General features: G+C 44.2%; 1 protein-coding gene and 3 long non-coding RNA genes across 20 annotated transcripts, besides 35 other annotated features; 2 read left to right on the forward strand and 2 right to left on the reverse strand.

The window, feature by feature from the left end:
• The first annotated feature begins 12137 nt into the window (after window positions 1-12137).
• On the forward strand, window positions 12138-161957 carry NCK2 (NCK adaptor protein 2). 14 transcript variants are annotated; one of them, XM_017005103.2, is made up of 6 exons: window positions 12597-12823; window positions 13863-14024; window positions 84115-84298; window positions 122733-122974; window positions 149013-149734; window positions 160667-161957. In XM_017005103.2, the coding sequence occupies exons 4-6, from the start codon at window positions 122749-122751 to the stop codon at window positions 160859-160861; spliced, it is 1143 nt and encodes a 380-aa protein (XP_016860592.1). In that variant the 5' UTR covers window positions 12597-12823; window positions 13863-14024; window positions 84115-84298; window positions 122733-122748; the 3' UTR covers window positions 160862-161957. The 14 variants fall into 14 exon arrangements, with proteins under 14 accessions (XP_016860594.1, XP_016860592.1, NP_003572.2 ...); XM_017005105.2 differs by lacking the exons at window positions 12597-12823; window positions 13863-14024 and adding an exon at window positions 12138-12416; NM_003581.5 differs by lacking the exon at window positions 13863-14024.
• Window positions 12248-12567: a silencer, noted in NCBI's record as "silent region_11840". NCBI's record gives its function as "represses an Ori minimal core promoter by ATAC-STARR-seq in GM12878 lymphoblastoid cells {active_cell/tissue: GM12878}" and the evidence as "EXISTENCE:reporter gene assay evidence [ECO:0000049][PMID:35858748]".
• Window positions 12758-12817: a silencer, noted in NCBI's record as "silent region_11841". NCBI's record gives its function as "represses an Ori minimal core promoter by ATAC-STARR-seq in GM12878 lymphoblastoid cells {active_cell/tissue: GM12878}" and the evidence as "EXISTENCE:reporter gene assay evidence [ECO:0000049][PMID:35858748]".
• Window positions 12928-13317: a silencer, noted in NCBI's record as "silent region_11842". NCBI's record gives its function as "represses an Ori minimal core promoter by ATAC-STARR-seq in GM12878 lymphoblastoid cells {active_cell/tissue: GM12878}" and the evidence as "EXISTENCE:reporter gene assay evidence [ECO:0000049][PMID:35858748]".
• Window positions 13688-13757: an enhancer, noted in NCBI's record as "active region_16318". NCBI's record gives its function as "activates an Ori minimal core promoter by ATAC-STARR-seq in GM12878 lymphoblastoid cells {active_cell/tissue: GM12878}" and the evidence as "EXISTENCE:reporter gene assay evidence [ECO:0000049][PMID:35858748]".
• Window positions 13858-13907: an enhancer, noted in NCBI's record as "active region_16319". NCBI's record gives its function as "activates an Ori minimal core promoter by ATAC-STARR-seq in GM12878 lymphoblastoid cells {active_cell/tissue: GM12878}" and the evidence as "EXISTENCE:reporter gene assay evidence [ECO:0000049][PMID:35858748]".
• Window positions 28737-28816: an enhancer, noted in NCBI's record as "active region_16320". NCBI's record gives its function as "activates an Ori minimal core promoter by ATAC-STARR-seq in GM12878 lymphoblastoid cells {active_cell/tissue: GM12878}" and the evidence as "EXISTENCE:reporter gene assay evidence [ECO:0000049][PMID:35858748]".
• Window positions 29708-30553: an enhancer, noted in NCBI's record as "OCT4-NANOG-H3K27ac-H3K4me1 hESC enhancer chr2:106378480-106379325 (GRCh37/hg19 assembly coordinates)". NCBI's record gives its function as "activates a minimal SCP1, AML or CMV promoter by ChIP-STARR-seq in naive H9 embryonic stem cells {active_cell/tissue: H9 hESC(naive)}" and the evidence as "EXISTENCE:reporter gene assay evidence [ECO:0000049][PMID:30033119]".
• Window positions 36918-37420: an enhancer, noted in NCBI's record as "H3K4me1 hESC enhancer chr2:106385690-106386192 (GRCh37/hg19 assembly coordinates)". NCBI's record gives its function as "activates a minimal SCP1, AML or CMV promoter by ChIP-STARR-seq in naive H9 embryonic stem cells {active_cell/tissue: H9 hESC(naive)}" and the evidence as "EXISTENCE:reporter gene assay evidence [ECO:0000049][PMID:30033119]".
• Window positions 37421-37923: an enhancer, noted in NCBI's record as "H3K4me1 hESC enhancer chr2:106386193-106386695 (GRCh37/hg19 assembly coordinates)". NCBI's record gives its function as "activates a minimal SCP1, AML or CMV promoter by ChIP-STARR-seq in primed H9 embryonic stem cells {active_cell/tissue: H9 hESC(primed)}" and the evidence as "EXISTENCE:reporter gene assay evidence [ECO:0000049][PMID:30033119]".
• Window positions 44210-44309: an enhancer, noted in NCBI's record as "active region_16321". NCBI's record gives its function as "activates an Ori minimal core promoter by ATAC-STARR-seq in GM12878 lymphoblastoid cells {active_cell/tissue: GM12878}" and the evidence as "EXISTENCE:reporter gene assay evidence [ECO:0000049][PMID:35858748]".
• Window positions 44370-44479: an enhancer, noted in NCBI's record as "active region_16322". NCBI's record gives its function as "activates an Ori minimal core promoter by ATAC-STARR-seq in GM12878 lymphoblastoid cells {active_cell/tissue: GM12878}" and the evidence as "EXISTENCE:reporter gene assay evidence [ECO:0000049][PMID:35858748]".
• Window positions 45590-46090: an enhancer, noted in NCBI's record as "H3K27ac hESC enhancer chr2:106394362-106394862 (GRCh37/hg19 assembly coordinates)". NCBI's record gives its function as "activates a minimal SCP1, AML or CMV promoter by ChIP-STARR-seq in naive H9 embryonic stem cells {active_cell/tissue: H9 hESC(naive)}" and the evidence as "EXISTENCE:reporter gene assay evidence [ECO:0000049][PMID:30033119]".
• Window positions 50585-51085: an enhancer, noted in NCBI's record as "H3K27ac hESC enhancer chr2:106399357-106399857 (GRCh37/hg19 assembly coordinates)". NCBI's record gives its function as "activates a minimal SCP1, AML or CMV promoter by ChIP-STARR-seq in primed H9 embryonic stem cells {active_cell/tissue: H9 hESC(primed)}" and the evidence as "EXISTENCE:reporter gene assay evidence [ECO:0000049][PMID:30033119]".
• Window positions 54371-54942: an enhancer, noted in NCBI's record as "H3K4me1 hESC enhancer chr2:106403143-106403714 (GRCh37/hg19 assembly coordinates)". NCBI's record gives its function as "activates a minimal SCP1, AML or CMV promoter by ChIP-STARR-seq in naive H9 embryonic stem cells {active_cell/tissue: H9 hESC(naive)}" and the evidence as "EXISTENCE:reporter gene assay evidence [ECO:0000049][PMID:30033119]".
• Window positions 54525-54574: an enhancer, noted in NCBI's record as "active region_16323". NCBI's record gives its function as "activates an Ori minimal core promoter by ATAC-STARR-seq in GM12878 lymphoblastoid cells {active_cell/tissue: GM12878}" and the evidence as "EXISTENCE:reporter gene assay evidence [ECO:0000049][PMID:35858748]".
• Window positions 57709-57758: an enhancer, noted in NCBI's record as "active region_16324". NCBI's record gives its function as "activates an Ori minimal core promoter by ATAC-STARR-seq in GM12878 lymphoblastoid cells {active_cell/tissue: GM12878}" and the evidence as "EXISTENCE:reporter gene assay evidence [ECO:0000049][PMID:35858748]".
• Window positions 57999-58048: an enhancer, noted in NCBI's record as "active region_16325". NCBI's record gives its function as "activates an Ori minimal core promoter by ATAC-STARR-seq in GM12878 lymphoblastoid cells {active_cell/tissue: GM12878}" and the evidence as "EXISTENCE:reporter gene assay evidence [ECO:0000049][PMID:35858748]".
• Window positions 58129-58178: an enhancer, noted in NCBI's record as "active region_16326". NCBI's record gives its function as "activates an Ori minimal core promoter by ATAC-STARR-seq in GM12878 lymphoblastoid cells {active_cell/tissue: GM12878}" and the evidence as "EXISTENCE:reporter gene assay evidence [ECO:0000049][PMID:35858748]".
• Window positions 68246-68335: a silencer, noted in NCBI's record as "silent region_11843". NCBI's record gives its function as "represses an Ori minimal core promoter by ATAC-STARR-seq in GM12878 lymphoblastoid cells {active_cell/tissue: GM12878}" and the evidence as "EXISTENCE:reporter gene assay evidence [ECO:0000049][PMID:35858748]".
• Window positions 68356-68415: a silencer, noted in NCBI's record as "silent region_11844". NCBI's record gives its function as "represses an Ori minimal core promoter by ATAC-STARR-seq in GM12878 lymphoblastoid cells {active_cell/tissue: GM12878}" and the evidence as "EXISTENCE:reporter gene assay evidence [ECO:0000049][PMID:35858748]".
• Window positions 68606-68775: an enhancer, noted in NCBI's record as "active region_16327". NCBI's record gives its function as "activates an Ori minimal core promoter by ATAC-STARR-seq in GM12878 lymphoblastoid cells {active_cell/tissue: GM12878}" and the evidence as "EXISTENCE:reporter gene assay evidence [ECO:0000049][PMID:35858748]".
• Window positions 70401-70690: an enhancer, noted in NCBI's record as "active region_16328". NCBI's record gives its function as "activates an Ori minimal core promoter by ATAC-STARR-seq in GM12878 lymphoblastoid cells {active_cell/tissue: GM12878}" and the evidence as "EXISTENCE:reporter gene assay evidence [ECO:0000049][PMID:35858748]".
• Window positions 71044-71093: an enhancer, noted in NCBI's record as "active region_16329". NCBI's record gives its function as "activates an Ori minimal core promoter by ATAC-STARR-seq in GM12878 lymphoblastoid cells {active_cell/tissue: GM12878}" and the evidence as "EXISTENCE:reporter gene assay evidence [ECO:0000049][PMID:35858748]".
• Window positions 74844-74933: an enhancer, noted in NCBI's record as "active region_16330". NCBI's record gives its function as "activates an Ori minimal core promoter by ATAC-STARR-seq in GM12878 lymphoblastoid cells {active_cell/tissue: GM12878}" and the evidence as "EXISTENCE:reporter gene assay evidence [ECO:0000049][PMID:35858748]".
• Window positions 76775-76884: an enhancer, noted in NCBI's record as "active region_16331". NCBI's record gives its function as "activates an Ori minimal core promoter by ATAC-STARR-seq in GM12878 lymphoblastoid cells {active_cell/tissue: GM12878}" and the evidence as "EXISTENCE:reporter gene assay evidence [ECO:0000049][PMID:35858748]".
• Window positions 79686-80186: an enhancer, noted in NCBI's record as "H3K4me1 hESC enhancer chr2:106428458-106428958 (GRCh37/hg19 assembly coordinates)". NCBI's record gives its function as "activates a minimal SCP1, AML or CMV promoter by ChIP-STARR-seq in naive H9 embryonic stem cells {active_cell/tissue: H9 hESC(naive)}" and the evidence as "EXISTENCE:reporter gene assay evidence [ECO:0000049][PMID:30033119]".
• Window positions 80187-80687: an enhancer, noted in NCBI's record as "H3K4me1 hESC enhancer chr2:106428959-106429459 (GRCh37/hg19 assembly coordinates)". NCBI's record gives its function as "activates a minimal SCP1, AML or CMV promoter by ChIP-STARR-seq in naive H9 embryonic stem cells {active_cell/tissue: H9 hESC(naive)}" and the evidence as "EXISTENCE:reporter gene assay evidence [ECO:0000049][PMID:30033119]".
• Window positions 89975-90024: an enhancer, noted in NCBI's record as "active region_16332". NCBI's record gives its function as "activates an Ori minimal core promoter by ATAC-STARR-seq in GM12878 lymphoblastoid cells {active_cell/tissue: GM12878}" and the evidence as "EXISTENCE:reporter gene assay evidence [ECO:0000049][PMID:35858748]".
• Window positions 102853-102902: an enhancer, noted in NCBI's record as "active region_16333". NCBI's record gives its function as "activates an Ori minimal core promoter by ATAC-STARR-seq in GM12878 lymphoblastoid cells {active_cell/tissue: GM12878}" and the evidence as "EXISTENCE:reporter gene assay evidence [ECO:0000049][PMID:35858748]".
• Window positions 140956-141075: an enhancer, noted in NCBI's record as "active region_16334". NCBI's record gives its function as "activates an Ori minimal core promoter by ATAC-STARR-seq in GM12878 lymphoblastoid cells {active_cell/tissue: GM12878}" and the evidence as "EXISTENCE:reporter gene assay evidence [ECO:0000049][PMID:35858748]".
• Window positions 141626-141785: an enhancer, noted in NCBI's record as "active region_16335". NCBI's record gives its function as "activates an Ori minimal core promoter by ATAC-STARR-seq in GM12878 lymphoblastoid cells {active_cell/tissue: GM12878}" and the evidence as "EXISTENCE:reporter gene assay evidence [ECO:0000049][PMID:35858748]".
• Window positions 148593-149373: an enhancer, noted in NCBI's record as "H3K27ac-H3K4me1 hESC enhancer chr2:106497364-106498144 (GRCh37/hg19 assembly coordinates)". NCBI's record gives its function as "activates a minimal SCP1, AML or CMV promoter by ChIP-STARR-seq in naive H9 embryonic stem cells {active_cell/tissue: H9 hESC(naive)}" and the evidence as "EXISTENCE:reporter gene assay evidence [ECO:0000049][PMID:30033119]".
• Window positions 149374-150152: an enhancer, noted in NCBI's record as "H3K27ac-H3K4me1 hESC enhancer chr2:106498145-106498923 (GRCh37/hg19 assembly coordinates)". NCBI's record gives its function as "activates a minimal SCP1, AML or CMV promoter by ChIP-STARR-seq in naive H9 embryonic stem cells {active_cell/tissue: H9 hESC(naive)}" and the evidence as "EXISTENCE:reporter gene assay evidence [ECO:0000049][PMID:30033119]".
• Window positions 182760-183009: an enhancer, noted in NCBI's record as "active region_16336". NCBI's record gives its function as "activates an Ori minimal core promoter by ATAC-STARR-seq in GM12878 lymphoblastoid cells {active_cell/tissue: GM12878}" and the evidence as "EXISTENCE:reporter gene assay evidence [ECO:0000049][PMID:35858748]".
• LOC105373530 (uncharacterized) lies at window positions 195773-205350 on the reverse strand. Of its 3 annotated transcripts, none has more exons than XR_923142.3 (3): window positions 205256-205350; window positions 197863-198062; window positions 195773-196669 (listed from the first exon to the last, which is right to left on the reverse strand). It is a non-coding gene; the product is annotated as an uncharacterized LOC105373530 (long non-coding RNA). The 3 variants fall into 3 exon arrangements; XR_001739627.2 differs by lacking the exon at window positions 205256-205350 and adding an exon at window positions 199566-199681; XR_923143.3 differs by lacking the exon at window positions 197863-198062 and having other exon boundaries at window positions 195774-196289; window positions 196400-196669.
• Window positions 205351-210406: 5056 nt separating this feature from the next.
• On the forward strand, window positions 210407-238876 carry LOC105373531 (uncharacterized). Of its 2 annotated transcripts, none has more exons than XR_923144.3 (3): window positions 210407-210979; window positions 231170-231256; window positions 237377-238876. It is a non-coding gene; the product is annotated as an uncharacterized LOC105373531 (long non-coding RNA). The 2 variants fall into 2 exon arrangements; XR_923145.3 differs by lacking the exon at window positions 210407-210979 and adding an exon at window positions 229337-230214.
• Window positions 218318-219152: an enhancer, noted in NCBI's record as "NANOG hESC enhancer chr2:106567089-106567923 (GRCh37/hg19 assembly coordinates)". NCBI's record gives its function as "activates a minimal SCP1, AML or CMV promoter by ChIP-STARR-seq in naive H9 embryonic stem cells {active_cell/tissue: H9 hESC(naive)}" and the evidence as "EXISTENCE:reporter gene assay evidence [ECO:0000049][PMID:30033119]".
• LOC124906055 (uncharacterized) lies at window positions 226769-230100 on the reverse strand. Its single transcript, XR_007087167.1, has 2 exons — window positions 229492-230100; window positions 226769-226992 (listed from the first exon to the last, which is right to left on the reverse strand). It is a non-coding gene; the product is annotated as an uncharacterized LOC124906055 (long non-coding RNA).
• Window positions 238877-283780: the final 44904 nt, after the last annotated feature.

The following is a 283780-nucleotide window of genomic DNA, read 5'->3' on the forward strand; positions in this document are numbered from 1 at the left end:
TCAAGATTAGTCGTGCACCCACATGTCTTTGTGTAGAACAATGACAATGGGGGAACAGAAAAAAACTGGGTGCAGAGAAACCAAAACTCTTGAGTCCATATGTGCATTCTTTTAAGAAAAAATGCTGCCCTTCCACCTCCCAACTTTACTCTGGGGTGGTGTAATGCAAGGCTGTGGGTTATCTGCCTTGGGATGCTCGGTGGCATTTTCTGCTGTGAAGAACCCCTGCTTCGTCAAACCAGGGGTGTGTGTGTGTGTGTGTGTGTGTGCATGCGTGTGTGTATTCTTTATAACAACTTTAGACACATGCTGTCTTAATTTGGGTTCCAACCCTGAAATAAGGATTTGGGTATAAGTAATTCAGTTGGCCGGTGTTATGGACAAATTGTGCCCCCTTTCCCATTCAGATGTTGGAGCCCTGACCCTCAATGTGAGTGTATTTGGAGATAGAGCCTTTAAATAGGTAAACAAAGTTACATGAAGTCATAAAGGTGAGGGCCCCTAATATAATAGGACTGATGTCATTACAAGGTGAAGACACCAGGGATGTGCATGCACAGAAGAAAGACTATGTGAGGACATGGCAAGAAGTTGACCATCTGCAAGCCAAGGATAGAGGTCTGTGGAAACCAGACCTACGGGCACCTTGATCTTAGACTTTCAGCCTTCAAAACTGTGAGACGATAAATGTCTGTCATTTAACCCCTTGATCTGTAGGTCTTTTTTCTGGCAGCCTAAGCAGGCTAATACAGTAGTTGTCCCAAGAGGCACAGGGAGTGCACAAGATGTGAGATGGGGAAGGAAGGAAGGTCACCAGTGGGTCCCAGCTTTGGACAGCTGGGGCAGTCTCACTGGGGAGTTTCCGGGAGACTGTATGGAACACACCACAGCATTGTCCCTCCAAGAGGAGAGAATGCTGGGCACTTATGAACAGATGCACATTGGGGTGTTCAGGAACGGTTGCTCCCTGGCACTGCTGCCCTGCCCCTACCTAAGGGCCAAGCACACGCCTATAGCCAGAGAAAGCCCCCAGCGAGAGCAACCCAGGGCTTGAGAGAGGAAGGCATCGGTGTATAAGGAAGTGGGAGCCCTGTCCAACAAAGCTGCTGGTGACCCCTAGGGAGGATGTCAGGCAGGCACTGACAGCACCTGCTACATACTTAATCTGCATTAAACAGTCATATCTACTTTTAAATTATGTTGGTGTTTATCAAATTAGTACAGGTTTTAGACTAATTTCTTCAACAGCAACACATTTCCCCCCTCCCTGCTTATACTGACTGGATAGGAGAAATAATTTATTGAAGTGAGACCTGCTTGTTTTCACTTTACCTTGGAACCAATCTTTGAATAACATAGAAATCTAGAGGTTTTGAGGTCTAAGGCAAACCACACTAGGAATGTGTGTATATTATTGAAATCAGGCTTAACCCATTTATGCCTAGTGCTTCATTATTGGAAAGCTAAGCTTGTGGGCATTATTTATATCCTGTTGTTCAAGGTCATTGCCAAAGTCTGATTTTTTACAAAAAAAATTGCAACCCCAGGCATAAATGGGTTAAATGATATTCAAGGTTAGCTTGGAAGAGAAGTTACAAAAGGTGGGCACAGCTATAGGTGAGACCTGATAGATTAAGACGGGGTTGAGGTGGGGTCTGAGGGCCTGGTGGGGTTGAGGGTCTGGGCAGTACCATTGGGCTGCAGACACGGGGGCTCCAACAGGCTGCTGACTTCCTGAATGACTCACTGTTAGCATCAGCAGCACGCGACCCTCAGACATGGTATGAATATCTCAATCAACCCCAAGGCAGCACCCCACAAAAGTTAGAGAAACCGCCCCCTACCTTGCACCCATTCAGTACTCCTTTCTTCAGTAATTCAGAGCAGTTTCAGAAGGTTAGCCTGCAAACTTGATAGCCACAGGGACTGTTTTCCTTGGTTCAGAAAGATGTAATTTCTCTTAACATCCAAATGGATGCCCAAATTGTTTCTGGACCAATCCCCCAGTGAGAACAACTAGGAAAAAAAAAAAACAGGAAAAAGTAGGAAAACTTTTGTCTGAAGACATGGCTATGGAGTCAGTGAGAAAATTTTGGGGCCAGTGTCTGGGAGGGAATATCCTTATAATTCTAGCTTTTCATCCTTGCATGTTTCACCCTGCCCAGGCTCTCCCGTTCCTCTCTTGGCATCACTCCTCAAACGAACTACTCACATACAAGCCTTTGTCTTGGGTTTTAATACCCAGAAATCAGGACATCTGAGGATTTGAGTCCCATCTGATTGGGACTCAAGGCAAAGCAAGGGTGCCAGGTCCCTCATGAGCTTAGAGCAGGCTCTGTTTCTTCTGATGCATCTTCTGGATTAAGCAGAACTATAGAATACACATTCCTCTCTTTTGACCCCAGTATGTAGCCAGCGACTTCGTCCTGTCCAGTGTTACCTCATCTGGGCCACACACATCCCTCTCTTTCTGCTCATTTCTAGTGTGACCGCCATGGGCAGGGTTCCTCAATCCCATCCAGCCCAACGCTGTGACCTTCACAGCTTCTGTCTGTCTCCACATTTCTTGCACACCCCCACCTGACAATCTTCGCAAATACATCATCAGCATTTCATGTTTTTATTGATAAATGTGACACACCTGCAGAAAACCACAGGAAGCAAATATATGGCCAAATGAACCATTGTAAAGCAAACACTCTTATGACCACAACCCCCTCCAAATCTCCATCTCTTCCCCATCAAGAGTTATCTCTTTCCTTTCTGTTTTGCATGCATCCTTAATCACTGTGGCTCATTTTCTTTTGGTTATTAAAATGTATTTTAGGTCTCTTAACCTACAGGTTCAATGTCCACCTTTGTTTAGTTTTCTTAGCAACATTGGTGGAAGAAGCCAGATCTTTTGTCCTTCAGAATACCACAGTCTGGATTTTGCTGATTGCATTCCCAGTATAGTTGGACGTGTTCTCTGTCCCCTGTGTTTCCTGTAATTTTGTGGTTGGATCCAAAATATCTTCTTAATGCCTCACTTCCTTGTTCAAGAAACCACCAGCCTCCCTAAACTCCTCTTGCCTCTTAGGTGGTGTATTAGTTTGTTTTCACACTGCTATACAGGACTACCTGAGACTGGGTAATTTATAAAGAAAAGAGGTTTAATTGACTTACAGTTCCACTTGGCTGGAGAGGCTGCAGGAAACTTACAATCATGGCAGAAGGCAAAGCAGAAGCAAGGCACATCTTGCATGGCAGCAGGAGAGAGAGGGAAACTGCCGCACACTTTTAAATCATCAGATCTCGTGAGAACTCACTATCATGAGAACAGCATGGGGAGAACCACCCCCATGATCCAATCACCTCCCACCAGGTCCCTCCCCCAACACACGGGAATTACAATTAGAGATGAGATTTGGGTGGGGACACAGAACCAAACCATATCAGCTGGGGTGTGTGACGCATAAATGGAGGTGGGCAAAATAAATGCCCCACCTCCTCTAACCCACAATGGTCATCTGGGCCAGGGCCTCCAGAAAGCACTCACAGGAGGATTGACGTGTCCTCATTCTCTTGTATACAGCAGGCTTATTTCCTCCTCAAATTCTCTCTTCCAGTGGTTCCAGAGGCCAGAAGCTCTCCCTTTCCTTCTCATCTTCTCAGTGGCATCCTGGTTCTGCCCATGCCCTCCATAAAGGATTTAAAGTCTGTCCATGAATAATGCTCCAGAATCATGACCCCTCAAAGATGCCCCTGCCCACAACCCCGGAGCCTGTGAATGTTCCCTTCCATGGCAATGGGACTTTGTAGAGGCTACAAACTTTGAGATGGAGAGACAGCCCTGGATTGTCCAGATGCCATCACAAGTCCTAAAGGGAGGGTGACTTTCCGGGCTGCAGTGAGAGAGACTCAGAAATGGAAGCAGGATCAGAAAAGACGCATCGCTGCTAGCTTTGAAGGTGGAGGAAAAGGCCGTCGCAGAAGGAGTGTGTGTGACCTCCAGAGGCTGGAAAAGGCAAGGAAATGAATGGTCCCCTAGAGCATCCCAAAGGTAACACAGCCCCACTGCCACCTTGATTTTAGCCCAGAGAGACCTGGGTTGAATTTCTGACTCACAGAACTGAAGGATCATAACTGTGATGTTTAAGGCCCCAACTTTGTGGTGGCTTGCTACGACAGTCATAGGAAACAATACCCCATCCAGTGTGGCTCTGAGTGCTGGCCTTCAGGAGGGGTCACTTCTCCAGAGTCCCTGCAGGTAAAGGTGTCAGTCCTCTCTAACACCTCCCTATGCCCTGAGGCCCCTGGCCCAATGCAGACATGGGAAGTGTCTGATAAAACTAGAGTAAAATGGGTGAAATCAGTAACTGTTAAGAATTCTCAACATGAAAGTGATTTAATAGGATATTAAAATAAGTGCAATTTATTGATCATGGTTGCACTTCTCAGATACTTTGTAAATCAATATTAGATATTTGTAGGAGACATCATGAGAAAGAAATCACAGCCATTTGTTTGCTTTGTGACCTTAGACAGGTTTTTTAAAGCTTTTCAACCTCAGTTTCCTTATCTATAAAATGGGGACCTTCATGCCTCCCTCACTGGGGTTGTCAGGATTAGATAGTGTGCTTGGCCAGTGGTAAGAATGCAACAGATGATAGCTATTAACAACTATTGTGTTAATAATAAAAACTTACAATGATATGTAGCTAAACCCATTTGCATTTTAAAAATGTTATTTGTAAATAGTATATTTTTATCCCACGCCTTTCCTTCAAGAATCATCATTAACTGCCAACTTTGTATGAGGTGTCAGTGAGATACTCTGGGGAAGTCAAAGAAATAATTTTGGTGGTTCATGCCTATAATATAATCCTAGCACTTTGGGAGGCCGAGGCGGGCAGATCACTTGAGGTCAGGAGTTTGAGACCACCCTGGCCAACATGGTGAAACCCCATCTCTACCAAAAATACAAAAATTAGCCGGGCATGGTGGCATGTGCCTGTAGTCCCAGCTACTCAGGAGGCTGAGGCAGGAGAATCACTTGAACCCAGGAGGTGGAGTTTGCAGTGAGCCGAGATCATGCCATTGCACTCCAACCTGGGCAACAGAGTGAAACTCCATCTCCAAGAAAAAAATAATAATAATAATAATTTTGTCCTGAATCAGTTTATGATCTTAAAATATCATATGGACATAAATTACTAGAAAACAAGGCATTTTTGGCTATACGCCCCGGCAGAGTTTCGGAGAATGAGAGGAACTCCAAGGAAAGAGAGCTTATAGCATCATGGATGGGAGGGAAGGCAATGCAGACCACAGACAGGAAGCTACACGGGATTATTCCTCAATGCAGCCTACTCTCCGCTGGATTTGCATTGAATTCACAGGAGAAAGCCATCCAGTGCACTGCAGAGTGAAAAAGAGATTATGTTACAGTGTCTCTAAAACATATCTTCCTATTAACCTATTTGTTCTTTAGTGAAGACTGTGATTTTAAAAAAAGCAACATCCCACTTACCAGTACTCTAGTTGAGAATTGCTTTATATTTTAGAAGTCTTCCCTTTCATTTTTTTTTTAATTTTATTTTTGAGATGAAGTCTCACTTTGTCGCCCAGGATGGAATGCAGTGGCAGGACCTCGGCTCACTGCAACCTCCGCCACCTCCTGGATTCAAGTGATTCTCCTGCCTCAGCCTCCCGAGTGGCTGGGATGACAGGCACGTGCCACCATGCCTGGCTAAGTTTTGTATTTTTAGTAAAGATGGGGTTTCACCATGTTGGCCAGGCTGGTCTTGAACCCCTGACCTCAAGTGATCCACCCACCTCGGCCTCCCAAAGTGTTGAGATTACAGGCATGAGCCACCGCTCCTGCTAGAAGTCTTCCCTTTTAAAACATGCAAGTAAGCACTGAATGACTAGGCTGTAAGTAACTGGAGCCCTCACTCAATGGCAATCTCCTGCTCAGCACTTTACTTTCAGAAAAAGGTAGCAAATGCAGGAAAACAAGCAAATTTTATTAACTTTTTAAAAAGTAATTTGAGCATGGCTCTGACTTAGTACAGATTCTTCCACTCAATCTTCTACACACTTAACACTATAAAATGAGGATGCATGTTCAGAATGATGACTCAGAGACATTATGAGGCACCCCACATCAAAAAGGGACTCATTTCATTTACTGTACTGTGCTTTCCAAGGTGAGATATCTGCCTACAATATACGTACATATATTTTTAATTTCAATTTATGTTCCAGCTGAAGGGAATTTCTGGTTGATCTTTAACCAACACGAAAATTTAATTTAGCAAAACAACTCCTTCCTGAGGCATTCTGATTAATTGAGGGTTATTGTAGCTAACATAAATGTCTCATCCATGATGTTCACCTAAGGTGGATTTCAAAATGGCAATTTGCGTAAAATTTTAGCTTTTCTAAAGGTACAGAGCTCTCTTAAAATTGTTCCTATCTGAAACTAACTCTACCCTGCTGCTAACAATCAAAAACAATGTAAAATTGTGATCATTTTTATTTTTCGGCTCAAGCACCTGTTAAATTTTAAAGTTATGATGTGTAACGTTGATCACCACAGGAAGTGTTTGACAAAACACATACTGAAAAACAGGTCGGTGTTTAAGTGCACTTCCGTTCCTTTTTTTTTTGATACCCTAACTTACATTCAACTTTATAGTGTTACTTCATCTGTTTTTCCTTTATTTACACAATTAGATAAAGCATAGTTACTTCCTGAAGTCCAGATCACAATTCTTAGAGAGAGGCAGGAGAATCGTATTGATCATCCATAGAGGACAGCCCACTTTTTTGGGGGGTGTTTATGAACTTTAACTCTTTGTAGTGGTGGTTTGTAAAAAGTTAATCCTGCCAGTCACTGAGAGATGGGTTTCATGTGTTTCTAAGCTGCCCCTTCTTGGGTCTGAAGAGGTAGTGAAAAGGTACTTTGTAGTTTGGGTATGAAATCACCGTGCCGTCTTAAGACTCGTCTCTTCCCCATGTTTTCATGTAGGTGAAATGAAATGCAAAAATCTATACGTCCACCGGTATCTGTTTTGAGATTCTCATAGCGAGTTCCTAATGGCCTCTTTTTAAGTCTCTTCACTAATGCTCTCTGTCCTCTTTGACACACTCGTAAGTGTGGAATTTCCATCCATCGTGAAAGATTTGCAAAGTGTCTGTTCTGTACTGGGTAGGCCGGAGAATGGTCGGGGCTGTACAGGAAAACCAGGCTTGGCTCCTGCCCTCAGGGCGTTCATATCAACGCTGAGATGAATGATACAATTAAAGAGCAATAGGCTCATTACTCCAGCAGGGTATTTATAGTAGTAATAGCAACTTTTCTAGCACAGAGGCACGTGAGGGCAGGAACTGTGGCTTGCTCATTTGTGTACCTCCTGCAGTGCCCTCTCCATGTAGTAAGTTGGCAATAACTATTCATTACATTTAACAAATGTACAAAAACAAAACCGTTCATCCCTCACAAGCCAGTCCTCCCCACTTTTCTGTTTCTGATCTCGGCACCGTTGTCTTTGCAGTTTCCCACATCCAAAGCCTCAGGTTATATTTGTGCCCCATTCTCTTTCTCTTTGGTCCCCCACATCCAAGCAGCTGCCAATTCATTTTGAGCCTCCCCTTCCATTTCTCCTAAAACACTTTCCCATCTACTCATTCCACCCCAGTTGGGGTTATGAACTCTCTTGGAAATGCGAACTTTTGTCTGCTCTTCCTGTCTCCAGCTGTCCTTCCGTGCATGCACCAAATGAGTGTTCCTGGGCTGAGCCCAGATGATGTCCACACTTAACTGCTTTCCTTCTTGGCCTCGCGATCCGCTCTGTGCAGCCTCTGCTCCATTTAGGCAAGTGGGCCATTCTCTGTCCCTACAGGGTCCTCCCACGTCCCCCTGTCTGCCTCAGAGTTCTGAACTCCTGCCGCTGGGAATTTTCTCCCTGTCTATCTCCACCTTTCAAAATCCTACCATTTGCATTATTCAGGGGTTTGGGTTCCAAAAAGAGGAAGTGCCTCTGGGTACCTTAAGCAGAATAGGAGAATTTACTAGAAGAATATCAAGTAGCTCACAGGGGAACTGGAGAGCAGAAGGGGTGAGAATGGAGCTGGCTAATTCCTGTGGGAGGGATGTGCTGGGACTATTTCAGCCATGGCAAATTGAATCTCACCCTCTCTTGTCCTTTTCACCCTCTCCAGTTTCACAGTCTTGAGTGGGAGGGTTCCATTGGCCAATCCCAGGCTGTTCACTCTCACAGGGCTTCTGGGAATGGAGGGACCAAGGTGCCTACTCTGCCTCCCTCCAGGGTTCAGACAGGCTTCTCTAAAACCAGGAAGGGGCTAGAGAGGGGGGCAGCCAAATTAAAGGCAGCTTCCCACCATGTAATCTCTCAAGGTCATTGCCAATGCCACCACCTTTCATAAAGCCTAAAGCTTCTCCTGATTCTCTAGACATATTTTCTTTGGTACTGTTCATATTTAGTTTTATATTATAGTTATTTGTATGCTGGTTTCATCCTTCCTTTTGGGTCTTTCCTCTCCATTTCTCCTAAACTATTTTCCCATCCTTTCACTCCACTCCAGTTTGCGTTATAACCTCTCTGAATAATGCAATCTTATATCTGCTCTTTGCACATCCAGGTGTTCTTTGGTGTCTGCACCAAATGAATGAATCCTGAAGTGGATCTTATAATGCCTTACAAATAGAACTACACCAGATATGCTTAATTGAATTGAGGGTTACAAGAGAAGGTCATGAGAAAGGAGACATGAGTGTTTACCATGTGCTGAACACACAGTTGAGACATGTTTATATTATCTCCTTTAATTCTCACAACGCTTTGCAAGAGCACTATTAATATCTGAGGCTCAGAGAGGTGAAATGACCCCAAGGCACAGGCTCCAAGGTAGGCTTTGAGCCTCTGACGTATGACTTGGACAACACCCTCAACCTTGCTTTGTGTTTTCCGTGAGTCTAAGGAGGGGTTAGAGAAGGCCTTGAATGGAGCTCTGAAAGAGAAGGACGGGGACAGGGAATTCCTAGCTGCCTTCACACCACAGAAGGCTGAAACTAGTGTGACTCAATGTGGCACTGTGGGCAGAGCTGAGTGACTGAAGCAAACAGCTTATACTGGACAGAGGTAAAAAGGAGATTGTATGGCAGGGCTAAGTTGGAGAGGCCTTTGGAAGAGAGATCATAAGATGTAATGCTGATGTGATTTTAGGCAAAAGTTTACTGCACCTCCTTCCACTCCATGTTTTTTATGCTTTCAATACTTTGTGATTGAAGACAGTAAAACAGATGTGGACACATTAATGGAGTAGAATGCAGAAAAACCTATATATTTTTAGATAAAACATAAGCTTCAAAGAAATGTCTCCCCCATGTTAAGCCTTGCAGTGGGTTGGATGTTGGCCCCAAAAGATATGTTCACCTGGAAGCCGAGAACGCGACCTTATTTGGAAAAAAGGTCTTTGCAGATGTTGTAAGATAAGGATGTCGAGATGACATCATGCTGGATTAGAGTGAGCCCTAAATTCAATGATACTTGTCTTTACAAAAAGAGAGAAGGGAAAGGACACAGGGAACCAGGTTGTGTGAAGACAGAGAGGCAGAGGTGGGAGTGACACTGCCACAAGCCAAGGAATGTCTGCAGCCACCAGAAGCTGGAAGAGGCAGGGAAGGATTGTTCTCTACAGACTTTGGAGAGAGGCTGGTGTCTTGATATCAGACTTCTGAACTCCAGAACTTTGAGAAAATAACCTCTGTTTTGTCACCTAGTTTGGGGTCATTTGTTAAGGCAGCCCCAGGAAACGAACACAGGCCTCTAAGGGCTAAATACCCCAGCCTCTCTGGGGGAAAATGCTCAGTCTTCAGTCATCAGATAACTTTTGAGGAGACTGTGGTGGGCAATGGGGAGCCATGAGAAGTTCTTGAGCACAACCAGGGACAAATGGAAACAATTTACAGGAAGGTTAGGATGACATTGATGTCCAGTGTGAGTCTGAGGGATTTAAGAAGGAAGTAATGGGAGACCAGTTGGAAGGCAGTAGTTGTGGGGAATTGAACAAGAGTTTTGGAGTCAGGTACATGCTCTGACCCCAGTTCTTTGATCCACTGTTCAAGTGATTTCATCTGTAAAATGGGTATAATACTATTGTGTGTGGATTAGAGATGATATATGTCAAGAATTCAATCAAGGTACATTATAACTATTGCTAGAATGATGTATAAGTTAGGATGCCAGTGATGGAAATGGAAAGAAAGGTGCAGTGGAAAAGATGTTTAAGAATCACCAGGACTCAGAACCATGGGGGTAGTCTGCAAGGGGTCTTGGTGTCATTCAGCGCTCTCCCAGCTTTTCTTGGGGAGAACTCGGAGAGAGGGAAGGAAAAGCCAAGATAACAATGAGATTTCTCCCAGGAGCTGAGGTGCCTGGTAGACTCTTGGCCAGGCCTGAAACCATGGGAGGAGGAGCTGGTCTGGGGAGCAGATGAGTTTCATTTTGAACATGGTGACCTAGAAGAGATGCTGCGCCATGTTTAGGGGGTGCAGATTAGCTGGGGAGCTCTGCAGATTAGCAGGGGAGCTCTCTAAGGCTACAGGTCTGGGGGTTAATCAATGAAGGTTTAGACAGGGAGTGTACAAAAAACAATCAACTCTCTCTTTAAAAAAAAAAGGTGCGTATCAGAATAAAAACAAAGGGCCACCATCTGCCTTGGGGATATCACTTTTACAGGGTGGGAAGACAACAACCTCTCTAGAGGAGGCAGATGGGCAGGTCAGAAAGGTAAGAGAATCAGAACTGGCTGTGTTTGATGAATGAAAAGATGATGGTGTTTCAGGAAATAGCAGAAATGCCACATATTTCAGAAAACTCCACAGGATAAAGATTGATAAAGGGCCACTGGATTTAGATAGAGAATGACATCGGTGACTTCTAAAGAATCAGAGAAAGAAGAGGCATGCAAGAACCACGATTCAGTGAAAGTTTACAAAGCAAACAAGCTACAAACTGGGTCAATATTGCTATACTTATTTTGAGTAAATTAATCTAAAATTGGGCAGACTGATGACTAGAATTCTTCTTTTCTTATTGTAAAGCTAGATATTAGTAACACAAAACTTGCACAAAAGGATGAACTGAAGTAGCTTCTTTCACAAGGTCAAAACAAGGAAAAATGAGGCTGTTCTGATTCCCTGAGCTTGTACCTGATTCCTGCTCAGTGTACTGTGCTTCCTTCCACTTACTGAGCTATTGAGGGCTACCTACTGCCAGGGTACTTCACATAGGAGGTAAGTAAATATTATCTCCCCATATGACAGATTTTAGAAAGGCTGAGGACCACCTGTGCAACGTTACACAGTTCAGGAAGTCAACAGTCAAACACTCACCTGTCTGACTTCAAAGCTACGCTGACTCTAGTTACCTATCCTTGGGTACTTCCCTTCTGGAAGGAAGCAGGAGATGAGTGAATCAAATAATACAGCCTTGTAACCTTGGGTAAATTATTATTGCCTTAATAGTAAGCAGAGACCAGGAGCCTAAGAAAGAATCTCATTAACATGGATGCAGGCTATCCTGCCAGGAAATCAGAATCATTTGAATATTAGGATTTCCTTTGGGAAACCATATGGGGAGGAGAAAAGACATCCGGATGCATGTGTCTGTGAAAGGGAAACTTGTGTCTTTCCCCTTGCTCTTGGGTTTTCATCTTCCAAGTTTGTTTATAGGCTAGCCACAACTCGAGGCTGGGTGAGCTGAACGGTCCCATCATTAGCGACACTCCTTCTAGGGGCACATTCGGGCAGCTCCTCTTCGGGTTCTGCCCCCACGGGTGTGCAACCAGGATTCCACAGGCTGGGGCTGGCCTGGATGCCTGGGAGGCAACAGAGGTCGAGTTTCTTCTTCTTTTAGGAAGTGCCTCGGACAGGGATGATGGACTAAAAATGTGTCTGGTTGGGAAAGTAAATAGATGCAAAGCAAATAAATAAAAATGCCCACAAGCAATTACAGGGAGGAAGTGACATTTTTATTTAAGTCACTTTTCTGATGGACAACAGGCCTGCTTAGCTGAGTGCCGTGGGAATGCTTCCGGGAGGGGGGCGGCTGCCCAGCAACTAGAGCTTCGTGATAAGAACAACGAACAAACAAAAAAGAGGACGCAAAGCCCACCCGGCAGTCATCCCAGGCTGGAAGTTGCCGTCTGTGTTTTCACTCTCCTCCCCACCCACCTACCCTGCCCCCCACCGCCCGCACGCAATTTCGGGCGTGGGGACCCTTTCCTGCCCCCGGCGCCCGGCCCGTGCTGCGCCTCCAGAGCGGAGCGTCCCGCAGCCCCGCGCTATCCCGGCGCCCGTACCGGGACCCGGGCGCGGAGCCTGGCGACGACGGGGGGCGCCCCAGGTGGGTCTCGGGTCCCCGCCCCGCGCGCCCGGGCCTGGGCCGGCCCCTGGGCGGCGTCACGGCGCGGCCGGGGAGGAGCGCGGGAGGAGGAGGAAGAGCGCGGAGGAGGCGGGCGCTGCGCGCCGGGGGAGGGTCGCCGCCGCCGCCGCCGCCGCCGCCGCCGCTGCCGCGGGGATCGTCAGGCCGGAGCCGCGCGGCCGAGCGGGCGGCGGGCGGAGGGGAGGGCTTGGCGGCCGGGAGGCTCGCGGCGCCCGGGCCGGCAGGGTCCGCCCGGGCCGGCAGCGTCCGCCCGGCGGCGGGAGGAGGGAGCGGCGCAGACAAAGAGCGGCGCCTGGGCGGGCGCAGCGCGGCCACCGCCCCGGGACCCGCGCCGCTGCCCTCCGGCTCCGCGGGCGGCCCACGGCGAGGTAAGCGCGGCTAGGCGGGCGTGGGGCGGGGGCCACAAACTTGGGGCCGTTGGGCGGAGTTGGGAGCGCGGCGGGGCTCGCGGGCCGGGGTGCGCCCGGGAAGGGGCCAGGAGAGCGGGTCCCCTCCGCGCCCCTCCGGTGCTCTCGGCCCTGCCGCGGCCTGGGCGCCCCCGACCGCGGACTGCCGGGCACCTCCCGGCTCTGCACCTTCCTGCCCGCCTTCCCATCCCTAACCCCCACCATCGGGGGCCGGCCCAGGGGCGGGGACGCCAGCCAAGGGCGCGGGCGAGGATCAGGGCAGGGGGCCCGGCTGCGGGGCCCGGGGACTGGAGACCCCCGGGTGCGCAGGCTGCGCCTGGCCTGCAGGCGGGCGGCCGGCACGGAGCTCGGGGCTAGCGTGGGACCGTGCGGTGGCCAGGGTCGCCAGGGCGCGTGTGCCGGGGAAGAATAGCCGCGGATCGCAGGGCCCCGGCGCAGGGACGGGGGAGGCCGCGATCGGCCGGGAGAACTTAACCGTGTTTATTACAACTATTTATGTTCGCGCACAAAGCTGCTGTCACATTGCATAAAGGAGGTCCTCGCTTCGGCGAAGGGAGCTTTTGTGCCCGGCTTCAGGCTCTGCGCCCTGCCCCAGATTTACAGGACTCTAACAGCCACCTGAATGAACCAAAGTTTCTCACAATCGCTCGGCTCTCTCGGTTTTTTTCAGGGCGATTTAATCACCGAGTGCTTTTGGAAAAATTTGATATGTGAGTTTTAAGGCATGGAGGGTAACTGCCTTATGAGCACAGTTAGCTTGGCATTGTGTGGAGGGGTTTAATTTGCAAAACGCTTTAATTTGTAGACAATGGGGATCTCTGTGAAGGTCTGCGGTGGATGCTAGGGGTCATTGGCTGGTGGACCCCAGGCACCTGACTTAAACTAGTATTGTAACAGCTTCAGGGACAAAGCCGAGCGTGCGTGGAGTCGGCCTTGGCCACTTCACACAATTCAGGTTGGCAGATTCCTCTTTATTTGGCTTTGTTTATTTTGCCAACAGGTTTAAGGCTGCTTCTGCCAAGTTTGCATCTGCATAATGGGATGAGCAGGCCCCAGTGTGGGCAGGAGGGGGCCTAAAATATCGCAAGGGCCAGCTCCGTCCCTCGACCCAGAAAGAAACAACCCTGAGAGGCCGGTGGGCGTGGCTTGCTGGGACCTACAGGTAGGGGAGTCCCTTCCTGGCCCAGGCGCAGTCCCCGCTTCTCGGAAGGGATTTTGTGTAGGAATGAAAGTGATTCAGGGTGTTTTTCATGCCTCTGTTTTAGATGTAGTTATCAAGTCTCAAAAGTGACTGAAAATGAAATTAACCTGGGCCGCTTTAACTTACCAAAACGGAACTGTGCGTGTGAACACTCCCTCAATTCACTTTGCAAGCTTCATAGATAAGCAGGTGAATTAGTAACAGGATTCAAGCCTTGCGAGTTTTACGTAAAGAGAATGGCAGTCATCGGACACGTGGAGAAGAAATTGACTTCACCTGGAGATTGGGCTAGACATGGAGGTTTTTTGACGTTTGGAACAGGGGTTTCCTGAGAAGCAAGTGTTAACCTGCTTGTGAAGAAGTGAACACGAGGGAAAATCCTACCTCAGTATATTCTGCCCTGGAGGTTGGTTAGATGTAGTTTTGATTGGAGAAGGTGGCGGAATCTTAGTGGTCTTCTGGCGGCTACTTGAGGCTGAAATGGAGAACTTTAGGCATAGGAAGCTGTGGAGGTGCCTGGCCCACTTCCTGTCCCGGAGGCCTCGCCTGGATTCTGAGCTTCTTTCCTGCTTCATAAACATTCAGGGGGGTTGGTCATGAAACACTGGATGAAATTGGGTCACAAATTGCCATCAGGAAGAGTTGGCTGCTGCATAACCCCCTCTGTCCACTTGTGGAGAAACTGACCCTGTTAACCGTCGGGCTTGCTGAAGGTGCCTTGCAGGTGGCTGTGCTCAGTTTTCATGCTTTGTGTTTTGCTTAGGACACGCTGCATACTTAAATCTTCTTCATCCTTGCTCTGTTTGACCCTGCCATATTCCCAGGCTTTGTCATTTACATTTTCGGTTATTTAGCTTTTCCAACAAACAGCAGATCTTATGTACACAGTACTATATTTGAGAAATGCACTACCATCCATATTAAATACACCGGAAATCTTCCTTGCATGTGCACAGACTGGATAACCTTTTAAAATACCCTAAGACTCCCGGAATGGCGCAGAATGCACTGGAGTCCTTTACTTGATCAGTTGCACTAGCTTAGTTTGCCCTGGATAGACCAGGCTGCGAGGCTCTATGGGACACCCATTTTTCTAACTGCTCAAACTGGCTTGCCGTGTGCACTGGGGGAGACAGGGCTTGCGGAAATCATTCTCTGACATTAAAAATGAGGCTTAAAGACTGAAGAGCTCAGAATTGCTTGCTGGAACTACAGGGGAGGATGATGAGTGATGTTTGGAAAAACAAGTAAGCTAACTTTTTTCACAAATGAACTGGAAACTCCCTACAGCTCACTTCAGATGCTTAGGAAATTAGTTTTCCCATCCAGAGGGTTTGCGAGTGGCACTTCCAAATGGTTTCTGTTTCCTAAAATGAGTGATGGAAATACTTCACGGCACGTTTTCAAAGGGCCTAAGCTAAAATGTGATTTCGTGTATCTTGTTCCATGCCTGAGTTAAGGCAACTCAGAAGAAGGTCGTGACGGCCTTTTAACGGGCTATCAAAAGTGTGCAGCTAAAGCAAAAACAGTTTTGCATTTCTTTAGGCCATTTAGTAGCACAATTAAAAAATTAGACTCTTTTCTTTTCCTGCATTTTCCTTTGAACATTTCCCAAAGTATGTTTATTTCTAAAGGTAAATGAACGTTAGCAAGTATTACCTCTGCCCAGTGACACACATCCACATGTGTACTGGCACATACATTCCTACCTCAAGAATCTTAGTCCTTGAAACTGTGGAAATGAAAGTTATTTTGATTGAGGTAGCAGTGTCACAGTGATGTCATACGGTGTCACTGTCCCTGACCAGCCTCTGTGTTCCCTCTCAACTCCTTGGCTCAGTCTCCTCCGTGTCCTGAGTTCTTACTCATCCCAAGGGTCGTCTCTTACTTCTTTTCTTCCCCACATCTTATCAACTCCAAACTAGAGGGGATGGCATCATCTTTAAACTTCCACAGCACTTTCTTTGTGTCCCTGATTTGTCATCTGTGACATTCTTTCCTGCAGTTGTTTTTTTTCTTTTTTTAAGGCAGGGTTTCACCCTGTCACCCAGGCTGGAGTACAGTAGCATGATCACAGCTCACTGCATCCTCGAGCTTCTGGGTTCAGGCAATCTTCCCACCTCAGGCAATCTTCCCACCTCAGCCTCCGAGTAGCTGGGACTACGGGTGTGCACCACCATGCTCAGTGAATTTTTTTATTTTTATTTTTATTTTTATTTTGTAGAGACAGGGTCTTGCTGCTTTGCCAAGGCTGGTCTCAAACTCCTGGGCTCAAGTGAGCCTCCTGCCTTGACCTCCAAAAGTACTGGGATTACAGGCCAGAGCCACCATACCCTGCCCTATGGTTTTTTTGCCTTCATCTTTTCTTTACTAGATTCTGAACCGCTTGGGGGCAGACTGGTCTTGCCACTTATACACAATGAGTGTGCAACAAATACTTATTGAATATGTGAATAATGAGTGCCCAGCCTGTTAATATTGGGGCTCTAGCCTCCCACTGAGATTCAAGTGGTAAGAGACCTCCAGCATTCTTGTAAATCTCAGAACTTCTGTCTACTGTGGAAGGCTTTGACCTCAGGATGTCCAGACAATGGGAGAATTTGGTCTGTTGGCCTCTCTATTTGGCAAATTTTCTGTCATGTGAGTCATTTGTAGTCCTGAAGCTACATTTAAAAACAACAACAGCAACAACAACAACAAAAAAACAAAGCCAACCCCATACTCAACTGTATTACCTGGTGGGCTGGCTGAATGGTTTACTTTTGTAGGTTAGTCTGTTCCTATCAACCTGAATTCAAAACGCTGGGCAGACCGTTTGTGATCCTGGCCTGGTAAGTTAGTTATTTGTGTCACCCCTTCTTTCTACTGTTGTATTGGTAATGTTTTTAAGAGAAGAAGCTTCAAGTGCACTCAGAATTTTAAGTATTGCAGTTGCTTCTTTTGAGACAATTTTGGAAGCTGGGGTGCTTACGTTGCCAAATTGTTAGTGAAGACCGAAAATGCCATGATGAGAGAATGACATGTACTAATGCATGCACGCTCATTCATTGTTTGCAAAGTCCTCTTCACATACACCATCATATTTAATAGTCGAATAACATGGTGCACTTGGTTCTGGCCCTCATTTCTAGGTAGGAGACTGGGGATGACAGAGCTTGAATTTAGGTTAAGTCCTTCTGCAGGCCATACATGAGGAACACCAACGTGTTGCTGGGTAGAGTTGTTTTTTTGTGAGGCAGTTTACAGAACACAGTGTCCTTGGGTATCTGCCTTTGCCGTGTCGCAGCTGTGTGTAGATATTGGTGGAGCAGATTCTGGATGTGAGTTGACTGAGGTTGAGCGGTGTGAGGGGAGGCCGGCAGGAGCAATGTCAGTCTCTCTTGTCCCCACATCCTGGTTATGGGCCAGGGTTACCCTGGAAAGCCTCCTCAAGTTCAGAAAGCTTATTCCTGTTTAGTGCGTGTATTAGTCAGCTCCAGCTGCCTTAAGAGAATAACACACAGAGGCCGGGCGCAGTGGCTCACGGCTGTAATCCCAGCTACTCGGGAGGCTGAGTCACGCGAATTGCTTGAACCCAGGAGGCGGAGGTTGCAGTGAGCCAAGATCACACCACTGCACTCCTGGGTGACAGCGTGAGACCCTGTCTCAAAAGCAAACAAACACACACACACACACACACACACACACACAAAACAACAACAACAGAATGGGTGGCTAAAGCTGCAGACATTTATTTTCTCACAGTTCTGGAGGCTGGAAGTCCATGACCCCGGGGCCGGCAGGGCTGGTTTCTGGTGAGTGTCTCTTCCTGGCTCGTCTTCTTGTGTCCTCACTCACGTAGCCTTCCTTCTGTGAGTGCACTGAGAGAGAGGTCTGGTGTTTCTTCCTCTTATAAGAACATCTGTCCTGTTGGATGAGGGCCCCACCCTTATGGTGACCTTTTTTAACCTTATTTATGACCTTTTTTAACCTTAATTGCCTCCTGAAGCGTCCTGTCTCCAAATATAGTCACTTAGGGGTTAGGGCTTTACCATATGAATTTAGGGTGGACAATTCAGCCACTCCCAGTGTGTCTGTCTAGGTTCCACAACAGGGCTGATGCTTTTAGGAAGACCTGGTGCTCCCATCATCCAGATCTGGGATCTCTGTTTATTTGGGGACACCTACCAGGGATGGTTAGAGTAGTCACAAGTAAGGAGGGAACGTCAGCTCTTTATATATTGGTTGTAGCACCCCATAACAGGGAACAAGCCTTGGTGCTGGCCTTCCAAAGGCTGGAAAGGTTTTAAGTAGAGTGATTGAAGAGAGAGAAAAATCTTGACTTGATTTCATTTATGGAAACTTCTCTTCAACTTAGGTAGGTAGACACTTATTTGGGGGTTGGTTTGTCTTTAATTGAGACCATGATAAAATATCAGTGATATGCAAAGGAAAGTTTTTTCTGAACCCTGGATGAAGAGAGCAAAGCAAGAGGTGGGGCCAATGGCAGCCAGGGTGGAGAGGCCGTCTCCTCTGAGCCTGCCATCTCTGTGATCGTGCAGTCTTTGCCACATGAGCAAACATCCCTTAGCAGAATGTGCATGACGGTGGTGAGGTGCACCCTGAGCGTGGCTGGAATGTTTCTGACCTAGGCCATTTTGCCTTGTTCAGACATAAGGCAGGGGCAATGCCTGCATGACTGACCTCCCTCTAGCTCCAGATCTGTATGTTCATTGATGCTTTGTTTGCTCATTCATTCACATTCATATGAATTATCCAAGTTCTTAGTGGTCATTTCCACCATCCCAAACCATTTGCAGCTTCTCCTGCAACCTGCCCGCCTTCTCAGTTATATTCCCCATCACCGACTCACTCGGTTATCCTTGAATTCTCCCTCAGCTCCCAACTAGTTATCAACCCCTATTGATTCTACCTCCAAAAGATCTAACATCTCAGCCCTGCTGTCCTTTTTCTGTTTCCCCTGGACATCAAAACCACTTTTTAACCATTCCTGCCAATCCATCCCAGGGTGACTGCACCCTGACAGTCAGGTCTGGCCATGACCTGCACACGGTGGCTCTCCATCGTACTTGGGTCAGTGACTCAAGTCCCCAGCATGGCAGTCATGGGCTTGCACGACTGGGCTGCCTCTCTGTTTCTCCCAGCATCTAAATATCCCCTTCCCCATATACACACATGCTGAGCTACAAGTCATCTGTGGCCACCCACTGATGGTTTGCTAATTGTGATAACAAAACTAAGTTTATAATCAGTTTGTTTTTAAAGACTCTCTCCACTGGGACTGGTTCAGGGTTCTCCTGTGCAGTAATGGCAGGGCTACCCCACTACAGCTTTGCATGGAACTGAGCATGGGCCCAGCTCTCTGTCATGGGAGGAGAAGAGACTAACTGCAGAAAATGGTGCGTATGTGTGTTTTAATATGGACTGTCTCCCTGCAAATGCCATTTGAACTGATGGATTGTCAAGAGCAGTGCTGACCCCTTGAAATACAATGTGAACCACAAATGCAAGCCCCAGATGTAATCATAATGTTCTGGTAGCCACATTAAAAATGTAAAACCAAACAAGTATTATTAATTTTCATCCTATATTTTGCCCAATATATATATAAACTCTATGTGTAATCAACATAAAATGTAATTAATAAGATAACTCATATTCTTTTATTTGCGTGAGGGCTTTGAAATTCAGCATATAGTATATACGTTTACTGCACCTCTTGGCTGCCTCTCGCTGCATTTTGATTGGCCTTGGCCACACGCGACTAGTGGCAGCCTTGTTGCGGAGTGTGAGTCTATACACTTTTCATGATTTAAGCCTCATTTGCTGTCTGTTTTCCAAAGTTGAGATAGCTAAAGAGACAAAGTGGAAACAATGTAGAATAATTATAATGGTCATTATTATTATGCTTTACTGGGAAAGGTGTAACCTTTTTAAATATGAGGAGTAATGTCATCCTTCAGACACTCAGCACATGATGTTTTAGAGCACTAAAATCAGATTCAGTTAAAACTAATATCTATCATCAAAATACCTTGTTCATTTTACAAATATCTTAAAATGTGGTTTGAATTCTAGAAGTTACCAGTGTAAAATAACATTTTTGTATATCAGTATTCAACACATTTCCTTTTAAAAAATGTGTTCAGCACCATAGGAAAGGTAAAAAACAACATTGTATACAGTGATGGGGTACAGGTGTTATTTTGTTACATAAATTGCCTAAGGGTGAATTCAGGACCTTTATTGTATCCATCACTCAAATAACATACATTGTACCCATTGAGTAATCTCTCATCATCCACCCCTTCCTACCCCATCACCCTTCAAGTCTCTGGTTCCGTCTGGATAATGGCCTCCAGTTCCATCTGTGTTGCTGCAAAAGATATGATTTCATTGTTTTTTTATGGCTGAATAGTCTATTTTCTTTATCCAGTCATCTGTAGTATTCATATTTCTGATAACATGTTAAGTACAAGCTAAAATCATGTATTTTTAAAGTGAACATTAGCTTCTCTCCCACACGGACACAGACACACACACACACATTGTAATCACTGTTCTAAGCACTTTCCATGTAATAACTCATTGAGTCCTCACCAACAGAACGTGTGGTACTTTCTGTTTGTATCTTCATCGCTAAGGAAAGGGAGGCACTGAGGCTGCCATGTCTTAGGTTCCACAGCTAGACTCTGACCAAGCTAGCCACCATCCCTTCATTAAGATGTATCTGAAAATACATAAAACAGAACTGTAAACTTTTATTATGGTGTAAGATTTGAGAAACATTGATGGAAAATCATTGATAGGGAGTGTAGCTTGCATACAGGTTCATTCTGGGAACGCCTTATCAGCCAAGTGGTTGGGGAAGGCCCTGGACTTTGGAAGGGCCTAATGAATAACTGGTACCTTGGAGGAGGGGAAGCCTTGGATGGTCATCACTGAGGACCATTGGCCTGGCTGCTCCTCTCCCCCAGCCCCCTTGCTATGTTCCGTAGGCTGGTGGTCCTCCACCTGCCCAAGTCTCCAATTCTGCAGGAAACACCAGCATTCCCTGGGGAGAACCGCTGCTGGAGGGAACTGCAGTGGCACTGGATGAGGGGGAGTATTTTCTGTTGTAGTCACAGTGTATTAGCTCAAGTGGTCATGCAGGTGCCATTGTAAATGCCTGTGTGATGTGCCTCTTCATCAGTAGCTGTGTGGTGGGTCCCCACCCTTGTCTCCTCCACACTGGGGGCTGAGAAAACAGGAGTGTGTGTCTTCTCACTCTTCCAAGTGGCCCCCGGACTTTTGTGCTGTTGGAATAGCTTGCACAAGGCCATTTTTGCTGCTTCTGTTTTTCCTTAATGAGTTGCTGTTGTTGAAGTGAAGGTAGGCAGGTAGGTTCTTGCTGAAAACCTTGTAGCAGGACATACCAAATCCTTTTCCTTTGTGCTTTTATGACATCTGGGAAGGTCTTGAAGAATTCCAAGGTGGCTTTGAAATCTGCTTCTGAGGTTGTGAGAGAGGCCAGGTCAAGTCCAAATGTAGATTCTTGGGAGACTGCTGCTACAGGTCCTGATGGGAACTCTGACACTGGCTGCTCTTCCAAGTGAGTTGTCTGTGCCAGCTTCTCGAACCTACCCTTTTGTGTTAGGAGGGCCACTGGGGCCATCAGAGTGTTGAGCAGCCCTCCCTGGAGCAGATGGGACTGAGATAGGACGGTGAGTCTGGCGTCTCTGTTGGGAGAAGCTCCTGCATGTTCCAAGTTTCAGAGGGGCTGCAATTTGGGCAGTTTCTTTCAACTCACAGGTTTAGATTTGCAGTCACACTACCTCTCATGTGGCCACTTCTACACGTAGCAGGTTCCAGGATATGTGGTGGCAAAGAATTGTTTACTTCAACATGCTTAATTTCCCAGCAATGGTGGGGGCAGCCAGGAAGTGAGAAGTGAAAAGTAAGTTAGAAAGTGGTGAGATCACAGGGAGATGCCTAGAAAGACGCCCATGCCCATCTTAGAGGACAAAGTCCATCAATGTCTCCTTCGATTTTCCTTAACGGTTATGTCTCCCATTTAATATCTTAAGAATTTTGGTTGCGTGTTTAAGGATGTCTGCAAGTCAACAAATATTTTAATTATGTCACTTATGAGCCTGGCTACAGGAGAGGAGAGCAGTTGCTGTCTCTTTCATGCTTTCCCTCTCATCAGCTGTCTTCATTTTAAGGACAATCACTTTAAAAGCTTGTATTCCTGTTTGTGTGTGTCTGTGGGAGGTTGGGGGGAGCTGCTGCATTGGTAAGAAAGCAGCTCCCCCAACAACTTTTTTTTTTTTTTTTTAAACTGCTCTGCATGATGGAAGCCAGCTTGGAGACATTGACATAAAAAGCACAAGCTACTTGAATATTTTTAAGAGACCAAGAAATAACAAGGGATTCAGGGAGTTATTTTGAGACAGTTTTTGGGAAATTTAATATAGGTGAAGAGTGAATTTTCATCAAACGATTAAAAAAAAGTGAAACAACCTTGGTTGCAGAATCTAGCAAGATGGTTATAGAAACAGATTTTTTTTTTCCAGCCATTTCCATTCTTTCTTTCCATTCTTCTGGTTCTCCCCTCACTTTTTTGTGTGTGACTCCCCTCACCCCGTCTCTCCCGCCCTGAACACCATTTATCTTAATAGTGTGTGTGTTTCCCATCTGTCTTTGTTACTGCCCTCATATGACTTTTCTTTTATGTGCTTCTGTTATTGTCTTCTTAGGAGCTTCCTAGCTTGGATTTAGAAGGTTCTCTTCCCTTAAATTAAGCCATCTGTCTTGCTTCAGTTCCCTTTTCGTAGTTTCCTTACTAGGTCTATTTTACATGGTTCGGTAGACAAGACCCAGCGGTAACTGTGAAGAAATGGTGGCATTATCATCTTTTTTAAAAAAGGAGGAGGGTGTCAGACATCGTGCTGTTGTGATTTTCATTTTGAAGCTTTGCTGGGTAGAACTAAAGTTCAGTTGATTGATCACCTATAGATTAGGTGTCTAGTGTTGAATTTGTTGCTTCTTAACTTGATTGTGCCGAGCACCTCATCCCTCAGCCATCCCAGTGGGTGCAGCCGATTCCGTCTTCCATAAGAAGTAGGTTCTCCTTTCATGAGTGCCTCCGGTTGGTGAGGGTTCCATGTGTAAGGAAGAAAATATGTTTTCAACACATTGCACGTTCATGCGTGTGGCTTCTCATTCATTTTAGATCGTATTAGTTATTAGACCTAGATTGGGAAGTAGAAACAATTTACTTGTGCAGGTACACGAATACCTTTTTAAATGTTAGTATTTTGAGAGACTTCATTGAGACCCGAACCCATGCCTATAAATTCGTGGTTCTCAGCTGGGGCAGTTTTGCCTAATCAAAGACATCTGTTTTCTTAGCTCAGAAGCCTTACGTTGGTGATTGTCTACAGAAGAAAATTTGTCTTTGTTGTTACTAAGGTTCATAGGATTCTAGGTTCAGCCTGATAATTTTTGAGCTGGTCACATATGTTAGCTTTTGAATGTTTAATTTCCTTCTTTGTATAGTTCTAAAATAAACTCCTCAGGGGAGAGAGACTAAAAATATCACAAATTAGACCTTACGAAGGGAAAAGGAAAGGGGAAATTCTAATCTGGCTGTTAGTCGCTGACTTCCAGTGTCTGCAAAGCTGCCTGTTACCTGGCCTAGCATATGACGTTGCTGTCTGAATGTTCTTTTTTTCTTTAAAACAGGCCCTTACTTGATCAAGTAGGATCAGCCTAGAGATGAAGAGAGCTGTCAGTTAGAAGTTCCCTTGGTCTTCTCACTGTCTGCTTTGTTTAAATTATTTCCTGTTCCATTATTCTTCCTTTTGACTTTGTTGTTTCTTACCCCTCTCTTCCTGTGCTGTTTCTAGGATAAACACGAAATCATCACTTTGCATAATTTTGAGCTTTCCTTGGTGGAGATAGTTAAAAGTACAATCAATCTTTCCCTTTCTTCAGTCATCCTATCTCATATGGACTGAGAAAGACCTGTGAGAAATTAATAGTAATTCTTTGCACAGACTGGAAAGTTCTGAAGTTGCAACTTTGGAACGATGTGTGTTTCTCTTATTACTTGCACACCTTGTATCATTTGATTCTAACTTTGTCAGGTAGAGGGAGGCCAGTGTTGTTAATTATCCCTTTTTTAGATGAGGAAAGTGTGGGTCCCTCACCAGGGCACACTGACTGGCCCACTGGGGTCCTGTGGTGAGTGGCCATGGGGGAATGTCAGGCCCAAGCAGTGTGGTATGTGGGATGGCCCAGCTCCAGAGCAGCAGGTCCTGGACTTCATTCTGGCTTTGTATTGATGTTATTGAAGTCCCCTCGTCCCTCAAAACATTTGCCTTCACGCAGTGACTGCTTGGCTTTCCATTACAATGGGAGCTGGATTCAAACAGTATCATTCTGAACTTTTTATTTTTTGAGACGGAGTTTCGCTCTTGTCACCCAGGCTGGAGTGCAATGGCACGATCTTGGCTCATCACAACCTCCCCCCTCCTGGGTTCAAGTGATTCTCCTGCGTCAGCCTCCCGAGTAGCTGGGATTACAGGCATACACCACCATGCCCGGCTGATTTTGTATTTTTAGTAGAGATGGGGTTTCTTCATGTTGGTCAGGTTGGTCTTGAACTCCTGACCTCGGGTGATCTGCCTGCCTCGGCCTCCCAGAGTGCTGGGATTACAAGTGTGAGCCACCGCGCCTGGCCCCATTCTGAACTTTATTAATGGCTCATGTAAATCTGAACTTCAACAATCTTGATTCTTACGAGGAATAGAGATGAGTCTCCTTTTCCTTTGCTACTAATTTGGCTAAAATTGCATAGCGAAGTTTTAAACTCTCCTGACCTCTGTTTTGTCTTCTGTGAAACTAGGGGTTGCCTGTAATGTACTTTCACAACCTTTTATAGCCCCAACTTTCGCTGTGTTAAAATTGAGATGGGACAGGTCCTTGATTATTAGGGATTTTTTTTTCTTCAAAGTGGCATGGGATGAACTGATCTATGTGTAAATTGATGTTGCTGTTGCTTTTCTCTGAGTGTAGTTAGGAGGGCTGGAAGTATATGGGTGCAGAGATGTAGAAAGGCTACGTTGTTCATCCTGCCACCGACAGGTCAGACTGTTCTCCTGGCTATGTTTTCACTCAGTTGTGTACCTGCAGTTCATACCTACATAGGACCAGCCATGGGCCAGGCACTGTGCTGGGTGCCGTGGGAAAACCACAGCAAACCAGACAAACACCAGCCTTTGGGGAGCCTGTAAACCAGTGTGGAGATCTTACAAGCTCACAGTCCACTGTAATCTTAATTAACAAGTATGGAAAATAACTTTCGCCATCTCTGGGTGGGGGAAGCACATATGGGAAGTCCCCCTCTAACCTCTAACCCAACCCCCAAGGCCAGGCAGAATTCATTTGAAGCATTCTGGAGGATAATATTTTCTTCAAGATCCTCAGAAGCTCTTCAGTGCACAGGCAACTCCCAGATACTGGAATTGTCACCTGAGCTGAGACATTCCACATGCCAGTTGTAAGCCAGGTCTCCACCACAGCTGGGGTGAAGCACCTCTATTCTCTCATGCCAGGGTGGGTGTTATTATTCCAGGGCCTGGATGAAGCTCAGTTAGTTTGCTTAGGATGAACACATGATTTGTGGGTCAATTTTCAGGTAATGTGAACTCTACTTACATGTTGTTTATTGCTTGAGAGCTTTATCTCTTAAAAATGAGTTAAACTACTTGGCGCTTTGAGTGGAATGCAGGTCTCAGGTAGCACACTAATACTTCCTTATTTTTTTTTAATTGATAATGGCATAAAGCCATTATGCCATCACATTTGATATAGAGATGTAAGTAATTGAATCACATTACTTCTCTTGGATTAGTAATGAATATTGCACATCAATCCTGTGCACACATTTTACAGGTTTGTTTTATCCTATTGATGGTTTCATTTGAACTGTGTTTGGAAATTTAGTTTATTTCTTACTCCATTGTAGATGTTTGTTTTTGTTGTTTTTGTTTTTTTTTTTTTTTGAGACAGAGTCTCGCTCTGTCACCCATGCTGGAGTGCAGTCGCTTGATCTCGGCTCACTGCAACCTCTGTCCCCGGGTTCAAGCAGTTCTTCTGCCTCAGCCTCTCGAGTAGCTGGTACTACAGGTGCGTACCACCATGCCCGGCTAATTTTCGTATTTTTAGTAGAGACGGGGTTTCACCATATTGGCCAGGCTGGTCTTGAACTCCTGACCTTGTGATCCACCCGCCTCAGCCTCCCAAAGTGCTGGGATGACAGGTTTGAGCCACTGAGCCCGTCCCGTTTTTGTATTTTTTAAATGCAGTGTTTGAAATTCTTGACTTCTACACAGTAGTCAAGACTGATACTTCTACCCAGTACCCAAATTACTGTACTGCTCTGACAGTAAGTTGTTACAAAACTATTTTCCAAAGGTTGGAACTGATTTCAGGGTTTACATTTAAGCTTTGTTTAACATCTGAAACTGAATTAATGCTAGCATTCAAAACTAGTAAAATCATTATTAGTGATTCGTCCTCTATTTGACACTGAACCAGCAGACATTTCCCTTAGCTTTTGGTGACATGGATTAAAGTAAAATGGTTTTGGTGATTTACTATAGTTAATTAGTGATAGACTATAATTAATGCTTAGTGTTTTGAATGAACTTAATTTGCAAATAATGATAATTTAAGATCTGAGTTTGATAAAATTTTAAAGGTTGATCGAATACCTAGATTCCTGGTTCTTGGGCCTTCAGAAGGAGAGAATTTCACGTGTTAAGTCCTTATTTGGTCTTATTCAAGGGAGCAAGATTTTTTGTTTGTTTATAAACACATGCAGTATATCGTTTTACGTATTCAAGTACACATAGTACGTTCTCTGGGGAAAGCAGAAAATTGTATTGCATTTCAGCCATGTAATACCCTCACGTTCGTGTATTAAGCTGATCAATAGGGGTATTTATTTCCTTTTGTTGAGCACAGTGTTTTAACGTTTCCAAAGTGTAATTTGTTATTGTTGAAAGTCAACCATGTTACCCTATGCATACAGGCTTTTATATAATAAAACATATGGTATATATTTTTAAGTAAGCGCTTAATTTTAGAATAGATTTTAAATTTACAGAAAAAGTTTCAAAGATAATACAGAGAATTCTGATATAAACTGTGTCTACTTTCCCCTGTGATTCACATCTTACGTTACTATAGTACATTGGTTACATCTAATGAACCAGTATTGGTACATTATTGTTAAGTCCATAGTTTATTTGCCCTGACATCCTTTTTCTGTCCCAGGATCCCATCCAGGGCACGTTTCCTTTAGTCTCCGTAGCGCCTCTGATCTGGGACAGTTTCTTAGACTCGCCTTGTTTTTAATGGCTTGACAGCTTTGAGGAGCAAAACTGCTTTTCAGGTGTTTTGTAGACTGTCCCTCAGTTGAGAGTTGTCAGATGTTTTTTCATGATTAGTGTAGAGTTACCGGTTTGGGGAGGAAGGCCACCGAGGTAATGTGCCATTTTGTATCAAGGGTCCATGTGATCAGCGTGGCTTATGATGGTTGATGTTGATCTTGATCACCTGGCCCAGGTAGTGTTTGTCAGGGGACTCCACTGTCAAGTGACTCCACTGTCAAGTGACTCTTTTCCCTTCTTTCCATACTGCTGCAGTCTTTGGAAGGAGGTCATTTAAGGAAGAGGGAGTTCAGCTGTACCTCCTGTAGGGGTTGTATTTACATTAGTTATTTAGAATTCTATCTGACAGATTTATCTATTCTCCCAAAAGGGACCAAGATTTTCAGTGGGGATAGAAGGCACTGTGGCACAGACAGCCCCTTGGCACTGTTGCGGAGGAGGTGATAGGATAGGATGGTGCCCCAGCATGGGGTTTCCAGAATGTGGTCCTGGGCTGTGGAGAAATGCAAATTCCGGGGAACTGCCTGACTTCCCGCGTGGGATAGGTTGGTCTGGAATTCTTCCTGTTGCACGAGTTCCCCAGGTGATTCTGATGCATATTCAAAGTTGAGAGCCTCTGCTGTGGATTAGCACTTGAACCCCAGGTGTGCCGGCCAGGAGTCAGGCCCTCACCTCCATCCTTGCCGTTCACACCTCTTCCCTGCTGGTGGCACCTAGCTCTAAGGCTCCCCGTGTAACCACTTCTCCCACAGTTTTGACCACCTCTTGGATCTCTCCATCTGAGGCTCCCTTTGTATCAACCAAGGGTCTTTGCTTTCTGGATAACTTCATCCTTCTTTTGGTGGGCCCAGAGTTCCAGTGAAGGGAGAAACCAGTTACAGCTGAGAACCCTATTGTGGAAAGGCCAGTCAGGGCCAGAGTAGGGAGGTCCCTAGATGCCAGGCTTCTCTGAAAATGGTTTTGTCACATGTGAGAGAGAGAGAGAGGCAGAGACACCGAGACCCCACGTGGACTGTGTTCAGGTTTGAGCAAATAAAAAATCACCGAAAAATCTTCATAGTTTCTACATGTGTCATGCCTTGCGCTTTGGGACACCCCTAGCTCTTGGGCACATTCCCTGGTTGAAGTGGGAGGGCAGTGGCCTGAAGAAGTTTCTTTGGGATTGGGATCTGGGTGGCCCTCATCCTGCTTCCGCCTGAGGAAGCCCTGGTCTGTGACTGGGCTCAGGAAGTGGTCCCGACCCAGTGTCTGAGGAAGGCATTCTCCTCTCATAGATGGGGGCCAGAGTCTGCTGTGAGGCCATGCTGGTGTGCCTGCCCGCCCACCCTACTGGGCCTCTTCTGGGCAGCAGGGTTGTGCCCTACCCGGGTGCTGGGAGGTTTGGGTGTGTATGGGAGCGGTGGTATGGACGGGGCAGGCGTTGGCTCAGAAGCTGGCGTGGGGAGGGTCTTGAAGTGGTCATTTTAACTCCTGGCTGACTGACTTCCAGAGAATCTTTTTTTGGGAGGGAGAAGAGTGGCTCACCTTTCTCTTGGGTACAGAAAAAGTCAGAATTAAGGCCATTAGCCTGTTTCTCTTTCTGGTCACTGCCTTCTCCCTCCTAGTGATGGGACGATTCCAGGCTTGGGTGGAAGGCCAGGTGGGGGGACACTACTTCCTGCTCCACCCTTCCCAAACCATTATACACAGATGAGAGAGACTCTGTTGTATTCATTCACATAGATATAATTTATAATAATGCATTTTGTTTATTAAAAAATGACTGGGCCAGGCAGAGTGGCTCATAGTGGCTCATGCCTGTAATCCCAGCACTTTGGGAGGCTCAGGTGGGAGGATTGCTTGAGCCCAGGAGTTCAAGACCAGCCTGGGCAACATGGCGAAACCCTGTCTCTACAAGAAATACAAAAAAATGAGCTGGGTATGGTGGCAAGTGCCTGTAGTCCCAGCTACTTAGGAGACTGAGGCAGGAGGATCACTTGAGCCTGGGAGGTCCAGGCTGCAGTGAGCCGTGATCAGGCCCCTGTACTCCAGCCTATATGACAGTGAGACCAAAAAAGACTGAATACAGACATGTGCGCTGACCCTTTTGAACATTATTTTCTTTTCAATCTCTGCCTCTGTGTTACAGTTTATGTTTTCTCTTTTGTCCTGCGGATTTTTGATACATTTTAAAAATATCTTGTCCTTTTTCTAAGTTTTTGCGTTGACTACAGTTGCAAGTGTGGGTTTTGGTGGCTTTCTGTAGATGAATCACTTGACCTGAAAACAAGGACTTTCGCTTTGCTAGAAAATTAAGGACAGAGTTTGTGGAATGCACTGCTCTTGGGTTTTCCTTAGAAGAAGCTTGTGAGAAGCACAGTTTCTGTGCGTAAGAGTGGGCTTAAACCAGGTGATCTCCGAAGATTTCCTTCAACTCTCAAGTTGAAAGAGGCCTTGCCGAGGAAACAGGCAGCTAATGGGCAGAGCATCAAACCAGGGGGGGTCTAGGTCCAGGCCCGGGCGCTTCCTGCTGTCAGACTGCCTCCTCACATCAGCAGGCATTCCTGGGATTCACAGCAACAAAAGAGCCCTCTGCTTTGAAAGGGGTTCAGTCTGTCTCTTCTGTAGTCTGGACTCTGGAATCTAGAGATTCGCTGAAGCTCATGTCCCAGGGTCTTGACGTAGTGTGAAGTTCTGAGTGATTTCCTAAAGACGGTGTCCTGAACCATGGGCCTGTGGTGGTGAGTGCATGGAGGATATCTGTGAACTTTGGGGTGGGAAAAAACATCCTTATTTCCACCAGCTTTTCACTGAAATTCAGTATTTCCTTCCTGCATGAATGTAGGTAGCACAGCCCATAGCATTTACAGTCATCAGAGAAATGGTCACTATTTTCCTGTTACATAATAGTGATGCACGTGTGTTGAAAGAGTGACTGCTTTTATCATTGCTCTCAAATTATGGTTGTTATTAGCACTGCTGCTACCCTCTCGTTTGGTGTGTTAATAAGGAAATACGTAGATTACTATGTCTCAAGTTTGTTTTTAAGTAATATATTAATAACTGTGTTCCACATAGTTGCATAAAATGAAAATCACTTAAAAGCAACCTGAGGCCAGGCGCAGTGGCTCACGCCTGTAATCCTAGCACTTTGGGAGGCCGACGTAGGCGGATTGCCTGAGCTCAGGAGTTCGAAACCAGCCTGGGCAACACAGTGAAACCCCGTCTCTACTAAAGAATACAAAAGAATTAGCCAGGCGTGGTGGTATGTGCCTGTAGTCCCAGCTACTCAGGAGGCTGAGTCAGGAGAATTGCTTGAACCCAGAAGGCAGAGGTTGCAGTGAGCCGAGATCATGCCACCGCACTCCAGCCTGGGCGACAGAACGAGACTCTTGTCTCCAAAAAAAACAAAACAAAAGCACCCTGAGGAGGAGTCCCTAGCCCTCACCATTCTGCCAAGGGGAGAGCGGGACCTCGCCAGGGACCAGGTGTCACTGCGTCCTCTGATGACCGAGCTGCTGGGACCGAGGCTGCTGGCCAGAGACAGTCTACACAGGCATTGCAGAAAAGTAGCTCAATTTTGCTGCCTAACAGAACTCTTTCCAGTCATGCAGTAACGACAAAACATGCCCCAAGTGGGTAAAATGAAAACCTGTTCTCAAAAGAGAATATAGAAAGAATTTTATTTAAATTGGATAAAAGCCTAGTTGTTGTTTTTATAAATTTTATTTAATTAAGTTGTCACAGTGGGAAATATTCAATTTGTTAGTTGAAAAAAATGTAAAATTGTGTTCTGGGATCTGTGATTATTTACTGTTACAGCAGTGGGGTTGGGGTTGGGTTGTGCATTGGGAACTTAGGGGTTTATAATAACTTCCAGTATCAGGACAGTGTAAATGACTTAAAATCTCTTGTGTGAAAAAGTTTGACTTTCTGATTCTCAGCCGTGTTGTGGCAAAATGGTCCCTGGAGTTTTTGACCCTGTGTTTAAAGAAATATGCTATAAAATAAAAAATAATTTGGAAGAAGAATTGGCTCAGACATTACTTTCATTGTGCCTTCTTGCATGTGGAACTATAAATACCAGCTGCTAGAAGTTCCCTTACGATGATGGACTGTGTGAAGGTACATTCTTAAAGTATTCATGTGTCAATAATAATAGCTGATATTTATTGAGCACTTAACGTGGCTGAGCATTTCATATGTGTTGCCTAATTTAGTCCTCTCTACAACCCCACGAGGCTGCCCTCAGCCCCGTTTAACAGATGAGGTAGCTGAGATGGAGAAGCTAAGCAATTTGTCCGAGTGCTAGTCCTGGCAGCTTCGCTTTGCAGAGCTTTCACGTGGGTGCATGCTGTTTGCACGCCTGTGCAATGATCCTTGGTGTGGGCCACAGCCTTGACCCTGCAGCACCTGCTGGCCTTCAGCACCTGTGGCACCACAGCCTTGACCCTTCAGCACCTTTGCATCCGCACCCTGCAGGTTAAGGAGAGCCTGTGGGCAGACATCCCACATTCTTAATTATTTTAGCCCCACAGCTCGAGTGGAAATGCTTCCTTCTGCAGGGCTGTCTGAGCTCCACATGTTTATCGCCGGCCACCCTCCTAGGACTGCATCCCTGCAGGAGCCTGCAGCCTGCTCTGCTTCGAGGCTCAGCCACAAAGCTGCCTCAAAACCTGATGGCCTGCCTCATCTGACTGAGACAGGTGAGCAGGAGGCAGAATGATACTGGTCACTTGGCTCTGGTCTTCCCAGGTGGGGTTTCAGCAGTACCAGGTAAAAAGATCTCAAAGTGCAAACCAAACACACAGCTGCTTTATGGAGACCTAGATTCCTGAGATGTATTTTTCTGGCATTGCTTTTTCTTGGTGTGAATTTACTTTTAAAGATAGAGATAATATACTGACTCTTAAGCATAGTTTTTGAAAAGCGAGATGCTTCCTGTAATCTCACCATCCTGAAAGAGAAACTTTTCATATTTGCAGCTCATCCTTGTAAGTATTTATAACTTTTGTATAATTTTCTATTCTTCTCACTCTGAATATTTTTTCCACTTTACTAGTTTTTCAAATCCTTTTTTTCCATGTTGTGTGATATCCCATGGAGTTGAAAGCGCCACACTTGCATAAGTAGTGTGCTCATTTGGACATCTAAATTTTTGCTCCTGTAGACAAGGTGCCTGTGTACGTCTCTGGGTATATTTCTCTTCTTCAGTGGAACCATTTTTTTTTTTTTAGTGTAAATTCCTTGGAGAGGCATTGCAGAGTTACATGGTATGGACATCTTTATGGCTCTTGATGCATCTTGCCATAACGCCCTTACAAAGGGTTATGCCAGTTTTCAGTAGTGTGGAAGTATCAATTTCACCCAAATAATACTGCTTTTGAAAGTCAGTGTAAATGGTCCCTCCATAAAGGCATTTTGGATTGATCTATTCTAGAGGACCGTGTCTCAGAGTGATGATAAAACAGTGTCACTGCTGTTTTGAAAACAAATTGACGAGAATTTGTACATACTGTGACTACCATGTCCTTTTAAAACAGGCTGACTTTAAAATGGCCCTTGAATTTCAGGGACTCTGCCAGTAGTGCTCACGGATTTAGCATTCCATCATGGTCATCCTGAGGCCGGCCCCACGGCCAGTTCTTGGCTTTTCCTTTCGAGCTGGTGGTCCCTTCTTTGAAGGGACTCCCTAATGGCAGATGGAACATTCTCAGCCATGGTATGACTTTTCCCTTTAAGGGTGACTTTAGTTTTTGTTAGACTGTTCTGTGGGGACTTGTTTGGGGCATGATGTCAGTGACAGGGCTGGATTATCGTATTTTTGGTCGCTGGCTAAAACAGAGACAGAGGTAGTGGGTAGTGGGTTTTTTTTTTAATTACTAATATGTTCCTTAAAGACATTTTCAGAAACAGTTGCAAATATTTTAGATTTTCACACCCGTAACAGGCAGATAGCCTCCCACAGATACAGCTTAGAATAGGGGGTGTGTGTGTGTGTGTGTGTGTGTGTGTGTCTGTGTGTGTGTGTGTAAGTCTGTGGAGGTATGTGTGTTAGCTGTCTTTCATTATATAAAAAATTAAGAGTCTAGGTAAGCCACACCCAAACTCCAGACCCACAGAGACAATAAATATGTGGGTGTAAGCTGCTGAATTTGCAGTGACTTGTTACATGGCAGCAGGTGACGCTTACACTGCACAGGTATGACCAGTTCCTGGTACTCTGGCCCAGACTTTGCTTCCTGCCAAGCAGGACTCCCTGACATTGCTACCATGGATAGTAGAAATCGCTTTATACTGTTCCCTTCAAGAGTGTTAAAGGAAACAAAAGAATGAGGGGAGGCGCAGGTGGGGCTGAGTGGGGAAGTGGGGCCTAGGAAGCACATTCTGGTAGCAGGAGAGCCCGGGAATGTGGGGACTTCCCACCTGGGAAAGTCTGTGTTCTGCATGGCTCTGGGAGGGCCTGGAAGGTGGGGAGAACCTGATGTATTTCTTTCTCCTTCTCTCACCTCTTTTAGGTTTTCTTTTTCTTCTTCTATTTAGGAATGGGGCCTTGCTCTGTTGCCCAGGCTGGAGTGCAGTGCCGCCATCATGGCTCACTGTGGCCTCGACCTCCTGAGCTCAAGCAATCCTCCCACCTCAGTCACCTGAGTAGCTGAGACTACAGGCATACACCAGCCCCAGTGAAGTTTTTAATTTTTGTTGTAGAGATGGAGTCTCACTGTGTTGCCTAGGCTGGTCTGAAACCCCTGGCCTTAAGGGATCCTCCCACCTCAGCCTCCCAAAATGTAGGGATTACAGACTTGAGCCACTGTGCCTGGCCTAGGTTTTCTTTTTCTCCACTGCTTTGTATCTGTTGACTTGTCACCTTTCAGGGTAGTCTGTGAGGGAGAATCCTGGCGGGGGCGGGGTCTGCAGGTGAACATCGAACCAGCCCTGGCTCTGTCCCCAGACCTTTCCTTTACTCGGCTATCCCTCCATCTTGTGGGCATGCAGGATTTTCGTTCCCTCCAAACTATTTCCATCTGTAGTGAGTAGTGTTAGTTTGACTTACAAATTAATATTTAAGCCATCAAATTAGTTTAGTAACTGGCTGGAGGCTTCTGGCTCCGTCTTCCTGCTGCCTGTGCAGTGTTGGTGAAACTCAGGAGTGAAGAGAAGATGTGAAGAGACACGCTTGGGAGGAACTCTTCTCACCTGAGGACACCTGCCCAGGTGTGTCACACCTACTCTTATGGTCAGCTACTCGTATGGTCAGCCAGGTTCAGGCCCACACACACCAGTGCTGGGTTCCTGGTGCCTGCTTATCTCTCTGGAGCCAGGGAGGCTCCGACCTGGAAGCCTGGACCCCCGTCTGTGTTTATCTCATAGATACCATTCCATATTCCCAGGTATATGCTTGTAATGTTATTCATGTCACACATACATGTCATGTCATTGAACCAAATGCAATTTGCTGTTAATGTAATACTGCTCGTGACGTGGCCTACTTGGATGTCTGATATGAGCTTAGAAGCCTAACAGGAAGTTCACCTGCAAAATTGGACCCTCCCTATTCCCTTGTTTCCACAATAACCTAGTTAGTATTTTGTGAAAGGTGTTCTTTATAAGTGTTACATTCTGGTGCACTGATGATACAGTAATTGATTTAGGAATATCTGTTACTCTTTGTGGTTACAGTAGAGGTTGGCAAAGTGGCCCATGGACCAAATCCAGTTCACCTGTTTGGGTGTGAATACAGTTTTATTAGAACCCAGCTGGGCTCATTCATTTCCACAGCATCTGTGGCTGCCCCATGTTGCAACAGCAGAATTGAGGAATTGTGACTATGTGGCCCACAAAGCCTGAAATATCAGGCCTTTTCCAGAAGAAGAACCGCAGCCCCTAGTGTGCAGCAAGGAACAGAAATCAGGAGAGCTGCATTGGAGTCCCTGCTTTGTCCCTTTATTGGCGCGAGGTTTGAGGTTTCCGTGCCCGCACCTGGGAAAGGAGGAGGAGGATACCCATTGTCTCAGGGGATTGCTAGCATGAAATTGTGGGACATACTGGGTGGTTCCCAGCACTTAATATGCACTTAATAAATACTAATTCCTTCCCTCTCTATTACTCACATCCCCGGCTCTCATCCTTAAGTAGTTGCTGTCTTTCTACATGTGAAAAATTTGAGACAAAAAAATGGACATCAGTACTTGTGTTTTCAGAAATGAAGACATCTCAAGCAGCACTGTCCAGCAGAAATAGAACATAAGCTGCCAGTGTGTGCTAGATGTGTAACTTCACCTCTCCCAGTAACCACATGAAAAAGGCTACAAATTTTAAGTCTTCTGTAGTCCAACATAACCAAAATATTTCAACATATACTCAAATAATTGCTAATGCCATTCATTTGCTTTCTTTGCCTGTCTGTAGAGTCCAGTGTGTGTTTGCCCTCACAGCAAGACATAGCTGGACTCACCACCCCTTGAGTGCTCAGTGGCCGCGTGTGGCCGGTGGCTGTGTTATCAAACAGGTCTCTGATTCTCTGACACCACCTAGGTGTCCCCTAATTTGGTTCAGTTCTGACACTAGCTTTTCAGGGTTCGTGCCGGCCTCACAAGTTTTGAGGGCTAAGTCCCACAAGACCATCCCCATTTCCGTCACCAGTTGCATGTCCTAAGCCACCTGTACTTCTGATCAACTGGCTGTAAATTGGGGTTCCCATGACCTCACTTCAGGTTCCATAATTTGCCAGGACAACTCACAGAACTCAGAAAGGCACTTTGCTTATTGTTAGTGGTTCCTATAAAGCTAGGTTGTCCAACCCGCGGTCCAGGATGGCTTTGAATACGGCCCAACACAAATACTTAAACTTTCTTAAAACATGATGAGTTTTTTTTGAAATTTTCTTTTTCTCATCAGCTGCAGTTAATGTTAGTGTATTTTATGTATGGCCCAAGATGATTCTTACAGTGTGTGTGGCCCAGGGAAGCCAAAAGATTGGACACCCCTGTTTTAAAGGATGCAACTTAGGAACAGCCCAAAGGAAGTGACACATGGGACGAGGGGTGGGAGTCCCCATGCCCCCTGGGGGAGACACCTCCTAGTGCACCATCCCAATGAGTTCATGACGTGGAGGCTCCCCACATCCCATTTTTCAAGAGTTTTTGCAGCCCAGTCTCCTGGCCCCCCACCCCTCCCAGAGGTTGGGGTGTAGGGGGTGCAGAAAGTTCCCACTCTCTAATCACACGTTTTGTCTTTCTGGCAATGACCAGCTCCCCTCCAGGCTATCTAGGGGCACCCCCCAACCCCACTGGTCACCTCATTAGCATAAGCTCAGGTGTGGTGCACTGGGGCTCTCTATGAATCACTAAGGGCACTCTTGTTGCTCAGTAAATACCAAGGGCTTTAGGAGCTCTATGCCAGAAACCAGGGACCAAGACCAGAGATCTTTTTTATTATCCACCTGGGCAGCCCTGTCAGCCTGCTGCCCCGCCCCACCCCTCCCCTCCCCATCCCCAGCTGGCTGCGCCCTATTTAAAGCCCTCCTCTCAGTAAAACAGCTGATGCGTGCCTATTTTACATTCTTTTCTACCCTGGGTCTGACGAATCATGACTCTCACTGTGCTGGTAACTCCCCCGTTCTTGCTTCTCAGGAAGCAAATGTAGGAAAAATATAGTAACATTTCTAAGGAAGCTTAGAGATACAAAATGTTTAAATGTAGCACAAAAATTGTGACTCTACTTATAATAACGTACAGAAGAATAACTCCACAGTAGAAGTTAGGCATCCATGGCTGCAGGTTTTCTAAGAAATGGGACGTGTGGGTGACCTACTGCACTGCCCACTGCCCTCTGGAGGGAACCATGGGGTAATTAGAGTCATTGGCCAAGAAGGGCCAGGGGTCCACGCAGCTTCCGCCCTGAGGAGTTGCACTGTGCAGTACAGCCAGGCGGCCACAGGAGCCACTGTGGCAGGGAATGCATGTGTCAGTGTGTCAGGCGTGGTCAGTAAAAGGAGTTGTAGAAGGTAAACCGGAGAAAAACTCAGATTTTAATCCCTCGGAGTAATCTTTGGCCTCTCCTCCTTCCGTGTGTGATGTTTCTTTGTTTTTAATTTTTTGACCTTCTGCTTTTTGATTCGGGATTTTGGAGCCAGAATGCCTTGGCCCCGCCATGAGGTCTGACTTGTGCTGGCTACTTTACCCTTGGTGCCTCCATTTCCTTCACTGGAAAATGGGTGATTGTGCAGAGTACAGTGAGTCAAACCATTGAGAGTGGTGCCTGGCACACAGCATTATTTAAGTATTTTTGCACTTAATTTCATGTAACATAAAGCACTAATAAGTAAAAAAAAAAAAAAAAAAGAAAAAGGTATATTGCAACAAGAAAAAGGATGGTGCTGTGGACATGGGGTGTGGTTGCTAAAGGAATTTCTAAGAATCAGACTTCAAAAAAATGTTAATATTCTGGACAGAATTCTTTTCTACAGAATTCTTTGAACTTTAAGAGCATGATTGAAATTTCTGTTACAGTGTGACTCCAGTTAGAGGTAAACTTAGTGGCTCTATCTAATGCTGAGATCTTTTTAAAGGATGATGTTTGCATCTGGCTTTGATCTTTTGAGAGGTAGATTTATGTGTCCTGATTAAAAAGTACAGTGCTTTTCTTACAACTAAGAAGGCCTGAAACTTACTGTAAGGTTGTGTGTGTGTATGCGAATGTGTGTTTACATAACTGATCATATTTAAAATCATTTTCTTAGAAGTAGAAGGCTATAGAATATCTGTCATTTTTAGAGTGTGTAGATATGCTCTAGAAACAGACCACTGATCTGTAAAATGATCAGGTCAGTGATTCGGATTTGATTCTTGTGTGAATCACAGAGTGCTATATTGCCTAGGATATGGATATCGATATTTAGTAATCTGAATTATTTTTCATTATTTTAAACTTAAAGATCTTTAACAGGTCAAGAAAAATAATACTTCTGAAAATGTATTTCTACCCCTTTAAAGTATTTCAGATCCAGGAAGTCATTTTGGGTTAAACAGTTTGGCATTTCAGTTTGCTTATCATTTCAATCTTCAGTGTTTGGCAATTCTGATGTTAATATCATGATTTCTTTTTGTTTGTTTGTTTGTTTTTGCTTTTGTTTTTGTTTTGAGACGGAGTCTCGCTCTGTCGCCCAGGCTGGAGTGCAGTGGTGCGATCTCAGCTCACTGCAAGCTCTGCCTCCCGGGTTCACGCCATTCTCCTGCCTCAGCCTCCCGAGTAGCTGGGACTACAGGCGCCCGCCACCATGCCCAGCTACTTTTTTGTATTTTTAGTAGAGACGGGGTTTCACTCTGTTAGCCAGGATGCTCTCGATCTCCTGACCTCGTGATCCGCCTGCCTTGGCCTCCCAAAGTGCTGGGATTACAGGCGTGAGCCACCGCGCCCCGCCCAATATCACTATTTCTATCCCCTTTTATATTTTCCATTCTGACTTTCTAGTAAAAAAACATGAGGGCTGGCGGGGTGGCTCACGTGTGTAATCCCAGCACTTTGGGAGGCTGAGGCAGGTGGATCACCTGAGGTCAGGAGTTCAAGACCAGCCTGACCAACATAGTGAATCCCCGTTTCTATTAAAAATATAAAAATTAGCTGGGTGTGGTGAGGGCGCCTGTAATCCCAGCTACTTGGGAGGCTGAGTCAGGAGAATCACTTGACCCGAGAGGTGAATGTTGCAGTAAGCCGAGATTGGGCCACTGTACTCCAGCCTGGGCGACAAGAGTGGAACTCCCTCTCAAAAACAGAAAGACCTAATTTAGACAAATATTTCAAGAAGTTTCCCATTGTTTCTAATCATGTCACTTAGGTAGAAAGTAATGTTCTTTTCTTATCAATAGAAGGCAGCTTTTTTAAAGCTGATGTTTCTCAAATAGAGGCTACTGAGATTTGCTTTGAGTTCATAAAGCTTTCTAGAAAAAGCATGTACCTGGGTTGACCGCTACTGGCAGCTTTTTCTAACCATTGTTTTCTTCTGTCTGAAGTAAAAACCCTCTGGTGTGAAAGCTGCCATTCCTTTGTGAGGCCTGCCCATCACTCAGATCTATATTTTTCTCCGCAGCTGTTCCCAGAAGCTTCCTCAGACTGACTTCCTCCCTCCCAGGGCTGTTCCAGGGCCTCATTTTCCACTCCCTCCCAGACACCCTTCAAAATTGGATATTGTCGTCAAAGTGTCCAGGAACTCTTCAGCTCTGAGTCTTTGAGAACTCAGCTTGTAAGCTGCGTCCTGCCTGTGGAACTGCCGATCCTGGCTCAGCCGAGGGCAGTGTCTGAAGGATGGCGGAGGGGGTAGCGTTTGCAGAGGCTGAGAATGCTGTGTTAGCAGTTTCCACCGGTGTCTTCCCAACAGCCTCTCGGAGCCTCCTGGGAACTCTTGATCTCTTTGGCCCTGAGTTTGAGAACCATAGATTTATTTAGACTGTTGATTTTTAACTTTCTCAAGGCTCAGCTCATTATTTGTTTATTCCCAAAGGAGAGCCTTCTGCCCCATGGAATAAACAGCACTAAGCATCCTTCCCATTTGCCTGTGTTTGGTCAGGATAAGAACCTAGAAAAAGGAAAATGTTCCTTTCTTTGTTCCCGGGGAATGTGGGCATAGTCCTGGGTTTCACTTTAGCCCACCTGATGTCCTGCCTTTTAGATAGCTGATCTAGCCTCACAGATGTGCTTCTCCAGAAGTGGCCGGATCTCTGGTCCTCCTCCCTCCGCAGCACTGGGGTCAGCCGCATGTTACTGATGCTGGGTTAAACATTGAGCCAGTACTTGCCTGTCACTGTTGGCTCAGCATGCAGTCATTATTGCAGAGGACATGGGAATAAGTCAATGACAAAAACACTGTGCTTCTGACTTCAGGGAGGCTCAGAGGCATTAGTGACCTCCTACTAGAGTTTTTCCCCGAAACTCTTCTTTCTGGAATTGACTTCTTCTCCCCTCCCATTTTCACAGTGAGTGCAGCTTCCTTTCATCTGGGAACCAGAGTCCTCCCTGTCCTTGCCCTGCATCTAGGTCTCCTGGTCCTTCCTTCACAGTGTGTTCCTGGCGACCTCCCACATCATCCCACGTGTCCACATTTTTTTTTTTTTTTTGAGATGGTCTCCCTTTGTTGCCCAGGCTGGAGTGCAGTGGTGTGATCATGGCTCACTGATGCCTTGAACTCCTGGATTCAAGCAATCCTCCTGCCTCTGCCTCCTTAGTAGCTGGGACTACAGGTGTGTAGCACCCCACTCAGCAAATTTTTTTTTTTTAATTTTTCTGTAGAGACAGGCCCTCACTGTGTTATCCAGGCTGGTCTGTAACTCCTGGCCTCAATCCATCCACCTGCCTCAGCCTCCCAAAGTGTTGGAATTACAGGCATGAGCCACCTACCATCTGGCCGTCACTCACCTTTTTGCCAGTGAGTGCCAAGGATATTTTTCTTTAAGAAACCAACATCAGCAATTGCAGTTGTTTCTCGAATCCTCTAACACTGGCTTAGTCCCCCTTGTCCCTCTCCTTTCCAGCCACCCGCTTGAGGCAGACCTGTCTTCTCGCCGTCTGGTACACGTGCCGGCCTCCATCAGTCCATGCACCTTTGCTCATGCTGGTTTTTCATCCCTGGAATGCCTCCTTGTTTCCCACATGCTCAGCTCAGGGCCATCACCACTGCACCTGGAACCTGCTGGGCAGGTAACTTCAGTGTCATAGAAAGACCCCATGGTGTCTGGCATCTGTGCTTCATACTTCATGTCTTTCCTTCCCCTTCCCCAGTCCTCTGTCAGCACCCAATACCATAGTATCCCTTTGACACTATGGTTCATTTCTTATATGCTAGAGCATCCTGGTTTATGGATATTTTTTCTTTGGAAGACTTGAAGCAGCAGTCACCCACTCAACAACTATTTGAGCACCTACTCTGAGCCAGGTGCTATTTCAGGCCCTGGTGATCCTGCGGTGGAAAAGGAGCACCCAAGTGCTTGCTCCCCTGAGCTTGTGTCTGGCAGGCTGCCTGGAGAATCGGTAGTGGTGTGGACTGTTGTCTTTTGTTCTTATGCAGTGTTTTGGGTAGTCCAGCAGTCTTTTCTTTAACTGTTTTTATTTGCCTTAAACAAGACAAAACCCTCTGTTTATAAGAAAGATGTCAGAGGTACCAAAATGAAGTGTGCATCTGGAAGTCCTCAGGTGGAAGATGTGGATTTTTCCAGCTATCTTTTTTTTTTTTTTTGAGACGGAGTCTCGCCCTGTTGCCCAGGCTGGAGTGCAGTGGCACAATCTTGGCTCACTGCAACCTCTGTCTCCCAGGTTCAAGCAATTCTCATGCCTCAGCTTCCAGAGTAGCTGAGACTACAGGCACGTGCCACCACACCCAGCTAATTTTTGTATTTTTAGTAGAGACAGGTTTTCACCATGTTGGCCAGGCTGGTCTCGAACTCCTGACCTCAAGTTATCCCCCCGCCTCAGTCCTCTAAAGTGCTGGGATTACAGGTGTGAGCCACTGTGCCCAGCCTCCAGCTATCTTAGTAACAGATGTTTTAGGTACCTGAGTCCTCCTCACAGTAGCTGAGCCCTTACAGCAAGCCTTAACTTGGCTGTGTGATGATGGTCTGACTGGTCTGACAGATGCTCAGTATTTTCTGTGTTGGCAAAAATAAAATTGATGTATTGGTCAGAATCTGGTGGCCCTCCCTGTGAATGGACCCCTTGGGCCCTGGTGTGTTGAGCCCCTGGAACAATGTATTTGGGTCCCAGAGTCAGATTTGATCGTCTCAATTTGGGCAGGTGTCCACTGCAGGTCTGGTCATGTGGCTGGGGAAGGCACACACACAACGAACTCTAGACCTGGCTGTTGGGGCCTGTCCACTCTGTGGTGCGGTAGGGAGAGGAGGTGTCAAGTTGTCTGGGGCCTGGATGACGAAATCTGTGTTCCACAAGTACACTCAATTTTTAACTCACGTTTATTTTGTAACTTTTGTGAAGCATTCATTGGACACTGAGTACTGGGTATCATCTATAAAGCCACTTTTCTTTTTGAGTTATGTGTTGAAAGAAATGTGGCTTAATGAGCCGTGTAGATGTACAGCTGAAAAAACGCTTTCTAAAATCATTACCAGTCCAGGCACCGGTGGCTTATGCCTGTAATCCCAGTGCAGGAGGATCAGTTGAGGCCAGGAGCCTGAGGCCAGCCTGGGCTGTATAGCAAGGCCCTGTCTCTACAATGATAATAATAATATAATAATAATAATAATTACCAGATGGATTCATGTAGAAATTGAGTCACACCATGGTGTCTGAATACCTTGTCATCTGATGTTAGCTAAACTTTAGTTTTTAAAAAATAGTAATAAGTGGTATTTGTTGAGGGGTGGTTTTTACGTGTTAGTCATGTTGTAAGTAATTTGCACTGTGTGTGGCATGTGGGTGCCTAATCAATGAGAATTTGCCTGTTTCTTTGTGGATTTTTAATTTTTCATGATGGGAAATTTCAAAATTTAAGAATCCTGAATCCTGGTGTGCCTGTCACTGGACATCAGTAGTTAACTCACCTCATTCCCTTCCCTGATCTCTGGGCTCCCTATTAGATTATTCAGATTCCAGGTAGATAGATAATTATTTTTAACCGAAATTTAGTTTTTAAAATTTAACTTCAGATTGATCTTGTTTGAACTTAATCATTTTTCCTCTGACTTGCTTATTTTTTTCAGTTGTCATTGTAGCACATTGATGTGTTCTTTCTTATCTCCTTTTGGGTTTTAAACATTATTTATGAATTTATGCCTTAACTTAAATTGTCTACAGCTTCTGCTGTAGACAAAGGAGCTGTTTGTTTCATGCAACCTTTCAAGTGAAGAATAATCAGCTAATTACAACTGTTTGAAAATTAGCTTCCTTTTTGTTTGTTTGTTTTTCCTTCCTACCCTGGGAGCCTGGCTGGCATCACTGGGAGCACCACACCTCCCGGTGTGGTGAGCTTGGGAGCTACCTTGATTCACTTGGATTCTTTTAATGTGTATTTGTGTTTTTGTGCACTAATCAGGCTCATTATTTTCTCATCTGTAAATGAGAAACTTGGAATAGCTGGTCATCAAAAAGTTCCTTTTTGATTTTGTGGTTACCAAAACCAAAACAAAGCACCACCACCAACAAAAAAAACAGTGCGAGGGATAATTGTTGACCGTCAGTTGCTTAGGGAGTTAATGACTTCCACCTGGGAAATAATTTGAAAAAATGTCCCCCTTGTATTTTGGTTTGGCCCAATTTGGTGTGGCCTGGAGCATGTCCCTTACTGCAGGCCACCTCTGGGGGTGTGGGTGCGGAGCAGGCCATGCCTGGCTGGGGACCTCCCCTAGGAATCTCAGTGCTCTGCCCTGCCATTCGCTCCCACTTCCTGTACGTTGCTACAGTGTCCTGGGTGGGGACACCCCAACTTCCGTCCCAGCGACAGAAACCGTACATCCTGGGTTTTCTGTAACACTCAGTTTCTTACCTTTTGCCCTTTATTTCTATAAGTCCTCCAAATATCTTAACATTTCAACATCTTCTGGAAGCAGCCAAAGCACGTTTGGGGGAGGGAGTTCAGAACCCCTGTCACCATGCATATACCAGGTGGGCCCATTTGACTGGGACAGGGTGGCCGCCCTCCAGGGTGTACAGTCACCCAGCTGTGGTTGGGGGCTGCTTCCTGTGCCATGCCATCTGCTAGCCTACCCACCCGTGGAGGGCTCCTGCATGCTGCCAGCCTTGGGTTGTCCCCTGGCCTGGCAGGGGACCTCTATGACATTTTGAGCATGATCAGAAAAAGGAACTTGTGGATTTTCTTTTAGGGTTAGCTGGTGAGCAGATGATGCCAGCTAGCAAGCCACCTTCCTCCTCCAGCCAGCCTCCCTCGTTTTAGCTCAGCCATCCCAGCAGGGCTGGACTTAGTCCAGGCTCCGGGCTCCCAGCTCCTGGCTGCAGGGATCTTTAGCAGTCGGACCACACGTGACTATTCGAGGGTACCATAGCCCTCTGGTTTCTTTCTGGTAGTCAGTACTGCTGACCTCACTTTTCAGATAATCTCTGCTCTCCTCTGGCCTTGGGGTTCTTCCTGACCCCTTGGAGCCTCTCTCAGTAAATGGAAACCTCCTAGGGGTTTCATATAGGCAGAATCTAGTATGGGGAGTGGCTTCACGAGAGTGTGAAGGGCTGGACAGCCAAAGGCATCTTCCCCAGAGATCAGAGACTAAGAAAGCTGCCGCTGTCCCTAGGTCTGAAGGGCAAAATGAGGCCTTGAGAGTTCCCAGAGCCTGAGAGCAGGTGCTCTCCTCACTGCTGCTGCCGCCGAGCAGGAATTCTGAGCCCACGGCCCTGCGGCTGTCACTGGGCACTCCACCGATGGCAGCTGGAACCTTCTACTCTCGTCACTGCTGCTTTAGGAACCTGCTGTCCCCATAGCCACGAGCCGGGGTGTTGCGGGGGGGCAACGCTTTGCCCTTCCTCCTGCCTTTTAATGTTGCACCTGGTTGTGTCTTTGACAGAACTTAACCAGAATCCAGCTGGCAAGGGTAGCTTTCAGGTACAGAGGAGGGCTGGGGCAGTCCTCACACCAGGAGGCCACATCTTGCACACAGACTCCTGAGAGTGTGGGTGGAATGAAATGACCCAGTGCTCACCACCTGGCACGGCGTGGGTGGAGAGTGGTAGGTGCTGTGCATTTTCTGTATGGATCAATGGAAATGGGATATTGATAATCATGCGGATTATACCCACACACCAAAATGGAAAAACAAAACAAATGAAAAGTTTAACATGACCTGCTTTGGCCAGTGGAAATGACTATAAATGACTTCAGTTGCAGCTGTTCTCCGGGTAACAGTCTGTGGACACCAATGCGCACAATTCCTATCAAGGTCCTGTGTGTAGAGCCACTGTGGACACTGTGGTTCTCTGGTGCATATGTTGTGGGTGGAGAAGCAGACCACTTGAAGCCCTGGTAGGAACTGTTTGCTCCTGTCAAGCAGGAAACAAACACGTGCATCTTGAAAATGCCGAGCTCCCTTTGCAGTTCTGTGCTCGTATTGAAGAGAGGATCGGTACTGGGGTGACAGCTCACAGGATTCCAGCAGCAGCACCTTGGTTTCGCCTAGCCGTTCAGCCTTTGCCTGTCTTCTTGTCATGGAAAGTTCTTTTGTTTGAGACCTGGACTTTGTGAGTCTCTCCTAGCTCCCTTATTTGCACCTGCCTTTTCTCCTCACCTTCTTCAGCTGTGCTTGGAGGAGCTGCCAAAGTGGCAGTAAAAGAAACCCCATTGAGCTCTGTGAAGTGAGAGAAATTTGTCCTAAGGACAAGATGTGTTGTGAAGGAGATGTTGGCAGGCCTCTGGGACTGGGTCCCGGGCTTAGAGGGGGACTGGGGACCTAGAAAGCCCCCTGCCTCTCAGCTCTATCCCTCTGCACATTACAGACTGGCCGTCCCTATCCCAGCACATGTGGTAGTGACCTTTGCCAACATCCTGGAGGCATGTGTCTCCAGCAGAGGCTGGAGCCTTCAGGATCTGTTCTGTGTTCTAGCCTTGAGGAAAGAGCTGCTTTGGCCCAGTTTGGTCAGCTGCCCACTCTGACCACATCTGCTGACCATCCTCTGTGGCGTGGGAAGTGGTGGTGTGTAAGAACACACCTGCCCTTAACACTGTGTGCATGGGGACCAGGGAAGGGCGGTGATGGCAGAGGGAAGAAGCCCTTGGTTCTGGGCAGCCTCTCCATGGGGATTTGCCGGCAGAGTTAACTCTCACAGAGTAATGCAGGATGCTGGTGGCTGCGTGAACCAAAGGTGCCCCTATTAACTGGAGTTTCTGCACATTCCTCCTTAGGCTGGGAAATCATGCCCTTGTTACTGCACTGGTTATGTGTATCAATTGAGATAATGGTTATTTTTTTCTTCTTTCATTTCTTATTATTTTTGTAGAGACAGGATCTCACTCTCTTGCCCAGGCTGGAGTGCAGTGGTGTGATCATAGCTCGCTGCAGCCTCAAACTTCTGGGTTCCAGTGATCCTCCTGCCTCAGCTTCCCAAGTAGCTAGGACTATAGGCACACACCACTATACCAGGCTAATTGAGATAATGGTTATTTTTTTTTTCAAGAGCTTTAAGAATATGCTTTAAGAATATCTTTTTTAAACTTGGAAATTCAATATTTAAATGTTAAAACAAATAATTGAGAATAATTTTCATTAATAATCCATCATAAGGCTGGGCACAGTGGCTCACACCTGTAGTCCCAGCACTTTGGGAGGCTGAGGCAGGTGGATCACTTGAGGTCATGAGTTTTTGGCCAGCCTGGCCAACATGGTGAAACCCTGTCTCTACTAAAAATACAAAAATTAACTGGGCATGGTGGCACATGCCTGTAGTCCTAGCTACTCTGGAGGCTGAGGCATGAGAATCGCTAGAAACTGGGAGACAGAGGTTGCAGTGAGCCGAGATTGTGCCACTGCACTCCAGCCTGGGCAACAGGGCGAGACTCCGTCTCAAAAAAAAAAAAAAAAAAGAATCCGTCATAAAATGTGTTTATTAAAATCACTCCTGAAGAAAACAGAAAACACCTAGACTTGAGGCTTTTAATCTTTTTTAATTAACTAAAGGGGATACTTTAAGTTGATTGCCATGTGACTGTTATATATAGAGCTTCAGTCTGTCTGAATATGGCTGCATCTCTGCCACCTACCAAGTGGTGGGTGGCTGCGTCCAGCTGAACTTGGCTTCCTGGAGCTGGGTGCAGCCTCCTGGCTGCAGACCTGAAAAGGACTGCCCATTCTTTGTGCTTTACACTTGGCCTTGTGGGCAGATGGAAAGGAGAGCTTGCTCTCCGCCCACGGGAGACGTATGCAGGTGGAGGAGAGGAGGAAAGAGCTTTGATTTTTTTTTTTCCCACTAATCAGCTTTTGAATTGAGCCTCTTGGTCAGACCATGATTTAAAACGCACACTCACATACATATACATAGTAATTCCCTAGCAGAAATGTAGCTTTGTAGAGTCCTCACGTTCTGTATGATGGATTAATTCCCTTAGTTATAGGAAGGAGAAACTGATATGGGGAAAACAGCCTGAATGCCATAGCCTACGAGACCGCCTTCACCCTCTCATTCAGGATAGCGTGTACATATCCACATACTTCACAGCTCAGCGAATTCTCAAGACCTCCTGTGTGTGCTTCCTTGGGTTATTTAATTCAATTCTACTCTTTTCATAAACTACTCTAATTTCCGTTTTTCCAGTTTTGCCTTTACCTTATTCAATGGCATTATTTTAACTGAGCATATTTTGGACGTACTAGAAATGAAGCATATTTCCTTTGTTTTAAAATTTCTGGTTGCAAGATTAATCAAGAATAATAAATATTTATTGTAGAATATTTGGAAGGTTTTTAAAGTGAAATTTCTATTAATAAAACCATTGCTTCTCAGCATCTAGATTAAGTTGGGACCTGATAGTCATAAATATTTAGATGTCTGTCACATTTATTTCCATAATATGGGAGAGAGATATATACACACACACACACACACACACACACACACACACACACATTCATCTAAAGGACACACACACATACTCTCTCCCTTTCTGGCTCTCTCATTTTCGTTTGGTATCTGGGTTAAAATTCTAATGTTCATCCTCAAATCCTGCTTCTCGCTCATGTCCTGTGTCACATCCATATAGATGTTGAATAAAGTGATAACCACATTTTTGTCATCTATACCTGGGCACTATTGAGAGTGGGAGGGGTGCTGTCTGTAATTATGCTGAAACATCAGTCACCAGTCAGAGCCCCTGGTCACTGATGTGGTCTGAATGTGTCCCTCATATGTTGAGATCCTACCCCCCAAGGTGATGGTATTTGGAGGTGGGGCCTTTGGGAGGTGATTAGGTCGTAAGAGGGGAGCGCTTGCAAATGGGATTAATTTCCTTACGGAAGACACCCCAGAGGGCCCCCTCACCCCTTCAGCATGTGAGGACACAGCAAGAAGCCGCCGTGTAGGAACCAGGAAGGAGGCCCTTACCAGACACTGAATTTCCTGGTACTTTGATCTTGGACTTCCAGCTTCCACAACTGTGGGAAATAACTTCCTTTGTTTATAAGCCACCATTCTGTGGTATTTTGTTACAGCCAGCCAAATGGACTACCACAGTCACCCAGCCTTGACTAAGTGACCCTCTCTTTTCTCATTGCCCGAATCTAGATTTTGTCTCTCACCTGGTCGTGGTCTTCCTGTCTTCTTGCTTTCAGATTTTTCTCCCTCCCACCCACCTATTCCGGGGTTGGCTTTCAAAGATACAGATCTAATTGTTTTACTTCTCTTCTTATAAACTATTAGCTTCCCATTTCCTAGAGGTGCCTTTGTGTTGTCAAAGCACCTTTAAAATCTGATCTTTGCTCCACCTTCTACCATTCAGCCCTTGTGAATTTTATGAACATGATTACTCTAGGTATTCCCAAGGGAGCCGTGCACTTTTTACACCTCTGTGCCTTTGCAGGTCCTGTTGCTGACACAGGGGCAGCCTTCTCCCATCTCCGCTTCCACCTCCACCACTCATCCCTTCCCACACTGCAAGACTTGACTAAATGCAATCTCCCTTTTGAAGCCTTCAGGATTCCCCCAGCCAGAACTAGTGACCCTCCTTGGCCTTCTAGTCCATGTACGTCTGTTTCGTAATATTTCTGCACTCATTCCTGGAAGGCAGTACAGCCTAGCAGTTAAGATCTGGTTTGCTGGCATGAATCATGACCTGCCATTGCCATAGTGTGACTTTGGGCTGGCAGAGGTCTTTGTGCATCAGTTTTATTATCTGAAAAATGGAGAAAATAGCAGTCTTGTAAGGTAGTTGTTAGGTTTATAATAAAGAGCAATGCATGAAAAGTACAGAGCCTGTGGCTTGGCAAGTGATAATCCTGCAATTTATGTTGTCTGTGACAGAGCTGTCGCCTCTCCGCAGTACGAAAATTTGTAGACATGTCTGTTTCTCCAGTTGGAATGAGTCTGTGATAAGGACTCTGGCCACGTAGTGATGCTCATTAGGCATTTGCTGAATGAACTGGTATACGTGCATATGTATTCTTCCCTCTTTATTTCTTGCCGTAAATGCTTTTAACTGAAATAGGTACATACAGCTGTCAGTTTCTTGACTATGAAGTTGAGAATGTCCAAGTGAGTCCAAATTACCTGAAAACCTGCGGCCCATCAGGTCCCTCAAGCTGAGGGAGGAGCTCCTAGACAAAGACCTGGTTTCCCAGGTTTGAGGTCCATTCCTTCCTTACTCTGTTCTTACTATGACTGCGGGAAGTTGCTTTTGGGCTTCCGCGAGAGTGGGAGCCTATCACCGATCATCTCTTTCCCCTCTCTTTATAGGAGTAAGGGGACAACCCTCCTGGTCTGGCTGTAGGCAGGCGGGGTGGCCGGGCCCAGGGACTCAGGGTGGCCCTTCCTTCTGGTGTAGATGGATGGATTATCAGGCACATCCTGCTGATGGCTTCCACCAGCCCATGGGGATTAGTGATCTGCCTTCTCTCTCTGCCACCAAAAATCTCCCTAAAACTAGTTCCACTCTCTCCACAGCAGGTGTCAGAGTTGGGTTGATGGCCATTTGAGGACTTGAGAAGAAACAGTCTATATAATGAACGCTCTTTTCTTAAGTATTAAAGTTACTTTAAATTCTACACAAAATCTCACTTGAGGAATGCTGGCTATGTGAAGTGTCTTATGTTTTCATCCTCTCACTCTTGAACTCCATGCATAGGTAGTATGTGGTTTTAGTACTTTTTATTTTGTTAGAGCAGTTTTGTTTTCATGGCTAATTTAGCTCTCCTCATGCAACGTCAAATGATAGAACCTGATCGTTTCTGAGAGTGGGGGATCCGGCCCGTTGAAATCATTTGGCAAAATGGGCTGCAGCTGCCTGTAGAGGCGAAGTGGATGTCGGGGAGAAGAGGAGGTTGCAAAGGCTGTTAGGCTTGTGCTCAGCTCTGGCAGCCACAGCACCTGCCTCTCAGAGCTGGCTTCCAGTGACTAGTACTCACTTACTGTCCCCAACGCTCCCAACTGGAGAGGCGTAGGGGGCAGTTACTCCAGACACTTGTGCTCACCGGCTTGGCGAAGAGGGTGGCAGCCTCACCTTTATTTCCGGTGTCATAACAAGCCCCATTTGCAGCTGAGTTGGTCGACTATCATTTGCAACAGGTAAGCCTTAAGGCCAGAGCCTTTTTGGGTACCTGGGATATAACCGTGGAACAAGATAGATGGGGAAGCTGCCTTAGAATAAGAGTTGCAGAAGGCCAGAGCCCTGGGAGGTGGTTTAACTTTCTCTGCAGCACTGCTTTGCTTTCTGCCGCAGCAGCTGAGGAAGCCAATTTAACCTTGAATTTTCTTTAAGATGATATGTAATCTTTTGAAGATGGAAAGTAATGGCAGTGGAATGTTCTGCGTGCTGTTTGTAGCCTCGCTAGAGCTTGGGTGGGCCCCCATCGCCCTCCTCCTTTGGGGAGCCTCTAAGAGTCACTAGAGGAGACTTCCCTGAGCTTCCTTCCTCGGAGTGAGGCATTAAATTGTGCCCGTGTTCTGGGGTAGCACCGTGAAGGCCCGCGTGGAACATGGTTTTTATTTAGAGTAAAAACAGCTCGATGCAGCGTTGCCTGTCTGAGCCAGACTTAGCTCTTCATCTTCACCTGCTTGTGGGAAGCTTCGTACACCACCAAGGCACAGGTTAATGTGCAGTATTTGCCACCGTGGGTGCAGTTACTAGGAAGGCAGCCGTTCGCGGAGAATAATGGTGTGTTTTTTCCACCTTGTTCCTCTGAGCATCATGAAATACCTTAGCACGAAGAAACCCTGTAAATATTCTGGGTAATAGCCCTACATAAATGTATTCAGATTATGTTTTTTTTTCGCTAATAGGTGAAAAATGATGACCTCCACTCTTTCCAAGAGGGGTGGCCTGTTCCTGAGCGACTTCAGTGTGCTTCCCCACAGAGAGGGTTTTGCAGCTGGAAACAAGGGCATTTCTTCCCAGAAAGTGGGAGTTGTTTCGCTTCTCCCTTTATAGTACTGCCTTGTAGCAATCTGAAATGTGGATATATTTGGAATTTGCACGAGAAAATGAAACACCCTTTCTCTGCAGAAGACAGAGTGCCATTGCCTTTGCAGGTCACTGAGTAAGCAGCAGGACCTGCTTCAGCTGGACGGCAGGTCCCTTCTGTGGCACCTGGTTGGCCTCAACACCATGCGTGGCATTGGCAGTGATGAAATTCATTTTCATTCAGGAAAGCGTCACTGGGAGCTTTTCTTTTTTGAGAGAGGCTCTCCCTCTGTCACCCAGGCTGGCGTGCAGTGGCGTCATCTCTGTTCACTGCAGCCTCTACCTCTTGGGCTCAAGTAATCCGCCCGCCTCAGCCTCCCAAAATGCTGGGACTACAGGCATGAGACACCACGCCCGGCTGTTATTTCTAATAGGAAGTTGCCATCCCTTTTCTCACCCCAGTGGCATTTCTGGGGAGCAGTTTTCCCACCTGCTGATCGGACTCCTTGTGGTGGTCATATGGGCTTGGGGTGAATCGGGAGGGGAGAGTTTAATTTGCTTACATGTCAAGCTGTTTAAAACAGCCTTTCAGGCTAGTAAGTATTGATGCTGGTTATATTGAGGTGAAGGGGCATGTTAAATTCAAGATACATTTGTGTTTCCACTATGTGGAGCCTCGCTTGTGGAGGGTACAATGTAGAGATGTATTCAGGTCTTTACAATGTAGGTGAGCATAAATGCATTTTTATCATTTCTATAATAATCACATTTAAATTGAGCATGTCTGTGGTTAGGCAGGCAGTTACAAATGCTTGCCATAAAAGATTCTCATTTAGTCTAGTGAAAACTATAACACCATCAAACTTGCCCCTGGAGGAGCAGTGTGTCTGTTGAGGTCCATCCGTTCCTCAGCAGCCACTGTTCCAGGCCCGTGTTTCCCACACTTCCCATTTCAACATTCTTAGAATATGCACAAAGAGTGTGTCCTCAGATACTGACAGAATAGGATACACGAGTAAAGTTAGGAACACGTGCATGCACTTAGGCAGCCTCCCAGTTTGAAATGCTTTCTGAAGCAGGTAGTTGTTTTTTATGTGTTTTTTTGTGTGTTTTTTCGTTTTTGTTTTGTTTTTGTTTTTGTTTGTTTTGAGACGGAGTCTCGCTCTGTCGCCCAGGCTGGAGTGCAGTGGCGCGATCTCAGCTCACTGCAAGCTCCACCTCCTGGGTTCACGCCATTCTCCTGCCTCAGCCTCCTGAGCACATGGGACTACAGGCGCCGGCCACCACACCTGGCTAATTTTTTGTATTTTTAGTAGAGACAGGATTTCACTGTGTTAGCCAGGATGGTCTCCATCTCCTGACCTCATGATCCGCCCATCTCGGCCTCCCAAAGTGTTGGGATTACAGGCGTGAGCGGCAGTTGGTTCTTTACGGTGTCACTGGGAGCCGAGGTGGCCATGCTGTGTGTGTCCAAGTGTAAAAAGAACCAGAGGACGGTTCCCCCGTCCTGGCCAAGGAGGCTAGTGGGAAGCTTCCTGAGATGTCTGTGGACACAGGAAAAAATTGTTGTGTTGTCCTACAGGGAGACATGTGAGTGTAATTCCTGCTATTCAGAAAGATAGAGTCCAAAGTGACACGACCAAAAGACCGCCAATACAAAATCTAATGCAGCCTGCCCAGTCCTCCTTGTAACCTGGTCCCACTGACAGGTTTCCCGCTGTGAACAGTAAAGGGAAAGGCCCAATCTCCAATAGCACCAATAGAGTGGAAGCCACAGGATTGGCTCTGAGCCACCTCAACATCCGCTCAGGTGTTTGCAGGTATGCCCAGCCAGGGAGTCTGGGGCAGCCCTGCCGAGGTTAAGTTTGCCTTTGTGCTTTATAAGCCGAAGCTTGGGAGAACCTGATCACACCCAAAATGTCATTCTGAGGGTCAGCAGGAGGTTGGGCGCAGGACTCCTAGTAAGTGCTGAGTCTATTTATTTAGCTGTTCTCATTTGATGTGCTGAAGAAAATAAATACGATATCTAGTAGCAGTGCAATACTTTTGGTCTAGATGATGGTCCAGGGAGGCCCAAATTATTTAACTTGGGCGACTGGTTCCCTGGACTTAATACCTTTTGCCTGTTTTTTGTGTTTTCGTAAACGTGTGTGTGTCCACTCTTTGCCCATCTGTCAATTTTCTCATTTACCTTCTGCCTTATTTGCCTTATTCTCACGTCCCTTCCACTGCACATCTCTCTATCAGTTAATTAATCCATTCATCCAGCCAGCCTTTTATTGATCATCTGTTGTGTCTAGGGCAGCATGATTAGCGTTGTGGACTGAACAATAAATTACAAACAATCCCAGCACCAGGGATGAAAAAATTATGTGTACAAATGACTCTGATAACAAATGATTATTTTGAATCTATGTAATAACCGTAGTGATCATTAGCTGAGCATGTGCTATGTGCCAGGCCTGGCTCTGAGCACGGACTTGTTCCATTAGCCCTGGGAACGGCCAGTGGGCAGGCTGGGGACAGGATGGGAGTTCGGGAAGGCTGGGAGTGTTGTCTTGGGCCTGTCTGGAAAGGTCTCTGCCTTTGGAGACCTGGCTGCCAGCCTTGGAGGTGGCCCTGGCCGCTGCTGGGATCTTGTGTCTGCTCCTCTCTAAGCATGAGATGCTGAGTCGGTTCCTTTAGCTCAGACTCATCCACACCTTTAGGAAAAGGAGGTAATGCCGGCCTCGCGCGGTTATGAGAGTGAAATTAAACTCCACATAGCTGGCTCAGGGTGAGGCCTGATAAGCACTGTGTCCCTGTGGTGGCTGTGGCCTGGCCTGACTCTCCTGGGTCCCCGGGCAGGGCTTCCTGTCTCCATCGCTGTCTCTTATTTCTCTGCCTCCTTCAGGTCCAGCTTCTACTCTCTCCTCCCTTCTGCCTCCCCCACGCATTGCTTCCTCCTGGGTTTGTTCCCCTCTGCCTCTCTTGGGCCAGTGCCTTCTACCAGCCCTGCTCCCACCCTAGCCTTAGGCTGACTCCCTTACCTCTGCTGCTCAGGCACCCTCCTTTCTAAAGCATGGTGATAACAGCACCGTCCAGACTCGAAGCAGGGGACCTGCGAAACTTCAGCTGGCGTGGTGCCGCACAGGTGCTCCCTGGCCTTGGTGGCTCTCAATGGGGTGAGCATGTGCCCTGCTTTCCTCTCTTCTGCCCTTTGCTGCGACTCCTCTGCTGTCTTGCTCTGCCCGCTGCAGGCGTGGTGGCACTGGGCAGCTGCTGTTACTCCCACTGCCCTCACCTTTGACCCTCAGCCCTGAGCACTCAGCTGGATTTCTCTTTTCTGGGTTGGTTGTCCTCACACTGAAGGAAGCTCAGCTCAGCGCCGTGGAAGGGGCAGGACCCAGTCTCAGCTCTGACATGGTCATATCTGTAGGCTTGGGCTGAGTCTTCCACCTGCAAGTGCAATGGACTGAAATTTTATGTCCCCCAGAAATTCAGGTGGTGAAGTTCTAACCCCCAGTGTGACTATATTTGGAGATGAGCCCTCTGAGGAAATAGGGTTGAGAGTAGGGCCCCCATAATGGGATTCCTGCCCTTCTGAAAAGAGACAGCAGAGAGCTCTCTCTGCCACCTGAGGACATAGCGAGAAGGCAGCCATCGGCAAGCCAGAAAGTGGCCCCCATCAGACTCTGCTGGCACTTGGATCCTGGACTTGCAGCCTCCAGAGCTGCGAGAAATGAATACCTGCTGTTGAAGCCCCCAGCCTGTGGTCTTTTGTTAGGGCTGCCTGAGCTGACTCAGGCAGTGAAGCTACCTCAGTCTCTCCCTGCGGTGGAGACTCCACCCCATGGGGTGTCAGGGTGCACTGGTGACCACTGCACCTTCCCCATAGGAGCATCTCCACTAGCCAGGTTCCTTCTTGCTGGAAACAAGGCCCATCTTTTCTTGATGACAGTGAGGGAATGGGTAGATGGGAAAATTACGGCCATAACTTGTTTTGCTTTAATTTTGGGCTACATCCATGTTATAAGATGATCTCATTCTGTTAGAAACACATGCGTATACCGCCCCCCACCGCCCCCGACTTGTAGATCCCTGGCCCATTGGCAGAAGTGAGTAGACCTGGGCTTCCTGCCCTCCTGGGCTCCACGTGCCACCAGCCAAGGACAAATCAGAGTTGGGATGTGTCTCCTTCCAAGGTTGGATCTGCTTGGATCCATTTTGGATGCAAAAGTGAGGGTGCTAGCTTTGAAAAAGCTTCTCAATTTGACTTTCCTTTCACTTCCGTAAAGTGTAGGGGATTAGAAGTGAGAGTTGGGGAGGAAGGAGGCCAATTCTAGATAAGTTTTTTCATCAGCTATGTGAATTGGAGACAAAAGTTAGAAAACCTAGGTACTAGTGCTGTCTTTTGCTTAAAGGATTTTTGTGCCCTTGAAACTTCTACACCCATAAAATGCATTTTCATGGAGTTAAAGCCATTGCTTAAAAGTAGGTTAAAAGGAGAGGGAAATTCTTTTCTCCATTTCTATCAACGCCATTTAGATGATGATGTTTCAGTCTTTTTTCCATGCTTAGGTTTCCTTTTTCCTCTGGTTTGTATATTTATAGTCATACTCTATCCAAATGAACTTTTCTCATTAATAGGGATTCTGAAACTACTGTTATCTCCATCTCCTCTTGAACAAGTAATACAAGCAATATATATTTTTGATATTTAACATATCTATAGTTGTACTATATTAATACAATTATTATACTGTATATTACTTATATGTAGGTTAAATAAGACACTTCTGTTGGCCAGTGCAGAACTTCCTCATCTCTAAGTGCCTTCTCCTAGAGTTTTCTATTTTTTTGTTTTCTTTCAATATGCTTTATCCATAGAATGCATAATTTTTTTTGTTTGTTCTCCTTCATTCGTTTTCTTCATTCTTATATAGCTTAAATCAGTTACAAACAAGCCACTGTAATCCAATACTCTGTACTTTAAACAAAAGCTATCTGTGTTAATTCTGTTGTGTTTTGACAGAGGGTGACTAGTCAGGGCAGCGGATCTCTTATCTGCTCGTTTGGGTTTCTAAAAATGTATTCTGGTTGCATTCAACTTTTTAGAATTCTAAACTGATATAGACAATTGTTATTTAAAACATGGTATGACTGTGAACGATTTAATGCACGCTTCTCTGCCAATCTCCCCCTCCTCCCGATGCCCGCAGCCTCACTTGTGCTCAGAGGGTTCCAGCGCCCAAGTGAGCCCCACCCACCTTCCTCAGCTGAGGGCCTGGGACCCTCGGCTCCCATAGCGGGTGTGAGAGGCCAGGTTTGCAGTTAGATGTGGCACTTCACACCATTTTTTTCTTTTTCTTTTTTTGGAGACAGAGTCTTACCCTATTGACCAGGCTGGAGTGTAGTGGCGCGATCTTGGCTTACTGCAAACTCTGCCTCCCAGGTTCAAGCAATTCTCCTGCCTCAGCCTCCTGAGTAGCTGGGATTACAAGTGTGCACCACCATGCCCAGCTAATTTTTGTATTTTTAGTAGAGATGGGGTTTCGCCATGTTGGCCAGGCTGGTCTCCCAACTCCTGGCCTCAAGTGATCCACCCGCCTCGGCCTCCCAAGGTGCTGGGCTTACAGGCATGAGCCACCTTGCCTGGCCTCACAACCTTTTTTCAATGAGAAAAACATTAGCCTTCTTTTGTTACACATAAGAGAGTTCTTTCTAGTTGAAGAGATGTTTCCCTGAGTCTTTCTGATGAAAATGATCCTCTTGCTACATAAAATCCTTATAGGAGCAATAAAACCTGCCTTCGGAACCAGCTGTAAAGCACTTATTGTCCATCATCATCTGCTGGTGAGGACCTTGCTCCCCGGCTTGTGATTCTCAAACCCCAACTTAGGCTTGCTCCCGGTTAACGGGAGGGCTTTTTCTGACACAGACTGCTGCCCCACACACCCCCAGTTTCTGCCTCAGTGGTCTGGGGTGGGCCCCAGTAATTTGCATTTTTAAAAAGTCCCCAGGTGATGCTGGTGCTGGCCAGGGCACACCTCACCATCAGATAACGAACAGGTTGGATATGAGTGGTCGCCAACTAAATGTTCACGAATGGATGTTGTGTTTTGCCATCACTGCCTGGAGGGGGCAGGGTAATCAGAGTCCAACACTAGCGTGTTCATGTATTGAGTGCAAGGGAGCAGAATTGGCTTGTCTTCAAAACATCTTAATTTTTATTGCTTCTACTTTGTGGAATGTTACTTCCTATTTGTAGAACGAGAAGAATTAAAAGTTGATTTGTGAGCTAAAAATACGGGCAGCCGTTTCTTCTTCATCAAAGCCCACAAATAGACCTGAACATTTAGACATAAAAGTAAACCGTTAGAAATAGTGTGCATGTCATTAGGATCTGTTGATTGGATTAAAATGACAGACTCGTTTCTTGGCTTCCTGCAGCTCTCGTCATTGCCCACCATCTATTTTTAGCAGATCTTGCCCTGCTGACTCAGAGTGGGAACAGTTGCTGAGCCCTGGGCTTCTCAATGCCATAGGCTGGCAAGTAGCCTGACTTCTAGGATGGGTAGCACTCTATGCCTGGGCAGCAGGAGAGTCTGTGCCTGTGAGGAGACCCCTCTGCAGGCAGCCTGGGAGCCCGGCCACCCCCGCCTGCCCCATTTCTTGTTACCTCACCCACTGAGAGGAGCCACCTCTGGAGCCCTGGTTTCCTAGGCCCTTTGAGAAGTGTGCCAGGTGTTGCTGCCTGGAGTGTCATCACTTGATGTGACATCTTACTGCATCCCCCGCACCTGTCCTCATCTTAGGTGAAGGCATCAGGCCAGGCCCTTAGTGCCTCCTTCCTCTGTTCTGGGCACCCCTAGGGGAGAAGTGTACATGGGTGGAGCTTGTCTTCAGGAGACTGTACCTGTTTCTTTAAGGCTGCTGTCCAGGTGGGTCTCTCGCTGCCAGCTGATGCACATAGGCAAGACTTGGGTGGAGGGAACGGCCTTTGAGCTGTGCCCGAAGAAGGAAGGGTGTGGCAGGTCAGCCCGAGGCAAGGGAGGAGAGTCCTCATCTGCAGGGCTTGGTGAGGAGCCAGCCAGAGTCCAACCCCTCCCCTTTATATCACAGATGCACACTGCTAGGGGAGTGCTCCTCGTGTTAGAACCTGCAAGAGTTGGAAGGCACTGCTTAGAGGTTGTCCGCTCCCACTCAGGAAACTTTGGGGCTCTGGAAATGCCCATGAGCAACACAGCTGAGAGGGTAGGTACTGTATGTGGGAGCCACTTGGAAGCCCCTGCGGCCCTGGGCTCAGCCACTCTGCACCCTCATTTTCTCATTTGTTAAATGAAGAGGTGACAGCGGAAGATCTCTAATCCTTCCTTCCAGGATTTAAATTCTAGTAATTCTTAAGAGAATGTTGATTCATCTAGAGAAACCTGAGGCAGTGATGTAAATTACAGCCACACTGATAAGAAACTGGTCATTTTTTACCTCTCCCACGTAACCTCTGTGCCTTCACGTTTTTCTCTTCACTCCAGAAGAAGAGTGACCAGGTGTGGTGGAAGGCTCGGTGGCTTTCACGATGGGAGGATATACGGTGTAAAGTGCCTAACAACAATGTAGGGAGTGCACCCTCGCCCCGTTGCCGTGCTTACCGGCCAGAGTGCTGCTGCAGATTACTCTTCGCTCACTGTCTTTGGGATGTCCTTATTTGTTCCGTGTATTACAGTGTAGTTTATTGTATGTTTTTAGAGCACTCTTGTGTTCATTTAAACTTCTCTAGAGCAAAGAGCATTTCGAACTGACTCCATAATAGATCTGATCATAGTGACCTCTTGAAGTGCTTGATACAGGGTTTCGTTTTTCTACTTGACAATTCAGGCAAATCAGTGGTATACATTCTTCGTAGAGCTTGTGAGTTTTGTCTATAATTTGATCCATGTAAAAATGACGCAGCTGCTCGTGGTGGTTGTGTTTTGATAGGCCACTCAATATTTTCATATCTGTTGTATATTTAACACCCGAATAACTTACCAAGATTTTATCGAGTGAACTGATTTTTCTTTTTGGGAGGAGCAGAGGTCAAGCTACCAAAAATGTTTTTTCGATGTTTTGAGTGTGTGTTTTTTAAGCATAATCAGAAACAAAAAGAAGAGCCTTAATGGGTTAGCGGTTGATTCTGAAAAGCAAGCTGTTGATTGTGTTGTGGGCTCTGCACAGAGCCGTGGGAACGCTTCCCCAGTCCTGCCTTGGTGACCGGAGAGATGGATGAGATTTTGGAGACCCCTCCTGCTCAGCCTCACCACTGACCCGCTCCATGCCCTAGGCAGGGAGGTGCTTTGCGCACCTTCATATGTAGAAGATGGTTTGCTGCTTGGGGGTTTCTGATGGCCCTTTCAGCTATCACATTTTATGATGATCTTGACATTCTTTGTAAGATGTGATTTCTTAGTTATCAAGATCATCATATTCAGTGTAGTCCTAAGGTAGAATCAGAATAAATTGCCCAGCTTCAGCAGTTATCAATTAATGGCCAATCCTTTATCTAAGCCCCTATAGACTCTAACAGATTATTTCTGAAGTGAATTCCAGACATCAATTCCTGTCCTGTAAATATTACGGAATTTCAATAACAATAACTACTTAACAAGTATGCAGTCAGTGTTCAAATTTTCCCACCTGTCTCAAAATGTTATTTACAACTGGTTGTTAAAGTCAGAATCCACGTAAGGTCCACACATGCAGCTGAATGATCTATTGATTTGTCCAAACTCGTTTGTTTTTTTTTTTCCACCTTCCCCATGCCAGTTGATTTGTTGGCAAAACCCGGTCTTTTGTCATTTGGGCTTCCCACAGTCTGCAATGTGCTGACTAGGACCCTGAACTTCCTAGAAACTGCACATCAGAACCAGAGCCAGTCTGGTGCGATTTTCTGGCAAGGCTGCCCCTTAGGTGGTGTGTGTGCATCTATCAGGCCGAGGCCCATGTGAGCAACCTGGATGGCCGTGGCCTCCACCTGTAATGCACAGGGGTTGCAAAGTGATGATTTTCTGATTCAGTCACTCCTTCTGCACTTGCTAGCCAGGTGAGGAGAGTACTTGTCAGCTATTACCCCGACGTGCAGTTTAGATGGGAGTCTTTCCCTTTCTCACCAACCGAGTCAGCTTTTCCCTAATGGTGGGATTCTTTCCTGTCCTGTGTCATGAAGCCAACCCATGAAACTGAAGGTGAGCATCAAGCAGTGCAGGCTTTATATAATGGCCGTGGAATTGAGAAGTGGCAGTGTGGCTCGCAAATTGGCTTCTCAGTCCATGAGAGGTGGGAAGCCACAGATGTAGGACATCTTTAATGAAGGGATTGGGCATTAAAAGCCAGGAGAGGAATATTCATGTATTTTCTGGGAATGGGTGGAGAACTTCTGGAAACCAGAGTGCTGCCTGTTTTTTTGTCCCCTTATGGTTTCTTGTCATTGTCATGGTGATTGTCAACTGTCATGGTCCTAGTGGGAGTGTCATTTAGTATGGAAATTAGATGATAATGAAGTTAAAGGTTCTTCAGAGGTCAGGTGAGCTGCCATCTTGGATCCCACTGGTTTCAGCTGGTCTGGTCAGGCAGGGAACTTCTGACCTCGGGCATCCTGTTTCTGAGACAAGTAGAGTTAAGGCAGGGTAGAAATTCACCTAGGTCATGTAGGCATTGCACTGGCTAACAAGTTTATTTGGCAGTTTTCAGAGTAAATAGTTCTGGTTCCCCAGTATCCACCAAAGTGAGCAATGAATTTGTTTATTTCTTTGTTTTGAGTAGCAATTGTGGAACTCTGATTTAAGATACTTTGTGTGTATTTTTACCCACTGCAGTTGACACCCTCATTGCTGCTCAGGCTGCCCCAGCCTTGGCCAGCGAAAGCTGCCTTAGGTGGCCTTCGTGTTCTCTTGCCACGTGCCTGTAGTCCTTAATAATCACACCGGAAAGCAGGGAGCTGTGGGGGTTTCAGGCTCCTTTAGACAGTGCCTACCCCAGCTGGGGTCTGCGTGCCTTCAAAGAACTGTGGGGACCACTACTGTTTATGGGTTGCTTCTGGTTTGGTCATTGTGTCTGAGCCTTTTCAGTGGATAAAAGCTTTTTTTCTTTGGTGTGGTTTGTTTTTAAACATAATCTATTATAAATTCACATTGATACTTATAACTCAAAATTAGGATTCTAAAATATTGTATCTTTCGATTTTTTTTTTTTTTTTTTTTGGAGACGGAATCTTGCTCTGTCGCCCAGGCTGGAGTGCAGTGGCGCCATTTTGGCTCACTGCAACCTCCACCTGCCAGGTTCTAGTGATTCTCCTGCTTCAGCCTCCCAAGTAGCTGGGATTACAGGCGCCTGCCACCACGCTGGCTAATTTTTGTGTTTTTAGAAGAATTTTCTAAAATTTCACCATGTTGGCCAGACTGGTCTCAAACTCCTGACCGCAAGTGATCCGCCCGCCTCAGCCTCCCAAAGTGCTAGGATTACAGGCATGCGCCACCATGCCTGGCTGAATCCTTTGATTTTATATTTCCTTTATGCTGAAAATCTTTGTCCCTAGGATCGTTTACGTAATGACTTATTTGCTTGCTTGTGTGTTTTATTTATATACAATATATATAAATGTTTAAAATAACCCCACCAATATAATTGCAAACCATATAAGTACTGAAAACAACAGAAAATGTTTTTGTCCTTAGGGTTTATCTCACAGGGGAAATACAGTCCAATTATTGTATTTCAAAGTCTTTCAGGATAATTCCTCTCTGTACTTAAGCCACCAACTCAATTTATAGTTTAGTTTGTTTCATTCTGCTTTTAATTTTTGGACTTTAAAAAAGTTAATAGTTTATTATTTTATTTATTTATTTATTTATTTATTTATTTTTGAGACGGAGTCTTGCTCTGTCACCCAGGCTGGAGTGCAGTGGTGCAGTCTTGGCTCACTGCAACCTCCATCTCCTGGGTTCAAGCGATTCTCCTGCCTCAGCCTCCCGAATAGTTTATTATCTAAACTGTTCGCATGGTTCCGCAGCCAAAGATGGTTATGTCCAGAGAATGATTATTTTGTATGACTACTCTCTCTATCTTCTTTTTTCCCTACTCTTTTCCATCACCATTTTTTAAAGATGTTTTTTTCTTTCCCCTTTTTATTTCTTGCTTTTTAAAAAAAGTTTTATTTTTTAGAGCAGTTTTAGTTTCACAGCAAAACTGAGCAGAAGGTACAGAGTTTTCTCATATATCCAGTTCCCCCACATGAACTAGCAACATCCCCGACAGGGTGCTGCATTTGTTTCTGTGGGTGAAACTGCACTGACAAAAACCAATCACCCAAAGTCCAGGGTTTATATTTGGGTTCACTCTTTGCGTTGTGCATTCCATGGGTTTGGACAAATGTATAATAATAATTATTGCTTTTTAATGTGAGCAAACACATATGTGTATACAGTGATATATTTTTAATTTTTTTTTTCCTCAAATAAGCAATAGCATACTCTATACACTTTTCCCAAGCAAGAGGTCAAAGGTGGTTTTCTAATTATATGGTATATTGTAACTTAATCATGATATTGAGTTAAACTGAATGGGCCTGTTTATTTAGTTATTTTGAAACGGGTAATTATAAAAACTGCTGCATAAATATTTGAGTCATATTCCAAAAGAGTTAGAAAATACATGGATATTCCTGTCTTATTTTTGCTTTAACAAACTTGGTCTATTTAGTTTACATGTATGCTCCGTCAGTGGTTCTCAGCCAGGGTGATTTCATTCCCCAAGGGATATTCAGCAGGCAGTGTCTGCAGGCGTTGTTGATTGTCACCAATTTAGGCAGGGTGTGGATTGTTGTTAAACATCCTACAACGCAGGGGACAGCTCCACGACAAAGAATTACCGAAACGTCTGTATGCCCCTGGTGAGAAACACTGCTCATGTTCAACCAGGTATTTGAGTCATTATTCCTCCCTCTAGACCTCTCCCTCCTCCCTAACTTCCTTCCTTCGCCGCTTCCTCTCATCTTCCACGCACCCTCCCCCCAGTCTTTTTCAGTAAAACTAGGTATTTACATCTAGGACTTTAGGAAAACATGAATCATTTAAAATGAAACACATCAACGATATATTCTTTATTACCAGTCTTGTAAAAAGAGCAAAACAGTTTAGCATTTGAAAGCTCTATTGTAGTTTGCTCTGGTATAAATCATATGTGCAGTCAAACTTTTTTTGGAAAGCTAATTCTGCTTTATGATACAGGTCCCAAGAAGACAGAATTTTATTAGGTGCATGCACATGGAATACCAACTTCAGGGTTGAAAGTGACTGAGGTTGATAGTCTCTGTATTGGCCGCCCTCTGGGCACTGTGGCTTCAGGGTTGAAAGACAATCATTTGCAGGCGTGTGTAAGTATATATGGCTGGTGGGCAGAGTGGTGGCTTTGCTGCTCTTGCAAGGCTGTTTTGTCATTGATGGCACACAGGAGAGTGCTGGAGGTTAGTGTCAGTTTATCTTATCTCTGTACTTCCTGTTGCCTCACTTTAGGATCTTAAGAAATATTCAATTTCCACTAAAAAGAGGAGTGAACAATTCAATGTTTTGCTGTTTTAAGGGTCATGTATGTAAATATGGATGAATGGGGGCATTGGAGCAGGGAGCACATGGGGTATTATTGGCACCGGTTGCAGAGAGGGCCTGGGGACATGAGTGTGTGGCACAGAACGCAGGTGTTCAGATCGGCAGCGTCTGGACTGAGCCTGGGAGCTGGAAGGCTGGAGATGGTGCTTTTCTTCCTTTTGCATTTGGCAAGGAAGAGTATCCCGTAGTTTAGTGTTATTCCAGAAGCTCTCGGCATCATGTTTATTCCCTTTCTTTTTTTTCCCTTGTACTTTCTCATACCTCTATCAGATAAATTAAATGAATTGGAAAAATAACTAAGCATTTCTCTTTGACGCAGGTAAATGCAGTATACATTTGATTCCATGGAAAGGAAATATATATAATTAGAACACTTATAGACATTAGTGGTGACAGTTCACAGGTTAGTCTGCCCTCTCAGGAGTTGTCTTGATAAAATAAATTTTATTAAGCATGTTACTTGTAAGTGTCAGCACTTATCTGTGGTTGGTTCAGTACCCCTAGCTGGGGTGAGTGTTTGCTGTGATGATGGTTACAAGCATAGTCTTGCAGAAATGGATTTAGTCATCACAGTCCCTTTTTTATTTTAACTTTATGTCTCTAAGACATAAAAATTTATTATCCTTTTTAGGCCTTTGACTCACAGTTTGTACCACCATCTTTTCTTTCAGCATCTCCCCCACCCACAAGAAAAAAGTTGACATTGATTTCTAATCCTTTCTGTCTGGCCAAATTCAGGATCTTAGAAAGGACACCCCTATTTCAGCTCCTATACTAGTGTTTTAAGGGGAACCTTTAAAATGGGATTCTGAAGCCTTGGCTGATTTTTCTTTTCTGCACAGGAAATAACCAATTTGTGCTATTTCTGGGTGGTGTGTGTTGAACTCACAGTTCTAGGACCGGAAGAGACTGCCAGCCATGCGGTTCCATATTGTGCAATGCAAGGGCAGAAATGGTATCCAGGTCTTTCTAAGGGGGAAAAAACCAGTATGGCCAAGCAGCAGGCTGCCAGGCTGTGCGGGCTAGCAGAAGGGAGGTTCTTAAATTCTCTGCACCCATGTGAGGGAGGCTGCTCTCTTGACAGCGTCTTAGGGTCAGGATGGCTGGAATGGAGCGTGGAGCCTGGTCTGGTTGGAGTCCCTGTGTGGCCTTTTGGAGATGAGTATGGTAACAGTGAGGCAGGAAGTGGCTGGATTTGCAGCGACTGTGTGGAGCCTCCCTGTTTAGGCTTAGTGAGCTGATGCAAAGTCTTTCGTAACCATGATCAGTTAAAACAAAACACCTGATGTTGTGGCCTCCTGTCAGCTTTTGTCCTCCTGTAGAAACAAGATGCTTCTAGAAAACCAGTTTGTAAATTTGGCACAGAAAAAAAACCCTTTCAGCAATTTGGTGTGGACTCTGCTTGTTAATTTATGGCTTCGCAACTTTTTTTAAGCTACCGGCACTAACAGCAGATCTTTAAGTGTTTAATCGTCCCAAGTCAGGTTTGACTGTGGGCTGACTAGCTATAGTGATCTAATTTGGTTCATTTCCTAGGAGAAGAAAATTATAACCACATTTTTATTAATTTATGGTTTTGATCCATCTATTTTAGACTCAATATTAAATCATCCCCTACTTCCAGAAGATGTGTTTTTGAACATAAGTATCTTTAGGATTTAATATTCTATGAAAGGAGTAGGAGCTAATGTTCGCTTGTTGTAATGTTTGTTTTCTTCTGATATGATGATTTTGTTGAAAAAATGTATTTGAAAGAGTAACGTGTAGGTAAGAAATAAGTTAGCCAAAACCATACTTCAAGGGAAGCCTCCCTCCTATCCTGGGAGCCCGGATAGCCTCACTGTGGCCTCTTGTTTGTACATCCAGAATATTCTTGAAACTGGGTTAGCTGAGTCATTTTTTTTTCTTCTTTCAGTGTTCTCCTTTTTTCTTTTTATAAAATGAAGAGATCTGTCCACAAGTCTAGCTTTTAACAATGAGAAAAAGCACTGAATTGTACACTTTAAACAGTGAACCAGTTTGGGGTCTGGTTTAGAGAGAAGAAATAAGGGTTAAAATTGTTTTCATCTTCCATATCTGATTCATATAATCAGATATGAATAGTGAAGTTCCCCAAAGATACATGTAAGCTTGGAGTAAAGACAAAATGTATGCATTACTTTGATGGGGGAAGCCTGTGGTGAACCCACTGAGGTTGCTGGTGATTAAGTTTATGTGGACGGTGAATCTCAACAGAATGAAAATAAACTGTGGGTGTCTATTTTGAAGCAGATGAACCAGGCAGCAAAGCAGTAGCTGTGGTTCTTCATAGATAAATACATTTAGGGAAATTAATACAAAATGTTCTTACCTTATTTTTCTGAGTTGTTCACCGAGCTTCCTCAGATGTTAACATCTTAACCACAGCACAGTTTTGAAAATCAGGAAGTTATACCAGGTTGTTGTCATCACACTTTCTGATCTCCAGTGGTCTGAAAGGTGAGAGGTGATATCTTAGTATCATTTTAGTGAAGTTCAGATGTCCCTTTTCATCAGTTTGAAGGCCTTATATTTTCTTACCTGGTTTTCCTTGGCCCACGGTTTTCTTGGTGTGTTGGTCTTTTCTTGTGTCAAGTTTATTTAAGAAGCTCTCGCTGTGTCCTGTCTGTCCTTCGTGTCCTAAGTTGCAAATGTTTTCTCCTAGCTTTTTATTTGTCTTTGGAATCTATCTGTGGTATATTTTATCATGTAAGAAAATTTTTTATGTTTATGTAGTTGAATTCATCCCTCTTTTATGGTTTCTGGAATTTGAGTCCTAGGTTTAAAAAAAAAAAGTTCTTCCTTCAGGGTTATAAAGGGTGTTTTCCATATGTCCTTCTATACTTTTACTTTTTCATTGTAAATCTTGGATACCTTTGGAATTTATCCTGTTGTGGGCGTGAGATGTGGCTCCAGCTTTCTTTCAGATGGCCAACCAGAGTACCCCATGGCCATTTATTGAGAAGGCTGTCTCTTCCCTGGGGACTTGACTTGAGATAGTGCCTTTATCATACACTGAATTCCCAGAGGCCTCTGGGTCTGTTTCCCATGTTCCTGCTTCCTAGTGTTTCGTTAGTCTGTCTATCTGCCACACCAAACACGAGCTGATGAGTTATTTGAAAACTTCCTATTTTAAAGCAGAAAAACAAAACGGAATACCACTATATGAAAGCCTATAAAAAGCTAATTACCATGTTTACATAAATGGTACAATAGCAGCCCAGAGGTCACTGGGTTGTTTTGGCATGGAGGGATGCTTCCCTCTACCTCAAGCCTAAAAGTGGTTAAGATAGATCCATTTCAAGAAGCCATTGGTCCTTACCTGGCCTTCCCCTCCGCCATCTTGCCACTATGTTCTTGGCTATGGAGACAGGATCAGGGAATTTGATTGAAAATCATTAATGACATAACTTTTTTTTTTAACAGTGAGAGAAACACTCAAACACTACATTTTGCAAAGTTTGTAAGAATCCCTCCCAAGAGTTTCCTTTGGTCAGCGTAGCTTCTGGTAATAAGGAAATCTGTCATTTGGAAACACCATCTTTGTTCATGTGGTATCATTAGATGTGTCTTTGCACCAGCATTTGACAGAGACCATGACAGTTTTCCTCCTGAGCCCTTACTTTGTGAGAAGAGAGGGTCAGTGCAGCCATGTAGCCTGGCTGCACCGTATAGTCTGGCTCTCCCTGGTCTCCGGCACGGGGGCCACATGCCCAGGGTGAACACCAAGGAAGGGATCCTGAGTCCCCAGGCTCCGGTTCCAACTGCACACCTTGTTCTCTGTCCTCCCTGTGCACGCCACCTAATTCTCTGCTGTGAACGGGGTAATGAGGTGTTGTCTTGTTGTAAAGATTGATTGAGATAGTGCATAAAGAGGGCCTAGTCTGGTCTGTGGTACCCAGGATAGGGTTGGTAAATGATTGCCATTAGCATTCATCTGTTTCCTTTCCTCTTTAGAGCATGAAATTCTGAGGTGCACAGTTCCTGAGCTTTAAACTTGAGTGCTGGAGGCCAAGGAAAATAGAATACAATTCAGGATTACGTAAGAGTGGCATATGTGTGTGTGATTAGCCCATAGAAGGCGGAAACCCAGCTGACATGGGGTTAGTCTCAAAGTTCTACTAAGGCCTAAGAACAAGAAACATTCATCCTGTTTTTGGTCTGTTTGAGATAAATGGACCGAGAGAGTGGGTTTGGTGCTTGGTTTCTGATGGGACCAGTTGCAGGAGCACAGTTGATCAACTGTCATGAACGTCTGTGTTTTGTTTTGTTTGTTAAAAAGAAGAATCTTGAAAGTAGAGGCTTCAGAACAAATGTCGTGAAGAAGGAATTGAAGCTCAACATGGGAAAAAGTGAGTGGGAGAGCACCTTGCTGCTTTTCAATCCAAGCTCGAGGTTCCATGGGATTACATGCCTGTCCAGGTGGTTGGCAGAAGCCCCTTTAGTATTCTTTGAGGGGTCTTGAAGGAGAGGAGAAGTGTCAGAAGATTGGAGACAGGCAAATGTTCTAATTTTCTAAACGCAGAAAAAAGCAGAAGCAGGGAAGAGATACTTAAACAGGTTACTGAATGGAGGTGAAAGCTGGGCGTGCTGAGCCCGTCAGCATTTGTTCTCTTTGATGCAGTGTGGCTTGATGTCTGCAGGGTGTCTGGTGAGGTTGGACCCTCTTAGGTGAGTGTCCCATAAATCTGTGGTGTTAATATGCCTCCTTACCCTGGGACCTCCCCTCCAACCCTGCTCACTGGCTAGAGGCCTGCCGGGCTGTCATCTCCTTGGGGACAGGACTGTGATCATTTGCCCCCTTGTTGGACGTCATTGTAGGGATCCCCCAGCCCCAGCCCTTACGTCTGTTGACCAGCTCACTCGGCTTGCCTCCCCCCTTCCCCATGTCATCGTGTGCACCAGCACGTGGTTGAGGGATGTGCTTTTTTCTTTTTTTTTTTTTCTCCTCACAGTCTATTTACACAAAACCAGTGCACAACGTTAACAGATAAGAAGAAAGACTGAGGGACAAAGCATGACAGAGACCTTTGTCACGTGCTGGCTGTAGCAGTCGAGTGAGGAGAGGGGCCCATGGCACAAGGAAAGCTGGAGTTAGGGGGAGGGATGGTCTGACCTGCATCCGCATTGTCTTGCTGCCTCCTGCTTGGCTTCTTACCTACCCTGTGAGAGCAGCCTCGGGATTGTTCTTTGGCAGGCTCATCTCAAGGGCTGGGTGTTTGGGGACAGAGTGGCCCTCGGCTCAGTCCCTTTAATAATGAGAGTCATTTTCGTGTCCACTCGGGGGAACAAAGTGACATTTTCTGTGAGTGTGCACCAAAAGCACATGGGACTTTACAGGGCGCTTTTTAGAGTATCTGGCTCTAGAGTTAGTCGTCTTGCTGAGAGAAAGTGATGGAGCTGGCATTGCATTCCAAAGCCAGTGTGCATTCACCAGCTCAGGCTGCAGGCCCATCTCCCTGCATGGAGAACTGTTTTGTAGATTGGTAGCGATTGGACAGCCATGCCCTGTCACCTGCTGGTTCAGTGCTCCTCCAGGAAGGCCTCAACTGCCTACTGCCTTTGACCATGATTTGTACAGCAGCTTGGATGAAGAGCTGGAAACCTGCTTATCAGATTTGCAGACGATGCATGGTTAGAGCAATGGGGACCATCTGGGAGTGAGCCAGGATTTAGGACTCTTGAGAAGCTGAACAATGGACGGAAACTGATGTGATGAAGTGGAACGGGAAGATGTGCACACACCCTCTACCTGTACTCAGAAATCACTTGCTCAAATGTGGTGTGGGAGGCTGGGCCCACTGTGCAGGGATGGTGCTGTCTGCAGAGGCATCCTTAACATGCCTTTAGCATTTGCATTTCCATTTTCCATGGACATCTGTCTTAGTCTGTTTGCATTACTGTAAAGGAATACTTGAGGCTGGGTCATTTATAAAGAAAAGGGTTTATTTGGTTCACGGTTCTGCAGGAGGTACAGGAAGCATGGTGCCAGCATCTACTTCTGGTGAGGACCTCAAGCTGCTTTCCACTCATGGCAGAAGGTGAAGGGGGCCGATGGGTAGAGATCCCATGGCGAGAACACGGAAGCAAGAGAGAGAGGAGGGATGTGCCAGGCTCTTTTTAACCATCACTTCTTACAGGAACTAAATAGAGTGAGAACCCACTCATCACCACGAGGAAGGCACCATGCATGAGGGATCCGCCCTCGCGATGCAGACACCTCCCTTAAAGCCCCACCTCCAACACTGGGGATCAGATTTCAACATGAGAAGGAGTCAGATATTCAAACGGTAGCAACATCCTTGTTTGCCCCCATGTGTCACATACATGGGCCATGGATGATGACTGATCATCTGGAATTCCCCTTTTTTGTCGCTTGCCACCCAGTTGTCTGTTTCATCTGCTGCTTTCTCGGGGGTGAGGTGGTGTCAGTGATGTCTGTTGTGTGTATAGCACCAAGCACAGTGCTAGCAGGGGTTCAGTAAATACTTGTTGGATGAATTAACTTGAAGTCTTTCTAGAAGAGAGCAATATTGGGATGGTGAGGTTTAGCAAACCTTGTTGTCATTTTTCAAATTGATGGTTTTCCTTAGAGAAGAGATTATAGTTCCCCTAGCTTTGAAGGTCAGTCTTGGGAAAGCAAGGTTAGGCTTATTTTCTACTGTATCACAAATTAGTTTTTATCTAAGATAGTTGTTAATATAAACATTTATTCTGCTTGTCTCCATCAAATTTTTAAATTCTAAGGCAGATATTTTAGATAGCACACATGTGTTTTAGAAGTTACCTAGAAAAGTTTAGCTGCTGTTTTTTATAGGCACGTTTTCTTGCAGCAGATATCATAAATAGGCACTGCTATGTAGTCTCCTATTTGACTTTGAACTCTAATTAGGCTGAGCTCCTTAAGAAGGGCCACTTCTGTGCTGTGCCTTATGTATGTACAGCATTTGCACACAGCAGTTGTGCAATACATTTTCATTGAATACGTGTGACTGATTTCATTCTACCAACAAGGTGACTGCTATTGTCTCCAAGGAAACCTAGTTTCTGAGGTTAATTAGCAGCCTTCAATTTCTACAGCTAGGAAAGTGCGGAACTGGCATTAGCATCCAGTTTCAAAGCAAGTCCTCATGCCCCTGCATCATGTGCAGAGACATTGCCAGCTTCACACCCAGGTTAGTCGTCTTTCACACTTGTGGTCCAGTTATGAGGGTTTAGAGAATAAGGCTTTCTGGAATTGGCTCTTCTTCAGTTTCTCTTATTTTCTCTAGAGTAGTGATTCTGAATGGGGCTGGGCCTCATAACCACCTAGAAGCTTTTATAAACTGCAGATGTTCTAATTAAGTAGGTCTCAGGTAGGGTCCGTTTGGAATGAATAGTCAGCCCAGAGTCTTTCTGTTTCTGGAATATGTGGTTAAAACAGTCCTGGTTCTGGCTGTTGCATGAAAGCTGAGGATACCATGTGCCTTGTGAGTTGTGAATCTGAGTCATGGATTGCAAGACAGAGGAGTAAATTAACACGTTGAGTGCATCTCTGCCATCCCTCTCCCTCTCAGTTAGGTTTTGGCTTTGCTTGCCCATTTTTTACGGGGCAAATTATATACATAGAGGCAGTGGCGACTCTCAGGATTTACTAATTTCAAGGGTGTACTCTGTAAGGGGTTGGTTGAGTAAAATTTTGAGTCTAGAGAAAGCTTGAGATGTTTTCTGGGCCTGTTTCCTCACTGCACAAAATTTCATTGTGAAGCTGAAGTTGATCATTTCAAAATGTGTGTAAATGAACGGACCAGCGCTTTTCTTTGATGTTTGCACTGGATGAGGATTATCTGAGAAGACCTGGTGGACGAGAAAATGGGTTTGACTTTTTGCCAGATGGTCACTGAATGTCTTTTCTGTCTTTGTGCCCAGTTAAAAGGCTAGGCATGTAGGTTTTCATGCTCTTGTCTGGTTTTGGCTTTGGAAATGCTTACACAGCTAATCTGGCATTTATGATGATTTCCACTTTGAGCTCAGCAGGAGGCTCTTTGGGGATATTCAGACAGAAATGGCTTAATTGGATTTCAGCCCAGACACAGTATTTGAATGGCTTTATGGATGGCATTAATTGGGCAGCTGCCATAGGAAGTCATATATATGCTCCTGAGCTTTAGAATTTAGAATTACTCTTTGATTCTGTCCCTCTTCATTGACTGCTTGCAAATTTATTTATTGAATGAAATACTCAAGAAAACTAAACTTATAGCCTTGAAATTAAGAAATATGATATGTAAGAACCATTGTTTGGTTTTGGCATAGGTATGTTATTATCTGTATTTAAGGCTCCACGTTGATATTCATGGCCTGGCCTAGAGGCACAGTGGTGTTAGGGATTCAGTGTGTCTTAGATTGCAAACTGGGGGACAAGGATTCAATCAGGGCCTAACATGGCACTAACTGCTGCAGGGTACTGGATAGTCACAGCTGATCTTATAGATGGAACTAAGGAAGTGGAAGTTTATTGAACCATAAATGGGGGAGAAGAGTCATTTTATCCAGAGCCTGCCATGGGCCTCCCCATATGGGTATCAGGACATGAAAAAGTTGCAGTCCCTTCCCAGAGGCTCTTCCTATCTGGACAGTTTTGTAAATGACAGTTGATATTATAAAATAGTGCTTTTTATGGGCACGGAGGCCGGTCTCCTAGAAGAGAGCACGTTTGAGTTCCTTCCTGAATGGTGAGTTGGATTTGATTGCACGATGGCATTGGGAAGCTGAGGTGCAAAGATGTTCCCAGTACGGGGAGGAAATAGCAGACGCGAGGGCAAAGAGTTATGAAAGGGTCCAGCGTTTGAGGAGAATGTGGATGAACATACCTTGACCATTTTAGGAATATTTAAAAACTAATTGTACTTTAAGAACTAAGTATTCTTAAAGCTAAACATACTTTAAAAACACAGTGATAGTAAAATTTCTATTTAATTGGAATAATAATAAATTTGTTTTCTATAAGTTAAATTTTTATAACTATTAGCCTTTTAAAATTTCATTTATTTTTAAAATTAAACATTTTAAATTAAATTTCCCGAACTTACTCATAACCAAAATTTTGTACCCATCCACCAAAATCCCCCCATTTTCCCTACCTTCCAGCCCCTGTTAACTACCGTTCTACTCTCTATTTCCATGAATTTGACTTCTTTAGATTCCACATATAAATGAGATCATTCAGTATATGTCTTTCTGTACCTGGCTTACTTCAGTTAGCATGATGTCCTCCCAGTTCATCTGCGTTATTGCAAATGGCAGGATTTCCCTTTTTAGGATTGAATAATATTCTTGTGTGTGTATATATATAGGGTAAGAATTCCTTAACCCGAATACCTGGAACCAGAAATGTTTCAGGGTTTGGATTTTTCCAGATTTTGGAATATTTGCATAAACATAACGAGAGGTTTTGGGGATGGAGCCAAGTCCAAACATGTAATTCATTTATGTTTCACGTACACCTTATATACATAGCCTGCAGGTAATTTTATTTTTTTTCTTGGGGGTGCTGGGTAAACTGTGTTGTGTGCCTGCGTTTTGACTGTGGCCCTTCCCATGAAGTTAGGTGTCGAATTTTTTACTTGCAGCATCATGTTAGTGCTCAAAAATTATCAGATTTTGGAGCAATTTGTATTTTGTATTTTTAGATTAGGGATGCTCAGCCTTGTATATGTATGTGTGTGTGTGCTTGTGTATGTGTACATATCACACATATCACATTTTCTTTCTTTTTTTTTTTTTTTTTGAGACAGAGTCTCACTCTGTCGCCCAGTCTGCAGTGCAGTGGCACGATCTCTGCTCACTGCAAGCTCCGCCTCCCGGGTTCACGCCATTCTCCTGCCTCAGCCTCCCGAGTAGCTGGGACTACAGGCACCCACCACCACGTCCGGCTAACTTTTTGTATTTTTAGTAGAGACGGGGTTTCACCGTGTTACCCAGGATGGTCTCGATCTCTTGACCTCGTGATCCACCCCGCGTTGGCCTCCCAAAGTGCTGGGATTACAGGCGTGAGCCACCACTCCCGGCCACATATATTCTCTTCATTCATCAGTGGACACTTAGATTGTTTCCATATCTTTATTAGCCACTTTTAAATGGAAAATTTTAAATTTCCTTTTTATTCCACATTTGATGGAATTTTATGGAATTCATTTATGGGACACTGTAATATCTATGTGAATATCTGCTACTTAATGAGGGAAAAAAATCACGTTGATTCAGTGCTTATCAGAGGAAGAGGATAACATGCAGTGCGGTATTTTCAGTTTCTTAGAAGCAAATCCCATTCCATAGGGGGCTTCGCAGTTACCAGTAATTTACAAAATTAAAAAAAAACCCAACCAACCATCCTACAGAATCTTTCTGAACCTTTTTCTCCAGAGTTTCTTTGTTCTCTACACTTGCAGGTACTTCTCAGATGCCCGTGGTCATGGGGTGATCTTAGTCTTTCTTAGCCCATCCCTTTGTCTAATTGCTGTAAGACATCCTATCCCACACCCTCATGCTGAAGAGTCCTATTGTGACTTTTCAAATGACCCGTGATGTAATGTGGAATGAAGGTAGAGTCTGAGTAACACTTGGAATCCCTGGAGTACTAAAGTTTGTATCAGCCCTTGTAGCCTGCTCCCTGGAGGACCCAGCTGCCTAATCCTGAGTTCATTAGAACCTGGGCCCTGACCGGAACAGCTCACTCTGGGTGTTACTGTCCTGTGACGCACCTGCGTGGGAAGGGCCGCCCTCGCAGACATCATGTTCTCTCTAAGATTCATAGGTGGTTCTAAAATCACACCCAGGTGCTCTCCTCGAAGGGCAGGGGAAATAAAGGTTTTGAGGTTTCTGATTTGATTAATTCTGGGCTATGGGAAAGCCCTCCGATTTATATATGACAATACAAGTTGTTCTTTGTAGAAATAAAAAGTGCAAATTTTCCTTCCTAGGGAAAAAATTATTTAGTAGCATACAGCTGATATCTATGTAATTTGAGAAGTGTAAAAATGGCATTATGTTTCTCAATAGGGTCACTTGGGGACATAAAATGCCTCCTTCCTAGGGTGGTGTGAGGGTGACCATCAGTGACACCAGCCTCTTGGAGTTGGAGTCACGCTGGGCAGCCCTTGAGCCCCTGCGGAGGCTGATCTGACCCACAAGGTAGTTGTTTTTTTCAACCTCTCTCCTTTTTTTTTTCTCTTTTCTTTTTTCCTTCCTTCCTTCCTTCCTTCTTTCCTTCCTTCCTTCCTTCCCTCCCTCCCTCCCTTCTCTCCCTCCCTCCCTCCCTTCTCTCTCTCCCTCCCTCCCTTCTATCTCTCCCTCCCTCCCTCCCTTCTATCTCTCCCTCCCTCCCTCCCTCCCTTCTCTCTATCTCTCCCTCCCTCCCTTCTCTCTATCTCTCTCTCTTTCTGTCTCTCTCTGTCTCTGATGAAGTCTCCCTCTGTTGCCAGGCTGGAGTGCAGTGTGCGATCTCAGCTCACTTTAGCCTCCGCCTCCTGGGTTCAAGCCATTCTCCTGCCTTAGCCTCTTGAGTAGCCGGGACTACAGGTGTGTACCGCTATGCCCAGCTAGTTTTTGTATTTTTGGTAGAGACAGGGTTTCACCATGTTGGCCAGGATGGTCTTGATCTGACCTCATGATCCACCCACCTTGGCCTCCCAAAGTGCTGGGATTACAGGCGTGAGCCACTGTGCCTGGCCTCTTTCTTTGTTTCTTAAGAAAAGAACATTACATCATTCAATGCTTAAGATGATTTTGTAACTTTCAGCCTTAAATTTTCATATACCTTATTCCAGTTGGAAAAGTAGAATGAGGCTTTTCCTTTCTTCTGGAAAGTCTTCAAAAGGGCCATGGACCCTGTAGAAAATCCCATTTGAAAATGACAGCCTGGAAAGAGCTAAGGACAAGGGCTGGACTCCCTGATACATTAGCACCTCTAACTTGTTTCATTTACTAAATCACGGATTAATCGGGTGGTTCTCAGTGCCAAGCACATAGTCAGTGCTGGATCCCTGCTCTTGAGAAAGGATCTTTCATCGAAGGAGCCCCCAGGAGTAACCACCAGTTTACTACAAATGCCAGGGCTGGGGAGCACGTGAAAAACACCAGAGGGATGGAGTGCCACGTGACTGCAGGGTGGATCACCCAGCGTCTTCAGTGCATTGTCATTAAAATAAAATCGACTTAAAGTGGCCTAAGAGAAAAATTGTAATTTGTGGACATGACTTGGATCCTGATTCAAGTAAATCAGCTACAGAAAGTCACTTATGAGACAGGAAAATCGGGACACTAATGAGATATGAGCTTTATATTAAGGAATTGGTAATGATGTGGGGTGTGATACTGAAGTTGTGCTGATCTGTTGGTGATAAGCACTGAAGTGTTTGTGGGCAAACTAATTTTTGCTTGTGATTTGCTTTAGCCATCTTGTGAGGGCTGGGGTGTGACTGCATGTACAATTGTTGAGATTGGATGAGAAAGTATTTTTACATATAGTGAAACATCACAATTCAAATGCAAAATGGCATGGCTATGTTACAATGTGATGCAGGAGCTTGGCCCAGGAAGCCAGCTGTAGTGCTTAAACTGGGTTTTGAAGAATGAATAGGTGTTGAAAATGGAAGAATCAGTTCTTTCTGGTGTGCAAGAGGAGATACTTGGTAGGCAAAGTGTGGGTCACCTGGTGGTTTTGACCTCGAGTTCTTTCAATTCACTCATCCTTGCATTTGCTCACACAAGGTTTTTCAAGTTCCTGTTGCGTGTGTCATATGTCGTGACACATATGTATGGTTGAGTCTCACAAAAGTCCCAGGCTGCCATGGGAAAGTACCACAGACTGAGGTGCTTACACAGCAATTTATGCCCTCACAGTTCTGAAGGCTGGAAGTCCAAGATCAAGGGCTCAGCAGGGTTGGTTTCTTCTGGGGCCTTTCTCCAGCGCTTGCAGACAGATGCCTTCTTGCTGTGTCTTCATAAGGTCTTTTCAACGTGCACACCCTCCTGGTATCTCTTCCTCTCTTAAAAGGCCAGCAGTCCTATTGGATTAGGGTCCCTGATTCATTTTAACCACCTCTTTAAAGACCTTTTCACTGTCACATTATGAAGTACTGGGTGTTGAGACTTCAACATATGAATTTTTTTGGAGGTAGGGCAAGGACACAATTTAGCCCATAGCAGATGGGATGCACTTCATGGTGTAATCAGTACTATATAAGCACTTATGACTTATTCACAGAATAATGAGTACTGTCTAAGATGCTAAGGGAACTTGGAGGGAAGAGCGTTTAACTGTCCATGGAGCCATCCAGGAGGTCTTCCTGGAGGAGGGGCTTTTGAAGAGCTTCTTGAATGAGAGATCTTACCTCACCCACTGAGCACTGCTAGAAGAAGAGGGAGTGGTGGAAGGCAGTTCCCAACACTGAGGGGGAGAGGGCAGGCAGGGAAGGGAGCGAGCGGGACTCTGTTAGTAGTGGAGGGCTGTGATGTCAGAATGGGCCTGAAAGGAGAGTGGGTGCTGAGGTCTCATTCAGTGGCAGGGCCAGGGCTGAGAGGGAGGGAGAAAGAGCACACACATCCCCACTCTTCATTCCTGGGCCTCAGCTTAGCAGAGGATGCAGTGATAGAAACAGGGAAAGGAGTGTGGAATTTTATCTAAAGCTGTGCTTAATTACCAAAGTAAAACATATTATAAAAGTTCAGATGTTATAGAAATTAACCCTTCTCACCCCCGATTCTACTCCCTAAAAGTGTTAATAATAGTTGTGTCTCACCTTCTGGCCCGCTTCTTAAGATGCTATTTGAAAAAAACAAAAGTGTGTGTGTGTGAGAGAGAGAGCGAGCGAGCAAGCACACAAGCAAGCTGGCAGTAGAGGGAGGGAGAGAGAGAAAAACAGGATTTGCTTTCCTGACTCCTCACTCTTCCCTCCCTCTTTCCTTCCTTCAGAAAAAGGGGGGTTTGCACAGTTTTTATTCAGTATGCATTTTAGTGTTTACAGTTTATTTTTGTCAGCATGCTTTTTACTGGTGTTGTCACTACCTAGACAATGGCTGAATCCTGTGCATGCTTAATAAAATGCTGGTGAACCTGTTAAAAAGGCAATATGTAATTAAATTGTCTAGTTATGGCACTGAGATGTATAGCAAGGTTTTTATGTTGATTACAAAGACAAGTAGCAGTTTGGACTAGAGGAAAAACCTTAGAGAAACACCTGGGCAGACCTTTTAGAGAATGGAGTACTGCTGGATTTAAGAGGCTAGCATTAAATATATCAAGAAAACCCTTTACAAACCTTGTCACAAATTTACAAAATTTGTCACTAATCGAATTCCTATATGTTAGAATTTTTAGGCAGCAGACTGTAAATCTTAAATTTATATTAATATTTGCCCGGCTATGGGCCAGGTGCAGTGGCTCACACCTGTAATCTCAGCACTTTGGGAGGCCCAGGTGGGCGGATCATGAGGTCAAGAGATTGAGACCATCCTGGCCAACATGGTGAAACCCCGTCTCTACTAAAAATACAAAAAAGTAGCTGGGTGTGGTGGGGTGTGCCTGTAGTCCCAGCTACTCGGGAGGCTGAGGTAAGAGAATCACTTGAACCTAGGAGGCAGAGGTTGCAGTGAGCCGAGATTGCACCACTGCACTCCAGCCTGGTGACAGAGTGCAAAAAAAAAAAAAAAATGCATTATGGCTTTCTTCTATTATTTTAGTAAGCTTTGATACATTTTTGGCACCACATCATCAATTTTTGATAATGTCCATTCCCATATGTCCCAAAGATATAGGATTGGAGTTGAGTGGGGTGGTGGATGAGGGAACAGAGAGGCATTTGGTGGCCAAGTTAGGCCTACAGCCCTGTCATCCTGACCCATGGCCTTGTTGCTTCCTTTTCTGGCTGTAATTTGCTTCTCATTATATATGGATGATGTAGGGTAAACACACCTGCCAGCAATAACTTAAGCAGACCCTTAGAATGACCTTGTGTGGCAGACGTACCTGAATGTGTGTTCCCAGCTAGGGAATCCAGAAGTTGCCAGCCTGGAGATTCAGTCCTTGTCTTTAAGGAGCATCTGAGTCCCTGCAGCTTGTCTCGTGGAACAGGTGTGATTGAGGCCCTGAGTTTTGGGTTGCATGAAGGATGCCAGGTGGAGGTCCTTTGTCAGGGAGTGTGTTCAGTGAAAATGCTACATGAATTGCATGATGCTTGCAGGCGGGTGCGGGTCTCCTGTCCAGCCCGCTGCCACTGGACTCTCTCCCTTCTCTGTAAGCCCCTAATAAAACCCTGGCTGGCTCTGGATCTCTTCAGCCTCTTGAACCTGGTGCCTCCCCTAGTACAGTTAATAGGGGTTTCGCCCATCGATTGACCTACTGCTTGCTATTTCCTTCTTTTCTCAGTTCTGGAGTATTTGAAGGCAGAAATCATTATTCCAGAACCTAGAACTGACAGACCTTAAACTCTAATCAGTCACTTTTCTCCTGCAAACACCTGCCTTGGCCACTCTTTGGCTTTCTAGAGAATTAGAAATTAGTTCTGTTTTTTCCCTCGTGTTTTCATTAATCAGCTTCTAATTAACCTACTAACCAGCATTAATATATGGAATTGATATAATTTCAGCCTAGTGCAGAAAAACTTGATACTTTTACTTTTCAGGACAGCTTTATCTTGAGTGAAAAATCTAATTGCAGTGAGGCTTTTTGAAGCTGCTTCAGCTGTTTCTAAACCCTGCCTGGGAACCACTGTGCACTGGATGATTAAGAGACAGCTGAGGTCATCTCCTTGGACACCTTTGAGTTTCGGATTGATAAACACATCTAAGCTGCTCAGTATCAGTCCACATGGGTTGAACTTTGGCCAAACCACTCAAAGAAACTTGTGTAGCTTTGTTCAGTATCTGAAACCAGCCTTTTCCCACTTGAATAAGGTTCTCTTCCAAGTGGTTCACTAGGAATGAAATATAGCTAGCTCTGCCAGAATTCCCTCAGACAGCGCTGACCCCGTGCTGTGTTGGGCTGGCACTGCCGCCTCCGTACTCTGAACGGGAGATCCACTTGCAGGCCTCTGCTGGGCCTCCTTGGTCAGGGAGGGAGGAGGGAAGGGTAAGACAAGGCATTTGAGAGCTCTGAGGCCTATGCTAATCCATGCTTTTTTGTTTTTCTTTTTAAATAAAAGGAAAAGGACAATTGCCTTAGCTCTGGCTACAGACTAGGGATCTGGAGTGGTTCTCTCCATGTGTAACACAGATTAGATTTGGTTATGATACACACCCGAGTCCAACATCTGCTCATTACTGAAGCCAGGTGACACTATTCAACAAGGCTTTTTTTTTTTTTTCCCTCCTGTGCTAACATCTAAGAGAAGCAGTAACGTTGAAAACAAACTTGGTGTGTGTACATTCATGGGCTTGCTTCTTGATGTAGCCTGACATGGTTCCTAGCTGATTTGAGAGGTTGGAGCCGGCCACCCAGGGTGGCAGATACCCCAGACAGATGGCATCAGCAGATGCGATTTGCAGAATGCGACTGTCAAGGTTCTAGCCCTTTCGTGGTGATCTTTGTCAGGAGAAGGAGCACTCTGGCTTTAAAATCAGACAAGTGTGCATTCAAATTCTGGTTGTGAGACATCTGGTCATTTGGTTCCTGGGCTGAATGATAAGATGTATCTCCCAGGGTTGCTGTGACGATTCTTGCAGCTGATGCTAAGGTGAAGCCACGGCGAGTGTCTCACTGGAATCAGAACATGTTCTTCTCCCAGCCTGTCACCGTTTCTATCATTTGGACAGTGGGAGAGGAGGGATTCCCTGAGCCTCCTGAAGGCTGACTTTAGTCTCTTGGTGACTTCAGTTTTCTGGACAAATAGGCCACCTCAAAAACAGGTTGAGTGACAGCACCCAGTGGTATTATGTCCACAAAGCTCACAGCCTTGGGCTGTCATCAGAACAAGGCTCATAACTCCCTTCTTAACCCTGAACTGCTCCTCTGGAGTTGCCTTAGTCAGGGACCTCATCACTGGACTTCCCTCTCAGATGCTGATAGTTGGAGGAAACCAGCCCAGGTGCAGCAGAAGACACTGCGCCAGCACCACACAGGCATTGGGGATGCAGAATCGGCCACGACTGCTTGCAGGGGGGCATCTCACTGCCTGGCCCTGCGCCTGGGACAAGTAGTGTGGCCTGGCAGTGCTCAGCACACTCGCCCAACACTGCAGCTAAGTGCTGCTGAAAACACTGGAAAACCCTGGGTTGTGGCTTTAGTGGAAAAAAAGCAAATTTTAAGGTTACAGAGAATTCAGATAATCCCTTGGATTTTGCAGTGGTAAAATTTTGTAGTATTAAGGATCCACATTAAAATGAAGAGATACGTACGGTATCAGTGTTAATTGCCTTCCAGCCCTCCCTCCTTTATTTCTAAAGGGAGATGCACGTAGTGCTAGTGAAGTACTTTTAGAGAAAAGCACACACTCCTTCTGTATATTCCTGTCCTGAAGCTGGCTGTAGAAAATCCTTGAATCCTTTGGTGAGGGCCTTCTACAGTCCAAGTGACCGTATAGGTGTTTATCTTTCAGGCTGATACTGTTTTTTGCACAAAAGTGTATACTTTCCTGATGGATTTCGATCACTGATTATAATTAAGACCTGCTTTGAAATGCTCTTCCTTAACACAGGTTTTGAATAAGCTAAGAGCCCCATGTTAAACTTGGGCAGTCTTCATTTAAACCCAGAGAGAGAGATGTTGACCACCATGTTTTATTCTACTTAGGGTGTACACTTAACACATTGACAGTTTGTCAGTGGAATGCTTTTCTCAAGGAAAACATCGCATGCAACCTTCACGTTTTACACTTGAATCCCAGATGGCCACTGGCACCTTTCAATGGATTTTCAGTAGCCTCACTTTTGTTGGAGCTGCTGCATTAGTTCAAGTCCTGCTCCGTTCTGTCTGGCTTTTCCTTTACTGATTGTGCTTGGAGAGGCCGTGTTCTGACTTGCCCACTGTGCCTAGTATCAAAGGACTCAAGTTCTAAATCCAGCTCATTGTTCTTTTGCGGGGTCTGGTAGAGAAGCTGCTCAGGCTTTTGGTTTGCTGTTGGCATAAGGAGTCTCTCCTCTGTTCGCATGCAGAAGAGATTAGAGATGTGCAAAGCCCACTCATCCGGAGTCCAAGGCCTAAGTGATTCCTCACTCTCCAGTCGGTTGGGAAAAACCTTTAGTGTCACTGAGAAAGTGAACTCCTCTGTACATTTGGGCATTAGAATCCATCCTGGCAGTGTATCAGAAGGATTAAATCATATTACTCATGAGACACAGGGCACACAGGGGGGAGGCCTGTATTTGGACAGCCCAAACAACTGCATAAAACAATTCCTTGCATTTGCCTGTGGAAGGCAGACTCTGGGCAAATTCACTTCCCAGTTAAAATCTTAACAACACAACTTAACGTTTATAATAGCCCCTGAAAATGACACATACAGAGGTGGTGTTTGGGGCATGGTACCCAGCACATTGCCCTTTGCTGATGTTCAGTGGTGTCAGCATGAGAAACAAGAACTCTTGGTCAAGAACTGAGTTCAGATTCCAATACTTCCATCTCGAGAGGACCTGTCATTTTATTATAAACACTTAACAGAGAGAAGGGCAATCTGCCTAGTATACGTTTGAACTTCTTGCCCAAAGATGTATTCCCACTGTGTTTGGCCATCACCTTTTCCTTGCCTTAAATTATATCTGTATTAAAATGATGCGGCCTTTAAAACAGTGCTAGAGAATACATAAAAAGGAATTAATTTTTAAATCAAAATTTATGAACTTGCCTTATAACATTTTTATGATAGCCCTATTTGAATTATCTTCTTATCTTTGACTAAAATAGAATTCGATTTTTCTATGGGGTATTTAACATTTTGGATCATAATCATGCTAGGGATGAATTAATAGATCTTCTGTGAGTGAACTGTCAAGACAGATCCCCATTGGGTTTGAAATGTAATTAAAAATGTCAGTGAACTCACTTGAAGTCCACAGAGTGCTCCAGGGTCCCCTCGAAAACGTTAGTCAAGGACTGAAAATACTTACCAAGTGCAGTGAACATAACGCAGCTGCCAGCTCTCCACAACCAGGAGGGCGCTGGTCACCTTTGTCAGGTGCCTCTCATCTTAACTTCCTTCTAGTTTTGGAGTGTTCGTCTCAGAAGTCTTGAAACTAGGGGTGCTTTTTAGCCCAAGGCTATGGGTCCGGTTGGTGGCTTCTCAACAAATGGCTGGTGCAACAGACCTCCAAGAGAGGAACGAGTCTCTAAACAATATCCATGCCCTTTGTAACCCTTCTCCGTCATTAGACTCTCAGACTGGCCACCTTTCCAATGGGCAGACTCCCTTTTATTTCTGGGAGGCTTTTAAAGGTGGGGCTCATTGGGAGGAGGAAGTCTGGAAGAGACTGGGAGCTCAGGTCCCTTGATTATGGGCTGGCTGTTCCCCCACACCCCATCACCTCCTTCCACCTGCTGTTCACCGGGTGTGTGGTTGGCCCTCCCCAACCCGAGTGTCGGAGCTTGCCCAGGGAATGAAAGGTGGGAAGAGGGAGTACATGTGTGTTGATGGAGGTCTTTAGGCACAGAGCAGCTTTAATCTGGGATATATTTAAAACATTGGTTTCAAAATACATAAAATTAGCCAGGGGTGGTGGCATGCCTGTGGTCCCAGCTAATGGGGAGACTTAGGCAGGAGGATCACTTGAGCTCAGGAGGTGCAAGTTGCCGTGAAGTAAGATCGTACAACCACACTCCAGCCTGGGTGACAGAGGAGACCCTGTCTCAAAAAAATAAATAAATAACAAAAAAACCCATTAGTTTTAGGCAAATAAATAACCAGTTATTTTTAAAAGTGGTTACTTAAAATCAAAGAAGCAAGCAGACCTAATATATGCTTCTTTCTTTTTAGATTTCATGTGTTCTTTGTATACAAGCGACGTCCCAGATTATAATTCTCTGCTGAGATTTGAGTTGGATTTGAGGATTTGGAGAATCCCTGCAGCTTTGTAACTTCAGAGGTGTAATTAGCTGAAAACATCATCGTTTTGAAGAGTTCTGCGTTTTGCCAGTCACCTCTCAACTGTGTGCCAAAGGTAAGTCTGCAGTTTTCTGCTTAAAACAGAAGTTGCAGCTTTTTGCTTCAAATGCTTAATTTGGACAGTAAGTTTAGTAAAATATCAGTCAGTGTAGCCTTGATTTGTTGAATCACATTAAATTTAAGCTTTCAATGAGGGAGAAAATTAGATTATCTCTGTTCCTGCTTTAGTGTGTGATGGTTCTGAGTATGTAGCCAGGAAGCAGGATGGTAGACACCTACAACCTGTAAGATGGTACAGGTACCTCCACACTCAGATATTACTGACTCTTGAATCCATAACGAATCCTGGTCCCTGTATTCTGTATGGGACAGGGAGTATAAGGATAAATAACCACTTTTCTGGTGCTTTCAGTCTAGGAAAAGTTGGATTCCAGCTTTGATGCTGAGAAGATAAATCTGTGTCAAAGGATAGCTGGGCATGGTGGCGTGCACATGTAGTCTCAGCTATTCGGGAGGCTGAGGCAGGAGAATTACTTGAACCTGGGAGGCGGAGGTTGCAGTGAGCCAAGGTCACACCACTGCACTCCAGCCTGGGCAACACGGCAAGACTTGGTCTCAAAAAAAAAAAAAAACCTACATCAAATGAGATGCAGACAGATGAAGGATTCTCAGGAAGGTTTTACCTGTTCATATGAAAAACCTACTTGTGTATGTTACAATAAAATCATAACTGTGATGCAACATGTGGATTCTGGGACCCAGTGGTGCTATCACCACAGGCACCAGACAAAAACATGTCACTGTGCAACAAAAATATTTCTTAGCCCTAACATCTTAAGACATTTAACTTAAAATATGAATTGCTGTTTGTAGTCCAGTTAATCCGGTGTTCTCTTTCTGGCTGGGCAGTAAGAAGTGCTTTATGAGAAGACACATTTTCACCTCCAGAGCTTTGTCTCAGAATGAACTGCAAGAATAACACTAGCTTTCCTTAAAAACTTTTAATTTGCTCAAAAAAATTTACAAGAAAAAAAACAACCCCATCAACAAGTGGGCAAAGGATATGAACAGACACTGCTCAAAAGAAGACATTTATGCAGCCAAAAGGCACATGAAAAAATGCTCATCATCACTGGCCATCAGAGAAATGCAAATCAAAACCACAATGAGATACCATCTCACACCAGTTAGAATGGTGATCATTAAAAAGTCAGGAAACAACAGGTGCTGGAGAGGATGTGGAGAAATAGGAACACTTTTGCACTGTTGGTGGGACTGTAAACTAGTTCAACCATTGTGGAAGACAGTGTGGCGATTCCTCAGGGATCTAGAACTAGAAATACCATTTGACCCAGCCATCCCATTACTGGGTATATACCCAAAGGAATATAAATCATGCTGCTATAAAGACACATGCACACGTATGTTTATTGCAGCACTACTCATAATAGCAAAGACTTGGAACCAACCCAAATGTCCAACAATGATGGACTGATTAAGAAAATGTGGCACATATACACCATGAAATACTATGCAGCCATAAAAAGTGATGAGTTCATGTCCTTTGTAGGGACATGGATGAAGCTGGAAACCATCATTCTCAGCAAACTATCGCAAGGACAAAAAACCAAACACTGCATGTTCTAACTCATAGGTGGGAATTGAACAATGAGAACACTTGGACACAGGAAGGGGAACACCACACACTGGGGCCTGTTTTGGGGTGGGGGGAGGGGGGAGGGATAGCATTAGGAGATATACCTAATGTAAATGACGAGTTAACGGGTGCAGCACACCAACATGGCACATGTATACATATATAACAAACCTGCACGTTTTGCACATGTACCCTAGAACTTAAAAGTGTAATAAAAATATATATATATAAAAAGATTTTATTCCTTATACTGTAAGATTTTTCCTGTACATCTTACTATCAGCTTATAAGAAATATATATTTCCAACATGGTATATTTAACAGAACAAAATAGAAAAGATTGTTAAATCAAGTATGAAAGCAAACCAAATTTTAATCAAAGCATAACCTAAATTAGTTTTGGTGTCCAACTTTTAGGTGATATGTCTTCTGGTTGTATGAAGAGCAAATGAGAATATTACAGTGGACATTTGTATAAAAAAACTTTAATTTGCTTCTATTATTTGCAGATTGTTTTAAAGTAATCTTGAAACTATCATGTTGGACTATGGAATCTTTTGGTGTGGTGGTTTCTGGAAATTTTCTCCTTTAATATTAAAAGTTAGAATTTCCTCTTACTTGGTCTGCTACTACTACAAACACATCTTGTGAATATGTTCTTTCTCTTCGACCACCTTAAAAGAAAAATCTCTTGGAACCTTTTCAATTTCAGTTATGCCCCTTTGATGTGTGGTATTTAGAACAGCATAAGATTAATATGCAATAAGGATAGGATTAAGTGTCTTAGTGTTCTCGTCGTGTTACGCTTTATGTTATCTTTTGGAGAAAATGCCATATTGTCCCGTTGATTTAGGGTGTTGTGTGTTGTGATTTCCAGAGCTAGCTCCTGGTCGGCAGTCGGGGGTTGGCACTCACACTGCATACCTGACTTCACCCCAGCCATTGTTGGCTCTTCTAGCTTTGGGTCCCCTCATGCATTCATAGGGCATTCCCAGGTCTCTCTTCCAGACCTTGTGCAAGACAGACACCATCGGGGTGTTCCTGTTCCAAACCTAGGAGGTTTATCTTACATAAGAAAACTTCTCAAACCCATGGTAACTCCGTTTTCTTTAAAAAAAAAAAAAAAAAAGTCATTGGGGTAGAACTTTTTAAAACAGTCATTTGCAAATGCAGTCATGTATCAATCCACTTGTCAGATTTCAAGGGAATGGAGTATAAGCTAGAAATGACAGATCTTCTGATTGGATCATCAGAACTCATTAATAATTTATTAGCATCAGAGTCTGTCACTACTTCTTTAGAAAGGTCTTGATCGTCAGTGACATTAGCAGACCTGAAGCTGTTGTTGGTGCTGGTTGAGAAGGTGGTGAGGCAGGGGAGTGTGGCATGCTCACCCAGCAGCTCAGTCTGCAGGAGCTCCCAACACACGGGTGCCACGTAGACAAGACGGTACATGGAGACCATGAGAGCTGGCTGGCTTACAAAAATATCTACCCATGTAATTTTAAAGGATTACTTTTATTTCATAAGTTTATAAGTTCCACACAAAACCTTGATTCACCTATTAAAATTTACTTTTGTGGTTTAGAAAAATGTTCATTTGGAAAATCGTGAGATGTAGCCATTCATATAATAAACATCTATTGTGAACACCCCACCTGTATTTTGGGCTATTTTTCTTGCAGTGACTGTTGTAGCAGTTAAAAAAAAAATAGATAAAATATAGTCCCAGCCACCTTTCCCCATGCCCTTTCAGGATGGGACCCTGACAGTTTGGGACTGTGCTAACTGCTGTAGTGGAGGTTCTTACAGCCAGTCCCTAATACTTGAGGCAGGGATCAACTGACCCTTTAGGGGACAGTATGGAAAAGCCAGGAGATGTTACGTTGGGAATAAGTTTTAAAGAATGAGGAGACGTGTACAGAGGTATAATGTGTTTCCTTGGAACAGGGCAGGCTGATTGGACCAGCTGGGCCATGGTTCCTGGAGACTGCAGGTCATTCAGACAATACTGGCTTGGGGACCAGGCATTTGCCATTTGGTCGGTGGTCCTTGAAGTGCCAACAGGGAAAGCAACAGCTCGGTCAGCCATACACTTCGGCATGTCAGAAAGAAGTGAAATAAATGCTGGCCTGGTAGAACAGTAAGCGGGATGTCAGCCTTGGATGCATTTCCCAGTTATTGGACACTCAAGGTTTGCGTGCCTGGGGCTGGGCTGAGAGCAGCTTGAGGAGGATGGCGGTGTCTGAGGGCTTGAGTAACGTCTCAGCCCATTTCCACGTGGTGCATTTCCCTACCCTGTTTTCTGGTCTCCCCATTGAAGTTAAGGAACAAAGTCTTGGGACCCTGCGGCTCTGACCCTGCCTTCTTTGGGGGAGCGGAGACCATAGGAAGAGCCAGAAGGCCACCAGAGTTGTCATTTTGGCAAACGCATAATCTGCACTTAATTCTTCCCGTGTGTACTTGAAAAGTGACTGTAATTGATTGTTGGAGGCTGGCCATTACTAGGGACGGAAGATGCAAAGGGCCTTGTCTGCTATGCTGCAGATTCGTTTGACTTTTGAAAAGCTTTTGGAGGCTTTTTCATGACAGACATGTCCTAATGGACAGAAGGATGGTGTAGTGGGATAGGAAGGACAGTGGCTTAGATGACACAACTCAAGTTTGAGTAAACAGGACGGGATTTCACAAACCGAGTCAGTTGGTGATGTGCATGTCCAGCGTGTAAATGTCAGCAGTGAGCCTACACACATCTTTTCCATTTTGTGATAGAAGCAGCAGCAGCTGTGTTTAACTGAGCAGTGAGCATGAGAAGATGAAACATTGAGCCTGTCACTCTTACATCCATAAAAACGCTATCCAGTAATATTTATTTAACTACTAAAGTTTACTACTTCATATTATCCTCAATTTATTTCAGAACAATTTTTCCTAGGGTGTGTACACTTGGAAAAGTCATCTGGAATTTACTACTCACTTTTATCATATCCTGGTTGTTTGGTATTTTGGAGATTGCTGGTAGCTGACTTTGCCCCCAACAGGTTATTTAGAAAGATTTTTTACACGCAAAGCCCAGTGCTCAGTCATTAAGATTTTAGGGCTAAAGCTTCTGTTGAGGGTGTAGCTCTGGAGGTCTCATGATACCTGGAAGTAACTTGTGGAGTTTCCGCCCAAATAAATGGGCCCATCTCAGCCTCCTTCTGCCGCACTCTGGACCCCTGGGTGATCTGGGGGAACAGTCTCTGCAGTTTGGACTGATTGTTTCTTCTGTACAGTGTACCGAATATAAAGAGATGGCCACAGCCTTTAATGCTGCGGATAAATCTGTGGTAATTGGTTAAATAATTGCCCAGTAAGTATTGACAGCTGCTGGGAAAACATTGCCACATTGATTCCACAGTGCCCCGGTGGTGCAGTCAGTGGAAGCAGCTGTAATCTATGGGGTCATCGTTGGCAGGTGCCCGGCACAGGGCTTGTCACTGCTTGTATATTATCTCTAGTCGCAAATGCAGATGTTATTGCCCCCATTTAATAGATGGGGACACAAAGCCTCAGGAGAGGTTAAGGAGACTGTCCACAGCTGTGCATGCTCAACTGTGTGACTCTGGAGAGTCCCCTTAACCTCTCCTGTGGCTTTGTGTCCCCATCTATTAACAGCAGCCCGGGAAGCAGAAGGTCTGTTGCTTACCAGCCCACGTTCCTTCTGCTTCCCGGGCTGCTGTCTCTGACACATGATGGTGGTGACATGGTAACGACCCATTCTCCAAGTGCTTACCTTAAACTGAAATGTGAGGCTCTGGGAGATTAAATGACTTGGCCGGGGCTCCTAGGTGGCAGAGCAGGCTGGGAGCTCCCATTTCCTGACCCAAAAAAGCCTTTCTTTCTTACTGTACCAGGAATTTCGTGAGATTTATTTTTTTCTCCCCTAGAAAAATCTCCTGCAACTAAGTGCAGTTTGGAGAGTTCTTTGGAAACGTAAGGGTGTGTGAAGGAAGACTTTGGGAGGTTTGAGAAGGGGGCACCAGCTGGGAACCTGAATCCCCCGAGGGCCTCTGCTGCTCCTGAAGCACCAGGATCAGCTTAACAGCTCCTGTGGCTTCCAGCTCCACCCATGGAGGCCCAGGATGGTGCTCAGAGTCGCCTTGTGTTGGGGATCCCCAGCTTAACATCAGACCTGCCAAAAGAGAAGTTCTCTGTACAGGCCAGGGGACTTTGTATTTAACAGCCACTTCCTGTGTGCTGAGGCCATCTCTAAGGTCCCTGACGCTTCCCACAGCGCCCCTGTTCAGGGCGAAACATCATAAAATTGTGATTTAACGTTCTTGCATAGTCAATAACATAATTATTTTCTCTTAGTTGTGGTGGTGATCAAGGTTATGCCAAGCATTTTTTCTTTTCTGTCATAGCTGATACACCCTAGCAGTGTGGCTTCCTAGAAAGCTGAAGAAACAAAAACAAAAAAGCCAATTCTGTACCCCTCGACCTTCTTTTCCTTAGATAGAAACTGAATACATAACATTCCATTCATTTTTCAGTGATTCTCTGAATTGTACCTTAGAATTTACAAAGGAATTTTCGTGAATTCTCTTTAATGCCAGGTGATATGGATAGTCCTCCCCTGAATTGTATAGCAGAAAATGAGCCCAGAGAGGTTACTTTCCTTGCCTAGTACGGCCCAGCGTTGGATGGTGACCTGTGTCTCACACCTGAATGTTGGATTCCAGATACTCTGTCCTTGTCCTTAAGAGGCCCTGGGCCGGCCGTGTGGCGGATGTGTATGTAAGAGAACAGCATTAAATAAACAGGCCACACAGAGCTTGAAATGAGCGCATTGCTGCAGTTGAGGTTCTCAAACTAGGAAAAGCAGAGAGAAATTTTTCTTGACTTCCTCCAGAAAAACAAAAAGTCCTCTCATGCTGTGTGTGTGTGTGTGTGTGTGTGTGTGTGTGTGTGTGTGTCACAATGGAGGGGGTGTTGTAGGGCTTTTAGTAAACTGGACCTTGAACAGGTAATTACAAACAAGCCCCAGTAGGAGAATACTTTCTGGGATTACCACTGGGATGTACAGAACTGAAGGGAACACGTGGAACTGCAGAAGTGTCATTCAAGTTGGGCGTGTCTGGTGGAGGGTGTGGGAGGGGAGTGTGTCCCAGTGCCCTTGTGCTCCCCATTCCCGTGCTGCAGGTGCCTCACTGGACACACCAAAAGCATTTTGAGTTTGAGATTTCTGCCTATCAGAATCAATTTTCCGGTTGACTTTTATTATAACTAACGTTGAAATGGTTTCTTTAGAAATGTTCCTGGCTCCAGGATGTCAAAATGGTTATAAAACATGATGAATAAATCAGATCATAAGAGGTCACAGTTTATGGGGAATGAATTCTGGGACCATGTTAACAAAGAGTATATTAACAAGATGCCAGTTTTGGATGGAAACGAATAACCCTTAGTGCTTGTTGGGGCAGAAGGTACCCAGGCCTTCCTGTAAGGTCCGTGGCCATGGAGGCAGGCCTTGTATCTCCCTGGAAAGTAAAATATGCCTTCTCAGCTTCTCAGAGTCACACCTGACCAACAGTCACACTGACAAGTTAATTGGTGAGATTTGAGCTTGATTGCTGCCTGCAAGCAGTAAGGATGATCCTAATTATGAATCTGCTCTGGCTGTTTCGTGATCAAACGCCTTGTTCCGTGACCTTCCCGTGTGAAGGTCTACCCAGGTCACAGTGTGAACAACCCATGGTCCGGAGCAGTCCCTGGCCGGCGTGAACTCCAAGTCAGGAGTCTGCAGTGGTGACGTCCCTCTTGAGTGTCCTCAGGTAGGCTCTCCCTTACAGGGATGTGGCCAGGGACAGGGAGAGGCTCTAGAGTTGACGTTTTTAGTAGTTTTTCTAAATTGTTTATCTTTTTTGCCAACATTCCATTTTGGGTTTTGCTTGTGATTGTTACCTTATTTCACATGTGTGAGTGCCCCCTCCCTTTATTGACCACATAGCAGAATGCCCCGTCCGTAAATGTCACGTTTCCATAGAGTACTGCTTTCCACTTGGGCCCCTGACGGTGCTCACAGGGAATGAGTGGGAAATGCAGCAGATCTGACAGTGAGAGCCCAGTCACTCCTCAGTCAGACTTGTTTTATTTAGTGCCTTCCGGAATATGCCACTTATGATCTTACCCAGAGGTTATGTTGAAGATTTTGTTGTGTTCACAAAGACCAACGTCAGAAGTACTTGGGAAAGGCAGGGATCCCAGGAGCCAGAGACAGGACTGTCTTCCCTGCCTGGAGTCTGGGTCTGGTACAGGCCTTTCTTGTGGGAGAAGCTAAATGTAACCGTATCTTCCAACCTGAGAGCTCATTTAGTAACGTTTTTGTAATACATTGGTCATTTTCCCAGTCGTTAAGTACCACGTCTCGGCGGCGTGTGCTTAGAACAGAGGTCTCTGGAGGAATCACTGGGGCGTGCTCATGTGTGGGTGTTGTGCTTTCATGGCTGGGTTTTAACTTCCGGCCTTGGTTCCTTTGGCAGTGACATGGAGGGAGAGGGTAGATGAAGTTGGGTGTGTGAACTTGGAATTCTAAGGACAGTCCTGCACAGGCAGGACAGTAACACAGACCTGGTTGCCATGCCCCACAGAATTCAGTGGGAAAACATGCTCAGCATTTGTGGGACACCAGTGTCACCCTCTCCACCACTGCAGTAAGATCAGGAGCCCATCTCCCACCTGAGTCTCAATTCCAGGAAAGAGCATCAGGGATTCCCCCAAGCTGCAGGCAAGTGATGCTGCCCACATTTGTTGGCTGAGTGGGGCCAGGTATGGAGGGAGATGAGTGGGCACTCGAGGTGCTTGGGGACGGAGTGGAGGTAGACATGGCCTGGCTCCTGCCTCCTCCTCTCCCTCCAGGCTTTGGAGCTCTGTGAGTCCATGCCTACCAGCTGTAATGTAATGGGGATCATCTGGGATGCTTGGGGGTGACTTAGGATGCTCAGGGTCCACTCCCCACTAATCTCGAGTGGGCAGACAGGACCTGGGCATCTGTGCTGTTAACGCTGATCTTCCCTAAAGGGGCCTTCTACTCTAAGGGCTTTCATTTGCGAGTTTTCATGTATTCACACCTGAGATAATTCATCATAAATTCAAAAATCCCATTCCGTTACTAGTGTTTAGTTCTGATCTTTGATCCTTACAGCGAGCTGACCCTCAGTGGAGACTTGTCTTATGCTCAGAAATTTAACAAAATATAATGGAGAAGTAGGAAGCAGCACTGGGCACTGCAGCGCTTTGGAACATAGCAGATATGGGAACGCTAATAATTTCTTCCCACACCTGGTGTTTTCCACTTTGGAGATTCTGGCTTGGGGGATGGTGGGTTCCTGAAAAAGGGTCAGCAGAGAAATCACATAGCAATGTCCATGTTATCACATAGCAGAGAATGATAATTTCTCTTGTTTTATTAGAGATTTTTTACGGAGCCCTTATTTTTGCCCAGCAGGGCTATTATCTGGGTCACCAGCAAGGCACAGAGGGATGGGAAATGTTTGTAACTTTACAGAAGGCAGTAAATATACACTCTGCTCTGTCAGTTACAGTATAACCCAAAAACCTTTGTAAGGAGTTTTGTTACATAACCAGACCCTCTAGTCCTCAGGACTGGAGTTCCTTATGCAGTCATAGTGTCCTGGTGATCCGTCAGGTTTGGAGTTCCTGGCTCCATTAGATCTTGATGGAGATTCTGATTAACCAAAGTGATTGCATTACATCCTTTATAACTCTAGAGCAGATTGCTAGGATGGTCTACATCCCTTAGAAGGCTGATACTGTGTATTAGTCTGTTTTCCTACTGCAATAAAGAACTATGCGAGACTGGGTTATTTATACAGGAAAGAGATTTAATTTACTCACAGTTCAGCATAACTGGGAGGCCTCAGGAAACTTAATCATGGCAGAAGATGAAGGGGAAGCAAGGCACCTTCTTCACAGGGTGGCAAGAAGAAGTTCTGAGCAAAGCGGGAAGAGCGGCTTATAAAACCATCAGATCTCCTGAGAACTCAGTATCACCAAGACAGCATGGGGGAAACCGCCCCCATGACTCAATTACCTCCACTGGTCTGTCCATTAACACATGGGGATTATAGGGATTACAATTCAATTCAAGATAAGATTTGGGTGGGGACACAAAGCCTAACCCCACCACCCTTCGAGGACCAATTCTCTCTGCTCAGGTAGTTTGCTTGTAGTGTGGATGATATGTTAGTTGGGAGGCCTGTGATTGTGACTATCTCAGGAATGGAAAACTTAAAGAGACTTATATATAGATTACCTGATTGGTTATGTTTTTTAATGCAAAAATGTAACTAATAAAGCAAGAATTTCTTATTCCCAAATTAGAGCCAAATTCCCAATGGATTGCATGGTAAAGGGCTCTGGATTTGGGTTCTAGGCCCCCTGGATTTGGGTCATTACTGAGTTATCCTCACAGTATCCTTCTCTCTCAATTCCAAGTTCTGGCCAAGTAAGTATCCTTTCCTCTGAGCAGCTTCCCTAGCTCCTCTGCCTTATCCTGGCACATTTTAGAGACATTTTATATATGTGTATATATATATATGTATGTGTGTGTATATATATGTTGAAAATAAAAGGATGGAAAAAGATAGACCATGCAAATACTAATCAAAAGAAAGCAGAAATTGTTATATTAATATCAGATAAAGAACTTTTAAAAGTAGAGAGTTACCAGGGACATAAAAGAGTGTTCATCAAGAAGACATAGCATTCTTTTTTATTTTTTATTTTTTATTTTTTTTTGAGATGGAGTCTTGCTCTGTTGCCCAGGCTGGAGTGCAGTGGCACGATCTCGGCTCACTGCAAGCTCTGCCTCCCACGTTCACACCATTCTCCTGCCTCAGCCTCCTGAGTAGCTGGGACTACAGGTGCCTACCACCACGCCCGGCTAATTTTTGGTATTTTTAGTAGAGACGGGGTTTCACCATGTTAGCCAGGATGGTCTCGATCTCCTGACCTCGTGATCTACCCGCCTTGGCCTCCCAAAGTGCTGGGTTTACAGGCGTGAGCCACCGCGCCTGGCTGACATAGCATTCTTAAGTATGCATGCACCAAACAACAGAGCTGTGAAATAAGAAGTAAAAACTGCTAGAACTACAAGGAGAAACAGACATACCCATGATTATACTTGAAGATCTCCATACTCTTCTCAACAGTTGATAGAACAACCACACAGAAAGTACACAGAAAGTCAGCAGGGCTATAGGAACACTCACCACCATCAATTAATATTATCTAATTGACATTTATAACACTCCACCCAAAAGTAGCAGGATACACATTCTTTTTAGGCACCCACAGAGCATTTGCCATGTTAGGGCATGTCCTGGGCCAAAAAACAAACAGTAACAAATTTCAAAGCATTGAAATCATACAGAGTGTCTTCTATCTTTTAATAGAATTTCTTCTTTTTGCTTTAAAATGAGTCTCAAATGGTCACACATATTGTATGATTCCATTTATATAACATTCTCAAAATGACAAAATTACAGAGATAGAGAGCAGGTTAGTGTTTACAAGGGGTTGGTGATGGTTGTCAGAAAGGGAGGTGGGTGTGACTGTACAAGGGATAATGTCAGAGAGATTTCTGTGATGATGAAATAGTCTTGATTGGCATGGTGGTTATAGGAGTTTACACACATGATGAAATGACAGAACCATATATACTCATTATACTAATGTCAGTTTCCTGGTTTCGATATTTTACTGCAGTTATGTAGAATGTAGCCATTAGGAGGAACAAGGTGAAGAGCACAAGGGACCACTCTGCACACCCTTTGGAATTTCCTGTGAACCTATACTTATCTCAAAATTAAAAGTTTAAACTTTTTTAAAAAGAAAAAAATGTTGAAAGATCAACTCATTTCCTCTTTTTATAGTAGTTTGTAGTTTGGGATCTAAGAAGTGTGCAAGCTTACATAGCAGTAGATGAATAAGTCATAAAAGGAAGATGGAAATAGGAGAGGGGCCAGGGAGAATTGGGCACCGTTCAAGATTGCTGAAAATGTTTTTGCTATCAACGAATTTCCCTGTTCCCTGCTTTGGAACAATATGGCCTAACCATATTTTTGTTGTTGTTGTTTTGATATACAATTATAATTCACAATAATTTGCCTGTAATTAATGTTGGTCAAATTTAAAAAATGGCACTGACCACAAGAATACTACAATTAAAGCCCCATGACAGCACACTCACCCACCGCAGATCAGTGTGGAGTGCAGAATTTAAGCATGTGATAGGTAATGACTTTGTCTCGACTCTGAAGTCTAAGAAACAAGGCTGAAAACAGTAGAAGGCTCTGCAAATCATGGCAGCTACTGCAAATGAAATACCTATTTTCATGAATCTAGACACACAAGCACTAACCCTGGGGTCAAGAGACCCAGGAAGAGGTCTCAGCTTGTCTTTGATCACCTATGACATCTTGAGCAGGTCACCACTTCCCCCTTGGGGCTGCTGTAGGAGTGAAATAGGATGCTGCTGTGTTGACCTCTTAGTAAATTAGGCATGCTCTCTACAGGGAAGGACCATCACTCACTCATCTTTTCAACTGTACCCAGTGGCCACTGTCTGAAATGTCTTCTTTTAATAGAAACCATAGCTCTTAGTATGAGCTCACACACTCCATCTCTCTGAGGCTTCCACCTTTCCCAAAATAGGCATTATTTTTATTAGAGCCCAAATGAGCTGATTCTTTATTTCAGACCCCCAGCTCTGAGTGATATAGTTGGATGGAGTAGAGTGCCAGGCCTAGGGGCATAGCCATGCTGACTGGCATTTTGGGGAGGTTCAGCAAGTGCTAGCTAGTGAAGTACTCTTACTGTCCCTTTCTGCTTGGCCTGTATGCTTTCTTTTTAAAATTTCCATTTGTGATATTTGATAGGTACAAAATACGTAGGTGTCATTTATGTACTTTTGGGGCATAATAATAAGACAAATGCCTGTGAACCTACCTCCCAACTTAAAAACTAGAATATTCTCAATACTGTTCTCTACCTCCTCTTTTGCCATTGCCTTTTCCCCCAGAAGTTATTTTAGAACACTTTTAGATTTACAGAAGGCTTATGAAGATAGCCTAAAAAGTTCTCATATATTTAGCATCTAGTTACCCTTATGATGAACTAAAATTGGTCCATTATTAAGTAAGGTCTGTACTTTATTTGGATTTAAAACTTTTTTAACCTAATGTTCATTTTCTGTCCCAGGATTCCATCCAAGATGCCACACTAGTTAGTTGTCATGTCTCTTTGAGCTCTTCTTGGCTGTGACAGTTTCTCAGACTTTCCTTGTTTTGTTGACCTTGACAGTTTTGAGGAGTCGGGTATTTTTTACAAAGTCCCCCAATTGAGAGTTGTCTGATGATTTTCTCGTGAGGGTTTTGGGAGGAAGACCACAGAGGCAACATATCCTACTCATCTCATCACATCAAGAGTCCATTCTGTCAGAATTCTTCACTCCATACTGACTCCCTCTCCCCCTTTCCCTATGTACTCTTTGGAAGGAAGTCTCTGGGTGCACCCCATAGTTAAGGGAGGGGAGTTCACTGCTTCATCTCCTTGAAGATGGAGTGTCTACGTAAGTTATTTAGAGTTATTCTTCCAACAAGATTTGTCTCTTTCACTTATTTACTAGTCATTCATTCTCTTTTTGTTTTTTTGAGTTGATACATTTTGTTTTCTTCACTGGATCTGTTTACTTATTCATTCTAATTGTTCCTATTAATAGGTAAAGAGTGGTATTTTGATACCTGTATATAGTGTGTAATGATCAAATCAGGGTAATTAGCATATTCATTCCCTCAAACATTTATTTTCTGTGTTGGGAACATTCAAAATCCTCTCTTCTAGTTATTTTAAAGTCACCCTACAGTGCTATCAAACACTAGAACTTATTCCTCCTATCTAGCTGTAATTTTGAATCCAGTTAACCAACCTTTTCCTATTCCTCCCTCTCCCCACCCTTCCCCACCTCTAGTAACCTCTATTCTATTCTCTACTTTTATGCATCAGCTTTTGTAGCTCCCACGTGAGTGAGAACTCTGGTATTTATCTTTCTTTGCCTGACTTATTTCATGTAATATAATAACATTATCCAGGCTTATCCATGTTGCCATGAGTGACAAGTGACAGAATTTTATTTTTTTTCTGGCTGAATAGTATTCCACTGTGTATATGTACCACATTTTCTTTATCCATTAATCTGTTAATGGACACTTAGGTTGATTACATATCTTGGCTATTGTGAATAGTGCTGCAGTTAACATGGGAGTGCAGCTGTCACATCAATATACTCATTTCCTTTTCTGTGGGTAAATGCCCAGCAGTGGGATTGCTAGATCATTTGCACCAATGGTAAATTAGTGTTCCTCTTTGTTTGCATCCTTGCCAGGAATTTGGTGTGTGTGTGTGTGTGTGTGTGTGTGTGTGTGTGTGTGTGTGTGTTTGGTCTGATAATACCATTCTCATTGAGATGATACCTTATTGTGGCTTTGATTTGCATTTCTCTGATGATTAGTGATATTGAGCATTTTTTTTGCTATACTTATTGGCCATTTGTATATCTTCTTTTGAGAAATGTTTATTCAGATCCTTTGATCATTTTTAAAACCAGATTATTTGGTCATTTTTAAAACCAGATTATTTGGGTTTTTCTTTTTGTTTTGCTGTTGAGTTTTTGAATTCCTTGAATATTTTGGATAATAAATAGTCCCTTATTGGATGAATAGTTTGCAAATACTTTCCCCTATTCCAGAGTGTCTCTTCATTTGATTATTTCCTTTGCTGTGCAAAAGCTTTTTAGTTTGATATAGTCCCATTTGTCTATGTTTGCTTTTGTTGCCTCTGCTGTTGAAGTCTTAACTATAAAATGAAAAGATATCTCATATTCATGGATTAGAAGAATTATAATATTGTTAAAATGACTATAGTACCTAAAGTGATCTATACATTCAGTGCAATCCCTATCAAAATACAATGATATTTTTCACAGAAATGGAAAAGACAGTCCTAAGATTTGTAGGAAACCGCAAAAGAACCCTGAATAGCCAAAGCAATATTGAGCAAAAAGAACAAAGCTGGAGGCACATGGTGCTTGACTGGAAAATACGCTACAAAGCTACCAAATAAGCATGATATCTTTTTTTTTTTTTTGTCTTTTTGATAATATCATTCTATGCTGTAAAATCTTTGCCCAGACCAATGTCCTAATGTATTTCCCCTATATTTTCTTCTAGTAGGTTTATAGTTTGGGGGCTTACATTTAAGTCTTTAATCAATTTTGAGTAAATTTTTGTATGTAGTGAAAGATAGGGACCTAGTTTTATTCTTCTGCATATGGATATCCGGTTTTCCTACCACCATTTATTGAAGAGGCTCTCCTTTTCCCTAATCTATGTTCTTGACACCTTTGTTGAAAATTATTTGGCTGTGAATACATGGATTTATTTCTGGGTTCTCTATTCTGTTCCCTTTGTCGATGTGTCTGTTTTTATGCCAATACGATGCTGTTTTGATTACTATAGCTTGTAGTATATTTTGAAGTCATGTGGTGTGATGCCTCAAACTTTGTTCTTTTTGCTCAGTATTTCTTTGGCTATTTGAGGTCTTTTGTGGTTGCATACAAATTTTAGGATTTCTTTTTCTATTTCTGTGAAAAAGTCACTGATATATTGATAGGGATCACATTGAAAATGTAGATTGCTTTGGATGTAATGGTCATTAACATGGGATATCTTTTCATTTGTTTATGTCCTCTTCAATTTCTTTTATCGGTATTTTGTAGTTTTTAATGTAGACATCTTTCACTTTCTTGGTTAAATTTGTTCTTAGGTATTTGGCTTTTTTTCTTTTATTTTTAGCTATTATAAACGAGATTGGTTTCTTTATTTCATTTTCAGCTAGTTTGTTATTGGTATATAGAAGAAACACTACTGATTTTTGTATGTTGATTTTAGTATCCTGCAATTTCACCGGATCTGTTTACCAATTCTACAGTATTTTGCTGGAATTTTCCGTTTTCTTTTCCAGTATGACTGCTTTTTCTTTTTCTTGCATAATTGCTTTGGCTAGGATTATAAACAATACATTGAATAAGAGTCGTGAAGGAATAGGCATTCTTATATTTTTCCAGTTGTTAGAGGAAAAGTTTTCAGCTTTTGCCTATTCAGTATGATGTTAGCTGTGCATCTGTCGTTAAGGCTCGTATTACCTAATTTGTTCAGAGTTGTTATGAAGGAATACTGAATTTTATCAAAATGGTTTTCTACATTTATCGAGATGATCATATGGTTTTTGTTCTTCATTTTGTTGATGTGATGTATCACATTTATTGATTTGCATTTGTTGACCACATCCTTGCATTTCTGGAATGTGTCCCACTTGATCATGGTGTATTGTCTTTTTGATATGCTGTTGGATTTACTTTGCCAGTATTTTTTTTTTTTTTGAGGATTTTTGCATCTATGTTCATCAGGCACATTGGCCTGTAGTTTTTGTTGTTGTTGTGTCCTTGTCTGTTTCAGGTGTCAGGATAATACTGGCCTCTTAGAGTGAGTTAGGAAGAATTCTCTTCTCTTTTTTTTTTTTATTTTGTTTCGTTTCGTTTTTGTTTCGTTTTGTTTTGTTTTTTGGAATAGTTTGAAAAGAATTGGTGTTAGTTTGTCTTTATAAGTTTGGAAAAATTCAGCACTAAGGCCATCCAGTCCTGGTCTTTTCTTTGTTGGGAGACTTTTTTTTTTTTTTTTTAAATGGATTCAGTCTTGTTGCTCATTATTAGTTTGTTCAGGTCTCCCCTCCCCTCCCCTCTTTTTTCTTTTCTTTTTCTTCTTTTCTTTTTTTTGAGACAAAGTCTCACTGTTGTTGCCCAGGCTGGAGTGTAGTGGCGTGATCTCTGCTCACTGCAACTTCCATCTCCCGGATTCAAACGATTTTCCTGCCTCAATCTCCCGAGTAGCTGGGATTCCAGGCATGCAGCACCATGCCTGGCTAATTCTTTTGTACTTTTACTAGAGATGAGCTTTCACCTTGTTGGCCAGGCTGATCTCGAACTCCGGGCCTCAGGTGATCCACCCACTTCCCAAAGTGCTGGGATTACAGGTGTGAGCCACTGCACCCAGCCAGGTTTTCTATTTCTTTCTGCTTCATTGTCAGCAAGTTATGTGTGTCTAAGAATTTACTTGTTTTCCTTGGGTTTTCTAAGTTATTGGTGTATCATTGTTCATATTAGTCTCTAATGATCTTTTATATTTCTGTGGTAACTTGTAAAATGTCTTCTGATATTATTTATTTGATATTCTGATATTATTTATTTGGCTTTTCTGTTTTTCATAGTCTAGATAATTGGCAATTTTCATATTTTTAAATAAACAACTTTTTATTTAATTGATTTTTTGCATTTTTTTGGCCTCTTTTGTTCAGTTCTCTGGTCTTTATTATTTCTTTCTACTAATTTTGGGTTTGGTTTGTTCTCACTTTTCTAGCATCTTGATCTTTCTACTTTTTTGATGTGGGCATTTATTGCTATAAACATCCCTCTTAGCACTGCTTTTGATGTATCCCACAGTTTTTGGTATACTGTGTTTCCATTTTTATGTTGTTTCAGATTTTTTATTTCCTTCTTAATTTCTTCATTGACTCATTGTTCATTCAAGAGCAACTTGTTTAATTTGCATATATTTATACAATTTCCAAAGTTGTTATTGATTTTTAGTTTTATTCTATTGTGTTCTGAGATAATACCTGACTTTGATTTATAAAAATTTCTTATGACTTCGTTTATGACCAAACATACTGTAAATCCTAGAGAATGTCCCATGTGCTGATGAAAGGGTGTATATTCTGTAGCTGTTAGATGAAATTTTCTGTAAATGTCTGTTAGGTGAGTTTGATACATAGTGCAGTTTAAGTCTGATGCTTCTTTGTTGATTTTCTGCCTGGATGATCTGTCCAGTGTTTGTAGTGGGGTGTTGAAGCCCCCAACTGTTGTTCTATTGGGGTCTATCTCTCTCTTTAGCTCTAATAATATTTGCTTATATATGTGGGTGCCCTGTTCTTGGGTACATATATATTTACAATTGTTATGTCTTTTTGAATTCACTCCTTTATCATTACGTAATGACTTTCTTTGCCACTTTATGTTTTTTGACTTAAAGTCTATTTTATCTAAATTATATTTTGTCTGGTATAAGTATAGCTACTCTTGCTTACTTTTGGTTTTCATTTCTGTGGAAGATTTTTTTTTCATCCTTTCCCTTCCAGTCTCTGTGTGTCTTTATAGGTAATGTTTTTTGTAAGCAGCATATAGTTAGGTGGTGTTTTTTAATCCATCTGTCCAGTCTATATCTTTTAATTGGGAAATTTAATTCATTTACATTAAAGGGTTTTTTTTTCAATTTTAATTTTTTTATTTTTTTAGAGACAAGGTCTCGTTCTCTTACTGAAGCTAGAGTGCAGTGGCATGATCATAGCTCCCTGTAGCCTTGAACTGTTGGGTTTAAGTGACTGCCCCCCTGCTTCAGCCTCCCGGGTAGCTGGGCCTACAGGTAGATGTGTGCTACCATGTCTGGCTAAATTTTATTTTTATTTTTGTAGAGATGGGGTCTCATTGTATTGCCCAGGCTGGTCTTGAACTCCTGGGCTCAAGCAATCCTCCCATCCCAGCCTCCAAAAGTACTGGGATTACAAGCATGATCCACTATGCCTAGCCCTACATTCAAGGTTGTTATTGAGAGATGAAGGCAAACTCTTGTAACTATGTTAAGTATTTTCTGGTTGCTTTGTATATCCTTTGTTTCTTTCTTCCTCTCATTGTTTTTCTTTGTGGTTTGCTGGTTTTCTTCAGTGGTAATATTTGATTCCTTTCACTTCCTCATTTATGTTTTCGCACTACCAGTGAGTTTTATACTTTTGTGTGTTTCCATGATGGCAGATATCATTCTTTTGCTTCCAAATGTAGGGTTTCCTTAAGCATTCCTCATAGGGCCAGTCTACTGGTGATGAATTCCTCCAATTTTTGCTTGTCTGGGAAAGACTTTTATTTCTTCTTCCTTTTTGAAGGATAGCTTTGCTGGGTATAGTATTCTTGGCTGGTTTTATATATATATACATATATATACACATATATATATATATATACGTGTATATATATATATATTTTTTTTTTGGTCAGCATTTTGAATATATCATAGTGAACTCTCCTGGCCTGTAAGGTTTCTGCTGAGAAATCTGCTGTTATTTTGATGAGGATTCTGTTTTATTTTACTTGATGTTTTTCTCCTGCTGTTTTCAGACTTCTCACTTTGTCTTACTTTTGACAGTTGAACTGCAATGTGCCTTGGAGAGGACTTTCTTAGGTTGAATATATTTAAGGATCTTAGAGTTTCCTGGATCTGGATTCTTTCTCCCACAAAGGGAAGTTTCCTGCTATTACTTTATTAAAGAGGGTTTCTATGCTTTTCTCCATCTCTCCTCCATTTAGAAATCCCAAAATATGAATATATGTTTGCTTAATAGGATCCCACATGTCAGGTAGGCTTTCTTCATTCTTTTTTATTCTTTTTTTCTGAATTCTGGTTTGACTAGGATATTTCAAAAGACCTGTCTCTATGTTCAGAAATTCTTTCTTCTGCTTGATCTAGTCTCTTTTTGAGGCTCTCAATTTTTTTATTTAATTCATTTAATTATTCAGTTCCAAGACTTTTTGTGATAAATATCTCTGTTGAATTTCTCCATGAATTCTCATGAATTGTTTTTCTGATTTCGTTGAATTTTCCATGTTCCCATGTATCTCACTGAGTTTCCTTAAGATCATTATTTTAGATTCTTTTTTAGGCATTTTATGGATTTCCTTTTCTTTGTTCTGTTATTAGAGAATTACTGTGTTTCTTTGGAGGTTTTATTGTTTCCTTGCTTTTTCGTGTTTCTTGTATCTGTACGTTGATATCTGCACTGTTAGCGAAATAGTTTCTTTTTTTCAGTTTCATGGAGTATCTTTCATAGGGAACAGAGTTTTTTGTAGATGTATGCTATAGTATCATTTGGGTAGGATGCTTTGGGTTTGATTCTGGGTGAGCGTAAAAGTGTAGTCTTCGTATGATTTCTTGGACTGTAATCACTGTCAGTGGTGTCTGCAAGTGCCTCAGTGGCTTAAGCTGAAGTTGGTTTTGGAGGCGTGGTGTGGCTTTACTGAAAACAAGGACAGTGGGTGGGCTGGTTTTCAGGCCTCCAGGCTGCGTATGTGGCAGCTTACTGCTGGAGGGAGCAAAGTTGTTGGTGGAGGTAGTAGCAGGCCCCATGCAGTCAGCTTTCAGGCTCTGGGGAGACTGTGCATTGGCTCCCTTTGTTCTAGGGGAAGCCTTCCTTCTGTGCTGGACCACCTGTTCTACAGGGTGTAGGATGCTGCTTGGGTTCAGGTGTTGGGATTAGAGCTGCACTGCTGGGTCCAGCTGGTATCAAAACACTGCAGCTCTTTGGGTGGATACGGTGAGATGTTGACAGGACCCCAGGGATGTGGAGATGCTGGGGCCCCTAGGAGGATGCACTCTAGTGTGAATCCAGTCTCCAAATGGTGCCTTGCTGCAGCAGCCTGGGACTCAGGGAGTAGGGGCTACCCAGCATGAATGGTCTTTCTAGAGTAAAACAACTGCATGGATGCCAGGTACCTCCCTTTATGGGGCTCAAGGCCTATGATGGCTCTGGCTAAGATTGTAGGCATCTGTGGTGTGAATGTGGTCTGCTGTGGACCTTTAGCTTACTTTTTCCTATAACAGGGAGTCCCCCTTGGCTCTGAGTCAGTCCTGGCTGGCTGCTTTTCTTTCCTCTGTGCTGCCATCCTGAGCTTCTGTCCCTCGGAGGGTCTTGTTGCTTCTTTGCTGAATTCCAGTGTTCTCCCTTGGACATTTTACTTGCTGTGTGGTTATCTATTGTTTTAGTTCTTTGTGGATGAGGTGATTGCTGGGTGTGTCTCTAGTAGGCCATCTTAATGACGTCAAGCTCCTTGATTTTTAACGTTAGTTTTACCACATATGTAAGTCTAAACTACATTGTTTAATTTTGCTTGTTTTAGGGCTTTATGAAAATGGATCTATGTAGTATGCAGTCCTTTGACTTCCCCAACGCCTCCCCAATTGCATATTGTTTCTCCAAGTCATCTGTGTGATTGTGTGGGGAGTGGTGATTTCTTGGTTTTCACTTTCTTGGTATGATAGTGAATCATGTGACTATACCACCTATGTATCTTCCCTCCATCAGGGTTATTTTCTCTTCTTTAACTGTCATAAGCAGTACTGCCCTGAGCACTGTGCATGTCCCTGAGGCACAGTGCAAGAGTTTCTGTACTGCATATAAGTAGAAGTGGAGCTGCTGCCTTGTACGTATGTCAGTATTCTGCATTACAAGATAAGCCCACATTGGTTCCAAAGTAGTGATTCTGTTTTACTTTGTCCAGCACATGATGTGTATTCCCATTGATTTTCAACCTTCCTAACACATTATCAACCTTTTTCATTTTTACCCATCTACTATAAAATGGGATCGTATTGTGGTCTCAGATTATGAATGAACTTGAGTTATTTTTATGTTTATTCACCATTTGTGCTACCTGTCCTTGCAATGACTGTGTATTTTGCCTGCTGCCTAATTGAGTTATTGGTCTTTTTGTTGTTGAATTGTAGGAGTTCTTATATATTCAACACCAGTCCTGTACGATTATATGTGCTGTTTCCAACAGTTTCTTTACAAGTATATTTAATCCTATTTTGATCTATGAAAATCAATAATTCCTACATGAGAATTCACTGTTAAGCCAGACTTTCTGTTTAACTAGAACAGTCCTTTTTTTTTTTGTACCAGCAATAGATAACCACTATTTATAAACCTTAGCATTTTCAAGTCACAAGAAAATCTTGTGTTCTCACAGCTGTGCCGAAAGGGCTATATGCATTTTGTTTTGTTTCAATGTTCAGCAGCATATTTTAAAATTAAATTTTGGAGTTGATAAAGATAAATGCAAATTTTTAAATGCTGGAATTTTATTAAAATGTTTTTTTTTTTTTGGCCAGGTAACTAGTCTTAGACAATTGCCTTCTCAGTCATTTAATGAGCTTTCCTAAACTTTATCTTTCATTATCTGTGGCTGCACTAATCATTTGCTAAAAAGAATTGGAAGATTCACTCTTTATTACTGATCTGTATTTCATGAATATTTATGTATACTCCCTGTACTTTCACCCTTTTACCAAAGTAGCTGAATAATATAAAATTTAAATTTTTTAATGGAATTATTTTATGGCTCCCATATGAATAAAAGACCCCTTATTATGTAGAATAACAATGAATATATCAAGAAGTGGGATTGTTTTAAATGAAGCACCTTAAATTTGAATCCACATGCAAGGTAGGGCCTCAGTGTAGGATGGAATAGTTTGTAGGCATCTTGTATCTGTGTGTCTACTGTGGTGATGGAGACCATCAACACCTACTGATGGAGGCCGACCGTAGGCCTTTCATCCACTCTCTCTTTCACATGTTTGCTGAGTATATATATGCATGCTAGGCACCCATCTAAGTCTTGGCTTACAAAGGGACAAAGTCCTTGTCTTCAAGGAGTTAAGTGCAGTCAGAGAAAATAAACGATAAATAAATTAAAATGTGTGTGAAGTAATGGTAAGGGCCATGGAAAAAGAGAAAACAGAAGAAAGGAATGGAGAGTGGTGCGGCAGCTATTTTATATGAGGTGGGGCAGGTTTGGCTTGGCAGAGAATTGGATGGAATCAGAGAAGGAATATGAGAGAGGCAGGGAGAGCAAGGGAGGGGACATTTGAATGGCGGCTTGAACAAAGTAACAGAACAAAGAGTCCTGCAGAGAGCTGGGGAAGAGCATTCCAATGCGAAGACCCCAAGGTGAGAATCAGAGTTTGGAAAAACTGCCCAGGGTCAAGGTCTTTTAGGCTTTGGTGCAGCTTTGGATTTGGTTCTGTTTGGGTGGGAAGCTGCACTGGGGTTTGCAGAGAGGACTGACACAAATACCTTTAGTTTTTAAAGTTCCCCAAAGCGAGTGCCAGGAGGGTAGAACAGAGAGACTGGTAGACTGGAGAGGTGCTGTTGGTCTGGAGTGAAGTGCATGGGAGAGAAGGGGTGGATCTGAGGCATATTTTGAAGGCAAGTCTGTGGGGTTTGCTGCTGGAAAGAATGGGGAGTGAGAGACAAGAGCTTGAGGGATGAGTCTCAGATTGGGGGCTGGGTCAGCCCACTTAATGGTTGTCTAATACCCACTTACTCAGAAGGGCAGACTGCGGGAGGCACAGGAGGTAGTTTGTTTATTTGATTGGTTTCCTTTTGTTTTTCATGGGGAGAATGAAGAGCTTAGTTTTAGACGTGAGATTTGAAGTGCATGTTAGACATCCAGATGCAGATGTTCACCAGGTAGCTGGGTGCAGGAGTCTGGCATTTGGGGATAGAGCAGGGTGGAGACCAACATTTGGCAGCAACAGATGGATGACACTCAAAGCCAAGAGGGCGGATGGAGGGGAGGCTCCTAGACGGCCTGGCTACCCCTCCATCTTTAGTTCAGAAGCACAAGTAGAGTGAGCCAGAAAACTAAGAAGGAAGGGTCAGCAAGGGACAGGCAGCAGGGCTGTGTGATCTCCGCGCAGCTGGTGGACGGTGTGTTTCCCAGAAAGGCTGGTCAGCAGTGTCTGCTGTAGTGGACATGCAGGTAACAAGAGGACCTTTGGATCTGGCAGTATGGTAGGGACAAAAGCCAATTAGTGGAGGCTCAAAGATCAGGTTGGGGAGGAAGTGGAGATGGCAAGAGGAGACAGCTTCTGGTAGAGTATCCCCTCTATAAAGGAGAGTTGGTGGGGTTAGGGGCAAGGGAATGTAATCACAATATGGAGGAGAATTTAGCATGTCTTATGCTAAATGAGATGATCCAGAAAGACACAGTAGCTCCAGGGAATAATTATAGGAGCAGGTTCCTTCCAGAGGTGGGATTCAGTCCACGGAGGAGGACAGGCCTCAGAGAGGCACCCAGACAGCTCACCCCTGTAACACGTGGGACACATGGAGATGTTTTCTTCCGATTGCCTGAATTTCTGTTAATGAAATAAGGAGGGCAAGTGAAAAAATATGCAGTTTCTCCTACTCTACTCTACTCTCACAACACACTTCTGTCAGCAAATGTCTGGGTATCTCTCCCCAACAGCAAGTAAGCAGTTGCTTCTGCAGCAGATGCCACTGAAGGTCTGCTAATTTAATTCAGCTCTGACACTGTTGACCTGGAGACAGCATCAGTCCCATAGTTTGGGGACTCAGTCCTCAAGACTGCCCCTCCACCCCCACTTCAGATGCCAGTTGCACGTCCCAGGTTGTTTTAACCAGTAATTCTGGCTATAAACTGGGGTTCCCATGTTGCCTTCCTCAGGTTCAATTAATTTGCTAGAGCAGCACACAGAACTCAGGGAAACACATTTACTGTGTTTTGTAAGGGAAAATAAAAAATCTCAGGACCTCCTGCTAAACTGCTTATGCAAAAGGGTGGCTTAGGCCCAGAGGCTGAATCTTGCATCCCCCTTTTCCTAATGAACAGCTGTTACCACCATTATGCATCAGCCAGGTCCCCACGGAAAGGTAAAAGGCCGTGGGCATCTGAAAGGCTGCCCCCACAGATCATTCTTAAGTAAATCCTTTCCTGGCTTCCCAGAAACAAGGACAGACCAGTTGTAACTTTAGGTCAGTAATTGAGGTCTACCTTCTAATTCTCCACACTGATAGTGTGGATTACAAGCTTATCTTCCCAGGTGCAGAACAAGTCCAGACTCATTTCTTCCACCTACCCAGAGATGACTGCATAATTGTCTCTTCCGACATTCACTTTATCTGATGTAAAATGTAGATTTACTGGGCACTAACCAAAGTCTCACAGGCATGTAACCTTTTCGCCTTAACCGCCAACCTACCTTCCCCTACTTTAAGGAAATGTCTAAATACTAAACTTGAAAACCTCTTTGGAAAAACAGATGGCTCTGTGGCTTATGTTTTTTCCCTCGAAAAGCCCTAAAGTTGGCTTAATAAACTTCTGTGATTGAATGTCTACCTCAGTCACTCATTTTGGGTGTCACTATAAAGGATATTTTTAAGGATACAGATGTAGAGGTGTAGGTAGGGTGAGGTACAGGGGAAGGGGCACGGAGCTTCCATGCCTTCTCCAGGAACCTCCCCGTGTTCAGATATCTGGAAGCCCATCTGAACCCTGTCTTTTTGGGTTTTTATGGAAGCTTCATTGCATAGGCATGACTGGTTAAACCCTTGGCCATGGATAATCAACTTGACCTCAGCCCCTCTCCCCTTCTTGGAGGGTGGAGGGTGGGGTTGAAAGTCCCAACCCTCTAATCCTGCCTTGGTCTTTCTGGTGACCAACCCCATCCTGAAGCTGCCTAGGGGCTGCCAGCCACCAGTCACCTCATTTGCATACAAAAAGACACTTACATTTGAGGCTAAGCCAGGAAATGGGAAGATGACCAAATGTGTTTTATACGGTATCATAGAAGGTCATTCATCAACTGAGGCTACAGAAAGGGGAGGAGATATTAGAGGATGGAAAAGAAAGATATTAATAGACCCTTCAGAGAGGGGAAGGGAGCTCGCTTAGAAAATGGAGTTAAGTTGCCAGGAGGCACCAAGAGTCCACTTGAGGCCAGAGATCAGAAATGTAAAATGGCACTAGCTGCCCTGGGGCAGGTGTGAAGTAGGTGAGAGTTAGATTTAAGCAGACCTGAGATGTGGTGAAGGGAAAGTAGTAATAGTATTTGTGGGGGTTTTTTTCTTTTTTTTTTTGAGCCGGAGTTTCTCTCGTTTCCCAGGCTGGAGTGCAATGGCGCGACCTCGGCTCACTGCAACCTCTGCCTCCCGGTTTCAAGTGATTCTCCTGCCTCAGCCTCCCAAGTAGCTAGGATTAAAGGATGCACCACCATGCCAGCTAACTTTTTTGTATTTTTAGTAGAGACAGGGTTTCGCCATGTTGGTCAGGCTAGTCTTGAACTCCTGACCTCAGGTGATCTACCTGCCTCAGCCTCTCAAAGTGTTGGGATTACAGGCGTGAGCCACTGCACCCAGCTTGTTTTTTTCTCATAAAAAGTGTAGAAATCCTAAACACTGAGGAAAGTTTGTAACATTTTTTCCTATATACACCAATACTTAATGAAAATATATACATTAAAAAAATAAAAATCTGAATCATATTATACATATGCTTTATGACTGTGTTGTCTGCCCTGCTATCAGAGTTGTTTAAATTTCCCCTTGGTCCTTTTGGCAGTGACATCTGACTCTTGAGTTATAGCCACTGAGATCTCTCTAAGTGCTCTTGACTCTTGACTTGTGTCATTATGTTTTGTTGCCCCTAAGTCAAGGGTACAAGTAATTATACATGGAATTGGTGTGAAGTACTCACAGCAAAGACTGCAGGTGGGCTCTGGGAGGCCTGACTGGGTTGGGGACAGTGAATGCAGAGGTGGGGACGGGACCCAGCCCGTGGCAGGAGAGGGCGGCTGTGGTTTTGGAGGAATGAGTTTTCAGGGGGGTGGACGCTGTGAGAAATATGATAGGCAACCAGTGGGTGGTGGGGTGGGGGGGTTCTTACTGCTTGCCATTGCTTAGCAGGAGGGACAGTCTAGTGGAGATAAAATACCATCAGGCTTCACAGCACAGTTTTATTATTTTCTTCAACAGCATGTGGCCCAGGAGTGGGCTAGAGTCTGCATAGGAGAAATCTTAAGTTCTAGTTAAGTATACCTTATCCTAAGTGCTTGGGATCAGAGTGTTAGGGCATTCAGAATTTTTTGAGGTTTTGGAATATCTACATATACATAAATGAGATATCTTGGGAATGGGACTCAAGTCTAAATGCTAAATTTATGTTTCATATATACCTTATTTATGTTTCATATATATATAGCCCGAAGGTAATTTCATATAATATTTTTAATAATATGTGTGACCCATCACATGAGGTTGGATGTGGAATTTTTCACTTGTAGTGCTCAAGTTTTGGATTCGGAGCATTTTGGATTTTGGAGTTTTGAATTAGGGATTCTTAGCCTGTATTTCTGTACTGTGGTCCCATAAGAAAAAAAAAAAAAAAACCTAGCCCTCCCCTCTTTATTTTGTAAAGGATTCATGTGTAAAAAGTGGACTACAGGTACTGCTGGTTACAATCAAGGCAGATATACTGATTCTGGGACTGGGGTAGAAAATATGCAAGAAAAGCCCAGAGCATCTTGTGGTGCCAGAAAGTAAGGATGTGCTCAAAGAAACAAACGAACGAACACTCGCAGTGATGGTGATACGTCACAGGGACACAGTAGCCAGCTGAAAACGCTCCCATACACAAAGCTGGAACAATTCAAGAAAAAGCAATATTGGATGGTAGCCCAGAGTATAAAATAGCCGTAAGATCACAGTGATATAAATGATGGAATACGTTAATTAGTAGGGGAAGAGAAATCTCCTGTGCAAAAGGTTTCCAGATAATTCATGTAGATGCTTTGCCCTCAAGGAGATGGAAGAGTTAACTCCCCACCCTTAAGCGTGGGCTGTTCCTGGAGACTTCCTTCCAAAGAGCATAGCATGGAAGGGGGCAAGTGTAACTTCAGTGGAGAATCCTGACAAACACCGCCTCAGCCAGGTGATCAAGGTCAACATCAGCAGTCTGCAGTCCTAAGCCATGTTGACCTTTGATATGGTAAGATGAGAATAGCATGTTGCCTCTGTGGTCTTCCTCCCAAAAGCTAATACTGGAGCACTGATCAGGTATTTTGCAGAAGGTCCCCCACTTAGGATTTGTCTGATGTTTTTCTCATGACATCAGACAAATCCTAACGGGTGGGGGGACATTCTTTAAATACCTGACCAATGCTCTTCAAAAAAAAGGGAAGTCTGAGAACTGCCACAGTCAAGAGGCGCCTAAGCAGACGTGACAACTAAATGTAGTGTGGGATCCTGGGTGGGATCTTGGGACAAGAAAAGGACATTAAGGGAAAGCTAAGGACATCTGAATAAACCATGAACTTTAGTTAATGTATGGGTAGTGGTTCATTAATTGTAACATGCTTATCATACTAATGTAATATGTTAATAATAAAGGAACCTATTTTAGTCTAAAAAATATTTTTGGGCCAGGCATGGTGGCTCACGCCTGTAATCTCAGCACTTTGGGAGGCTGAGGCGGGCGGATTATGAAGTCGAGTTGGAGACCAGCCTGGCCAACATGATGAAACCCCCATCTCTACTAAAAGTAGAAAAAAACAAAAAAAAAAAAAAACAGCTGGGCATGGAGGCTCTTACCTGTAATTGCAGCTACTCGGGAGGGTGAGGCAGAATTGCTCGAACCCAGGAGGAGGAGGTTGCAGTGAGCTGAGATCGCGCCACTGCACTCCAGCCTGAGCAACAGAGTAAGACTCTGTCTTGGGGCGGGGGGGGATATATATATATATATATATATGTATGTATGTATATATGTATATAAAAGAATATATAAATATATATACATAAAAATAGATATATATATTTTGAAATATCAAGCACAGATGCTAGAAACCTTTATTTCCTCATTCTGTTTTCTTAAATGATAGGGATGGTTTCTTTAACAGAATTCTACATTTGGAATAAATATTAGCATTTATTGTTCCAAACTCATTTATAGAGGTGTCTATAGTAATTAAACCCAAAGTAACCCATGTCCCCTCTCCTACACAGGGTCCCTGCTGGCAGGTAGGTACAGGTTCTTGTCCCTAGAGCGGGGTGCAGAGGGGCTTTCTATAATCCACTCTCCCACTTCAATAGGAAAATCTAAAGCATAGATACCATGCTTAGGAATGTGGGCATAAACCATATAAATCTGCAGAACTAAAATGATTTTAGTAGCCTAATAATATTTTAACATTATGAGACCTGGGTAGTGTGGAATCTGTTTTTAAAAATCACTGTGCTTCTTGTTTCAACCTTGCATGTTTCAAAATCAGGCAGGGAATCGTGAGTAACAAGGTGGCAAGGAAAAAGGTCAGATATTGATTAATGTAGCTGAATTCATTTGTAAGAACTGAGGAAACTCATGACATTTATATTTTGAATTTTTTTTTTTTTTTTGAGATGAATCTTACTCTGTCACCCAGGTTGGAGTGCAGTGACTGATCTTTACTCACTGCATCCTCCGCCTCTTGAGCTCAAGTGATTCTCCTGCCTCAGCCTCCTGAGTAGCTGAAATTACAGGCATGTACCAGCATGCCCGGCTAATTTTTTGTATTTTTAGTAGAGGTGAGGTTTCAAATGTTGGCCAGGCTGGTCTCGAACTCCTGACCTCAGATGATCCACCCACCTCAGCCTCCCAAAGTGCCAGGATTACAGATGTGAGCCACCACGCCCAGCCGAGGTTTTTTTGAAGTAGATGTTTAAGTTACAAAATTTACAAGTACCTTACAGCTGTGAAAAAAAAATAGGAAGGCCTGATAAACCGCTAAAAATGGTGACTGTTATCCGTCTACTTTGGGAGCAGGGAGTATGCACTACCTGAAAAGACCTCACTTGTGTTTCCTAAGAAGCCAAGTTCCACCAAAGACATCTATGTCCATTTTCATACGTGGGTATTTTCCCATTGTTGGTATTTCCTCTTCACCCCTTCACCATGCTGTCTTCTGGCTTGGCAGAAGGCAGTGTTGATTCCAGTGCAGTTATATGGAATTTCATTTGTTTACAGTTAACATCATGTAAGAAAATTGGCTTATTAAATTTATGTTGATTTTCCAAAATGCTGGCACCAGGGAATCACTTGACAGTCACAGCCTTCCTCCCAGTGTGATTAGTGTCTAAGACACCAACGAGAAAGCCAAGGAAGGTTACAAAATTGTGTACTTTTGTAGCTGGAGTGGTAAATTATGTGTAAAATAGCATTTCCCAGATTCTAGTTGAAGCGACAGTGCCACCACTTCTTTTTTTTCTGTAAAATTTCCCAGACACTAATGAGCTATGTTGACTTAGAGTCTAGTCTGCAGAACGCTAGTGTGTCTTGGCATTTCAGAGAGTAAATGAGTTGCTCAATGATGAACTCCTGAAAACTGGATGATAAACTCACATTTTAAGGCATTTTTCTTCTATAATTTTGAGGGGTAACCTGATCCTGGCAGTAAAGATAAATTAATGGTAGATACTCACTGAAAAAAAAAAAATAATAGGAGGGTGTAGCAGAAAACTGTAGATGATCTTTATGATCAGTATAAAATTTTTCTTTTTATTGAGAATTGCTATGTGCTAATAAATTCTATTGAGGATGCAGTACAAATACTGTTCAGTTAAGAAATTGATGTATACGTTACACCCAATAGGATGACTGCTGTCAAAAAGTAGACAATAACAGGCGTTGACAAGGATGTAGAGAACTTGGTACCCTTGTGTACTGTTGGTGGAATTGTAGATGCAGCCTCCGTGGAAGACATTAGGGCAATCCCTCAAAAAATTAAAACTAGAATTACCATATGACCCAGCAATTTCACTTCTAGGTATACACCCAATGGACTGGAAAGCAGGGACGTGAAGAGATATTTGCATACTCATGTTCATAGCATTATTGACAACAGCCCAAAGGTGGAAGCAACACAAATGTCGAGTGATGGATGAACGGACCAACAAAATGTGGTATATGCATACATTGGAATGTTATTCAGCCTTAAGGGAATTCTGACACATGCTACCAAATGATGAACCTGGAAGGCATCATGCTAAGTGTAATTAGCCAGTCACAAATAGACGGACAAGTGATTCCACTTAAATGAGGTACCTGGAGTTGTCAAATTCGCAGGGACAGAAAGTAAAATAGTGGTTGCCAGGGACTGGGGGAAGGGAGAAATTGAGAGTTAGTGTTCAGTGGGTACCTATTCCAGTTTTTCAAGATGAAAATAGTTCTGCAGATAGATGATGTTGATGTTTGCACAACAGGGTGAATGTACTTGAGGCCACTGAACTGTACACTTAAAAATGGTTAATCTGCAGGGGTTGGGTGAAAAAAAAAAAGAATATGGTTAAAATGTTAAACTTTGTTAAATATATTTTATCACAACTTTGTAGAAAAGAAATGATGTGGGATATTGTGTGCTTGAACTTTTGCTGAATAATATGTACTATAATTACTGTTTAAGCAGTGGTGAATGCCGCTGTAGGGTCCTGGCCTGTGTCCCGGTGGGCAGGTGGAAATGCAGGTGTGCAGCGGAACTGGCCTCCCTAGAAGTAAAGACCTGGAACAAGAGCCAGCCAGCCAATGGGAAGTGGATGAGCTTTCAGGGGGCTCCCAGGGTGGGAGAGGGGCCTGGTGGGACACGCAGGGTACATCAGGGAAGGAGCAGATGGCAAAGAGGGAGGAGAATTCACTGGATAATCACCCATCCCAAGTACTTAAGCATAATTTTTTCATTGACTGGTTCTCTAAAATGAACAACAAATAGTTTAAATTTACATTTTATAATAGCTTGACTACACCTCTTTGTTTGTAAAATGTATTCTGTTAGATGCTGTGGTTGCATCAAAGCTTTTCTAGGCTAGCTAGATACAAGCTGATAGCATTAGCATTAGCCACACTGGGAGCATTAAAAAAAGGGAGCTGTGACCCAAGACTTATTGGGATCTCTTCGTAAAACCTCACAGAACTATGTCATCCCAATTTTACTACCTTTGAGTGTTGGCACATCTTTCTGTTTAAGTTTTCTGTTTTTCAATGACATAATCTATTGCACATACGTTTTTGAGTCCCCGTGAACCTTATGTTCAAGCCATTGAGCCTAGTGATGACTGGGCATTACGTGGACATTAGCAGAGCAATAATGGCTAACACTTGTCCAGCACAGACTGAGTGTTAGGTATTTCCTGTAGACTGGCTCATTTAATCCTCACCGAAGCTCTGACCCATCTGCAAACACAGAAATGGGGGGCAGAGTGGTCAAGCACCTTCCCCCAAAGTCACCCAGATGGTTGATATGAAGCTGGCTTTTCAAACCCTGGCTTTCTGCAGCTGAAGAGGATCTTTCACAAAAGTGGTCCTATCAGTGTCCACAGAGGAAACCTCTGTAATTTCAACGGTCGGAAGAGAGTTTACCGGCAGCAGATTTTGACCATTACCCAATAAAAACAGAAGACAGATCATGAAAGGACTCTCTCCAAAATAACATACTGAGCAAAGGTCTTACTGACCAGAAGCTGCTGCCCTGTAAGAGTCAGCCATGCTCAGTGGGAGCAGCCACAGAGAAGATGCTTCTTTGCTCCCGAGAATAGCAGTGCACACGGCCTGCCTCCAACACGCTGCAAGAGAGAGGGGGCGAGAGGAACTGAGTTAGTGGATGTGTGCTTTAGATTCAGTAAACTTCTTTCAACTAGGCCTGCCTTCCTCTACCCCTCCCCAGTAAAATATTGAAACAAGCCCCTTCCCAAATGATATCTACTAAAAGCCTGTATTTGAATGAGTTTCCATAAATTGATCAGTTGCATTTTAAGGCATGAGATATTACAAAGAAAAAAGTCTTAAGGAGCCACAGCGAAGTAGATTGTGTTATTTGAATAATTCAGACTGCATGTTGAAAATCAAGGTAGGGATGACAGTATTTTTCATATAGACTCAATTTTTTTTCTACTAACTGAACTCTAAACCAATTATTTGCACATAGACAAATATATTTTGGTATGCACACATGTGCACATATGTATTTTTGAAATTTCAAGTTAATATCCTGGAAGTAACATGTTAGACTTGTTTTTGTCTCCCTGCGTATATTTTGAATTAAGTTTAAGAAATCAAGACCAGGTGTAATGGCTCACACCTGTAATCCAGCGCTTTGAGAGGCCAAGACAGGAGGATCCCTTGAGGCCAGAAGCTTGAGACCAGCCTAGGCAACATAGATATTTTTTGTAGATAACCCCATATCTACAAAAAGTAAAAAACTAGCAGGGCGCGGTGGTGCACACCTACAGCTACTCAGGAGGCTGAGGCAGATGGATCGCTTGAGCCCAGGAGTTGGAGGCTACAGTGAGCTGTGATTGTGCCACTGCACTCCAGCCTCAGATGCCTTTCTGTGATGCCATCAGAAAGAAGGAAAGAAGGAGGGAGGGAAGACTCTGGTCTTCTCTGTGGCGGGATAAATTGGTTAGTCAGTGGAAAGGTGAATGAGGCAGGTGGATATTAACCTGGAATCATCAGTCTGCCTTCTCCTTCAGCTTCCCATTAAACCAGGTGGCTGAAGCCTAAACACCCATTGTCAATACACAGTGGGGCCTCCTAGACAATAAGTAAGTGACCAGGTGGTCTCTGGTGCTAAATGCTCTAATGCTCTTCAGGAAGTCAGACAAGAGGGCTAGGAGAGTGACACTTTGATGGGTATCTCTGAAGCAGTACTGCTTGTTCACTGGCTTGAATCACAGAAGAGCAGCCACTGGGCCTGTCTTACTCTGCAAGGAACCTGGTGCTTAGAAAACTCAGTAAATCCTAGTTAAATGAAGCAGAGATGGGTAGAACATGGCCCCTCCTGACAGGTATGACATAAATATTCAGAGGGTATTCATTATGACTGTAGTTGCCATTCTTAAGTCTCTCTTAATGCTGGCACATCCGGCCTCAGGACTTTGTTTACAAGCTCCTCATGAGGTATTACCCTGGGCTATTGAAGAGGCAGCTGGGCTAAGGTGGCAGTAAGGCCCACACCTATATAAATGTTAAACCTTGCCCTCTAAAGCACTTTGTATTCATGTCTCTCCTGAGCATCAGAAGTATCTTCCGAGGCAGGTGGCGGTGTCCCATTTTACAGAAGAAACTGAAATCCAAGGAGAACATACAAATGGTTCAGCTAAGCTTGAATCTCAGACCCTTAACTCCTTTCTTCTGTAATATTTGGTTCACCTTGATCCCCGTGACCTCTTTGGAAATCTCTATGACCATTTTTTAATGTTGTAGGGGCACTGGCTACTATCAGGAGTGTGTTAACCCAGCAAGATACGGTTCATAGGATTGTCTTTAGAAAGAAAATAGGGTCTTAGAGTAGGATTGCTCGTATTTTAGGCGTTAGTGAAAACTGTTGAGCTGAGAAAGTTTTTATACCTATCCTATTTGTTTTTAAACCCATTCCCATCCAAGACTTGAAAAGGCAGCTTAGCTCATGAGGTTCTGAGAGCTGTTTTTCCAGCATAACTTGGGGGTCTTGCTAAGCTGTGTTTTAGAGTGGTCACATGACATACAAGATGTAATCTGGCTATATAATATCAAATTTGTAGCCCTTCTCTCTTTGGGCTAGACCTGAGTAATAAACTTAACTAGCTGTAGTAATGAAGCCAAAAATTAGGTTTCCTTGAACTGCTAAGCTAGAGAGAAAAACATGCGTTGTTCTTTGGATCAGACTTCTATGATGGTCTTGCCTAGACTAAATCAGAATACCATCTCTGACTTAAAATTTCAGTAGTCAATTAGCTGGAATGCATTTTTTTTCAGACTTTCTTCTGTTGAGGCTTTTTCACATTGGAAATTTGTCAGTTTGTATGTCTAATTTTATTGTAGAATAATGGGTCATCTGCAGTCTCTTTCTGTTCAAATCCATCCTGCACCATAGCAAATTACTCTTAACTGAAAATACCACATGGTCCTGTTGGGTTTTAAGAAACAGCGTCCAAGGGATGCAACTTCAACTCTCGGCCAACAAGACCCTCCAGATGGGCTTCCAGCCAGCCTTTCCAACCTGTGTTGGCAAAGAGAGAAAAGACCGAAGCCTGTGAGGATACAGGGTGATGGGGCACTCTTCCTTCCCACTTGTTTTGGGGTCTCTGAGGGCAGCAGCCCAGCCCGGCTGTGTAAATGAGGGAGCCATTGTTGTATCAGTGCATGGCCATAACTCAGCTTCAGAACAAAAAACTGTAGGGGGTGCCTCCTTCATTGAGGATACCGGGCTGCTAAGTCGGTGTCCGGCACAGAGCTGAGCTTTTTTTTTTTTTTCTGAGACGGAGTCTCGCTCTGTCGCCTAGGCTGGAGTGCAGTGGCGCGATCTCGGCTCACTGCAACATCCGCCTCCCGGGTTCAAGCGATTCTCCTGCCTCAGCCTCCGGAGTAGCTGGGACTACAGGAGCGTGCCACCACCCCCGGCTGCTCTTTTTGTATTAGAGACAGGTTTCACCGTGTTAGCCAGGATGGTTTCCATCTCCTGACCTCGTGAAGCGCCTGCCTGGGGCTCCCAAAGTGCTGGGATTACAGGCGTGAGCCACCGCACCCGGCCAGAGCTGAGCTTTCTAAGGGTCTTGGGAAGTGTGGCTTCCAGTGCTCCAGGAGTTTCAGAAGCGGAAGCGTTCAGGGATTGGTTAACCTTTAGCTACTGAGGCGTGATTACGCCAATGGAGCTGTCATTGATTGGCTGTCCCTCTGAAGCAGTCTCACTGCAGTGAGGCAGTTGTTGATTGGCTGGCCGTCTGGTGTGACTTAGTTTTTGATTGCTGGATTTCACTGGAGTGAAGTGGTCGTTTATTGGCTGGCCCTCTGATATGAGGTGGTGGTGAATTGGTGGGCGTCAGTGCAGTAAGTGAGCGAGCCGGACGTCGATTGACTGGTCTTCAGAAGCAGGTTCGGTTTTGTTTTGTTTTGGTTTGGTTTAAATTGATGGGGGCTGTCATTGAGCCATTAAAATAGGGTTAAACCCATTGCTATGGCTAACCAATAGGCAGTCATTTCCTAGTTGTATGGGAACTTTTAATTTTCACGTGTCCTAGAATCTTAGAATTCTGAGTTGGAATAAGCCTATCAAAATGCAGACCACGCATCGGACGGTTGGGCGGGTCGGGGAGGGGAGGTCCACAGGCCTGGGCTCAAATCCTGACTGTCATTAAATAAGGCACTCAGTCTCTGTGACACAGTCTCCTAAAGGATGACACCTCCCTGAAAGGTGGGTGTTTTCCCAAGATTAAACGCCTTGGCATGTGGCAGGTGCGCATCACTGCTCAACATTTACTTCCCATTGCATTTCGCAGAGCTCAGGGTTGTGGCCCAGGGGAAGTTCTGTGGGGTGTTGTTTTGTGGCTCGGTTCTCTCACTTGGCCTTTCCCATCTAAGGCTCGGAAGAATTACATGGCAAGATGTAAAACTCCTTGGATGCTCAGGCCTCTTTCATAAAGATACTGATATAATTGGCTTGCAGTAGGGCTCAGGCAGTGGAATTTTTAAAGCTTCTATATGATGTTCGGTGTGCGTGAAAATAGATCCTGCCCAGCCAGCTCTTTACTTAACTACCCTTCATGCAGTAGGAAATATTAATAAACAGCTTTGATTGGCGAGATCTTGACTGGTCTTAAGCGATGGGCTGCTCTTGTTAAAACCTTGTGGAAATTGTGTAATTAAGAAATGTGGTATTCAGATGGAATATTCTCTGAATATTCCATTCCTGTTACTGCTATTGCTCTTCTTCTTGTTACTTAGAAAATCTGCCTTTATGACTTTCAAAAGTCTAATCTGACATAAAGCTCAGGTTAGTGAGTTCTACATGGTATGCACTTGAGATTTTCTGAAAGTGGATAACAAAATTGTCTCCAGTTCTGATAGGAGCTTCATGTAAACTTTATCCTCTTGAATATTGTATATATTATGCAGAGGCTTTCCTCCTTCCCAAAAGGTTTGTTATCTTTAAATTTGGAAGTTAATTCATGAAAGAAACGTGTATTATTTATAAAAAAATTTTTTTAGCATCTAGTAGAAAATATGTTATTTAAAAATGGTATTTATGCTTCCATGGAGTCAATGTGCATAGGTCCCCTGTAATCCTAAAGTCATCCCTATACAATAATGAGAACTTCTCTGTCAGGGAGGAAGGGGATTTTAGTCCTGAGTGTTTTCATCATTCATTTCTCCCTAGTTTGGAGAAATGTCTAGTTAGTTTAAGGACTGAATATTGAATTTTTCTGCTTAAAGAATATTGGTTCATCTTCTACCTAAGAAGTAGAGAGTTGCTAAAATAGTTGATTATTTATTTTATTTATTCAGCCACACTTTTGCTATTTATTACTTCCAAAATTGACTTTACTGGATATATAATACACGCATCTATTTATTGTTGTTTTGATAAACTTTTCATTTTGGAAAAATGTTATGTTCACTTTTGATGTTGCACATTTTATAGATTTTAACAAATGTATAATGACAGGTGTCCGCCATTATAGTATTGAGCAGAGTAGTTTCACAGCCTTAAAAATCCTGTGCTTCACCCTTGCATCCCTCCCTTCCCTCTTGCCCCAGGCAAGCACTTATTTTCTTACTGTCTCCATAGATTTGTCTTTTCCAGTATGTCATACCGTTTTAAAGAAAAAACTTATTCATGACATTTGTTGAAGAACAGTAAGGCAGATTTTATTCAGAGGGACTACTACAGTAGGGTTTTGCAGTCAAGAAAGAGATTGGGTTTGACTCCTAATATTAAGACAACAAGGAAGAGTGGGCATTTATAGGCAAGGAGCAAAATAAGGGAGTTGGTGGGTGGAAAATTACTAAGAGGAAACATCAGGGGTGGAGCGTGGGGATTCTGGCTAAACTGACCGAACAGGATTCTTCTGAAGGCAGGACAGGGTGATCAGCTGTCACCTGGGGGATGGTAGAGGATGAGGAACCTGATCAGATGTTGAGAGTGGAGGATTCCAGCTAGAGCACCTTAGCAGGAGAGTCTTGCAAAAATTGGGCAATGCAGAGATGGACACGGAAGTGCAAAAGTTGAGGCCTTAAAGGGAAGAAGATTCAAAGGAATTTGGCTGAAGTTTGGTTAAGGATAAACTGTCAGAATCACACAGTGTGTAGCCTTTTCAGATTGGCTTCTTTCACCTAGCAATATGCGTTTAAGGTTCCGCTATGTCTTTTCATGGCTTGATAGCTCATTTCTTTTTGGTACTGAATAATATTTCATTGTCTGGATATACCACAGTTTATGTATCTATAAACTGTGTCCTACTAAAGGACATTTTGCTTGCTTCCAAATTTGAGCAATTATGAATAAAGCTGCTACAGACGTCTCTGCACAGGTTTTTGTGTGAATGAAAGTTTTGGGGAATAATTTTATATTTATAAAAAAGTTCCCAGTATAGTACAGAACTTTCCCTTATACCCTTTACCTGGTTTCTCATTGTGTTAACATCTTATGTGAATGCAGTAACATCTTACTGGTGTGTTGTCCAAACTAAGAGATTGACAATTATTTATTGTTATTATTATTCTTAGACTTTATTTTGATTTCACCAGTATTTCCATTAATTTTCTTTTTCTGTTTCATGATCCAATCCAGGATACCACCTTGTTATTAGTACAATGTTAATTTTAATTTATAGGAGTAGTTTGGTTATGTTGACTTATTAAATATGTTTATAAGACACAGCATATCCTGAGAAAATGAGTGTCAACCTAACAGTTATCAGGAGGCAGTGTTACTTAATGAAATGGACTCATTTAATTATAATGTTATTTAGAATTTTTTTCAAGTTTGTTTTTGTTAGAGGGTCAGATTTCCCCATGTACAGCAAACAGTAACATAAGATTTGTTTTATAAGGTTGCTGTTTCTAAACCAAATACTAAAGCTTGTTGAAAGAAGGTCATTTTAAAGTTGAGCATTTCAAGACCCAGGAGAAAACTGGTTGCAGAGTTGTAATAAAAGCTGTCAGTGCCTAATTTTTCAAGTTGGTGCAAAGGATGAAGTGTCCGGGTAGTTCTCTAATGAGCATCTCCAAATGTTTTGCTGGCAGAAGGACTCCATGAAAGATGACAGAAGAAGTTATTGTGATAGCCAAGTGGGACTACACCGCCCAGCAGGACCAGGAGCTGGACATCAAGAAGAACGAGCGGCTGTGGTTGCTGGACGACTCCAAGACGTGGTGGCGGGTGAGGAACGCGGCCAACAGGACGGGCTATGTACCGTCCAACTACGTGGAGCGGAAGAACAGCCTGAAGAAGGGCTCCCTCGTGAAGAACCTGAAGGACACACTAGGTGAGTGTTTCACCCTCGAGAGAGGAAGCCTTGTGCATTTCAAGGGACACTGTTCGTCTTTCTAGTTAGTTTGCTGTTTCAAAAAAAAAAAAGTCTGTTTTAAAAGTTAATATCTTCCTAGTTGTCTTTTTTAATAATCTAAGAATTAAGAGATGAAGATGGAGAAAGAGGATGTTTTTCATTTCCTGGAGATTCTGGAGTTTGGGGTCCTGTGTATGGAGACACTTTGTGTGCTTGGGACCCCTGCACAGGTATCTCCTTGTATCAAAACGTTAGAGGAGCCTGACTTGGAATTCTCACCTCTAAGTCTACCCAGCTCTGCCAGTGTCGTGACATGAAGTTCTTTCTCTCTTATACAATCCTGTCCATTTGGCCTACGTGCCTAGAGCAGGGGACAGCCAAAGCACTTTTTCCCTCTCTGAAATGGATGCTACATCACACCACAGTCCTGGGTGCCGTTAGCTAAGAGGGCAGCTTTGTGACATCAGAGGCCGCTCCATGGTGGGGGCCTAGTTCAGCCATACTGTTGTCCCCATGTGCCTCTTTTTTTTTTTTTTTTTTTTGAGACGGAGTCTCACACTCTTGCCCAGGCTGGAGTGCAGTGGCACGATCTTGCCTCACTGCAAGCTCCACCTCCTGGGTTCACACCATTCTCCTGCCTCAGCCTCCCGAGTAGCTGGGACTACAGGCACCCACCACCACATCCGGCTAATTTTTTGTATTTTTAGTAGAGATGGGGTTTCACTGTGTTAGCCAGGATGATCTCGATCTCTTGACCTTGTGATCCGCCCACCTTGGCCTCCCAAAGTGCTGGGATTACAGGCGTGAGCCACCGTGCCCGGCTCCCCATGTGCCTCTTGTTTTCCCAGGTGTTGTCAGGTTATGGGCAGTGCCCTCCTGGAGTTACACAAAGTTAACAGTATCCAGTCTTGCCTTTACATGCACACGGAACTGACTTACAGTATTTACTGCCTCAGATTACCTGAGAAAATAATTGCGAGGACTTTTTTGAAGAATGACTCATCTGAGCTGACATTTAAAACGTTGTTACCTTCTTATGAGTATAATGTTGTCTGTATCCAAGACTGCAGGTTATCACTTAAGGGTTTGCTAGTGAAATGAGTTAATATTATCACCTGTGTCACATTTACTTGGGGTTTTAAAAAAATTTCTAACAAGAGGATTTGTTTTCTTTTGGGGAATGGAGAATGAGGAATACGTAGGAAAACTGAAAGTAAAATTATACACCAAATGTGGTGGGTGTTGCAAAATGTTCATCTTTTCTTTTCTGCCATGTTGAAAAGTCTAAACTCCCTCTGCAAAATCATCGAAAGCCTTCATGTATTAGGTAGTATTTTTGTGTATGGATTAGGTTCTTACCATGATTTGGAGAGATAAGTGAGACATGGAACTTCGTATGAATCATACCAGCTCACTGGCCATCGTAGATTCTCAGCCTGATGGAGAAATTTCATTTTTGATTAGCAATATGCTCCTTCTCCACTGAGCTGCCTCCCTTTCATCTTTTCTTCCCCCACATAAGCATGCCACTTGAAAGAAACACTGTTTTATGCTTATAACTCTTAATTAACTGTGGTTACCAAAAAAAGAGGGTAGCATGAATAGAGAAAAACTTGAAGGTTGTCCTGAGCTTTATTTTTCCAATTTCTACCTTTCACCAAAGTACCATCTTTTTAGTGATGCCAAACATTGTTACGTTGTTGACTTGTTGTGTGTCTTCTTTTTTTTTTTTTTTTTTTGTATTTACAAGATTCTAGTAAAGCATGAAGTGCTTAGAGACTTGTAGGAAGTAGAACAAGGCAAGGCGAGTTCTCTGGGTGACCTGGAAATTCCCTTGAAAACCTTGTCAGTTTTCTTCCTCAGTTTTCTAGAAGCAGAAAAGACAAAGCCACAAATTAAAACTATGAACCACATCTTCCGCCCAGCATGCTTAGTTTTTTCATGAGCTGTGATCGGTTCAGCCAATGCGTGTACTCCCAGGCTCTCAGACTGAGCCAGCCGCCCGTCCTGGAGCCGGCACTGGGCCCGCGCCCGTCCCCGACAGATGGCCATCCAGCCCTGCTGGAGCGCAGCGTCGGTTCGAGTAGGCCAATCCCATTTTTGGCGAAAACAGATTGTTAGAAAGCTCTTCCTTAAATAGAATCAGATTTTTACATTTCTTTAACTTTCTTCCTTCCTTTGGCTCTTATTCTGCCCTCTAGGCCTGTGCTGAGTAGGTCAGATCCTCTTCTGTAGAGTGTCAGCCCTCCCATAGGCTTGGTCTCAGTTCAGGCAAGCAGTTCTTGGGAAACATTCCTGTTAAGCATTAGCTATTGTAAAAATACAGAAAAAATGATGTTCTGAACCCCTTTATTGAGTATAGCAGTTGATCTTCATAGCCAAAAGGCCCTTGGGGATCAGTATCCCCGTCATGAGGGAGAAATATCCCCATGGTTAGTATATATTTTTTGTTTTGATCTCTTTATCATGCTCACCTGGAGGTTTTTGTTGGACAAAGGGATGTTGTTATCTCAGCATGAGTTTTCCCTTGCCCTGTTGAGCTGCATCCAGTGGAAGAGGAGGCACCCCCGATCAGGTCTCACCATCATGCAGTAACTTCTGTGCACTTCTGTGCAAAGCTTATAGATGTGGCGTTGCCAAGAAGGAAAGTGAGAATGCTTTCCATAGCCCCTCCTGCCTCTCATTAGTTGCATTTGTGTGTGTTTGTGTTTTGTTTTTTGTTCTTTGTTTTTTGGGGTTTTTTTTTTGTTTTTTTTTTTGCTAAAAAGATAGGAGCCAAAGTGTTCATGGCTTCCTATTACTGTTGGTGATGATAATTAAACAGGTATACCATCAGAATGACAGTATGACTTTAGGCCAATTGTGCAGCCTGCAGAAATTATCCCTGCTGTGTATTAGGCATGGAAACAGCATCAAAAGTACACCACATGTATACTGACCACGGTTTGTTTTTGTTTTTGTTTTTTGAGACAGGGCCTCACTCTGTTGCCTAGGCTGGAGTGCAGTGGCACAATCCCTGCTTACTGTAGTATTGACCTCAGGTGATCCTCCCACCTTAGCCTCCCGAGTATCTGGGACTACGGGCATGCACTACCACACCCAGCTATTTTGTATTTTTTATAGAGACAGGATTTTGCCATGTTGCCTGGGCTGATCTTTAACTCCTGGGATCAATCTAGTAACTCATGGCACCACCCACATTTGCCATTTTTACTGCTTTGGGAGTCCACCTAATTCATAAATCCATGGTAAGATTCCTTCCTGCTTTGGAATAAAATGGCACCGGCCTCCCCAGCAAAACCACAGTGTTGTGTATTGCATCTCCAACTGTAGATTACCCTAACTCTGTGTAGTTCTCTCCTGCTTTCTTGTACTCATTTGCTGTCCTGAAGTTGTTAATAAACTTAATTTTGTCACATACAGTACTTTGTTAAGAGTAGCTTGAGGAAAGACGTGAGAACCTTTGACAAAAAGCTCTCTCATGAAAGTATTTACCTGCTTTCTTTCTCTGCAATAATTTAAAATTGATAAAAGCAACCTGAGCTCTTATTTTCACATGGGCAAAACATTTGTATACTGGATCTCTTCTCATATTCAGCTTATGATCATGAATAGTCAGAACTTTGCCACAGATAACAGGGAACAATGATCAAGAACTGTTTCTGCTGGCAGAATCCAGTTGATGTTTTTGAAGGGCTCAGACTGCACAGCTCTGAGCTCAGTGGAGAGCGGTCCTGGGCTGAGGTCTGGCCTTAATACTGCAACTCCACTTAGAAAATTGTGCAGGCGAGGTGTTGTAAAAGCACTATGCTACATCTTTTGAGATGGGGAAGCTGCTCCCAGGGAGGTATTTTTCAAAGATTTTCCCTCAAGCTACTGAAGAGCAGTTTTTTGTTACTACTTTATGACACCAGCTGGAGCCTTGCAAAGCCCCAAAGGTTAATTCTCTTTTCGGTGGTTAACATAGGCTTAAGGGCTGACTCACATTACCCAAAAAGTTACGGTTCCATTTACAACCTGATCATATCCTCAGGAGGGTTTGTTCACAGGCCCACCTGCCCGTGGCTCACCCTGCCACCCTACCTACCTGGGACTTCTGCATCCAGCGTCACCTGCCCCAGGGCTCACTCCTCAGCATTCCTCCCAACAGGACCACACCTAGGCCTAGCGTGGTTAGAAACTTGCATGATCAGCCCCAGAACTCCTGCCTCTGATCCAACCCAGACCTGGGAGCACAGAGGCTACTGAGAGGGCTCCCTAATGCTAACTGTGAAACAGCCTTTGCACTGGTTTGAGCTGATGCTTTTGGATGGGGACAGGGTGGCTGGCACCCGTGGGTGAAATTGACAGGGTTCTGAGAGGCATATCCCTGCTAGGATCAACTTTGGAATTGAACTGATCAAAGTCACAAGGAGTACAGCTGTAGGATTGTTACGTAAGATCCAAAAGCAGTGAAAAGCAACACTTGGTGTTAGAATTAAGATTACAGTACTCTGGAGGGAGGGAGGCAGAGCCTCAGTGAAGGTACAGGGGCTTCTGTCTTGGTGATCTGCCCTGGGGTCTGTGGGGCAGGCTCACGGGCACACCTGCCTTGGAGGAGTTTGCAAAGCTGACTGCTTATTTCTGTTGGTATTATACTTTCGTTTTTAAGAAATTTATTTTAGAAAAATGTCAGTTCAAAACAACAATCAGGGCTGGGCACGATGGTTTATGCCTGTAATCCCAGTGCTTTGGGAGGCTGAGGTAGAAGGATCAGTTGAGGCCACGAATTTGAGACCAGCCTGGGGAACATAGCAAGACTTCATCTCTACAAAAAAATTTTTTAAAAAATAGAGCATGGTGTCATGTGCCTGTGGTCCCAGCTACTCAAGAGGCTCAGTTGGGAGGACTGCTTGAGTCCAGAAGTTGGAGGCTGCAGTGAGCAGTGATTGCAACACTGCACTCCAGCCTGGGCCACAGAGTGAGACCCTGTCTCAAAAAATGAGCCATAAAAAAACAAAAACAACCATCAGAACAACAAAATGTCAGAACTTTTAGAGTTCCTGCATCCACAAGGGGACCCTACCCACCAAGTGCCAGCCTCCGTCCCAGAGGTCAGGATGGACAGAGCCCCTGCTCTGGTGTAGTGTGTATGTTCCACACAGGCTCAGGGACCTGCTAAGCCGTAGGCGTCTCAGAATGAGGAGGGGCATCGCATTGCTGGAGTGAAGTTCACAGCGGGGCATGGAGGATGAGCGAGCATGTAGTCAGAACCGCATGGGGAGGCCTTACTGGGCTGTGCACAGGACTCAAGCATCTCCACTGGGTGATCACAAACAGTTGAAGATTTGAGCAGGGGCATCCCATGTTCCTCTGCAGAGCTGGGGAGGAATTGGGGATGAAGAAACGTGGAAAGCTCAGAGAGGAGAACACACTGGTCCATAGAGAGCCGTGGATGCCGGCGGCGCTGTAATGGAGATGGAGGAGTGTAGATCCATGCCCCGCCCGCCTGTGCATTTACCAGGATTGCCTCTCATGCTTGGATTAACCATTCCTTGCGACTGCAACTTGTGGGGCACACGAGATGGGGAATTTTCTCTCTACTTCTTCCAAGTTTCCACTCAGTGAAGCCGTGGATGGAGCCCCAAGGGCACTATTGCTACACTGGAGGAACCCAAGGTCGTTGTGGATCCCGAAAGAAGGGACTTGGGGCAGGTGGCTTAGGAGAGTCAAACCTGGTGTGGAAACCCTCCAGGCAGCAGTGAAGGTAACAATTGTTTACGGAAAACTATCAACCATTTTCTAAATTGAGTTCTTGTGAAAGTAAAATATAGATATGCCTTTACTAGGGAGAAGAGAGCAATTTGAATTACATTCTTCAGTTACTTTTTACACCTTTATGGAGTCTGATTTTAGATTTTAAGTGGACTAACAAATTCCTCATTATGTAAAAAATAAATATCTGCCTGGTTTTAACAATAGATGCCCTTACAACATTTTTAAAGCATTAAGATCATGCACGATCTTTAAAGACAGTGTATACAGACGTCACATGTCTTGTGAAAGGAAGTCTGGCTCGTGCACCAGGTTCTGACCACCTCTCTATGGGGAAGGAAGCCCACATTAGGTGCTGTGTGCTGGATCCAGGAGCCAAGTCGCTTTCCTTCTGGTATAGCTACCTGCTGAAAGTGATAGTGGCTATTGGTGCCGTTGAGGTTTTTCTCTTTTTTTTTTTTTTTTTTTGAGACGGTGTCTTGCTCTGTCACCTAGGCTGGAGTGCAGTGGCACAATCTCGGCTCACTGCAACCTCCACCTCCCAGGTTCAAGCGATTCTCCTGCTTCAGCCTCCCTAGTAGCTGGGACTACAGGTGTGTATCACCACACCCAGCTAATTTTTGTATTTTTAGTACAGATGGGGTTTTACCATGTTGGCCAGGCTGGTCTCGAACTCCTGACCTCAAATAATCCACCTCCCTCAGCCTCCCAAAGTCCTGGGATTATAGGCATGAGCCACCGCACCCGGCCAGTTTCTCTCATTTTAAAGCACACCAAGTCTTACCACAAGAATCATGCTCAGCAATTTATCTTAAGATCAGACTGGCCTGGAATTCTTTCCTCCCTCCCTCCCTCCCTCCCTCCCTCCCTCCTGCCCGCTCCCCCCTTCCCTTTCTTCCACCTGCATAATGGCTACAAGAAGTAGCAGGTGGGGATCAGGGTAACTGGCTGTAAACTGCAACCAGGGAAGGCAGCCCTGCCCCGGGTAACTAAAGGCCCTTTAGTTAGGGTTAGCCTGCATAAATACATGTAATGAGAGCAGCAACAGCTTGCAATTTATACAGCACTTTGCAATTTACCAGGCGGCTTAACACTTACAGGCATTTTTTTATATCAGTGGTAAAGACTCTAGAATTATGTCTAGGAAGAATTAGAGGGCTTCAGACTAGTGGGAAGGGGGTCGGTCTTGAGCCTGTGCTTCATACTAAGCATGCTGATTTTACTTAGATCAAAAGACCCAGGTTAGTCGAGTAGTCAAGCAAGATTTTAGTTACATGGTACATAAATTTATGAAAATGTCCAGTTCATATGAAAATATGTAATAGCACCCCAGGCCAGCCTCAGTAGTGTTACTAATCACAGATGAAAAAATGAAGCCTGAGAACACAGCAGTCACAGGTACGAGACCCAGAGGGGACTTCAGATCTAATCTGAATTATTTTTCCTCTACCAAATTGACTATCTGGATTTAGTGGTAGGCCGCTTTGTACGTTTGGGGGGACTCTGTCCCAGAGTCAGAATTATACCAAGTTCTTTGTTTTAGAAATGAGAAACCTCGGGAGTAACTAGCAAGCCTTGAAGGGGTTCAAGGGTGAGGTGATAGTCATGTATTGATATAAATTTACTGATTTTGATGAATGCCCTTATTTGTGGAAATACACATAAAGTATTCGGGTAATGGAACATCGTCTTGGCAGCTTAGTCTCAAATGGCTTGGGGAAAATAATGTTTTTTGCGCCGTTTTTGTAATTTTCCTGTGCACTAAAAGAAGCAGACATATCAGCAGTGGTTTAGAGACTACCCTAGGCCGTAAAGGTAGCTGGGAGTCTGGAGACTTGGGCTCCCCTGCTGTGCCTGGGCAGTGCCCTAAGTTTGGCATAAGCCTTTAAGAGGCCAGAAAGAATCATCGAGTATCTGCTGCAGTTGGACTTAGAACATGAGAATAATACCAGATGTCAACGTGCCCAGCTGATGCTTCACAGAATGGTTCTAACAGTACATGATTCAGAACTTTCTCTAATTATTCATCATATCTATATCCCCAGCATGCAAGTGAAAACCATCTCTGCTTCTTGCTGGGTCACCCCAGGCTGTTTTGAGCTCCTGGGCTCACAGCCTCTGTGATTGCTGGGAAATCGGAAATTCTCATTTCGGCATTATAGGATTGTGGGTCTGTCATCGTGATTATAAATATTCTCACAGGTCTCAACAAGGGCAGAGCTGTTCATCTCTGAAATGAAATGTGGGTAACAAATGCAGCAGCCTGGTTCTCGTGGAAGCCGAGTCTAAGCTTCAGTTGTCCCTTTCTCTATCCCTTGGAAATCCCGTCTGAGCCACTGCATTCTCTGCTGTGAGTGACCTTTGAGAACAGTAACCAAAGGCTTTGAAACAGGGATGCAGACACGATGCAGCAACCCCAACAGTGTAATAGGGTGTGTTCCGATCAGAAGGGGGAGCCTGGTCAGATGTTATTTCATCTGGTCGGGATGTGAAGGAAGGATAAGGCTTAGTCCCTGACTTTCTGAAGCTTGTATTTGTAATATAATCGGGAAAATAATACTGGCACAAGATGGACAGTCCTCATTCAAACAATAGCACTGTCCCTTCCTGTCCAATGGGAAACTAGGGCTGAGTTATGCAGCTCGGGCACCTGTGCTTTCAGAGAGCATGTAGCATTGTGGGCAGGAGGGAGGACTCTGGAGTCTTCGATCACCTGCATTCAAATCCAGGCTTTGCCACCTACTGCTCTTAATCATTGAGTGACTTTGAACAAGCCGCTGAAGCTTCTGAGCCTCAGTTGCGTCGTCTGTATAACGGGATACGTGACTGCTTGTCTCATAAAGTTTTTGAGAACTGAAGGAAGTCATTCATGTGAAGAATACTCTGAGCTGGGTTGAGACTTGGCGAGGGGGGGTGGGGTCTCACTTGAGGGATGCAGAGTGCAAGTGAGGATGTGAAGACGGAAACCCATAGGTGTGGGGAAGGCCATCGGCGAGCCAGCCGGACTGGGGTGAGCAAGAGGGCTGGGGCAGCCTCTGGGGTGGGGCATGCCACACCGTAAAGGCCCTGGGTGTGAAAAAAGAACCCTCGGAGGTTTCCACAGGGCTTAAGGGGGAGATGAGTGCTGGGGTGTCCGGCAGGGGTCCTGATCCTTGTCTTCAGGACACGACTGGAAGGGCCTGAGCCTGGCAGTGGGAGGTGGGGGACGGGGCCTGAGAGTGACCCAGGGTGACATCCCAAGCCCTGAGCTCAGCTGTGGGGATGGAGGACAAAAGAGAAAAGGAAGATTTTGAAGGAAAACCCCTAGGACTCTGTTGACTGGATGGGGAACACCTCGGAGAAGTATTAGAATGACTCAAGAGTTTCCAGCCTGAAGGACCAACAGTGACCCAGAGAGTGGGGGAAGTAAGAGGAGACTGAGCCACGGTGCGTAGTGGAGTTTGAGGTTAGGGTGGGACGTCAGTAGGATGCAGAGAAGGCTGCAGGTGTGAATCTCAGGCTTGGGAGGTACACAGTTATCCTTATGACATACTTCTTTATGTCAGTGAATTTTCATTTTCAGATGTGTAAAGATAATGTAATCCAGGGCCTACCTCGGAGAGCTGGCACTTCTGAGGCAGCTGATTAGGTACCTCAGCCAGGCATTCAATTTCTCTCATGTTAAAGACTGGACCTGGCCTTCTCTTCTTTGTCCCTTTCACACATGAGTTTGGCCCTCCGAACCCACGGGAAAGATCTGTAACCTCTAGCTCACATGTGCATGTACACACACACACACACACACACACACACACACACACACACACACACGGTTCCCTGCAAATGGATGACTTTAGATGCAGTTAACACCATCCAAATAATACTAGAAAGAATAACACTGGAATAACACCATCCAAATAACACGAGTACCTTCAACTAAAAAGCGGTCACCAGAGCCCTCCCCAGCAGGAGGCCTCTTGGTAGCTGGTGTCAGGGCCGCAGGCTCCCTCAGCCAGCATCAGTGCTCCCTGACCTCCCTGCTGAGGAGTATGTGGCTTCCACCCTGAAGCCAAACAGAAAGCTCATGCAGTAGAAAAGCCTAAACCAAGTCCCCCAAACTAATCTCACAAGCGTTTTCCCAGCAAATGGGCCGTGATAATTATTTCTCCTCGAGTGCCTAAAGTGTGCTAGGTACCTGCCAGGTGCCCGAATATGTTTTTATTTCATCTTCACAGTAAGCCTACTAGGGAAATCATAATAGCCTCATTTTGCATGTGAGAAAACTGATACTCAGAAGTTAAGTGAGGTGCCCAAGAACACACAGTACGTGCTGGGACTGACATTTGAGCCCAGTGTGGCCTGACTCTGCCTCTTGTGATTGCTGTTCAGTCTCAGGAATTGGGGGTGCTGATTGGTGTGGGAGGGAGATGCAGTTCCTGCTAGGCATCAATACTGGCGACTCCCACCCACACGACTGTTGAGGTTATTTGCTGCCCTTGCGCTAGCCCCCAAAATGCTAAGGGAACAGTTCCCCAGTTCTGCCTGGACCCTAGGGATTCACGTCTTTGTAACTTTTCCTGGTTCCTTAATGTTGAGGTGAGCAAGAGCCATTAATCAAAATAACTGAGAAGCTGAGTGTCATAGGAGTATACTCCTTTTCCGTAATTGAGTTTAATCTGGGAGCAGTTTTGTCAGCACACATGTGCCGCTGCCGCATGAGTCATCTTCAGCATCTTTGTCATCAGTTTCTTTGTATGGCACAGTTTTCTGCAAACAGATATTCCTCAGAATCATAATCTCTGAAATGCCTGAGTTTTATAAAACTATTAATCAGTTGTCTTCACTCTTAAAGACAGAGATATTATTATTATTATTATTATTATTATTTGAGACAGAGTTTCATTCTTGTTGCCCAGGCTGAAGTGCAATGGCAATATCTTGGCTCACCGCAACCTCCGCCTACCAGGTTCGAGCAATTTTCCTGACTCAGCTTCCCAAGTAGCTGGGATTACAGGCATGCGCCGCCACACCCAGTTGATTTTGTATTTTTAGTAGAGACAAGGTTTCTCCATGTTGGCCAGGCTGGTCTCGAACTCCTGACCTCAGGTGATCCACCCACCTTGGCCTCCCAAAGTGCCGGGATTACAGGCGTGAGCCACCGTGGCCAGCTGGGATATTACTTTTAAAATTTGGAAACTATAGAAAAGCATAAAAGAGAAAAGCAAATGCTCCGTGATCTTATCACTCAGAAGTAATCACGGTTGACATTGTGTCTCTTTTCCCAGTGTTAATATAAGTATATAATCAAGATCCTGTTACACAGATGGCTTCTTGCTGTTGTCAGTACTAGCTGTCACAGTGCAGTTCATCTGTAACAGCAGTCCCCAAACTTTTTGGCACCAGGAACTGGTTTCGTGGAAGACAGTTTTTACATGGATGGTGGCAGGAGGTGGGGGCGATGGTTTCGGGATGAAACTGTTCCACCTCAGATCATCAGCATTAGATAGATGCTCAAAAGGAGCTCACAAGCTAGATCCCTCACAGGCGTAGTTCACAATAGTGTTTGCGCTCCTGTGAGAATCTAATGCTGCACCGCCTGACAGGAGGCAGAGCTCTGGTGGTAATGCTCGCCAGCCCACTGCTCATCTCCTGCCGTGCAGCCCATTCCTAACAGGCCACAGAGGTACTGGTCTGTGGCCCCGGGGGGTTGGGGACCCCTGGTCTAGAGAACATCAGGCTTTTCCCACAGGGTACTTGGTCCTGACACAGGCTGGAAATGAGATGTACCCAGTAATTTTTGGTATATATGCTTCCTGGGTGTTGAGTGCTTGGGATGCTCAGTGTGGCTTATATATTCTGTGAGTCATGTAAAAGGAGAAGCTGATTCTTTATGGTGCATTTGTCTTAGAAGTAGTTTGTTTTTCTGAGTTGAATGTTCTTCAGGAATGAGAAAATTCCTGTTAATCATCCTACATACCATTCAGACATGCTTTCTAAACTAAGCCGCTCTCCAAGGAACCACTTTTTCCTTTCAAATCAGTACAAAGCCAAACTGTTCCCCTTAAAATGTTTGTATGTAACATAAGGGGAAGAAAATTCAGCTATCTTAATTCTATTTTAAATGTTCCGCTTCTCCAACAAATTGTTTATCGTCTCTTTATCACGCTAAGACAAGGACTCTGTGGGTTTTCAGAGATGCATTTAATACTTCACGTTTACTTTTCATGTCTCTGTTGTATAATTTACCATTGTATGAACATGAATTAAATATAATGTATCAGAATTTAGAATTCATTAAAATTCTGTCTTGCAAGATTGTTCATAATAGGAAGGGCCCACATAACATGGAATCTTCGGCAGTAGTTGTGGTGCCAGACACCCCAAAATAAATGTGGGTTTGTTTTTGTGTATCTTTAGCTTCCAAGTATTTAGAACCAAAAATGTAAAACAAATCACAACAGATTAGTGGGAGGATACTTCGAGAGAAAATAGACACGGATTGTCTAAAAAGATTTCTAATGGAGGACAAGGCAGGAGAGACCCTGGGAAGTGAAGGTGGGGTCCGTACCCTTGGAATACTAAGGAGAATCAGGTGTGGAGTTCACAGTGGGGTGTGTGGGATTCACATTGCTGTGTGCGCTTGGCTGGGTGAGAGCCAGTCGTGTCCTGGTGAAAGGCAAAACATTAGGCAGAGCATTTCCCAGGAACTGGCATCTTGGTTGCTTCTTACTAAGATGATCTCACCCTGCTTCAGCTTCCTAAAGATCACCCCTTCCTAACTAATTACTTGAGTTACTCAAGCGGGAGTCTTAAGTTTACGAATAAAGAAACGTGAACCAAATATGCCAGGGAATTAGAGAACCATCTTCCTAGCATGTTTCTGTCTGCATTTACCCATACGGTGTGCTTTCTTTTTTAGGTGCTATCCATATGTCCAAAATGTTCCTTTGCTCTATTCCATTTTAGTGTCTGTTTCCTGGAAGCAGGTATGAGGCTACTGAGAGAGCGCTCGTTTACTGGCTTGATGTGTGAAGCTGCCTGCCTGCAAGCAGGTGGGCATCTGTAGGGCTCCTGCATGGCCCACGTGCTGCCTTGGTGTAACCGATGGACCTTGGCAAGTATGGGTGGAGTTGGGTGTATTTCTGCACATCAGCCTGCATTGACTCATGTCAGTTTTTGCCCAGAAGTCTGTCCCTATGATCAACTCCTCCAGGCTGATGTGGGTTTTTCTTTATAACTTCCCCTTCCGTTTGGGAATTCACAGATTTTGGGCACGCACTCAGGTTGTCCTCAGTGACCCCCACAGCTGTGAGAGCCACCCAGAGGGCAACTGTTCATAAGTTAAAGGCTGGGGTGGCCTGCGTTCCTTCCTGGAAGCAGGCCGTGCTGAGGCAGCTGTTGATGGGGAATCTTGCTTGGTTTTGTGTTTTTGTTTTTTTAAGGAACATAGTTGTTGATTGTCTGATTTGTGAAATTTACAAGTGGGTGTTTGTAAAGTAGAGATGAATTAGTGGTAAACATGCAGTTCGTTCTAATGCTGCTAATTGAAGTTGACTAAATCTGTAATGTTTAACCGGCTGTGCTAAGAAACTTCATTCAGTGGCGAGAAAGGTTGGTTGTGTGGTGTCCAAGAGGACCACTTGATCCCCTTGTGCTTCTACTGTGGGTTTTCTTTTTCTTCTTCAAAGCCTGCTATACACAGTTACGTTTAAAAAGTGAAGTTAATCGATAGTTTGCACTATCTGTAGAATTCTGGAAAGGCGATAGCCTGGCTCAGCGCTTTTCTATGAAAATGAAGCAGTCGAGGCCCGGGGCAGCCAAGCGACTTGGCCAGGGCTATGAGTCTGCCTCACAGCAAGGCCAGGAGTGGGCCCCTCGCAGCCCAGGTTTGGAGGCTGGAGCCCAGTTCCATCAAGGCCCTTCTCCAAAGCACGGAACAGGTGGACCGCACCCAGGCGCTCCAGAGCACTTATGTCTCAGTAACGTTTGTTTGTCCAAAGCAGCATACGATCCAGCCCCGCTGCCCACCCTTACCTGGGAAACGGGGCTCCTCTCATAGACCCACAGTGCTCCCCCTAGCCTGTTCATACGTGCCCTCACATCTGAGCTGCTCCTGACCCTGAGAGCCGAAGTGAGCTGAGACTCACCCCTCTGGAGCTTTTTAGGGAGGATAGAGGTGCGTGCATACCTTGTTGAGAAAGTGCCACACCGGATCCTGCATGTGTCCCTAGCCATAACAGCGAACTGGTATGGGGATGACAACACAATGGCAGCCATCACCTGGGCTCCTGCTGCGTGTCAACACCCCGCTGAGTGCCATCCTCAGTTACTGGGCCCTCATAACAGCCCCACGGGTACCAGGGGTTTCCTTGTGTTACAGATGAAGACATGTAGATGCAGAGAGATGTTACAGAAAGTGCCAAAGCCAAGCACGAGGAGGCAGAGAGGCTGGGCTCCAGAGTGTTCTGAGAAGCTGGCACAAGTACGGTTCGGCTGTGTCTTTGCCAACCACGTGCCACCTGCGTGTTCCCCCGTGAATGTGCTGTCTCTTTTTGTGTATTCGTCACATTTCACTTTCCTGAGCAGGTGTGGTCCTGCAGAACAGCAGGCGTGCTGAACTTTTGCCAGTGGATTGACACTTTAAGCAGTGCTCCAGAATGCCGTGTCTCATCCTTGCCGCGTCTTGTACACTCTTTTGCATATTCAAAAACGCTTGGGCTCATGGATCTGGTATATGTGTTGAGAGGTACTAAATATGTATTTTTAATTAAAAATTATAATGAAAAAAATTTTTAATTCTCTTCATTGGCATCTGTGTTCCCATTTGACTTTCATTCACATTTGTGAGAAAATTCTATACTTTTAGACCATTTTTTTTTCAGGTTTAAATATTCTATCATTTTGTTTGCCTGCCTGCTCACAAAGGAATGGGCTTTCTTATGACTGGAGTGGAAAGTCAGGTTCAGAGCCCTGGACACAAGGACCCATGTGGTGGTCGGGAGGGTGGGTCCTTTGCCCCAACACCTCCCTTTCAGAGCTGGTTCCTGGTGTGCCCACCCACTGGCAAAGGGACTACCTGCGCATAGAGATGTTGGAAGACACTCGGCCCCACCTGTATGGGCTGAAGTCCATCAGTGAGACCACAGTGCCACGGGGCCAAGCAGGGGCCCTACAGGTGCTCCTCCTACCCTCCCCTTCAGAGAGCAGCCAGCTGGAGGCTGAGGAGGCAGGGGGCCAGCAGCCCTAACCCCCACCCAGGCAGGGTGGCTGCTTGGGGTTTCCCTCAGGGATGGCAACTCCCTTCTGTGGCATGAGGCTTCTTCCTCCCTGCCATCCTGTGGCAGTCCCTTCCTGAACTTGGGGATTTTGAATGGCGCACAGTAGAATGTTTCATTATGGGGTATGCATGCCTAGAAATAAGAAAAGTCAGGCCAGGCACAGTGGCTCACACCTGTAATTCCCAGCACAGTGGGAGGCCGAGGTGGGCAGATCACTTGAGGTCAAGAGCTCGAGACCAGCCTGGCCAACATGGTTAAACCCCGTCTCTACTAAAAATATAAAAATTAGCCAGGGTGGTGGCACATACCTGCAATCTCAGCTACTTGGGAGACGGAGGCACAAGAATCGCTTGAACCTGGGAGGCGGAGGTTGCAGCCAAGATCGCGCCACCTCACTCCAGCCTGGGTGACACAGTGAGACCCTGTCTCAAAAAAGAAAGAAAGAAAGAATAAAGGTAAATATCCTGGAGTTATTCCAGTCTGGGGAAATTCAGGGTGGTTCAGGAAATAATGTACCACAGAGCCACCAGACACAGCCAGTAACAGCGGTGCTTTCACCCTAGGAGCAACATCACTGACATACGGGTGTGTGAGTGCCCAGCACATCGTAGGATCTTGGTGGAAGGGAAGGAGGAAGAAATAGCTGCAGAGCAGGGTCAGCGTGTTGTGTGCTTGGGAGGTCTGCTCATCGTGATCCTGGCCTCCTACTTTCGCTCACACCCCTGGCAGTGGAGGTGCCTGTCACTGCAGACACAGGCCTGGAGGGTCGATGAGTGCGTGTGAAATCGGGGTGATGAGACAGCGAGTGAGGTTTATTAATTGCAGATGTGTATTGAATGCCTGCTCCATGCCCAGATCTGAGGCCACGATGGTGACTTTGTTTGTCCTTCCCAAGGAGATAAATACAGAGAGATGAGGAGGATGGTGAGCTGAGCACCAGTGAGCGCTCCCACAGCCTGCGGGAGACAGGCCTTTAGACAGGCAAGGTGCTGTCAGGCGCTGCGCCACGTTATTGTAGTGCTGGTTACTGATCAAGGTGCTCCGCACGCTTTGGGATCAACCCTCATTTTACCATGGAGGGAAGGCCAGTGGTGTTTCCTCATGGGCTGTGTTGCCTGCAGTCTGCTCAGGGAGATGGGGATTTGCTAAGCTTTTGAAAAAGATAATGGTTTTTCTTTTTTCTTTTTTTTTTGAGACAGAGTCTCCCTCTGTCGCCCAGGCTGGAGTGCAGTGGCGCGATCTCGGCTCACTGCAACCTCCGACTCCCAGGTTCAAGCAATTCTCCTGCCTCAGCCTCCCCAGTGGCTATCATAGGCATATGCCACCACACCCAGCTAATTTTTTTGTATTTTTAGTAGAGACGGGGTTTCACCATTTTGGCCAGGCTGGTCTTGAACTCCTGACCTCAAGTGATCTGCCCACCTTGGCCTCCCAAAGTGCTGGGATTACAGGCATCAGCCACTGTGCCCGGCCTGGTTTTTGTTTTCTAAAGCTAAACTACTAGAGGTAAAAAGTTTCCTGGGTCAACTTCCTAAGGTCAATTAGGACCTTAGAGAGCGGGGAGGAAACTACATGACACCTGACAACAACAGGAACCTGAAGGGACAGTTTTGGAGATGGGCTGAGATTTCGTGCAAGGGAAATTGGTGCCCAAAAGGGACATGGAAGACTGGGGAAGCTGTCAAGAATACATTTACTGCTTTTTCTCCATGGTGGTCAGGAATTTAGAATTTCTTCTTCCTTAAACGTACGCAGTTCTTAATGGTGAGATTATTTTCTGCCAGCAGGACACTTAGAAGAGAAAGGTCAGTTGACGAATATTTTTGCTTTGCTCGACACGTTTCTGCCAGCCTCAGCTGGAGAGCTCTATGCTCCTGCCCTGCCCAGATCCCTCTCTGCAGCTACGGGATCAGCTGAAGGTGCCTGCTGCTGCTTGCACGCTGTCACCCGCTACCTTCCCCCCGCCACCAGGCCTGCCCTGTGCCCTTGCTGTTCACAGTGTGGCCCTAACACCTCCTTCACATCACTGAATGGCTCTGAGTCCTTCTGCTCACAGCCGTGGTGTAGCCTGTCTTCCTTGCCACGGGTACTTCCTGTCCTCACCTGAGCGCCTCCGTGTCCTGCGGGACCGAAAGAGACATGCTCAGGGAGGTCCTCCCTGACCTCCTCCTCTTTATTGCGATTGTCACCGTTGGTCATCTGCAACTTGGGTTTGTGTAAGTGATTCTCTATTTCACTAGTCTGTGAGGTTTAGGAGGCTGGGTAGGTTCTTCACACTTTCCCTCAGGCTGAGCATTAAACAACAAATGAGCAAAGAACCCTTCTTGAGAACTCTGAAGAAATGAAGAAAGAGGTACAGCCAGAGGTGGCATTTGTAGGTATTCTAGTGTAAATTCATGGCAGAGCCAAGGGACAGCATTTCAGGAAGGAATGGAGAGCATCGTGATCTGTTAGTTGACTGAAAGTTTTTGCACCTTAAATGCCATTTGTTGCTAGGGAGGAGTCAGAAATGATTCGGAGAAATCTCTGAAAAAGTAACTGAGTCCCCTTTCTCCTTCATCCGGGGACACCTCTGTTGAGCAGTGAGTACATTCTGATGCCCTTCCCGGAAGTGGACATTAGCAGCGCCTGTCCTCTGCCTGTCTTGGCAGGTGTGCTGTGACCCTGGTTGGGGCCAGACCAGTGGCATCTGGTGCCCTCACCCGGCTGCCAGGAAAGGTCACTGTCCTTCCATATCCCACACCCCCAGTTCCATGATCTTTGGCCAGCAGTCAGTGTCATGTCTGAGCCTCCATATGACAAAAGGAATGGGTGTCAGCTGAAGCAGCTAGCTGATGGCATTTGTGCGTGAGTCTCTTCCAACTTAAATTTGACCTTGTCTGAAATCGATTTGTACCCAAAAGTCTGTCCCACTCTCATGAGCCACTCTCAGGATGTTCTCTGACCACTGTGCCTAAGATACTGGCCCCAGTGAATTCATGTGGGCCCACCCTAAGTCAACTCTGAGAGCCCCCAGAAAATCGAGGTTACATCATGTTGGTCTGTGAGGCCTAATGGATGTGGCCTCCCAGCATCACAGGTTTCTCATTATTACTCCTGCAGTAAATATTTTAAGCCCAGATTCTCCAGGCTTAGGAAACATGCACGCCACCCAGCTATGAATTATGTCTGCTGATCCACCGCCACCACCACCCTCACTCCCACACCCAAAACCCTTGGTCACTGTGTTCTTTTCAGCTCACCCATATTTACCACGTTTTCAGATGGGAATCAACAGTTTGGCTCGTTTAAGGGGATGGTTGGGGAGAGGAACAGTGAGGCTGGGGGAAGGGTGGTTTTATTTTTTGGGGGCTCTTAATTGAAGAGACTGAAAGTCAACTCAAAAGTAACTGAAGGGGAAAAAAAGAAAACGAAAAGTTGGCTCAGATGATTGGGAAGTACGATTGGATCCAGGGGTGCAACTCTTGGTTGGGGCCTGTCTCTCTGAGCCTCTCCCTGCTCACCTCTGCCCTTCACTCCTTACATGAACCTCTGCAGCGTGGGCAGATGCTGCTGCAACCCTGGCCATGTCCTCCTAGGGACGGTATTTCCCCCATGACTGTAGCAAGGGTCCCGGGAGTGCCCTGACCACACAGATATGAGTCATGGGCCTTCCCCCATGGCCAGCAAAGGCGGGGGAAGGCTCGGGGTGAGATGGGGCCCTTCACAGAGAGGAATTTTGTTTGACTAAGAGAAGGGACAAAGGGTTCTGAACAGATTAAGACAATAGAACCATGACATTAATCTCATGTGGCCGCCCTTTCAAAAAATCCTTAAGTTGAGTGAATTTGAGTTTTTTCCCTTTACCTATTGAAATATTATGATGATAAATTTGTGCCCTTCGTACTCTGAATAGTGGAAGCTAATCTTAGCAGCATAACTAAAAAAGTAGATGCAAATTAAATGAATATACAGCAACACAAAAACTTGTAGAAGCTGAGCTGAACGTTAGTTATATTCTGACTCTTATATGGAAATGTACTTTGGTCACTTTATACCATAATCAGATCTTATCTCCATAGTATTTAATAAAAGCTTTTTGTAATATTTAGCTGACTTTAATAATAGGTTCTGACTCTAGTGGGGGAAACCCCCACAGATCAATAATCTCGATTCTTAGCAAAAATAGCATTTTCAATAAAAGGAAGTTTTCTGATTAAATTTGGTTTATGTTACACATCTGATCAGTAGCAAAAATTAAATGATTTTGCCATAGAGCCCCCAAAACTTGAGCACACCGCGTCTAAACGAATTGGCTTGAATATGTTTCCAAAGTACCAAGTTTGTTTGACGCTTCAGCTTAAATCTCCCGAACTCCAGCTGGAAGATGACAGGCAGAGCATGTTTTAAAGTCATCTGTTACAACATCTCTTCATCTGAAAGGGGATATAAAAGATTTTGACTTTAAATTTACTGACATTAATAATGTATGACATATTCAGGCTTTTATTAGGACCCAATCTTTAATGTCTGTAATTTTATTCAGGAAAGTTAAAATGTGCTTATTATCAATAAAAATAAAACTTGTGATCAGAGATCCAGTAGCTTGATGCTGCAAAATCACCACCAAAGCAGAAACTATAGTTTACCTTTAAATCCAAGTCAGCTATTTGCCACTTAAAATTATACTTTCTGTCTGCTCACTGAGTGACAAATGTTATTACCTGCAGTACACATGTTATTTTATTATTATGAAATGCAGATAAAGTCATGGCACAGTTGGTGGCTGGTCTTTAATGTGGCACCTGTGGTGGTAGCTTGGTTAAGGAGTTTGTTCACACTCCTTGCTGTCCATCTTGGGCAGCTCTATGCTCAGGAGCTCTGTGTCCTTGCCCTCCAACCTGGCTGCTGACTGGCCTGGGAGACCTCAGGCAAATGCTCAGCCTCTCCAAGCCTCTGTCACTCGTCTCATCTGTGGAGCACACTGTCAAGCACCCAGGGCCCCTGTGTAGAGCAAACAGAACATTGCAGCTGCTGGAGGTGCTGGCGGTACGGGGTCTCCTGCCCCGCCCAGTCCCCTGGGCTGTACACACATGGAATCCTGGGACTCATTTCCCACAGCAGCAGCCTGAGAACAACTGGCCAAGCTGCTGCAGACTGAACTGCAACTGGCCAAGCTGCCTCAGATCGTGTTCCCCCCATTCATATGTTGAAATCCTAACCCGTAATATGATGGTATTGGGAGGTGATTATGTCATGAGACTGATGCCCTCATGAATGGGATTCGTGCCCTTATAAAAGAGACCTCAGAGAGCACCCTTGCTGCTTCTGCCATGTGAGGACACAGCAAGGAGGCACCATCTGTGAACTAGGAAATGGGCCCTCACCAGACACCGAATCTCCTGGGGCCTTGACATGGGGCTTCCAGCCTCCAGAATGGTGAGAAATAAATGTCTGTAATTTTACTTTATAAGTCAGTTGGTTTACAGTATTTTGTTATAGGCGCCTGAACCAATTAAGATACCATCAGATCTCTAAGGTTTCTTCTAGAACTTAAACACCGTAATTTTATGATGATAGATTTAAAGTGCTTGAGATGCTTTTCAGTGTAAGAGTTAAAATCCTGCTCACTGCTGAGCATGTCTATGAAACAGCATCTTGCTTTTTTTTTAGTTACTTTCATTCTTTCATTCTTTTTCATGCAAAGATATAGCAGTTTATACATTATTGAACAAGCTGTAGATAAAGTCATTACTTTGTGAGAAAATGCTGCTTCATCTAATACACAGCATGCCAGCCATTGGAAGGGTTTTGTAACGGTCACATTCTAGATATGATCATCGCAATATGATTTATCCAAAGCATGCTGCTGTGACACCTCCAACCAAAATGCTCAAAACCAGGTAAATTCTGTGCAGTAGGATTTTATGATTAACTTGAGAATTGAAAGAAAAACACATCATTTCATCTCTTGTCTCAAGTCTTGCTAAAACACATGACCGCACACCATGCCTCGGTAAGGGCAGGATGGGAGGCATTGGAACTGTCTGGGTGTTCTGCATGGGTGAGGACCCACCTACCTCACGTCTCCCTGAAGGATCCACCTGGCCTGCAGCCTGCTTTGGAGTTCACTGTTGACCCCAAGGTGAGCAGGCTCCAGGGACATGCTAGCGAATGTGCTCTTCCAAAATGCAACATAGAAAGACTGGTGAGCAGGGGCCCTGGATGATGGGGGCTTCCAGTCTGCCATGTTCTGGTTGGCTATGGTTTCATTATGGTAGCTAAAGACAGCCCAAATCTGAGAAGTGGGTATGAGGATTTGCCTGTCTTGTTGAGAAAATATGTTAAAATTCTATGAGAAAAGAATCATGTTACCCTGTTAAACACACATTGGACTTCAAATTGTGCTTCTGTTACAACTGGAAGCAGTAGGTGGTTTTACTTTAATGAAAGATGAGGCGATGAAGCGGAGATGTGTAGAAAAACTACACAGAGAGAATGAAAGGAAACTGGGATCTGGGTGCCGCCTCTTTACCTACAAGGTAATGAGTTTGCCTTCGAATTAGAGAGAGGCAGTCGCTTAGAGCCTGGACCACTCAGGGACTTGCCCTCGGTCTGGACGCACAGCTGCAGTGCTCCGTCTCCCAGACATGCATGAATCCCTGCTTGTTCTGCAGCAGAAACCGTCCCTTTGAGATGTCCCGGCTGCCACCTGGCGGGGTCACAGCTCCAGGTGAAGTCCAGGCAAGAGGAGAAGGACAAGGGATCGCTGAGTCCCCTAAGCCTGCCCCCATGTAAAGGCTCTCCTGACTCTAGGGTTGCAGTTTACTTAATTATCCTCACACAGAAAGGCCACCTGCACTCTTGGTGCATTTTTCTCTTCCCACTCCTCCTCCTACCACTGAGACACCTTGCCCAGGCACCCTTCCCCTCCCTCCCCCTGGCCACAGCTTTCTTGCTCTGGTATCCTTAGCAGTCAGGAGGGCGGCACACATTAAATCTTCATATGCCAGCATTCAGGATCTCCCATCCCTTCTGTTCTAGATGACCCTGGCTCTGGCCATTGGGCAGGATCAGGGTGCAGGGAGGAGAAGGGACCTGCTTTCTCAGCAACCCAGCAACTTGGTCCCATTGACGTCTTTCCCACACAGTACCCCTCCAGCCTGCTGAGACCTATTAACTGCTGTTCTGGGGCCCTGGCCTGTCACTGGTATTACACTTCTTATCCAAAATCTTCATTATCTGAACCTCAGCCCCTCTTCCATCTGGAGACACAGGGGCCTCTTCATTCTGTAGAGAAAGAGAAAAGGTTTCTCTCTGCTTGGGCATGCAAGCAGGCAGGGAGGGAGTGGAGTAGATTCTTGGCACCCCAATTCAGAGTCCTAGTTTCATTTCCTATAGAAATCATATTACAGATGATAATGCTTTCCATAAAAACCATTCTGGACACCAGCCGCTATCAGAACTATGCTCCTTCACTATTATGGATTGAATGGGAATTTACTGGGAGTACAGTCTGTGCCACATCACTGGTGGGTATGTTGGGCCAATTCCTTTACCTCCTGTAGCCTCAGTTTCCTTATTTCCACAAATTAAGAAGTTGCCCACTTTGTCACAGGACTGTTGTGAGGGTTTAGATAACATAGTAAAGTCAGGTCCCTCTCCATCTCCAGACACCTGCCTCTTGAATTTCACTGCACCAGCAGCTACATACAACATTGCTCCCATGGAAGAGTGTTTGCTTCCCAGGTGTCAAAGTCTGGCAGGCAGGCTTTCTATTTTGATGGCCATCCAACACTGGTAGGATCATGGCCAAGTGTTTTTAAAGAGGACTTTGGCCCTCTTTTGGTAAAGTATTGTTCAGAGCAACAAGAAAGCCACAGCTTAGTTAATAAGGGTAATCATTGTTATCCACAGAGCACTTCCTGTGCTTTATAGCATCAGCTGAACGCTGGTGCCTGTCATGGGCCAGATTGCATCTTCCTGAAATTCATACGAAGTCCCAATCCCCAGGACCTCAGAATGGGACTGTGTTTGGAGACAAAGCCTTTACAGGGGTGATTAAGTTAAAATGAAGTCACTGGGGTGGGCCCTCATCCAGTCTAACTGGTGTTCTTATAAGAAAAGGAGATTGGAACACAAAGAAAAGGAGATTGGAACACAGACACACTCAGAGGGAAGACCATGTGAAGACACACAGGAAGAAGACAGCATCTGCAGGTCCAGGAGAGAGGCCTTGCAAGGAACCAACCCTGCCCACACCTTGATTTGGACTTCCAGCCTCCAGAATTGTGAGGAAATAAATGTCTGTTGTTTAAGCCACCCAGTCTATGGTACTTATCATGGTTCCCTGAGCAGACTAGTATGTTCACATTTGGGGGGTAAGAAAACCAGTACACAGAGAGACATTTATTAAGTAATTTGACTAAGAGCATGCAGCTCTCTGTCAGTCTGCACTGACCCTCTGAGTTGCGCCAAAGACTATTTAGATCACATTCAAGCAAAACAGGTAAAATTTCCGCTGCATGCTTGCTATGTGCAATGTTCCAGTCTTGATGGAGAAGTATAAGCTCTATGCAGGCAGAAAGCATGCCTGTCTGCTCATTTCACCCCTCACCAAAGTCTAGTTTGCTGCCTGGTATGTCTCAGGAACTCAGTGGCTGTATTAATTAGATTACTGTATTTTGTTTTTGAAAGAAGTCACTAAAGTAGAATATTCGTCTATCAGTTATAAAGTGTCTTTATAACGTATTGTGATGGCCACTATCAAATGTCTTTTTTGCTGATCTTTTCACCTTTATCTTCATGGCCTGATGAATATTCCGAAACCTGCTCTTCCACAGGCGTTTTTTCTCAAGTAGCTTTTGTAATTCACATGTTTGCAAAGGTCTATTAAAAGTTTATTGTTCAATGTTATTTCTTGACATCATTGTTGCCAATAAAAGTTGGCCTCAGCGTAGCCCTCACGCCCCGGCTTGCTAGCTGTTTTGATAAGGCCGTGAGGCCTTCCTGGTTGAGCTTCGGGCACCACTGCCTTCTGGACAAAAAAGTTTGCTTTCATGGATGGCCTGCCTTCTGGATTGTGGAGCTGTGGCGGTATCATGGTGCTTTCATTGTGTAGTTGAACCATCCTGCATTTGAAATCCTATGAAAGGATGAGTTCTCAGATTTAGAGGTTTGTGTTTTTATATAAGTTAACACAAAGTAGAAATCTAAGCGTTTCACCTGTTCTAATATTCTGGCTTACTCTTGTGTTTCCCATGCACATGCATAAAATGTGGTACAAAGAGAAACGGCAGAGGCCATTAGCATAAATGAATCAGTGTATTTGCTCTGAAACGTACGTGGCCTCACATGCCTCCTGGCGCCGCGTGGGCACATGTCCCAGGGTAGTGGCAGTGGGAGGGGGGCAGCAGCCCAGCTCTCCACCATTGAGGACAATCAGCCTTTTTACCCTCTTCACCTCCTGCCCACTCAGCAAGGCCATAGAAGCACAAGTAATTCTTAGGACTGATCGCCCTTTACTCTAGTTTAAGGAAGAAAAGGAGAAAGGGGTACAAGCTACCCATGGAAGTGCTTGGAGGAAGTCATTTTGAGGAGTCTACAAATGACTAAACCTCCACACTGATTAAGGTAGAGGTCGAAGCAGAGCTGTGGTGGGAGCACTCATCTCTCAGGACAGCTGAGGAAGGGCCAGTCTGCTTGTGTGGGGTGTGTCCCCAGCTCTGGGGCTGACATGCTTTCCTCTCCTAGAATGTTCCGGAATTCCGTGCATTTTAACACAGTTAAAACATTTTTACCTTAGGGCTTTTCTAGCATTTTTCCTCATGCACAGGAAGAAATGTTTCTCAATCTGATTCGATACTCGTATCTGTGACTGAAGAAACAGTACTTACTGTAATTGTGTTTGATGCACTGAAATTTTCTACTTTATTCCCTTAAATTCAACACATACCTATAGGCTGGTTGCAGCCCATTAAAGTGATTTTTTATGATCCACTAGTGGGCTTTGAATCACAGTATGAAAAAATTTGCCTTCGATTGAAGGTATCAGCTAAGTTTTCCTAATGCACTCATCACAATCTGTTGTGGGAAATTAGTCTGCTGTTTTGAAAGAAGAGAAGGATTGTAAGAAGAGAAGAAAGGTGAAGATGATGGGTTTTGCCCAGTAGGGCTGTTATGCTGCCCAGGGGTGAGGGTGGGGGCAGTGAGTGTCCCAGGAGTGGAGGAGGCAGCGGCAAGGCAGCTGGGGGCAGGGCAGGTTATACAGGCTGCGTTCCCTAAGACTGGATGGTCTTAGAGTTCTAACGGGTCTTTGAATTCATTTAGTCTGACTTCCCACCCATTCTAGGAATGAAAAAGATATTTTCTCTGCATTTATACTTTATTTTTCTGAGAGGCGCAGGGATGCTCTAAAAATGGTTATTTCAGAAGGAAACCACCTACTCTTGTTATCTTTTGTGTCACTGGTATTCCCGCATTTTTTGGTTTTAGAGACAGGGCCTCACTCTGTTGCACAGGCTGGAGTGCAGTGGAGCGATCATGGCTCACTGCAGTCTCAACTCTGGCTCAAGCCATCCTCCCACCTCAGCCTCTCCAGTAGCTGGGGCCACAGATGTGCACCACAGGTGGCTAATTTTTTTTTTTTTTTTTTTTTTTTTTTTTTTTGCAGACACGGTCTCGCTATGTTGCTTAGGCTGGTCTCAGACTCCTGGCCTCAAGCAATCTTCCCGCCTGGGCCTCTCAAAGGCTGGGATTCCAGGCGTGAGCCACTGTGCTGGCCCTGTGACATGTTTTTATGGATAAAATAGATCAATTTAATTCTCAACTTTAAGTAACTTCGCAACTACAGGAGGCAGCTGCCAGCAACCGTATTTTTCTCATGGTAATTACAGTTTGTAAGCACTGTCCATGTGTCGTCCCCTTGTATTTAACCGCCAGAGAAACTGCGTGGAAATCCCGGTAGGCTAGGGAGTGTGGTGGTGCCCAAGTGCCCTGCGCCACTGAGCCTTGCTGTGTCTCCACAGGCCTCGGCAAGACGCGCAGGAAGACCAGCGCGCGGGATGCGTCCCCCACGCCCAGCACGGACGCCGAGTACCCCGCCAATGGCAGCGGCGCCGACCGCATCTACGACCTCAACATCCCGGCCTTCGTCAAGTTCGCCTATGTGGCCGAGCGGGAGGATGAGTTGTCCCTGGTGAAGGGGTCGCGCGTCACCGTCATGGAGAAGTGCAGCGACGGTTGGTGGCGGGGCAGCTACAACGGGCAGATCGGCTGGTTCCCCTCCAACTACGTCTTGGAGGAGGTGGACGAGGCGGCTGCGGAGTCCCCAAGCTTCCTGAGCCTGCGCAAGGGCGCCTCGCTGAGCAATGGCCAGGGCTCCCGCGTGCTGCATGTGGTCCAGACGCTGTACCCCTTCAGCTCAGTCACCGAGGAGGAGCTCAACTTCGAGAAGGGGGAGACCATGGAGGTGATTGAGAAGCCGGAGAACGACCCCGAGTGGTGGAAATGCAAAAATGCCCGGGGCCAGGTGGGCCTCGTCCCCAAAAACTACGTGGTGGTCCTCAGTGACGGGCCTGCCCTGCACCCTGCGCACGCCCCACAGATAAGCTACACCGGGCCCTCGTCCAGCGGGCGCTTCGCGGGCAGAGAGTGGTACTACGGGAACGTGACGCGGCACCAGGCCGAGTGCGCCCTCAACGAGCGGGGCGTGGAGGGCGACTTCCTCATTAGGGACAGCGAGTCCTCGGTAAGTGCGCTGCGCCCACAGCTCCGGCTGCAGGCAGTAAATGCGCCTTGCGCGGTGGGTCTGTGTGCCGCGCCCTTTTCACATTGTGTGAGTACACTAGAAAGAGCGGGAGACGCAGATGAATGCAATTTAGTATAATGTTTGCTACTCCGTGATTTACTTGCATCTGTTTTGGGGATAGTGGGTGTCCATTTCTGGAGGTGGGAGATTAACTAAAAAGATGTTTTTAGCTCACAGAGGTGGTTCTGCTTCTCTCCCAAGATTCCCCCTCTTGTATTTCACAGGCTCAAACATCATTTTCTCTCCTGGTTGCCCATTCTGTGTACGTAGAAGGCCCGAGTGATTTACTTTGTTTCTATTCGGTCTGTGTCCCAGAGAAAGCATTCTTTGCAAGACTGGTGGCTGGTTTCTGACACCTCCTTTTGTTGTTTGCTTGCTTTCTCTTTGTAAACCATATAATCCCAAGGTCATTGCCACGGCAGGCAGCGCCACTGAGTTCATCTCTCAAAAGCTTTTAAAGCACTTACGAGATAAATTGAAAAGAAAACAGGGGTTCTTGGGAGAGATGAGTTTTGTTTGTGTGCAGTGAGTCGGAGATATGAGGCCACTCGACTGGGGCAGCAGACCCAGTTCAGCGGTGGGCAGGCTGGGGGCGGTGAGTTTCAGGCATGGGGTCAAGCCTGCATCCCAGAAGGCAGGCTTTTCGTGTGTGAAGGAAATACTCGACCAGTTTTGCAAACGTCTTTCCGAATACACCTTCTACAATCGAGAGACTTCCAAAACAAGCATTTAGGAGATAGAGTTTAATGTATTTGAATTGTATTGGTTCTAGGAGGCTTCAATTTCATTTTTAAATGCACGCTATAAGACTAGTAAGTATGTACTACCTGCTGCCACTGCTGTCCTCTGAAAAGATTACTGGCACAATGAATAAGTGCTCATTCAAGGGTCCTGTTGACTGATCAGAGAGGCATTCAAAGCCCTCCAGAGAGAGGCGACTGGGATGTGCTCTCTTTGAGGACGGAGCATCGTGGTGGTGGAAACTGGACTCCTTTATGGTGTCATCAATTTTGCGGAGCCTTACATGTGCTTGGACGGGAATGCCAGGCTGAAAGCTAACTTCATCTGAAATCTGAACTCTGAGATTTATCAAGTCACCAGAGTTTATCATTCCTGGCAAGACATCACATTGAATTGTTCTCACATGACGAGAGCTCTGTGCACCACTTCTTTTAGATCGTGTTTGAAGCCTTAAGCAAATTAAGGACAGCAGCGCTTTTAACTCAATCGAGCAGAAACTTAGAGAAAGCGCTGGAAAACCAATTACAATATTAAGTGCTTGGTCCAGAGTCCTTAAGGGCTAAGTATAATGCACAAAATATGATCTTGGCTTAAAATTTTTTGAGTTTGAGGAGACTTCTCAGAAGGAAGTCCTGCAGTGTGGAGACATTGGTCCCAGTCATTATTCTTTCTGCCTAAGATTTGGGGAAAAGAGGAAAGACTTTAGAGGGTAGATGAAAAAGGTGTTCTCCGGGGTTGCTGGCCTTAGGGAGGACCTATGGCTTTTCTGTGGAACATGCACAGGTGGTCATTGCTGTCTGAATTCAGGGACCAAGTCCCTTTGGATAAGGAGGGATGCATGCATTGTCTGGGTTTCATCTCAGAACTCTGCACCCCACTGTCTCAGTTGTCTTATATTGTTAGAGAATGAGCTAACTTTTTCTAAAGAACTAAAGCACGAATTGTTTGTATTTCCTTTTAACAGTTTTTTAATGGGGGCCTTTCAGGGTTTTTTGCATTCTCTCCTAACTTAGAAAGTCAAGGAACAACATATATGATTCTAGGAATATAGGGCGGAAAGAGCTTTACTGGGACTTGCATCGGCTCTGCACACATAGCAGCACCGTCTTTGTCTGAGGTTCCACGTGGCCTGATGCTGTGCAGGGCAGCTTGTCCTGATGGATCTTGCCGTGACACGGGCCATTTTCAGCTGTTAGTGTGCATGCCTTGTTCCATGGGGATTCTGCAAGAGCCCTGAGGTGTGTGTGTGGCTTCTTTTCTCCTGACAGCAGAACCATGCCAGGTTTGCTGTATTTCCTGTTCATAACCAAGGCGTTCTCAGCTGTCATCTGTGACTACCAGGGACCTGTCCTGGTGGACAAGTGGACAAGTCCTTTGCTTGTTTTTTTCCCACCATCCACTGCCTCCCCCCGTCCCCATGTGTTTTCCTGCTCATTTTGGCATTTCTCAGGTTAGAGCTGGCTTTCGCAGCCACCACTAGGCCACCAAGAGCCCTTAGGTTCATGATCTGACATAATTCCTTCGCAGCATGCCAGGATGGAAAGGTTTCTGAGGGGTTCAGCCTCCCTGCAGGACTCAGTCAGGCATCTTTATTTAATTTCCTTTTTTTCTTGCAGTCTTTGGGCCTGGGCCTTTAATTGAGGTTATCACATGAGGCCTGGCTTCTGGATAAGCACAGCTGTTTTTTTTGGAATGGATCTTCAATAAAATATCCTGAGTGATTGCAGTGTAAATGAGCTAGACCCTTGCTTGACGATATTGAGGGGTGCGTATTTCAGGGAAGACAAACATTGCCACATGCTACACTATCCACTATCAGTAAGTGCTGGGTATTTCAGAAGTATCTGTTGGATATGTTAGATGAATCAGTGAACCAACAAACGAACGAACCTCTTGGACCCTCTTTCCTGTCCTGAACTTCAGTACCTACTGCTTGTCCTTCCATTTCTTCCTCCTCCCTCGCTCTCCTCTCTCATCTACAATTGTCATTTATCCTTAGCAGCTAAAGGTGATGCATTGTTGTTGCTTATTCTCCATATTTCGTTATCATACCTTCACCTGTGAGCCATACCTGCTTAAATCCAGAAAACTCAGAAATCCTACTCACCCTGTGTGTGTCCATTATAAATCCTTTTATATTACATTTTGTCCACATTGATTCTATGGATGTGGCTAGAAAGCTGTACTTAAAATGAACAGTAACCCTTTACTGGGTTTCTGGTAAACTGTACAAGTTGTCAATATTTTATTTTCTTAATTGCTGCATCTCCCATCCTTGTAAAGCTTGTTCAGAAAATGACAGATCACAACTAGGATATGGTTGGAAAAGGTGCAGAGCTGGCCTGCAAGTGCGGGAGGCCATTTTCCTCTGTAAGATTTTAGTTCCCGAAGATATCATGTATTTATTATGTCCTGCAATAGTATTAGATACTAATATTTTTTGTCATACAGTACTTTTTTTTCCAGTAGAGAAAAACTGTCTCGCTAAGGATAATTTAATGCACATATTTGTTTCATTTCTCTTTTTTAAAATATATGAAAAGTATTTGGCTGGGAAATAAAATAGAATAGCTCCTTTCTGTATTTTTAAAGTTATAATATTTCTTAAAGAAATTATAACTTTTACCCAAAACTCTATTTTCAGGCAATTTCATCATTCCATTTCTCTAAATAATGATTCTCTAACTGTATGTAGTGTGTATCAGAATTGCCTTGAAGCTTGTTAAAACAAATTGCTGGGTCCTACCTGAAATGGTACTGATTCAGGAGGTCTGGGGCCCAAGAATTTGCATTTCTATTAATAGCACGTTTCTTGGTGGTGATGCTGCTGCTTTTGGGACCACACTTTGAAAACCCTTGATCCCTATGATGCATTCTTAGTGGTTTTATATATTCTTGCAGCTGTTATTAAAACCATTTCTGCATAATACTACATTTCCATGAATTATAAAAATATTGTCATAAAGCTGAACTTCATTTAGAACTGAAGCTTTTGTTGAGTGGGATTTATCTCTTGAAGTATATTTCTGTTGAGTTTTTTGGGGGGCTTTTTTGTGTTTTTGTTTGTTTGTTTTTTACTGTTTAGAGTTTGAAAATAAACGTGCTGTATTTGCTGTGTTTCTGCTGATGAATTAGGAGGAGGTAGATTGTCAGAGCAATGTGAAAGCTGCTTCCAGGGTTTCATGGTTAGGCTCCGTGATCCATGGTGTTTCTTCATAAATGAGTTAATGTTAAGATGACTTAACCTTAGGTTGCTGTGAGCAGTGCCTGTAGGCATCTTTCCAGTTTCAAAGATAACAAGTTATTTTTAATTGCCAGGCTTTTTGCCCAGTACCAAATGGAAGTTTTAAGCCTGGATTTTTGTAATAGTTCTAATTTTAAGCATATTTAACTCTTGAAGATGGAAAGGCCTGCAAGATCATGCAGTACAGGCTGTTATCTGGAAGTTTAGTGCTCATCACCTGATTCTGATTCTCAAATGGGCCAGAGCCCTTGAAGACTCTGCCTTCTCACTCTGGCTGGCTCTTCAATGCTGACCTTTAAAACAGACAACATCCAGCATCACCAGCAAACTTGCTAGAATGCAGATTGCCCCAGCTTGCTGACTTCGAATCTCTGGGGTAGGGCTCTGCAACCTTGGTTTGAAGAAGCCCTCTGAGTCCTTTTTTTGTTCCAAATCCTGAGAACCTATGAACTCCTGAATAATTCTGATGCGCCAATTTGAGAACCACTACGTTGTGGAGTATGCACTTGATTCAAGCCCTTTTGCATACTGTTGTGTAATATGGTAAAATTCTGACTTAAATGTATCACTCAGTCACATCAGGTATGACACTATGGAAAGACAAAGAATAACAAGGACAATATTCTACAGGTCTATATGGTGAGGTATTACATGTGACTTTAGGAAATACATTTGGGGATAGGGAGGGCTAACCACACACATGCATACTAACTGGAAAGTGGACAGGGAACGCTCCGTTTGCCTAGATTAGGTAGATGGGACTTGGACAGCTGCTCTGTAGTTGATGATTGACTTTTCATTTATGTAAATAAGATTACTTCCAAAGTTAATGAGATGAATATTTGAACATGTCAGTGTGGATTGGCTTCAGGCCTGTGGAGTAAATATTTTATAGAGTGAACATTGATAGGAGAATAGGAAAAGCTGGTGAGACTCTTCACACTTGGGGCAAGGAAGAGATAATCTGATGTAAAAACAAAGAACATAGGGTCAACTGACAGCTAGCAGCATAAGTATAGGCAGGAGTAATTTTTATTAAAAGAAGGCTACCTTAGACAACTAGGGCAGGTGACCAAATAGAATGGTAAAACTGAAAGGCAGTTTTTCTGAGATAAAAACAGAGAAACTATTAATCAGTGGATCACGATTTGCCTCTAACCCATTTGTTCTCACTTTTGGGAGGTAAATGAACCACTTCTGTGGACAGAAGAGTGCCTTCTGTAAAGAAGTAAAAGGGGAAAAACATGTCTTTACCAAAAGAAAAGAATGATACAACTTGTGATAAGAAACCAACAGGGTGACCTCTCTCTGGGGGTAGAAGGAGATGTGTAGATTATTGATGCTTGGAGACTTCAGCGTGGCTGGAGATCAGTCCAGGGTCTGTGTGGAAGGCCTGGTGAATCACACAAAGGGCATTTCTACCCTCATCATTTCATAAAGTCCAAAGTGAAAGATAAGGAGAAGTTTTAAGGTTTAAAGAACCAAAAGTACCTGGAGCAAGGCCCCTCCCTCCCGTTTCCTCATGACTATTGTGCTTAGAAGAAAATCGCATTAATACATAAGCTTTCAGGAATGGAGGAGGAAATAAAGGATATTAAAGTCTGTCCTCGGCATTCATTTTTTTCCTTCTATGAGAAAACAATGATTAAATCTTGAGAGAGGGAGAGGCGTATCTGATCAGGACATCTGTTTTATAAAACTGCAAAGGTGCTTTTCAGCAAGTATTTGAGGCAATGGATCAAGCTGGCAAAGCCATAGAGATGGGATCAAAGAGTGTGCTCTCTACTGTTCTTTTCTAAAAGTACCCACTTATCGCGAGCACAAATTGCAAAGAGATGAGGTGTAAGAATTACCTAAAGGAATGAATAATGGAAGAGGTAGTCAAAATTAGAAATTTTTAAGTCTGCACGTTTGTTGAACACCAGATACTCTGAGCCCGGTGTGGGGATGTGGAGCTAAATAGGGTTCTTGCACTTAGTTGTATTCAAACACAGAATCTAAAGCCTAAACAAAAATAATGATGATAGAGGCCCCGAGAGAGGTTGGTTTTCCGCCAACCTATTAATTGTCCTTAGATTCCACTTGGAAAATGACTTCTGAAAAGAAGGGTCAAATGAATGGGTTGTACTAATTGTTCATTCTCCAGAACCATTGATTCAAAAACTATGAGAATGGAAAAATCATTCCTTATAAGGAGTACTCATAGAAGGACATAACAGGAAGAAGTGGTCTGATGTTTGAAAATTTGAAGAATTTGCCCAGTAGTCAGCACAGAGAAATTACTATATACCAAGTAAGTACAGTGTTTGGAGATGGAAAGTGTAGGAAATGCGGACAGTGGGAGGTAGCACAAAGGTGGCAATTAAAGAGGAGAAATCAAAGGGGAGATGTTTCAAAACCCGGGGACTGAGTCTAGTTAGGTTTTAGTCCAATCATAGAAAATTGTAATGAGTGTCCTGTCCATCTATGATGGCTTAAAAAGATGTCCATAAATTCTTTGGTACTCTTTGCTTCAGAAGGTGGAGCCTGACCCTCTTCCCTTCAGCATGGGCTGCACTGAGCAACTCACTTCTAATGACCAAGATGTGGCAGAAGCGATGGAGGGCAGCTTCCGAGATGGGCATTGTGGCTGCCTCTTTGCTCTCTCTTGGGTCACTTGATCTAGGGTGAGCCAGCTGTCATGTTGAGAGTACATTCAGGCAGCCCTACAGAGCCCCCTAGGGGTTCATGTGAGCAGACTGCCTTGGAAGTAGAGCCTGCATCCCCAGTCTAGCCTTCAGATGACTGCAGCCTCAGCCAGCATCCTGACTGCATGTTTCAAAAATGTGTTAAGATTCTTTGACAAGCTTAAATGTAGAGTACTCTACCATACTATCAGTACTCTAGTACTTGTTGAGGAGCAAGTGTGGCATGGTCCTTTTTCATCCAATTTCTTGAAATCTGTTCTAGAAAGCCAACCGTGGAAGGACTGCAACAGATGAGAATAGGACTGATGGAGTTGCTTTCATGGGAATCATTCCCTGGCTCCCTCTGGAGGCAGAGTTGTTTTGGGTCGGGAGTAACTCCATCTCCATCAGATGCAGGGACTGGTGGCTCACTTTGAAAGGAGGAGACCATACAGCAGTGTCCCAGCTGTCCCTTCAGGGGAAATTCCCTATGAGAGATGTCTGGAGCAGAGCCAGAGTCCTCAGGACAGAATTGGAAAAGTATCCACAGACTGGAGCTCCCTCCATCATGGGCTGCTTTGCCCATAAATGGCATTCCCATCTTTTTCTGGTGACCAAACATTTGTTGGTGGCTCCAGCACTGCCGATGTTTGTTCCAGATTTTCTTTCTTCCAGTTCTCAAACTGCATCAGAGTCCCCTGAAGGGCTTATTAAAACACACGGTGCTGGAGGTTAAAACACAGATGGCTGGGCTCCACCCCAGAATTTCTGCTACAGCAGGGTTGAGGCAGAGCCTGAGAATTTGCATTTCTTTTTTTTTTTTTTTTTTTTTAATTATTTTGAGATAGGGTCTCACTCTGTCATCTAGGCTGGAGTGCAGTGGCCCTGTCATACCTCACTGTTGCCTTGACCTCCCGGGCTCAAGTGATCCTCCCACCCTGGCCTCCCAAGTAGCTGGGACCACAGGTATGCATCACCACACCTGGCTAATTATTTTAAATTTTATGTAGAGATAGGGTCCCACTATGTTGCCCAGGCTGATCTCAAAGTCCTGGCCTCAAGTAATCCTGCCACCATGGCATCCCAAAGGGCAGGGATTACAGGTGTGAGCTTCCATGGCTGGCCCTTGAGAATATGCTTCCTAACCAGTTCTCAGAGGATGCTCATGCTGCTGGTCTTGAGAGCACACTTGGAGAACATCTTAACTAGTTCATCTTCACACTTCACTTAGAGGTGTTCAGTGGTCATATGTAACGGTGTATGTTAGTATACAGATTGTTCTTTTTCAGATTTCCTACAGAAAATCTACTTAGTTTAAATTAAAGAACACTCCCCAACTTTTAGCACTCCTGCTTGGCATAAATTGGTTCTACATCCTTAACTTTTAAAGGTTTCTGCTCAGGAGCCCACGAAATTAAAAATTACCTCTTCTGCTGCGAAAATTTTATTGCTGCAACTCATGCATGCATACAGGCACACACACACCATGATGTTAAATTAAGGAGCTTGAATTAAAAGCAAATTTCCCTTATGTAGAAAGTCATCTGTTGATCATTTGGCTTAATTAAAATTGGGTGTATCTTACATCTACCATGATTCACTCCCATACTGCCTCCACTAAAAATGATGCCACATTATCTCTAAATTGAGCCTGGCTTATAGTAAACTCTATAAGTGAGACTGCCCTTCATCTTTTCCTAAAGATACAACTTCTAGTACAGAATATTAATCATCTATAGGCTGAGGCCTAATCTGAGATTAACCTTCTGGTTTCTTCCTGGAGTTTCATCCAGGAGTATGCCCTGGGCCTCACATGGGGATGAGATGGGGCTTTTCGCCTCAAAGGTTTGTTCTTATTTGGTCTATTTGAGACAGAGGCATGCATAAATACAAACTATACTTACAATTGTTCCTTTCATTCTTTTCTGTTAACAGCTATGGCTGCTGGGTGAGCCCAGCTGCCTTGCACAATTTGAGTCTTCTCAGACACTCATTCCCCTGAGTTGTCATTGGTAGAAATGGAGTGATTCCTTGTTTTGCAAGGGTTGCACACTTCTCATCAAACATTTATTTGGGCTTTTGTGAACTCTGTAATAGACAATGGCCTAGTCCTTTGTTAACTGTCTGGAGGTCCTGCTGGGAGGTCGCAGAGCAGGGCTGAGCTGCTGGACCCTCAGAGCAGGAAGTTTCTGGGCTTTGAGAAAAGCAGAAAACTGGTCTGGGAATTCCAGGAAGAATTTCGGATGTTAGGCTGTGGTCCTGCCACTGGCCAGGCATGTCCGAGGTACCAGCCCTGCCTCGGAGAGCACATGCTCAGCTCCACATTGTCCAGAGGGCTCTCCTGCCCCCACACGCACTTATACATTCACACAGATGAACTCACACGCTACGCATACTCTCACACACTCTCAATACTCACATACTCCCTCTCACATCTGCGCACGCTCACACACTTAGAGCTGCGGTATCTCATGCTCCTCTTTCATGCAACTCTTTTTTTTGTTTGTTTTCTTTTTTTTTTTCATAGAACTTACTGCCCTGTGCAGCCATCTGTACACCTCTATTTATCTGTTCCCCACACCAGATTGTCACAGAGCATATGTCCTGCATGCACACACATGTATCCAGGGCACCGCCTGCCTGGCATGTGTTAGTAACTAATTGTTATTCATTTAATGAATTGATCAAAACTTGATATTTTTGTACAAAGAACATTTATCGTTCAGTATCTTCTTTCCTGCATGCTTTTCAGCAAATGAGATAAAAGACCAATTTTTTTTTTTTTTTTTTTTTTTTTTTTTTTTTTTTGAGATTTTTCGCTCTTGTTGCCCAGACCAGAGTGCAGTGGCGTGATCTCAGCTTACAACTTCCACCTCCCAGGTTCAAGCGATTCTCCTGCCTCAGCCTCCCAAGTAGCTGGGATTACAGGCACACTACCACCATGCCTGGCTAATTTTGTATTTTTTAGCAGAGATGAGGTTTCACCATGTTGGCCAGGCTGGTCTCAAAGTCCTGACCACAGGTGATCCACCTGCCTTGGCCTCCCAAAGTGCTGAGATTACAGGCGTGAGCTACTGCACCTGGCCAATAAAAGACACATTTTAATTAAAATAATGACATGTTTCTAAAATATTCTGAAATAGAAGGCACATCACAGAATTTAAATATTTTTCAATAAAATCTGTAATCAAACCATAGTTCAGCTTCCTCTGGGATATTGTGAACTATGTTTAAAATGCGACCGGAATTTTCCACTGCTGTTCATATTTTTAAATGCTTAGAATTAGAAAAATTAGCCAGGCATGGTGGCACATCGGGAGGCTGAGGCAGGAGAATCTGCTTGAACCTGGGAGGCGCAGGTTGCAGTGAGCCAAGATCACACCATTGCACTCTAGCCTGGGCAACAAAAGCAAAACTGCGTCTCAAAAAAAAAAAGAATTAGAAAAATTTTGATGTCTTAATTTCTAATAGGGTTAGACATCAGAAGTAGTAAAATTTCTAGCTACTGCCTGCATGCAAACCACTCTTAATAAATTCCCAGTTTATCAAAAAATAGTTTGGGAAATGAAAAACAGCAAATTTCTTGAGCAGTCAGGGCAACACTGTATATTCCATAGTGAAGTGCTGTATATTCCATAATGAGTTTGCACTTTTCAAATAACTAAAACGCATTTAGCACTGAAACTGGGCTAAGCAGAATTTATTTTTTCTTTGGTTCAGAATTTCAGAATCGTGGACTACCTCCAGGTCTTTCTGAACATCAGATGCCGTTCTAGATATAAAACAGAGACCCGGCTGGGCGTGGTGGCTCATGCCTGTAATCCGAGCAATTTGGAAGGCTGAGGCTGGGAGGGGGGTGGGGATCACCTGAGGTCAGAAGTTCAAGACCAGCCTGGCCAACATGGCGAAACCCTGTCTCTACTAAAAATACAAATATTAGCCGGGCATGGTGGCAGGTTCCTGTAATCCCAGGTACTCGGGAGGCCGAGACAGGAGAATCGCTTGAACCCGTGAGGCGGAGGTTGCAGTGAGCCGAGATTGGGCCACTACACTACAGCCTGGGCAAAAGAGTGAAACTCCATCTCAAAAAAAAAAAAAAAAGCAGAGACCCAGTGTTTGAGCAATGGGTGGTTTGGATTTAGACGCACAAGAGATGTGGATGGATTTAGACACAGCTCCCCGCTGTGGCCCGGCTGTAACTGTGTTCTGTTTCCTCCCCAGCCCAGCGACTTCTCCGTGTCCCTTAAAGCGTCAGGGAAGAACAAACACTTCAAGGTGCAGCTCGTGGACAATGTCTACTGCATTGGGCAGCGGCGCTTCCACACCATGGACGAGCTGGTGGAACACTACAAAAAGGCGCCCATCTTCACCAGCGAGCACGGGGAGAAGCTCTACCTCGTCAGGGCCCTGCAGTGACGGCGCCCCGGCCCCACACTCGCCTCCCGGGCCCCACGGTGGAGCTGCCCGCCCGGCCTTGTGGCAGAGGCTCCTCCCGCGGGGACGGCCCCGACGGCTTCTCTGCGAGTCTCTCTTTATGTTCAGGTCGCTTGGTCGGTTCGTCTCCCATTTGCCATCCAGGCCTCACACCCACACTCGAGCCCACCCGGCCGGCCAGCTTTAGAGGAGGGGAGGAGCAGGGCGAGTTCACATTATTCCTTTTCCATCGGAAGTGGCGCTCGTGCATTCAACTCGTTCCCGCTCATGGAACCCCTCTTTAAAAAGACGCAGGGCACCTGTGAGCGCAGGAGCGAGCCTAAGGCCACCCAGCGGCAGCGCCCGTGTCCTGGGCACTCAGCGTGCTGGGCAGAGCAGGTGCGATGGCCCCAGTCCTAGCAGCCCTCGCCCATGTCCTGTGCCCTTACATGGCTCCCGGACTGTGCAGGGAGCCGATACGTTTGCTGATAGCAATACTGGAACCACCGGGTGCGATGGCAGTGAGGAGACTGCCCAGTGCCTTTGGGGCTGTGCTTGCAATAAAGAATTTCCTGGAAAGGCAGTCTGCAAAAGAGGGAACCGGTGACTCAGAAAGACAGATGTTTTGGTAATTTACCCCAAATGTGCCATCCACATAGTGCTTTTTCCTCTTGCCCTTCGGCTTGTTTGAATCTCACAATTATGTATTTAATTCTCAAAGAAATATGTATCTGTAGCCGTTTGTTGACACTAATACAGATGATTAAGGAAAACAGCTGATCTTTGGGGAAGGGAGCTACCAACACTTTATACACACACACACGTGCACACACACACACACACACACTATATATATATATATTATTTACAGGGAAATTTTTCAGGGTTTACAAAAGAGTATGTGATTGGTAGTAAGAGACACACAGAATGTTTATGAAGAAATTGCATTTTCTTTTTCCTTTACATTTGAACTTCTTTATAGTTTAAATATAACGTCTTGAGATGGCACATTCCTACGATTGAAGAAGGGGTCTTGAGATCCCCTAAACTTGCATACCCAGTTTTTTGGATATTGTAATAAAAAAAAGTATTATGACAAGGCTCTGTGTGTATTTATCTTTGGGAAAACTCAGACTCAATCATGGGAGAGTAATTACTGAAGCATTCACTCATTGCGGAGTGGAAATCATTTTTAGAGAAGAGCTTAACATTTATTACTTGTGTGTTTTCATTTTCTACCCCCACATTTTTGTATATTGAAATAATGAGTTTTAATTAGTGAAACCCCAAGGGAACCCAGAATCTCAAGCTTGGTCTGAACTTTGCTCTTTGGAAAATATTTGTTTAGAAATATGTTGCTGAACTCTTGGCAGCCAGCGCTCTCACACCATGTGTCCCCCACGACTAACTCTCGATTTGTCCTCTTGATCGGGAGCATTTATATTGATGTGCCAGGCCCTGGGGGTGCAGAGTCACATGACTTGGCATTTGTGCCCTCCTAGGCCAATCACGTATCAAGCGCTCCCTCTGCACCATGCACTGCGCCCCCATTTGTTCCTCATCACAGCCCCATGAGGTGGGACCTGCTATCATCCCCATTTTATAGATGGGGAAAGTGAGGTCTACAGGCAGTGCACCCAACATGTGGCTGCTGCATGGTGGAGCCAGGATGCACAGCCAAGGATCTGCACTAGCGCTGGACCCTTCCAACCCCAGCGTAGGAAGGTGTTCGGGAGAAGCGAGGTGTTGCACACTTACTCTGCCATGCGAGTTCCCTGTGAGGAAATTGTATCTTTTTGCTGCTGCCTTAGATTACAATAAATTAGAACTCTGGTGTCTTGTACCTGAGGTTGGTGGCACCCAGTCATTGTGAATAGACATTCAGGTGAGGGAGATCATTACATGAGACAGAATACATCCAGGGAAAAACCAGTCCCTCCAGACTCTTTCGGGTCTCACTAATGAGAATGACATTTTGACCTGATGCTGGAATCCCACTAAATATTGAGTGCCTGGACAGCTGAATGACTTTGATGTACACATAGCAATTCAGGTATAGCCGAGCAACTAAAGGACCAAAGACAGATGTACATTTTGGCTTCAGGAACTTACTTAAGGCTCATAGTTGTAGGTGACAGTTATTTTCAGTCTTGTCACATGCTGGCTTGTGGGCGTCCTCTGTCTGCCTGCAGGAGGTCAAGATTAGTATTTTTATATTAAGGAACCGGCACCCCAGGATGTCAGATGGACCACTGGAGGGTGAATTGATAGTCCCGTGATGAGCCACTAGTCAGAGTGGGAGGTCCAGGCAGGGTCCCCACGTCGCTTGGAGTGTGGCCACTGATGCTCTGGCCAGGCGGGCCAATGCCATCAATCTTCCTGGACAGATCTTGTTTTGCTGTTCTGTTGCCTCTTTGCACAGACAGCAAGGGACAATAAAGGTTAGTCATTCTGCACTCAGGTAACTTTGCTCACTTGTTTGTATCTAAATATGCCTTTTAGGTAAACATCGTGCCATCCTGCTGGCACGTAACCACCAAGACCGTCACGTATGGTTTATGGCCCAGTGCCATTAAATGATGTTTCTTGTGAGCTACAACTGGCCAACTTTTTTCCCAAACTGCATCACAAATTAAAATCTTCTAGTCTTTATAATGGCTGAAACCAATGTTTCCAAATCATTTTCAGTGCTAGTTCAACTGTGTCTTGCTTTCTATGTGCTAACCAGTTTACAATCTACTTTTCTACAATTCCTACTGCTCAACACCAGAATACCAAAGTAATTTCTTAAGACCAAAGTTCAGAACTGAAAGGATAGAAAAGTTTGAAAGTATTATTTAAATCTTACATTTCAATAAACATGAGTCTGGTTTTGGCCTTTTCTTACTAGAATGCAGCACTGTTTATTGTTGGCATCTGTGTCATTGATGTGGTTATTTCGTTTCTAACGTCTTGCCACATGCTGGCTGCTCTCCTGAGGAGCGGCATTGCAGGCTTTGGTTACCTGTTTAAGCCAGGCACGATGGCAGTGCCTAGCTGTCCTTACCGGCCCTGGGACTTCAAGCAAATTACTCAGCATCTCTGAATGTGTTTGCTCCCGAGTCAAATGGGGCTGCCCTGTTGAGGGTGCTTGTGCAAGTGCTACCTAACAGTGACAGATGCCTTTGGGGGTGGCCTGCGTGTGTCAAGGGATCTACTCAACATTTTTCTCACTTGGAACTAACTCATTGGTGCCCTGTTAGCCAGGGGCTTCCTCAGGGCCCCCCTGAAGAGCCGACTGCCTCAGACCGTCAGTGTGATCCTTCCCTAGCAGTCTTAGGGCCAATGCACCCCTGCTTCTTAAAGCTTAAGACTCCTCGAGTGTTGAAGGGAGGTTGCTTCAACAAACTGTTGAGCTGTCTTTCTTAAATTAGAAGCCCAAACCAAAAGCCACACTCAGCCATACTCAGCACTGGCCTTCTTACCTGCAGTGGTTGGTGAATTCACATCCCTAAAAATGATCCTCTTCAGGGTAGGAAGTATCTTTGTTTTCTCCTTAGGGGTTGGGAGCAGGGTGGGATGGTGGGAAAAAGAAGTCCATTAAACCAACCAGTATTCCACAAATGTTGGGATGTTCCCCGCAGGCTTCAAGTAGATGAGAGTAGAACCCAAAGTCAGGTCTAAACCCCCTCATGAGAACCTCCCGCTGGAACATTCTCAGCCCAAGTGACACAGTGGCTATTGAGCATTGGGCAAAAGTTCAGTAAGCCAACTAGTGTCCAGAAAACCTGTGTTCCCCCCTACCCCCAGCAGATGGCATTCCCACTGCTGAGGAAGCCGGCCGTTCCTGAGTGTAGCCCATTGGACCTCCAGCCATTAGGAAATGTGCTCCTTCTTGTGCTGTTCCTCAGACTCTGATTTGCAGGGCAACAGGGCAGTCATCTTTTTTTTTTTTTTTATAACTTGTAAGTTCAGGGGGACATGTACAGGTTTGTTAGGTAGGTAAACTTGTGTCATAGGGATTTGTTGTACGGACTATTTTGTTCCCCAGGTACTAAGCCTACTACCAATTATTTTTTCTAATCCCCTTCCTCTTCCCAGCCTCCACCTTCCAGTAGGCCCCAGTGTGTGTGGTTCCCCTCTGTGTCCATGTATTCTCATCATTTAGCTCCCACTTACAAGTGAGAACATGCTGTCTATGGTTTTCTGTTCCTGCATTAGTTTGCTAAGGATAATGGCCTCCAGCTCCATCCATGTCCCTGCAAAGGACATGATCTTGTTCTTTCTTATGGCTGCATAGTATTCCGTGGTGTGTATGTACCACATTTTCTTTTTCCAGTCTACAATTAGTGGGCACTTAGGTTGATACCATGTCTTTGCTATTGTGAATAATGCTGCAATGAACATATGTGTGCATGTATCTTTATGATACAGCAATTTATATTCCTTTGGATATTTACCTGCTAATAAGATTGCTGGGTTAAATGGTAGTTCTGTTTTTAGGTCTTTGAGGAATCACCACACTGCTTTTTGCAATGATTGAACTAATTTACATTCCCACTAACAGTGTAAAAGTGTTCCTTTTTCTCTGTGACCTCACCAGCATCTGTTCTTTTTTGACTTTTTAATAGTAGCCATTCTGACTGGTGTGGGATGGTATCTCATTGTGGTTTTGGTTTGCATTTCTCTAATGACCAGTGATGCTGAGCTTTTTTTCATGTTTGTTGGCCACATGTATGTCTTATTTTGAAAAGTGTCTGTTCATGTCTTTTGCCCACTTTTTATTGAGGTGGGTTTTTTTCTTGTAAATTTGTTTAAGTTCCTTATAGATACTGAATATTAGACCTTTGTCAGATGCAGAATTTGCGAAAATGTTCTGCCATTCTGTAGGTTGTCTGTTTACTCTGTGGATAGTTTCTTTTGCTGTGCAGAAGCTCTTTAGTTTATTTAGATCTCATTTGTCAACTTTTGCTTTAGTTGCAATTGCTTTTGGTATCTTTGTCATGAAATCCTTGCCTGTTCCTATGTCCAGAGTGGTATTGCCTAGGTTGTCTTCCAGAGTTTTTATAATTTTGGGTTTCACATGTTAAGTCTTTAATCCATCTTGAGTTGATTTTTGTATATGGTGTAAGGAAGGGATCCAGTTTCAATCTTCTTCACCAGCCAGCCGGTTATCCCAGCAGCATTTATTGAATAAGGAGTCCTTTCCCCATTGCTTGTCATTTGTCAACTTGGTCAAAAATCAGATGGTTGCATGTGTAGTGGCCTTATTCTTTGGCTCTCTATTCTGTTCCTCCATTGGTCTATATGTCTGGTTTTTTTTTTTACCAGTACCATGCTGTTTTGGTTACTGTAGCCCTGTAGTATAGTTTGAAGTCAGGTAGCATGATGCCTCCAGCTTTCTTCTTTTTGCTTAGGATTGCCTTGGCTATTTCAGCTCTTTTTTGGTTCCATATAAATTTTAAAATGTTTTTTTATAGTTCCGTAAATAATGTCAATGGCAGTTTAATAGGAACAACACTGAATCTATAAATTGCTTTGGGCAGTATGGCCATTTTAACAATATTGATTCTTCCTATCCAGGAGCATGAATTTTTTTTCCATTTGTTGGTGTCATTTCTTTAAGCAGTGTTTTGCAGGTCTTCTTGTAGAGCTCTTTCACCTCCCTGGTTAGCTGTATTCCTAGGTATTTTATTCTTTTTGTGGCAATTGTGAATGGGATTCTGTTGCTCATTTGGCTCTTGGCTTGACTGTTGTTGGTGTGTAAGAATGCTAGTGATTTTTGTATGTTGACTTTATAGAAGTTGTTTATAAGCTGAAGGATCTTTGCAGAAGTTGTTTATCAGCTGAAGGAGCTTTTGGGCTGAGACTATGGGTTTTTCTAGATATGGGGTCATGTCATCTGCAAACAGGGATAGTTTGACTTCTCTCTTCCTATTTGGATGCCCTTTATTTCTTTCTCTTGCCTGACTGCTCTGGCCAGAACTTTCAATACTATGTTAAATAGGAGAGAGGGCATCCTTGTCTTGTGCTAGTTTCCAAGGGCAATGCTTCCAGCTTTTGCCCATTCAATATGATATAGGCTGTCGGTTTGTCATAGATCACTTATTTTGAGGTATGTTCCCTCAATACCTCATTTATTGGGAGTTTTTAACATGAAGTTGTGTTAAATTTTATTGAAAGCCTTTTCTGCATCTATTGAGATAATTGTCTTTGGTCTTTAGTTCAGTTTATGTGATGAATCACATTTATTCATTTGCGTATGTTGAACCAACCTTGCATCCCAGGGATAAAGCCTACTTGATCATGGTGGATAAGTTTTTTGATGTGCTGTTGGATTTGGTTTGCCTGTATTTTGTTGAGGATTTTTGTGTCAATATTTATCAAGGATACTGGCCTAAAGTTTGCTTTTTTTGTTGTGTCTCTGCCAGGTTTTGGTATCAGGGTGATGCTGGCCTTATAGATGAGTTAGGAGTCCCTCCTACTCAATTTTTTAGAATGGTTTCAGTAGGAATGGGTACCAGCTCTTCTGTGTATGTCTGGTAGAATTCAGCTGTGAATCCATCTGGTCCTGGGCTTTTTTTGTTAGATAGGCTATTTATTACTGATTCAATTTCAGAGCTCATTATTGGTCTGTTCAGGGATCCAGTTTCTTCCTGTTTCAGTTTTGGAGGGTGTATGTGTCTAGGAATTTTTCCATTTCTTCCAGATTTTCTAGTTTATGTGCATAGAGGTATTAATAATATTCTCTGATGATGATTTGTATTTCTGTGGGGTCAGTGGTAGTATCCCCTTTGTCATTTCTAATTGTGTTTATTTGGATCTTCTCTCTTCTTTATTAGTCTAGTTAGCAGTCTATCTGCTTTATTAATTTTTTTTCAGAAAACCAACTCCTGGATTTGTTCATCTTTTGAATTTTTTTGTGTGTCTTTATCTCCTTCAGTTCAGCTCTGATCTTGGTTATTTCTTGTCTTCTGCTAGCTTTGGGGTTGGTTTGCTCTTGGTTCTCTAGTTCTTTTAGTTGTGATATTAGGTTGTTAAATTAAGATCTTTCTAACTTGATGTGGGCATTTAGTGCTATAAATTTCCCTCACAACACTGTCTTAGCTGTGTCCCAGAGATTCTGGCATGTTGTATCTTTGTTCTTATTAGTTTCAGAGAACTTTGTGATTTCTGCCTTAATTTCATTATCTACCCAAAAGTCATTCAGGAGCAGGTTATTCAATTTCTTTGTAATTATATGGTTTTCAGCAATTTCCTTAGTCTTGATCTCTAATATTATTGTGCTGTGGTCTAAGAAAGCGGTTGTTTTGATTTCAGTTCTTTTGCATTTGCTGAGGAGTATTTTGTGTCCAATTATGGGGCTGATTTTAAAATATGTCTCATGTGCAGATAAGAATGTATATTCTGTTGTTTTGAGGTAGAGAGTTCTGTAGATGTCTATCTGGTCCATTTGGTCCAATGTTGAGTTTGGGTCCTGAATATCGTTGCTAGTTTTCTTCCTTGATCTGCCTAATACTATCAGTAGGGTGTTGAAGTCTCCCACTATTATTGCATGGGAATCTAAGTCTCTTTGAAGGTCTCTAAGAACTTGCTTTATGAATCTGGGTGTCCTGTGTTGGGTACCTATATATTTAGGATAGTTACATCTTCTTGTTGAATGGAACCCTTTACAATTATGTAATGCCCTTGTCTTTTTAAATTTTTGTTAAAGTCTGTTTTGTCTGAAATTAGGATTGCAACCCCTGCTTTTTTTGTTTTCCATTTGCTTGGTAGATTTTTCTCCATCTCTTTATTTTAAGCCTATGGGTGTCACTACATGTGAGATGGGTCTCTTGAATACAGCATACCAATGGGTCTTGGATTTTGTTTTGTTTTGTTTTGTTTTTTGTTTTTTTGTTTTTAATCCAGCTTGCCACTCTGTGCCTTTTATTTGGGGCATTTAGCCCATTTACATTCAAGGTTGGTATTGATATGTGTGGATTTGACCCTGCCATCATGATGTTAGCTGGTTATTAAGACTTGTTTGTGTGGTTGCTTTATAGAGTCACTGTTCTGTGTACGTCAGTATATTTTTGTGTTGACTGGTAACAGTCTTTCTTTTTCATATTTAGTGCTCCTTTCAAGATCTCTTGTAAGGCGGGCCCAGTGGTAACAAACTCCCTCAGCATTTGCTTATCTGAAAAGGATCTTATTTCCCCTTCTCTTATGAAGCTTAATTTGGCTGGATATGAAATTCTTGGTTGAAGATTATGTGTCTTGAGGAACGTTGAATATAGGCCCCCAATCTCTTCTAGCTTGTAGAGTTTCTACTGAGAGGTCTGCTGTTAGCCTGATGGGATTCCCTTTGTAGGTGACTTTCCCTCTCCCTCTAGCTGACTTTAGCATTCTTTCTTGCATTTCAACCTTGGAAAATCTGATGATTACGTGTTGTGGGATTGATCTTATTTTGAAGTATCTTACTGGGGTTCTCTGCATTTCCTGAATTTGAATGTTGGCCTCTCTAGCTAGTTGAAGAAGATTCACTCCTGTGGCAGTGTTGGATGCATGCAGACATGCTTACTGACAGGGCAGGGAAGGCAAAACCTGCTGGCACACACACTCTGGCAAAGCAATGTTGGGGGTGGCTATGGGCCTTGGGGAAGCTGCTGTTGGGGGAGGAAGCAAGCAGGTTGCTGCATGGCCGTGGGGGACACCTCACTGGAATTCTCCATTAGTCAGCCATGGTGCACCAGTGCAGGATGTGGGCCCCCAAGGTAGCTGAGGCTTTCCTGCAAGTGGACTCAGCCAGGCTGGGGCCTCAGGAGAGGCCAGCAGACCAAGGGCACTGAGGTCCAGACTGGCCCTGTCTGATGGGCAAGACAGCTCTGCAGAGTTCAGGTCTGACAGTTCGCAGAGGGCTAAAGTCTCCTATGAGAACAAGTCGAGCCTAGGAGGCTGGGCATCCCTGACCATGCTCCACTGCAGATGCTCCCACACCAAACCCTCTGGGCTCTGCATCAGTTGGCATGCCCCACTACCACTTCTCTAAGCAGCTCTCCCTGCAAACTCGAGTGTCCACAGTGGTCGAAGGGTCTCCTGCCAGGATTCCAGGTGCCCGTGGTGAGAGCAGGTTGCTCCTTGTCAGTTCAATTCACCCATTACCCCAGAGTCACTGGGGGCCAGGAGTGAGTCCTGGTGTGCAGTAGCCCTTCCATTCAGGGTTCCCAACTTCCTCCCCATTCAGCTCAGCTTCTGTATCTTCCCTCCATGTACTCTCACAGCCTTCCCTCTGAAGATCTGTTAGGACTGTGCCAGTGGTCTTGGTCCCTCAGTGGCAGCTGTTCCACCTGGCTGCATCTAGTTGGCCTTCTTGCCCCAAAAAATCTCTATCTGCATTTTTAACATGCTGCTGGAAGATTCCAATGAGGTGGTTTGGACCTGCACTTTGGGTTCTAGTCTAGTCTACTTGAAACCTCTAGGGAAACACGTTGCTCTCAATGCATGCCATCTACAGCATGTCCTTCTCCTTGGGCCATATAGAATAGGGGTCCCTAACCCCTGGACCATGGACCACTACTGGTCCATGGCCTGTTAGGACCCAGGCTTCACAGCAGGAAGTGAGCAGCAGGCAAGCGAGTGAGCATTACTCCCTGAGCTCCGCCTCCTGTCAGATCCGTGGCAGCATTAGATTCTCATAGGAGTGCAAACCCTATTGTGAACTGTGCATGCAAGGGACCTAGGTTGTGCACTCGTTATGAGAATGTAACTAATGCCTGATGATCTGAGATGGAACAGTTTCATCCCAAAACCGTCACACACACACACACACACACACACACACACACAGGTTTGTGGAAAAGTTGTCTTCCACAAAGCCAATCCAGGTTGGGGACTACTGATATAGAAAGAAATGTCTGATCTTTAAGGCCCAGAGTGATTATTTTTCTCTTTTGTTAACTGTCTTACTTGCCTTAACCTCCATCAGGTTTCCCACAGCACAGCTACTAGCCATACAAACTCACTGGAAAGACTCGTGCTGTTCTATCTTTGGCAGATCCTGCTACCTGACACTAAATGACTATTGAAGATAGACAAGCCTGACAGCTGGTGTGAAAGCTCGCCTTTGACAGCTTTCAAAAAATCCCTGAGCTCCTCTCCAGTGGCCAGCATTTGGTCAGGAACCAGGGCACCAGGGCCTTGTCCTCAAGCATCTGCTGGTTGGTGGGGGCATGTGGCCTTCCAAGATTAGGTCATGGCCCAAGGAAGCCCCTAGTCCAGAAAGTCAGTGGACTTGTGTAAAGCAAAGGCCTGTGCTCATGGTGGTGGAGTGCGCCTCCATCGGTGCACACCCTGCATCTGAGCCTGGGTGCTCCTCACCAGCGGCTTGACCTCCAGCCAGTGCTGAGAACTCTGTACCTCCAAAACACTGGTGCAGAGCTGCATTTTTTAATACAGCCATTTGAGGGGGATATTAGAGTTGTTAGGCGTTGTTGTACATTTAGACAATGTAAACTGCGTAATGTGAAATACTTAGCACATTTGTATAGCTGGTTAAATGGGCTTAATGAAAAGGAAAAAAATAGGTTAATGTGCTAAATTATTATCTAAATGAAGCTAGTAGTGACTTATACAAGATTTCAGACTACATCTACATGTAGTACCATAGAGACACTGTGTTCAAATGATTTTAACCTAGAACTCCATCCAGTCCCACAGGGAATGGGATGTCAGTAATATTCATTTCCACAAGTGCCAGGGAGGTCCTGTCCTGTGCAGTGAAGAGCAGAGAATAAAAAGATGAGGGAGGCTTGACATTGAGGTAATGAAACTAAAATACTTGCCCAATCAGAATGCAAATATCCGGCCAGGCACGGTGGCTCACGCCTGTAATCCCAGCACTTTGGGAGGCCAAGGTAGGTGGATCACTTGAGGCCAGGAGTTCGAGACCAGCCTGGCCAACATGGCAAAACCCCACCTCTACTAAAAATACAAAAATCAGTGGGGCGTGGTGGCGCACACCTGTAATCCCAGCTACTCAGGAGGCTGAGGCTGGAGAATCGCTTGAACCTGGGAGGTGGAGGTTGCAGTGAGCTGAGATCACATCACTGCACTCCAGCTTGGGCGAAAGAGCAAGACTCCATCTCAAAAAATAAAAAAATAAAAACTGCAGACGTCCAAATAGCATTCATATCCCGTTAGTTCTATGACAGTGGTGGCTTGAGGTGTTGGAGAATAACAGGTGCTGTCTTTGTTAAAGGTGCATTTGGAATTTGTCTTTGGGAACTGCCCACCCATATACTGTGGGGTAGCCTTGGATTATCTGTGGTGGAAAATCTTTCAGGTTGTGCTTTTTTTGAGGTAGGGAAAGTGATACTGGTTACAAATCCATTTAGAAATAAATCATTTGGAGGAATCTTAATTTTCTTCACTTTTTTATACATCTTTTTTATTATCTGGATGAAAAATATAGAGAAAAAAGTTGAATATTTTTAAATTGCATGGAAACCAAATTTAAGTTGAGTAAAAGTAGATATTCATATTGGTTATACTGGTGGTAGGAAAATAGGAGAAAGATTTCTTCTCTGGAATTTGTTTGGTTTCCCGGTGGTATTAGAAAATAATTTTCTGGCAGGGTATAGTGGCTCACACCTGTAATCCCAGCAATTTGCAGAATCTCTTGAACCCAGAAGGTGGAGGTCACAGTGAGCCCAGATTGCACCATTGCACTCCAGCCTGGGCAACAAGAGAGAAACTCCATCTCAAAAAAAAAAAAGAAAATAATTTTCTCTTTAGTCAATATTTTCACCAAAAGTGCTTGTTAACATGATTTGCAAATTTCAGAATGTAATGAAGTCAATGAACAGATTGGTGTTGCAAAATACTGAATTCCTAATCTAGGTAATCTAGAAAAAATGTTTTGGTTCCCTTCTTAGTGAAGTCTACCATGACTATCCCATTAATAATGAAACTTGCCCTCTTCTCTTTCGTCTTTCCCCTGTAGTACTTATCAACTTCTAACATGAATAATTTACTTACTAGGGTTATTATTCTCTCTGTCAACACACACACAGCTAGCATGAAGTTCCATACAGGCAGCGATATTTGTTTTGTTAACTGATGTAGCCTAAATAGACCAGTGCTTGGCATCTAGCAGGTGCTCAATAAATTAGTTTAAAAGCACTGAATGAATCAACCTGAGAAAAAGAGAACAGTGTACTCTGAGTCCTTTAATATCTGAAAATGCCTTTATATTGCCCTTGAAAACAAACGCTTGCTTAGCTGGACATGGTTCATGCATCACATTCTTTTCTTGCAAAATTCTACATAGTATTCTATCATCTTTTGGGATTTAGTCAAGCCAAGTCAGATGCCATGACTATCCTTGTGACTTGGGTCAAAGGCTCACTTGTGTCACTGATTCCTGCCTTTCTCATTTAGCGGCTGCCCCACACATCTGCCTCCAACTCCAGCACCACCTTTTTCCTTCATAAGGTCCTTACCCACCCGCTTGGTCCCCAGTGCATAAAATTTCCTATTCTCAACCTCCAGGCAATTGGTCTGTTTTCTTACTGCTTTCTGCCAGACTAAATAGTCATTTTTAATGGCACAGCCATCCTATAATTTCTTTCTTCTGAAGTCTTTCCTTTCTGAACCTCTGCTGTACTCTCATCACTTCACTGCCATCAAGGAAGGCTCACTGGTTCCCTCCTGTCCCATGGGGATAGAGGATGAGATCCAAACTAGCAGACAACCCAAGCCGCAGACTGCTAATGTGCTTCAACTTCCCTTCCAACCTCAGTTTCTCACATCTCCTAATTAGAAACTGTGTTTTCGAAATTCCACAAAGAGGCTTGGCACAGGCATTCACCTTTCCCTGTCGGGTTCATGCTCTTCCCCAGGCACTTTTGTGATATGGGGGACTTGCTCTGCCTTCAAGCCCTGATGTCCCAGCTCCTCCTTTCTCATGCTGCTCCTTCTCCTGGGAGACCAGCAGTATTTATATGGCACCAGGGCTACACTTGATTGTCGCTGGCCAGCTTTCCTTGTATCTCTCTGTGTCTTTTCTCCTCCATCAGACTATCAACAATTCGACTTGATATGATATTGCCATTTTTTATCAAAATGATTGAATATTCTCAATTTCATGGTTCACAAAAAACTTAAACTTTTCCCAAAGTTATTAATATGTACTCTCTGTACATGGTAGGTGCTTAACAGACATTTGTTGACTGATGAACAACAGGAAAAGAGAACCTATAAAATAAGGTAGCAGGCTTCTCTCTAGCTTAATTGGAGGTAAGCCAAACCCACTTTAAGTCACTAGAAAGGTCTTACCCACCCCTTAATTAAGCCAACGTTTAATGAAGCCAACTTAAGCATTAGCTAAAAAGTATATTCTAGGTTTCAGTGGTACTTTCATTTACCTTGAGTTTGCACATGCGAGCCTTGGAGAGGACAGACCACTGGGCCTCCTGTGTCTCCACCATTGCTGAAGACCATATGGCATCTGAGAATGAGCTCCACTGAGTTGGATCTTCAAGCCCAGGATGTCATTAGCTAGTGCTGTTATTTCTTATCTGTCTAAATCTACCACAGAACTTTTGAAAAATCCTTTAAGTTGGGTACCAGATGTGGTCCGTAATACTTTTTAAGATTGTAGGAAAATATGCATACCATAAAGTTTGCCATCATAACTACTTTTAACTGTACACAGCTCAGTGGTGGTAAATACATCCACACTGTTGTACAACCATCATCACCATCCATCTCCAGAACTTCTTCATTTTCACAAACAGAAACTCTGTCCCCATTAAACAACAACAACTCATCCCCAGCCCTGCAGCCCCCCAGCCCCTGGCAACTATCATTCTACTTTTTCTACGAATTTGACTATTCTAGGTACCTCATAGAAGTGGAATCATACAGTGTTTAACTTTTCTGCAACAGGCTTGCTTCACTTAGCATAATGTTCTCAAAGGTCATCCATATTGTAGCATGTGTCAGAATTTCCTTCCTATTTCAGGTTGAATAATATTCCATTCTACGGATAGAGCACATTTTGTTTATTCATCTTTCAGTGGACATTTGTGTGGCTTCCACCTTTCCAGCTACTGCCAATAATGCTGCTGTGAACGTGGGTGTGCAAATATCTGTTTGAGTTCCTGCTTTCAGTTCTTTGAGGTATGCAGCCGTAAGTGGAATTGCTGGATCATATGATAATGTTATTTTTAAATTTTTAAGGAGCTGCCAAACTGTTTTCCATAGCAGCTGTACCATTTTACTTCCTACTAACAGTGGATAAGCGTTCCAATTTCTCCACATCCTTGTCAACACTTATTTTCTGTTGTTGTTTTTTTTTTTCAGGGTAGCCATTCTAATGGGTATCACAATTGTGACACTTTTATAAAGTGCAGAGGAAGTGTCATTCCATTAGAACTTAATCTCACGTCTGTAACTGGATGTGGGAACTTAAACTTCAGTGTCTGCATATCCTCAAACCAACACACATCTTGGCATTAAAAAGTACATTCAACTTACATGATATAGTACCATCTTGAAAGATTAATTTGTAGCTACCTTAACCCACAGGTGACGTGCACGGAGTCCAGTTTACCCAAATTTGGAAAAGTGGAAATCTGAAAGAAAATTAGCAGAAGACTGGAGATTAGTTCTAAAAGTTGTTGCTAGAAGATAATTAGCATTTAAATTGGCCAAGTTGAGCAATAAAAATAAAAGTATTTTAAAAATTTTTGAGTATAAAAGTATAAAAGGAAAAATAAAAGTAGCCTTAACCATCACCATTTCCCCTCTGCCTGTAACTTTAATGGATTTAATCCTCTCGGATAGGAGCAGGCAACCCAGCCCCACTGGGACAGTTGGGCTGGAAAGTTTTATCTGTCTCTGCACACTTTAGACCCCCTTTCTCTTTCACGCACATCTGTAGCTCTTCATTGAGCCATTGTTGAGATGTTGGTTCCTGTGCTAGGCCATGGGTTGCAGTAGCAAAAAATATACACAGATCTCTGCCCTCAGGGAGCTTGCATTTTATGGGAATCCGTATATGAGAAAACAAATCATGCAAGTTATGGATTGATGGAGAAACAAAGTTGTGATGGAAAATGAGAGGGCCGGGTGTGGTGGCTCACGCCTGTAATCCCAGCACTTTGGGAGGCCAAGGCAGGGGGATCACTTGAGGTCAGGAGTTCGAGACCAGCCTGGCCCTGGTTCGAGACCAACATGGTGAAATCCCATCTCTATTAAAAATACAAAAATTAGCCAGGAGTGGTGGTGCCTGCCGTAATCCTAGCTACTCAGGGCTAAGGCAGGAGAATCGCTCGAACTGGGAGGCAAAAATGAGGTGGCTGCCTAACTTAATCAGGATGATTTAAAAACAAAAATAGAGAAATTTTATTCATTTATTTTTGTGTGTGTTGCCAAGATACAGACATAGAAATTTTATTTTTTTAGACAGGGTCTCACGTTGTCACCCAGGCTGGAGTACAGTGGCACAAACACGGTTCAGTGAGCCTCGACCTCCTGGGCTCAAGTGATACTCCCGCCTCAGCCCCACAAGTAGCTGGGACCAAAGATGCACACCACCATGCCCAGCTAATTTTTGTATTTTCTGTAGAGATGGGGTCTCACTGTGTTGCCCAGGCTGGTCTTAAACTCCTGGGCTCGAGGGGTCCACCCGCCTCGGCCTCCCAAAGTGCTGGGATTATAGGCGTGAGCCACCATACCTAACCCTGGAGTGAATTTTTAACACAGCCTCTTTGAAGAGTTACTATTTAACTCTTTAACATTTAGAGACTTCGAAGGAGCCAGTTATTCCCAAAGACAAAGCACGAAGCAGGACAGGCTCTGTGTGGGCCCTGAAGGAAATGGGGATAAACTTGGAGCATGCAGTGCTTGAAGGTAGTGTGGAAGGGGTCTGGCCAGCTTGAAGAAGGCTGAGGCAGAAATAGTTCGAAGTAGAAAAATGTTCATCAAGTGTTCAGTTTTAAATGTTCGTTTTGCCAAGTTTTAATCATGGTAAATCCGAGATGCTCTGAGCCCTAAAAGGGAGTTGTCAAAGACAGTTGCAATGTGCCAATCTTGGTACCAAATGTGGGACTTCTCGGGGTACAGATGGCATTTAAAGCCAAGGAAGTAAGTGGGCTGTCCCGGTAGAGGACACAGAGAAAGAGGAAGGGGAGGTTCAAAGCAATGTCCACTTAGACTTGGAGACTAAGAAGAGGATTAGAGGGACAGGAAGAGAGAGAGAGGGAGGGAGGGCCAGACGGAAGTCAAGTCAGATGAGGATAGAGACAAAACCCCCTGGGACAGCAACAGAAAAGCCAGTGACCTTGACATGAGCAGTTTGGGTGGAGCAGGGGGAAAGACAGATTGAAGAAGATTGAGGAGGGACCGGAGGATGAAGAAAAGTTTGGAACTGAGAAAGAGAAATAGCTGGAGGGCTTGAGGGGCATTTCCTGAGATGGAGACACCAGAGCTTGTTTACTCGCTTGGGCAAACAGTCCTGGAGACGGAGAAGCGAAGACGGAAGAGGGGGTTCTAAAGAGGGAGGGCATCAGAGCTGCATCAGAGGAGGCTGGGACAGTGGCACAGCGCGACTGCTGCTGCTACCTGGAAGAAAAAGGAATGGGAGATGTAGCGGCCTGGGGATTTGATGACCAGAGGAGGCTGGGGGGCCTGTCTGATGGCCTCTGGTCCCCCAGGAAGTCTGAGGCTGTCAGTGGGAGAGTTTTGTGTCCTCAAGGATGGGTTTTGAATGGGTTTTGATTACCCTAAAAAAAGCTGAGTTAAAAACTAAAGATACAATTACCAAACCCCGGTTCTTCCTTAAGTTTCTAAATTTGGCGTGCAGATCTTTTTACTCTATTTATAAACTTAGCATTTAGTAAGTCCTTTTCATTACTTGGATTAATGTCTACTTTCATTTTTAAATTGAATTAAATAAACTCCTTTAAGTATTTTAACTACTTTTATGTGTCTATTAATTCCATTTCCTTTCTGAAGCACTTAAGCTACCTTATTAACAAATAAACCTTTCCAAGTACTTAAGTAATCCTTGGAATTCTAATAAACTTAGAAATATAGTGAGTCTTAATTCTCTTAAATTCTCCAATGCTGTATATTTAGTAAGATTATAACCTAGAATAAAAAGCCTAAGTTCAATTATGCATTTTAAATTAACAGGCCCAATTATCTTAAATTTTATAAATACATGAACTACCAAATATGCACAAGATTTTTAATCTCAAAAATATTAATACCATCAGTTTGATTCTCTTAAACATTTCTACATTTAACTCAAAATCTCCCTGGAATTAGGAAATGTTTACATACAAAGAAATTATTGTCATCCCCAACAACGTTGGTATAACTTTTCTAGGAGGTTTCTGAGTTTACCTTCTCAGCTGCTGGGATTTTTCAATTAAAAACAAAAATCAGAAAGGTCCTCGACCCAGACACTGGCTGGGGTCTTGCCTACAACCCCTGGCAGGCTAAGTGTGAGCTCCTCCGAGGCTTGGCTGTCCTCTCGCAGCAGGTGCTCCCTGCCACCCCCTGGATCCTGATGACCCAGTTGCTGTTTCCCTAGTCATGACTGTTTTCTATTACCTGCACTTTATTACATGCAACTAATCTCTTTTCTAGGCCATTCTATGGGGGAGTCTTTTCATATTTGTCCTCCTGCTAGGGCCATAATTCTTAAATAGATTATCAGGCACCCAGTTGACTCTCTTATGGCATTGCTTGGCTCTAAGGTCCTTGGGTCTAATGATAGAGGCAGGGCCATCAGACGAAAGGGAAGTTCTGAGAAGGCTGAGTGGGGAGGGGCTTGCGGAGGCGAAAAGGCTAAAACGGCCTTCAGGAGCACGAGGGTTTTATTGAACTTATGGGCTGGGGTGCCCAGATGGCTCCACGAGCACCCACGCTCCACTGTTAGTTCTGTTTGTTCTGGGCTTACAAGTGTTGCAACACCTGTTATTTCAGGCTTACGTGTTACTGTAAGAATATAGCTGCACTCAGATGGCTTCCAAATGTCATTCCACGCTCACTCCATTTTAAAGAAAACCAAACTGGAAGTTGTAGAGGAGCCTTTATAGTGACTTAATAAAATAAAACAAGAATGCAGAACTAATCAGCCGACCCATTCTCAAAGGAAAGGCATGAGCCTAACTCAAAAGACTGGCAAATTAATCCCCATTTCTATGTTGTTAGCTAAAATCATGGTTCAAAGAACTCCCAGCTTTAACTTACTTTTATTACATTTTGAACTTTTTCTACTTAAGTTACCAATTGCCAGACCAAAGCACATTGGATAAAATAAACTCTATTATAGTTATGAAGATAAACTGTGGGATATAAATTTCATATGATGGAAAGTAAAGAAGAATTGATGAAAAAAAAAGAGAAAATGCCAGGGATCAATGAATTGGGAGGTCTTAGTGAGATTGAAAGATTAAGTAAACGAACCAGAAGGACAACTGACTGTGGCTGGAAAACAGGATGTATGAATTGCACATTTGGAGGTGGTGCAGTTGGTAACGAAGAAGGAAGAAAGGAAAAAGTCATTGGCGAGAAGAAAGTCAAGAAACTGGATTAATCAGGATGACCTTGAGCCAATTCTTGCTCTTTAAAAATGTACTTCAAAGATTTGCACTCATGTGATTATCAAGACTCACTGCTTCTTTGCCTGGGGAAGTTGTGTGTGATGGGTTGATTTTATGTGTCAACCAGACTGGGCTAAGGAGTGCCAGATATCTCATTAAACATTATTTCTGGATGTGGCTATGAGGGTGTTTCTGGAAGAGATTAGCATTTGACTCAGTGGATAGAGTAAAGAACATCCACTGTCACCAATGTGGATGGGCACCATCCCTTCCACTGAGGGCATGAGTAGAACAAAAATGGCAGAGGAAGAGAGAATTCTCTCTCCTTCTTGAGCTGAGCCATCCATCTTTTCCTGTCCTTAGGCCTTGGAGCTTCTGGTTTTCAGGCCTTCTAGTTCCAGGGTGTACACCAGCAGCACCCCCAGGTTCTCAGGCCTTTGGCCTCAGGCTGAATTACACCACCAACTTTCCTGGGTCTCCAGTATGCAGATGGTAGATTGTGTGGCTTCCTAGCCTCCATAATCATGTGAGTCAATTATCTATATACTATCATTTCCGTTTCTTTGGAGAACTGTGACTCATACAGTGCAGAAACACACTCATGGAACATTTTGAGCTAGAAGGTGCCTTAGAGATTGCTTGGACCCACACTCTTATTTTATAAGAAACAAAACTAGGCATAGAGAGATGGTGGGAGGGAGCAGCATAGGAAGAGCGTTCAAATGGGGAGAAGTATAAAGAACAGCTATAGCCTTCTCCAGACAAATCCCTGGGGTGGACGTCTTTCAGAGGGAGTGTGCCATGGCAAGGGGCTCTTGAGTTTTTGAAGACTCAATCTTGCTGGCTACCAGAAAAGGCCTGTGGCAGCCTGGTCTGCCAACCTCAGTACCGATTTCAGGTTGAATTTCCTTCTGTGGGTCTGCCTCAGTGGTCCTCGTGCATGTCCGAAGGTCTCTGAGATGGTGGAACTCTGCTGGCCGCCAAGCTTGGTTGCTTCATTACCATGACAGCAGAATCAAAGCCTAGGTCACAGGTCTGAGCCTGAAATGAGCACACTCATTGCTGGTGGGAGTGAGAGGTAAAGGGGTCATCCTGCAGTTGGGAGAACACAAGTGTATCCTAGGCTGATGGAGAGGAGGTTGCATGCTGCTTGAATTGCAAGGGACATCCATGAGCATGACTGGGAAGGAATAGATGGGAAACTTCCTAATAAGTGTTCTCATCTTTCACCATCAACCTGAATACTGTTATTTTACACCCCTCAGTTTCTGACCCTTGAAGGCCTGTGGACTTGAAAAAAAGCACGTTCTCAGGAAGCATCTCCAATGTTCTTGAGCGTTCTTGAATGTTATCCTGAATAGACAGCCAGGCATTTGGAGAGAGGGTCCTCCATCTCCCCTGAAGGCCACTATCAGGAGTTCATGTGTTTTGAAAGTGGGTCAGACCTATTCATCCTCTCAGGCCATAGCTCCCCCTCTGCAGTAGTCTCTAGGGAGGCTTTGTTTCTGTGGACAGCGCAGTGCTGGAGTCACTGGGAAGAGCTGGTCCATCAGTTTGTGTCGCTGCCAATCGTGAGAACAGCAGGACCTTGTGAGTTGCACTCTGGGCTTCTTCAAGGAAACCATGGCCCTGACTGATGTGGAGGGAGCACATGAAAGCGACTTTCGGATCCAAGGCCAGCCAGCTCTCCACAGTAGAGTCTGGCCCTGAAACCAGGAGCCCGGCACTAACAACATCAGCTGGAGCTTCCAGAGGGTGAGATCGTGGCCGACTGTGGCTCTATGATTTCTGAACCACCTTTTCTAACTCCCAGAGACTAAGAGACTGTGGAACACATTTTCATCTCTTCACTGTGTCATTTTCTCACTGGAATAAGTCTCCTAATGGGTCCCCTTGCCTCTGTCTCAAACTCCCCTTTCTGTCTTCCACACAGTTGCTGCCTTGGGTGGAAGTGGGGGTTACATTTCCTAAAAATGGCTCATTCCCACAGGCTCTTTCAAAACCTTGCCATTCAACCACCAAGAGATGGAGTCTCAATCCCCTGTCCTTGAAACTGGGTAGTCTTTGAGACTGTCTTTACTAATATAGTGAGGAAGAAGTGATGCTATGTGACCTTGGAGGTGAGGTCAAAAAGATGATGCAGCTTCTGCCCAGCTGTCTTGGGACATGCACCCTGGTAACACAGCTGCTGTTTGGTGAGGGAGGCCAGGCCCAGGGAGAGGCCAATGAGGAAAGGAGCAAAGTTCCTGGCCTTCAGCACTGGGTGGACCCACAGATGACCACCAGTACCATGACCTTGAAAGCAGATCCCCCCACCCTCAGCCCAACCAACTAGGAATACCACGTGGAGCAAGGACAAGCATTTCCTGATGAGCTCTGCTCAAACTGCAGATTCATGAGCAATAGAAATGACTGCCATTAATTTCAGCCATTGTTTTGGATGGTCTGTTATGCAGCAGTGGATAACCAGAGCACCAGGTACACACCGCCTCCCTGCTCATTTCCCTGGTTATAAGAACCTTCATGGAGGTAGGTAACCCAGCTCTGTCCACCTCAACGGCCTTATCTCGCCAACCCTCCAGTCATAAGGTTTTATTTTCAGACACCTGATCTTGCCACACTCTCCCTTCTGCCTGGAAAGTTGATCTTTCTGTCTCCAATTACCACTCTTTTCTACCTAACTCCCATTTGTCTTCAAGACTCAGTTCAGGAATCTCCCACCTGAGAGACTGGATCCACTCCTCATTTTGAGCTGCATACTCCTCCCATGTGTGATCCCCCATAGATCTGTGCACATTTTCATTGTAGCATTTACCACACCATGCTGTAATGTATGTGTTCCTCCCATAGATGATGAGCTTCTTGTGTGAAGGACATGTCCTATTTGTGTATGTAACCCCAGAGAGGAGCACAGCACCTGTCATAATGTACATGGTCAGTAAATATTTAATGAATAACTACTTCCAGACATAGGGTCTGATGCCATGAAGCCCTACTGTAGCTGGAAGAAGACGTGATACTGTCTGCCTGAGATAGGTCCCAAGCAGGTTTCTGCGGCCCATCTTCTTTGGTGGTTTATATCTGCTTTTACTCAGTCAAGTTCTTTCCTGCCTGTCATCAGAGCTACATTTCTTGCTTTCTAGCTCCTGCATTCAAGATGAGTCCAGGCCATATTGTCAGCACAGTCTTGATTTTAGAACCCCAGCCCCAGCAGTGTCTACTACTTAGTCTAGTTTATCCACAGGTGCCCAAGGCACTGTGTGTGGAACACAGGGTGGTGGCTTGTGGGTGCTTCTGACTCCAGACTGACAAGTTACCTAGATTCTACCTGTCACTTGAGGTAGGCTGTGGTAAACAAAAGTAGCATTCAACAAGCAGGTGACCAAACGACCAATGATTATCAAAACCTAAAGAAAACAGTCTAAAAATAGAAGAACTGACAACTGAGGAAACAGAGCTAATTCAAGAAACACTCACTTGAAAATGAATGCAACTAGTATTTTCAGATTTGAGAGAATGCTGATTCACAAAATGGAAGAAGCATAGCAGATGGAGTGGCTGCTGGCATCTGGAAATGTTCTTGACCTTAACAATGCAGAAGAGAAACTACAGATGAAAAGTTAGTCAGTGAAAAGGGGAAGACTGCTGAAGAAAAGCCCAAGAGAGCCTTTCCGTAGTTGATAAACAGTGGCTAAAAGTCTAAGTAAGTTGCCTAGAGTTAGCAAGGTAACCTATAGAGAAAGAAAAGAGTGATGTGAGAAACTGAAAGGGTGGGAAAGGGGAGGTGAAATGTGGTGTAAATAAATGAAATCCTCACCCATCTTAGCAGAAATCTCATGTCCAAAACAGATAGATCTAGAAATAGGCCAGTTAATTAAAGACATAGAAGCACCTATAAACTAAGGTTGGGAGATAAGGAAGATGAGAGTGTTTTTCCCCTTCAAATGTATTTGAATCTTCTGAGTCTTCTCACAATAAAAATGGCTTACCTGTGTAATAAGAACAAATAAATGTATAATGAAATACAAGTACATTTGCATTATGCATACATGTTGCTACTATAAACCAAAAAGTACCTGAGACAGGTCTCAAACAATTTAAAAGTTTATTTTGCCGAGGATAAGGACATGCCCAGGAAAAAGGAACACAAAGCCACAGGAACAGTCTGTGGTCCATGTCTTTTTCCAAAGATGATTTTGGGGGCTTCAATATTTAAAGGGGGAAAGTGGGCTGGAGGGGAGAGAGGGAGGGTATGGTCACGTTATTGAATCCATGGGTTGCAAGAGAAAAGGGGCCAGGTAAGGTGGCTCATGCCTGTAATCCCAGCACTTTAAGAAGCCTAGGCGGGTGGATTGCTTGAGGTCAGGAGTTCAAGACCAGCCTGGCCAACATGGTGAAACCCTGTCTCTACTGAAAATACAAAAATTGGCCAGGCATGGTGGTGGGTGCCTGTTATCCCAGCTACTCTGGAGGCTGAGGCAAGAGAATCACTTGACCCTGGGAGGTGGAGTTTGCAATGAGCCGAGATTGTGCCATTGCACTCCAGCCTGAGTGACAGAGCGAGACTCCGTCTCAAAAAAAGAAAAGGAAAAAAGAGAAAAGGAGCAGGTAGGGGAATAGTCAATTAGATATTCCTCTCATGCTCAGTAAATTGGCACTTTATGTAAGGATAAGATGAACATAGAGTAGCTACCTGGGAAGCTACTTTTTATCTGTAGCTATCTGCTTAGGAACAAAAGGAAAGGTCTTGCATTACTCCACTTTCAGCTTAGTTTTTTCCTTTTGGCATCGTTAATTGGGATCCCAAGATTTTATTTTCCTTCGACACTGCCCATGTAAATTCAAGTATGCAGGCAGAGAGAGCTGGGGAAGGAAGGAGAATGAGAGAAATGACATTGAAATCCTGTAGTGGAGGTGACTCCACTGCTCCTCTGCTGCGGGCATGGAATTTGCCTCCAGGTGAGTGTGAGGGAGGAAATGGAAGCCCACTCTTCTCTTACTGGGTCTCAGATGTTTGCCACACCGGGTGGGATCTTGATGCTTAGAGATAAGAGTTTTAGTAAAACATGGTGTCCTAAACACAGCCTTTAGGGCGCTAATAGCACTCATGGTCCTCAATATCCAGATGTTGAGTGAGTGGAGACCTCAGTGATCTGACATTGGCTTCTCACAGCAGAAGCACTTTAGATTTGTGCCTAGGTAGTATTTTAAATTCCTCTACCTAGATTAACTGTGAGTGACTGTGTTTACCAGTGCTCTCTGCAGCTGGCTTCATTAGGGGCAAGCAGAGAATGATTGATTCTCCCACGGCTCCTTTAAACTCTTTCCTTCTTTCCTGCCTGTGCATGAAATCTTGAGCAAGTCTCCCAATGTTTTTGGCCCCTTCAAGCACAAAACCAGTCTTGTTTCAATAATTGAAAATTCCCATACAACAGGATTCCAAAATCTTGTCCAGCTGAAAGTGACCCCATCTTAGGCCTGTGCTGGCTGGAAACCTGCGACAGCATGGCAGCTCCTTCCCTGCTCCTCACCTGCCTCCCCACCTCCCTCTCACTGCAATGGGCTGGAAAGGGGCAGAAAGGCGCAGTGTGTGGAGGAAATGCCTTTCCTGACTGGTTCTTTTGTAATGAGGATGTGGATAGATGTGCAATTGCTGGCTGTTCCTCCCACAAAGCACATTGGCCAATGCTTGGAATCCCCCTGCTGCGACATGTGGATCACGTCTGTCCTCTGTGTGGCTCTGTCTGACTCTTCCCATGGCCTGTGAGCTTCTGCTGGAGGCTTCCTCTGTCCCAGACAGTCCTCCTTGGTGGGATCCCCCTTATGATGACCCCAGGCCAGGTCCTCTCTGCAGGGTCCCTGACTGCTCTCCAGAACGCATCACCCTCCATGCAAGTGCACGTGCACTGTTCTCAACCCAGCTGGGAACCCACTATTTCCAACCTAGCCTGTTTTCTTCATTCTGCTCCTACCGAAGAGCTGCTGTAGCCCTTAGGCTTAGTAGGTGGGAAACAAAAGTTTCTCTTCATCCCAAACTCTAGGCAACAGGATATCCAGCTCTCATGAAGTCCAAATCACTTGTCTTGAGGGAAGGGGAAGTACTTCCTCTCTGTGGGGTATGGGCAACCCACACATACTCCCCACCGCCAATCTCTTCCACCAGAACCTGCTCTGAGGCCTTGCTGGGTGACACTGGCAGGACTGGCTCCATAGTCTCCATGCACTCTGCTTTAGGGCACAGCACCCATCGTTCTGCCTTGAGAGATGAGCCCACCACGTTGTCCTCAGCCCTGGGGGCTCCTGCCAAAAGTGAAAGATACAGAGTCCCAGTTTACATCCTGTTACACCCTGAGAGTTTCCCCCGGAGTTTAGTCCTCAAATAAATCCACTAGTAGTGGAGCCTCCTTATTTAAGATACTTAGGTTCAGACTTGTCTGTGAAAGTGTAATTGGAGGTGAGGCAGAAATGGGTTTGTATGAGGGCTCCTGACAGAACGAGAAGGAAGGAGTGGGGGTGGGGGAGGAGAAAAGGAAAAGGAGAGCATCATATCTGCCTGAGAACGGTCCCCACCCTCACACCATGGGTTCCCATCTGAGCTCACTGGGGGACGCACATGCTGAAGAAAATGGCATCCCTATACACACAACGGGGCCGGAGTAGTGGGCACAGGCAAGAAAGGCCTCCCTGGAAGAATGCAAGGGATCCACACAGATGCACCCAATGTCTCTGGAAATGACTGGGCAAGACTTTGAGTGAAACTGGAGACCTGGCATTAATGAATGGGATAAAGCTAGAAAAACCAGAGTTATCCTTGATAATGTCACAACATGGAGTCCACAGGCTGGACAAACCTGGGACCATGGAAGCTATACTTTTAAGATCTTAATACAACGTTCAGTTAAAAAACCCTTCTGCTACCTATTTCCTTTAGAATACAAGATGCTAAGACCTGGAAAGCACCCCTTGCAACATCCATGTTTGACACTTTGGACAAAAGGGTTGGCTGTGCAATTCTTAGGACCCTCATCTCTGTCTGGACATTAGTGCCTCGCTATGGCCTGTGCCAAAACATGCGGTAGCGATAGCACACCCGTAGTAGATTAACATAAGTCATAGCCGTTCAGAAATTTCACCTCCTGCAAAAATGCGTTTAAGCTTTTCTTCAGGGAAGGCTGAGCTGTTGGCCCCAGAAGACTCTCAGCTGACCTAAACAACCCTTCTTTTTTATTTTCAAACAGTCTTAAATAGGTTTCTGCATGTGATGACAACAGACAAAAAGATAAATACAGTACATTGAAATTATTCATCTGGTTAAATATTATTGCAATATCTTGAGACTTTGCTAACTTCTCCTGGAGTTCAGATTCTCAGAGTCCTTTGTGTGAACCTCCACTTAAAATGCACAGCAATTGTGCACCTATTTGATAAACTTCCTCCTGTCACTTTCCGACACACACTGGCCATCAGTGCAAGCCAGTGGCTGAGACCGGCTCTTCTTATGCTGTGCTGTCAGCCACAGCCACTCTGACCATAACCCTGGGCCTCCTTTCTGCAGAATAGATTTGCACAAAGACCTCTCTCATAGCTGTTTCTCTCTGTCCCTAGAGGTCCCTGGGCTACGTCCTTGGGTTGGAACCCAAGCCAAAGCTAAGTGCAATGACACAATTGAGCTATTGTGTGAGCTGTAAGTAGAGGGAGGATGGCAGGGGCCCAGGGCTGACTCACCAGGCACACCTGCCTGGTCTGGCCTTCAGGGATCCCAGAGGGTAGAGACTGGGCCTCCTCATTCCAGGCCTTCCACCCCCAAGGGGTTGGGGACATCTCTTCTGCCTCCTCCTACTGTCCCCTGCTGCATTTCTCCTGGCCTTGTCTTCTCTCTACCTATGCAAAGGCCCAGAGGCCAGGCCCTAGACACAGTAGCCCCAAGCCACACCAGTTCTTCAGCAGCTGTGAGTGGAGCAGGAGCCCACACCCTACCTGGAGTCTGAGGTTGGGGATAAACTGGCTGCTGGCCAGACACTGTGTAACAGGGATGAGCTCCTTTCAGCCATTCATGAAACCTTCAGCCACAGCATTTCTAGCCAGATTAAGAGGCTGGGCAGCTGGGCAGCAGCCTGGGGGTATTAAGTGGAGCCCAAGAATGCTGCTCACAGAACTAGGTCCCCTGAAGTGATCCCTGGAGGAACCAGAAGTTTGAAAGGGTTGAGACCAGGAGCAAATGCAATAACACAGATGATGTCCAAGAGGGGAAATTATGCAGAGGAGGGATGGGTGCTGGCTGGGGACCTGAGATGGAGTAAGGTACCAGGCCCTACCACCAGGAGGCAGGCTTTTGGGGGAAAGTTCCAGAAGCAACTTGCAAGAAGATGGGAACCAGGCCAGAAAGTACATTCTTGGGGATCTCAGAGCAGATTTGAACTTAGTTTGCAGGCATGGCTGGTGCAGCTCTCTGCAGACTCAAACTATACAACATGAGTCACACATAGCTACTGAGCATTTGAAATGTGACATGTTCAAATAAAGATATGCTTAAGTGTAAAACCTATACCAAATTGTTAATAAAATTAAAAATGTAAAATATCTCATTAACAAGTTTTTATATTGATTACATGTTGAAATGATATTATATTGGATATATTGGATGAAAACATTTTTATTAAAATTAATTTCAACCTCTTCCATTTCACTTTTTCCAGTGGGTCTATCAGAAAATTTAGAGTGACATAATTGAGTCAGATTATAATTCTATGGGATAGTGCTGGTCTGGGCTGTTCACTTGCCTGAATTCCCAGGTTCCCCCAGCAGGGTACCTCCATATCTTTGTAACGCTGTGCAATACTCTTCTTAGAATATAGTGTATCTGCAAAAAGAACTAGGTGCTATCAGACAAGAACAGCTAGAAAACAAAAAAGATCTGTTGGATATTAAAAACAAGATGAGTCTATTAATAGATTTATTAGAATAATTGGGCATAATTTTAAGGTCATCTTCTATAATGGAGAGAAAAGATAACAAAATGATAGGAGATGCACTAAAAATCAAACCATTAGGAATTCCCATCCCCCAAAACAGGGAAGAAAATGGTGGAAAGAAAATTATCAAAAGTCCTGGGAGATAGAGGAAGGGCACACAAGGGAAGGGCCAAAAGTGAAATCCTCGTCTGTTATCATGGAAAGTCAATTAAAACCTGAGAAAGGTCAGTCTAATTGTATCCTTAGGGCATTTGGTCTGGAAGTGACTACAAGTGCTGAAAGTGGTGGTCTCTAAAGAAAGGGAAAGTGTTGGCATTACGAATTGGCGAGAAAGAGGCAGACTACTTAGCCTAGAGTGGGTGATCCCTAACCCTGTTTTTTCTTTGTTTTTGGTTCTTGTTTTGTTTTGTTTTTTGAGACAGGGTCTTGCTCTGTCACCCAAGCTGGGGTGCAGTGGTGTGATCATGGCTCACTGCAGCCTCTACCTCCTGGACTCAAGTGATCCTCCCACCTCAGCCTCCCAAGTAGCTGGGACTACAGGCAGTTTGCCACCACTCATGGCTAATTTTTGTAGTTTTTGTAGAGACAGGGTCTCACTCTATTGCCCAGGCTGGTCTCAAACTCCTGGGTGCAAGCAATCCACCTGCTTTGGCCTCCCAAAGTGCTGGTATGTGCCTGAGCCACAGCATCTGGCTTTCTTTCTTTTAAAGACAGTTTTGGATTGTGAAATATACCTACAAAGTAGTAAAAAATTAAATGCACAGTTTGACATATAACTCAAACACCCACATAATGGCCACCCAGGTCAACAAATAGAGCATTATTAAGTTTCCAGAGCCCCTTGCCCATAAATTTCTTCCCCACCCAAGAACCATCCTTCCCTCCAGATGTAACCACTATTCTGACTTTAAAATAATCATACTCTAAACAGACAACCTACAAAATGGGAGAAAATATTCACAAACTATGCATCCAAGAAAGGTCTAATATCCAGAATCTATAAGGAACTTAAACAATTTGACAAGCAAAAAACAAATTTAAAAAGTGGGCAACAGACATGAACAGACACTTCTCAAAAGAAAATGTACAAGCAGCCAACAAACATGAAAAAAGTCTCAACATCACTAATCATCAGAGAAATGCAAATCAAAACCACCATTACTGGTGTATAACCCAAAGGAAAACAAATTGTTCTACCAGAAAGACATATACATGCGTATGTTCATTGCAGCACTATTCACAATAACGAGGACATGGAATCAATCTAGGTGCCCATCAATGGTGGATTGCATAAAGAAAATGTGTTACATATACATCATGTATGACATGGTCTGTGTCCCCAACCAAATCTTATCTTGAATTGTAATCTGAATTGTGTGTTGAAGGAGGGACCTCATGGGAGGTGATTAGATCTTGGCAGTGGGGGTTCCTGCATGCTTTTCTCATGATAGTGAGTGAGTTCTCACAAGATATGATAGTTTTTTAAGGACTTTTCCCCCTTTTGCTCTGCACTTCTCCTTCCTGCCGCTCTGTGAGGAAGGACATATTTTCTTCCCCTTCCACCACGATTGTAAGTTTCCTGAGGCCTCCCCAGCCATGTGGAATAGTGAGTCAATTAAACATCTTTCCTTTGTAAATTACCCAGTCTTGGCCTGTTCTTTATAGCAGCATGAGAATGGATTAGTACAATGGAATACTATGCAACCATAAAAAAGAGTGAAGGCATGTCATTTGCAGCAACAAAGATGTAGCTAGAGGCCATTATTCTAAGCAAATTAATTTAGGAACAGCAAACCAAATACTGTATGTTCTCAGTTATAAAGTGGGAGCTAAACTTTGGGTACACATGGACATAAAGATGGGAACAATAGATACTGAGAACTACTAGAGGCAAGAGAGAAAAAAGGACGCAAGGGCTGAAAAACTACCAATGGGGTACTGCGCTCACTACATGGGTGTCAGCATCATTTGTACTCAAAACCGCAGTGTCACACAATAACCCCATGTAAAAAACCTGCACATGTATTCCCTGAATCGAAAATAAAAGTCGAAATTATTTTTAAAAATAAAATACTGCTCTTGACTCTAATAGATTTATCACCTGTGTATGCAGTGTAGTTCAGCTGAGTCTATTTTTAAATAATATATAAATGGAACCATACTGTGTTATTTTGCATATGTTTCTTTCCCTCCACATTCTATTAATAAAAACCCTCTGGGTTTGTGCCTGTCTGTGTGTATGTGTGTGTGTGTATGTGTCTCTCTGTGTGTGTCTACATCATTTTTGTAACTGAATAGTAAATCTATTGTGTTAACATATAAAAATGCATTTATTCTCTCTACTTTTGATGACTCTCTCCTGATTACTGGAAATGAATAGTGTATCTAAAGCTTAGTGTGCTTCCCCAAAAAGTTGCCTGGCAAAAAAAAAAAAAAAAAAAAGAAAGAAAGGAAAGAAAAAAAAAAGAAAGAAAACTGAAGACAGAACAAAACTTTGAAAAGTAGGGAACATTTTGCCAATTTTATTTCAGGGAATTCACTTTAGTTCAGACAGTAAAAGTGACCTCGTAAGTGAATTTTTTTCCCATACCCCAAGCTTGTATAGACTGGTGGTTCTGGCTTAGCAGGCATCAGAAGCCCCTCAAAAGAGTATTAAATAAAGAATGCTGGAGGCCACCCCCACAGTTTCTGACTCAGGAGGTCTGGGTGGAGACCTAAAAATTTCATTTCTAATAGAAATCAAACTTTGCAAACTACTGCTGTAGACAATTCCTGTGCAGAAACTGAGAGGCATCCTAAAGAGGAAACATCAAATAAGAAACAACAGCATGCTCATTTTTGTGTCAGAAAAGTATTTTAAAGACTCCTAACCTGAAAGCTCATTGGCATCAGAATAGTGTTCTTGTCTGTATGAAAATGAACTTTCAGGCTGGGCGTGGTGACTCATGCCTGTAATCCCAGCACTTTGGAAGGCCGAAGCAGGTGGATCACCTGAGGTCAGAAGTTCGAGACCAGACTGGCCAATATGGTGAAACCCTGTCTCTACTAAAAACACAAAAATTAGCCAGGCATGGTGGCTGGGGCCTGTAATCCCAGCTACTTGGGAGGCTGAAGCAGGAGAATTGCTTGAACCTGGGAGGCAGAGGTTGCAGTGAGCTGAGATCGCACCATTGTACTCCAGCCTGGGTGAAAAGAGTGAAACTCCATCTAAAAAAAAAAAAAAAAAAAAAAAAAAAAGAACTTTCAGTAGAGCTAAATCAGATTTGACTGAGGCAACTAGATGGCCTATTGCACTCAGTTTCTCAATCTATGACCATATTGTCTCAAAAGATAATACATGGTAATAAAAAAATTAGTTCATTCACTCTTGAGATTTCAGTGTTATTTCCCTAACTCAGTGTATTATAGGAAAAGTCATTAATGAGGATCCTTATTTTAAAATTTGATTTGAGAGATTTTAGCAAGATGTATTTGCAATCTCCTTACTAAGCTCATTAATTCTAATAGCTTTTCTGCAGACTCCATCAGATTTTCTCCATAGAGAATCATGAGGTCTGGGAATAAAGAGGAGATGGTGCTACCAGAACCTGGGAGCTGGGCTCACCCGGCAGAAACTAAAGTCCATGCGGACTCCAGGAGATGGAAACAAAAGGAACAGCTGCCGCTGCTGCTGGAGATGCTGCCCAAGGCTCTCCTCAGCCTCCCACTAGACCCTCCCAGTGGCCAGGAGCCGCTGCCTGGGGCGTGGGAAACAGCCTGCAGAGCCTGCCACAGGACGGGAGCCCACAAAGGGCAAAGTGGAGAAGGGAAGCAAAGAGGCCAAGAACCAGCATGGATATTAAGACATCAGGGCTGTAAGGGAGCAATTGCAAAGACTGGGAAGGGCCACTGGTGGAGTGGAAGGGAGGCCAGCTGAAGGCAGATGAAGGAAACCTTTCAGGGATGCAGGGCGAGCCACAGTGAGGCTGAGCAGTGACCACTGAATTCAGCAACACGCAGGTTGGTGGTGAGCGGAGGGGAAACCTGATTGGAATCTGCTAAGGAGACTGCGGGAGGAGAGAAACTGGAGCCAGAAGTACAGGAGCTTCTACTGAGGTTGTGCTGCAAAGTGCAAGAGCTGTAAGAATCAGCAAGGTTGGGAGAAGTTTGCCTGTGTTTAAATTAGGAGAAATCATCCATGTGGAGGCCAGTGAGAATGGTCCAAGAGTCCTCCTCAAATCACTCAATACCTATGCATTGTGGTTAACCCTCAAACAACATGCAGGTTAAGAGCACTCACCCCTTGCACAGTTGAAAATCCCAGTAAAACTTTTCACTCCCCCAAAACATAACTACTAACAGCCTAGTGTTTACTGGAAGCCTTACTGTTGGGAGAGACACAAGGTCAGACATAATCAGGTCCATGCCCATTTGTGTCTTTCCCCAAGGTCAGGCCTTTATTGATGCTATTTCAGTCATAAAAGCCACAGGCTGCATGGAGTTCCCAAGGAGGCAATTCTCCGTACCACTTCGTTCCCTCAGGAGTCAGGGCTACAGGCTCACAGGCTCAAGCCACTCCACAGGTCAGTTGATATCGCAAACCATACCTAGTAGGATACTTAATCAATATATACACGTTATAGATTAAACATTCCACATCAAACAGAGCAACATTTAACATCAAGAGAAAAGGGGATAGGAAAGCGGTTAATTAATCAGTCCAAGGACAGTGACATGGACAAGGAGAGGGTCCTGGGCAGATCTAGGTGCACAGCAGCGTCTTGTAAGGGAGAGCCCTCGATTTGGACAGAGCCCTCAGTGACAGATGCCAGATGCTGATCACGAGTGATAGCAGGATGGTATTTCATAAAACAGCGGTGTCCAGCTGGTGGACTCCTGCTGTTTTGTAGCCCTTGAGTCCTCTGGCGAGGACTGATTGATAATAAAGAGTGTGTCTGGCTATGCTCTGGCCATAGAGACAGTCAGGTGCTGTCTCTATTGATTAGGGGAACATCTGGTCCTGTTGTCATGATGCCTTTTGAAATGTAAGATGGAGTCTTTTTCTAAGATGGACTTACTTATGTCACAGGTGCTCTGTACACTTTACCAATAACATAAACAGTGCATTACCCATATTTTGTATGTTATATGTATTATGTACTATATTCTTACAATAAAGTAAGCTGGAGAATAGAAAATGTTATTAAGAAAATTATAAGAAAGTGAAAATATAGTTACTATTCCTTAAATAGAAGTGCATCATCACGAAGGTCTTCATCCTCATCATCTTCATGTTGAGTACACTGAGGGAAAGAGGAAGGAGGGATAGGTCTTGCTGTCTCAGGGGTGGCAGAGGTAAAAGAAAATCCATATATAAGTGGACCCATGCTATTCAAACTCGTGTAGTTCAAGGGTCAATGGTATTGTGGACTCCCTGTTTCATGTGAGAGGAGGCCAACTCAAACTAAAGCAAAATAAGAGAAATGGGAACATAACAAGGACATGGAGATACCTCATGGAGCCCTGAAACTAGAATGCGGCAAGGATGCAGGAGAAGCTGAAACCAGAGATGGAAATGGCCTTGGGACACCCTCTCCAATTCATGGCTTTATTTCCATCTTCTCATCCACTGATTCTTTACTCTCATGATAGATGGTTCTATCTTCACTGGCAGAACTTGTGAGCTCTTTGCAAGGTGGCCCAAGAGGCATCACGCCCCGCTCTCCAGCCACTCTTGGAGGCCCTTACAGGACCAGGCATCCTGAGAGCTGGACGCCTGAGAGATCTACGCCTGAGAGCTCCTGAGATTCTTTTTAAAAAATTGTACATATTTTATTTTATTTTTTTTAGAAACAGCATCTCACTCTGTTGCCCAGACTGGAGTGCAGTGGTGTGATCACAGCTCACTGTAGCCTTGAACTCCTGGACTCAAGCAATCCACCTGCCTCATCCTCTCAAGTACCTGGGACCACAGGCACATGCCACCATGCCCAACAAATTTTTTATTTGTAGAGATGGGTTCTTGCTGTGTTGCCCAGGCTGGTCTCAAACTCCAGGCCTAAAGTGGTCCCCCTACCTCAGCCTCCCAAAGTGCTGAGATTACAGGTGTGAGCCACCACACCCACACTGAGATTATTTTTACCACTTCCGCCACTAGGAGAAGAGCTGTTCTCAACCATCTTGATTTCCAGCCCACAGATTCGAGAGAAAATCTGATGGGCTGAGCTTAGGGAGTTACTTATTCGTAGCACAAACAACTGCGGCCATAAGAAGTGGTGTTTCAGTTTACAGAGCAGTAACTGTGTCAAAGGGTGGTAAAGAGAAAAGGCATTTCGCAGAAAATTAGGAACTGTGCAGAGTAAATATTCAATACAAAATAGTAATAGGATTGGAATTTGTCAGCAGGTAGCTGGTTCCCAGTGGGTTTCCAGCCAATAGAAATGGGCTCCCAGAGCCCTGGGTGATTGAGCAAACTACAGAAATTTAAAAATCAATATATGCAAGGGCCAAGTTGCTGCTTGGGAAACTGACAAATCTGAGGGCCAGATCATTCAGTGTCACTTCCAACACACTTCTGGTTTTTCCCAGACTGCAGAGGCTGAGCAGGTGAAAAATCTCATTCCTTAGAGTCATCAGAAACTAAAGTTCTAGACATCATCTAGGGCCCTCTTCCTGGTGCAAATGGGAGAGATTTAATTTGCAAGCAGTCAGGTGGCCAGAAAGGCAGGGCTGAGATGTCTGCTCACTTGTGTGGGGAGAGCAGAGGTGGGTGGTTCTGAAGCCAGCGGATGTGGGGGCTGTTTGCTGATTCTGCAGGCAGCTTCCTGGTTGGAAATGTGGCCAGGTTCTGCTAGATAGCTTTGAGAGTAGCTCTAGGGGCTCCCCCTAAGGTCTATTTATTCAGCTTTTCCAAGGATTTCATAAGCCATTTAGTAGCCTGTGATACATCCCTTTCTGCTTAAACTAGGTCAAGTATATTCTGTGAAAATGAACTGGATGAATTCAGGTGCAATGTAGGGAACATCTCTTAGAAAACTAAGGCAGGAGCCTTGGTGTCTGAACTGTGGCAGAGCCAGTGAGGCCTAACCATAGGGGTGATGGAACACTGACAGCAGTGTGTCTCCTTGCCTCAAGTCTGGCTGGATCCTAGGATCTAGGGCAAGGGCTGGCCTGAATACAGCAGCCCAATGGCCCCAACAATTGGACAATGAGGGAAGCGATGAGTAGGAAGTCATCAGGGCCTCCTATATGCTATGTGTGAACAGCAGATCTATATTATCAGGCCTGGCAGGAATCCAACCCCTCCACTTTGCAAAGAGGAAAGTAGATGATACATGACATATTTAGAATTATGGGGGCTCCCACATCTTAAACATTGCAAATAGCTCCTGGTATGTGTAGGGTGCTTCATAAATTGTGCATAAAATGGTGAGGCAAAGGAACCCAGGAAGGGTTTATTGACTTGAATATATTTTATTCATAACTGTAGACTCCCCATCACTCACTCTCCTTCAAGCACATATCCATTGAGCCATCATTGAACATGAGGATTACAGCGAGGCATCCCAGAAGCAGCAGTTACTATGATTGTAACCTGGGGAGAGCAGCAGCCGAGGAATCTTACAAAAGGGTTGTGGCCATTTTCCCATGAGTGAAACAAACATAAAAGCAGTCTCCCAAGGACCACATTTATCACTGATCGATGGAGTGCTTTGCCAATTTAGGCAGTAGGAGGTTGTTTAATTATAACAGAGCAGTGTTGCGGATTACATCAAACATTTGTTTTACATCTGAGAACCCTGGAAATGAAAATTAATAGATTGATGCAGGATCACCCTTGCTTGCCGGGGACCAATGATTCTGAGTAGGTCGGTGATTAGTCATTTTCCTTTGAGTTCATTTCTATGATGAAAAGTAAAAAAAAAAAAAAAAAAGGGATTTCAAGAAGGAAACTTTTGTATGGAAATCTGGCAAGTTTTCATAAGAACTCAATTGTTCTTTTGTTTTCTGACCTGTGATATGAGGTCGTGAGCCTGAACTGGGTCTCAGCTGCCATTCATAAGACACCAGCCCTGCTCAGGCAGGCAGACGTGAAGTCCTGCGGTGGCTGTGCCCTTGGGACTGGACGCCAAGAAGTTCCACAGTGTCCAATGGAGAGTGGGAAGGCAGGTCCTCTGAAGGGCAAGGGTATTGTCAGCGTCAGGAGAAGGAGGGAATTCCAAAGGAAAAGGGTGGATTCTGTAGGCAGCTGGCAGACATCGTCCACAACTAGTCGGGGCGGACTTTAGTTGTCATGAAGATTCAAACAAATGAAAAGGCATAATTAATTCAACCAAATGAGGCCAGAGCTTTTTATTTTTAAATTCTAAGCCCACTGATTTCCTTTACATGTGCAGACCCAGTAGAAGCAGACATTGCCACACAGTGAGGCTGCTCTGTGTAATAAATGATGGTTAAGTGAGGATGGAACCAAAAGGCTGAGCATAGAGGAAGAATATGCCCGAGATGTCAAGACCTACCTCCTATAGGTGAAATCTCTTTGTGTTTTTGTTTTTGTTTCGAAACAGGGTCTCCCTCTTTTGCCCAGGCTGGAGTGCAGTGGTGCCATCATGGCTCACTGCAGCCTCAATCTCCTGGACTCAAGTGATCTTCCTACCTCGGCTTCCCAAGTAGCTGGGACTATAGGCACATGTCACCATGCCCAGCTAGTTTTTAAAATTTTATGTAGAGAGAGGGTCTTGCTATATTGCCCAGTCTGGTCTCCAACTCCTGGGCTCAAGCGATCCTCCTGCCTTGGCCTCCCAAAATGCTGGGGTTACTGGTGTGAGCCACTGCTCCCGACCTGTTTTGTTTTCAAAAGGTGGGCCAGGTGTGGGAAGCTGGTGATAGAAGCTGGTTGCAGAAGCAGTAAGCCTCAGTGTGACCTGAATCGAGGATGTGGGAGGCATCTCAAAGGTGCAGAGATGAGCAGGATGTGGGGCTATAATGAAACATAACAGCAGCCAATGTTAGCAAGATGGAGTGGAGCAAATGAGTTTTCTGGCCCTCTTCCAGCCATGCCTCAGCCCCAGCTTCCTGGCAGCTTCCTGCAGCCTGGCCAAAGGCAGCCTTTCTTCCAGAACCCCCACCTTCTTGGAGGTTTGAAGCTTGGATATAAAACAATATAAATGATTATTGAATAAGGTCCTTCATCCAACACTTCACAAATCTTAGAGCTGTCTGTTGGAAATTGATTATATTTGTTCCCCAGAGTTAAATGAATTAGGCATTGATATAAGGCTCTCTCTCTTACTCTCAGTACATACATTATATATATATATATATATGTGTGTGTGTGTGTGTGTGTGTGTGTGTGTGTGTGTGTGTGTGTGTGTATTTTGAGATCTTCTATGATCATATAAATCAGAGGGCAATTAAGTTCTTCTGCAGTCTGGAGGGCAGAATATCAAAACTAGGCAGAGAAAAATAGTCTCACCTGGTTGAGTATCAGCAAATTCCTCTTTTATGGTTAAATCAAGGGCCATTTTGCCAAATGCCAGTGACCAAAATGCCAGAAACTAGAAGCTACTGAGACTTCTCTGGAGCTTCAGTAGTGTCTGCCTTGTAACTTGGACCATTTCTTCTAGAGAGGGAGAGGACCTGGGAGGTGGTGTGGGGACAAGGGAGGGAGAGGACCTTGAGGGACAAGGTCAGGGCAGAGGAGGGAGAGGACCTTTAGTAGAAGTGCAAAAATAAGAGTCGCTTTCAATGTATCTTCGCTGCAGGTGCTCAAAAAAGGCAGAAGGAGCTTGTCCTCAACAACTTTAGAAGTCATACAAAGTGTTTTGCTCTCAGGGAGTCACAATATTTATTAATATACACATGCTCTGAGCATTCCTGCAACAAAGAAATCTGACTTGGGTCAGCCCAGCGTGTTACAAGCTGGCCAACACCATTTTGCAGTTTACACCATAGAGTACACTGAGGAATGCCCTCCTGGAAAACAAAACTTGCTGTGGGGCCTCTGTCTGGGGAGGAGGGGGTCCATGATGCAGAACCTCTCCAGGCAGTTTCAGGAGTCCGTTTGTGAGGGGCCACTATGGGAGGCATATTTTGACTACGGTAGTTGCATGGTCTCTGACTCTGAAGACCCAAGAGGGCCTGAGGGTAGAGAGTAGAGAGACCAGAAAAGAAGATACTGGACTCTCTTTAGGGTCCTCCCAAGCGTATTGGATTAAGAAAAAGTGTGGGTCAGGTGTGGTGGCTGATGCCTATACTCTCAGCACTTTGGGAGGCTGAGGAGGGTGGCGCACTTGAGGTCAGGAGTTTGAGACCAGCCTGGCCAACATAGCGAAACTCCGTCTCTACTAAAAATACAAAAATTAGCCAGGTGTGGTGGCATGCACCTGTAATCCCAGCTACTCGGGAGGCTAAGGCATGAGAATCTCTTGAACCTGGGAGGTGGAGGTTGCAGTGAGCCAAGATCGCGCCACTGCACTCCAGTCTGGGCAACAGAGGGAAACTCTGTCTCAAAAACAAAAAGAAAAGAAAAACTGTGAAAGGGGATCTTAGGTCTCTTTCCAGAGCAGTGCTGATTCAATAGAAAATAATGCAAGCCAAGATGTAATTCTAAATTTCCTACTAATAAAAGTAAAAAGAGGCCAGGCACGGTGGCTCATGCCTGTAATTCCAGCACTTTGGGAGGTCGAGGTGGGCAGATCATGAGGTCAGGAGTTCAAGACCAGCCTGGCAAACATGGTGAAAACCCATCTCTACTAAAAATACAAAAATTAGCCAGGTGTGGTGGTGTGCACCTGTAGTCCCAGCTACACAGGAGCCTGAAGCATGAGAATCACTTGAACCCGGGAGGTGGAGATTGCAGTGAGCTGAGATGGCCCACTGCATTCCAGCCTGGGTGACAGAGCAAGACTCGGTCTTGGGGGGAAGAAAAAGTAAAAAGAAATATTTGAAATTAATTTAATAATATATTTCATTTAATTTGATACACTACAAATTTTTATTTCAACATATATTCAATATAAAAATTATTATTGAGGGTTTTTTTTTTAGTAAGTCTTTGAAATTCAATATGTATTTGATACAAGGAATATATCTCAGGGCTCTGAATCCACAAAGTGACCTTGAGGCAGAACTGTAGGTGTGTAGGGAGGCTTCCAAGATCCCGTGCTAGGACCTCACCTCAGGTAATTACAGGGATCCTCATCTCTGGGGAGGGAGACTTGCTGGGTAAAGAAGGAGCCACAGGCCAAGAGACCCACCTATCTGCTAAATTGCAGGGAGGGGAGAAAAAAGAACCTGGTTACTTCCTCAGGTGATAAAGCTGGCCCCACGCCCCACTTCATTGTTTAGACTTCTTCCCAAAGGAAAAAACCCCCTCTGTCCCATGAGTATGTGGCAAAAAAAGTGGACCTTGGTTTTTCTCCTTCTGAAAGAGGAAAAAGGAAAAGGCCACATGGCCAACCTGGCCAGCATCTGGTTCTGCCCACCTCCTTCCCATTGCCCATTGGGCTTGAGTTGGGCTCCGGGTGGTGGCAGATGTCCCCCCCAGTGGTGGCTGCTGTCCTCATGGACCTAGGCAACCTACTGATGTCACCAAAGGAAGTATGTGTTTTTTCTTTTGAGACGGAGTCTCGCTCTGTCGCCCAGGCTGGAGTGCAGTGGTGCCATCTCAGCTCACTGCAAGCTCCACCTCCCAGGTTTATGCCATTCTCCTGCCTCAGCCTCCTGAGTAGCTGGGATTACAGGTGCCCACCACCACGCCCGGCTAATTTTTTTCTATTTTTAGTAGAGACAGGGTTTCACCGTGTTAGCCAGGATGGTCTCAATCTCCTGACCTTGTGATCCGACCGCCTCAGCCTCCCAAAGTGCTGGGATTAGAGGCGTGAGCCACCACGCCTGGCCAGGAAGTGTGTGCTTTAAAAAGCTTCTGTTCTCTGAAGTTCCATGGGAATGACACTGAAAAGCAAAGCCAAGTTCACCAACCCTTAAAAAAAATAACAAAGCTGCAAGAACAAGATTATGTGTTTTGGAGGCCTGATCCTGCTCACACGCAGGGCAGTCAGTACAAGACAGCTCCAGAAGACCCATTTCACTGGGGCCAGGGTCACGTGGGTGCAAAAGCTGCAGAAGAACAAGGAAGGATTGGCCACACACAATGACCTGCTCAAAGGGAAATAAGGAAGACTTGAGGCATTAGCCTTGGCAGGACTCAGCGTGAGTGGATCCAGTGCACTGAATTCTGTGCTTCCAGTGGTGCCCTATTCTCTCTTTGGAGACAGAGGTCAGCACAATGAGCAGAAAGGACAGACAGATTTACTTGGTGGCAACAAAACAACCATTCTTCTTCCCTGGACTTGGAGACATTCTGAGAAGATTAGGAAATATTCCTGAGAAGGAATGCCAATGGGAGTGATTGGACTTCATTTGTTCCTTACTCTAGAAGACTGCACTAATTGAAAGACCGCCTTGTGCCAAGTGATGTGCTTGGTACTCAGGATACAATAGCTGGAGCACCCAGACTCCAGAACCTCCCTTGTAAAGCTTACTCTCTGCAATGGAGGTGGCCGGCAATCATGTCTGCCCCTCCAGTCTGGGAATTCTAAAGGGAGAAGCTCTTGATCCTCCAGCAACACAGCTTTGGGCAAGACAGTTAACACTCTAAGAAGCTGGTAGAACAACTCAAGGCTTTCTTATTCCAACAGGTCAAAGAGGCAGAAGCACAAAGAGATGACAGTTTCAAGTTGTGGAAAAGTGCTGGTAACTCCAGGTTGGGTGCAGACCCTGAGACCAGTAAGGGGCCAGAAAAGAGAAAAGGGGCAGCGTCTTTGCCTCTGGGTGGCCACAGCTTTCGTGTCTTCAATAAGCGATATGACCAGTTGGATGTGCTCCTAGATCCCTTTCGGTTTTACAACTCTAGATGAACTCACGAATGATAGATCCATAATCAGGAGTTAAGGGGAAAGTAGGGACCCCTGGATAAATTTCAGAAATTTTCAGCTCATCCAACAAAGTCATTAATGTCCCCGCACAGAAATCATCATCAGGCTACTGGGTCTCACCTCCTGGGGCCCCCACTTCTGGAGCTGGTCTTTTCCATTAAGAAAACCAAAGGTGTCAGGGTCAGAAGGTGGTATTGCAAGATCTAAGAACTCCACTAGGTGCTGTTTGTGAAGCAGCATCATTGTCTGGGGTAAATACCAGGGGTTTGTTGTCTCACGCCAAGAAGATTAAGGATACGAACACATGTGGGTGGGTTAAGGAGCAGAACATTTAATAGGCAGAAGAAAGGAGAGAGAGAGAGCAGCTCTCTCTTGTGAGAAAGAGGTATCTGAAAGGGAAAAGCCAGCCCACAGTGGACTGCAGGCTTGAGGAGGCGGTGTCTGATTTACATAAGGCCCCCAGATTGGTTTGACCAGGTGTGACGTTTACCTGGGGAGGGAAGGCTGGTTGCCCCACCCTAATCTTATTATGTAAGTGGAACTGCCACTTGGACAGTGCCATCTTGTCTGCTCCTTACTATACACATGGCTGGAAAAGAGAAGAGAAGGTAGAGCCACCATTTTGATCATGCCTAGGCACAGGTAGCCTTTTTCTATTGGCCCAACTGCCAGCATTCACCCATGCAAGCTTCTAGCTTGCTTGTCTATGTCTGCAGCTCGATTTTACAGGCTGCTATTTGTTAGAAAATAAAATGATTTGGGGGCTGCTTTTCACTAAAAGGAAAACCTTACTGAGGACTTCTGTACCCTCACTATCTGCTTAAGTACTTTCTTATTAACTCCTATATCACTTGGGCACTCTGGAAGTTTCACAGCTGAACTAAATGAATCTAGGGCTGTCGCCTTGCCTGTTGCCTGCCACACAGAGCACGGAAACATTGGCACTAAGGAAAGGCTCCCAAGGGCATGTCTGCTAGGGATCCTTAGCAGAGAAATTGCAGCTGAGCTCTGGACCTCCTGACGCCCAGGCCTGTGACTTGCCAAGCTGGGTAAAATTGCTGCTTGCAGTGAGATCAAAGGAGAATCTGCAACCTTATGACTGAAAAGTCAACCTCAGGGTTAACCCGTTGAAGGCGTGCTTTCAGCAAGGGGACGATTTTCTCGGCCAACTTTAGATAAATGAAATCAGCCTAGAGGGAAACAAATCTTTCTGCCAAACTCCATTTGAAATAACAAAGAAGTCTTTTAAGACTATGAGAAAAGACAGAATACCTTTAAAACATTTTAAATATAATACAGCTGGATAAGAAATGTTAAAAGCTAGAAAGGCTGCTCAAAAACAATAGGACAATTAGAAAGTTGTTTAAGTAATTAGCATGCCAACCATGATGTTTTAAAATGCCCCTGGATCTCTTAGTTATCTGAATAAACTTAGAACCTAGCCTGAGTCCGATTTTCTTCCTGAGATCAATACACAGCATCTTTCTAACCTAAAAGCAAATCACTTTACAAGTGCTCAGGAAATGACTGCTAAATGGGTTAAGTGTAACTCTTAGTTACACATCTGTTCCTCTGAGCTTAGAGTTCCTTGTACTTGAAAAAACAAAAAATTCTCCCTCCCTGACCAACCTATCATATAGCTAAGCTCTTAATATAATTTGCATTCGTCAAGCCTGTCAAAATAACTTCTAAAGCTTCCCCTGTCTGCCCTGAGGACTCCATCTGTAGTGCGACTGCCAGTTTCTGGTCTCCTGAAGTGGGTTTCATACCTTTTCCCACCTCACTACATGCCCAGTGAGATCCCAGAGAGTCAAGGTAGAGAAACCCAACCCTGTTATCCTTGCCACCTCAAATCTTTAGTTGACTGGGGAAAGGAGTGTGTGTCTACTTGCAAAGTAAATCCCTGTGACCCCAGGCAGACGACAGGATTTTATTTTTCTTGCTGATTAGAAAGCTGGATATTCAGAGTTGAGGGGCTCTATTACAGGATACCTTTCTTGGGAAGTTCAGCTACCAAAGAATGGAAAGGGAGGTTTCATTCTGAATATTCACTTCCAGATGTAATCATGCACATGCTCCTTGTAAGTGTTCTGTTCGGACGCTCCACTCAGCACACACACTCACACATATGTCACAAACACACTCCTACCCACCACACATACACACACAAACTCCTACCCACTACACACACACATCCACACACACACACCCCTACCCAACACACATCCACATAAACACAGCCCTACCCAACACATAAACATCCACACACTCACACCCCTACCCAACACACAAACATCCATAAACACACACCCCTACCCAACACACATCCACATAAGCACAGCCCTACCCAACACAAACATCCACACACATATACCGCTACCCAACACACATCCACATAAACACAGCCCTACCCAACACACAAACACCCATACACACACATCCCTACCCAACACATAGCCACATAAACACAGCCCTACCCAACACACAAACATCCACACACTCACACCCCTACCTAACACACATACATCCATACATACTCCTACCCAACACACAAACACCCATACACACATGTCCCTACCCAACACACACCCACATAAACACAGCCCTACCCACCACACACACATCCATACACACACACCCCTACCCAACACACGGCCACATAAACACAGCCCTACCCAACACACAAACATCCACACACACACCGCCACCCAAAACACATACATCCGTACACACACACCCCTACCCAACACACATCCACATAAGCACAGCCTTACCTACCACACACACATCCACACACTCACACACCTACCCAACACACACTCACATCTACACAGAGCCCTACCTAACACACACACATCCACATATACACCTACCCAACATGCATACATCTACACAGAGCCCTACTCAACACACACATCCATACACTCACACCCCTACCCAGCATGCACACATTCATACGCTCACACACCTGCCCAACACACACACATATCCACATAAATCCAGCTCTACCCAACAAACATCCATACACACACCCCTACCCAACACACACACACACTCACACACAAACACTCCTACTCACCACACACACATACACCCACACCCCTACCCAACACACACACACCCACACCCCTACCCAACACAAACACACATCCATACACACACCCCTACCCAACACAAACACACATCCATACACACACCCCTACCCAACACACACACACCGCTACCCAGCACACATACACTCACACCCCTACCAACACACATACATCCATACACTCAGACACCTACTGCACACACCCCTACCCAACACACATACACATATACACACACCTCTACTCAACACATACACACTAACTCATAAACACATTTTTACACACTTGCACAGACACGCACACCTCTACTCACATAGCCTTTCTCACGCATACACACACACACACTCACACACACACCTACCTTTCTGCTCACAGCCCCACCTTGTTGTCCCATTAACCTAGCCATTTTTCTTATTGAGTCACACTTATGAATGGGATCTGCCCAGACTTCTTCAAGGCCGGGTGACCCAACTAACTGGTAGCTTAGCTGAGAAGTCACTCCCAGACCCTGGGAGCAAGTGTGCCTTTCGCCAATATTGGGATGATCTTCCCGTGACCCCACAGAAGCTCTACGTCATCTTACAGTCTCTTCCTTATTCCCTGGCCAGTCACCACATTCTGCTCCTGCTTCCTTTGCAAGCTCTTCAGAACTCATCTGGCATTTCCCTGGCTAACACCCCAACCTGAGTCCAGCTTCCTATTTAAATGGAATCTTAGTGGGTCTCCCTGCCTCTAGCTTCTGTTCGCTGAAATCTACCCTGTGCTGTGCTACCAGATGGGGTTTCTTAAGTTATCACTTTTTTTGTTACCCCTCACCCAGCTATTGATGGCTCCCACTTACCTGCAGCTGATGAGTAATTTTGTGGGTCCGTCTAGCACTCGAGGGCTCCACAAAGGAGCCCTCTGTCTCTGCAGAGGCACTGTGCCGGGTGAAATGAGGCCAAGGTTTCCAGATCAAGCTGAGCTGGGGTTTTTCCCAGTTTTGCCACTCACTGATGGGTAACTTGAGGTCAGTTACCTGACCCTCTGAGCCTCAGGTGTCTCATTTATAAAATAAAAACAACTGCTATTTATTGAGTGCCTCCTGTCTGCCAGACACTGGGCCAAGCCCCTGTGAAGAACTGACCCAGCCGAGTTGCCCATTCAGAGTGTGTTTCAATGCTAGCCATTGTTTCAATGGACACAGGCAGGGGGCTTAGAGGTCATCCCAAGGTTACAGCAACAGCAGTTATCAGGCTGACTTCAGAAATGGTTTTCATTCGTAAGCAGGCCCAAAGGAGTTGAAATAGTTTGGATATTTGTCCCTGCGCAAATCTCATACTGAATTGTAATCCCCAGTGCTGGAGTGGGGGCCTGGTGGGAGGTGTTTTGATCATGGGGGTGGATCCCTCATGGCTTGGTGCTGTCTTAGTTACAGTGAATTCTCATGATATCTGCTCATTTTAAAGTGTGTAGCACCTCCCGTACACTCTCTTTCTCTTGCTCCTGCTTTCATCATGTGACATACCTGCACCCTCTTTGCCTTCCACCATGGCTGTATGTTTCCTGAGGCCTCCCCAGAAGCAGAGAAGATGCCAGCATCATGCTTCCTGTACAGCCTGCAGAACCATAAGCCAATTAAACCTCTTTTCTTTATAAATGACCCAGTCTCAGGGACTTATAGCAATGCAAGAACCACCTAATACAGGAGTCCTGTGAGCTCTTTGTATAAGTTCAGGGAAATCCAGGCTCCCTGTTCCATGAAGAGTTTCCTGAAGGCAGATGTGACAGGGTCCCTGAGTGACTGCATGGATTAAGGCTCCCCGTCAACCCATGTCAGATGTACTGCAAGTACAGAAGCAAACTTAGGTTGTGTTAAGCCTTTCGGATTTAGGGTCTTAATTTTTACCAGATAGATGATCACCTAATATGGTTTGGATATTTGTCCCCTCCAAATCTCATGTTGAAATGTGATCCCCAGTGTCGGAGGAAGGGCCTATTGGGAGGTGTTTGAGTCATGGGGCCCGAACCCTCATGAATGGCTTGGTGTCATCCTTGAGGTAATGAGTGAGTTCCTGCTCTATGAGTCCACTTGAGATCTGGTTGTTTAAAAGTGTGCGGCATTTCCACTTCTCTCTCTTGCTCCTGCTCTTGCCATGTGACACGCTGGCACCCCCTTTGCCTTCTGCCATGATTAAAGACTTCCTGAGGTCCTCACCAGAAACAGATACCAGTGCCATGCTTGTACAGCCTGCAGAACTGTAAGCCAATTAAACTTCTTTTCATTATAAATTACCTAGCCTCAGGTGTCCTATTAGCAAGGCAAATGGACAAATACATCATCTAATCCAACCTAACTAACACATTCCATACTGATAAGACAGATGAGAAAAGCAATAAGAGATAAGTTCACAATTTTCATTTAGGACCACTTGCTATGGCAAGGACAACAATAAAATCTGGATTTTATGACAAGGTGCTATGTCCAGAACTGCCTTTCTGCTGAGAATGCCTGCATGGGGGTGTAGAGCAGGGAGTTGGTCACCAGGTAAAATTACTCTGAAGATGAACTTAAGGGGGACACTGAGGTATCCCCATGCATTGACAATGGCAGTGCCTACAAAAGTCACCAGCCTCTAGGTCCTCCATGCAATATAGGGTGACTGACAATTAGAAAGGAATAGTGTCAATCATGAAGGCCCCTGATGTTGAGTTCTCCTCTCTTGTTTTGTCCTATAGCTGCCTGCCTGTCCAACCCACCCACAGGTGGCCACAAACTTGGGATCATGGCCCAGGATGAGGCCTGTTTAGAAGAAGGTATTATTCTTCATGAGATCGTGGATCCAGACAATAATCAACAACAGATGCTAGAATACTTAAGCAAGGGATGAATGGGAAACTTGTTAGGTGGAGCAGGCTAACCGCATCTGAGCCCACTGGGCCAAACTAATGTCACCAAGCAAGGGGTGACCAGACATCATGTGTCTCTTCATGAGATGCAGTGTGAAATGCCCAGCACCACCCATGAGAATACTTGCCAGAAGAAATCAGCCAGAATCTAACCAAGCGTAGAGCTCTAACTACCAAGTTCCTGGAAATACAGGAGAAAGAGGAACATAGTAAAAGGCACCAGGAGGATACAATCAGCAGGACCCTGAATATGAGAAATTTTGAATAACTAAGATGAACATGAGTCTGTTTGAACTATCAGATACCATAGGCTGGGTGGCTGAAACAACCGAAATTTACTTTCTTATAGTTCTGAAGGCTGGGAAGTCCAAGATCAAGGTGCCAACTGATTTGGTTTCTGATGAGGGCCCTCTTCCCAGCTTGCAGACAGCCACATTTTTGCTTTTCCTCACCTGGTGTCTCTTTATTTTATTTTTTTTTTTGAGACAGAGTCTTGCTCTGTCGCCCAGGCTGGAGTGCAGTGGCGCGATCTCCACTCACTGCAAGCTCCACCTCCCAGGTTCACACCATTCCCTTGCCTCAGCCTCCTGAGTAGCTGGGACTAAAGGTGCCCGCTACCATGCCTGGCTAATTTTTTTTTTTTTTGTATTTTTAGTAGAGACAGGATTTCACCATATTAGCCAGGATGGTCTTGATCTCCTGACCTCGTGATCCACCCGCCTCGGCCTCTCAAAGTGCTGGGATTACAGGCACGAGCCACCACGCCCGGCCAGTGTCACCTCTTAAAGTGACACAAATCCTGTCTTATTAGAGCCCCATCCTTATAAGTTTATTTAACCTTAATTATCTCCTCTAGGTCCTATTGCCAAACACAGTCACATTAGGGGTTAGGGCTTCCATGTATGGATTTGGGAGCAGGGGGTACTCAGTTCAGTACATAGCATGAGTCATGCAAGTGCCTCCTCACTAAACAAAGAACACCTGCATCAAGGGGACATGTTGTTGCTGCCACTTCCCACCCTAAACTTGAAAGATGCTGGCAGGATAAGTCTCTTTCTCAGTGGGGACCAATCCCTGTTTAAGTCTCTTTCTCATTGGGGACCAATCCCTGTTTAAGTCTCTCTCTCAGTGGGGGCCAATGGTTGTGACTCCTGGGCATATTCCTATACCTCATTCATTTCAAGATGTTGACTGAACACTTCTTCTGTGCCAGACTCATGTCAGGAGCCTGAGGTGCCCCAGTGAGAAGATGTGGCAAAGAAGATACCTGCCTTCAAGGAGCTTACAGTCTAGCTTGTCAGGGAAGGTAGAAAACCTAGAGTTGATTGAAAGGAAAGAAGACAATTGCAATTAAAGGGAAGAGGACTACTATCTTCAGGAACATTTAAATACAGCCATGTGTTGCTTAGCGACAGGGATACATTCTGAAAAATGTGTCCTTACATGATTTCATCATTGTGCAAACATCATACAGTGCACTCACACAAATGCAGATGTATAACCTCCTGCCACCTGTATAGGGCACTTACCATGAATGGAGCTTGCAGGACTGGAAGTTGCTTTGGGTGAGCCAGTGGGTGAATGTGAAGGCCTAGGAAATCACTGTAGACTACTATAGACTTTATCAACACTGTCCACTTGGCCTATAAAAATTATTAAAAATTTATTTTTAAATACTTTTTTCTTCAATAATAAATTAACTTTAGCTTATTGTAAATTTTTACTTTGTAAACTTTTTAATTTAACATCTTGACTCCTTTGTAATAACACTTACCTTAAAACACAAACACATTGTACAGCTATATAAATATATTCTTTATGTCTTAGTCTATCAGCTTTTTCCTATTTCTAATTTTTTTAATGTTTTAAACTTTTTTGTCAAAAACTAAGACACAAACACACACATTAGCCTAGGCCTACACAGGGTCAGGGTCATCAATATCACTGTCGTCCACCTCCACATCTTGTCCCACTGGAAGGTCTTGAGGGACAGTAACACGCATGGAGCTGTCGTCTCCTATGATAGCAATGCCCTCTTCTAGAATCCTCCTGAAGGACCTGCCTGAGGCTGTTTTACGCGTAACTTGTTTTGGATTAAGTAGAAGGAGTACACTCTCAAATAATGAGAAAAGTATAGTATGGTAAATACATAAACCAGTAACATAGTTGTTTATTATCATTATCAAGTATTATGTACCATACATAATTGTATGTGTTAGACTTTTATACAACTGGCAGGCAGTAGGTGCGTTTACACCATCATCACCACAATTACATGAGTAGTGCCTCGTGCTACCATGTTCCAGCAGCTAGACACCACTAGGTGATAGAAATTTTTCAGATCCATTATAATCTTATGAGACCACCGTTTCATATGGGGTCTGTTGTTGACTGAAACATTGTTATGTGGCCCATGACTGCACAAACACAGAAAGGCTGAGTCTACATTCCTGTACTTCTGTATTTTAAGATTGCTTGAGACAGATTAGTCAACATCTGTCAGTCTTCAATAATGCATTTCATGGAATGGAAAAGTTTATAGTCCACCAGAGTGGATCAGCAAAGTTAACACTAATAAGATTTTTTCTTTCTAGCCATTTCTAGACCAGTGGGTCTCTGTCCTTATTTCTGTTGTCTGTTTTCACAATATCACTACCAACCTCCATCACTTTTTTTTTTTTTTTTTACATAAACTCTGCTTTCCAGGCCCAGCTTCCCAAGTCACCTTCTGATTGATCGAAGTCATTGAGACCTTTATGGAGGAGGACAAACTCCAAGGAGGACCTTCAGGGAAATGTACTCAAGTCTGAGTCACTCAGAAATGGACCAGTGATGCTCGGGGTTCCCTGCTTTCCCTCTCTCTGCTGTCCCTAACACTTCCTGCTGTTACAGGAACCGGACAGTGGGTAGACCTGGGTCGCCCAGGGCCCACTGCTGGCCCGCCTGATATAACCAGTAGTCCCCAACCTTTTTAGCACCTAGGACCAGTTTCATGGAAGACAAATTTTACATAAACGGGGGAGGGGGATGGAGCGTGCAACCTAGATCCTGTGCGTGTGCAGTTCACAATAGGGTTTGAGATCCTATGAGAATCTAATGTCACTGCTGAGCTGAAAGGAGGCAGAGCTCAGGTCCCCTACCAGTCCATGGCCTGGGGCTTGAGGACCCCTGCTATAGGCCACTTAGAGCATCTGCCCAGAAAGCAGCCTTAGAGACTGTGCCAGCATGTTCATTTTTGATGAAACCTGGCCTGCCACGTTGCATGAGCTTAAAGGAACGTTACTGTAATTACCTGGCCCTATACCTGGTTTCCAGGATCAGCAGCCAGAGAGGTCTTGCTGTTTGCTTTTGAGCTACTCACATGTGCTCACTTCCAGCTGCTGGATGAGCAGTGAAATCAAAATAGCTTCTGACAGTGATCATCCTTGCATGGGGGATCCCATGCTCAGGGTGAAGGCAGACATTCTTTTTTCTTACAGCGAAGAGCAAGGTTTACTGTCATTAATAGAAAACCATCTGTGCTACCTAATGAGGTTCTAAGGATTGGATTCTATGTCAAGGCTAAGGCAAAGTGGCAGTTGCTCCCTGCGTAGGTGACGTTAGGAGCCTCAACCTGTCAGCTGCTGCGAGAGGCCTGGCGTGGCAATAACGCAAAGGCAAACTCTTAAGGAGCACTGTAAGTACTACTGTAAATCTTATCTCTATATTTCACTACTAGTGTTTTAGTTCAGGCTATGATAACAAAAATATCATAGGCTGGGTATATTTGTGGCTTAAACAACAAACATTTACTCTCACAGTTCTGGAGGCGGGAAGTCCAAGATGGAGATGCGGGCTGGTTCAGTGTCTGGTGAGAATTCGCTTCCTGGTTCATAGATGGCGCCTCCAGGCTGTGTCCTCACATGGCAGAAGGGGCGAGAGAACTCTCTGTTCTCTTCTTATGAGAGCACGGATCCCATTCGTGAGGGACCCACTCTCCTGACCTAACCACCTCCCAAAAACCCCACCGCTCCATACCATCATGTTGGGTTTTAGGATTTCAACATAGAAATTGTGGGGGAACACAAACATTCAGTCCATGACAACCGGATTCTGTCAAAGGATCCCCTCAGAATCTTCCCTGGGCTTCATGGTGGTGATGCTCAGCTGAGTGGATCTCAGCAAGCCACTGTATCTTCTGGAGAGACAGCTGTCCTTTGCTATTTTTCAATAGCTGGAGGTGGAAGGTGCCATTATTGGTCCAATTCTTCAGCCCCCTCTGTATTATATCGTTTCCCCGTGACTTTACCGTTTTTCCCACAAAAGGTCGAACATACTTCGCACTTATTCCCCTTCCTTTAACTTCCGCTATGGGACTAGCGTTGGCCAATAAATGAAAGCGGAAATGAAGGCGCACCTTTACAGGCTTTGCTGCTTCCACTCGTGCTCTCACTCTATGTGCCTGTGCCTGGCCACGCCGAGAGCTTCCCCCAGACAGCGCTGGCTCCTTTACCAGGATCTCAGAGTAACCAGGAGCCCCGACCCCCTAGAGAAGCCACGTGCCGCTGAGGCTCAGAAGCAGATGGCCCAGCCAAACCCAGCCCAGATCAGCCACGCCCCAGCCAACCTGGAGGCTCCCGGGCTGAGGAACCGCTGACTGCTGCGTGTCCAACCCCGAGGCTCCTAGCTAAGAAACCACCCACTCCTGTAAGCTGCGCGATTCGTGGTTTCGTGTTACACAGTAGAATCGTGACCCTAGTCACCTGATGCACAGGCATCTTCTTTAACAATTTTTTGGGGAGTTGTCAACCTGAGTTGCAGTTAAGAGATGAGCGTTTATAATTTTTTTTGAAGCAAGGTATCAAAGATTTTTTTTTAAGGTTCCTTATAGCGCTAAAGGCACAAAGGAGACTTCGCTCTGTTTTCCAGGCGTGTTGTTGTCTATTTATTAACAATCTCACGGCTCCCATCCCGCGATGGTTGTTACAGAAAATATGTTCTACAGCTAGATACACATTAAAGTTTGGTTAAAGATAAATTTGTTTAAAAATGAATAGATCAATACAATCAATTGATTTTTAAAAGTTCCCCCCCCCCGACCTTTTTTTTTTTTTTTTTCATTTATCCACCAAAAAAAGAATGTACAGAGAGTCTCTTTGGCCAGGGACTATCTTAGGCTCTGGCACAGCAGGGAACCAAATCACACCCTGTCCTTGGGAGCGACATTCTGCAAGGGCTGAGCCACTCTTCAGCCAATTGTGCCCACTTTGTCTTTATGTCTTTGGTTAGACTAAAGGAAGAGCCACAGCCTGTGTTTGTAAAGTCACCCAAGCAGGGTAAATAGAATAGAAACAGATCATAAAATGGTGACAGCCTAGCTCAAATATCAATTAGGCTCCACCAGCAGAAAATGCAATTTTATATTTTCTAAAAATCAACTTAAACTTAGAAATTATCGTTAAGGCAGAGTGTGGTGGCTCATGCCTGTAATCCAGGCACTTTGGGAGGCAGCGGTGGGCGGATCACTTGAGGTCAGGAGTTCGAGACCAGCCTATCCAACGTGGTAAAACCCCATCTTTACTAAAAGTACAAAAATTAGCCAGGCATGGTGACGCACTCCTGTAATCCCAGCTACTCTGGAGGCTGAGGCAGGAGAATGGCTTGAATCTGGGAGTTGGAGGTTGCAGTGAGCTGAGATTGCACCACTGCACTCCAGCCTGGACAACACAACAAGACTCTGTCTCAAAAAAAAATTATCTTTAAATTTACAGAGATTTTTGTACACCCATGTTGGCCCATAGTCCCAGTTGAGTTACCATAGCAGTATTATTCACAATAGCCAAAAGACAGAAGCAACTCAAGAATACCTTGATTAATGAATGGATAAACAAACAAAATGTGGTGTGTGTGTGTATATATATATATATATACTCACATATGTGTGTATATATGTGTATATGTGTGTGTATATATACCATATTTTGTTTATTCATTCATATGGATAAACAGAACTTCTTCATCTATATGTATACATATAATTATGTATATATATATTATACATATAGCATATATATATATGTGAGACATATTATTTAGCCTTAAAAAATAAAGGACATTTTGGCACATGCTACATACAGCATGTATGAGCCTGAGGTCATTATACTAAGTGAAGTAAACCACTCACAAAAAGGCAAATACTGTATGATTCCACTTATATGAGGTACCAGAAATAGTCAAATTCATAGAGATGGAAAGTAGAATGGAGGTTGCCAGTGGCTGCAGGGAAGGGGAGAATAAGAAGTTAATTGGTTCAAAATAGTTGTGTGTGTGTGGGTGTAGGGGGATGGTGGACAATGAAAACGAAAGCCTGGGTACAAAAGCTCTGTGTGATGTCGACTGGGGCACTTGGCCTCTCTGATCCTGGGTGAAATAATCTTAATTTAAGGGATTGGCCCCAAGGATAATGGGGCCAGAGTTAATGGAGACTGAGTTTCAGTTTGGAAAGACGAAAAATTCTGGAGATGGATTGTGGCCATGGTTGTACAATGTGAATGATCGTAATGCCACTAGACTATATATTTAAAAATGGTGAAGATGGTATAGTCTAAGTTATGTATATTTAACCACAATTTAAAAAAATTTAAAAATGAATTTTAAACATTTAATCCACCACATCGTAAGCCAAAAAGCTCTGTGTGACCTTGAGTGGCGCACTTGGCCTCTCTGATCCTGGGTGGCATAATCTTAATTCAAGGGATCAGCCTCAAGGATAAAGCCTCTGTTTCTCTCTGGCAGATTGAGTTAGGTTATATGTCATCCTTCTTTGGCTGACCCATGTACAAGGTCAATGCCAGTCCAGGCTGCCACAGGCAACAGGTCTCCCTTCTTGCAGTGTGAAATCGCTTTGCAGACTTAGGACAGCAGGACTCGTTTCCTGTTGCTCTGATCCCATAGCTTTGGGCTTCACAGTTAACCTGCTGTTCATTGTTTTCCCTTGACTCTAGCGCGCCTGCTCCTCTATCAGGAAAATATGATTTTTTGGAAAAGGAAGTTCCACGCTAAAGCCATGCTAATTAGTACTTGTTTCACAGAGACAATAGCTCATTTAGGAATCTCTTTCTTGAAACAAAGGCAAAATAAGTATCTGCTAGATTTGGTGCCAAGGGTGTCACGCCTTAAAGCATGCCTGGGGATACTTTCCTGTCAAGAAAAAAAAAAGATATGAATGTTCGTCACTGAACGAGAAGACACAATTGGTTTCCCTATGCCATGGGCAGCAGCCTCTGTGTAGCTCTATTAGGATGATCTGTGCTCTGCAGAAAGCCAATAGGATGGAGTGGAGCAACCACCTCACTTTCCATATGGACAGCTGAAGGATAGGTAACTTGAAAGGTGTGCGCTGGGTCAGATCTGAGGTCTTTTTTGAGAAATGCTGAGATGATGCAAGCTCTCAAAAGGCACTGCAGAAACCAAGCATTTCAAAGGTCAAAGGAAGATTTTCAAGGGAAAACCAAAGCCTTGGATGGCTAGAGGAGTTCTAGATTTGCAAGCGGCAACCTGAAAGCAGGTTAAATATATATACATACATATATACATCTATGTATGTATAGATGTATATACACAAAACATTTCTCTCATAAGAGGGGCTTTACATAATTGATTTTTGTTTTCAGAGGCATTGCTCAGTCTATCTTGCCTTGGTATCTACCAAGCAGTGTCAAAACTTCTAGAGAATTGGGTGTGTGTGAGCATGTGTGCACACGCGAAAGTGTCTGTGTGTGTGTGTGTAAGTGAAGGTACTCAACTAAGTGTCACGTCAGATGTAAGCAGGTTGACAGCAACAGCACAGGTTTCTTTCATTGCAAATAACAACCAATGTCAGTTTGGTGCCTGCCACAGTTGGGGGCCCTGGGAGGCTGACACCGAGAGGGTGGTCAGCATGCCAGATGCTTGTTAGGGGCATACGATTGACACCAGTGGAGCTTCTGGAGGGGCTGGAAGCCAAATTGCAAAGAGGGAGGAGGTGGGCTGCCATGCCAAGGCTTCAGCTGGTCACAGAGAGTTCTGAGCAGCATGGCCCTTCAGACGTGTGCTGTATGGGGAGGAGGTGCCAGCCAGGCTCTTACACCCCTACATCCATCACTCCCTGCAAGGGGGCTGCCATAGGGCAAGGGGACTGTCTTCAGACAAGACAGCCCCCAAAGAGGGCTGATAGCTGAGGGTGATCTTCCGGCCACTGGGAGAATAGACCTTCAATTCCTGAAGGGGAATTTGGGCTACACATCACTATGTCTACCAAGGGAATGAATGACTGGAAAGAAGGAAGGGAGGGACAGAGGAAGGGAGAGAGAGAGGTGAGAGAGAAGGGACCGAGAGGCAGGGGAGTGTAGGGAGGGAGGAAGGAGGAAAGAAGGAAGAAAGGAAGGAATGAAAGAGGAAGGAGGGAAGGAAGGAAGGAAGCAAGGAAGGAAGGAAGGAGGGAGGGAGGGAGGGGAGGAAGAGGAAAGGAGGTGGCTGTACTGTGATGTGTTATGATGGGAGGGATCACTAGGTCATTTTAATCTTTCTGAGTCTCAACTTCTCAATTTGCAAATGAGATCATCCTTACCTGTTTTACAAAGCCATTATGAGGATCAAATTTATGCAAGCCCTTAATGCATTGCACAGAACTATACAAATATGAGCTTGTACGATTACATAATGCTCCAAGAGTCAAGGAGCCCCACTAAAAACAACGCAGACTTGTAGTCTCTAGGCCAATGGTTGTCAAACATAAATGAGCATCACAGTCACCTGGGGAATGATTAAAATGCAGATTTCTGGGCTGTCTCCAGAGGATCTGATGCAATGGATTTGGGTTGGAGTCTGAGAATCTGTATTTCTTTTTTTTCTTTTTGAGACGGAGTCTTGCTCTGTCGCCCAGGCTGGAGTGCAGTGGCGAGATCTCAGCTCACTGCAACCTCCGCCTCCCGGGTTCAAGTGATTCTCTAGCCTCAGCTTCCCAAGTAGCTGGGACTATAGATGCATGCCACCACACCCAGCGAATTTTTTGTATTTTTAGTGGAGTCAGGGTTTCACCATGTTAGCCAGGATGATCTAGATCTCCTGACCTCTTGATCCACCCGCCTCAGCCTCCTAAAGTGTTGGGATTATAGGCATGAGCCCGGCCGAGAATCTGTATTTCTAACAAGCTCCAGGTGATGCTGGCACTGCTGGTTCCTGAACCACACACTCTGCAAAGCACTGCTCTAGGCTACCTGAGCACCACCACGCAGTTTTTCATGATTACTGTGATGGTTATTCTTAAGTATCCACTTGACTGTGCCATAGGGGGCTGAGATACTTGGTTAACCATTGCCTGGGTGTGGTTAGATGTTGTTCATAGGAGGGGGTTCTGGATGAGATGAAGGTTTGATTCAGTAGACTGAATCAAGCAGATGGCCCTCCCCCGTGCGGGTGGGTGGGCATCACCCAGTCTGTTGGAGGCCTGACTAGAACACAAAGGCTGAGCAAGGGACGATTCAGACTTTTTGGCCTGACTGTCTTCCAGATAGGCCATTGTTCTTCTCCTGCCTTTGGACTCGGACCCGGAATGTAACTATATCATTGGCTTTCCTGGGTCTTCATTGTGTGGATTGTAGATTTGGGGAGTTTTCAGTCTCCAGAATCTTGTGAGCCAATTCTTTATAATCTCCCTCTCTCTCTATATATATATGCATATATATATACACACAAATATTAGCACACATATGTGTGTATGTATATATTTATATTAGTATAACATACTTATACTAGTATTAATATATTTATATATTAGTATATATACTATTAAATATATATAACAGTATAGTATATGTATACTATAAATATTGGTATACATACTAGTATTAGTAATATATTAGCATATTAGTATTTGTATATGTATTAGTTATATATGTCATATATGCCAACATTTAATATATATATAAAATGCTATATATATAACATATATAATATATATAATAAAATGTTTTTATATATATATATATATCTCCATCCTGTTGGTTCTGTTTCTCTGGAGACCCCTGACCACAACCACACATCCAAATATGTCAATCCCTCTAGTTGAACAAAAAGACAGGCTAAACAGAGCTTTCAGAAATATATTAGCTGTTGGCCGAGCACGTTGGCTCATGCCTGTAATCCCAGCGCTTTGGGAGCCTGAGGCTCCGGATCATCTGAGCCTGGGAAGCCGAGGCTGCAGTGGGCTGAGATCGTGCCACTTCACTCTACCTGGGGTGACAGAGCAAGACCCTGTCAAAAAAAAAAGAAAGAAAGAGAGAGAGGAAGGAAGGAAGGAAGGAGGGAGGGAGGGAGGGAGGGAAGGAAGGAAAAGAAAGAAAGAAAGAAAGAAAGAAAGAAAGAAAGAAAGAAAGAAAGAAAGAAAGAAAGAAAGAAAGAAGAAAGAAAGAGAAAGAAAAAGAAAGAAAGAAAGAAAGAAAGAAAGAGGGAAAGAGAAAGAGAGAGAAAGAAAAGAAAAAGAGAGAGAGAGGGAGGGAGGGAGGAAGGAAGGAAGGAAGGAAGGAAGGAAGGAAGGAAGGAAGGAAAGAAGGAAGGAAGGAAATATATTAGCTGCTGCTTACATTTTAGAAAGTATAGAAAGCAGGCCGGGCATGGTGGCTCACGCCTGTAATCCCAGCACCTTGGGAGGCTGAGGCCAGCGGATCACCTGAGGTCAGAAGTTTGAGACCAGCCTGGCCAACATGGTGAAACCCCGTCTTTACTAAAAATACAAAAAATTAGCCAGGCATCATGGTGGATGCCTATAATCCCAGCTACTCGGGAGACTGAGGCAGGAGAATAGCTTGAACCCAGGAGGCAGATGTTGCAGTGAGCCAAGATCATGCCACTGCACTCCAGCCTGGCCAACAGGAGCGAAACTCTGTCTCAAAAAAAAAAAAATTATAGAAAGCAGTCAGCACCTGTCATTAGAAACCACAGGGATTGTTTTAAGAGGGAGATGAAAGCCAGGATGATTTGGGGCTGAAGGAGAATTTAGAGCCATCGGGCTGAACCATACTATTGTGATCCTGACCATTCCGATATTCTCAGTCTTATCAACGAAGACATGATCTCAGGCGAGATAAGCAATTTGTTTCCAGGCCCACAGAACAATGTTGCAGAGAAACGCAGCCTTTGCCTCTGTCCATCCCTCTTCTCATCTCTGATCTTGCTTTCAGCGCAACCTTCCTCTGTGACCTCCTCTCCTGGTCTCTCCCTCTCTTTTTTTTCCTTGCTTTTTCTCTGCAACCAGCCTCATTTGGGTCTTTAAGCATCAAAACACCTCTTAGACCCTGTGGTGCCTTAGCAGCATTGTTCTTAGACAAAAGCCTGAGTCACTGGCCCTGTGTCAGCTACAGTAAAAGGCTGCCCCACCCCCAGCAGCGCCTGTTAATCCTATAATCCAACACCGATTTCTACAAGACTATACACAATTTTCATTGGTCCAAATTTCAAGTAGGTCAGGCAGCTGATGTTCAGCTGATTAGAGGCTCCTAGGGACCCTACAGATTCAGAGGCAGCAGGGTGTCTTGTAACTTCAGAGGCGACATCTTTCTGAATCAACACAGGCTGCTGAAGAATTCTAATCTTGGTGGCGCTTGAAGCAATTGAGAGTAATGAGCCTCTGTCAATTTGAGAGCAAGACATCCTTTGAATCTCACCCCCCTCTGCTGAGCCATTTTTGGATACAGTAGAGCTTTTAGTCTTTCTCTAAAAAGGAAGTTTAACAAAATGTGTTTTCAAGAGAGAAAGTACAATCATTTTTTCCATGGGAAAGTAGAGTTTGTTTAGTAAAAGCGTTTTGACCAGATCAAAATATGAATTCACTAGTAGAATCTGACAGTCCATGTCACAAATCACTGGTTGTGATAAAGGAGGCATCATCCCAGGAGTTCATGTGTGTGTCGTGCAGTGAGCTTTCCCCAGGAAATGAGATTAGAATTCTGGTTCTCATTGCTATCTGGAATTTCTAGATATACATAGGTAGACCCAGTGAAGGATTCCATTGCTCTAGAAGAGGGGAAGCCATAGATGGTAGCAGACTGCGTGGAGCAGTTCCCTCCCCCTGCCCACGTATCCCCAAGTCTCCATTCCCATTGCCACCAACTTGCACTGGTCTGAGAAATAACATTTGATTGTATTAGGCCACTGCACCTGGGAGGTTGTATATTGTAGCATTTAGCATGCATGGACTACATGGGGTGATAAGACCAAGTTGGGAATGAGGTAGGGGAATTAAGGACTAGGAGACTGCCATGGACTTGCTCAGCATCCACCACCCCTGTAGGGAAGGACCAGGGAGCTCAACAGATCTGCCTGGAATCTCCTTGAAAGAGAAGCAAAATTTAATGAGTAGGGAGAGAGAGACTTCTTAATGTTTGTTTTTGGTTTTCTAAACCAGATGAGCCTTAAAATGATATATATCCTGGTTGGAAGGAAATATCCCTTTAGGAATATCTAAATTCTTTTGTATATCTAATATGCTAAGAATATCCAAATTCCTTTTCCCTGGTTAACTGGGTGCCTTTTGACTTGATCTCCTCCCACAGGGAGGATCCCTGGGTCCCACTGCTCCTGACCAGTCCATCACCCACAGAAACAAATGAAGTGGAATTCTCACTAACCAATCAGGCTCATGCAGGCTTCCACCCTTGGCCAGCAGCTCCCCAGGCTCCTCCCCTGAGAGAGATCTGCATGCCACCAGCTGAGGAAATGGCCTTGGCCACAGGAAATCACCAAGTTCCTCCCTAATTGCCCAGCAGACACCTGCTGGATGCCCCTGTGCTGTTGTCTGGGAACCGTACCTGGCTAAGAGTAGGCAGCTGAAAATATTCACAAAAAGTAAGAAAAGAAAGAAATGGAAAAAGAGAAGAAAAAGCACCAGAAAGAGGGAAGGAAAAGGAAGGGAGGAAGGAAAAGAGAAAGAAACAGAGGGTATGGGGAAGAGTGATAAACTGACCTGACCAATAGGCAAAGAAGCTAAGAAGCTCGGACACCAGGCACCAGGGCAGAATTCTCTTGTCTGAACATCACCACAATGACACTCTGCTGGGATAAGCACCGGGAGGTGCAGATTAAGAATGGCAGCCAGGACGCTGAGACTCTGTCTTCATTTTCCGATGACAACGAGGAGCATCCTGGTGCTGGGGCTGGTGTTTTGCACAAGCGCAAGATGAACATCACTTCCCCCAAGGGACAGAGCCTAGACAACCCCAGGGCTTTCCTTCTTGAGCCTAAGATGGGTCCCTCCTCTTTCCCAAGCATGACAGTCATCAGTTGTGCCTTTACCAGCCCTGGCAGCTCCATGGCCAGCTCCCTTCCTCCTGCCTTCCTCACCCCTTCTCCTGCCCAGAGCTCCTTTCCTCCTCTCTCCCTTCCAGGGAGGCAGTGTGGGAGTTGGGTGAGGGGAGCAGAACTCCAGATTCAACCACTGGGTCTCCTGCTGCCACCAGGGGAGGCCTGATCAGGCAGGTTACTAGGTTACTATGGTCTGAATGTTATGTCTCCCTAAATCCATATGCTGAAACCTAATCCCCAAGGTATTAGGGAGTGGGGCTTTTGGAAGGGGACTTGGTCATGAAAGTTGGCCCTCATGAGGGCAGTCAGTGCTCTTATAAGAGGCCAAAGTGACCAGAGTTCTTCCCTTCCACCAGTGAGGACTAAAGAAGACGCCATCTATGAACCAGGAAGAGCACCCTCAGCAGACACTCCATCTGCTGGCACCTTGATCTTGAACTTCTAGCCTCCACAAACCCATTCCTCTTGTTGATAAGCCACCCAATTTATAGTATTTAGTTATGGCATCCTGAACAGACTAAGATATAGGTCCTGACTAGATATTTATTATTATTGTTATTTGGCAAAACTCCACTCACAATTCACCTCCCTTCGTTGGTTTCTTCACATAATCCCAGACTTTGGTTAGCGCTATATTTTAAATGAGCAGACGAAAGGAATGGAAAGGTAAATATTCCCTGCCTTCTTTTGCTCCTGCCTGCCTGTGGGAGGGGAGTATGACTTTCCCTGGGGCTGGGGGAGAAGATTTCCTCGGAGACTTTCTAGAGTAAGGGATGTGAATCTCAAGGAAGAGAGAAATAAGGAAAAGTAGGGGTGTCTTCGCTTTGTGCTGCCCCAGAAGCAGACCCAGATACAAGAATGGGAGTGCAAGTTTACTATGAAGGTGGAGAAAACTCTGATGGCGGTGGGAATGGGAGAGAGAGGAGGGAAGTCTGTCAGGAAGGAAGTGAAGCCACTTACTGCCCTGGACACTAGGAGCTTAGTCCCTCTTGGAGCTCAGGAAGCTGGAGTGGAACACACACCTCTGAGTCCTCTTGCCCTGGGGTGAAGATGCTGGGGTATTTCCTATACGACTCCACCATTCGGCATGGGTTGGAGGCTGTCCCACTCCATGCCTCTGTGTAGGTTGCAAGGAGAAACCCACTTTCTCAGGTAAAAGAATGCAGGTGCTGCCCTGGGGTGCTTTGAGGTGGTAAGGGATGGGCAGGGTAGGAAATCAACACTGTCTGCTACAGATTTTAAGAAAGGAAAGCTATGATCTTCAGTCCTCCTGATGGCGTGTGAGACACCTAAGCAAGGAACATCGGTTCTTTGGAAGTTGCTTCCTGATTGCCACAGTTTATCCTTTTCAATGAGCTGCTCCCAAAGCCTGGGCCACAGATCCTCACCACCTGGAGGCTGCAATGTCCTTTGCCCAGCTAAGCACCGCCGTCTCCTGAGCCTGGATCCACAGCTGGACTGCAAGCTCCTCAAGCATGGAGCTGCTGTGTGATTGCTTTTGTGTTTCTGAATCCTGCCTGAGATGTCTTATTTACATGCCCAGAGGAGGAGACAGAAGAGGAGAGCATTGAAAAAGATCCCTTTCATCAAGGAAGGGGTTTTCAGAGACCACGCTTGTGAGAAGCTTTGCATAGGGGCTGATCACTCTTCTGCTGAATATCATAAATCTCTTATTGTCCGCTGCTAAAGATGCAAATCGCAGAACTTTTGTTTGGGGCTACTGGCCAGATAGCCTGTAACTGCCTAAGCAAAGCAGTCTCTGAAACACCCATGAGGCCTGGGGATGAAACGGTGCTTCCTAAGTGATCTTGGCCCAAGCGTCACCCGGAGGGCACCCCTAGAGTTTGTTTCTCCCTGTCGTTGAGTGTTTATTGCACTCCAAGGCTAAGGTTCAGCTTAGACTTGGAGGTGGGGACTTTGTTTCTGCCCTGTCCTAATCCTGGAGCCATTTGCTCATCTTTAGGAGAATGATCTGCGGTCCCTGTGCTGTGCTGAGGCCCCCCGGCTTATTCAGAGAGAATGAGCCTTAATAGATGGGAAGGATGAAAAGGAGCAGCTTGCTTCAGGGAGCTGCACTAACCTGGCAGGGTTCTTAGGGACCATTGAGTTTTGTTCCACTTCCTGAACTCCAAATGGCCCCCCAGGGCCCTGGAAGAGTGATTTCAGCTCCAGGGAGCCAATGTGCTCTCCTCATGCAAAAGATCAGACCAGTGTCTTTGTAATCCTAGCTGCCTCGGGAAGGTGCTGGCTGCCTCAGCACCTGCTGCATAAATGCCCATAAATATTGATATTGTTTTAAATTGCCTATTAAAGAGAATGGCCAACTCCATGAAACCATTTTAAATAAATGTAGATTGCCTGACTCCCTGGCTCTTTTTTCATCCTCTGATCCTCTGGAGCTTTTTCTTCTAAAACAAGCTCCCTTCCACCCACAGCACAGGAGGCCCCCGGGAGTGACATGGGCTCCCTGCTCAGCTCCCTCTCTGCAGAGAGGTCCCAGCCTAGTTCTTCCAAATACTTATCTTCTGAAGTAAGTGGCAAGAAGAATGGGGTCCGGAGGAAAGAGAAATGGAGCAGCTGAGGAAGGGCAAAGATGAGCAAGGAAAAGGAAGATCTGGGATTGAAAGAAAAGAAAAAAAAAGATGAAGACATAACAGGAAGAGAGATGACATTAAACTTCCCCAAAGGTCAGGGATGTCATAGCCCAGTGCCTCTCCTCACTGCCTGGGCTGGCCAAAGCATTCCCTTTCTTTCATAAAGATTTCCCTAAGCTTCCAGCTGCCAATCAAGCTTCTGTTCTGCTTCCTAATTCCTCCATCCTTCCCTGTGGCACTGATCACTTTCTAATATTCAGCTGTTGTGGACAGACTTTGAGGGCAAGGAGTTGTCATTTATATATCTGTAAACCTTTCACAGCACAGAGTATAACTTTCAAAAAGTCAAAAATGTGATGTCATCTCAATTGCTGTGGTTTAAATGTGTCCCCTCCAAAATCCAAGTGTTGCCAATGTGATCATATTAAAAGGTGAGGTCTTTAAGAGATGATTAGACCATGGCAGCTTTTTTCCCGTAAGTGGGATTAAGGCTCTTATAAAAGGGGCTCCGGCTGTGTTTGGCTGGCTTGCTCTTCTGCTCTTCTGCCACATCAGCACACGGCATTTGTTCTCTCTTGCCCGTCCACTTCTGCCATGTGAGAACAGAGCAAGAAGGCTCACACCAGATGCCAGTGCTTTAATCTTGGACTTCCTAGACCCCAGAAAGAGTAGAAATAAAATTCTGTTCTTTATAAAGTACCTACCTTTCTGTGGTATTCTGTTACAGCAGCACAAGTAGACTAAAACACCAATCTAGAATACATGTGTCAAAGAGAGATTTCATTACAAAAAAGGGAACACATATAATAGTAATGCCTGTTCAGAAAGCATTTTTAAGAATTGGGTATTTCTAGAAGGTTTTTGGGAACAGAGTGTTAGAATATGATTGCTAGGTTATATAGAACATTGGTTAATGTTCTACCGAGCAATGAAACCACAGCTTCTCTAATGGACAGAAATCTACAGGTAACATCACAGAGACTGGGCTCTAATCAGTAAGCAACAATGTCAAACACAGATTTATTCTCCCAGAGGTTTGAAAATCCTGGCAGGTCATGGCATGACAATGGAAGGACATGCTGTCAGTCACTTCTTATTTCCAAGTTTGGGATGATGTTTCTAAATATAAGTGTTCAATAAATGCTTAGTGAATGACTGCATGAATAAGACAGGAATCTAAAATCATGTCCTATAGGTAAACAGATCTTTTCTATTTCTAATTCCCATGATTTGTTCAGTGTAGCTCTTGGGCCCTTTATTGAACTGTGGAAATTTGAAGGAAGTCCATTGACATGAGAATGGCTTTTCATATTGTACGATTAAACATGACTTATATTTTAATAAAGTCCTGGGTCACATGCGTGGCATGAAAATACAGCATTCAATGCTGTTGCCCGAGTCATGTGAATATGGTGTTATTAAAAGTCAGAGCGTATATAATGTAATTGCATGCAGGACCCTGGCTTTCCTTCCCACTACATCTCCTGTTTTATTAAAAATAAAACTTTCTATGTAACCAAAATATTAAATGGGGATTGTAATATTAGCTCTTATTTAACTCTAAATTGACTCTGGATCATTTTACATGGTTAATGGCTTACAAAAAGCAATGTACTAAAATCCAGGTCTCACATAAATAGTAAGGTCCAATTTAATGGCAACAAGCTAGGAGAGTTTTTAAATGACCATTTAAGAAACATTTTGCTAAGTCCTTGTTTTACTCCTCCACCTCCAGTTCAGTGCTGAGAGCCCAGAGCTTAGCTCAGCTAAGTGCAGAATGAAAATGTTCAAAAGTCACCCTCACGCATCCATTCAGAGACCTATGCATCTGCCTCCTTGTTGACAATGTGTGCCAGTGAGGGTGGCACGGCTACGTGCCCAGCTGCCCTGCACTACATCTGGAATCTAGCCTGGTCTCTGGCATTCCATGTGGTGGGGTCACTGAGCAAGCCTGCTGGGACCTGTGGCCATGGGGTCTCTTTCTCCAGCTCTCTTTTCAAAGGTGTGGAACTTCAGTTCCCCAGGATTACTGTCATGCTGCAAGGCTCAGCCAGCCCTGGAACACAAATTAATTCCTTCTTCTTAATCTTTCAGGGGCACAGACATCTTTGAGAATCTGTAGAAAGTTAAGCCTGGGTTCCTTCCTTCAACTGCAAGCACACATGTATATGCCTCCCCTTTCCAATATAATCTAGAGGGTTGAGGTAATGAAACCCTGTGAGGGACATTTGGAACCTGTAAGGGCCCCACAAGAGTGACAGATGTTCCTTTCAAGTGTTTGCAAACAGACAAGCCTTCCCTGGTCAAAGAAATGTTATCTCTCTTTGAATATAAAGAGGTGAGCTTGGAAATGGGGGTAATGACAAGATCGGTTACTCTGCTGGCATGTGAGGCTATCTCTGGGAGCCACCTCTTCTCCAGGATGGGGCAAGCCCCTGAGAACCTATCTTCCCACGGGAGTATTGCAACAGCTATGTGCCAGGTCCCCACTTCCGTGTGTCTGGTCCACCAGCTTTCCAACTCATCTCTGATCTTGTGTGCAGTGGACTCCACTAGTCACTTACAGCACATGTGCATGCATATGTGCTTCCCTCCTGAAGACTGCTCTTTTTTTTGCCCACTTAGATTCACACAGTGGTTTCATCCAGTCCTTTGTGTAAGAATTGAAACTCAAACCAGTACAAAGCAAGCACAGACCCAGAACTAAGGGATCACCAGCTTAGCAGAAGTCCAGGGCTGTTTGGGATGTGAACAGGGAGATAAGTTTGGAGAGGTAGACTGAGGCACTTAGGCAGAGGGGCTCAAATGCTGAGTCAAGGCCTGGGGCTTGTGCTAATGGAGGTAAGATAAGACATCACTTGTAAAGTAAATCATCACCAATTTTACATCTGTTTTGCATATTCTGATTTTTGTAGATTAGCCTCTGTGCCAGACTTTCTCCCCTTCTCTCAAAATAGTAACACCCATATTGCTGCCCAACCCACAGACATGCCCAGCCTCCCTTGCAGCTACTCATGGCCATGGGTGAATGTTCTAGCTTAGAAGACGCATGAGCAATGCCTGTGATCCCCTTACAGTGAAGCCCTCATGCCATTCTCTCTGAAGAGCTCAGCCAAAGCAGCTCAAGCTCCAGCTCTGTTCTGGACCACGAGGATGGGGACTAGGTTGAGTGTGACAGCGTAGGTCCCTGGCAAATTCATAGAGCCACCAACACAGCTGGCTATCTCATCCCCTGCTTGATTTCTTCTATGTGTAAGAGAAATCAATATCTATCGCGCTGAGGCCACAGTTGCTCAGGGTTCTTGATTATGTATGGAATCCTATAAATACAGCTTCTCTGCCTCTTATCTATTTGTATTCCTTCTCCTTCTTCTTCTTCTGGATACAGGGTCTTGCCCCATTGCCCAGGCTGGAGTGCAGCAGCATAATCATAGCTCACTGCAGCCTTGAACTCTTGGGCTCAAGTGACCCTCCTGCCTCAGCCTCCTGAGTAGTCCTATTTTGTTTAAACTCCTCTTCTAAAACAATTCATTAGGCTTTAGATTTCTCAACTATATCTTTAAACATCTTCAGCTTCCTTTATTCACTTTCAATTTTTCTTCCACTGTACATGGAACATCCTCAATAAAGATAAATTAAAGGAATGAATAAGCACTTGTCCTTTGGAGGTTGTGGCTGTATTTTCCCTTGTTTAGGAACACAGAGTCTACAAACACAGGAGAGCTGGAAGTGAGAGTTGGGAGACACCACCCCAGAGTTCATTTACTTCGCTTTCCACCTAATAAAAAAAAAAGAAATCCCATTTACAAACATTTCCCATCACACTACAGCTCTATCCTTTCTTCCTTGTTTTCACTCCCAGCCCCAATAAATACGTCTTTCACAACACCTGGAAAACTTTGCACCAAACAACTTAAGCCACATCCTCCCTCCTTTCAGATCCACCCAAAGAGGTTATGGCTTCCAGAAAATTTCCCTTTGGCTATAAAACAGAGAAAGGCTAGCATTCCGTACTCATCCCACATCCGCTATTTAGAGTTTTGTGGGAATCAATGTTCCTGCTACCACCACTCCCAGCAAGAGGGCATGTTCAGAATGTGAATGGTGGCTGTGAGGCCTCAGCAGCTCAGAGCTTCTCCCTCTAGGGTCCAGGGTATGTCCCGTGCCCTTGAGCTGCTCCTCTGACTACAGGTGGGAACATAGGGGACTGGCAGTGAGAGCTGCCAGCCTCCTGGAGGGGTTAGGAACCCCACACACGTCCCCAGACAAGACAGGGAGTGCCACCTTTAGCACCCTGCCTCACCCAATTCATTCCTCCACAGCCTCAGTTGGGGTTCCACACCCTCCATCCACTGAAACCCATGTCAAGTTCACCTTCAACCCCATGCTATAACTTGAGAACATTGCTCTGTTCTCCTCAGACTCCTGGCTTCATGCAGGGCCCCCGCCCCTCGCTCTTTTGGAAGCCCTCCCCCTGGGCTCCTGAGACAGCACGCATCCCGTCTTTCTCCTGCATCGGTTGTTATTTCTTAGTTTCCTGTGCTGGCTTCTCCTTGGCATGGCTTTAAAGGTTGGAGACCCTCGTGGCTGGAGTCAGGCCTTGTTCCTCTAAGGGAGCTCACCCAATATCCTAGGCTTTAAAGGTGTCTGTGTGGAGAAGTCCCAAATTTCTGTTTCCACTCCCTCCGCTGAGCTCCCAGCTAGAATTCCTACCTCCTGCCTGAGTCCACCTTTGTCCCCTGCCAGCAACCAAACCTGCTGCTCTTTTCCATTTGAGGCAGCAGCTCTCATCCTCCTGGGTGTCTCCATGGTCTGGGAGCCCTCTTTTCTTTCTCCTTTCCTCATCTCCTGTCTCTCCTACCTCAGAACCACTCTCCAGTCTGTCCATGTCCCTCCGTCTCCTTGACCTCCATCCTCCTTAGACTAAGTCACCGCCCCTCCTCCCAGGATAATCGCAATCACCTCATTCATGCCCCTCCATTTGCTCTTCTGCTGGCTCTTCTCCATACAGTATCCAAATCAAGGGGCCTAAAATGCCAGTCATATTACATCACACCAGCTGAGAGCCAGCATAGCCTTCCTTCCTGCTCAGCGCCAAACTCCCAAACTCCTCACGATGGCCTCCAGAGGCCCTGCCCCAGGGTGCGGATTCTGCCTGATCCTCTAGCCCCACCATCCCCCATCCTCTCCACCGCCCTCCAGCCACACTGACCTCCTTTCTGTACCCCACAGTGCCAAGCTCTCTCCTATTCCCGGAGGTTGCCCCTGCATTTCCTCTGCACCCCAGTCCCCATTCTTCATGGGATTAGTTTGTCCCTAATCCCAGGGCCTCAGATCACCCTGACTTCTCAGAGACACCTCCCCAACCCACTGTGTCAAGTGGATGGAACTCCACCATTCTCTTCATCTCACAACCTTATTTATTTCCTTCACAACCACTCGTCGTATTCAAGTAAAGTATGTTCATGTGTCTGCCTCCCTATTTGCTGCCTTCCGCCCTGCAGTGTGTAAGCTCCAGGAGGCAGGGCCTCGTGTGCCTCCTCCTGGTGCATCTCCTGCGTCCCCAGTGCCTAGTGGGTGCACATCCATGTTTGCTGAATGCATGAAAGACCAGGGGAATATTACTTTTTTCTTTTTTCTTTTTTTTTTTTTTGAGACAGGATCTCACTCTGTCTCCCAGGCTGGAGTGCAGTGGCACAATCATGGCTCACTGCAGCCTCGACCTGCTGGGCTTGAACAATCCTCCCACCTCAGCCTCCGAAGTAGCTGGGACTACAGGTGCATGCCACCATGCCAAGCTAATTATTATTATTATTGTTATTATTTGTAGAGACAAGGTGTCATTATGTTGCCCAGGCTGGTCTCGAACTCCTGAGCTCAAGCGACTCTCCTTCCTTGGCCTCCCAAAGTGCTAGGATTACAGGCGTGAGCCACCACACCCGGCTGGAATATTATTTCTAAGAGGAGTTTATGAATAGCTCACTATGTGCCAACCTTTATACCAATCCCTTTCAATATACACTATCTCCTTGAATCACCCAAAGTAGGGTTACTTATCCCCATTCTAGAGTTGTGGAAACTGAGGCTTGGAGGTCACTGACTTGCTTCTGCTCACCTACCTGGTTTCGGGGCAGAACTGAACTGAGTCCCAGGTTTGTTTGGTTCTGCTACACCTACTGTCAGCAGTGAGAACAGAGCATTTTAATAGAAACGCTGGGACTATTTTAGTCTTCCTCATTGTTGAAAAACAGCAGGTGATCTAAGACAAAGCCCTCACCTGGAAAGACTCTTCAATGACCTCTTCCCCAGAGCTGCTTTCAGGTGGTTGCAACTGGTTACAAAATCCGGGGGCAGTCCTCACTCTCAGAACAAGTCTTTTTCTTAGCGGTGTGTTATCCCTCTCCAACGAGCAAAAGCTAATGGAGGACAGGCAGACCTGGGTCAGTTGCATTTGGAGGAGACTTGAAAGCCAGCACCACCACCTTCCTTTCATTCTGAGCGCTGTTGACCAAAGCCTGCCAGTTGGGGAGGGGAGACCCATGGACCAGAGCTCTCCCTCCTTCTGGGTCAGTCCTGGCCAGTTAGATTTGCATGTGTGAGGCCTGAAATAATAAAAATGGAAGGCAAGTGTTCCCTGATCCTAGAAACTGAACAAATGGGCGGATTCTGTGAGATCCGCAAAGGCAGGTACAACCTACTGGAAACCAAGAGGCTTTTGAAAACTTAGGGTAAGTACAGCTGAAAGGATTTCCAAAACGGAACACGCTGGTGTTCATCCAGATCAAGTGACAAACTGTTACCAGTGCTTCCAGAGTCCTGCCTGGGCCCTTCAGTCACCACAACCCCCGGTCCGTTATGTTCACCACTCCCCTGACCTCTGACCCCAGAGAGTCGGTTTGCCTGTTTCTGCTCTTATGTAAATGTAGCCATGTAGTGTGTATCCTTTTGTGCCAAGCTTCTTTCATCCAGTGTAATGTTTCTGAAAGCATTTGTTCATATTGTGAGTTGTCTATCGCATTTCACTGTGGGCAGACACCACAATTTGTCTGTTAGCTGTCTGGTTTTAACATACTTCTGATTAGTGTCACTTTCTAGGCTGGATGGGAACCAAATATGGTTTAATGCAGCCACCTCTTTAAAGATGGGGCCACTCCATAAATTTCATTTCATGCAACTAATGTCTAGGAAACATTCTTTCTCCTTCTTTATCACTCTCTTTTATGTGGATATATTTGTAGAACTATTTAGGCTCTGATCAGCCTTCACCGTGCATGGTTCTGGAAAAGGTACTGGACCAAGCCTTAGAAAGAGGAGTTTCTGCAACTGAATGTTATCATTGATGAATCCATTCCAATGGCATGGAATTAGTAACACCTGCCCTGCCTCCTCCCAGGGCTACTCTGAGGATCAAATGAGATAGAGCAGATATTATACAAGACCATATGATACAGCTTCATAAAAAAAAGACACACATGTATTCTATTTGGGAAAAAAAGGCTATAGTATACCATTATGAGTAGTAATGTTATAAAAGAATTTTTCTTATCTTTGCATTTTTAAAAATCCATATATTCAACATGGAAAATGTTTTACTTTAAAAATAAGAAATATGCTATCAAAGTCAAATAATATCTCTAGAAAAGCATTGAGATCTATAAATTACAAAATAAATGAAAGCCATTATATATTGCTTGATTGGCTCATAAGGAAGACTGGCTGGTTTTTTAAAAATAGAACTTTACTTTTTTGTAATCTATTTGGCAAAGCCAGAACAAAAACAGCTCCTGCTGAAAGATTAAAAGAAAAATAAAGTGCTTCACAGTTCAGGCTGCCAAGAGATAAATGGGGTCTACAATTCCTCACATTACCTTTCTTAACAAGGAGGCGGTTGTTGAACATGAGGATTGGTTACCTGTCTGAGAAGTGCCTGTGGGCTGTGCTTTTTCATCCTCTAGGTGGTTCTTAGGCATTATGATGATATGGGAACAAAATAAGGTCTCCCACGAAAGCAGAGTCGACAAGAGTCACGCCTTGAATTGAAGGTGAGTACACCTAACAATGGGTGGAAAACTCTTCTCATCTCAGTGGATAATTCAGAACAAAAGAATAGTCTCACTCTCTAGGGCTTGACGATCCCAGTTTCCATTGACCTTTACTTGGAAAATCCAAGTGAAGTATGTAAAAAGAGGTGATATTATTGAACTTTTTTGTGTGTTTTTTTTTTGGCGGGGGAGTATGCTTTGGCATTTGAGACTGGTTTTTCAACCTAAGAAACCTCTTATTATTATTCCCAAAGGTCCACTTTTAAAATAATCATTGTTTAAACATAGTGTCTCTTATATAACAGCCGCCTCTATGTCATCTGGGAGCTCCTCAGAAACACAGAATCTTAGACCCTGCCTCAAACCTCAAACCTACTGTATCAGAATCTGTATTTTAAGATCACCAGTGGATGCATGTTAAAATTTCAAAATCCCTTCTCAATAACAAAATTTAGGAAAATATAGGAAAGGTAGAGAGAAGGACAGTTTTGGTGTATGTATTAGTTCATTCTCACACTGCTATAAAGAACTACCTGAGGCTGGGTAATTTATAAAGAAAAGAAGTTTAATTGACTCACAGTTCCACATGGCTGGGGAGGCCTCAGGAAACTTACAATCATGGCGAAAGGCAAAGGGCAAGCAAGTACATCTTACCATGGCGAAGCAGGAGAGAGAGAGCAAGTGAAGGCAGAAGTGCCACACTTTTAAACCATCAGATCCAGATCTCATAAAAACTCACTTACTATCACGAGAATAGAATGGGGGAAATCTGCGCCCATGATCCAATCACCTCCCACCAGGAACCTCCCCTGACATGTGGGGATTACAATTCAACATGAGATTTGAGTGGGGGCACAAATCCAAACCATATCAGTGTTTGCCTCCTGTTTTTCCTCCATGCGTTGATTTCTTTTTACATAGTTATCGTCACCCTGCTGTACAGTTTTGCAGCTTGGTTTTCACTTAACCTCATCATAAGCATCTTTATGTGTTATCACATCCTTTTTCATAAACATTTCAAATAGTTGCCCAATCGTCCATTAAGCAGAGGTTCTCTGGTTAATTATATTTAATTTCTTCTAGTGAGATGCTTGGGTGATTTAATTTTTTTATATTGTAAGTAACTTAGCAATAAAAAACTTTGTGTCTAGGAAATTACATATTTAGGATTTCTTTTTTCTTGGAGAAATTCCCAGAAAAAAAGTTGAAAAGTAAAGCCTTCTTCTTTATTATAAAATGAGTATATTCTTATTATAAAAAGTTATTAAAATCTGAGAACATGAATTTTTAAATGTGATAAATTTGCATAAACCTACACACAAATAGGTGTGTGTAAAAACTCATGAAATCTGAATAAGGTCTATAGTCAAGCTAACAGCATTGCACTGATGTCAACTTTCTGGGTTTGATGCTGTACAATATTATGCTTCTGAATGTATTCATTCATACTGTTGTGAGTAGTTGGAGAACCTTTGTTCTCATTAGACTATCATATTCCATTGTGTGTCTATACCACACAAGATGTAACCATTGGAAGAATCTGGGAGAAGGATACATGGGGTTTTCTGTATTATTTTTCCAAATTACAGTGAGTCTGTGATTATTTTAAAATAAAAGGTTAAAAAATATGAGAGAGAGAAGGAAAAAAAAGCCCATCACTCAAGCACAAACCCTGTTAAAGTTTTGATATATTTCTCTTCAACCTTCTGTTATGCATGGTCAAAAATTGTAATGCAGGCCAGGCGCAGTAGCTCACGCCTGTAATCCCAGTACTTTGGGAGGCTGAGGTGGATGGATCACAAGATCAGGAGATCGAGACCATCCTGGCTAACACGGTGAAACCCTGTTTCTACTAAAAATACAAAAAATTTGCCAGGCGTGGTGGCAGGCCCCTGTAGTCCCCGCTACTTGGGAGGCTGAGGCAGGAGAATGGCGTGAACCCAGGAGGCGGAGCTTGCAGTGAGCTGAGATCACGCCACTGCACTCCAGCCTGGGCAACAGAGCTAGACTCCATCTCAAAAAACAAACAAACAAACAAACAAAAAACAAAACAAAAAAAACAGTAATGCAAAATAAAAACCATTTTAAGGCCCTTGATCTGTGCTGTACTTTATTAGGCATAGCTTTGAGAAGATACTAAAATAACTAGAAGACAGTGATGAGTTCTGAGAGGACTGTGGCTGCTGTGCAGACAGGCTTGAGGTGGCTGAGGAACCCCTAAGGAAAACATGCAGCGCCCATCGACTTTCCAGCTCTGCTCCCTGCAAGCCATTTGTTCACTTGCTCCATGCACCCGTTCCATTTCTTCACTGAATTGCTCTGAGGAACCTGTGAAAATGCAGGGTTTTTTGACAACGGTATAATTGCTTTCAGGGGGTGTACACGGAAGCCAAAACAAACAAACAAACAAACAAAGGTCCTTTAGCTAAATGCCTAGCTCTAGCTCATAGCTGTATTTGCAGAAAGGATACCAAGAAAATGACTGAGGTGGTTGCATTTCATTAATGCCCCAACTCCTAATGGGAAGCACTTGAGTCAACAGCACTGGAGAACACGCAAATTCCCTTTCAATTCCACATCTTGTGCATGCTCACCTGCCAGCCTCATCTCCATGACAACCAAAGAGCCTTCTTCAGAAATCAGCTCAAATGGCACTACCTATGAGACCCTGGCTTCAGCAAGCCACAGGGCCATGACATGCCCCCTGCCCTGTGCCCCCTGCCCTATGCTCCCATATATCTGACCTGCTGCTGATGTTCTGTAATTTTTCTACGTGCTGGGCTTTCTCCCCATAGACCCTGAAGCCTTGATGTGTTTCTTCCTTGTTAGACACCTCCTGCAGTCTCCCACGCATTTAGAAATAGGTTCTCAACAGGTGTTTGTTGATGCAGGGAAGGAAGAAAGGAAAGAAGGAGGGAAAGAAGGAAGCAGGGAGAGAGGGAAAGTGGAGAGGAGGGAAGGGATTCCATGGGTGTGAAGGCAGTTAAAGCAGCTGTGCCCCATCTTTCAGAACATCTGCAGCTCTCTTGTGGCCATCACTAACATTCATCTCCTCCTCCCTCTGAGCCTGGCATCAACATATCAACATGGTGTAATAAGCAGCCTTCTGGTGTTGCCTTGGAGGCTTCCACTTCGGTTCTTATTCACCCTATTCTCAGACAAGCTATAGCTAATGCCAACCAGAGAGCAACTGGCCCCTTGTGGTTTCACCACTGGGCCTGCTCTTGGGCAGAGAGAAGGACCAAGCAAGTTACACCCTCAAGAGAGCATACTGGTTTTGCCCATTTGGGCGATGAGGTTCATTCCTGAGGGATTGCTTAGCGTGAGATGTGGAGATAGGGCTTGGGCCCAGTTCTAGCTTTGGCCATTTCCATGACCTTGAACCAGGTGCTACAGTAACAAGACTGCTTCTGCAACTAGAAATTACATGGGTCTACAAGGTCCTTCTGTTTTTCCAGCTCTGAGATGGAGGATTCATTGGCAGCAGGTACAGGTCAGAATCCCAAAGGTGGGAGTCAAGGATGTTTGATTTCACCAGAATTCCAGGGCCTGGGGCAGGCAGGGCCAAGGTCAGGCCGACCTTGGCTGGACATGGTCCATTAGAACTAAAGGAACCAGACCTCTCCAGGCTATTTTGGATCACCAGGACCAGTCCAGCCAAGTAGGCCTTCTGTCCTAGATGGTTGAAAATGGTTATCTACCTTGACTTTGCAATAGGATGGCCTGGGGGAGCTTAAGAAAATGCTGAAGGCTGGGTTCACCCCATAAACTCCTTCTCTGCAGAGTTGACTTACCCACTAGGCACGGTGCCTAGAACACACAAAAGGTTTACATTTCCCTTGAAATCAAATGAAGAAAACAGACTTTTACGTCAAAGAAGAGGTTTTAATATGCAAAATTAACATATTTTTCTTTATACCAAAGCAGTCATAAAATGTCTCAATATATTTTTACAGATGAAGGAGCCCTGGAAACTCATACTGTAGCCCTGGCCAGGGGTGCCCCACTGTGGCATCGGGAGTTTTGAAAGCTTCCCAGGTTGTTCTAATATGTAGCCAAGGTTGCAAACCACTGGTTTTAAGGGTGTCCAAGTGACTTCCTATGCTTAAATAGGTCTACCTGGCCTCCCCTGAGTCTTGCTAGAAATTTCAATTTTAGAGAAATTATAATTAATTGAAAGTAAAAAGTTTTAAATTAAATTGGAACCTGGTTTCTAAAGTCCTCATTCAAATACTTATCAAATGTTGCAGTTACCAGAGACTGAGTAGGCTTTGAAAAAGTGCATTTAATGTGTGAATAGAGGCAGGAGAGATTACTGGTGGTAGTACAGGCAGTTGGCATCCCCAGGCAGCTGGGGGTGTCTGCTCAGGCTAAGAAGGGGGGCTGCTGATGGAGAGGAACCCAAGTGGCCACCTGGACAGCCAGTGGGCCCTCCTATGTCCATGGGCTCCAGGGACTTCCAAAGCTTTCCTTGTTAGATCTGAAGCAGCCTCAAGGCAAGCAGGGTGATGGATTGATCATTATTACCCCACTTTCAAGGTCAAGTTCGGGCCACACATCACAACAGGCCGACTGCCCACCAGCCAGGCAGTGTCCTGCAGCACGGGTGACTTTGCTAACTTCAGACCCTGTATTTCAGTTAAAGCAGAAGATACTGTTAGACTGTGTTTGGGGAGAAAATGAAAACATTCTCTCACTCTTCACCAGCTTTTGAAGACCAGCATTGAAAATTGCCATGATTTTCATAATGGTACACTGATCCCAGGGCAGCCATGTCTGAAATGTTCAGGTAGAAGAAGCAACAAGTGATTTTGTGTGTGTGTGTGTGTGTGTGTGTGTGTGTGTGTGTGTGTGTGTGTGTGTAACAACATGCTGTTTAATGAGCCCCTGGGTGCAGGTGGGCTGAGGCCTAAAATGACATCAGCCCCAAGGAGGACGGGACAGGGGTTTTATAGTCCTCTGTAAACAGGAAGTGTCCCAGTCTGATGTGATTGCTACGTAGTACCCGGATGGCCTCCTTCTCAATCTTCAGGGGTACGTGTCTTCCAGCCAGGGTAGGTATCTTCTGGCTGGCTCTCTTCCTGATTCTGCTATCTTGCTGACACACGCTGCTGACTCACGTGGACTTGTGCCTTTGGACTGGGCCTGAGAAGGGAGGAGATACTCATCCCTTCAAACTTTCAGGCCCCAGAGAGAATCTTTCATTCCTATTTGGTTATAGAAAAAAGGGAAAAGGGGCAACTTTCTCAATAACTACTGCAGGTGTGACATAGGGGGTGGCGTGGGCACCTTGGAAAAAGAAAACCTTAATTTTTTGGGTATTCTTGAGAGACGGGTTGGTATCCACTGTGTCACTGTAGCAGAAGCAACGTCTGAATTGTCTGGTGGTTAACTGTAGTTTCAACAAGTTTTAATGGCTTTTATTATCAATGTTTTAATGGCTATTATCAATGTTTTAATGGCTATTATCAATGTTTTAATGGCTATTATTTAATTATTATCAATGTTTTAATTATCAATGGGATAACACAGGAGAAACAGGAGGAGCCCAATGATGAAGATTACTGTCCCTACCCATGTTTTAAATCCTCCTAAATTAGAGAACCACCCTCCCAGAAGGTTTGCCAGGTCCCATCCCTTCCAGGTTTGAGTTGGTACTTGGGCTACTTTTCTGATGTTTGAAGCAATTTCTAGAACTGCTTTTTCCATTATCATCTATGTTAAAACAGCAATTAGAGACATTAAACTTACCACAGACCCCACCTTCTTCTGCTAATAAGTAGTCTAGTGCTAGTCTGTTTTGATAAATTGTCAGGTGCATTTGGTTTTGTTGTTGCGTGAGCATTTCCAGGGCTGAGGTGGTTTGGTTAGTGATTATCTCTAGAACCACCTGTAGTCTAATTATTCTATTTAGCATAAATATGAGAGTATGATAACCCCATGAACCATCCTCTGCCCAAGTGACAGAACTGTAATATTTGAATATCCGCTGCGGAAGCCATTCGTCCTCTTGCCATCTTTGGCTTCCTCCTACCTTTAAGGATCGTTTTTCTCTGTTTAAGGTATCATACACAGGGACTCCCAGTATGAGCAACAAGTGATTTTTGGCCTTCCCTTTAGGAACAGGATCTCCGGCAGGGTCCACAGGGCTCCACCCTGGCTGCAGGACAACAGCTCCATCTTTTGGACAGCGATGGGATTTGCTTAGGGGCCCAGAGAGTATAGACACTGCCCTCTGTCTCCTCACTTCCACTGCCCCTACCCACTGCCCAAGAAATGAAAAAGAAAGAGAAGAAAAAGGGAGACAGGCAGCTCTCCAGCGTGGAGATCATCAGTCTTGCTTCTCCTTCCCTGCAAGACTATATGACTTGCATTTGCCATTGTGGAAAATTTTACAACATAGTGGAGAGAAAATAAATACTTCAACTTTTTTTTTTTTAATTTAAAGGTGAGCATAACACTAAGAGGTTAGTGTGAAGTGTGATGCCATTCCCAAAGACCTGAGGGCCTCGTGAAAAAAAAAAAAACTACGTACATTTGAGTAAACCTCTGTCATGAGAGCAGAATAATCACAGAATATTGAAAGGAACTAAATATGGTATTTCAGCCAGTCAAGAAGTTACCTCCTTGATCTCTAAAATAGCCATCTCCATTTCATTCTGAACACAATTTTTATCATTAAAAATTTCTGAAGCTGTAGTTCCATTATATGTATCTATTTCTTTAGAAAGTATATCAATGAACTATGGCACACATGTCTTGTGTACACTGTAAAGCCTACAAAAACAGAAATGAGAATGTGACATAGAAAGAAATACAATTCTTCTTTCCCACCACGCCCCAGAGGAGAGTCTGGCACCTCCCGCAGAGTGTGCCTTTCACGTGGAAACCACAGGGCAATACTGTGTGAGTCCAGCCAGCCCATGGAGGATGGAGTGGCAGGCCCTCTTGCATCTTCACTAGAAATGTGGGACATATGGATGCACATTTAGCAAGAAGATGTTGCTGGAAGAAAGGCAGGCCACTCTAGTTTTGCCAGTGCCAGGTCTCTGAGATTCGGGGGCTCACCAAATACCATGCCAGCCCTCCATTTGCCAGCCTGGTACAGCTGGGCCAGGTCGCTGCGTCCCCCATGGAAGGCGGGGGAAGCACTGGTGACCAAGCGGGAGCCTCAGGACCCAGAGTGCACAGAAGGGGCCTCTGCCCTGCATTAGGCTGGAAGTGAATGACAAATAAACATTCGTTGTACTAACCCACAGAGACATGGGGAATTAATTGATAATTGGAGCAGGATCACACCTATTCTGACAAATACACGCAGCAAGTCTAGCTGATGAGAACTGGAGGCCAAGCTTTGGAAGATCAGTTATGTCCACTTGCAGCACGTAGAGGTGCTAGGGACACAAAGGAAGTGTCCCTAACCAGAAAGAACCAGGAAGACACAAACTATCTGCTAGTACAGTGCACCACCAGTCTGGTTATTCATAGGTTGGTGTGTCTGCACGTAAAAACAGTATCTTTCCTGAATATGAATGTGTTGGTGTTGTTCTGTTCAAAGCATTTCCATGTTTATTGTTTCATTTGGCTAGCAAGTATATATATTCATTCACATGCAAAAATCCATGCAGACTTGGGAACAAATTGTATGCCACCTCTAATGAAGACTTCATTAAGGTTGTGACAAGTATGTTGGTGACTCCGCTCTTTCACTGCCTCCAGCTCCCTTCATGAGGACCACCTTGGGAACCCCTGAAATCCTGCTGATGCTGAAAGCTGGAAAGTGACCCTCAATATCAGTCACATGGAAATCCCTGTGCAGTTATGTTGGATCGATCCTGCCAAATAAACATTCTGGACTTCTGAATTGAAGGTTCCCCTCTTCTAGTTGTCAGCAACACCACCATAATAACAGCAGATACAGTTACATGCCAGGTACTACATGAGTGTGCTCTCTAACTTGCAAGAACCCTCTGAGGTAGATGGTATTATCTTTATTTTATAGATGGGAAAACCAAGACTCAAAAACAAGAAGTAGTGACATAAAAGGTGAGGTTCACTCATATCCAGGGTGATGGGATATGAGGGTGGCGGGAATGTAGTTGGAAGTCCCATTACAACCCCTGAGCCCTAGGTGGCCACACCACCCCCTTTCTCCTCTGTCCCCAGCAAGAGCCTTTCTCTACGTAAGTTTCTGGAGAGATGGCCACCTCTTCTCGGCATTCAGTGTCAGGATGCCAGAGCCCCCACCATGCAGAAGCCCACTGAGCTGGGGACTTGAATGAGCTGGAGCAACAGGAGCTTCCCTAGAGAGCGAGGTAGGCCCTCTGCAGCCCATGTTACCTCCACCTTCAGCTGCTGACTCAATGTGCACAGACAGCAGAGGAAACTAATGCACCTGTCCTTTTTTTTCACTTGCTAGTGTCCTGTACAAAAATGATAACACCTACTTTTGAAAGCTTTCTAAGGCAAATGCTGAGAAGATCAATGCAAAACGTTACCAGGAGGAAGTCTCCCTCACTAAGGTGTCTGAGGGATACATTAGTTCCAAAAGAGTCTCCAAGTATCTCTTTAGAAGTTTACATTGCCCTAGTGGTTATAGTTTTTTAAAACCATTCAAAAATAGCACGAAAGGAAGTAGATGACTTCTAAACAAATGGTGAAAGTGAGTTAATTGAATGTGGTTCCTGTTTGTTTACACTCAGGCTTAAAGGGGAAAGAAAACCAACATTGATTTGTAGGGGGGCCACCATGACAAGATCTGTGCTGTTCATTTTGTGTGCATGAGCTGATGAAACCATGCTGAGTATTGGCTATTATCACCCCCATGCTACAGACAGGGGGAATCGAAGCTGCCTTGCAGGTGGTGGAGCCGGTATTGGAATCCAAAAGCAGGCACTGTGGTTTGCCAAGAAGCAATTCAGCTGCAGCCCCTTTCACAGCAAAATGCCAGGAGGTGTCATCGAAGCCTGAGTTCTGACTGCCCTTGCTGGGTGCATCTCAGACCAAGAGCAAAAGAGACATGTGAGGAATCAAGGTCTTCCTGGCTCCCTTTGCTGCACCTGGGTTCAGAGGAGAGCAGGGTCATGTCACTGTGATATGCAGGAGGCTGATGCACAGGAACAGAGTGGAGGCAACAGGCAGATGGATACCCTATCCCCTCCTGAAGCCCAGGAGGGAGCCCATGGGCAGGCGGGGGAACAGGGCGCCCTGAGGTGTTCTGGGCTCATTCCGAGGACAGGTGCTTTCTTCAGGGGGAAGATAACATGCACAAGTGTTAGATGTGACATTTTCACAACATTCGCATTCTTGCGCAGGGCATGGCATGCCCTGGCTTTGAGAGGAGCAGGAGCCCAGGGCCCCCACATTCTGTGGATGCCTTCTCTCCAGGTCCGATGCCATTGCCTTTTCTATGCCAGAGGGAAGAACTGGACCTAAAAGGAGAAGTCTTTCCATGGCTCGTTGGACAGCAAAACCCAAGCTGACCTGACGTAAGACTATTTCTCATTTTCACTGATCCCACTGGGAGTGAACATGCAGACATTTCCCTGCAGCATATTCATGAGTTTGGTGATGCGTGCTGCCCCAGCCACCCCTCCACCAGGGTGTCATGTAAAATAGCACATGCAGCATGCTACTCTTCCAGAGCTGCAGTGTTCTCGATTCCGAAAATGCTTAAGGCTTTGGGTAAGGGCTTGTGGACCTGGGTGGGAAAGAGGTACCTAAAGTTCCCATTTCACAACCCAGGAATCAACTTCCAGTAGGCTCTTTACTGAGGAAAATCAGGGCACCTGGCTAGAAAGCCAGCTCCGGCTGGCTCCCTCGCAATGGTGCTCCGTCCTCTGGATCCCAGTTTCCAACTTAGAAATGGGGACTTGGGCTTTGAGAAGGGTGGGGAGTGTGCCCAAGGTCTCTGGAGAGATTGTGGCAGAAGCAGCCCTAGAACCCGGGTCCTAGCTGGCAACCACGGCTCCTCCCACTCAAATGGATTCCTTTCCACGTCTGGGGTTTTCTCTCAAGATGCTGACATGCGAATTTGTCCTTCTCTTCATAAAATGCTGTGCTTGTGAGCCTGAAATCAGTCCTCTCCACTCCCTCTCAGGTGTCCACCAGGAGGTTGGCAGATGTCCTATATTTTCAGTTCCCTAGGTTGTCAGGCGGCCTTCATGCTGCACAAATCATCATGCCACAGAGGAACAACCCATGCAGTCACTCTAGAGACCCCTGGGCAGGGTTCTAAAGAAAGTGAGCCCCGATAAAGGAGGATGTGGGAAATTAAACTGGATTGCAAGGCATCCCCCTCAGGGCACGGGGCTGCAAGCAGGCTGCACCTTCTCGGCCCAGTTGTTAGCGGGCAGTGGGCAATTTGGAGGCCCCAGGTTCCTGCTTCCCATTTGCCTGGCCTTAATGGGCACTGTAATTATTAACAAAGATGGTAATTTCAGGATTGCTTGTAATGACAAGAGGAAATCTGAAACAACCTCAGTGACCTTCAAAAGGAGACAGTGAAATGCATCATGAGACACCTATGAAATGGGAAATGAAGCAGCTATAAAAATGAACTGTGACATTAATTGTGCCTATGGCTTGTAGAACAGTCTGTATCAAATGAGTCCCTCAGGTCTGGAAGTGGGCGGGGGTCCTCCAGGCTCCTCAACGCCACTTGCGACCATTCTCCCTCAGTGCTCCCTAAAATCCTCCGTCTTTGAAGTTGGAACTGCTAGAATTCATGATTAGTTTTCTTTGCAGCCATCAAATTCCTACCCTAAAGTCATTAGCCCCCTTTTTCTGGACATTTGAGCTCCTGGCCAACTCTCTCCATGCATGGAATCCTTCTACAATCTGGCCTTTCAGTTTTTGACCTCCTTTCCTCCTGTAATCAAGTTCTCCTCCCCACCTCAGCTCATGGTCATACCCTTAATGATGAAATTACCAAAAACTGCGATGCTATTTAGAATCTTGATCTGGGGTGTTCCATTCTCCAGTAACCCCAGCTTATCTTTCCCATGCACTCCTCTCTTTCTCCAATTCCATTAACTTTTTAATCCCTTTCAAACTTACAACCCACACACACCTTCTACCACTTAGACACCCCTTCTAACCCATGGTCCCACCATCTTTTCTCCCTCTCCCCGGCCTCACTTCCCTCTTCCCCAGCCCTGATGGGCCGTAGTGCCAATCATTTTCCCATTCTTGTGTTAGCCTCTGTCCCTTTGTCTCTTTCTCAATTTGTCTCATTCAGCTAAATCCCAACCCTGGTTAAATCTGACCTCCCACCTCCTCTGTACCTGAGCCCAGAAGGTTAAATTCACTGGTCTCTGCCTCTGCCTTACCTTCCTACAGTCTGTGGTCACCTGCAGGCACAGTGATCTTTTTGAAGCTGAAGTCAGATCATGTTGTTTCTCTGTTCTGTATTCCTCAATGGTGTTTCATCTCTCTCAGAGTAAAATACAAGACTCTTCAAATGCCTCCCCTTTCCTGCCACCCAACACCTCTCTGACTCTCTCTTCCTGTTCCTTCCCCTCTGCCTTCTCTGCTCCAGGCATGCCAGCCTTGTAACTGGTCCTTGAACTCACCAGATGTGTCTGCCCCAGGACATTTGTACCTGTGGGTCCTGCTGCCTGGAATGATTTTTGCCCTGGGTATTCACATGGTTTGCTCCTTCAGGTCTTTGCTCAAATGTTACCGTCTTAGTGCTGCCTTTCATAATCATTCTATTCAAAACTAATCCTCTCTCACTCTGCCTTTCCTTCTCCTTCTCCCTGCTTAATTTCCCCAGAACATTTAGTTTCTTCTCATATCTTACATAATTTTTCATTTATTAGGCTTATTGCTTTTCTCTCCAGATAAGTATGTAAGCTCTATAATGTCTGATTGTTTTGTTATTATATCCCCAGTGTGCAGCACACATAAGTATCTGCTAAATGAATATTTCAAAATTATATAAACATATATATGCATACACACATGAACAAAATGCTAGAATATTATACTCTTGTGTAAGAATTTATGCTTTATATATGTAATACTTAAAATGTGAACAAACATGTAATACTTCTATGGTCTAAAAAATCAAGAAAATTAAAAACAAATATTTTCATGGGCTGCACCAGCTCCCTTGTTCCCTGCAATTCATATGGGGCTTCCCCAAAGAATGTGCACTCCCACAGGCTGCCTTAACAGAGGCCTGTCTCCCCATACAGGCCTGGGACCTCCAGCCTGCCCAGATCCACAGAGAAGCCCCTGGCTCCTTGCCTGAAGGGTTTGACCTGGAGAGGGAGGGGGCAGTTGAATCCAGGATGAGATCTCCTTGCATGGGCAAGCCCCAGAAAGAACCCTCATGTTCCCCTCTGGAGAGTTGAATGAAGAACAGTCTCTTCAGCACCTGTGCCTTGGGAAGATGGTTTTGTTTGTTTGTTTGTTTGTTTTTGTTTTTGCTTTAGATGGAGTCTCGCTCTTTCACCCAGGCTGGTGCAGTCTGGGCTCACTGCAACTTCCTCCTCCCAAATTCAAGTGATGTTCGTGTCTCAGCCATTCCAGTTACTGAGACTACAGTTGCGCGCCACCACACTCGGCTAATTTTTTGTATTTTTAGTAGAGACGGGGTTTCACCATGTTGTCCAGGCGGGTCTCAAACTCCTGACCTCGGGTGATCTGCCCACCTCGGCCTCCCAAAGTGCTGGGACTACAGACATGAGCCACCACGCCCAGCCAGGGAGACTCTTATGTTGCATGTTCCGATGCAACACTTTGATGCAGGACTAGCCAGAACTTTTGTACTCAAAAGTAAAAGGTGCACACAGTGGCTGGGCACGGTGGCTAACACCTGTAATCCCCCAGCACTCTGGGAGGCCGAGGCAGGCAGATCACGGGGTCAAGAGATTGAAACCATCCTGGCCAACATACTGAAACCCCATCTCTACGAAAAATACAAAAATTAGCTGGGCATGGTGGTGCGCACCTGTAGTCCCAGCTATTCAGGAGGCTGAGGTGGAAGAATCGCTTGAACCCAGGAGGTGGAGATTGCAGTGAGCCAAGATCCCGCCACTGCACTCCAGCCTGGCAACAGAGTGAGACTCCGTCTCAAAAAAAAAAAAAAAAGTGCACACAGTTGTGCCACTGTCAGGATGGCTCTCTCCAACAATAAGTTGATCCCATATTAACTTCAGATGCACAAGTCAGACTGCAGAGTTGGGAGTGTCCTGCTGCTATGGGAGAAAATTAGGTATCCACTAGGCCTCCTTGCCATGTGAAGTCCTCAGAGAGCATTGCCTTCTGGCAGTAAAGTGGAGAAAATAGCTTACGGCTATATTTAAAAGGTGAATTGTTACATTAAAATTATGTGTACAACATTCACAGGAGGAAGCAGTCCAGCCCCTTGATATTAGTAGTGGGTCTATCTGAGACAAGCTCTGAGCAGACTCGAGGACCTGCTGGGGGCCTGCTGTGGGGGGTTGGCAGTAAAGCAGGTGTCAGCAATTAGCATGATTGCCACCTGGCCTGTAAGGATCTCCACTTTCCATAGTGTCTTTGTGTGTCACCTCCCATGCTGTACCAAGTCATGTCACTTCTTTCTGTCTTGCCCTCACTCTCCTCTGCCCCTTGGAATATGCTTTCTGGAGGACATCAGCCTCCATGTCATGTTCAGCCCTATAGAGAGGCCTGCGTGGCAAGGAACTGAAGCTTCCTACCAGCAAGTATGTGATCCCCAGCCCCGGTCAAGCACTCAGATGCTACAGCTCCAGCTATAGCTTGATTGCAATCTTATCAGAGACCCTGAGCCAGCACCACCCACAAAAGCCACTCCCAGATTCCTGACTCAGAAACCTTGTAATAAAAACAGTCGTTATCTCTAGATACTCTGTGTTGAGGTTACTCAGCAAGAGATGACTAATAATAATTTTGGTATGTGGAAGTAGAGCACTGCTACAACACATACCTAAAACATGAGTGTCTTTAGAACCAAGCAGTGGGCACTAGCTGGGAGGCCTTACGGAAAGCATTCACGAAAGCCTAAATTGCTTGGGACAGGCTGTCAGTAGCATTTGAATTTGAGGAGGTGACTGATAGGGGCATAAAGGAAAGTGAGGAAAATTTGATTGGATGTGAGAGAAAATGGGGTCCTTGTTATGTGGTGGTAGAAAACTGAGCAACACCACTGCATGCAGTAATTCAGGAGTTAGGAGATGATTTAATAAACTGGGTGATCTAGCCAAGGATGTTGTTCAAGGCAGAGAGTTGAAGGTACTGCCTGGTGTCTTCTTATTGCTTATGGTAAAATATGAGAGAAGAGAGATACACTGAAGAGAAAGGAGTCAAAATTTGCTGTTTTTGAAGATTCCCAGCCTCTTCAGATGGCAATTGATGCTACAATTAAGAAATGGCTTCTGAGCAAAGATCAAACACAGGAAACTCTCAGCAAAGCATAGTTCAGAGATGAAGCCAAGTGTGTGACTGAAAAATCCTTTGTTAAGACCTCAGAATGATCAAAGATTGTGCCTCTGAATACCATTAAGCCAGACAAAAGGCCCTCTAAAATTTTAAATGTATGCTTCACAGATCCTCTCCATTACACAAGAGAGCTTCTACGATGCTTAAGGAAGCTGTTCCTCAGCAGAAATCCAAAATGGAGAAGGACTTACATCGAAGAGAATTGGGGGTGTCACTTTTGTCTAATGGAGTAAACCCCAGTGAGATTCACATGAGACCCACAATGTTTTTAAGAGACTTACATCACCAGAAACACCTCTAGCTTGGACTGACACAGACAGTTCACAAAGAAGAGAGAACTTCGGATCTCTTAAGCAGAAGAAGCTGAAAAACCCATACATAGTACCTGTCATGAAAAAAAATAGATGACTCAGAGGTGGGTCCAAGAGCCCAGAAAATGGAATTAAGAGCTATGAAGCTATTGCTGGGCAGTGTAGGACTGAGTCCTGAGAAAGGGACTCCCACCATTGCCCAGAGGGACTGCTATGGACAATGACTCCCTTTTGCTCCCATTTTCCCTCTTTCAAAACAAGAATGTTTATACAGTTATTCCCTGCCTGTTACACCAATGTCAGGTGTGTGCAGGACAGACAGATATCTTGTCTTCTTATGTCACAGGTTTTCAGATTGAGAATTATGTCTGAGGAACTACACCTGAGGAACTTCTTCAACACTTGGATCTGATTTTGAGAGTAAGATTTCAGACTTTGAGCTGATTCTGTAATGGGGATAAGATTTTGCTGGGGGAGCAAGGGGGAAGATCTAGGTAGGGCTGGTGTGTCTATCATGCAGAGGAACATGAATCACTGGTGGCCAAAGCATGGGCTGTGGTTGCCAGTCTCTAGGATGACCCCTCCCACGTGTCAGGGTCAGTCTGTGTGAGCAGAAGACAACAGAAGTGATGGTATGTTACTTCTTTTTTTTTTTTTTTTTTTTTTTTTTTTTTTTTGAGACTGTTTCTCACTCTGTTGCCCAGGCCAGAGTGCACTGGCACAATCTTGGCTCATTGCAACCTCCACCTCCTGGGTTCAAGTGATTCTCCTGCCTCTGTAGCAGGATGAGCCACAGACAAAACCCCTCAGACACCGAGTTAAAGAAGGAAGGGCTTTATTCGGCCAGGAGCATCGGCGAGACTCAAATCTCAAAAACCGAGCTCCCCGAGTGAGCAATTCATGTCCCTTTTAAGGGCTTACAACTCTAAGGGAGTCCATGTGAGAGGGTTGTGATCGATCGAGCAAGCAGGGGGTACATGACTGGGGGCTGCATGCACTGGTAATTAGAATGGAACAGAACAGGACAGGGATTTTCACAATGATTTTCCATACAATGTCTGGAATCTATAGATAACAGAACCAGTTAGGTCAGGGGTCAATCTTTAAGCAGGCCTAGGGTGTGGCACCAGGCTGTCTGCCTGTGGATATCATTTCTGCCTTTTAGTTTTTTTACTTCTTCTTTCTTTGGAGGCAGAAATTGGGCATAAGACAATATGAGGGGTGGTCTCCTCTCTTATTCCCCCCCTTTGAGAACCTCGCTCATTAGTGGGAGTTCTCACTTTTATTTTCACTACCCGTGTCTTCTTGCAATACAGATCGATAGTGATTCATATAGTACACTTGTGCTGAAGCATTTTGGTGAACTAAGGTAGTGATTAAACTTTTTATCATTTGAAGAAGTACAGGTAGCAAACAAGGGAGCAGTAAACAGTTTCCTATTACTATTATAACTCTTATTATAAGAGGTTTAAATCTTCTTAGCCGTGGGAACCATTTTCCAAACATGGCCCCAGGATCAAATCCATGCCACACTTGCACGGGCATGTGTGCCAATTTTGTCATATCTCTAACTATGTCTTCAACTCTTTGCCCTTGATTACCTATGTGTAGACAGCAATTAGTAAGGTTAAATTTCTGACAGACCCCTCCTTTAGCTGCTAGCAAGTAGTCGAAAGCCAATCTATTTTGATAGATAGCATTTCTCATCTGAGTTTCTTGCTGGGCCAGAATAGTCAAGGCTCTGCTGGTCTTATTAGTGATTATTTCTAAGACAGCTTGCAACCATATGATTTGGTTGAGCATGTAAATGGGGGTCCGGTATCCCCACAAGCCATCTTGTGGCCAAGTAGCAGGCCTATGACATTGTATGATTCTCTCAGGGGGCCTTTTATCATCTTTCCAATTTCCTATAGCTATGCTTCTCTTTTCACAGGAAGCATAGACAGGGAAGCTCAGGAGTTCGCCTGTCTTTATGGGCAGTGGGAAGAAAGACGATTTAATAGTGCCAATTGGCCCACTGGTCAGGTAATTTGGCATAAGCTCTATGCCCACATATCCAGTATAATCCAGTGGGGGCTGTCGAGTCCTGGTGGGACTCCGGGTGGGTCCACACAGTTTTCAACTTTGGGAATTTACTAAAAGGATTTTTCTTAGTGTGGTTTGAACTCCACTAGGAGGCTGTTTTTGTAGTACTATTGTACAGTTTTTGCCCAAGGCAGCTGAGTCTTCCTACAGGAAGTGTGAAGTCCTTCCCCACTCTTGCTATACAGTATTGTCTAATGATTGAGGCTTTAAGACCCAGAAGTTATCAGGGTGATTATTTTGAGCCAGGAATTCATCAGGAACTGGGTCTGTAGGTACTAATTCTCGGGCTTCCCATGGCCAGTGATCTCCCATTACAGTTTCTGCACATACATAACATGATGTGACATTGAGAGACTGGGCTACATGCTCGGCTAATTGCAAAAACAAATTTGTTTTTCCTGGAATTTCTGGTACTGGCACATTCAGTTCATCATAGAAGGTTTAAAATACTAGCTCAGGAGAGCGTTTATAGACTTCTCAAACCAAGATATTTACTTGAGGATCCAGTCTGGCCCCATCGATTCCTAAGGTCACACTCTCCCCTTTTTTCCAGCGAGGATCAAGGGGATTCGTTAGTACTAGCTCTAAGGGGTTACATTTTTGTTTAGTACAGGAAGGGCCATTTTTTCCTTTCTGAAGGTGGACTGGATCCTTTTCATTTTTTATCCAAGTGGCCCAAATGACACAACAGGAGTATCCACATTCATTTTTCCACAGTCCTAATTCATGACAAATGTACTTATTTTCGGTCATGTAGTCTTTCCTAGTTAAAAGAGTCATATCCCCTTCCTAACTTTTTGCTATTAATTACAGTGCAGGCATCAAATTTCAAGGTGACTTGTTTGGGCACCCCTTTTTCTTCTGTTTTGACTAACACTTTACTCATACCATTTATGAGCCCCCACCAGTCCTCAGCCTTTAATTTTATTTCAAAAACTGTGGTCATGGGAGGCTCAGATAGGTCATAACACACATCAGGTTGGTCATTTCCTGGGCTACATATCTTGTATAGAATAGCATTATACAAACAAGTTCTTTTTAGAGTCCCAGTACACCTATAATAACCATAAAATAATAGGACTGTAGCAACTTTTTGTCCTACCTCAGTGACTTGATGTATACACTGGGAACAGTCCTCAGTCTGAGGAAGGTCAGTTGAAGTCCTGACTGTACAAGCCCTAATTTTAAGGAACATGAGTCCCGCGATGAGTTTCCTCATGCTTTGGCCGTGCGTGGACCAGTCAGCTTCCGGGTGTGACTTGAGCAGGGCTTGTTGTCTTCTTCAGAGTCACTTTGCAAGGGTTGGAGAAGCTGCTCCCATCCACGTACAGCTCCCAGTCTACTGATGTTCCAGGATGGTCTCAGAGGTTGGGCCTACTAGAATAAACTGAGTCCAATACCTCTACACAGTTATGTTCAACTGGGCTCTCTGATACCAGGAGCAAGGTGGCAGGGTTTAGAATGTTGCAAACTTCAATGGTTATGTGGGGATCTTCACATAGCAAGCTTTGGTACTTGGTTAATCTAGCATTTGTTAGCCAATGATGTCCTTTGGTATTCATCAAAGTTACCACAGCATGGGGGACCTTTATATTCAGGTTTTGCCCAAGCGTTAGTTTATCTGCTTCTTGTGCTAACAGAGTCATTGCTGTCGGGGCCCTTAGACATAGGGGCCAGCCTCTATGTCTAAAACAACTAGAAACCCCGTCTAGTTGTTTTGAGAGATAGGCCACTGGCCTTGGCCAGGGCCCCACAGTCTGGGTTAAAACTCCAACTGCCATTTCTTCTCTTTCTGACACATAGAGTGTAAAGGGTTTTGTCAGGTCAGGTAGCTCCAGGGCTGGGGCCGACATGAGTTTTTCTTTTAACTCATGAAAAGCTCATTGCTGTTGGTTGTAATAGATGTAGTTTATCTAATCTACATTTTTATTAACTGTCACCCACCAAAATATTGACTCAAATCCTGCAGCTATTTGATTTCAAGTTTTAAATTGATCTGGTATTCCCTGTGGGACTCCAATTGCGTCTCAATAGACTTGAGAGTCGAAAGACCCATAAGGGGCTTCTCTCACTTTATGATGCCTTATTTTTCCTCCCTCTGGTTGATGAAATGCCAGGGTAAAAGGTATAGCCAATTGGACTAAAGCACAAGTGCCACTCCAATTATTTGGCAGAGTGCCCAGTAAAGGTCCACCATAGTGCCACCACACATCCACTTGGGGATGAACAAGGGCTGACTGATTGATAAGCTTTTGAAAATGCTTAAGCTCACTGCATCTCTTCAGGTCTCCAAGGAACGCTAAGTTGCCTCCCTGTCGTGAGAGACACGAAGTGAACTTAGTGTTGGGTGAAAGAGGCTGGATGGCCCTTGGGGGCTGACCTGAAGCGTGCCAGACTTTGGGATATAGCAGGGAGAACTTGGCATGACTTATTACTCCAGGCTGTAGAATCCTGGAAAAGAGCTACCATGCAGCCCATGCCTGGTTGACTGGAGGACCACCTTAGTGGAAAGGGGATAATCTGGGTCTCTGGCCTGCCATGTGCACAAGCATAACAATTGCTTTTGTTTAACATGCAGATGGAGTATTTGATCCATTCCAACCAGGCATTTGCATCTTGGTATCCTGTCTTAATTGCCAAAGTTTGTTTTAAGTCTTTAACTTTTATGATCCTCTAGTAAAATGAATGTATGATTTTAGGAAATTACAAAAACTGTTTGAGGCCATCCATCCTTGCTCTTTAGTGGTCCACAGAACGTTGGACCAACTATGGCATAAAAGCTCTACATTGAGGGGCAAGACTCCTGGTTGACACTGGAGTCTATATCAAAATTTCCCCAGATTAAATGGTCCTAATTTACTAATGCCTAGTCTGAGGAGAGTCAGGAGGGACAAAGGTACTTTTCTGAAGTAGAGAGCTGAATTTGACTTGGCAAGTTCCCACAGGGTGTAACAAGGCAAGCATTAAATGCAATAGTTTGAGGTGAAATTGACTTGGTTATGTTAATAACTAGATGGTCTGCAATAGAGCGAGGAAAGAAGAAAGAGTAATAGAATAGATGAAAGAGTTAATTTTTTTTTAGCTTTAGTTTGGTAGAGTTTTCCCCTGGGACTATGGCCCACGACTCTGGAGGGGGTGGCGCTTTCTTGACTCGGTTGTGATGAGTCCATCCTTTTTTTGCTGTATGAATAGCAGTCTCGGTGGTTAGCAGCACAAGGTAGTGTGCTTCCTAGGCTGGCTCGAGTTTCCTTTCTTTTCACCCTTTGATGAGAATGTGATCTTCAGCTGGTGCTGGTTTACCAGAAATTCTAGGGGTGGTACATGTGCTAAAAGACTTTTAGTTTTGAGGGAAAGGAAAGTGGAAGATAAATCAAGTATATAATTTTTAACCTTTTGTTTTAAATGTGGGGACATCAGAAGTGGACTTTATAGTCCTTGGTGCCTTTCTACTGAGAAATTTCCTTTAGCATCTATCTTTATTAGTTTTTGGACCAAAGAAGACAAACACCATTTTATATATGACAATGCTTCCTGTATGATTTTTATACCAGAAAATCTAAATTTCACCTTTATATTAGTGTGTTATTAATGTTAAACTTAGTTTTAATAAAACCTTGTACACATATTTATTCAATTTTTAATGTTGGACCATAAGGTAAGATTTTTATAAACTCTTTTAACCTTTTATAATCTTTGTTAAAGAGCAGGTTAGTGCTTTAAGCAAAACCCATTGTGTTTTTACTTTAATGTCCAGTTCACAGAAAAACTAGATGACACCCCTTTAACTTTAGCTAATATGTTTACACACAGAATTTTCTTTACAATTAACGTTTTGAAACTTGCTTAAACCTTTAAAACAAAACTTTTTAACTTTTTAATGTAGGTAAAAATTTACATTCTTATGCCTCCTTATAATCCCTTTGCCAAAGGTATATTTTATTTTCCTTATACACCTTGCACATAAACTATTATTTCAATAGTTTTACATTCAGGAGGCCTTGTTGCTTTTAAATTATACAACATTTCTTGCATAAATTCTTTTTATAACCTTTTTTTTCCACAATTTTCACAGATAATTTTTTGACATGCCTCAACTTTCTGACTTGTTGCAAACATCCTTTTTTTTTTTTTTTTTTTTTTTACTTAGAATACTTCTGAACTGGTGAGCTGCACTCACAATGAAGTTTCCTCTAAAAGTTATTTTTCTACTTTCTTCTGTAGGCAAAGGAGTTGCCTCTACAGATTGAATGCATTTGGGCCATCCGCTGGTTACTGGGTTAAGGATTTTTGATAGGAAGGCTGCAGGTTGTGAGTGGCCTCAGTGCTTTCGGGCTATGTCATTGTTTACACTTACAACAAGGTGGTATTGGAGTGTTTTAGGGTCACAGAGAAGACCTTCAATTATCAATTATAGGTTTTAAATTTACCCTAGCTTTTAAATGAATAGGGTACACTTTTTTTAACTACTTGTATATCTTTCTCTTTCTCTCTTTCTCTTTCTCCTTGACTCCCTCTTTGTCTCTCTGTCTCTTCCTCTCTCTCTTTGTCTCTTTTCCTCTCTGTCTCTTTTCTCTCTCTCTCCCTGCTGGTCTTTCCTTGCCTCTGCCAGCCACTTATGCTGCTGTTCTCTCAACCACTGTGGGGCGGGGATGGGGTGTCTAAAACCAGCTGTAACCAAGTGTCTATGTACAGGAACTGGTCTGGGTGCCCTGGCTTACAGGTTACATTGTGCCATACCTTTGAAACAAGGGACCTGTCCAGGCTTCCTTCTGATGGCCAACCTACCTCTAATGCTGGCCAGTCTATTTCACACAAAGCTCTAAGTTTTCCTGGTGTCATAGTAACACCGTAATCTCCCTTAAATCCTTTCTTGAAATTTTTCAACATAGTTCCTGGTGGGGTGGGCTTACTTTGTGCCTGACCCATGCTTCCTCAAGACAAAACACCACACTCACACCATACACACACCACAAAACAAAGAACAGGTAAAAAGGGCACACACACACTTTTACAGTTTATACCAAACCAGAATCAAAACCAAAGTCAGAATATCAAGAAATCCTAGCCAGATCAAAACCAAAACCAAAGTATCAAGCAATCCAAGTCAAGTCAAAAACAAAAACCAAAAACCAAAGTGCCAGTACAGGCATGTTGTGGGTGATCAGGCCACACTTCCACTCAAATGGAGTGGGCAAGTTCCAAAGACGAGTCTTACTGAGTTTCAGATGTCTGGACTCCAAATGCCAGTTCCTTCCCGGTGTTCAGCCACTGCATTGATCTTCTGCAGGGGCCTGCCATGCACCACTCTGGTGAGGCGTTCCACCGGGGCAAATGCATACCCGGGAGCACTCCCAGGATCCACATTGCCCAAACTGGCCAGAGTCTCCTGCAGGGATGCTCCGCGGGGCAGGCCTAAGCTGCCTAAGGGGCTGTCTCAACCATCCATCCATTAATCACCTCGCTTCTCAGTCAGGGAACCAAGAAATGTAGCAGGACAAGCCACAGACAAAACCCCTCAGACACCAAGTTAAAGAAGGAAGGGCTTTGTTTAGCCAGGAGGGTCGGAAAGACTCATGTCTCAAAAACCGAGCTCCCTGAGTGAGCAATTCCTGTCCCTTTTAAGGGATTACAACTCTAAGGGGGTCTGCATGAGAGGGTCATGATCGACTGAGCAAGCAGGGGGTAAGTGACTGGGAGCTGCATGCAGTGGTAATCAGAACAGAACAGAACAGGACAGGGATTTTCACAGTGCTTTGCCATACAATGTCTGGAATCTATAGATGACATAACCGGTTAGTTCGGGGTCAGTCTTTAACTACCAGGCCCAGGGCATGGTGCCAGGCTGTCTGCCTGTGGATTTCATTTCTGCCTTTTAGTTTTTACTTCTTCTTTCTTTGAAGGCAGAAATTAGACATAAGACAATATGAGGGGTGGTCTCCTCCCTTACCTCAGCCTCCCAAGTAGCTGGGACTACAGGCATGCACCACCATGCCTGGCTAATTTTTGTATTTTTCGTAGAGATGAGGTTTCACTCTATTGGCCAGGCTGGCCTCAAACTTCTGACCTCAAGTGATCTGCACACCTTGCCCTCCCAAAGTGGATGCTATGTTACTTCTGAGACTAGGTTGTAAAGTTAGTGAGGCTTCTGACTGGATTGAGCCAGCACCAGCTCCCACAGTCACTCATTCTTGGGGAAGCCAGCTGCCATGCAGTGACAGTCATACAGAGATGTCCACATGGTAAGAAGCGGGGAACTTTTACCCTAGTGGAGCCTTCAGATGATGGAAGCCTACGTCAATACCTTTACTGCAACTTCGTGAGAGGTCCTACAACAGAACTTCCCAGTTAAGGGACTGCTGGACTGTGACCATCTCAAGCTGTGTGAGATAACAAATGTTCCCTGTGAGGAACAAGCTCTGATTTTTTTATCTTGCCCAAATTCCTACCTAAGGGATCTAGGGAGTCATGCCTTACAAACCATCAATTCTCAACAGATGGGTTTTACTTGAACCTATATATTGTGACTTACTTTTTGATCTGACTCTGGCATAATATTATGAGACAAGGAAAAAAATGTTTAACCCCAAAATATATTTCCTTGCCATACTTTGAAATTGCCCTGCAAATCTCTTGTGGGAAAAATTTACATCCTATAGATAATCCCTTTTCACCTTTGTTTTCCTTCCTTTCTTTCCAGATCCAGGAGGTAATCAACTAAGACCCAGGCACCCTTTTAGGTCCAATAAGAAACATTTTACAATCTGCTCTCTCTCTGAAGTCTGCTCTCTGAGAGATTCCTCTGCACAATAAAACTTCGTCTCCACAATCTTTTATCTTAACCTGAATATTCCTTTCCATTGACCCCAGGTCTTCAGATAAACTCAGCCAATTTTCAGCCAGAAAATGTTTAAATTTACCTATAACCTGGAAGCCCCCTCTTTGAGTTGTCCCGCCTTTCTGAACCAAACCAATGTATTTCTTAAATGTATTTGATTGATGTTTCATGTCTCCCTAAAATACATAAAACCAAGCTGTGCCCCAACAACCTTGGGCACATGTTCTCAGGACCCCCGAGGGCTGTGTCATGGGCCATGGTCGCTCATATTTTGCTCAGAATAAATCTCTTCAAATATTTTATGGAGTTTGACTCTTTTAATTGTCACTTGTTGACACTCATTGACACTCCAGCTGCTTGGTTTTGGGGATAATCTGATATGCAGTAATAGTAACAAATACTGGGGGCTAGGTATTACAACCGCTGTCTGGAGGAGTGGACACATATAGAAAAGATGCTTGTGTCAAAAAAAAAGTCAAACTCTGTAAAATATTTGAAGAGATTTATTCTGAGCCAAATATGAGTGACTATGGCCCATGACACAGCCCTAAGGAGGTCCTGAGAACTTGTGCCCAAGGTGGTTGGGGCACAGCTTGGTTTTATACATTTTAGGGAGGCATGAGACATCAATCAAATACATTTGAGAAATACATTAGTTTGGTTCAGAAATGTGGGACAATTCGAAGCAGGGGCTTCCAGACTATAGGGACATTTAAACACTTTCTGGTTGACAATTGGTTGAGTTTGTCTAAAGACTTGGAATCAATAGAAAGGAAATGTTCAGGTTAAGATAAAAGGTAGTGGAGACCAAAGTTCTTTTGAAGTCTCATAGTGGCTGCCTTAGAGACAATAGATGACATAGGTTTCCTATTCAGACCTTGAAAAGGTGCTAGACTCTCAGTTAATCTCTTCAGGATTGAGAAGGCCTGGAAGAAAAAGATCTAGCTGTATTAATAGAGATTCTTTACAGATGCAAATTTTCCCCCACAAAGTACAGCTTTGCAGGACCATTTTAAAATAGGGCAAAGAAACATGGTTTGGGGTAAAACATTTTGATTTTCTTACTTGTCATGTAATGTTACACCAGAGTCAGATCAAAAAGTAAGTCACAATATACAGGTTCAAATAAAACCCATCTGATGAGAATTGATGGTTTGTATGGCAAGACTCTCCACACCCCTTAGATAGGAATTTGGGCAAGATAGAAGAAATCAGAACTTAGTCCTCACTTGGATCTTCTTTCCAAGTGGAAAAAAGAAAACAGGCAAAGATATATTCCCAGATCTGACTGAGAAAGGATACAGTTGTCACTTTTCCTTGAATGTGGCCCAACTGCTATCCAAGTTTCAACAGAAATTACTTCCCTTCAAAACTCTTGAACATTCTGAAACCAAACTTCAGAAGAGATGCCAACCTGGGAACAATGTTAAATGAGAGTGAAGTTAGGCATGAAGTGATGGAAGGAGAGGTGGTCTTGGGGTCAGGAAGCCTGGGTTCAGTCTCAGTCCCTCACTTGTTGGTTTGGCCACACTGACAGTCACAAGGGCAGCTCTGCCTCCCTGCTTGCCTTGCCCATAATGAGAATGCAAAGCCTGTGGGTTGATATGAGGATTCAAGGAATGGCTTGATGGTAGGCACCCAGCTGCACTCACTGTTTTCCTGACTATGCCCAAACTGGGGGCATCTGATCATGTTAGCCACCTCTCCACCTTGCTCTGCACCTTGCCCTTAACTAATTTCCAGTGTTTCAGGAGGATCTCTTTTATTTTTTTTCTTTTTGGATTTAAAGGTATCATTCCTGGGGAAAACCTACCCACCAGCCTTATGAACTCAATTACAGGTCACACTTGGTGGCAATGTAAATTATGCCTAGCACTTACTAGCTTTTTGTGTATTTGCTGAATGAGTAGATGAATAAATAAATGGATCAGGTAAACAAATGACTCAGTTTGCTTCAGATGTTTTGACTGGTTCCTTACTAACCCATATCTAGAAGTAATCACTTATCAGATCAACTTCAGCATTTATTCAGGTTTCACTACTGAACTGGTGAGTAGTGAAGTAAGGCCTAAAAGTTGGGTGTCTTGCTGTCTAAGGTAGTTCTTTTTCTTGTATAATAAATAATTTGATATTTGTCCTGGGTTTCTGGGAGGGAGTGTCTAAACCCTTAGAATTTCCCAGGTAATAGGTGTGTCTTTGTTATTCCTGGTAAGCCCCTGGGGCCACTGCTAAGTTTCTACTAATGAGATGACCTAGGGTAGGTGCTGGTCATGCTAGAAGACCAACCATGTGATTACAGGGTTGGGTTTTGTACCATGTGATATCAACATGACCTGCAGGGAAGGGACAGGGGCTGGATATGGAGTTCATCCACACAACCAGTGAATCAGTCTGTTGGGAGAAAAGCTGAGGCAGGGCTTCCATGTCAGACATAATGTAAAAGAGTCTTGGAACATCTCTGGGGTCCAGGGTCTAAAACCCCTTGTGGCCTTTGGAACACCAAGCTCTGTGCTAAAGGGTGGAAGTCTGTCCTGCTGCACCACAATCTAAGCCCAGGGCATAAAACCCTTCGTGGCTTGGATGGAATCCAGGGCTTAGGGTATAAAACCCCTCATGGCCTCTGGAATGTGTCTAGACTTGCTGGCTTCTTGCTTCTAGCACTCCCAGGCACATAAAATGATAGTATCTTAAACTAGAACATGTTCCCCATTATCTCAAGTGGTAGAACATGTTCCATACACTTCAAAGGAAATGCTAAACCATCACAGCTACAGCTCATGTGCTTGATGCACCACTTCCTTTCAACCCCCACATCCTCACCACCTGCTTCTTTGATCACCAATAAATATGGTGGGCTCCCAGAGCTCGGGGCCTTCACAGCCTCCATACTAGTGTTGGCCCCCTGGTCCCACTTTATGCACTCTAAACTTGTCTTTTCTCATTACTTTGAGTCCGCTGGACTTCGTCATCCCCATGGCCTGGTTTTGGGTCCAGCCACCCCAACATTCCTGGCACCTGATGTGGGGCAATGAAGACCCCAGTGAAGGAATGCTAGAGCATGTGAAAGCAGAGGACCCATCATTAAAGGACACCTGAGGACAACTGAAAGAAGCTCAGCAGGAAAGCTGAGTGCTCGGAAGAACCAGGGTAACAATGGGACTGAATGAAAGCAAATATACTGCTTATTTGAATTTCTTAAGGCATTTATTATGAAGAGGGGGAGTGAAAGTTAGTAATCCGAATTTGTTATCACTTTTTAGTACAGTAAAGCAGTTTTGCGCATGGTTCCTGGAACAAGGGACCATAGAGTTGGATGAATGGGATAGAATTGGAAGAGATTTTTAAAAGGCATATAAAGAGGGGGCAAAAATTCCAGTTTCCATGTGGTCAATGTGGGCACCAATAAAGGCAGCTCTTGAGCCATTTCAAACAGATGATGAGGCAGATTCACATGAGGAAGGGGAGGACGAGTGTAAAAAACTAACTTCAGATTCTAAATGTGAAGAACAGAAACTGGAGGAAATTAAAGAAAAGAAAGGGAAACAGAAAAAGTATGTTTTACTAGCCCGTCAGCTCCACCTGCTGAAATAAGTGAATGACCACTTCCTCCCTCTCCCCTTAATGGGTGAGAAGATGAATTAGCTGCAAAACTTACCGTTCCTGTAGCTGCAACATTAAAACGTGGAGCAATTGGTGGTGCCATACAAAACTCTATTCAAAAGGCTGGAGCCGACGGAGACCTTGAAGTATGGCAATTTCCAGTTACTATAATCCAGCAAGTAGGACAGAATATAGCTAATTGGGCCACCTTTTCATTTAAGTTGTTAAAGGAATTCAAGCAGGCCATTAGTCAACATGGGCCAAACTCTCCTTTTGTGCAAACTTTGTTAAAAAATGTGGCTCTTGATAATAGGTTAATACCATATGATTGGAATACTTTAACAAAATCTGTTTTCACTCCATCTCAGCATTTACAGTTTAAAACCTGGTGGGCTGACAAAGCTCAAAATCAGGCAAGGGAAAACACACAAGTGCAGCCACCTGTGCCTGTTTGCTTTGAACAGTTAATGGGAGTCGACCCTAATTGGAGCTGATTAGAAAATCAAGCAGTAATGGAGGATGTTGCCATTGTTCAGCTGCGCTCTGTGTGCTTACGGGCATGGGAAAGGATAAATGTTACAGGGATGGACAACCTCTTTCTGGAAACAGGAAAAGGGGCCCACCTCGGGCCCCTCAACAAACTGAGGCATATCTGGCACAGCCAGTGCCCTTACAAACATAGAATTCTCCCCTGCCACAGCAGGCAGTGCTGCCATAGACCTTTGCAGCACAATTCCCATCTCCCTGCTTCCTGGAGAGCCACCAGAAAAGGTCTCTACAGGAGTTAGGGGACGCTTACACTCAGGAACAGTTGGTCTACCACTTGGGAGGTCTAGTCTAAATTTGAAAGGTGTCACTGTACGTACAGGAATAATTGATTCTGATTATACTGGAGAGATTCAACTAGTTATTAGTTCCTCAACTCCGTGGTCTGCCTCCCCAGGAGAAAGAATTGCTCAGTTGTTGCTGTTACCTTACACAAAACTAGGAAGCAGCACAGTGAAAAGAACAGGAGGCTTTGGTAGTACTAATCCAGCAGGGAAGGCTGTATATTGGGTTAATCAATTAGGTTTTTTGTCTGACAAAAAACCTATTTGTACAGTAACTATTCAGGGAAAGGACTTTGAAGGACTAGTAGATACTTGAGCTGATGTCTCAATTATTGCTTTAAATCAATGGCCCTGACACTTGCCTAAACAAAAGACTTCCATGGGTATTGTTGGCATACGGACTGCCAAAGTTCCTTGATTTTACCATGTCAAGGGCCAGATGGCCAGGAAGGGACAATTCAACCTATTATTACACCTATTCCTGTCAATTTATGGGGTAGAGATTTATTGCAACAATGGAGTGCCCACCAAACATCTGAAGATCTATCATGAGCCACGGCAGGAAGAGAGGACTATGGGAAGAGCCAGAATTCCCAATACGAGTGATGGCATGAATAAACATCTCAGAGATGAAGGAGAAGACTGAGAATACTCATCAGGCAAATCCTCCAACATGAGGACAAATCAAGAAGTTGGCACAGATGGCAGAGGACAACTTGAAAGCACAGAACATAAACAACTAGTAACCTGATGGTGGCCATGCTGGTGGTACTCACCATGGTGGTAAGCTTCCCTACTTTAGGAGCAACTCAGATTTCACTTACTGGGCATATGTCCCATTTCCTCCTTTAATTAGGTCTGTGAGTTGGATGGATCCTGTTATTGAGGTGTACACCAACAACAGTAGCTGGATGCCTGAGCCCATAGATAACCGAGGGCCAATGCATCCTAATGAGGAAGGGATGAAAATGAATATATCCATAGGATGTAAATATCCTCCAATATGCCTGGGACCTGCTGTTGGATGCTTACAAATTATCACACGAGCCTGGTTGGCAATAGTTCCTGGAAAAAATAAATCACATGATTTCAGGGCATAGTTTAAAATATAATCATTCCAAACCTAAAATTCTGCAGTTCCATCTGAATAAGCTTGAATATGGCAAAACAGAGTTTGGTTTGAAGGTGTGGACACTTGAACTTGGGAAGATTGTATAGCAAGTAAGGCTGAGGTGCTACAAAATAATTCCTATGGAATCGTCATTGATTGGTCCCCAAAGAGGATTTTTAAAGACAATTGCACTGCAAGGCCCTCTTGTTGAACAAATGTAATAAACCAGTGGAATCATTGGCAATGGAATCATACACAGTATGTTCAGACAGAAGCTGATTTCCCTATCATATGGAGTCCTGCTGGCATTGTCGCCCCTAGTCCAAAAATGATATCTCCTGCCATAGGACAAGAACATTCAGAATTATGGAAATTAACTATAGATCAAAGTTCAATCAAAATTTGGGAGGGCAAATATAATAAGTATAGCAGGGAGGGAGGTAAAAATAAATATGTTCTTTCTTTTCTTTCCAACAGGACCTTCTGGATTCAGAGTTGTGTTCAGCCACCTTTTATGCTAGCAATAGGAACTGTTACTCTTGATATAAATACACACTTTATTACATGCTCCAAATGTCACTTGTTTACCTGCATTAACTCAACCTTTGATAAAAATCAAACCATTTTATTAATTAGAACCAGGGAAGGAGTTTGGATCCCTGTGTCCCTAAATAGACCATGGGAGGCATCACCATCTATTCATATTGTAACTAAGATCCTTAAAAAACGCTTATCCCATTCCAGAGGATTTATAGTTGCTCTTATATTTGCTATAATTGGCCTCATTGCTGTTACTACTACTGCTGCAGTAGCTGGTGTGGCTCTACACTCATCTGTGCAAACTGCTGAATTTGTCAATAAGTGGCAAATGAATTCCACAAAACTATGGAATTCTCAGGCTCAAATAGATCAAAAAGAGTTAACCAAATTAATGATCTCCATCAGACAGTGATTTGGATGGGAGATTGTATTATGAATTTAGAAAGTAGAATCCACATGCAATGTGATTGGAATACATCTGACTTTTGTATTACTCTCCATAGTTATAATGAAACAGGACTCCGATGGGAAAAGATTAAATGCCATCTGGAGAGCAGAGATGAAAAATCTCACCCTCAATATTGTGAAGCTAAAAGAGCAGGTTTTTGAAGCTTCTCAGGCTCACTTAGTCCTGCACCCTGGAACTGACATCTTGAACAAGGCAGCTGATGGATTGTCTGCAATCAATCCTATGAAATGGATTAAGGCCATTGGAAGCTCTACGTTTGAAAATTCTATCCTAATAATTATGTGCTTGTGCTGTCTCCTTTTAGTCTGCAGATGTGGAAGCTGTCTCTGGAGAGAAAGCTGCTGTCGAGAACAAGCAATGATAGCTGTGGTGGTTTTATGAAAAAAAAGGGGGGCATGTTGGGAGAAGCTGAGGCAGGGCTTGCATGTCTGATATGATGTAAAAGAGTCTTGGAACATGTCTGTGGTTCAGGGTCTAAAGCCCCTCATGGCCTTTGGAACACCAAGCTCTGTGCTAAATGGTGGAAGTCTGCCCTGCCACACCACAATCTAAGCCCAGGGCATAAAACCCTTCGTGGCTTGGATGGAATCCAGGGCTCAGGGTATAAAACCCCTCGTGGCTTCTGGAATGGGTCTAGACTTGCTGGCTTCTTGCTTCTAGCACTCCCAAGCTCATAAAACGATTGTATCTTAAACTATAAGAACATGTTCCCCATTATCTCAAGTGGCAGAATATGTTCCATATACTTCAAAGGAAATGCTAAACCATCACAGCTATAGCTCATGTGCTTGATGCACCACTTCCTTTCAACCCCCACATCCTCACCACCTGCTTCTTTGATCACCAATAAATATGGTGGGCTCCCAGAGCTCGGGGCCTTCACAGCCTCCATACTAGCGTTGGCCCCCTGGTCCCACTTTATGCACTCTAAACTTGCCTTTTATCATTCCTTTGACTCTGCTGGACTTCATTGCCGCCATGGCCTGGTGTTGGGTCTGGCCACCCCAACATCAGTCAATCATGTCTACTTAATAAAACCACAGTAAAAACTCTGGACACTGAAGCCCTGTAGAGCTTCTTGAACACACTGATGTGCCAGGAGGGTAGTGCACCTTGAATTCCTGGGCCAAGGACATGGAAGCTTCATGTTTGGGATCGTCCCAGAGCTCATCTTATGGTGGTCCTAATTTGTATCCTTTATAATGAACTATAATTGATCCTAAGTACCATGCTTTCCTGAGTTCTGTGAGTTTTTCTAGTAAATCATCACACTTGAGGGGGTCAGGAGAACTTCCTGGAGTTGTGGCCAGTTGATCAGAAGTATGGGAACCATAGAACTTGTGGCTGGTGTCCAAAGTGAGGGGAGTCTTTCTGGGGACTGTTTCCTTAGACCTGTGCAGTCTGTTCTAGCTGTGGTTGGTCAGTGTCAGAATTGCATTGCAGTATTGCACACCTTCTAAACTCAGCTGCCTCCATTGTACCTCTCTTGGGGCAGTGCATGTATATGTTATTTTTCAAATTCAATATTTGAAAGAAAAACATGCTAGTAGTGAATTTATCCAGTCAATCAAAGGTATCCCAATGCAGGGCTACAGAAATCCAGACAGAGTAACACTGTAAATAAGGATGTGGACAAGCTGACATTAATAACATGTAATTATAAAAGGCATACTGGTGGATAGAAAATACTAGCTAATTTGGAGTTTCAGTAAATTAATTTGTGCTTAATTAAAATTTTATAGTATTGGAATCCCTAAGCCAAATGATTTTTTTTCTAGTTTATTTGCTGCTTACTCATTTGCTTGTTTATTATTTAAGCTATTTAAATTTTAAAATATTCAAGAGAGGTTATCAAGTTAAATAAAGTTTAAAAATCACAAAAAAAGTCATCAATTAGCCAGGCACTGGTGACTTATGCCTTTAATCCCAGCACTTTGGGAGGCCAAGGTAGGCAGGGATCACTTGAGGAGTTCAAGACCAGCCTGGCCAATGTGGTGAAATGCCATCTATACTAAAAATACAAAAATAAGCTGGGCATGGTGGCACATGCTTATAATCCCTGATACTTGGGAGGCTGGGATATGAAAATCACTTGAACCTGGGAAGCAGAGGTTGCAGTGAGCCAAGATTGTGCCACTGCACTCCAACCTGGGCAATAGAGCGAGATTCCATCTCAAAAAAAAAAAAAATTGTCAGTTAGTCATGATCTCTGATAATCTGTTATCCTTGGAGATTTGGAAAGTCTTCATCGTTACCATTAGTGACCTAGTCTTTCAGGATTTGGTTTGATCTTCCCAGACTTGACTGGGCAGGGGGACTTCTATGGAAAAGACTGGTCCAAGATCCAGGGATGTCTCCTTTAGTCAAGGGGAGCCCGGGCAATGGAGTAGCCTGGCCTTCTTGAGGTCTCATGCTTCCAAGTTGAGTGATCCCCTGCCCTCTCTCACAGGAAAGACATAGGAGAAATTCAGCCTCACTGTCTCCAGTTTTTTTGTGTGATTTATGGTGTTGCCAGGTGAAATCTCAACCCCGTAATTCATCCATACATGTTAGCCAAGAACAATTTTACACGGAAAGGGTCCAGATAACTGAATTAACAAACATTATCTGACCCACATGGTATACTGTAGAGTTATTTCTGCAATTTGAGTTTGCTTTTGCTTTTTAGTAACATGGCAAGGAACAAAAGGAACATCTTCAAAGGACCAGCAAAAAGGCTTTTTAGCTTTGTAAATAATTTGTCAATGGAACTACAGGTGGGAAAGATGTATTTTGCCTTGCTTGAGTGCCTTGAGAATTGAGAACTCGTGTGTGTGGAGGCTTTGAACTCTCCGGGAGATGGTGGGAGAGCAGCCCTGTCTCATTTCCAAGGTCCTTTGGAGCAGAAAATGCAATTGCCCTGCTCCTTGCCCTTCATCTGTCAGGTGAGGAGATTTTCAATCCTGCCTTCCTGCAGCTCACGGCTCAGCCTTCCCCAGTCTTTGACCTTACCCTCTGCACCCCGCCTGCCATCTCCCCATCACCGAGAATGACAGTTACAAGGGAAGAGGTGAGTTTACCAGCCATGCTGAGGTTGTGGCAGGACTTAGGCATGCCCATGCATCCTGTCCCAGATACTGGCTCGCTCCTCAGGGCAATCTCCTTTCACCTTTTCCAGCCTGTCAGTTCACAAATGTGAAACACATTTCATCATTCTGTTTCCACCAACTGCTTGCATGTTCCCCAGATTTTGGCCAGCCATAAATTCCCACTGACTCTGAAACTCATCTCCATTCTTCTTCTTGGGCCAATCAAGCATCATGGAGGTTAGTGTGCTTCTTACACCCAGCATGCAACACCCTAGCTATTCACGCCGAAGGAGTGCATCTGTGGCAAAGCCCTTGGAAAATAATACATATTTTCCCAAATTTAGTGGTGTATTTACTCAGAGCAATAAAGACTGATTTGCTACTGTATTTTTGTAAGTATGATACAGTAAGATATTCAACTCCTTTGTTCGCAAACCATTTTTCTCATTATTATTTGTTAGGGTCTCTTCTATGCTGGGCACTGGGAAGGGAAAGGTGAATAACAATAATACCAGGCCCTCGGGGTCTAATGTTGCCAGAAAGGGGTCACTGGGGGAGCACACAGCAGGCAGGGTGGCTGAGGTCCTGAGTGAGAAGCCAGTGCTGTGGACATGGGGAGGTCATCTGTCACAATCTGAGGGAGGAGTCAGGGATGAATTTCTGAAACGGAAGCAGGAACAAGCTGGGAAAAAGGGTCGGGAATATGGAGGGAGCTTCAGGCAGAGCTCAAGGAACCTCTAGGAGTTTCAAGAGGTGATGGCTCAGAGCGACAAGGATGGTGGTGAGCTAGGGTTAGGTCCCTCATCCATAGCCTTGGCTGCCATACTAGACAGCTTGGAAATGGCACCTTCTGGTGGAGAAGGCACGTTTCAGGGGCCCTGGGTGCCTCCGGGTGTATTTGGAGGTAGGTTTATCTCCTCCTTCCTTTCAGCACTCTCTTCCTCATTTTTGTCTCATCTTTGCTCTCTCTCCTGAGAGGGACCTTGTGACCTCAGACTGGCCACCCACCCCTTGGGTCCCACCCCAGCTAGTTAGCACCAACACCATCACAAGGCAGTGGGTGCCACCCACTAGTGTCCTCATCAGAAACCTGTGGGCTGGTGCCCTTGTATCCTCTTTCAGAACAAGTTCTCACAAGTAATGGGCTGTCACAGGAGAAGACCAGTTAACTCCTTCATATGACAGTGATACAGCAGCTAAAAAGAAATTATTTAGGCAGTTAGTGAGGGTAAGAGAGTCCTCACTAAGGTTTCCGTTTTAACAAAGAGCACTCCTCAAAAATTTCTTTTCTGACAAAGAGCAGCCTGTAAAATCGAGCTGCAGACATAGATAAGCAAGCTGGAAGCTTGCACAGGTGAATGCCGGCAGGTGTGCCAATAGGGAAAGGCTACCTGGAAGCCAGGTACATTCAACATAGAGGCTCGATCTTCCCTTTTCTTTGTCACCACGTGTACAGTAAAAAAGCAGACAACATGGCACTGGCCAGGTAAAGAACTTATCTGCATAATGAAAGATTAGGTTACGGCAGCCAGCTTCTTCGCACGCTATGTAAATAGAACACCTGGTCCAACAAATCTTTTGGGCCCTATGTAAATCAGACACTGCCTCCTCAAGCTTGTGTGTAAAACCCTGCGCATTTCACCGCAGTACTGGAAGACCCACTTGGGAGCCCCTCTCTCTCTTCAGGAGAGAGATCTTTTCTCTTTATTTCAACTATTAAAACCTTTGCTCTTAACCTCACTTCTTGTTTGTCAGCATCCTTGTTTTCCTTGGTGTGAGACAACAAACCTCAGGTATTACCCCAGACAAATGACACTGCTTCAACAGTAGTAAACGCTATGTAACTTACTGTATTTACATTTTCACATTGGGAAAGTGTTGAGCTGAAAAATAAATCTCTAGAGGTAAACTTTCATAAGAGTGTGGCAAGCTGACCACTCCTCTACAAATTAAGCCACGCATGTAAAGATCACTTCTGCCTATAACTATCCTGGACGGTTTTTACAAAATCTTTAAAAAAATTCCTGGCACAATTTTTTTGTTATTACAGTCTGCTTTCTTCTATAGATGGCAGGAAAAAAATTTATTTTGTTTTTGAAAGTCCCAGTTTGTGAGTCTCTGGCTAAGAGAGGTTAGCTGTACCAAACATTACACTGGCAGTTACATATCTTACAGACAGTTCTGTGCCTGGGCTGCACAGAGACACCTTTCTCTAAGAAGCTTATGAGAGATACATGTACAGGAGTTTTTATTGAAGCCTTATCCAAGGCTCCTGGAGAGAAGGTGGGAAGGGTAGCAGAAGGAATCATCTTCTAGTTATTAGGGGTTAACATGGGAAGAGTGACTGCTGGAGACAAATCTAATGGTTTGAACCCAGTTGTGGCCACCAGCCTGCTGGGGCACTTGGTGCTGTGCTGTGTCTGCGGGCAGCTGTGCCTCCAATGTGGCTTGGGGAGTTGCAGAGCAGGCTGGCACCAGCTTTAGCAATATATCAGCAGCTTACAGAGAAGAATAGGAACCTGCTATGCACTAATGGAAATTTATAGCCGATGCAATCTGGAAAATACATAAAACAACCCAGCATCATGAAGCCAAAATACTTCCTGTGGGCTTAAAGCTAATCCTCGACACCTGGTCAGAGAGATCTAGCTTATTACAGGTTACCACTGGTATGTGGCATCCTAGTACCAGAAACCCTGGTTCACTAGCAGTACATACAGATACCCTTAGAAGTCTGAAGGATTCCTAAGTGGGCTTCAAAATCAGTGGACAGAAAGAGGCAGAAAAGAGCACAAGAAAAATATGTGGAATTTGTTCCGTGTTATTTTTAAAATTCTCTATTTTTAGACTTGTCAATGTTGTACTAACATTTGAGTTCATGATATGTACTATGTACTGCTCTGAACTCCGTAAGCAATAAGCTTGTTTTTATATTCCCACTGCCTAGCGCAATGCCTTAGGCTCAGTATTTAGAACCTCTAAGAGGCTCAGTATTTAGACCCTCTAAGACCAATTACAGTATAAAATCCATAGTACACCTATACATTCACTTTGGCTTTTCTTTTTAACAATTCAATGAATATTTATTTATTTATTTATTTATTTATTTATTTATTTGAGACAGAGTCTCATTCTGTTGCCCAGGCTGGAGTGCGGTGGTGTGATCTCAGCTCACTGAAACCCCCATCTCCTGGGCTCAAGCAATTCTCCTGCCTCAGCCTCCCAAGTAGCTGGGATTACAGGTGCCAACCACCACGCCCAGCTAATCTTCATATTTTTAGTAGAGACAGGGTTTCACCATGTTCACCAGGCTGGTCTCAATCTCCTGACCTCAGGTGATCTGCCCACCTCAGCCTCCCAAAATGCTGGGATTATAGGTATGAGCCACTGTGCCCAGGCAAATGAATTTTAATATACGTATAGAGTTGTGCAACTATAATCACAATTTTAAAACATGTTCATAACCCCCCAAAGAATTTGCACACCGTTAGTAATCAATCCCCACCAGGCATGGTGTAATACCAGAACTTTGGGAGGCCAAGGCCAGTTCCAGCTACTCAGGAGGCTGAGGTGGGAGGATCGTTTGAACTTGGGAGGCAGAGGTTGCAGTGAGCCAAGATCACACCACTGAACTCCAGCCTGGGTGACAGAGTGAGACCCCATCTCAAATAAATAAATAAATGTTGATTAATCACTTCCCATTTCACCTCAGTTGCCCCTACCTCCCTCCGGTCCCACTCTCTACCCCTTCTTTCCCCAGCCCCAGGCAACCACTAATCTGCTTTCTGTCTCTATGAATTTGCCTATGCTGGAATTCAATATAAATCAAACAATACCCTATGTGGTGTTTTGTAGCTGGCTTCTTTCACTCAGCATGATGTTTTTAAGTTTCACTCATGTTGTAGCATGTGTCAGCACATGCTTCTTTTTATTACTGAATAATATTCCATTGTGTAGAGGTGCCTCACTTTACTTAACCATTCATCAGTTGATGGACATTTGGGTTGTTTCCACTCTTTGTTATGATTAGTCCTTCTAGAAATATTCATGTATGAGTTTCTGTGTGGACATATGTTTTCATTTCTTTTGGGTATATTTGGGGAGTGGGAACAATTTGGATAGTGGACTTGCTGGGGGTCATGTGGTGATTTTATGTTTAACTTCTAGACTGTTTTCCAAAGTGATTGTACTATTTTATATTCCCGTCAGCAGTGCATGAGTGCTACGATTTCTCCATATCCTTGCCAACACTGGTTACATCTGTCTTTTTGACCATAGCCATTGTAGCAGGTATGAAGTAGTATTTACATGTATTTAGATTTGTAGGTCTGTGATGGTCAATGATGTTCAACATCTTTTCTTGTGTTTATCAGCCATTTGTGTATCTTTTCTGGAGAAATGTCTATTCAAATTCTTTGCCCTTTAAAAAAATTAGTTATTTTTCTTTTATCTATTTTTTCTGTTATATATCTATTTTTTCTCCTATTCTGTGTGTTGTCCTTTCACTTTCTTGATGGTATTCATTGGAGCACAAAAATTTTAAATTTTGAGAAAGTCCATATTCTCTAGTTTTTCTTTTGTCACTCATCTTTTTGGTATCACATCTAAGAAGGCTTTGCCTAGCACAAGGTCATGAAGATTTGCTCTTATATTTTCTCCTAAGAGTTTTGTAGTTTTAACTTTTGCATTTAGGTTAATAATTCATTTTGAGTCTATTTTTGTGTATGAAGTGAAGAAGGGGACCAACTTCATTTGTTGGTATGTGGATATCCAGTTATCCCTCTACCATTTGTTGAAAATATTATGCTTTCTTTATTGAATTATCTTAGCATACTTGTTGAAAATCAATCAACCATAAATGTGCAGGTTTATTTCCAGATTCCACATTCTATTCCATTGATCTATGTTTCTGTTAGTACCTATACAGTATTGATTATGATAGTTCTGTAATAGGTTTTAGAGTTGTCATGAGTCCCCCAACATTTTTCTTTTTCAAAATTCTGTTGGTTATACAGGGTCCCTGAATTTCCACATGAATTTTAGAACCAGCTTACCAATTTCTGCAAATAAAACAACTGAGATTTTTTTTTTTTTTGAGATGGAGTTTTGCTCTTATTGCCCAGGCTGGAGTGCAATGGTGCAATCTTGGCTCACTGCAACCTCCACCTCCCAGATTCAAGTGATTCTCCTGCCTCAGCCTTCCAAGTAGCTGGGATTACAGGCACCCACCACCATGTCTGGCTAATTTTTTGTATTTTTAGTAAAGACAGGATTTCACCATATTAGCCAGGCTGGTCTCAAACTTCTAACCTCAGGCGATCCACCCACCTCGGCCTCCTAAAGTGCTGGGATAACAGGAATGAACCACCACACCTGGCTGACAACTGAGATTTTGATAGAGATTGCATATAATCTGTAGATTAATTTGGGGGAGTATTGCCATCTCAACAATAGTAAATCTTCCAATCCGTGAACATGTGGTGTCCTATTTATTTAGGTCTTCTTTAATTTCTTTCAACACTGTTTCATAGTTTTCAGTGTACAAATACCCTTTTTTAAAAAAATTTATTCTTACGTATTTTATTCTTTTTGATGTTGTTGTAAATAAAATTGCTTTAATTTTATTTTGAAATTGTTAATTGCTAGTGCATAGACATATAATTAATTTTTATAGATTGATCTTATATCTGGCAGTCTTGCTGAAGTTGCTTATTAGCTCTAATAATTTGTTAGTCATTTCCTTAAAAATGTCTATATGCAAGATAAAGTCATCTGAAAATAGTGATAGTTTTACTTCTTCCTTTCTGATCTGGATACCTTTTATTTCTTTTTCTTGCTAAATTGCCATGGCTTAAATTTTCAGTACAATGTTCAACAGAAGTAGTGGTGGACATTCTTGCCTTTTCCCAACTTAGAGATTAAGTCTGTCTTTTACTATTAAGTTTGTTGTTAGTTGTGGCCTTTTGAAGATGTTCTTTATTAGGTTAAAAAGAGTCTCTTCTACTGCTGGTTTGGTGGGAGTTTTTATCATGAATAAGTGCTAAATTTTGTTAGAGGATTTTTCTGCATCTATTTTGATCACACAGTTTCTTTTCTTTTTTTTAATTAATGTGATGCATTACATTAAGTGATTTTCAAATGTTAAACCAATCTTGCATTTCTGGGATAAAATCCACTTAACAGCTGTATATAATCCTTTTAACATGCTGCTGGATTCAGTTTACTAAATTTTAAAACTAATTTTGCATCTATATCCATGAGGAACTGAATATGTAGTTGTCTTTTCTTGTCATATCTTTATCTGGCTTTAGTATGAGATAATACAGGCATCTTAAAATGTGCCAGGAAACATTCCCTCCTTCTCTATTTTCTGAGAGCGTTTATGTAAGATTGGTCTTATTTCTTCCTTAAATGTTTAGTAGAATTCACCAGTGAAGCCATCTGGACCTGGGCTTTTTTTGTGGAAGATTTTAAATTTCTAATTCAAATCATAGAAGAAATCTAATAATTTAAAAAGATTTTGTAAGATTTGTGTCTTTCTAGGAATTTTTTCTATTTCATAAAAATGGTCTAATATGTTAACATCAATTGTTCATACTAACCTCTTCTAATCCCTTTAATTACAATAGGGTCTGTAGTGATGTTTCCTCTATCACTCTTGATTTGGTCAATTTGTGTCTTCTTTCTTTTCTTGCTCATGTTAGCTCAGGGGTTAGCTAACTATGATCCATGAGCCAAATCTGGCTTGCAGTCTATTTTAGTATAGGCTGGGAGTTAAAAATGGTTTTTGTTTGTTTTTTTTTACATTTTTAAAGAGTTGTAAAAAACAAACAAACAAAAAACACAAAGAAGAATATGTGATAGAGACCATACATGGCCTGCAGAGCCTGTAATATTTACTATCTGGCCCTTTACTAAAAAAATCTGCCAACTCCTGGTTAATCCCATGTGCATTTGAGAAGAATGTGTACACTCTTCTGATCAGTGGAGCAGTATAATGTGCCAGTTGGTCAATTTGGTTTATAGTGTTGTTATTTACTTACTTATTTTTCTGTTTAACTGTTATATCAATTATTGAGAGAGGAGTATGAAAATCTCCATCTGTAACTGTTGAATTCTTTTTTCAATTATTTAGATTTTGTTTCACATAATTTTGAACTCTGCTGTCAAGTGCATACACATTGGTCATTGTTATTTCTTCTTGATGCCTTGACTCATTTATCATTATGAAATGTTCCTTTTTGCCTCTAAAATATGTCTTTTCTTGAACTCAATTTTGTCTGATATTAATATAGCTATTTCAGCTCTCTGATGATGACTGTTTCCATGGTATACCTTTTTCTATTCTGTATTGAAATATAAAATGTGCCTCTTGAAGACAGCATATCATTGGATCTTCATTGTTTATTCATTCTGACAATCTTTGTCTTTTGATAAGAGTGCTTAGTCTATTTGCAGTAAATATTTTAATGATGAGATAGGATTTACCCCTATTATTTTGTTTTACTCTCCATATATCTCATGTCAGTTTTGTTTCTCTGCTCCTCTTTTAAAATAAACTTTTGTGTGTGTTATAATAGTTTGAAATATACAGAAAAGTTGTAAAGTTAGTACAGAGCATCTGTTTCTTTCTATTGTCTTCTTTTGTGGTAAGCAAATATTTGTAGGTGTTCCATTTTAATTATTTTATTTTTAGCTATGTTTTTGGTTCTATATTTCTTTACAGTCATTGTTCTTAGAACTACAACTGCATCTTCAATGTATTACAATCTTCTTCAGGTTACTACTGATTTAATTTCAATAATATATGCCAACTTTCCTCCAGTGTAATTCAGTTTTCTCTGTTTAGTTTTTGTACTGTAATCATCATAAAGATTGATTTACGTATGTTGTAAACTCAGCAATAAAATGTTAGAATTATTGCTTTAAATAATCTTACAATTATCAAAGAAATCAAAAAATAAAGTCTTATATTTGGCCATATATTTACCATTTCTTGTGTTCTTCATGCATTCCTATGGATCTAATTTATTTTATTATGAAGAACTTCCACTCATATTTCTTAAAGAACAGATCTACCAGCAAGAGTTATTTCAGTTTTTGTTCATCTGGGAACACCTCACTTTCATGTTTATGTTTGAAGAAGAATCACACTGGATGTAGAATTCTTGGTTGACAGCTGAATTTTAGCATATTGGATATGCAATTTCATGGTCTTCTGGCCTTCATTGTTTCTGATGAGAAAACCATTGTTAATCTTATTAATGGTCCACTATATGCGAGGAGTCCTTTTCTTTGCTGCTTTCAACAATTTCTCATTTTCTTTTGCTTACAACTATATGACTATCTGTCTAGCTGGGGATCTCTATCTATGTTTTTTCTATCTAAGGATTGTTGAGCATCTTGAACCTATAATGTTTATTGTCAAATTGTGAAGTTTTTAGTAATTATTTTTCCAAATATTTTTCTGCTTCCTCTCTCTTTTCTCCTAGTATACTTGATGTTTTCCTATAGATATCTAAGGCTCTGTTTATTCTTCTTCAATATTTTTGCTCTCTGTTCTTCAGACGGTGTAGTTAATATTGATCAATCTTTAAATTTATTTATTTATTATTCTGTTATCTGCAATTTGCAGTTGAGTCCATCTAAGTGTTTTTTTCATTTTCGTTATTGTTTTCAACTTTAAAACTAGCTTTTAATTTGTTTATAGTTTCTATTTCACTATTGAGATTCTTTATTGAGTCATTGTGATATTTTTCTTTAATTCTTTGAACATATTTATAACAGATACTTTGAAACCTTTGTCTATTATATCCAAACTCTATGCTCATCCAGAGTCAGTGCATTTTGACTACTTTTTCTTCCTGAGTATGAGTCACACATTTTTGGGCTTTTTTTTTCAGTCTAGTAATTTTTAAACTAAAATTGGACATTTTGTATAATATATTGCAGAAACTGTAGATTTTGTTTCATTTTTCTTAAGGTGGTTGTTGTTGATCATTGCCTGGATTTAAATTCTGAAGGCTGTCTCCCCTGGGGTGTGCCAGATATGAATCTACTAATGTTTTTATGCTTCTTTATAATTTTTGGCCTTACCTAAAGGCTGCCCCATATCTGCATAGCTCTTCAGTCAGCCAATGTTTTAGATAGTGCTCAAACACCTCAAGTCTGTAAGGCTTACACCCTCTGCTGAGGTATCTGTGTGTAGGCCGAAGAATGCCTCACAGTTTTAAGTGTCCCTAGGCTTTCACTTTTTGTCAAGCTCTCTTGAGTCTCTCCTCCATGCTGAATAGTTTTCCAGTTGCCCAGGACCATGTGAAGGGCTTATCTTAGTTCTTCTGTAGCTCTCTTATTTCTAATACTTTCTTGTTAAATTGCTAGTTGTCTCATTGTTTGTTTTAATCAGGTCCCCAGTCTCAGGCTAGTGAAACTGCAGGCTTTCCTTTGTAAAAGAAACCAGAGCTGGACACTAACCAAAGCAGTAAAACAGATTTTATTCAGGAACTATTGCAAAAGGGGAAAACAGACCTCAATATATGGTGTTCTCAATTCCAAATACAGCAAAGACAATTGAGAATTTATAGCCAAGGAGGAGGTTGTAGGGATATGGTTTGTGAAAAAATTACTAATAGGAGACATCAAGGGTAGTGAAAATTCTTACTAAACTAACCTAAAAGTATTCTTGCTAAAGGTAGGTGATATGGTTTGGCTGTGTCCCGACCCAAATCTCATCTTGAATTGCTGCTCCCATAATTCCCACCTGTTGTGGGAGGGACCTGGTGGGAGGAAATTGAATCATGGGGGTGGGTTTTTCCTGTGCTGTTCTCACGATGCTGAATAAGTCTCACAAGATCTGATGGTTTTATAAAGGGCTGTTCCCCTGCGCACACTCTCTTGCCTGTCGACCTAGTAAGATGTGCCTTTGCTCCTCCTTCACTTCCACCATGATTGTGTGACCTCCCCATCCATGTGGAACTGTGAGTCAATTAACCTTTTTTCCTAAATTACTCAGTCTCAGGTATGTCTTTATTAGCAGTGTAAGAACAGATTAATACAGTAAATTGGTACTGGTAGAGTGGGGTGCTGCTGTAAAGATACCCAAAAATGTGGAAGTGATTTTGGAACCAGATAACAGACAGAGCTTGAAGCAGTTTGGAGGGCTCAGAAGAAGACAGGAATATGTGGGAAAATTTGGAACTTCCTAGAGACTTGTTGAATGGTTTTGCCCAAAATGCTAATAGCAATATGGACAATAAGGTCCAGGCTGAGGTGGTCTCAGATGGAGAAGAGGAACTTGTTGGGAACTGGAGTAAAGGTCAGTTTTGCTGTGCTTTAGCAAAGAGACTGGAGGTATTTTGCCCCTGCCCTATAGATTTGTGGAACTTTGAACTTGAGAGAGATGATTTAGGGTATCTTGCAGAAAAAAAATTCTAAGGAACAAAGTGTTCAAGAGGAAGCAGAACATAATTGGAAAATTTGCAGCCTGACAATGCAATAGAAAAGAAAATCTTATTTTCTGGGGAGAAATTCAAGCCTGCCACAGAAGTTTCCATAAGTAGCAAAGAGATGAGTATTAATCACCAAGACAATGGGGAAAATGTCTCCAGGGAATGTCAGATATCTTTGTGGCAGCCCTCCCATCACAGATCTAGAGGACTAGGGGAAAAATGGTTTCATGGGCCAGGCCCAGGCCCCCCTGCTGTGTGCCACCTAGGGACTTGGTCCTCTATGTCTCAGCTGCTCTAGCCATGGCTATAAGGGACCAAGGTACAGCTCAGGCCATGGCTTCATTGGGTACAAGCCCCAAGCCTTGGCAGTTTACACATGGTATTAATCCTGTGGGTTCACAGAAATCAAGAATTGAGGTTTTGGAACCTCTGCCTAGATTTCAGAGGATGTATGGAAATGCCTGGATGTCCAGGCAGAATTTTGCTGCAGGGGCGGGGCCCTCATGGAGAACCTCTGCTAGGGCAGTGCAGAAGGGAAATGTGGGGTTGAAGCCCCCACATAGAGTCCCTACTGGGGAACTAACTAGTGGAGCTGTGAGAAGAGGGCCACCATCCTCCAGACCCCAGAACGGTAGATTCACCAGCAGCTTTTACCACGCACCTAGAAAAGCTGCAGACAGTCAACACCAGCCAGTGAAAACAGCCTGGAGGGAGGCTGTACCATGCAAAGCCACAGGGGCAGAGCTGCCTGAGGCCAAGAGAGCCCACCTCTTGCATCAGCATGACTGGGATGTGAGACATGAAGTCAAAGGAGATCATTTCAGAGCTTTAAGATCTGGCTGTCCTGCTGGATTTCAGACTTGCATAGATCCTGTAGCTCCTTCATTTTGGCCACTTTCTCCCATTTGGAATGTGTCTATTTACCCAATGCCTGTACCCTCATTATATCTAGGAAGTAATTAACTTTTTTTTTATTTTACAGGCTCATAGGTGGAAGGGACTAGCCTTGTCTCAGATGATACTTTGGATTGTGGACTTTTGAGTTAATGCTGAAATGAGTTAAGACTTTGGGGGACTGTTGGGAAGGCATGATTGGTTTTAAAATGTGAGGACATGAAATTTGGGAGGGGGCAGGGGCAGAATGATATAGTTTGGCTGTGTCCCCACCCAAATCTCATCTTGAATTGTAGCTCTCACAATTCCCATGTGTTGTGAGAGGGACACAGTGGGAAGTAATTGAATCATGAGGGAAGGTCTTTCCCATGTTTTTCTCATGATAGTGAATAAGTCTCACAAGGTCTGATGGTTTTATAAAGGGGAGTTCCCCTGCACATGCTCTTTTGCCTACCACCATGAAAGATGTGCCTTTGCTCCTCTTTCACTTCCACCATAATTGTGAGACCTCCCAAGCCATGTGGAACTGTGAGTCAATTAAATGGCCTTCCTTTATAAATTACCCAGTCTTGGGTATATCTTTATTAGCAGTGTGAGAACAGATTAATATAGCAGGCCAGAGGGATCAGGCATTATTTAAGAGATGACATGGGATTGTCACTGGTAGAGGGTCATGACTGAAACTTGTCCAGGTTCTTGGCATTTTTAACAAAGAATTGGACAAAATTCCCAGCAAAGCAAAGAAAGAATGAAGCAACAAAAGAACAAAAGCAGGGATTTATTGAAAATGAAAGTATACTCCACAGTGTGGGAGCAGACCCTAGCAGTGGTTCAAGGGCCTGCATACAGAATCTTCTTGGGTCCAAACACCCCCTAGATGTTTCCCATTTGCCACTTCATGCTCACCACATGTAAGTGAAGTGGTGGCCTGCAATCAGTCCGACCAGTTGCAGAAAGCAGCCAACCAGAGGCTGAAGTGAAGTTACAAAGGTCACACTCCTCTGCAAACATCTGATTGGTTGCAAAAAGCAACCAGTCAGAGGCTAGGGTGAAGTTACAAAATTGCAAACCAAAACTCCACCCACAATCAGTCTGATTTGTGGTGGACAGTCAATTTCCCATCTGCCTCTCAGAAAAGGTCAAAGGGAGTAGCCTCTTGTCCTTTTGTTACTTAATTTGGAAAGCTAGGGATTTTCCTTTCAATTTAGTTCTAGGAAGTTAGCATGAAATAGCCTCAGGTTCCTTGCCTCCAGACCTATTCTCCTGCCTCAGGATGAGGAATTTGATCAGATATTGACAGTGATCAGATATTGAGGTGGGGAATTCTTGCTTAAATGACTTAGTAGACTTCTCACTAAAACTGAGCTGTGTAGGCATGAAGCGAAGGCCCAACAATGAGGGTTAAATGAGGCACAGAGGAGCTGACTAAAGTTTGGTGAAGGAGAGAATCTTTGTCACCTTCTTCTTTCTCAATCAAGTTCATCACTGCCAACAAAGTCATAGGGAGTTTTCTCCCCAACTCCAGCCCCCAAAAGGAATATGTATTCTGGCAACAAAGCTGCTGATTTTTGCAACCATCACAACAATGGTCAAACTACCACTTTTGCTAACAAAGCTATGGACAAGGGGGTAGGGAAGCAGCCCCAGGCAACAAGGCCACAGACTCTTACACAAGCTCTAGCACTTTTATTAAGAATGTGTCTTCAGGCCTGGTGGAGTGGCTCATTCCTGTAATCCCAGCACTTTGGGAGGGCAAGGTGGGTGGATCATCTGAAGTCAGGATTTTGAGACCAGCCTGGCCAACATGGGTGAAACCCCATTTCTATTAAAATACAGAAAATTAGCTGGGCATAGGCATGTGCCTGTAATCCCAACTACTCAGGAGGCTGAGGCAGGAGAATTGCTTGAACCCAGGAGGCAGAGGTTGCAGTGAGCCGAGGCTGTGCCATTGCCCTCTAGCCTGGGGGACAGAGTGAGACTCTGTCTAAAACAAACAAACAAAAAAGAATGAGTCTTTACTCGTTGTCCATCTTTGTTTGACTTTTAGTACCCTAAGGGTGTTATTTCAGACAATCCTGTGCAGTATTATATGCATTCTTACAGACAAGGATTGCTGACCTCTTCACGCTGCCATGATTGGAAGACCCTCTAAAGGCTCTTGGTCAGAGTCTTTTACATATCAAAGCATGTTGTGAATAACCAAGTGGGCAACACAGAATTCAGTGTTTTGAAACCGCTGTGGCAGTGGAACTTTGCCCCTAGTTTTTTTTTTCCAGGAGCATCTGATTTATTTCTCAAAGTTTAATGCAGAAGACTTACACGGAGAGGTTAGTAAGACGCAGATTCCTGGGCTCCCACTCCAGAGGTACAGGTTGTATAGATCTGGGGTGCATACATATGACTTTAGACAGTTGTCTGAAGACCACACCTTGCCCTTTGTTCCATAGAGTGCATCCGTTCATAAGCTCCCACACCTCTCAATAAAAAGGCATTTACTTCTTTTCACTTGGTGTTTAAAAAGACTGATAGAGAAAAGACGATGCTATATGTTCACCAAGTCTGTTTTATATTTTTTCTTGATGGTAACATGTAAAACTACACTTACCAGTCCTTTTTAGCTGGCTGGGACCACATGACTACATCTGGCCAAATATATGTGAATGAGATAGCCAAGTGTAAAGACGTTCCCGGAATAACTCAAACCAGCCTGCACACTGGTAATGTGCACTGAGGTGGAGCCACAGAAGTTCTGCCATTTGCAGTGGGGAGGAGCCTGGCTCCTCCTCTTCCTGGGTGGAACCTGGAATTCAATCTGCCAGGCAGGAAGCATGTACTAGCAGGACTCTCGCTCAGCTGAGAGTTCCTGTTTCCCTTTTTTCCCAATAAATCCCATTTTTCTCACCCTTCAAATTGTCCACGAGCCTAATTTTTCATGGTCATGTGACAAGGACCCCATCTTTAGCTGAACTAAGGAAAAGTCCTACAACATAAGCAGGAGGAATAAGTGGATCACTTTCCAGCCATGGCAGTGGGGAGCCCGTGTGCAGTTCTTCAATCTCTTGCCTTCCCTTTGGTGTGAAGGGTGGTGGCCTCGTCATATAAAGATGGCAGAGCTCTGGCTTTGACAAAAGTCTGTATTCTGAAGACTCACATAGTCAACAGCTGCCTGTGGAGGATAAAGGGCTTTGGGGGAGCAAGAAATAAGCTTTTAGTGCTAAGCCATTGAGATTTGGAGTTTTGTGTTACCACATCATAAATCTAGCCTATTTTGAGTTAGGGGTAATAGAAAGGGCAACAGTGAAATTACCTTCTGAAGTAGCTCAAAGGATTGAGGAAAGAAAATATAATTAACAGGAAACCTACAGTCTCAAAAATGAAAGCTTGGCATAAGCCAGCGTCATTTGATCCCACTCTTTCCATGGTGAGGTAATAGTCGCAATCCACAGGCCTTTCCTGCAGTTGTTAAGGTCTGACCTTTTAAGTGGAAAACAATACCTTAGGCCTAATCTAAAGGACAGATGCAAAAAAAAAAAAAATGTCAATTAACTCAGCCCATCTATCCAGAACTTGCATTTGTAAATGGTTTTATTTTCAAGATGAAGATATAAACAAGAGTCTTTCCATTTTAATCTTCTGTTAACCAGCATATTTTGTTAATTATAATCTATAGCCTACCCCTTGGGTCTTTCATTATTTGAGGTTTTACCTTATATGCAATGATTTTAACAATAAATAAACACCAAGGAGGGAGAAAATAGGTGGTGTACTTCATAATACAAAAATAAATAAATAAAATTAGTAAAATTGCTTTCAGCAGGGAAACACTTTAAGCTCTCTTTCTGTCTAGGAAAGACAACAGTTCAATTAAATATAGCTGGCTGTATTTTATGTTTAAACAGTGAATGTGAGTCAAAGATTCACAACTTCCTCAAGCTTGCTTCACACTGCTTGCCCGTCCTCCACCCGCATCTAACACCAGTCTGTCCTTGGCCCACCCAGCAGGAAAGAAGTGTGATGTGTGTGTGTTCTATCGTGGAATTAATCAGCAGACAGTATGTCGGGGTTAGGTTGGAGAAAATTAAAGGCACACTTGCAGCTCATAGAAAATACTGTGAACCCATTTGGTGAAAGTAACAGACATGCTATGAAAGTCAAATGGCCAACCTTTCTTCCCTTCTACTTTATTAACTTTGACATTTGCATGAAAATTGAATCCTGGTTTCCTGGGGGCTCATCTGCTCCTGCAGCTTCCCCTTACCTGAAGGCTTAATCTTCTGTTGGTGACATGATAATCAGTTCTCCAGCAAGCAATTATGATGTCACAAAGAGGTAATTATCACTTCAGGTGAGAAAATAAACAGCCCACACAGATGATGACTTGAAATCATTATGATTATCTTAATGTAATTTTTCTTTTGAAAGATTTCATATGAGAAAATGACTATAAGCCTAGATAAAGAACCCATAAGGCAATGGTAGAAGTGTTCATTCTAGACCTTAAGTCAAATATTTGTACATGTTCCCCAAATCCTTACTGAACATTTCTGGGATGGCTTCTCCCTCCTCCAATGTCCCCTGCAAAGTGTGGCATACTGGCTCCCATGGAGACCCATCTGTTGGTCCTCAATGCTTTTCCTCTTTCAAAGCAAAATGAACAAAATTTGATCTAACTGAAATAATGTCATGGAATAGTACCATTAATTAGAAGAAAAAAGATTTCATTGCACAAAAATTGGAGAATGTATATAAAAAGAAATAATTAAAAATAGTTTATAATCCTACCACCCAGAGGAAACCATAGTATTTTAGTTCCAGTCATTTCTTGCTTCAGTGTGTTGGTGTGTACATTGTGAAATATTACCACAATGAATGTGCATCATCTCACATAGTTACTTTTGTGTGTGTGGTGAGAATGTCAGCGGCGTTTGAACCAGAGCAACTCTACCTTGAGTAGGGGCTGGATAAAATAAGGCTGAGACCTACTGGGTTGCATTCCCAGGAGGTTAGGTGTTCTCAGTCACAGGATGAGACAGGAGGTTGGCACAAGATACAGATCACAAAGACCTTGCTGATAGAACAGCAAGCAGTAAAGAAGCTGGCCAAAAACCACCAAAACCAAGATGGCGATGAGAGTGACCTCTGGCTGTCCTCACTGCTCATTATACTTTAATTATAATTTATTAGCATATTAAAAGACACTCCCACCAGTGCCATGACAGTTTACAAATGTCATGGCATTGTCCAGAAATTACCCTATATGGTCTAAAAAGGGGAGGAACTCTCAGTTCTGGGAATTGCCCACTTCTTTCCCAGAAAACTCATGAATAATCCAACCCTTGTTTGGTATGTAATCAAGAAATAACTGTAAGTATACTCAGGTGAGCAGCCCATGCTGCTGCTCTGCCTATGGAGTAGCCATTCTTCTTCTTTTTTTTTTTTTTTTCTGAGACAGAGCATTGCTCTGTCACCCAGGCTGGAGTGCAGTGGTGTGATCTCGGCTCACTGCAGTCTCTGCCTCTCGAGTTGAAGTGATTCTCCTGCCTCAGCCTCCTGAGTAGCTGGGATTACAGGCACCTGCACCACACCTGGCTAATTTTTGTATTTTTAGTAGAGATGGAGTTTTGCCATATTGGCCAGACTGGTCTCAAACTCCTGGCCTTATGTGATCCACCCACCTCAGGCTTCCAAAGTGCTGGGCATGGACCACTGTGCCTGGCCAGAGTAGCTTTTCTTTTATTCCTTTACTTTCTTAATAAACTTGCTGTCACTTTTTGGACTCGTCCTGAATTCTTTCAAGTGTGAGACCCAAGAACCCTCTCTTGGGGTCTAGATGTGGACCCCTTTCTGGCAACAAGAATACTTGAGATCTATTCTCTTAGCATATTTCTGGTATTCAATATATGATTGTTAACTATGGTCACCATGCTGTACATTAGGTCTCTAAAATCATTCATAACTGCAAGTTTGTACCCTGTGACCAATATCTCCCCATTTCCCCTCACCCCCTGGCTCCTGGTAACACCCTTCTACTCTCTGCTTCTGTGCTTTCAACTTTCATACATTCTACATATAAGTGAGATCATGCAGTGTTTTTCTTCCTGTGCCTGGCTTGTTTCACTTGGCATGAGGTCCTGCAGTTTCATCCATGTTGCAACAAATGGCAAGATCTCCTTAGTATTCCATTGTGTGTGTGTGTGTCTATATATATATATATATATATATATATGGTGCATATATATATATATGTGGTATGATTATATATCTAATCACAATTTCTTTACTCATACACCTGTCAATGGACTCTTAGGTTGTTTCCGTTCTTGACCATTGTGAATAACACTGCAATGAACATGGAAGCACGGATTAGCGAGGCCATTTTCAATCGCTAAAGAGACAATGTTTGATTCTGGCCAATCAGAGTGTTAAATGCACTGGGTCATTTGGCTAATGACTAGGCAATTGGGTCAAGGCAGAGGTATCCAACAGTGACCAACTATCAAGTAGGACAGACTTAGAGTAAACAGAGCCACTTAGGCCAGGAGTGACTGTGCTGTAACTTTGACCATTGCAGTCCCAGGAGTAAGCTCTGCTCACTCAGTCCTCATGAGCACAGGTCCCTGTCCTCCATGAGTGATCTCTTTTCCAATACATGATCACAATTTTAATTGTTTTAATTGTTAACCTTGAAAAGGCTTCTGTACTAGTCGACTTCCCTTTAGAGTATAAACGCCTTAAGAGTCTCCTCTGCAAAACTATCTACAGATTCTCAAAAGCTAGTGTAAAGAAGTAGAGAATCTTGCCTATAAGAAATTATCCTGTTGGCTCTTCCAGAGCTTTTTACCATCCAAAGCTGCTTGACACAGTTCAATTAGAGAAGAGGAAGTCTCAGTACCAACCACAGGACTATGAGACACAGAAGGAGGAGGAAAGAGAAGACCCACTAGGCCTGGTTTCTGAGAGAGCCAGTCATAGGACATTACAGTGAAAGACTTAGGGAGTGAGAAACCCTGGAGCAGCTTCAGGGGGCAGGAAAACTGCAGAAGAAAGGAAATTTATAAAATTGTTGTTGTGCAAAATAAGTTGGGTCATTTAAAATATTTTTTTTTGAGGAGGCAAGGGAAGGCTGAAGTTACTTTTAATATATGCCAGGCCCAAAGTGTTTCTTTAAATCTAATGCTCAGATGAGACTGGGCCATGTGGGACCTGTCAGGTCTCTGAGCCCAAGTTAAGCCATTGTATCCCCTAGGACATGCACATATACGTCCAGATGGCCTGAAGCAAATGAAGAATCACAAAACAAGTGAAAATGGCCTGTTCCTGCCTTAACTGATGACATTCCACCCCAAAAGAAGTGAAAATGGCTGGTCCCTGCCTTAACTGATGATATTACCTTGTGAAATTCCTTCTCCTGGCTCATCCTGGCTCAAAAGCTCCCCCACTGAGCACCTTGTAACCCCCAACCCTGCCCGCCAGGGAACAAACCCCTTTGACTGTAATTTTCCTCTACCTACCCAAATCTTATAAGATGGCCCCACCCCTATCTCCCTTTGCTGACTCTCTTTTCAGGCTCAGCCCACATGCACCCAGGTGAAATAAACAGCCTTGTTGCTCACACAAAGCCTGTTTGGTGGTCTTTTCACATGGATGCGTGTGACAGGACCTTGGTTTATATCTAGGCTTCTCGAGTAGAGAAACAAATGACAAATGGCTAAAATGGGTCACCACACACAAATCATGGTTTCATTATAGCATATTTCAAATGTTCTTATTTGCTCACAATTCTACTACTTCCACTAGACACTAATCTTTTCCAAACAAGGCCTTTTTTGTTACTAATGAATCCCTCTTCCTTTCCCCATTGATCACCTGTATTAATTAGGAGAGT

Source organism: Homo sapiens, chromosome 2, assembly GCF_000001405.40.
Source record: "Homo sapiens chromosome 2, GRCh38.p14 Primary Assembly".
In the NCBI taxonomy this organism is placed as follows: Eukaryota; Metazoa; Chordata; class Mammalia; order Primates; family Hominidae; genus Homo; species Homo sapiens.

Coding starts and splice junctions, on each gene's coding strand:
- NCK2 (XM_017005105.2), top strand. CDS start 122,749: ATGACAGAAGAAGTTATTGTGATAGCCAAGTGGGACTACACCGCCCAG. Junction 122,975..149,012: donor GAACCTGAAGGACACACTAG/GTGAGTGTTTCA, acceptor GTGTCTCCACAG/GCCTCGGCAAGACGCGCAGG. Junction 149,735..160,666: donor TTAGGGACAGCGAGTCCTCG/GTAAGTGCGCTG, acceptor TTTCCTCCCCAG/CCCAGCGACTTCTCCGTGTC.